Source organism: Eschrichtius robustus, chromosome 18 (assembly GCF_028021215.1).
Source record: "Eschrichtius robustus isolate mEscRob2 chromosome 18, mEscRob2.pri, whole genome shotgun sequence".
NCBI classification, from domain to species: domain Eukaryota; kingdom Metazoa; phylum Chordata; class Mammalia; order Artiodactyla; family Eschrichtiidae; genus Eschrichtius; species Eschrichtius robustus.
The window spans coordinates 66817783-67106140 of NC_090841.1; the positions used below are offsets into that span (position 1 = coordinate 66817783).

The 288358-nt window shown below is 42.5% G+C and overlaps 1 protein-coding gene, 2 non-coding genes and 1 pseudogene across 10 annotated transcripts; 3 read left to right on the forward strand and 1 right to left on the reverse strand.

Annotated features, from left to right (window-relative positions):
* Positions 1-2294: 2294 nt before the first annotated feature.
* LOC137752137 (ATP-binding cassette sub-family C member 4) lies at positions 2295-229329 on the reverse strand. Of its 8 annotated transcripts, none has more exons than XM_068526866.1 (31): positions 228796-229329; positions 185036-185146; positions 184360-184480; positions 171139-171363; positions 144498-144587; positions 143741-143904; positions 142477-142602; positions 140707-140956; positions 134048-134149; positions 130316-130405; positions 128927-129118; positions 122078-122172; positions 121779-121865; positions 115871-115967; positions 112444-112581; positions 110946-111086; positions 110094-110131; positions 109610-109704; positions 107732-107878; positions 71205-71284; positions 51850-52000; positions 50258-50377; positions 48686-48796; positions 47590-47690; positions 46351-46542; positions 41809-41964; positions 25660-25749; positions 23612-23784; positions 23077-23182; positions 16566-16700; positions 2295-4089 (listed from the first exon to the last, which is right to left on the reverse strand). In XM_068526866.1, the coding sequence occupies exons 1-31, from the start codon at positions 228867-228869 to the stop codon at positions 3982-3984; spliced, it is 3906 nt and encodes a 1301-aa protein (XP_068382967.1). In that variant the 5' UTR covers positions 228870-229329; the 3' UTR covers positions 2295-3981. The 8 variants fall into 8 exon arrangements, with proteins under 8 accessions (XP_068382967.1, XP_068382964.1, XP_068382966.1 ...); XM_068526863.1 differs by having other exon boundaries at positions 112444-112653; positions 228796-229328; XM_068526865.1 differs by lacking the exon at positions 228796-229329 and adding an exon at positions 227458-227476 and having other exon boundaries at positions 112444-112653.
* Positions 211138-211210, forward strand: TRNAK-CUU (transfer RNA lysine (anticodon CUU)). Its single transcript has one exon. It is a non-coding gene; the product is annotated as a tRNA-Lys (tRNA).
* On the forward strand, positions 220264-222100 carry LOC137752139 (PC4 and SFRS1-interacting protein pseudogene; annotated as a pseudogene).
* Positions 229330-267640: 38311 nt separating the features above from the next.
* On the forward strand, positions 267641-267804 carry LOC137752316 (U1 spliceosomal RNA). The gene has a single exon (XR_011071159.1). It is a non-coding gene; the product is annotated as a U1 spliceosomal RNA (small nuclear RNA).
* The last annotated feature ends 20554 nt before the right edge of the window (positions 267805-288358 follow it).

The following is a 288358-nucleotide window of genomic DNA, read 5'->3' on the forward strand; positions in this document are numbered from 1 at the left end:
GAAAAGGCCAGATTTTCATCGATCTACATAGGGTCAAAGTTAATCGGCTGATTAACAGTTAACTCACCAAATTGTCATAATTGCCTAAATCACTGCCTTATGGAATTAATTTCAGTTGTCTCTTCACAAAACACATTTACGGTGTTATCAAGGCAGTTAGCATTAGATTGATTTGCTTGTATCTTTCCTACTAATGGAGATTAAAAGCGAGGGTGGAAGGAAACTTTTGGAGGTGGTGGATATGTTCATGGCATAGATTGTGGGGTTGATTTCAGGAGCGTATACTTATCTCCAACTCTTCAAGTTGTTTACATTAAATATGTACAGCTTCTTTTTTTTTTTTTTTAATAGGGAGCATTTTCTTTTTTCAAATTTTATTTATTTATTTTATTTATGGCTGTGTTGGGTCTTCGTTTCTGTGCGAGGGCTTTCTCTAGTTGTGGCAAGTGGGGGCCACTCTTCATCGCGGTGCACGGGCCTCTCACTATCGCGGCCTCTCTTGTTGCGGAGCACAGGCTCCAGACGTGCAGGCTCAGTAATTGTGGCTCACGGGCCCAGTTGCTCCGTGGCATGTGGGATCTTCCCAGACCAGGACTCGAACCCGTGTCCCCTGCATTGGCAGGCAGATTCTCAACCACTGCGCCACCAGGGAAGCCCTGTACAGTTTTTGAAACGTCAAGCGTACCTCAATAAAGTGGTTAAAAAAAAAAAAGAATCATTTGGAGAGAACTGGAGAGAGGAAGTAGGATTTATTTTGATTGTTTAGAGAAAATATAGACCTTGAGCTCTCTTGTACCAAGAGCTTCATATGAGGCCATTTGTGACGGGCCAGAAGACCTTGCACAGCCTCATATTTTAAGAACTCGGCAGAAATAACTCCCCAGATGCAGATTATTCTCCTTTAGATGACTGGACCACTGCGTGTGAACGAGATTCTAAAATAAAACTGAGGCTGTGAAGTTTCTTTTTAGTTAGCTCAGTTGTGAAGTATGACATGCAACAGAGAAGTGCTGAAAATAGATGAAGAGCCCCAGGAATGCCCATCTAACCTTCCCAAACCCCCCCCAACAAGAGAAGTATTGTTAAGCACCTCAGAAGCTACCCTTTTATTTCTCCCGATTACCAACACCTTCTAACTCCCCAAAGTACTGACTCTGAGCTCTATGATTTGATCGTAACTATGTTTTAACTCTGTATAAAGGGAATCATAAATATTCTCTGGGGTCGGGCTTAAGTTTGTGATGCACCTGTGTTGTTGAGGTCCAGCTGCTTTCACTGCCGGGGGATATTCTATTAGCTCACAGTCTGCTTTCCTTCTGCAGTGGATGTGCATTTGGATTATGTCCAGTTGGCGGCCACTAGGAATTAGGTTTCTAGGAACATCCTTGAGCACACGTATATGTTTGGAGTAGGATTAACAGATCGCAGGGTGTGCATTTTGAGTAAATGCTGTCAAACTGTTTTCCAAAGGCTTTTTTTCAATATACACTTTTTCGCACACAGAGTAGCGCACGAGAGTTCCCACTACTCCATCAGCACTCCGTTCCTAGTCTCAGCCTTTTTAATTTTAGCCGTTCTACTCGGTGTTTAGCGGTATCTCGTTGCGGTTTTAATTTGCATTTCCTTGGTAACTAATGAGACCGAGCGCTTTTCCAGTTATTGGCCAGTTGGATATTCTCTTTCGTGAAGTGCCTATTTGAGTCTCTTGTCCATTTCTCTAATTGGGCTTTCCGTGTTTTTCTTAATGAGTTTCAGGAGTTCTTTATTTTCTATGGTACTGGTTCTCAGACTTCAGAAGGCATCAGGATCATCCTTAGGCCTTGTTAAGACAGACTACTGGTCCCTACCACCAGTGTTTCTGATTCAGTAGATATGGGGTGAGACACAAGAATGTGCGTCTCTAACAAGTTCCCAGGTGACGCTGACGCTGCCGGCCTGGTGACCACACTGTGACAACACACGTCCTGCAGGTGTTTTAAATGCAGCAGCGACACATGTTTCTTGTTAGTTTAGGGCAAAAAAACAAAAACACCAAAAACTTCAACAATTGACTACTTGGTTCAAGCTTGGGACATAAGCTAATACTTTCCCTTTGTGGAAGGGGTACAACTGGGATTACTTCAGTAGCAACTGTTTAAATCTGTCTGACACCCACCTCTCTGCAGAGCGTTATCTGGTGTACCTACTTAGCCAAGAAACCAGCTGATAATAGATATTATCTCAGGGAAACTCACTGGCTTTCAACAGCAAGGACATGAGTCAGTTACACCTCTAAAAATAAAAATACAGATCTCTGGAGATGAAAACATTTATTTCAATTGAATTTTGTTTCATTAAAAAACTCTACAATGACATTAAAAAAGAAATAAAATAGAAACATATTTAACTGCCTTTAAAGACTAAATAAACCTCTAAAGACCAAATAAACACATATACATTTCAAATACTTCCACTGTTCTAACAAACCTCAATATTATCCTCGTTGTCATGTCAGTCTCCTGAAATAAGAACCATGACTATTACACAAATTTACTGGACTAAACATTAACCATATTATTTCTAAATACAAACTGCACTCAATGTATTTTGGTAGGTTGCTGAGTATGTGGTTTTTAAGGCTTAATTCTATGAAACATCTGTTTCTCTCTGTTAAAGAATCCAAAAACCGGCTATCAGAAGGCATATACGTACGTGTGTGTACGTGTGTGTGTGTGTGTGTGTGTGTGTGTGTGTATGTATATATAAAATAAACATATTCCATTTGAGGGCGGTTATGCCTCATTCTGAGAGTACATGTAAAACCAGGACAGTAAAACCTTTAGTAAGTTGAACGCACCATATCATAGCCGCCACCATCAAGAAAAGCTAAGGACCCATAGTTCAAACAAAGTACGGAAGGCCCTCGGAAGTATTGTGGTTTGTTGATCTACTGATCAGAAAGAGCTAGACAAAGTACAATTAGTGGTCAGAAGTAAACTAACCTAGGCAGGCTCATAAAAGTGAACCTTCTTGATGCATCCTGAGAACATACTGCGTGAATACAGTCAATGTATGCAACGTCTTTCTGGTTTTCTCACCAAGTCAGGGAGAGCCCATGCATGTGATTTAGAAAGGATTTCAATGACGGGCAAAGCGAAAGCCTTACGTCAGCAGAGGATCAACCGTCAACTGACGGTCAATTGAGGGTCAATTACAGTTAGCAGCAAGGCCTTTTTGAAAATATCACCCAGCTGAGTCTAAAACTGCAACAGATATCATGTAGGAGCCATGAAATCTATAAGACGATCAATGATAACACGTGTCCGTCATCATCAAATCCCCTAGAAGGGCTCCTATTTTCTGAAAGCATTTTCTCTTCCATCTCTTTTAGAAAATATAATTAAATACTGACCTTCTGTATTTTAACCATTTATCTTTTTTTCTGGGGGGGGGGCCCTCTCCTACTATAATGCCACTTAAACTAAAGTGTATTTTTTGTTTTTCCTATTAGTTTTTTCTGTACTAGTTTAGCCAGAGGTTTTGGGCGGGGAATAGTGGATCCTACTTATGTTAAAGAAAGCGGTAAGGCAAAATGATAACTTCCACAGTCTTCAAGTAAATAGAATCCCTGATATAATTGGAAAGTAATATGTAATTTGGGGGCAGTAAAAAAACATCTATGACAACTTTGTCTTATACCTTAGAAAATGTGCTTTGGCTCTGGAGTCTCTTTAAGGCACAAAACCTGGTAAACAGCTTTTATTGGTGGCCTGTACCTCTGATTTAGATAAGACAAAAAATACTATAACGTATAAATAACAATAATAAATCATTTTGTTAGAGCTTGAAATCATTGGGTGAAGTGGAGGGAAAAAATCCAAATAGACTAACAACTTGTATGTAAATATTTGTTGCTGGTGTAAGAAAAAGAAAAATGTAGTTTACACAGTGCAAAGACTATTGGAAAAATGTCTTTGGAATAGACTTGACCTCATGGTAGAATCACAGTGCTGTCTCAAAAATTGTTAAGGCTGAGGGCTGTCCATTGGAAGCATTCATAACCACATGCCCATTGTGAGTAATTTCTGGATAATTCCTTTTGAAGTACACCTGAAAAAAAAAGACAGGTATAAAAACATGTTTAAAAGTTTTAAAGTCCTCCTCCCTAAAGCAGCGCATTTCTTTTTTTTTTAAATTAATTTATTTAATTTATTTATTTTTGGCTGCATTGGGTCTTCATTGCTGCGCGCGGGCTTTCTCTAGTTGCGGCAAGCGGGGGCTAGTTGCTCCGCAGCATGTGGGATCTTCCCAGACCAGGGCTCGAACCCCTGTCCCCTGGATTGCCAGGCAGAATCTTAACCACTGTGCCGCCGGGGAAGCCCCAAGCAGTGCATTTCTATGTCCACTTTTCACGTGAAGCAATCCCATCACTAGTGGAGGAACAAGTGAAAAAACCAGGGACGTATTTATTCTGTGGAGGAAGTAGCCCCATTCAAACCCTCAGTGGGGCTGAGCTTAATACCAAACAACCTGTAGATCCACTTGAGTTCTGATCATTCTGATTCACGGATATGCTTTATCACTACATTAAACTGATAAGCGGAATCATTTTACTGACTCAAAGCCTGGCGATAAATTAAAACCAGGGTGACAAAGAGGCAGGCTGGGAAATCTAGCGTCTGCATGAGGGTTTCTCATTTTCACACACAAAATGAGCACAATAGATCTGGATGTTAATATCAGGTTGCAATCCCTATATTTTATAAACTCTGATGACAAGCATTAAAACGCTGGCGTATATGTATGAAATATCCTGGCGTTTAATTTGTGCGGCAAAGCAGTTATAGGGCCTATAGAAATGTGATCTGTGGATAGTGGGATACAAGAATGAAAAGAGAATCAAAAGCTTTAACAATGCCTCAACCGAGCAACTTCTCTAAAATGGAAGATGATACCAAATAATAGGACAGGTCTTTGCCAGGCCTTTGAGTTCTTGAATTCTACCAATTTCTAGCTGAACTGGAAGAGATACAGGTTTTCTGATAAATGTATAATCAGAACACAGTGGAAATGAAATGCTGTCAAGTTTCTCTGTTCCACAATCATCAGTTTTTAGTAGCTGTATCGTATCTCAGTTCCTTGACAGACGCACAAAACAAAATGAAATAATGTCAAGACTTGTGAGCTCTTATCTCTAAATGTGTTTGGGTGAAAAAGGACTTCAAAAGTAATTTTTTTTTTCCTCCAAAGAAGAATGTGAAAAGTTCTGTTTGAGTCTTTAAAACAGAAAACGTACCATCTATCTGAGGCTCGCTCATGTCACGTGCTGGGTTGCTTAGTCATACGAGTTCAGATCTATTTTACAAAACCCGACTCCAGGTACATTTGTGGGTGCTGTCAACAACGTTATCATGATAGTGGACTTCACACATGAAATGGAAAAGCTCTGAGATACCTACCTTCATATTATGTGTACTTTTTCTCTTATTGCTTGCATACTTGCTACCCCCAGAACAGCACTACATATGAAATGCTGTATATTAAAACGTCACTTAAAAGGAGAAAAATAAGAATTTCTCCAAGAGTGCTTGGATCCCACTGGATGAAATTTGAGGCTATTTCCATTATAATGCAAGGATTTAAAAATAAAGCATTTGGGGAGGCTAATTGCATTTCATCCCCCTCCTCAATTTTTTTTAAAATAGCCATACTGGTGGGGTTATGTATTTATATACTCTGTTAGTGAAAGTAAAAACAGCCAAAAGAACAGAAGGGAATTCATTTCATTTTCTATTGCTTGACAGCCACCCCTCCCCCATCAACCTGGTTCCTTTCTCCATACCCCTTTCTCAATGTAATTTTTTATTAAAACATTTTTATTAGTAGTAATTTTTAACCAAAATGGTCTTCATTTCATGGTCTGAAATACTTGGAACTGAATAATGAAAATGAGCTTCCTGTGTATAAAATCCTTGATTTGACCTTTCTTTTCCTCATCTGTTGCCATGGCGTAGACCACACTCTAGCTGACGACGGCACAGGTGAGAGAAGGCATCTTTTTCACAGGGCAGGTTATGAAGGGAGTTGAGATGACTGAACGCTTGTTAGCAGGGTCCTTGTGGATGGGTTGAGCCTGGGATGGAGAGGCCCAAACTCACCTCTCTCTCCTGGGACCATTGCTGACCTTGGAAAAAATCACTTAAGCTCTCTCTGACCAGCTGCCTCATTTGTGAAACGAGACAATGACTTACCTCGTAGGAACTAATTGATGGCTACAAACTGCAGGTTGAAAACACGCTGAGCTAAGCGTTGGGTGTGATTATGATGCTGCTCAGAGACGTGGTCCCTTAAGTCCACAGAAGGCAGCACCATCACCCAGCTTACATGATGAGAACAAAACATCTAGGGCTTCCCTGGTGGCGCAGTGGTTGAGAATCTGCCTGCCAATGCAGGGGACAGGGGTTCGAGCCCTGGTCTGGGAGGATCCCACATGCCGCAGAGCGACAAGGCCCGTGAATCACAACTACTGAGCCTGCGCGTCTGGAGCCTGTGCTCCGCGACAAGAGAGGCCGCGATAGTGAGAGGCCCGCGCACCGCGATGAAGAGTGGCCCCCGCTCGCCACAACTAGAGAAAGCCCTCGTACAGAAACGAAGACCCAACGCAGCCAAAGATAAATAAATAAATTAAAACATCTAGGAGGCCCGTTTGTGAATCTTTTGATTTTTAGCTTTACAGAAGCGCAGGGTCGTAGTTAATACACATTTTATGCAGTAAATATAGTAACCCGGGAGGCAGAAAGTAGTTCAAAGTTTACTAACACTTTCTAACCTGTGACTTTGACAAGTTCCTTAGGCCCTTCTGCCTCAGTTTCTCGATCTGAGGGATAATACTACCAGCTCAGAACGGTTTTAATGAGGATTAAAAGAGACAATGCCAAAAAAGTTCAAATTCTGGCCAAGCAGAACGTAAGACCAGTGAGTGTTGGGTTTGAGCCTTTTCCTGTCCTCCTTTGGGTTTAGTTCATTATAGTTCCTCCAGCGTAGGCTGAAACTAAGTTTAGTATTTAAACTCCAACTTGTAAACAAAGCCACCATCATGGAATTAGATCTTACTAAAAGCAACAGAGCAATAAACGCTCCCCTGCACGGATAAAGGCCAGCAATCAATGGTTCAATATATGTAGAATTATGGTTCAAGAATCTGTCCATTCATTCTCACTGAACTGCACGGCACTAGTTCAATCCCAGTAACCCTCAAACTCCTCATCTTTAAAGCAGGTCTAACTTTGTGGACATACTGGCAGGTATATTATCAAAGTTAAAGAGTGCTAGAGAGTTAGAGACGATTTCTGCTTTTAACTTAACGGAATATTGGATATTTTTCTCCCCTTATTCTCTCAGAAATCACTCTCAACAGCAAGGATAGTGGGAGATTAAAAAGTAAGCCCAATATTTGATGAAATCAGGAATCATTTGAAATCACAACTGACAAAATATCTAGATGGACTGCCTTATGCAACTGGATCCAATGGGCTGTAGCAAGACAGAGAGAAAGTACCTGAAGAGAGCAGATCTCAGCAATCATGGGAGAGCACAGTTCTCCAACTAACTGGCAAATTCTAAGGCGTCTATGAGGAATCATATAGAATCAACATCTTTGCCTAAAGCATGTAACACTGGTCAGGTCCTAGGACAAGAGAGATTCTGAAATGCAAGCAGCATTGTAACTGCCCATCTCTGCAGGCTAGGGAGGAATACAGGCTAAATGAATATGTATTATCAATTTCTCTCTCTCTCTCTCTCTTTCTCTCTCTCTCACACACACACACACACACACACACACACACACACACACACTCACTCACTCACTGTCTTTCTCTGGATCATGGGGAATGCTTCTATGTTAAGCAGAGGGAATTCCCTTTAGTCTGAAATGATGCGCTAGCCACAACTATCTAGCAAATATATGGTCTTAAAAAAACAAAATTAAAAAGTGCGTAGTAGGAATAATAATAAATAAAAAAGTAATACAGAATTTGTAAAACACACAAACAAAGAAGTAGGAAAAGGAACAGGATAAGCACATGATGGATGAAAGAAATAATCACTGAACAGATGAAAATTATGAAAAAAATAATATTACATATTTAAAGAAAATGTAGTAGAATAATCAACCTGTGGAGGCAGAGATCTGAGAGTACAGGAAAACATGGCACAGAAACAAAAGATGAAACATGAACTGACAGATGCCAAAGTGAAAAGGAAGATAAAAATGAAAACATCAAAGAAATGACAGTTCTGAAGGCTGCCCAAAGATTAGTCACTACTGAACAAACAATATGAGACATGGAGGATAGAACTGAGAAAGCAAGTCTAATAACTATAAATTAATAAAAATTTAAAAAAGATTAAGGAGATAATAGCTTTATGAAATAGACAAAGGACAATATATACATTACAGATATTTGTAAAGAGAATCCAATCAACTAAAACAAATTCAAAGATATAATTCAAATAAACTCCCTAAAATAAAAGACTAGAAGCTAGTGACCAAGAGTCTGTGATGTTCTAGGAAAAACAAATGACTTTCAAAACAGAAAAAGAATCCTCTGAGTATCCAAGAAAGATCAACTTATGTCCAACGTGGCCTTAGACTCCTACACATGAATAAACAATGCTGGAAGACCTTATAGCAAAGATTACAACACAATAAGTGAAAGGACATGTGATCCAAGAATATTATAACCAGAAATATAAACTGGTGATGTAGCAGAAAAATATTTCATACAGGTGACCCTTGAGCAACGTAGGGGTTAGGGACCCTCCACACAGTCGAAAATCCAAGTATAACTTTACAGTTGCTCCTTCATATTCACAGTTTCACATCATGCATTCAACCAACTGCAGATCATGTAGTATTATAGTACGTATTTACTGGAAAAAAAACATATAAGTGGACTCCTGCAATTCAAATCCCTGTTGTTCAAGGGTCAACTCTATAGACTGTAAGTCGGGGATTCTTAACTCCAATGACCCTCCTTTACGATGGTACAGAGACTTGTTTTCAACCTTTCATTTGTACTGCCACCCACGATAGTAAATACACTTAACTTTACTTTGAGTCTCAGTACAGATTCACAATCTGTATCTATATTTATCTATCCTGAAAGGAGTTTCATTTTCATGAAATATTTACTATTACTATGAAAGATACATTGCTCCTTTTCTTCTATTCCATTCTTTTCTATTTCATTTCTTAAAGCATGCTGGTCATGACTGATTAAACAGATTTCTCAGCCCCACTAATGAATCAAACCCCTAAGCTGTAAAAACACAATACCAGAGGACAAATTTTAGCCAACTAGGAGACGGAAAAAGTATCACTTAATACAAGTAAGTAAAATAATAGAGGTTTAAGGATTTTTAAAGGTATGAAGATAAACAGTAGAAGAAAAACAATTAAAATCTGATGGGAGAATGGGGAGAGGGAAGATATGACATCATTGTTCATAATGGGGAGCCAAAAATAAGAAATAAAGTATTCTTAGAGGAAATGAAAGGAACATACATAAAACAATGAGCAAAGAAACACAAATTACAGGCTAAAAAAAGATTAAAAAAAAAAAGAGCACTAAAAACTGACAGTATAACACGACTGAACTAAGATAAAACGTAACTATAATCTCAATAAGTGTAAATGGCCTAAACTCATCTATTGGGGCGGTGGGGGGGGGGTGCCTCACGTGCTAAGATTAAATCTCAGAGATAAACCTAACTACATGCCATTGCAAGAGATGTATCTGTTATCTGCTATTAAAAGATAATCGGAGGAATCCCCTGGTGGTCCAGTGGTAGAGAATCCATCTTGCAATGCAGGGGACACCAGTTCGATCCCTGGTCACACAACTAAGCCTGCACGCCACAACTACAGAGCCCATGCGCCACAACTACAGAGTCCATGCACTCTGGAGCCCACATGTCACAACTAGAGAGAAGCCTGCACACACACCACAATGAAGTGAAGAGCCCACGTGTCACAATGAAAGATCCCACATGCCACAACTCACACCCGACGTAGCCAATAAATAAATAAATATTAAAAAAAAAAAAAAAAAAAAGACTATCAAAGACTGGGACTTCCCTAGTGGTCCAGAGGAGGTTAAGACTCTGCACTTCCACTGCAGGGGGAATGGATTTAATCCTTGGTCAGGGAACTAAGATCCCACATGCCCCACAGCATGGCCAAAACAAAAACAAAAACAAAAACAGTCAAAGACATACCAGGCAAATGAAAACAACGTGAAAAGGGGGACTCAATTTAATTATGAACCATATTGGATTCAGGGCCAAGACCATTAAATGAATCAATGAAAGGCACTTTAAAATAGTAGAAAATATAATTCATACTGATAATAAAAGTCAAGAATATATTTGTGCACTGGAAAAAATCATATCATCAAAATTATAACAACCAAAAAAAAGCAGGAAGTACAAAGTGAAACTTGGTAGCATGAGACTAATTCACTTAGTCCAAGTTACATTAAACGGACCAAAATAAACAAGGATAGAGAAGAACTAAATAATGTAATTAAATAGATCTAATTAAAAATGAAGCTCTATAACTTAAACAGACAATAGCCCATCTTTTTAAATACCCACAGAACACTCACAAAAATTGCCTATTTACCAGAACACAAAAAAAGTATTAATAAATACTGTTTCTTGGGGGAAACAGGACAGACAACATTTTTTGATCATAAGGTACTGAGACTGATGAGGAAAATAGAAACAAATAAACATAAAAAAACTCCAACCCTCAGGAAGTTTTAAAGATATCCTTCTCAAATAATTTGTGGACCAAAGAGGAAATGAAAACCAAAATCGCAGAATCTATACAAAAAAACCTAACTATGATGAAAGCACTACACACCAGAACCTATAGGATATATATCTAAAACAGTATTCAGAGAAAAGTTCACAGCCTTGAAATATTTATATTAATAGACAAGAAAAAATAAAAACAAATGCATTCAGGAAGTAAGCAACAATAAAATAAACCAAAGAAAGAAAGATAATAGAAGGTGATAAATTATAAAAAAGAATACAAGTAGTAAGTAAACTACAGAGGCTCCTCTTGTGGGGAAAAAAACATAAAACTGTAACAATTAATTAGAAGGGAAAATGAGGAGTAGGGAATGGAGAGAACATAAATACTATGTAGCCATTAAACAGAATGAGATAACTATGCACATAGATATAATATTCAATGAAAAAAGTAAGGAAGAGCTATCGTTTGTGCTTAAAAACAGGAAGGCCGCATAGGCACAAATTATTACTGAAGCACAGAACATGTCAAGAGAATAGTCAAAGATGGTGCTGGAGCTCCACCCCGGGGGAGGAGCCGTGTAATGACAGGAATGGTAAAGTGACTTAGATTTCATTTATAAAATTTTAAAACCTATTCTAAAAAAGTGAAGTTTTTGAATTTTGTAGCATTAGACACATCATGTCTTTAAGAACTGATTATTAAAAATAAAATTTAATTATTTAGAGTCTCTAATGCTACTTAGAAGAACTGTGGGTACTTTTTCTTATTGGGAGATAAGGGTTGAATCTATAGCCTGAAAAAAAAATGATGCCACTTGTTATCTTATAAAATGCTCAATAGTCACAAAGCACTCCCATCTGATTCTTTTTTTTTTAATTAATTAATTAATTAATTTATTTTTGGCTGTGTTGGGTCTTCGCTTCTGTGTGAGGGCTTTCTCCAGTTGCGGCAAGCGGGGGCCACTCTTCATCGCGGTGCGCGGGCCTCTCATTATCGCGGCCTCTCTTGTTGCGGAGCACAGGCTCCAGACGCGCGCAGGCTCAGCAGTTGTGGCTCACGGGCCTAGTTGCTCCGCGGCATGTGGGATCCTCCCAGACCAGGGCTCGAACCCGCGTCCCCTGCATTGGCAGGCAGACCCTCAACCACTTCACCACCAGGGAAGCCCCATCATCTGATTCTTGTAATAAGTGCGAAGGAGCCGGGCGCTGCTGTAATCCCTGCACTACATACAGGTGAGGACCCTGAGGCTCAGAGACCTTGGGCAACATAAGAGGTCACGAGGTTGCTAAGTGCCTCCTGCACTATTCAAACCAGTCCAGGGTCCTAGATCTAGGATATTAGGATTTCATAATTTTGGGGTTGTATCTGGTGATAAAACGAATAGATAAAATGAAACCTCTGTTACAACACTGGCAACAAAGAAACTTCAAAAAAGCCTCAATCAGGTCTGCTTCATCCCAGAAGAAAATGAATGATAGGCATTCATCCTTTGTTATGGGATGAACTGTGGCCCCTCCAATTTTTTTTTTTTTTTTTTGTCTGTGTTGGGTCTTCGTTGCTGCACGCCGGCTTTCTCTAGTTGCGGCGGCGAGCGGGGGCTACTCTTAGTTGCGGTGCACGGGCTTCTCATTGCGGTGGCTTCTCTTGTTGCGGAGCACGGGCTCTAGGCGTTCAGGCTTCAGTAGTTGCGGCACACGGGCTCAGCAGTTGTGGCGCACGGGCTTAGTTGCTCCACGGCATGTGGGGTCTTCCTGGACCAGGGCTCTATCATGTGTCCCCCGCATTGGCAGGCGGATTCTTAACCACGGCGCCACCAGGGAAGCTCTCCCTCCAATTTTATATGTGGAAGTCCTAAACCCACCGGTCGTTCAGAATGTGACTGTATTTGGAGATAGGGTCTTTATAAAGGCGATTCAGTTAAAACGAAGTCATATAAGTGGCCCCGAATCTAATATGACTGGAGTCCTTATAAGAAGAGGCGATTAGGACACAGGCACACACAGACGAAAGAGCATGTGAAGACACAGAGAAAAAGATGGCATCTACAAGCCAAGGAGAGAGGCCTCAGAGGAAAACAACCCTACCAACACTTTAACTTCAGACTTCCAACCTCCAGAGCTGTGAGGAAATAAATGTCTATTGTTTAAGTCGCATACTACGTGGTCCTTGTATGGCAGCCCTAGCAAACTAACGCATCATTCAGCTTTATGTATCTAAAAAGTACTTTCTCTACGATTTCATGGATCATCTAAAAGGGTCAATCAGACAGTGATTCAGCTTGCCTGCACCAACGTTTTCAGAGAAGCAACTACGTAGTCAAGAAAACATGACTTGGATGCACGTTTTCCCAGATGTTGAGTTTTCTTTTCAAATGAATGAATTCTGTTCTGTTAGGAGTGACAAGCTTGTTGACTTAGGCTAATCCTCCCGGTGTTACAGCTGTGAAGGACGCTCTGAACGGTATCTGATGCTTGCACACTTAAAAAGTTGACAATCTGACAGCTTGTTCTCCTAAGAGGATCAAGCACATGTAGAAATAAGGTCAAGAAGATGCTCAACTGACATGAGAATCAGGATATGTTATTTTGTTATGTCTTTCCCAAGAAGTGACCTGAGGCAGTGGCAGGACTGAAATGCGAGAGTGATGTTCTGCCACCCTGTGAACTTGGGTGACTGGCCCCGTCTTGGCTACCACATGAAAGGAGCAGTGTTCTCAGGCTCGACACAGAGCAGAGTGCCTAGGGTGGAACTCAGCCTCCCCCACCAATTCACCCCCTGCGCTCCCTGGACCAGCTCTGTGACCTTAGGTGAGCCCTGGACCCAGTCTCCTCATCCATGACGGGGGATAAAAAAGGACCGTGATGAGGATTAAGTGCAATCATACATGCGAGAAGTATGCAAAATAAATTATAAAGAACTACACAAATGTAACTTACCACTGATATTGTTTAAGTACATGCAGGATTACTACACCAGGAATCTCAAAATATCTAATTCAATGAACTATGTCTATTTTTCTATGTATGTTACACTTGATTTAAAACATTTGTTGGAAGAAAAGATTTCTAATCCAGCGTCTGCTGCACAGTAGCATTATCACTACCTGTATATATATGGACACTTCCTTCTGAGGGGGGCTTTAGCTTCCTTACCTGTAAAATGAGGGTGTTGAACTTATGTTATGTACCTACCTAAAATGCTGTGATCTATTTCTCATTGCTCAATGTTTGATAATATATAATCATAACATATTTTTTAAGTGGAGACTTTTAAATCATACGTGAGGATACATGTGTCTGATGTGAAATGCCTAAGGTCAAAGAAAAAAAGGGTTTGTGAGATTCCTGGCTGTTCTGTGACTAGGTTATACAGGGAATCCCCAATAATTATTGGATGTTAGGAGGGAAGCTCTGACTGGGAGACACTCTAGTGGATGAAAGCGCTCTGTGAATTTCACGCATTAAAAAATATAGGGCTCCAGGGGGCTTCCCTGGTGGCGCAGTGGTTGAGAATCTGCCTGCCAATGCAGGAGACACGGGTTCGAGCCCTGGTCTGGGAAGATCCCACATGCTGCAGAGCAACTGGGTTCGTGAGCCACAATCACTGAGCCTGCGCATCTGGAGCCTGTGCTCGGCAACAAGAGAGGCCGCAACAGTGAGAGGCCCGCGCACCGTGATGAAGAGTGGCCCCCGCTTGCTGCAACTAGAGAGAGCCCTCGCACAGAAACGAAGACCCAACACAGCCAAATAAATAAATAAATTAAATAAATTTATTAAAAAAATATATATATATAGGGCTCCAAGTGCAACTTCTCTATATTTACATACAATATAAGTACTTATGAAAAGTTCAGAATACAATCTTCCGGGATCCCTAAACTCTTCAGCCAGCTCTGTGACCCAGCACAATTTCCTACATTATGAACAGTGGAAGGTACTGCTCTTCATTTCTAAGGAGGAAGAATGAGATAAAACAATGACAGAGAATTCAGGCCACATTTCAGATAAATGTTTCATATAGAATTACTTAGATACTGGGACATGTTTTCTTTCCCCTTTTTTTGTTTTGTTTTGTTCTGTTTGTTTGTTCATTTAGGTTGTGGCACATGGGATCTTCGTTGTGGCATGCAGACGCTTAGTTGCGGCACGCACCCTAGGCTTCTTAGTTGTGGCATTCGGACTTCTTAGTTGCAGCATTCGGACTTCTTAGTTGCAGCATGCGTGTGGGATCTAGTTCCCCAACCAGGGATCAAACCTGGTCGGCCCCTGCAGGCTGTCCCCGGGCCCCCTGCATTGGGAACGCAGAGTCTTACCCACTGGACCACCAGGGAAGTCCTACAACTGGCAATTGTTGAATACAGTACTCTATATATGCCTATGATGTCAAATTGGTTAATTGATTATTCAGATCTTTTGTATCTTGACTTAGTTTTCTTCTTGCTCTATTAATTTGATAGAAAGTTGTTTTAATACCTCCCACTGATTGTGGATTTTTCTATTTCTCCTTGTGGTTTTACCCATTTTTGCCCTTCTTTTTAAAAAATAAGCTATTTTACTATTTTGAAGTCTTATAATGGGAGCATACAAATTTCTAATTCTGTCTCTTGTTGGTAACATTATGGATGTTTTCTTTAAGAGATATTTTAAATACTGAAAGAGTAATTTTATTCAATTTACAAGTGAAAATCTGGGAAATGCAGAAAAGTATAAAGAAGGAAAAATGCACCCATAATTTAACACCCGGAGGTAAAGTTTTGACGGAAAGCCTCACGACATACATTCCGAGGCCTCAACCCACCTGAACCCACCCATCAAAAAGGGCAAGAACAGCAGACTTTTCTTCTCGCCCTCTATCCTTCCATCAATCCCACTCCTATCTTATTCCAGAGAGAATTACAGCTGGCTGCATGACAGTGGCTAAGTCCCTTACCAGACCTCAGTTACCATATTTGTACTATGAGATACTACCACCTCACCTTTGTTAGAAAGATACCACGTGACCTGAACGCTAACCATCGAGCACCTTTCTCACACCATGTACAGTGCTTAGTGCTTCCACACACCTCATCTGTGAAAATGCTTTGTAAACCTTCAAGTGCCATTCAGACTACAGTGTTAGGGTACTGTGAATTCTTGATTTATCCTGATGACAATTTCATCTTCTAGAAAGAAGAGGAAGCGTAGGGAGGCAACCAGACCTAATTCTAAACAACGAAGAATTAGGGAGAAAGTGACAGTATCATGTAGGAGTTTTCTTTACAGTTAAGAAGCCAGAAGAGACCTACCCCTTTCCCTGGTAGATCTTTCTAGACCCAATTCATAATATTCCACTCCAATTCTTCTTCTCAAATTCTCCAACTTCCTGGATGTTCCCTGACAGCATTTGCATCATAAATGTGCTAAGCACCAATCGTAAGAATGTAAAGGGTCTGCAAAATGAGTGTTCTGTGCTCTATGAGATCTGACCCCAGAGCCCAAACATGTGGAAGCTCCAATCCGAAATCTCTCTCTCATGCGCATGTGTGTGCACACGTGAGCGCACACACGTCCTACATCCCGTCCCCCACTAGTTCTGCAGATTCTCAGCAGACGTGTCCTCCCCCTGCAATGTACTCGTAAGGGGCAGTCATGAAGCTTCGTATCTGGAGGCTTGTAATTGAAAAGGGCACAGAGTGCTTGCTACCAGACCCCTGGTGCCAGATCCTGAGGAGTGGACCCTGGAGACGAACTTTAATTACAACTCCCTGCGGCAGGCTTACCTGTTTTGCTGTTTCAGTGAGGGCAGCGGCCTCAGCCTTGCCCAGTTGTTGCACCATCTTGTAAAATAGGCCGTCTCTATTCTGTAGCAAAACATGTGGCTCATCATATTCTTTCAGTCTCCCTGAATCCAAAACCTGTTGATCAGCAGAAAGAAGCCCATTAGCACACAATCTTTTTGCAGTAACAGATCATAACTCAGACAATATTTCCAAAAGGGGTAAGACAGTGAGAACAGAATCTATTTGGGTGGTGGGCCTGGCTGGTGTTTAAACGGTTTGATTACCCTGTTTTACTAAGCAGACAAAGGCCTAACCCGACCTTTTATTATTATAATGTTATAGGAAGAAAATGAAAGTTTTAGACTGTGATTAGGGGCACTCAGCAGTATATATATAGCATTTTATATTCTGCCCAGGGCATTTGGGGCTGTTATCATTAGTTAGTGCTTTTAGCTCTCAGGCTCTTGAGCTTTGAGGGCTATTTATACAGATCTACAGAGCTGGGAAATTTCTTGATTCAAGGAAATCAAACTCAATTTAGCAAAAAATTAGGGTGATGTCATAGAAACGGATGGCAGAAAGCAAATGAACTCCCGAGTTGGTTTCACAGGATCTGAGCAATTTTGGGACAAAAAGTAAATGCTTCCGGAATTTCCTTAGGGCCCTGGAATATTTCAGCTAAGTGGCGATAGAATCTTTTGCCAGAGAGGTTAAGGTGCTTCTTAAAGTTAGCTTTGGTAGTAGTTTATTCTTCTGAGAGTGAAAAGCTGGCAAAAAGAGCTGCTACCTAAACAGCTTTAGCAGAATTGCTCTGCACAGAAGAAAATCTCTAGAAATTCAATTTTCTCTTTGGATAAGTCTAAAGAAGCAATTAAGAAATTGAGCTCCAAATTCCAGTGATCACGGCCTGCAGAGCACACGGGGGCAGCCCAATCTGAATTACCGAGGATCTGAATCTGTTTTCACAAATTATCTTTCCTTGCTTTGCTTCTTGTTCTTTCTTCAGCTGCCTTCCTTTCACCCATTTTATTGCTCATTAATATGTCCACTAATTGGAAACTGAAAGGAAGAGGAAAGGGCTCTTAACTCTGCCTTTCTACTTATTAGTGGCTTTGGTTAATGGTTTCAGAGGGAAAAAAAGAATCTGAAATAATTGGCCCAAATGACATACCTAGGAAAACAGTTTTGATGTTAAGTGGTACTTAGTTCTTCATTTAGGTCATATTTAGAGTAAATGTATCTTAAGAGAATACGATGAAACTCTACGCAGGACACAGGTTGTTCTTCCACATCTAGGTATTAACAGTTAATTTGGTCCCAGGGTGTTCAATCGGAAACATTTACTAAGTCTCATAAAGGCCATTTTCCTGTTAAACTTTTACTGCTAAGAATCACTGCTAACAGCAGCTCTCTCAAAAGAATTTAAGAATAACTGAATCTGTTACATCCACATAATTATTAAAATGTCGTATAATTTGGCATGCCAATTTAGATGCCCTGAATGTGTAATTTTACTTATGCGTAGCGTTATAGAGCATAACCATTCCTCCTGACGGTGAAGAAGAAAAAAATGCAATTTTAAAACATAGGTCTCTCTCATGCCAAAGACAAAGGAAATAATTATATCAAATTACTTCATACAGCGAAGAATTTTACATTCTTCAAAAGCAACGACTTTTAAAAATCACCACTTCAGAGTTGGTGGAAATGAGTTCTCTGACTATAAAGACTTTATATATTTTTTAGGGGAAGTTTTATTAATATTTTGTCCTTGTCCAACTTTCTACTTTATTTACTAAAATTTGAATGAATAGCAAATCTTTTCATTTTCTTTCATATTGTCTAAAATACATGATTCCACTGCGATGAGTAGTCCTCAGGATTGACTAATATCTAAGAAAGGCAAAGCCAGAAAACCATTAACACTCTCAAAAAACAATAGGATTAAACATAGAAATGGCAGAAAGACCTATTTTGACCCTTATAAGCATTAGCAACATAATGACTACGCATAAGGACAGTTTTCAAATTTTTTTTTGTCGGGGGTGACAAATAGTTTCTGGTTTTCATTCATCTGGGAAAACATTACTAAAAAGAGGTTTGAGTTGAGGAAGAAAGGCAAAGAATATTAAACCATAAGACTGTCTATAAACAGAAGAGGTGGAATCCAAGTTTCCTGGCCCTGGTGTTGGTTCTTCATCATCCATTTCCAAGGAATTCTCTAACTGCAGACAGTGAAAATGTTGAACACAGGCAACAATACTGTTAGAGCAATTGCAGATTTTCACATGCTTCCTTTGCTCACACTTCTAGGGAGAATCCACGGTGACATGAAGACTGGAGTGTGCAGGGATTGGAGGGAAAAGCTAGCTGTGCTATTGGCTGAAGAGAAAACAGGTCACAAGCAACCAGCTAATCCTAAAAGCTACAGGAAGAAGCCTTTAATGTAGAGATAGTTGTTGAGTCTCAGGAGGAAGATGATTTCTGATTTGTCTGTCTTGCTCCACTGTTTTGTGGCAACAGAGAAAGTAAGGAAGATTACATTAGCTGTCATTATGACTCCATCATGTTTAACAAACTTAAAATTGAGAGAACATCTTTGCAAAATAGAATTTTTAGCCTGACTTTTTAGCATTAATGGTGCTTAATGAACCCAAACTGGGTAAATCCATTTGGAGAGCCAACACATAAACATAGCTATTAATTAGGTCACAGTTGTTTCCCAACAAGCCTTTTGCTTAATTTACTTACAGTAAACAAAACCATATCCATCCGACTTTGTGCAGAAGTATTCACCAGTGCAACAAAATGTAATTATTACACCTTAAGCACTTGTAACTACATGACTTTATGGTGATAACTCTGTTGGTTATGCCCTTCATTAGCATCTGTCACTTCCCCAGCCACTCCCCAAGGCTGGCCGCCCACCCTCTGGAACATCAGGATTTGCAGCAGATTGACTTGTCTTTATGCCCTTAAAGCTTTAGGAACAGACAATCACTTGCTTTCTGAAAAGCAAACAGGCAGAGGCATCCCTCGCAGATTTTGGGGGTTCAGTTCCTGAACACCACAAAGATATGAATATCACAATAAATTGGTTCACATGAATCTTCTGGTTTCCCAGGGCATACAGAAGTTATGCTGACACTACATTGTAGCCTATCAAGTGTACAATAGGCTTATGACTGAGAAAACGATATACAGACCTTAATTTAAAGATACTTTATTGCTAAAAAATGCTAACCATCATCTGAGCCTTCAGCAAGTCGCAGTAGTAACATCAGAGATCACTGATCACAGATCACCATAACAAATGTAATGATAGTGAAAATAGTGAATGTGAAATAGTGCTGAGAATTACCAAAATGTGACACAGAGACATGGAGTGAGCACATGTGTTGGAAAAATGGCACCGATAGACTTTCTTGCCTTAGGGTTGCCATAGACCATGTGCTTCACAGATGTGGTAAAAAACGCAACATCTGAGAAGCACAATTAAACAAGGTGTGCCCATATTTCTAAATCAAGCAAGCAAAAAAAAAAATTGCCACAGAAATCAAAGGTGTGGGAAAGAACATTATTTATGAGATTTTTGCAAAATTGAAAGCCAACTGGTAATCAGAAGCTCCAGAACAACATAAAAGGTTTACGCCTAGGGTGGATGGGAGCACAGAGAACAATTCCCCAGCTCTGAAGCTAGGGGATGCACGTCTCTTGGGTCCCCTGAGGTCTAAGGAGTCAGCAACTGCAACCAGCTTGGACCAAGATGTAAACAAGTGGCCATGTTCACATTTCCTGGTGGGACCTCCCTGCAACATCATTGAGGACCTTGACTAGAGAGCCCTAAACTGAAGGTCTCCCAACACAGGAGTGCGAAGGGCAGCTCCAACGGTGAAGGGCAAGTCCACCACAGAAAACAACGTTGGTCATCACAAAGGTGACAGGTTCCAAAGAGAACCCTTGCATTTCCCTTCTCCCAATGGACCCCTTCTTCCCCATTCACTCAGATGATCAGGCCAGAAACCAGCATCGACTCCTCTGTCTTCCCTCAGATCCCACGTTCGATCCATCACACAGTTCACTTGGCTCCATTTTGTTGTCTATCCCAAATCCAACCATCTCACCATTTCCACTACTACCACCTTAGTCTAAGCCACCAACGTTAAAAGAGAGGGCAAAATTATAAGAGAGAGTGAAAACCGCATTTGGAGAACTGAAAGACCATCAATGTGGTTTTAGCTTTACAGGAAAGAGTAGAGTGAGACAAAACTAGAAAGGCGGGGAGGGGCCGAGCTGTAAACCACTTTGTAAAACCATGTTAAGGATTTGTTCAGAAAAACTGAGAGAAAAATTCGAGATTATAGAAATTTACCAGAAGATACTGGTACATAAAGCATTAAACAAATGGACATATTCTGATAACGGCAACAAAGCTGATTGGCTAAGGTGATACAGATGTTCACATCTGTGGATCAAGTGCTGATGGATAAGGTTTAGGAGTGACCAGCTGACGTGTCTGCAAATTCTGTCCCTTCTCACTGTTTCTTTAACCCATCATATATTCCAAGGTGACAGTATTTCTAATAATTAGATAATAAAAGAAACCAGCGACCATAAATGCTGTAATACCAAAAACCAAAAATTAATCTCCAGGTTACGTTTAGGAGCAATGATTAAATTCAGTGGATCCCCCAACTGAACTGGATGGAGATCGAGCCACCATTCTGCCGCTGCCTCTAAATACTGACAAAGGGCTTGAAATAGGCAAACTACACAGCATCATTCATTTCTTGTGGAAGAAAGATGCTTTGAGGGACAGTCTGGAAAATACGATGCTGAGACATGAGACCCACAAATCGAAAAGCAAAGAACAGAAATAAAAGGATCCTTTTGCAATTAGCATTCAAGAACACAAAATGAGGGACTAAGGATGATCCAAGCTGAACAATGTTCCTGGTTTCTAAGTGTCATTGTCCTACAATCTTGGAATGTCACCTGGTCCCGCACAGAAGACTGCCGGTGGGGCCTGCTTCCGACTGTGATGTTCTAAGTCCAGATGACCAGACACACAGCTTAAAGCCCAGAGCATCCCTTTGGTTGGGGATGCCCCACTCCTGTCGTCTGCCTCCCCAGAGCTCACTCCTGTGCACGTCCAGCTCACACAGAGTGAGGCTAAAGGCACTGCTTCAGTGCTGACAGTCCGCTATCTACTCAGTGCCCCCACTGATGATCCCATCTGACCATGAATGTGAAGTAGGATGGGAGGTGATATTCCAGAAACTGCCTAAGAAGTCAAAAGAGACACCTCCATTATCACTGGACACAAGGGACTTTGGGTATTAACGATTGCATATTACTGACTATCATCTGTTTAGTATGGACCATCAAAATCACTTGTTAACTGCATCTGTTGCCTCTTATGAATTGTGCAGGCTTTCTTTATCTATTTACTTCATCACTTATCAGCATCACTGGATATAGCGGTACCTTGTGGCAACAGTTATCGTCTGTAAGATGAGTAAAACCAGCTCATTGCCACAGGCTGGGGGTTAGCCTGAAAATAACTTGCATTCTTTTGGGCTTATTTGCAGTCAAAGGTTTTTCCTTTGAGGGATGATTATCTTATCATTTTATAAAGCCACACCCTAAGATTTATTGACACTCAGCAAGCAACAGAGGGAAAGGACAAAGAGAGAGAAAAGAAAAAGAGAGAGAAAAGTAAAAGAGGGAGGAAGGAAGGAAATAAAGCTAAATAAACAAACATTAAATTACTAAGAAAGACAGAGCCAATCAAATCTGGAAGGAAGATACTAGACAGATATACAGAGACCAAAGCTTGGAGTCGGCTATGTGTGCAGTGCCCAGATCTACTGTGAAAGAGACTTGCTAGTTAGGTCTGCAGATCTGTCCTAGATAGTTGCTTCCTAACATTACTTACACAGTGTTCACTTTCATTTTCCCATGCCTCCAATTCCTATGTGGTAAAATTTCCTAAATTAAACCCGTTCTGTTGAAATACTTTCTTTTTCTCACTAGGCCTTTCTTCTCATAGACTCCCCTCTGACAGGAAATCTTGTGAAAGTCCCAACAGCTGAGAAATTCTGCAACCTTACCCAACAACCTCTTGGCAGTCTAAATGAAAGGCTAATTTTTTGATTAAGGGAATCTAAAAATCTGAAAAAATAACTGAGAAAGGAAAAATGACTGTGTTCTAGAACACTGAAATATGAAGCTGTGTCTTGGATTTGGAGTATTTTCGTGGCTGGCCATCTTAATGAAAAATAACATTTCAAATAAACTTCTAATATGAAAATATGAAATTACTGGATATATTACTTAATAGCACATGCTGAAAGTGTAGGTAAGTACTTGAGTTACTGTCAGGAACGAGAGGAAAACTTAAGAGAAAATTAACTTATTGGAGGTTCCTATCACGTTTTCTAAGGAAGGATACATTGACAAAACTGAACATAAATGGGAACGACTGAAATTGCACAGGTGAGGGTCTTACCATTATCCTGTCGCTGTCAATAATGGTGTTCAATCTGTGTGCAATGGTTAGCACAGTACACTGGGCAAATTTCTCACGGATTTTTTTTTGTATTAACTCATCAGTTCTGGAAACAAAGAAGTTGAATTTCGTTCGGTTAAAGACAGAAATAGCAGACTTAAGACTTAAAAAAAAATAACATTTTTATAATGTTTTAAAAAATCAATACTTTAAGACGTAATATTGCTCTTCAAAAACTGAGTATAAAAAGTCTCCTTAGAAGATTTTTCATAAAACAATGTAAGACAGTCTTCCCTCGAAATTACTTGAAACTATCAGAAGCTGGATTTAGGAATCTAGCTCTCTTAGGATGCCTAATAACATTAACACCATACAACAGGTTGTGGTTTCTTCCTTTGTTTTCTGTAATTAATGTTATCAAGAGATATCTGTGGGGAAAAGAGAGCGCTTAGAACATTTCTCAGCAACATTAAATGTTTTCCATTTACCATATTTAAAATTCAGATTCCAAGTTTCATGGACCTCAACTCCATACCTTGGATCCACATTTGCTGTGGCTTCATCAATAATCAATATACGATTTTTCCTGAGAATAGCCCTGGCTAGGCACACCAATTGTCTCTGTCCAACACTAAAGTTCGATCCTGATTCTGCTAATTCAGTATCCATTTTACCAGGAAGGTCTTCGATGGCCTCTTTAAGTTGTACCTGTGGATACAGAAAGAAGAATGACATTTTCCTAAATGAACTACTAATGAAGGAGACAAGCCTTTTAGACATTAGAGCTTTGAAGTCCTCAGGACTTCCTATGTATCTTACATGTACAGCCAGGTGATGGGAAGAGCTCCTTCCAAGCAGCGTTCACTGAAAAAGATGGTAGAGTCAACTCAAGACAGAAAGATCTCAGTGTCCCCCATCACCGCCACATGACATCCACCAGAAACCCCACCTAGGGATTAGTTAAGGAAGTCTCTCAAAAAATAAAGCTATTTCTCCCAATGTGATCTAAAAAGGATCTTTAGGGCTGATAGGAGTCAGTATACTACAGGGAAAAAATTTTTTTTAATTATTGTGGGAAGTATGGTTCTCTAGAGACATAATCTCATCAGTACTTTACCATTTTAGAAGGTCTAAAGGTTTAAAAAAAAAAAAAAATTCAAACAATGACAAACTGTACCACAGTAAACCTCGAGCCTATTTGGGGGATGCTTCTTTCCCAAGTTTAACACCATACTGCTAGACCAGTCAAGGGTTTTTACTTCAATTTCATTAATGTTTCGTAGTGAATGAAAACTCATGAAAAACAGGACACAACATGAAGTTTTATTTTCCCCAGACTATGGGTATAGATGGTGTGTAACGTAGTGGATTGTTATAAGATTAAACTGTACTACAAGATAAAAACAAAAAACAAAAAACAACTTTTAACTGCCGAAGATAATCTGCCTTCAGAAACCAGAATTACTGGCAGGAAAAACTGTAGGGCCGAATCAGCTTGCTCAGAGCCCAAGCTCATCCGTATAAACTGCAGATTTCACAGCTAACCTTGGAGAGGTGACACTAAATGACAAAACGTACAAATTCAAAACAACAACAATGTGAGCAACTGGTCACTGGGATTTGTACAAAAACAACAACAATAAAAACACAATTTTTTAAAAAAATAAATAAGCCACACTTTTCTGAAATGAAGAGATCAAGCAAACATTCAGTAACTGTTTATTAAGTGTTTACTTTCTAAAAGCAAAAGACTGTGCTAGGTTGTATGAGGAATTAAAAACCTGTGTATGGTTTAGAAGTCTAGATATAGTTTCTGCCATCAGTAGCTTAGAGTCAATTTTCAGAACTAGGGCACATGCATAGAATAATTAGTATTAAAATATACAAACCATCAGCACCCTACCATTCAAAATCCTTTTCATGCAAGAGTAAGGAAATTCAAAGAAGTGGTCCAAAGTGAAACACTACACAAATAAGAGAAAATCCTCTAGAAATGAACTTATCCATATAAAAACTGAGTGAAAGGGCCAGGATTCTGCTACCTGCATTCATGCTGCAGCATTAAAATGACACGATTGCCAATTAATAATTATTACCACATTCCAAATGTATAATTCACCTTTATAAAATTTTTTTTCTAAAACTTCACAGCATGTTATTAGTATGATTTCAATTATCTTTCAGTTAATAATGAAAAACTATCATTGTCTCCACTTAGTAGATGTTCCCTAAGACCAGAGGAATAAAATGAATGTTGCAGGGTAATTAGGATAATTAATTCACTAGGTCACTATTAGAATTAAAACCCATAATTTTAACTTCTAGTTTAGTGCTCTGCTAAGGACAAAATAATCTATCCAGTTGCTTTGGGCTCTAGGGCAAAAGCTAAAAAGCATGAGGCATTATGTTGTTGGTTTTAATCATCATCAGTACAGACATTTTAACTGCAACAAGTCATCAGTATTCTCCTAGGAGGTAAACAAGGTCAGTTAAACCGATACGCTCCCCTTAATTACCTGCAATGCTATAAATGTCCATCCATATACACTGATGTTAACAAATTAATTACATTTTATAAATTACCTCTTCTAAGGCATTCCACAGTTCCTCATCCGTATGCTCATTAAAGGGATCCAGATTTTTCCTCATTGTTCCAGTGAATAAAACAGGTTCCTAAATGCCACAAAATAGGGAATGTTATTACTGTAGCTTATTTTCATTTTACACGAATGCTTACAGAAAATAAATTAAAATACAAAAAAAATTCACTACAATCGTTAGTAATAAGGTTGCAAATGCCTCTTCACAAAATTTTATCTCTATTAATTTTCCATTTTATAAAATGTGCTCCAAAATATCTTCCAGACCACTGAACACTAATAACAGAAGAAAGTGTTGAAGTGTATCACCTGAAGAAGAAACGGAAGAAGAGAAAGAAAGGTTTGATTTTTTTAAAAAAAATGCCTTCCTGGTAATACCTACTTAAACAGAAACAAACAAAAAGGAAAGAGGATATAATTATCTGAGGAAGGTTACATCAAGAGCTATATAAGTGAACTGCCAATCCTGGTAAGATACTGGAAAATGCCAAGAGCATGATTAGTTGAAGTTTGTGGCTCAAAGCAGAACTGCTAAATATTTGCACATTTGAACTAGAATATTTTCTTCATTCCTAAAACAGCCTTCAGGGATAGGGAATCTCTCCACATGTGTGCATGGAACATCTCCATGTGTGCAAAGAGAATGTCAGCTACTGGGGCCTGTGGCACCTCTGGTTCATGGGGATTTGGCCTCTTGATTCTGCATCAGTTGATCCGCATGTTCTCTCACACCTGTGCACCAGGATTACATGCCTCACAGAACCTCATTATTAACTGCAAGGCCAGGATGACCTGAAACCCATTGTGACCTGTGTCATAATGAAACTATTTTGATTTAAATAGCTCTTCCTATTCATCTGCTTCAGGAGGAACCACAAGGAAATTACCCTGCAAATACATGCCTCTTGCTGGGTTTCAAGAGAGAATCTTGCATGTAAACTCATGTAGGCCATTTAAGTTTTCTTCTGGAAGGCTCTAGTAAGCCAGGGCACAAGATTATTGGCAACAGAGAAGAGCCCAATTGGCTCTTTTCAGGGAAAGGGGTAGAACAACGGGATGCACACACGTGGGAACAAGAGGAGATATGACTCTTCCACAAGCGCCCGCGAACTGCTTGGAATCACCACATTCAAATCCTGCCTGGTCTTGGGGCTGGACTATTCCTCCTCACTTCACAAAAGCCTGAGAAGAAAGAAGAAGACAGACATTTCTTTTCCCTAGCCAAGAAGAATGACACTCAGAGAGCATCCAGTACGTTCTTTCCCTATTGTCTTAGTTTTAAGTCTGGTGAGAGAGAAATGCATGAAAACACAGGGTGTGCCACCGAAAAAGATGCATGCCTAAGCAAAATCCAAAATTGAAGACATTACAAAGGCAGCTTTCTTTGCACAAAGTTGATCAAGTGGCTGATACACTCCAAAAGCACTGAAATCACTGGTCATACGATGTTTCAAAATGATTATTGAATTGAACTGAAAAACCCAAGACCTAAGTTCCTTGTCAGGGGAATAACTATCATTCTACTTCAGAGTAGTATAAAAAAGTTTTCTATTCTTTGTAATTATCAACTCTAAGATTCTAATAAGCCAGGCGATTTTTCTTCTTTTATCTGTTTCCATGAGGTTTACACTAACGATGTGGCCAGAAGAGGGGAGGCCGGTCCCCAGTATTCCACGCTCTCCCTTGACTCTTCTCCACATTCACCACTTACGGCTCTAAACCATGGGCAGGATGCTACTCTGAGGCCCAAAATGAGGGCCTCTTCAAGGGCTGGTGTTTGAGGAGATAAAGGGGCTGAAAGAGGCCAGGTTTAGGAATTGGATTGAGCCCAACGGGGAGAAGTGAGAAAGGGTATCTGCTTATAGTCACAACGGGACCATTTCTTGGGCCAACAGGGCTTGTACAACCTGAACATTTTTTCCTTCAGGTTCTTCTCACAGAGCAAATTCACATGCGGTAAGAGGTCTAAGTTTTTGATGAAGTGCCTACCTGGTTTTCTTAGTACACTCCAGAGTCATTACTTAAGCTAACCTACGAAATAAATTGCTCTCTTTTTAAAAGACAGACCTTTCTTCCTTCCTTGAACAATCAAAGGGCTCACGGTATTAGCATGTTTGTGAAGTGTGGTTTTGGTGGTTCAAGAGAGCAGTCACAGGGACCTCATTTAAAGTTTAATCACAGGCTTCCCTGGTGGCGCAGTGGTTAAGAATCCGCCTGCCAATGCAGGGCACACGGGTTTGATCCCTGGTCCGGGAAGATCCCACATGCTGCAGAGCAACTAAGCCTGTGCGCCACGACTACTGAGCCTGCGCTCTAGAGCCCGTGAGCCACAACTACTGAGCCCGCGAGCCACAACTCCTGAAGCCCGAGCACCTAGAGCCCGTGCTCCACAACAAGAGAAGCCACGGCAATGAGAAGCCTGTGCACCGCAACGAAGAGTAGCCCCCCCTCGCTGCAACTAGAGGAAGCCCGCACGCAGCAGCAAAGACCCAACACAGCCAAAAATAAAATAAATAAATTTAAAAATAAATAAACAAAGTCCAATCACCTATTTCATAATCAGGGCCTCTCTCTATTGTCACTTCCCTCACCTCCTTCTCTTTAGGAAACTCTTTGAAGGGCATGAGTCTCTCCAAAGACTAGGGGACTAAAACGGGATTCTTTGCAGAAAGAGGAGTCCCTCATTTCTGAACCCCTGACCAACGCCTGAACTTGGATTATGCTAACCTTTAAACAGAGCCCTCAGACACTCTGTAGGCCTTAAGGGCCGAGAGGGTGCCCACTTAAGTCTGTACTGTCAGTCTAAAAGGATATATCTGGAAATTTCATTTCTTTATTTAGCAGCACTAGATGGAAGAAAATTGTTTTCTATACAAGAATATTTCTCTTTGTTATGACATGCCCAATATATATTTCAAAATCAGTAAAAATTCAATCAAAACTTGTTGAATGAAAAGAATGATTTACTAAAACATTAACTGATTGAAGCTATATTTTTCTTTAAAGCCAGCAGGCAATTTGTGAACAATGTCTGTTTTAATATGTCAATGTGTTTTATGCATGGTGTTCATTTTGGTTTCTACTCATTCTTCTTTCATCCACTTGCCAAATAAGAAAACATTATATTATCTACAAAAGGTAATAACGTGCTCACAGTAGACACATACTGCAAGGGCAGATAAGGGTCAAATTAATGATCATTTCTGATAGATATTATTATTTAAAGTACCCACCTCGAAGCAATGAAGTTAATAAACTAATCGTATAAATAAGTGTTGTAAAAATGTTTGCAAGCAGAACACTTCAGTGTAGAGGTTTATGGCAGGATATACAAACTTCATGTAAATATACACTAAATTTATTAGCCTAAGAATATTTTTTTTTGAAGGTACACAATTGAACCTCACTTAATAAGAGGTGGCACAGTACACTCAAAAAACAAATGCTCTTGTTCAACGTAGTACTTTGAATGAAGCATTCGTTTCAAACCTGTTTTTCATCAAGGTTTAAAGTTGATACTTCTTACGTGTAACCTTTTGTGCCATATTCAGTAGTAATTTTTTCCTTGTTACTAACATAACACGAGTTCATATTAGGCGTGTAACCCAAAATTGGCCACTCTGAATCAGAGTATTTAATATAGTAAATTGATAATCCCTCGACACAACTGCAAGACTGAAAACTGCAGTCTTACTGGACCTTTTGTATACGCTGCTGGAAGACAAGCCTCTCATTATCTTACAAAGAAATCCTACTCACTAACCTTCAGAGGGTTAAAATGCCCTGGGACCAAGACAAAAAACCGTACAAGCGGTTACAAACGTGGGAGGATAAAGCACAATCCTTACCCTAATCATTTCACTCCCAAACCAGGAAACTGCCCTCTACTAAAGTGTACGTAGAGTAGCTTCTGCTAAATATATATATGTAAAGCTGAATGTATACTTTGCTGTACACCTGAAACTAACGCAACATTGTAAATCAACCATAATTTGATTTAAAAGAAAAAAAAAAAAGAAGTAGCTACTGCTACTGTTTCCTCCGGTCCTAAAGCTATGTTCTCATTTCTAATCTGAGGACCTTAAGGGGAAGCTCATCTCCCTGTTTCAAGAAAAAGAGAATCACCTGAAGTCACTTTACATTTTGGTTTCCTTTTTTTTTTTTTCTAAATCCTGTAGCCTCTGAATGAATTGATCATCATCCATATTCAGGAGAAAAGGACATTGTTCTCCAACAAAGGAAAAAGAATTTAAGTCCTGTAAAGTCCTCTTTCAGGGGCTCCAGGGAGCAGTTCCAAGGGATTTAATGAAGACTTCAGTGTCAGAGACAAAGGGCCGACTGCATTAGGCTAGAATCCAGTTGTATTTCTTTACTAGTAACAGCATAGCCACCTCTTCTCTCTTTCAGTTTTGTTCTCAACAAGAAAAAAAGGGAAAGAAAACCAGGTAATCAGCAAGAAGTCAGAGAGACAAGCTCTGGTTCACGTTCTTCAACCTACTGAAGAAAACTCAGGGAACAGAAATACCAAAAGAGCAGACTGGACTGTATTAAAAAATACCTAGCTGTTGATTTGATTGAGAAAAGAAAACTTTTAAATATAAAAAATGAATCTGTTTAATCATGATAAAGATGATGGCTGCTGATCTGTGTCAGCCCTTGGGCTGCAATCATAAATACTGAATTTGCATGGAAGCCCTCTTCAACTGAAAACATTTTCTTTGTGCCAGTAGGAGGAAGGGCTCTAGGTGTAGAGAATCATCCAAAGAGGTTTTGAAATCCATTTTTCCAGATCCTTTCAGAGAAGCAATCTACTCCCTGAATATAATCTAACCTTGTCCTCTCTAACAAACTTAACTACTTCATATCATGAGCACAAATGCCATATACATTTCTGCTACCTGCTCTGTTTGAGGAAATTATTTCGGAAGTGCTTTCATTTTTTGCTTATTCCTGAAACTGTGAACACAAATTGAAGAGTACCTTATTAAGAATATAGTATTTGTTTTTGAAAGTTCCATCCAAGACTCAAGGATTGACTGTCTGTGTCACTACGCCCCTGACTCTGGTTCCTATGCAGGTCTTGGTACTATCACATCTCCTCCAATTCTAACCTGCTCACAGTGGGGTCAGCAGTGTTGGGGATGAGCCTGGGAGAGAGAGAGATCACCCCAGAAGCTCGCTGCTGCACCCAGGATCACAGAGAGCAGAGAGCCAGGGAAGATGATGGGGGCCTGGCCCACCAAAGCGGAGCAACTCAAAGAAACAGCACTGGGCTCCCCCTCTGCAGATTCTGCTAGCAGTTTCTAAGGTTCCCTAAATTACGGTGTTCAGACATAAGCAGCACTTCTTCCTATGCATTTTAGGAGAAGAGGGATGCAAGCTTTTTGCAGTTAAGATTTTGAGTATCGTCTCCTGACACATATTACCCCATGACATATAAATGAATAAATGTGTTTCTAAATTGATACTGTCCAAAAGCGGGACATAGCACTAGGAGAAGTATCTTTCAGCTCTGTTCTACACTTATTAACTTCTGTGATGGTTTTGGGAATCCTGTTTAGTGGGGTGGTAGTAAAAAAAAAATGGGTAAAATATCAAACGAAAACATCATTCAGTACAACAAACATATATTGAAATATACATATATGTATTTGCAGTCAGACAGTTCTGATTCTACTGCGTATTAGCAATTAGACTCAGGGTAAGTTATTAATCTTCCCAAGACTCAGTTCCCTTACTGTAAAATGGGGATAACGCTGCGGGGCTCCTGTGAGAATCGGGAACAACAGTGAAGCTCCTGGCGTAATGCTAACAATGACCGGGAGCCCAGCCCAACAGGGGGACAGTGAGGGCTGGTATTTGTCAAGCTGCAGGTGCCTCCAATGGATCAGGAAGTCAATTTTGTGCCTTGTGACCATCATTTTATCATTTATATTAACTAGAATAGAAGGGATATGATAGAAAATATTAGAGTGCAGAGCGCAAGAGAAATAATGCTTTTTGAAATTTTTATTCCCGTGTGTGTGTACATGAAATCATGATACGAGGCAGTTCTACCGTGACCGCAGCCAACAGCATGTTGAAGTCGCCAGCAGAGTGGTTAGCTGCTCAGGCTCTGGAGTTGAGAATCTCCCTAAAATAAATTTGAGGGTTTCCCTGGTGGCACAGTGGTTGAGAACCTGCCTGCCAATGCAGGGGACACGGGTTCGAGCCCTGGTCTGGGAAGATCCCACATGCCACGGAGCAAATGGGCCCGTGAGCCACAACTACTGAGCCTGCGCGTCTGGAGCCTGTGCTCCGCAACAAGAGAGGCCGCGAAAGTGAGAGGCCCGCGCACCGCGATGAAGAGTGGCCCCCCGCTCGCCGCAACTGGAGAAAGCCCTCACACAGAAACGAAGACCCAACACACCCAAAAATAAATAAATTAATTAAATAAATTAAAAACAAAACAAACAAACAAAAAATTGAATACGGGCTCTGCCGCTTACTTGATAAGTGGGTTAAGCTCACAGTGCCTCAGTTTTTAAATCTGTCAGATGAGGATAACTAGAAAATTGTGAGGATTAAGTGGGAGATGGTAGAGAAAGAGGCTAAAACGTGTTAAGGATTCCACAAATGTTAGGAATTCTTATTAAAACTTGTGCAACTTGTCAGGGCCTGCAACAAGCACTAGAGCAACAGAAATGAGAGGCACAGGCCCTGTCCTCAAGGAGAGGAAGAAAATAGTCGAGAACGTGGGGAGGACTGAGAAAAAATGCCGGAGGTTTTGGTGGAGGACTGGAAAGTATGAGTGGGGTAGAGGGTGGTAATCAGGAAAGAACCTGGTAGGAGGGGAGCCAGAAATCAAAAGAAAAAAGAAAGTAATATTCTTCCCTCTTGTTCCTTGGAGAAAACACATTACGTAGATTTTTCGCGGCTATGCTTTTCCCCTAAAACTGCTACTATGTTGATTTTTTTCTTTTGCTTCACTCTTTAAATTTATATAAATAACGTGGTTTATGTTATAAGCAATAAATAAATGTAATGAAAATCACCAAGGACCGCAAAAACATCAACAGAAATTAAAGAACAAAAACATTAAACAGAAAAGAACAAAGCCTTTCCATAATGTGTTAATCTTATAGAAATAATACCTAAAAGGCCAGTGCCCCAATCCTTAAGAATATTTATAGTTACTATTGACTGAGCGTTCCCAAAACCCAGGTATGGGCCACAAACATTTTCTCATCCAGTCACATCTTCACAACCAATCCATGTGACATTAATCCTAGACCTAGTTTAAGGGCGAGGACACTGAAACTCGGAAGCCAAGTGACTTCATCAAGTCCCCACATTCGTATGAAGCAAAGCAGGAATAAAAATGTGGGTCATGTTGACACTCAGTCTACACTCTTAAACATTCTGTCCCTGGCTGCCTCCTGAATGATTTCCTGGGACCCGTTACACAAACACTCTCTCTTTAATCAACTAGCATTGCGCCTCAGAGACAAACAGATATAAAGTGAAAAAAAAGGGTTCTGTGTTTACAATGGTTCGTGATCTTTACCTACATGGATACAAAGCTTAGCACTGTTTTGTAAGCACACTCTCCGGAGTGTATACATAGAGCATACTCAGAAAAGTAGGGTGGAAACCGATGGAAAAGAACCAAAACCTGGTGATGTCAAGGTATGTTTATAGTCTTTGCTCAGATGTGTTTCCAAAACATTACCTGCAGAGCCAAGAATCATCTAATGTTATTTCTTTATTTACAGAGTTCTTTTATGTATACAAGCATAGAACTTTTCTTATTAAGAAGCATTAAAAGTAATGCAGGGCACGTTTCACATTCCTTTCATCCAAGAACATAAAAGCACTTTACAGACATGCTCATTATTTCTGCAAACTAATCTCATTTGGCCCATTTCAGAGATGGGTACAATCAAAATTTAAAAGTTGGGAATCTAAAACCATTTATTTTCTACATTAATCACTAAGCCACCAATCAAATAGCCAGGGGGAATCTTCAAATCCAGGGATTCTACATGCTGAAAATTTCTTTCCATTTTTCCTAAAAGGGAAACTGTTATATACATAATAAATGATATATAATAAAACATATATATCATTATATATATAATATTTTTTTACTTGTGGTAAAATACATATAAAATTTACCACTTTAACCATTTTTCAGTGTACAGTTCAGTGGTATTAAATACATTCACATTGTTGAAGCCATCACCACCATCCAGCTACAGAACTCCTTTCATCTTGCAAACCTGAAAATCTGTACCCATTAAACCACAACTCCTCCAATAAAGATGTTAAAAAATAAAATAAAATAAAATAAAAAAACCCCCACAACTCCCCACTCTCCCCCCCACCTCTCCTGTCCTGGCAGCTCCTGGCAACCACCATTCTACCTCCTGTCCCCATGAATTGACTACTGTATGTACTTCGTGTAAGTAGTATTTGTCCTTTGTGACTAGCTTATTTCACTGAGCATAATGTCATCAAGGTGCAACCATGCTGTAGCATGTGTCAGAATCTGCTTTCTTTTTAAGGCCAAATAATGTTCCGTTGTATGAATACCACATTTGTTTATCCATCCGTCAATGGACCATGGGGTGCTTCCACCTCTTTGCTAATGTGAATAATCCTGGTATGAACATACATGTACAGATATCTTGTAACATTCCCTTCTCAATTCTTTTGGGTTTATACTGTAAATTAGAATTGTTGGATCATATAATAATTCTATGTTTAACTTTTTTTAGGAACCTACACAGTGTTTTCCAGTCACTGTATCATTCTGCATTCTACCGGCCGTGCACAAGGATTCCCATTTCTCCACATCCTCACCAACACTTTTTTTGTTGTTTTTAATTTTTCTTCAACAGCAGCCATCATAAAGGGTGTGAGATGGCATATCATTGTGATCTAATAGGATCATCTTCATTTCAAAAGTACTTAGACTAATTCCAGGTATTTTGGAGGCCAGGGGTAGGTAGCAACACCTGAACTCAGTCATAAGACACAAGTCCACATTCTACTTCCTTTGGGTGCCGTGTTCTATATGCTTCCTACTAACCAGGCATTTCAGAGCTCATTATACCCACATTCCAGGAAGTACATTTGCCTGGCTCTTTAATCGTGTCTCTTCTCTGTGGTTCTCACCTCAAGAAGGTATATGTTTTAGTCAGCTTCCCTTGGTGGCCTGATGATTGTAGAGTATTACAAAAAAAAAAAAACCCAGCCCTGAACCAAGATGGCGGAGTAGAAGGACGTGCTCTCACTCCCTCTTGCAAGAACACTAGAATCACAACTAGCTGCTGGACAATCATTGACAGGAAGACGCTGGAACTCACCAAAAAACATACCCCACATCCAAAGACAAAGGAGAAGCCACAGTGAGACGGTAGGAAGGGCACAATCACAGCAAAATCAAATCCCATAACTGCTGGGTGGGTGATACACAGACTGGAGATCACTTATACCACAGAAATCCACCCACTGGAGTGAAGGTTCTGAGCCCCACGTCAGGCTTCCCAACATAGGGGTCCGGCAATGGGAGAAGGAATCTCTAGAGAATCAGACTTTGAAGGCTAGTGGGATTTGACTGCAGGACTTCGACAGGACTGGGGGAAACAGAGACTCCACACTTGGAGGGCACACACAAAGTAGTGTGCGCATCGGGACCCAGGGGAAGGAGCAGTGACCTCAGAGGACACTGAACCAGACCTACCTGCCAGTGCTGGAGGGTCTCCTGCAGAGGCAGGGGGTGGCTGTGGCTCACCGTGGGGACAAGGACAATGGCAGCAGAAGTTCTGGGAAGTACTCCTTGGTGAGAGCCCTCCCAGAGTCTGTCATTAGCCCCACCAAAGAGCCCAGGTAGGCTCCAGTGTTGGGTTGCCTCAGGCCAAACAACCAACAGGGAGGGTACCCAGCCCCACCCATCAGCAGTTAAATGGATTAAAGTTTTACTGAGCTCTGCCCACCAGAGCAACAGTCAGCTCTACCCACCACCAGTCCCTCCCATCAGGAAACTTGCACAAGCCTCTTAGATAGCCTCATCCACCAGAGGGCAGATAGCAAAAGCAAGAAGAACTACAATCCTGCAGCCTGTGGACAAAAATCACATTCACAGAAATATAGACAATATAAAAAGGCAGAGGGCTATGAACCAGATGAAGGAACAAGATAAAAGCCCAGAAAAACAACTAAATGAAGTGGAGATAGGCAACCTTCCAGAAAAAGAATTCAGAACAATGACCGTGAAGATGATCCAGCACCTCGGAAAAAGAATGGAGGCAAAGATTGAGAAGATGCAAGAAATGTTTAACAAACACCTAGAAGAATTAAAGAACAAACAAACAGAGATGAACAATACAATAACTGAAATGAAAACTACACTAGAAGGAATCAATAGCAGAATAACTGAGGTAGAAGAACGGATAAGTGACCTGGAAGACAGAATGGTGGAATTCACTGCTGCGGAACAGACTAAAGAAAAAAGAATGGAAAGAAATGAAGACAGCCTAAGAGACCTTTGGGACAACATTAAACGCAACAACATTCACATTATAGGGGTCCCAGAAGGAGAAGAGAAAGAGAAAGGACCTGAGAAAATATTTGAAGAGATTATAGTTGAAAACTTCCCTAACATGGGCAAGGAAATAGCCACTCAAGTCCAGGAAGCACAGAGAGTCCCATACAGGATAAACCCAAGGAGAAACACACTGAGACACATAGTAATCAAATTGGGAAAAATCAAAGACAAAGAAAAATTATTGAAAGCAGCAAGGGAAAAATGACAAATAACATAAAAGGGAACTCCCATAAGGTTAACAGCTGATTTCTCAGCAGAAACTCTACAAGCCAGAAGGGAGTGGCATGATATACTTAAAGTGATGACAGGGAAGAACATACAACCAAGATTACTCTACCCAGCAAGGATCTCATTCAGATTTGATGGAGAAATCAAAAGCTTTACAGACAAGCAAAAGCTAAGAGAATTCAGCACCACAAAACCAGCTCTACAGCAAATGCTAAAGGAACTTCTCTAAGTGGGAATCACAAGAGAAGAAAAGGCCCTACAAAAACAAACCCAAAACAATTAAGAAAATGGTAATAGGAACATACATATCTGTAATTACCTAAAACGTGAAGGGATTAACTTCTCCAACCAAAAGACACAGGCTCGCTGAATGGATACAAAAACAAGACCCATATATATGCTGTCTACAAGAGACCCACTTCAGACCTAGGGACACATACAGACTGAAAGTGAGGGGATGGACAAAGATATTCCATGAAAATGGAAATCAAAAGAAAGCTGCAGGAGCAATACTCATATCAGATAAAATAGACTTTAAAATAAAGAATGTTATAAGACACAAGGAAGGACACTACATAATGATCAAGGGATCAATCCAAGAAGAAGATATAACGATTATAAATATATATGCGCCCAACATAGGAGCACCTCAATACATAAGGCAACTGCTAACAGCTACAGAAGAGGAAGTCGACAGTAACACAATAATAGTGGGGGACTTTGACACCTCACTTACACCAATGGACAGATCATCCAAAATGAAAATAAATAAGGAAACAGAAGCTTTAAATGACACAATAGACCAGATAGATTTAATTGATATTTATAGGACATTCCATCCAAAAACAGCAGATTACACTTTCTTCTCAAGTGTGGACAGAACATTCTCCAGGATAGATCACATCTTGGGTCACAAATCAAGCCTCAGTAAATTTAAGAAAATTGAAATCATATCAAGCATCTTTTCTGACCACAATGCTATGAGATTAGAAATGAATTACAAGGAAAAAAATGTAAAAAACACAAACACATAGAGGCTAAACAATACGTTACTAAATAACCAAGAGATCATTGAAGAAATCAAAGAGGAAATTAAAAAATACCTAGAGACGAATGACAATGAAAACACGACGATCCAAAACCTATGGGATGCAGCAAAAGCAGTTCTAAGAGGGAAGTTTACAGTGATACAAGCCCACCTCCAGAAACAAGAAAAATCTCAAATAAACAATCTAACCTTACACCTAAAGGAACTAGAGAAAGAATAACAAACAAAACCCAAAGTCAGCAGAAGGAAAGAAATCATAAAGATCAGAGCAGAAATAAATGCAATAGAAACAAAGAAAATAAGAGCAAAGATCAATAAAACTAAAAGCTAGTTCTTTGAGAAGATAAACAAAACTGATAAACCACTAGCCAGACGCATCAAGAAAAAGAGGGAGAGGACTCAAATCAATAAAATTAGAAATGAAAAAAGAGAAGTTACAGCAGACACCGCAGAAATACAAAGCATCCTAAGAGACTACTACAAGCAACTGTATGCCAACAAAATGGACAACCTGGAAGAAACGGACAAATTCTTAGAAAGGTATAACCTTCCAAGACTGCACCAGGAAGAAACAGAAAATATGAACAGACCAATCTCAAGTAATGAAATTGAAACTGTGATTAAAAATCTTCCAACAAACAAAAGTCCAGGACCAGATGGCTTCACAGGTGAATTCTATCAAACATTTAGAGAAGAGCTAACACCCATCCTTCTCAAACTCTTCCAAAAAATTTCAGAGGAAGGAACATTCCCAAACTCATTTTATGAGGCCACCATCACCCTGATACCAAAACCAGACAAAGATACTACAAAAAAAGAAAATTACAGACCAATATCACTGATGAATACAGATGCAAAAATCCTCAACAAAATACTAGCAAACAGAATCCAACAACACATTAAAAGGATCATACACCATGATCAAGTGGGATTTATCCCAGGGATGCAAGGATTCTTCAATATACGCAAATCAATCAATGTGATACACCCTATTAACAAACTGAAGAATGAAAACCATATGATTATCTCAATAGATGCAGAAAAAGCTTTTGACAAAATTCAACACCCGTTTATGCTAAACACTCTCCAGAAAGTGGGCATAGAGGTAACCTACCTCAACATAATAAAGGCCATCTACGACAAACCCACAGCACACATCATTCTCAATGGTGAAAAACTGAAAGCATTTCCTCTAAGATCAGGAACAAGACAAGGATGTCCGCTCTCGCCACTATTATGCAATATAGTTTTGGAAGTCCTAGCCACGGCAATCAGAGAAGAAAAAGGAATAAAAGGAATACAAATTGGAAAAGAAGAAGTAAAACTGTCACTGTTTTCAGATGACATGACACTATACATAGAGAATCCTAAAGATGCCACCAGAAAACTACTAGAGCTAATCAATGAATTTGGTAAAGTTGCAGGATACAAAATTAATGCACAGAAATCTCTTCCATTCCCATACACTAATGATGAAAAATCTGAAGGAGTAATTAAGGAAACACTCCCATTTACCATTGCAACAGAAAGAATAAAATACCTAGGAATAAACCTACCTAAGGAGACAAAAGACCTGTACGCAGAAAACTATAAGACACTGATGAAAGAAATTAAAGGTGATACCAACAGATGGAAAGATATACCATGTTCTTGGGTTGGAAGAATCAATATTGTGAAAATGACTATACTACCCAAAGCAATCTACAGATTCAATGCAATCCCTATCAAATTACCAATGGCATTTTTTACGGAACTAGAACAAAAAATCTTAAAATATGTAGGCAGACACAAAAGACCCCGAATAGCCAAAGCAGTCTTGAGGGAAAAAAACGGAGCCGGAGGAATCAGACTCCCTGACTTCGGACTATACTACAAAGCTACAGTAATCAAGACAATATGGTACTGGCACAAAAACAGAAACATAGATCAACAGAACAAGACAGAAAGCCCAGAGATAAACGCACGCACCTACAGTCAACTAATCTATGACAAAGGAGGCAAGGACATACAATGGAGAAAACACAACCTCTTCAATAAGTGGTGCTGGGAAAACTGGACAGCTACATGTAAAAGAATGAAATACGAACACTCCCTAACACCATACAGAAAAATAAACTCAAACTGATTCAAGACCTAAATGTGAGACCAGACACTATAAAACTCTTAGAGGAAAACACAGGAGGAACACTCTTTGACATAAATCACAGTAAGATCTTTTTTGATCCACCTCCTAGAGTAATGGAAATAAAAACAAAAATAAACACATGGGACCTAATGAAACTTCAAAACTTTTGCACAGCAAAGGAAACCATAAACAAGACGAAAAGACAACCCTCAGATTGGGAGAAAATATTTGCAAAGGAATCAACGGACAAAGGATTAATTTCCAAAATACATAAACAGCTCGTGCAGCTCAATATTAATAAAACAAACAACCCAATCCAAAAATGGGCAGAAGACTTAAATAGACATTTTTCCAAAGAAGACATACAGATGGCCAAAAAGCACATGAAAAGCTGCTCAACATCACTAATTATTAGAGAAATGCAAATCAAAACTACAGTGAGCTATCACCTCACACCAGTTAGAATGGGCATCATCAGAAAATCTACAAACAACGAATGCTGGAGAGGTGTGGAGAAAAGGGAACCCTCTTGCACTGTTGTGTAAATTGATACAGCCACTATGGAGAACAGTATGGAGGTTCCTTAAAAAACTAAAAATAGAATTACCATATGATCCAGCAATCCCACTACTGGGCATATACCCAGAGAAAACCATAATTCAAAAAGACACATGCACCCCAATGTTCATTGTAGCACTATTTACAATAGACAGGTCATGGAAGCAACCTAAATGCCCATCAACAGACGAATGGATAAAGAAGATGTGGTACATATATACAATGGAATATTCCTCAGCCATAAAAAGGAACGAAACTGGGTCGTTTGTGGAGACGTCGATGGATCTAGAGACTGTCATACAGAGTGAAGTAAGTCAGAAAGAGAAAAACAAATATCGTATATTAATGCATATATGTGGAACCTAGAAAAATGGTACAGATGAACTGGTTTGCAGGGCAGAAATTGAGACACAGATGTAGAGAACAAACATATGGACACCAAGGGGGGAAAGCGGCAGGGGGCGGGCTTGGTGGTGTGCTGAATTGGGCGATTGGGATTGACATGTATACACTGATGTGTATAAAATTGATGACTAATAAGAACCTGCTGTATAAAAAAATAAATAAAATTCTAAAATTTAAGAAAAAAACAAAAACAAAAAAAACCCAAAGTAAAAAAAAAAAAAAAACTCAGCAAGTTTATCAAAGCAGAGAGCAGGATAGAAGATGAAGGCACAGGGCCTATGTTGCCCTTGGGTATATATCTGGAGGATACGAATTGCTCAATAAAAGTTCTCTGAATTATTTTGAGTGGATGAAACATAAGGAATGACAGGAGCTTCTATTGTGCAAATAATCAAACACTCCCTGAACACCATACTTATTTAAGAAGTGGAAAAAAAGAATACAGAATCAGAGCCCAATTCAACGCTCCACCATCACAGAAACCACGTATGGGGGTCTACGGGAAGCATTCCACACACACTGACCTATTTAGTCCTCACAACAGCTCGATGAGTTGGTCCTGTTAGCTGCCTCGAAAGGGAGAGAAAACTGAGGTGCACAGAGATGGAATTCCAAGTCCCGTGTTCTTCCTCACTATTCCGTAGTGCCTGCCTGATTAAAATCACTTACTAATGGCTGAATTCTAAAAGTCTCTCCAAAGCATATATACATGCTGTAATTCTCAAAGCCCCACAGTTTCACAGAAAGTACTCCAGGGAGATAATCACCTTTGAAAAGGTAGCTTATTTCCTACAGCATAATTCCATCATTAAGACACTTAAAATTCGTGTTTCCCTACACAAACCACTCACATGCTAAACAAACCACTTATATTTTTTCAGAATTATGTGGTTATCAGTGGATAAAATTGTGGTACCTGAGAAAGTCTGCATCCAGAAATCTGTCTGGGTAAGTTATTAAATCACAGGCACACACGAAAAGAACAAACAAACAAACAAACCAAACCAGGTAGCTGATGAAAATATCTGTTGAAAATCCCTGAAGTTAAAAATATGCTCTGTTGGGGGGAAAAAGGATCAACCCTTTCATCCAATTTTAAAAAAAACAATCAAATTGAAAGACATTAAACTTAGGTGCCGTATTAAAAGAATATGTGTCAATGCTCTGAAGTGCATACCTGAGGTATGATTGACATTTTCTTCCTTAAATCGTGAAGTCCAATTTCGGTGGTCAAGATCTTATCAATCCAAATTTTACCTTCAGGTTCTGACAATCTAAAAAGGGCAGCGATGAGGGAACTTTTTCCAGCTCCTGTTCTTCCCACAATGCCAACCTGTAAAGAGATCCATCGGGATTAAGAATTCACAATATGCAACAAACCTAGGAAAACCCTTGGTTGTTGAAGACGAATTTTGTAAGTTCTGTACAGAGTGTAGTCTGTAAGTTTCTCAACTGTGGCACTGTTGAAATTTTGGGAAAGATAATTCTTCATTGGGGAATGGGGGCTGTCCTGTGTATTCTAGGATGTTTAGCAGTATCCCTGGACTCTGCCCACGAGATACCAGGAGCACCCCCGAGATTGCGGCAACCAAAAATGTCAGACATTGACAAATGTCCCCGGTTAAGACCCCCTGGTCCAAGGAAGAGTTAAAAATAACAGAATCAGTCTACTGGCAGTGAAACAACAGCAGTTTCCCACGTGTTCAATTAGCAGTCAGCTTTTAAATTAGTTGTATTCCTAGTGTCTGGCTATTCTGAACATTGAGAATTATGTGAGCAAGTTTACAGAGATGTCAACAAGAAAAGTAAGAAGTATTATACACAAACAAGAATTCAGGATATCAGATTCTATCATTTAAGAGGAAGTATTCTTTGGCAGACAAACAAAATCACTTCCTGATAAGAAATACCTTAATAATGCTCTATCTTGAACACCTTAAAATTGTAAAATGTAGGTCTCAGTGTCTTAAAAGGCAGTACCCAGTAGGCAAAATACACATAATGAGATCAACAACAACAACACAAATAACATTTGTTATTTATATGGGACCTTTCATCTGAGCACTTCAAAAGGCATTTTACAAACCAATTAATACTTCTAATTAAACCTTGGAAAGATACATGTCACGTATTGGTCAAGTTATTAAAATCAAAGCAGAGAGAAATTAAGTGCATTAACAATAAGATCAAAGAATCAATATAATGCAGGTAAAATGTTGGTCAGGAATGAAACTGTATTGTAAAAACTGGATTTTAGCTGTCTGAATTCAAACATGTATGCAGAAACTGGCCTTTTTTTACCAGTGAGCTTCCCAACTACAAATTCCCTGGTGGGAGCTTCCCAAGAGATGATTTCATCTCTATTTATAAATCTAAATACAGATGGGGGCCTAAGATATGCTTTCAATCATTTGTAAATTAATTCAGTAAATTTTAAAAACTCATGGCTTTAAACAGAGAAGAACTAAACCCCTCTGAGCACTGATTATACAACGGTAACTTGATATATTTTCTCATTAAATACCTCCAAAGTTTCGAATCTTAGTCTGTAAAAACAATAATCAAATTTCAAAAAATAATTTACCTTTATAGAGATTAACTGAAAGAAAAGTGGCTTTAGTTGATTTACATTTGTAGCCATTTTGTATGATATGGTAAATCCTAATTTATATAATATAGATGGGACACTTTCTGCATATAGGCAGGTCCTAGAGGGTATATGTACATATGGGTCATTTGTGCTGTGTACATGCAGACTTTGAACATACTATGGATTTGGTTCCAGACCACCACAAAAATGGGAAGGAATATCGCAAAATAAAGCAAGTCATATGAATATTTTTCTTCCTCTGTGCATACAAAAGTTATGTTTACACGATACTGTAGCATACTAAATGTACAACAGAATTATGTCTAAAAAAGAATGTACATACTTAATGTCAAATACTTTACCGCTAAAAAAGGCTAACCATCATCTGAGCCTTCATAGGGTTGTAGTAAGCTTAAGAACACTGATGACAGTTCACGATAACAAATATAATTATAATGAAAAGGTTTAAAATATTGCACGAATTACCAAACTGTGACAAAGAGACAGGAAGTGAGCAAATGTTGTAGGAAAAATTGTGCTGATGGACATGCTCAATGCAGGGTTGCAACAAATGTTCGATTTGTTATCTAAAAAAACACACCCACACACGCAAAAAATCCCAAAGAAACAGCGGTATGCCTGTATTTCTGGGTGTTCTCATATGTAAATCAGCGTACATCAGAACACAGGTGAGAACTGTGTCTGTGAGAACGTGTGTATATTCCTATGCTATTAGCTGCACGGAAACTGATCCATCTATGCAAACTGGAACATTTGTAGACTCCTGGTAAACGGCGTAGACACGGCAGTGGCACCGAAGGCTGCTTACGGCCACAGGAATGGAAGTACAACACTCCAGTGAGGAGAGTAAGAAAAAAACAACTCAAAGAAAACCAGGCTTAGGCTATTTCTACCATTCAGTTATCAAAACTATAACCTGAAAGTCTTTTCCAGGTCACCAAAGGGTTTTACCAATTGCCTGAGAAGACTGTCACCATTATCAGTTAAGTTTACACTCCTAAAAGCAAAGACACTTGGAGAAAACCTTTACTGCGAGGTCTCCCTCAAACGCGATGCTGAGTCAGTAGGTCTGGGTGGGCCTGAGATTCTGCATTTCTAAGACGCTCCAGGCGATGCAGGTGCTGCTGGCCCGGGCACCACAGCCTGAGTCACAAGGAATTAGGAAGCCTGCAGGGGAAGTGGGACAATCTGGGAGTGAGGGGAGGGGTTTCCGAGGAAATATTATGTAAAAGAGGAGAAAATGTAGCAAACTGATATTTTTGCACATTATAGCAAGGTCTAGTAAGCATCTGCAAGAATGTATTATTCAAGTAATAGCTCTGAGCAAGAAAAAAAAATAACAAACCAAAATCAATCTACCTCTAGAGCTGGAAAAGGCTTGAAAATGGCCCAGTACTCTCTAAAATGAGCAAATCAACCACAAAATCATCTAAATGAAAAATGCAGCCAGTGTTCAGAATCTAACCAGGAAGCCTAGGGTGTTATTTACCTCATTTTGGGTCTTTATTTTTACTTGCTATTTCTTCCATGAATTAGAAACCTGCATAGTGCCTATTAATTTTTCCCATTTACTAGAACTTCCAGAAATTGGGACAGCAGAGGAAAGGATGGAAAGAGAATGAAGCTCCACTTCTGCTGGCCTGGCTCACTCCCACATCGTCCCCTGCAGCAGCCTCTCTCAATCAAATCCAACACCAAAGGGGTGTCCCAGAGCAACAGGGGCTGGGGCAGGTGTGCAGGAGAGGAAACCTAACAGGGGCTGGGGCAGGTGTGCAGGAGAGGAAACCTGGGATGTACACAGGCGGAGTGAAATGGCTTCATGACTATGCTACCCAGGTATAATCTCCAAACACAGAAATGAAGCTAACGGTGATACTGTGAGTGGATCAAGACGTAAAGAAAGTCACGTTACTACAGTTATTAATTCAGTCTCCAGATTCAATTTTCCCACAAACATTTGACAAGCTCAGCTAATCCTATGACTTGGGGATTTTAAGATGGAAGAATACACACATGTTATGTTCCTAAGTTCTACTGCAGAGTTTCTTAGATAAATTTCCCCAAAAGCCAGAAAATATGAATTAAGACATGTGCAAATTAACAGAATTATGTGTCAAACAGGAAATATGATGGGCACATTGTTGGTGAGTAAGCAAACATCGCCTACAGAGTCCTCAGGGACAGGATTGCATCAAGAGCTGCAGTGAATGTTTTCTCGACAGAATGCCAGTTTTGGGGGAACAAGAGATGAAAACCAGATGCTCGCTGATCTTAAGGAGCCTGAGGGTTCCGTGAGATACAGACCCACCATTACAAAGCACGCCACAGATGCCACCAGTTAATTGTGGTAAACTACAGATAACATAAAATTTACCAACTAAACCATTTTTAAGTGGACAGTTTAGTGATAAGTACATTCATATTCTTGTCCCTCAAGAATATTTTCTCCCTTGTAACAAAGAAACTCTGTACCCATTAAACAACAACACCCAATTCCCCTTACCCAGTCTCTGGTGACCACCATCCTACTTTCTGCCTTCATGGATCTGACTACTCTAGGAATCTCATATAAGTGGAATCATACAGTATTTGTTCTCTTTATGTCTAACTTATTTCATTTAACCTGATGTCCTCAAGGTTTATCCATAGATTGGAATTTTACTCCTTTTTAAGGCTGAATAATATTTCATTGTTAAGGATATAGCACATTTGTTTACCCATTCATCTGTTACTTTCATTATGTAAAAGACGCCGAGGAAGAATAGAGGGTCTCAGAGAAGCAGATGAATGACAGTTGACTCAGAAAATGAGGAGACTTTCACCAGCCACATGACAGAAGGGAAGGGTCTCTGAGGTCGAGGGGCAGCGTGCACACAGGAAGCAGGGAGGACACGATACAATGGGAGAACCTACACACGACCCGAGTGCAGGGGGTGTATTGTACATCAGGACTTGAAGCTGGAGGGGCAGGTGCGGGGAGCTTCCTGCCACCGTGTCTGTTCTCATTTAGTCTCTTTTTCAAGAGCTTGCCTTGGTCCCGCCTGAGGGACCGATCTAATCAGCATCCACACAGCAAAAAAAAAAAAGAGGCAAATGGCTAAAACAAACCTTTTCTCTTGATTTAATGAGTGCTGTCAGGTGCTTCAATACCAGAGGCCCATCTAAGCTGTACGAGAAGTTCACATTGTCAAAGACGATCACTCCTTCCTGGGGCCAGGACGGTGGTGGGCGTTTCTGGTATTCCCAGGATGCTTCTTTTTCTAGATCTGTATATTCAATCACCCTTTCTACTGAAATCATCTGAAAGATATGACATCACATGAGTTAGGAACGGAGGGTCTTGTTTATGGATGTTCAAAGACTGTGAATGAGATGTTCTGCATTTATATCATTATATCTGCTTTTATATAATGAAGAATATCTCAGGTCTTAACAACCCCAAAAGACAGAAGTAGTAGTTTGATGAGGATACTGATGATTTGTAAACTTGTTCATTGTCTTGTAACACTTTTATTATGGCTACCTTCTTCAACATTATATTAAAACAAAAAGAACTAGAGAAATGAATACTATGATTTCACTGATCCAATTTTCGCAAATGAATTTTAAAAAACAGAATTTTGTCAATGAAAAGAATATGTATGGACACCCACCAGTAGCATTCTGCTACAGCAGGGTCATCTGTTGTAGATGAATAGAACTGCATAGTCAGTACACCTCATTTTCATAATTAGTTACTCTCTTCTCTGTTAGAGAGCGAAATAGAAAAGTTTCATTTTCATCATTTTTCTCCCTTTAGGAGAAATTGAAAATATTCGAAACAGCAGAGAATTTACATATTGACTAAGGCCTTCTAAACAACCATAACTTGATAGTACATTCAGAGAGAAGGGGCACCAATAAATTCAGGTGTTCAACACACACGAGGAAAAATTCTCAAATGGGGAGGGTGGGGAATAATTAAATTAAATGAATTAAACAAATAAACCTCAAAATACTAAATTCTCCTTTCACCAGGAATGAGGAATTACCCTAGCTTATATCTTCTCCAGGATTTCAGAACCTCCCTCCTACAGAGACATTTATTATATTTGAAGACAGCTTGTGATGAATATAAAACCTGCTGACATGGCATACATAAGACTGAGAAAAAGATGTATATATTTTATTTTAAATAAATTGTAAACAGATGGAGGAAGGATCTAACAAACCCTGTTAGCTATGATGTAAAAAAAAAAAAAAAAAAAAAGAAAAAGAAAAGTTTTAAGATTTTTTTTTTTACATAAGAATTGCCTTTATGTGATGTAATGACAAGGAGACCTGAAAAGACTAAAAGGTAAATGTTACCATATTTTCAACTTCGGCACTTTGCCTTACGCACCACTGGAACATCCCCATGAGCGTAAGGGCGTAGGACAGCGCGAGGCCAACCTGCCCGGCATCCAAAGCTAAATGAGGAAGAAGAAAGGAAATAATTTAGTTCCATTCTTAACCCTGAGTTGGGATCCTACTGTCACTGTACCAAGACTTCTTTATAATATTTAAAACACTTGCACATAACAACAGCATTACTTATATTTTTACTACCTGTTGATTGAGACCATGATACAACGAAAAACAAAAAAAACAAAAAGAAAAAACAAACAAACAAAAGAAACTATGAACTCAGAAAACTATTAAATAAGTTTATTAATCCCGACAGGACTGACATACACTTGACAGTATTATACAGGCGAGGAATCATGTCATCATTCAGGCTTTCGTCATTATGGTTTCAAGGACCATTATGTAATTTCACTTTGTACGCCCAATGCAGCTGCAGTTGGAAACCACGAAAAAGAAGTCAATAGGTTCTAAGAGCCAGTACTTTTAAATCTAAAATACTGCTCTCATTGTTCCATTATTAAACACTATGATTCAGTGTTGTTACTACGGAATAGTTAGGGATGGTGAATTCACGCCACACACACCATTACCTGCTCATCTGGTACCCACACAGCAGAGGATACTGTTCTTTCCTACAGAGAATATTTCTCACCTCAGTACACCAGGCACCTACAACCAAGAGATCCGAGGAGCCTGAATGCCATAGGCTTGACAAAAAGCTTAACAGCACACTTGGTTCTCTCCTCCTAACACTAAGACGTTATCAGGAATGTTCAGAAGGTCAGTTGCTAGAGGTGTATAGACTTCAACCCATTTAAGAAATATAAAAGGATCAAAGCCCTCATCAAGGCATCTCATTAAAGGCCTCATCAAGACCCAAATGACTCCTCTACAAGGGCCACACTGAAATACCACATGCTGCAAACACTTGAATACAATTCACTAGAACCAAACGGTATATGGTATTAGACAAAGAGGCAAGAGTTTAAATTAATAACTGCAAACGAAGCTATAAATTGTAATCATAATACAAATAGTTATTCACATCTGTACTTACTTTTTGCCAGAATCAGGGACCCAAAGGCAACAACAATGACAAAGATGGCACAGATGGCATCCAGACGCACAGCGAACCATCGGGACGTAGTCAAAAACAAGAACCAAGCCTCTGGATTGGTGAAGTATAATAAGCATAATGAATAAGCAGAAGTATCATGAAGGCTGCTTCTAATGACGGAGAGCATTTTGCTCAGTTGAGCTACAGAAGATGTTTACACAAGGTAGGACAGCAAAGTTACATACTCAAGCAACCTAAAGATCACAAAAAGCTGGGCTCTGACACAAGACAACGTATGGTATACATAGATACCAGTCCAGGGGCTTTGTGGGAAAAGGTACTAAAATCTTCAACCCACAGGTTATAAACAGAATTACGATCATAATAACGAACACAGAAAAATGGTCTCGTTGGTGTGTTTCTCACAGTTCTGGGCCTCAACGTGAGGCCCATCCTCTCACAGGGCTGACTGTTCCTACTTCTCTGCTGGCAGACAGCGCAGCTCACACTCTGTTTCCAGCACCTTCTGCACTTACTGCAAGGCCCTGCACAATGTTTATTCTTAGGAGCCAGTATCCAAACGACCATCAGCTAACAGGATCTGCATGTGGCTCTCAAAATGCCATTTTACCTTCAAAACACAATAAAGATTGGCAAGTTGGGCCAGGATTTTACTGACTTAGAGGAAATTCTGGGTGGCAAATCTGATAAGAGAGAAATTTTTTTCCTTCTTCAGGTCTGCCAAACTGTATGCTCTGAAAAGAGTCAGCAAATTACAGCCTGAGGGCCAAGAATGGCCACAACCTGCTTTTGTAAATAAAGCTTTACTGGAACACAGCCATTTGCTGATGTGTTATTTTTGCCTGCTTTAGTGCGGTAATAAATAGCAAAGCTGGAATTCCCTGGTGGCGTGGTGGTTAAGAATCCACCTGCCAATGCAGGGAACATGGGTTCGAGCCCTGGTCCGGAAGATCCCACATGCCGCGGAGCAGCTGAGCCCGTGCACCACAACTATTGAGCCTGCGCTCTAGAGCCCACAAGCCACAACTACTGAAGCCCGCGAGCCTAGAGCCCGTGCTCCACAAAAAGAGAAGCCACCACAATGAGAAGCCTGCACAGTGCAACAAAGGGTAGCCCCCGCTCGCCGCAACTGGAGAAAGCCCATGTGCAGCAAAGAACACCCAATGCAGCCAAAAATGAACAAATAAATAAATAAATAAATATTTTGACAATTCAATTATTAAAATAAATAAATAGCAAAGCTGAGTAGTTGCAACAGAGACCGTGTGGCTCTTTGCTTAAAAAAATAAAATCTGTTGACACCCTCCCTAAACGGACAGAAGGCCACAGGGCACCTTGATGGAAGGACAATGCAAGCCAGTCAGGGGAGAAAAGCAGGGGTGTGACAGGGGAAGAGAGGAGCACAGAGGGGAGGCTGAGAGGATGGGGTGGGGAGGAGGACGTGGGGAGGCACAGAGAGAGGTGTGGGCCAGCGAGGCCACCTGACAAGGACTCAAGCCTCAGAAGGCAGCACCTCCCATCCTTTGAAATCATTTCCAGAAACTTACAGACCTGAATGCAAGTCCTGGTGTGCATCGAACAGTTCCTGAAACCTCTCTTCGGCATTGTACGCCCGGATGGTCCAGAGTCCTTGGAGAGAAGACGATAAGTGGGAAAATACTGGGCTCCGAGCTGGGGAAGCAGAGACAGACAAACGACAGACAAAGTCAGGGAGACTCGATGCAAAGAAATCCACCGCCTTCCAAAGGGCACACCCAAGGGCTTCCTGGAGGGCTGCCTGGGGGAAGAAGGATGACGCCCCTCTCCTGGAGAGGATCCTCCACGCCACCCTCCAACTCCTGCTCACACTAAGCTTCACTTTTATGACCTGGACATGAAAGGTTCTCTTTAAAACCATCTATGACCAAATTCAAACCTGACCTAGAGTTAGATAATGAATCTCCATACTAACTCAATCGTCAAGGTCCTCCTCAAACAGGGCCACATTCCAAATTCTTCCCTGACATCCCTCCAGGTAGAAATTACTGTTCACTAATTTTTGATTCGGTATCATTTTTAAATTTCATTCTCCGTCAGAGTCCCTGACCACACTGAATTTTGATGAAATTGTGTGTGAATTTTGATGAAACTGTGTATCTGTGTGTTGTCTCCACCTTAGATTAGAAACTTAAGGGCTGGCACAGGACAGAGGCGAGATAAGTTAAGGTGAACGGACAGTCTGCCATCTCCTTCCATCCCGGGAATTTTCCTACACCTATGCCAAGAGTCTCTTCGTGCGCCACGGGGCACCTGGGCATCACACGGCCCTTGTGCCCAGAGGACCCATGCCGTCAAGGGGTCTTTGAATAGTTTCGACTTCCGCTTTGGGAACCTGATGGATGTTTTTATAACTGCCCTACTGGATACTTGAGGCATTTGGAGGCCACTGTGGTATGTGACACTGATATCACTCTTTTAGAATCTGACAGTGGCCATTCTCTTTTTAGTGACTACGCGTCGGTTTGGGGCCTCGTGTCACATGACTGGCCATTTGTTTCCTGGCATCTTCTCTAAGAGCACACTGAGCAACAAGCACCACAGTCTGGCTCCTGCACCTCAGGGAACAGGTGGGTTGTAGGTTGCTGGGCAGGAAGGACCCCTTTTGGTTTTCATTCCCCACCGTGAATGAGGCAACTTGCTTTTTTTGTGGGCAGATTCTGAGCCTGTGACCTTTCTGGGATGAGTGATAGCTTGTGCTTTATCAGCAGGAAATACTGACATCACTTTGTTACCTGTGCATCTCCTAGAGAAGATGTTAGTTCTAACATGATGAAATACTGTATTTTTAAGAAAAGTATTTATGGAGTAGATGCTCTGTGTTAGGAAGTATGTCATGAACAAGACAGAAACAGTCCCTGTCCTCATGGTCTCACATTCATCCTCCTTGTGCTAAAACGCCAAGCTGCAGCTGACCCGCCACCAGCTCCATTTGCCTTAAGGGCCACACGGACTCAACAGTGGCCATAATATCCAATTACCTAATGTTAACTTAGTGCGAAATTCCAGAAGACAGAGTCTGCAGAATTTCAGGGGTCTGGTTCATTACAGCGTAAACGGAAGCCAGCCTGAGTTGCCATCCCAACCTGAGAGCCCCGGGTACTCACTTGTAGATTCAAGGCGTTTCACATCCCTTGACGTCTGTAAGAAATATCTCCGGAGAACAAAGAAAATGATGCCAAGGGGAACCAGGGGTATCGCAATCCAAGGAATCACCGAAACCGCCACACCCACCACACCAATCACTTGTAGAAATGTCTGGAAGAGTGAAAACAGATACAGTGGCCTCTTTATCCAGCATTCTCTTCAAAAATAACCTTTAATGGGTGTTTTGTTAGGATTAAACTTTCGTCGAAGGACATGTTGGAATGGTAAGGAATGCTTTCCCATCCAAAGAAAGAAGAAAATTACAGGTGTTGCTCATGATATTTATTGCACACTTACCATGTGACAAACTTTTTCTAAAAAATATTTATTTATTTGTTTGTTTATTTATTTATTTTTGGCTGCGTTGGGTCCTCATCGCTGTGCACGGGCTTTCTCTAGTTGCGGCGAGCGGGGGCTACTCTTTGTTGCGGTGTGCAGGCTTCTCATTGCGGTGGCGTCTCTTGTTGCAGAGCACGGGCTCTAGGTGCTCGGGCTTCAGTAGTTGTGGCTCGCAGGCTCAGTAGTTGCGGCTGGTGGGCTTTAAAGCGCAGGCTCAGTAGTTGTGGCGCACGGGCTTAGTTGTTCTGCGGCATGTGGGATCTTCCCGGACCAGGGCTCGGACCCGTGTCCCATGCATTGGCAGGTGGATTCTTAACCATTGTGCCACCAGGGAAGTCTGACAAACACCCTTAATCTAAGCAAAAACTGGGATATACCAACAGCATAAAAGGATGGTGATGGGAATTAAATGAGATACTGTATATAAAGTGCCTACCAGTTCATATATAACAAATATAAATTCTAACTCCCTTAATTGTGTTCTACATTCAAGGAGCCAGGGGAGATGGGATGGTGTATTAATAGATTTATGGACCCGAAGAACCTTAAGAATCTCATGAGGTTGGACCCTGTTAGACAGTTCATTCTAATGACTGGAACAGCTTAGTACTAACCAAGGACATACCGGAGCAGGTGCTATTTTTCCTAGGTGTGGTAATGATGTCACCTGTACAAAGTGACTGTGGTTTTTCTCTGGCCACAGAGAAAACTTGAATGTGAGGTCTATTCTGTTTGAAGACACACTTTTAAAATAATATGAACAATAAACCTCATCCCTAGTACAATTTCTGTCCCCTCTGTATTTTCTTCCCAACTCTAGGCCTTCCAAAGATTGATAACCTTAGGGGAATGGAGGCAAGTCAACATTTTTTGAGATGTTTCCTATTCTGTATCCTTTTTTTATTTCAAACTTTGCTTCTTATTAGTGGAAACTTACTGCCCTGAAATTGCTGAGCATTTCTTGGAGACTAAGGGGAAAAAATGGTAGACCTCTGAAGCACCAAAGCAAACCTGATTAAGAAGTATATTCCAAACAGAAGATCAATTTGACATTTTCTCTTTCATGCACCATGAATTGGTGAGTTGATATCAATGAAAGTACAGAAGCTACATTTTGTAAACTAGTGAATCCCAGGAAATTTAACTGTGTCCACCCTAGGTCAGCCTTCTTGGTGGAACGAAGCAGCCTTGTTAGGATGTCAGGATGACTCAGGCAGAGGACACTGTCACCACCACCTGTGGAAGGGAGGTCTAATGAGCACCTCTCATCCTCAGAAATGATGCTGTCCTGCGAGCAGCTCTTTCTGACAAACCACACTGTAAGCTAAATGAATTGTTAATCGAGTACAGCAAAAGAGTAAAGGAAAAAATAATAATAATAATGCCTTCTGGAAAATGTTAATGGTTTTGTTTAAAAACCTCCCCATTCAAAAAATGTGAAAACTAAGATAACTGCTGTATTATTGCTAGTGCCCATGGCAAATTTTTTCATAATACTGAAGAAATTCCACAATTCTCTAGATCTGGTTGACAACCTAATAAATGGTGGTTATTACTGTACCCTCCAAATTACCAATAATGGATGACATTTCATGAGGCTTGCCATGGGTCCCACCTCTCTAGTATTTCACAAGCATTACTGATTTCATTCTCATATCACATCTGAGTAGGAGAGATTATCCTTTCTGTTTACAAAGCTCAGAGAGGTTTGGGAGTTTGCTCGAAGTCAGAGAATTTACTCATTTTGTTCCCAAGCCTGTTCTTTTAATTTCTGCCTGATACAGTATCCCATATACAGATAAAATTCATAATAAAAAAATTAAGATCCAAATATAGTCCCCTTTTATATTTTTCCCCATTTATTTGCATTCTCTCCCATGCAGGGACAAGTTCTAGTTTCCTAGCTAATTAGAGCCTGATCAGCTCACAGAGCAGACTGATCATTAAAAGGTCTTAAAAATGATTGCTCATAGCACACACTAACATGTTTTAATAATTACTGTTTAAATTTTTTTAAAATGTTTCATAAGAAAGCATAAAATACAACACAACTTAATTTTAATAAATACATAAACCCCAAGAACACAAACATGAGGCTAAGGATTTTATAAGTTCAATATATACACTTGGATTAAAGTTTCCCCAGGAAGTCTCTAAGTCTAGAATTAACACTATATTCTAATATTGCAGACTTTAACATATTCCTTTCACAAGCACAGTGTGAAATATGAGGGCCTGTTTGCCTGTTTGGCATTTAAATTCCAAATTGCTTACAGTCCTGTAGGAATTCCTAGGTATCTCTACCCACATGTTACTTTAAACTTAATTCCATGGGATTCTGTTCCTGCTAGTCTCTGTGAAGCTTGTGCCAAAGAACATGTTCTCTATAAACACCAGTAAAAATGTATTCTTCTTACTTTATGCAAACAAATATGCCATCCATACTTTTGGCTCACTCCATTCTTATGTGAACTCTCTCGCTCACTCTTGTATTGGGCACAATGTAAAATATGTATTTAATCATAAAATCACTTAATAAGTAGACAGGACTTTTATTATCTGTTTACAGGATTAAAAATAAAATCAGGATCATTAAGATTCTTAACACCCCAAGAGAATTTCAAATCTTTGAATTTTGCTGTCAGTCAGACTCTTAAGAATTATATTCCAAGTTGTGTAAGTACAGATCGTCCAGATTGCCTTAAACTATTACTGATTTTTGCAGAAGATATGACTCAAGTGCAATAAACAAAGCAAGATTCACTTCTTGGCAAGAAAATACAGCAAGATTTTCTTCTGATTTAGGGAGATAAAAAAATAATGCCCAGTTTTTAATCAGTAAGCTGTTTATTGATGTGGGTGTAGGAAAGATTCTTCTACCTGTTTATTCTGGAAACATATGAGATTTAGAAAAAAGCCTTTCAATGAAATGACTATCTCATCAATTGTGCTGCTAGCTAACACAAGATTCTTGTAGAGGCGGTAAAATCCTGAACGCCTACACGAAGCTCCCTAAGTATTAAGAAATAAAATGTAATTTCTGGGACCTCCCTGGTGGTCCAGGGGTTAAGAATCTACCTTCCAAGGCGAGAGACGTGGGTTCGACCCCTTGTCTGGGACCTAAGATCTCACATGCCGTGGGGCAACTAAGCCCGCGAGCTCTGGAGCCTGGGCGCCGCGACTAAAGAGAAGCCCACCTGCAACAACAAAGAGCCCACGTGCTGCAACGAAGAGTTGACACAGCCAAATAAATACATAAATAAATATTTTTTAAAAATACAAAACAATATAATGTAATTTTTATGAAGCAATACTCCTTAACCTTCAATCACAGGATAAATAGAAGCAAAGGGAAAAATAGGGAAAGCTCTTCAGTGCAAGCTCCTAAACTTAATACTAACCCTAGAGTTAATATTGAGTCTGCAGGTGTAAGGCGATATGGTACCTTGCATGTCTAAGAGAGTCTACAGATCAGCTCTGGTTCCAGACCCCTCCTTTATCACATTTCTTTTGACCTCACCCAACCCAATTAACTCTTTTATATAAGAAAATGATAAAAAGTGGTGTGTCTTATCTCTATGATGAGATCCATACACACTCTAATATTAATAAAGCTTTTCTAAACCTGTCCTTTCCTTGGGATTCACTAATCATGCTTTTCATCCCTCAGCTGACTGCCTTAGATCTTTTCAGATCCACACTAGCTGTGGAACCTGTGTAATCCTTCAGGTGGCCCTTAATCCTGAGTCACAGTTAACTCCACTAAAGAGTGAATGGTGGGGTTTGGTTTACAGTTTCTTAACCAACACAAGAGAAATGATTAGGGAAACAGAGTGCACGTCTCCCTTCCTTTGTGTTCAGCAAATCTCAATGATCAATAGCTTCCTCACTAACCTTTTTCAGTGTTTGAGCTTATTATGAAATTCAAGACTACAGTCCATCTATTTCCTATGTTTGAAAAGCACAGCTTAGCAATAACACCAAATAAAAGTGGAAATAAAATGTTGAACAAGGTACCCCATGTAAAAACTAACCAAAAGAAAGCTGGTATATCTATCTAACATGAAGTTAGGAAGGATTCCTAGAAATAAAGGAAAACATTTCATAAGAATAAAGGGTCAATTTTATCTAAAAGATATTTTAAAAAATCCAAACTTACATAATCCTAATAACACAGCTCAATAATGTATGAAGCAAAATCTGACAGAACTCAGTAGAAACAGACAATGCCATACCCATAGTGGGAGACTGAAACCCACCCATCTCAAAGACTGATAGAAAAAGCAGATAAAAATCAACGGAGATATAAAAGATTTTTAAAATGTCATTAATATATTTGACCTAATTAGGAACTATACAACACAGCAGTCAGTGATTACGTAAGACATTCTTTTCAATTGCATATATCCTATACTATAAAGCAAGTATCAACAAACTTCAAGGGACAGAAATTGTACAGAATATATTCTGACCTAAGCGGATTTAACAAGAAATCAATAACAAAAAGGTAACTAGTATATCACTAAATATTTGGAAGTTCAATAATACATTTCAGGGTATCATCTAACTCAAAATTACAATAAAATTACAAAGAATTTTGGCATAAAAGAAAATGAATATCTACAAATATTAAAATTTGAAGGCTGCAACTAAGGTGCTTAGAGGTAAATTTATAACTTTAAACATTTTTTTTAAAGGCCACAGAGAATACATGGGAAATCTCTGACTCTTCCTCTTAATTTCACTGTGAACTAAAAACTGCTGTAACAAAAAAAAAAAAAAACAGTCTTATTTAAAAAAACAAAAAGAAAGTATAAAACTCAAGGGTCTTAAAATCCATCTTAAAATAAAAGAACAGCATATTACACAAAATTATGTAAAAGAATGGAAAGTAAAAAGCAGACACTAATGAAATACAAAACTACCTTCTAAGGAGAAAAATTAATAAACCCAAAGCTTGGTTCTTTGAAAGCACCAAGGAAATATTTAAAAAAAAAGGGGGTGGGGGGTGATTACCATTAACGTGAATTAAAAGAGAATAACACAAGAGATATCACAGGCACTAAAAACGGGACATAACGAGCATTGTGCTCATAAACTTAAAAATACAATGCAAACAACAAATTTCTTGAAAAGCCACATACAAAGACTGACATAATATGAAACAGAAAATCTGAATACGTCCATATCAGTTTAAGAATCTGACTCCATAATATGAAAATTTCCCACCAAAAAAAGACTTTAGGTCTATAGGGCTTCACAAGTAGATTGTGAAAAAAGTTTTAGCAAATTCTTCCAGGGAATCTGACTCCAGCATTATCATGATATAAAAACCACGCAAACACATTAAAAGAAAAAAAATTACAATCCAAACTGTCTTAGGAACACTAAGCAACATACCAATAAACTTAATCTAACAACATAAAAAAAGTAGTATTTCACAATCAAACTTGGCTAGGCAAGTCAGAAATCCACAGGGCCAGCTGTCACAAACGATAGGCTGGAACTCTTGGGCAGGAGCCAATGCTGCTATCCACAGGCAGAACTTCTTTCTATTCAGGGAAGCCTTAACTCTAACTCTTAAGTCCTTTCAACAGACTGAATCAGGCCCACCAAGACTACCTAAGATAGCATTCCTTACTTAAAGTCAACTGATTATGCACTTTAATCGTATTTATAAAATATCTGCACAGTTAACACCTAGACTACTTTTTGACTGAATAACTGGAATACAGCCTGGTCAAATTGACACATAAAACTGACCATGGGAATGAGTGCCCTGGTGGCCTAATGGTTAGGATTCCGGGCTTTCACTGCCCTGGCCTGGGCTCGATCCCTGGTCGGGGAACTGAGATCCCACAAGCTGCAAGGTGCAGCTAAAAAAAAAAAAAGACCATAACAAAAATATCCATTTCCCATGTCTTTTTATGAGGACTGCATAACTCTGATACCAAAACCTGGCAAAACATTTAAAGAAAAGCAAATTATGAACCAAGATGCCTCCTGAACAACAGATACAAATATTCTTGACAAAACATTAACAAATTGCATACAATGATACGTAAAAAAAATATATATGGTACACATTAGGACCAAGTGGAGTTTATTCTAGGAATATAAGGTTAATTTAACCTGCAAATATCAATCGGTATAATATACCACATTAAAAGATTAATGGTGAATAATATAATTATCTGAAGAAATGTAGAAAAACATTGGTCAAATTTTAACACCTATTCTTGATTTTAAAAACAGTAAAATTCTCAGGAATTTAGGAATTAAAGGAAACATTCAATCTACCTAAAAAATTGCAGTTAACATCATTCTTGATGGAAAAATATTAAAAGATTTTATCTTAAGAGTACAAGAATGTATTATCACCTTTTTTCAACATTGTACTCAAACCTCTAGCCACAGCAAGGAAATAAAAATAACAAATATTGGAAATGAAGAAGTAAAATTGTTAATATTCACAGCTAACATGATTGTGGATATAGAAAATTCTACAAGATTAAAAAAGAAAAACCACGTCCAGGAAATGCAAAGTGGATTCACAAATAAATCAACTGTATTTCTATACATCAGCAACAAGCAATTGGAAAGTGATATTAAAAACAATCCCATAAATACAATCAAAAGACACCAAATATTCAGGAATGAATTTAACCAAAAGATTATAAGATTTCTGTAACAACTACAAAACACTTCTAAAATTCAACATGACCTAAATAAGTAGAGATGTACCACAGACATAATTGACAGAGTCAATAGTGTTAAACTCAGACACTCCTCAAATGGATCTATAGCTAAAAGAAAATATTAATCAAAATTCCAGCAGGCTTTCATTGAAAACAAATTAAAAGGCTTCTAAAATTTATACAGAAAAGTAAACGATCTAGAATGATCAAAACAATCTTGAGGAAGAAGTACAAAGTTAGAGGACTTAAACCAGAGGATTTCAAGTCTTACTAAAACGAACAGTAACTAAGACTGCAGTACTGGTACAAGGATAAACAGATCAATCGAACAAAATAAAGTATACAAACTCAGACTTGCTCACATACAGTCAGATGATTTTTAATCAAGGTGCCAATTCAATCCATTAAAGTCTTTTAAACAAATGTGGCTAGAATAACTGGAAAAAATAGTCAGTAAGCATGCATGAAAAAGAGCTCAATATCATTAATCATCAGGAAAATGCAAATTGACACCACAATGAGAGTAGTCATGCACAGAAAGACTTGAATCACAAAGACGGATAATACTAAGTGCTGCAAAAATTGCTAAGGTGTGGAACAACCAGAACTCCCATATATTGCTGGCGGGTGTGTAAAATGGTGCAACTATCTCGAAAAACTTTATGGTAATTTTTTTTAAAGTTAACAAACGCCTACCTTATGACCCAACAATTCCACTTGTACATGGAGCTTGTATCATTCCTCTAAAATAGAGCTGAGAAGAATGATAACTTGTGTCCGTATAAACACTTCTCCAAGAAGGTTCACTGCTAAAAGCTATGAACAACACAAATATCCATCAGCTGGAGAATGGATAAATAAATTGTGGTATCTTCATATAATGGAATGACTCAGAAAGGAAAAAGAAAGAAAACAACCACTGAAACAAGGAGCAATATGGATGGATCTTGAAAATCTTGAAAACACGTTAAGCAAAACAAGGCATCACAGCAAAACCTGTACTATGTTGATTCCATTTATATATGGAGCCCAAGGACAGGAAAACTGATTTATGTCGACAGAAATCTCGGATAACTGCGGGGGTGGGGAAACTGACTGCAGAGGGGCAAGAGAGACTTTCTGAGGTCACGGGAATGCTCTACATTTTGTTTTTTGTGGTAATCAAAGGGATGTAAACAATTATCAAAACTCATTAACCAAAAAAATGAAAAATTGCTTGTTTCATCGTACGTAAACTATACCTCAAAAAAATCAATAAATACGTTTTAAAAAACAGATTAAAAGACGGTCCAGTGGTTAGGACTCGGTGCTTTCACTGCTTGGGTATGGGTTCGATCCCTGGTGGGGGAACTAAGATGCTGCAAGCCCCACAGAGCAGCCAAATCATACAAAACAAAACAAAACAAAAAGACAAACAACAACAAGAAGAAAAAGAAAAACACAGCAACGACAGCCATGATGACACCAGAATCCAATTCCCATACCTTCGGTTATGCTCAGGCAGGTGTTGGCAATGTGTAAAATACACAATCATAATTTCATGTGTTGATTACCTTGGGTGCACTGGGAAAGGCAGGCTGGGGGACACATGTGGGAGATAACGGTAACCAGCGGGGTGCCTGAGCCCCATGTGACATATCTCCTACAGGATGCTGCCCTTAGCTTCAATGCTAGAGCTGCCCTATCTGCTTCCTAACTGGATGCAGATAACAATCAGGGAAAACTAAATCAAAAGACCCAGAGAAAGAGTCGCAAGAAACAAAACTCACAAGCAGAGAGCAACCACAAGACAAATAGATTATAATTAATCACGCCCCACATCAGATTGAAGACATATATCCATGCATAAAATAGCAAGGACGAGGTTTTCATGAAAATGAAGGAAGTTCTCCAGCTCACCCGTTCTTCTTAATTTTATCAAGAAAATACATTGGTAGATAGAATTGAAGAAATACACTCAAGAAGAGCATATAGAGACTCTAAAGGTGCTCAACATGAGTAAATGTTTTGCCATTTTCCTCTCCCTAGGAACAACAGTCCATTTGATCATTCCTAAAGATACAAGATGGCAGGGAGAGAAACACTGTGAAGGGCCACTATAGTTTTGTAATGGACATCGTCCAATTATGCTACAATGTAAAGTTCTATGCTCTGAATACCACGGCAAGGCTTGATAAAAATGGGGTCCTTATTTTTTTTTTCTTTAGGTCTTAATTAGCTTCTGGTTAAACTATAAACGTTATCATTGGACCACACATGCTGGGACAGACAAAATGGAACACTTGGTTGCCAGCCTAGGAAGGTCCCCACTGATTAACTGTCACCAGGCTGATGCTGGCACTGCTGATTTCTAAGTGTGCTAACTATCAAGCTGGAAAAACCCACCCGCCGTCTGATCTTTCATTAAAAAGAAAGGTAAACGGAGCATATGAGTGGGCTTGTGTGAAGCATATCACCTTAATCTCTGAAACCCGAGGGTCAAGTGTTTGTAAATATTTCCAGTAACCAATATCATCAATTCTCCTTTCTATTAAAAAGGAAACCCACTTTAACTTGGCAGTGTGCATGAATCTTTATCTCTGGGACTAGCGTTTTCAGGGAGTATCCCATCCCTGCAAATTCCAAACTAAAACGCTTCTGTTGATTTTAAAAGCGGGAAAATGCTGTGATTCAGTTAAAATGGATGAGTTTACTTTTAAAGAGTCCGAAAAACAGAGATCTTTCAAACAGGGCAAGGCAGCCTAACTAACAATCTCTTTTGTCCAATGGGGATTTGAGGGAGGGGGTGGGGAAAGGGTCAACACACCACAGAAATCTCAAAATGACAAAGTCATTGTTCAGTGAAAGAGGCTGGAATGCTTTCTACACACTTTCCCTGACATCTCTACACAATGAAATGCAAGGGTCAGTGGTACTGAGACAAGCAAAGGCAGTTCCACTCTTTGCTTCTATAAAAGCAAGTGACCCAACCCTATTATGCCCTGGTCTCAGGCTTGCTTTGTTCTCAATATCCAGATGCAGCAGCTTGTTCTTTTGCACTCCCCCCTCTGGAAAGAAATGACTGAGAACACCTCCTTCACATTTTCTTTTTCTTGGGCATTTTCACTTCATAAAGCTTCAGTCAATGTGTTTTGTGTGTGGTGAGGAGGGAATGACACGTTCCATGGTGGTCCCCACCACTGCCAGCATTGGTGGCTCAAGTAGCCTCAGGATTAGCCCTTTGTGTCCATGAAAGGATATGAAAAGTCAGTTATTTAAGCTCAGCCAAGCTGCTGTGTTTTGTTTTGTTTTGTTTTTGGGTGGATTAGGAGTGTGTGAGGAGCAAAGGTTTTGCAATTCAGTTTTCCTCAATAAATTACAGCATTTTGCTGTGTGCAAGTTTGCATGCTCACAGCAGGTCCCAAATTTTATTAATTAATATGCCTAAATCCAACCTTCCGAATCTTACTGGTCATGGTCGCTCACTCATTTTTCTATTGGAAGACTTCTTGAAAGTGGACATTTTAATGGAAAGAATTCTGGAATAATTCTGACTCCTTACTCAATGTTATCAGGGATCTTGAAGTTTCCGAAATTGTATGGAAATATTTAGTACTCAATGGTCTATTTAGAAAACAACTTTTTCTCCCCCTGTAAGTCTACATTTGAAAGTGTCCATTAAATTCTTCAGGATTACAAACCGAGAATCTTTGTGGCACACACTCATGTGGTGATATAGATGGACCTGGAAACTGTCTGTAACAATTACTTTATTGTAACATAATGCTGTTATTGGACTATTTTTCCTAATTAAAAATATATGTGTTATTTCAAAAATAACTAGCCATTATTTAGCACTTAACATGTAGTTAGAATTTTATTGACTTCATTATGTCTTCCCAACAAACTTTATGAAGTTGGTAATATTTTCTCTATTTTACAGAGAAGGAAAGTGTAGCTTTGTGGGAGAGAGGGAGAGAGCTAGGATTCAAGCTTGGAAAGGGAGACTGCGGGGCTCCCCACTTCAGCACTCCTTAAAGCTACTGACATCACAGACGATTATCCCTTAACATATAATCAGTATATAATACAATAGCACAATCACACCACTAAAACATCAAGTTTTTCCTAGAGAACAAAGAACACCGGAAAAAAACATTTTCAGGGCTCTTACATCCTCAGGTAGAATCACATTAAATATACCACATCAATTGGCTTTTTTTTAATGTTGACTTCCTTCTTGCTTTGGAGTGATGAACAGCTCCAATTTGGCCAATAACTATAATTCAACTGGACAGGCAACATATCTGGTAACTATAAGAGTCAAACTAATGGTGTACAAACTTGTAATTCCCCTGTTAGGATATGGGGATAATAATGCATTCACCTGAGGGGATGGACTGTCCTGCAGTGTGGAACCCCTATTAAGAATCCAGGGTTTTCATTAGAAACACAAGGCATTGCTACTTGGATGTCCCAAAGATAAACTTGGACAAGTCAGTGCCTCGTCCTGTCTTCCCTATGTTGGCAAAATCCTATCCTTCTGGTGGTCTCCTCTTCCTCTCTGTAGCCTTCTATCCAACACTCCAAACCAAATTCCTGTGCTTGAGACACAAGTTACCCTGTGATCTGTCCCACTGGGCCTCTCCATCTTTATCTCCTTCGATGACTGACCCCCAAGCTTCACAATCCAGCTATCTACAGTATGCTGGCCCCCGCCTACATCCTACACTCTCCTGGGCTCCCTGCCATTTCTGCATCCTCCATCTCTACATGAGGTTCAGGAATCAATGGGAAGCCATCCCCAGTCTCCCCAGGCAGCGTTACAGAAGATGCCCCCTTAACTGCTACAATCTGAATAGTTAGTCAACTCTAGAATAATACAAAATCTTAATGTTCTGGTATAATTTAACAGCACAAACAGGTATCATGTCAAGAGTTCCTCTTGTATAAATCACATCTGTAATGCATCATCTACAATTTCTAAAACACTTCTGAAACTCTCAGCACAGAATTCTCCTATATTTCTCCAATTCATCCCTCCCCCCCACTCATCTGTTGTCTCATCGACACCTTTTTTATTTAAGTGACGCCTTTATTAATTCCTTCCAAAGTATCCAACTTGCCAGACAAACAACTCTTCCATTTGGAATCCAGAGATTTACAGTTAAGATGACACAACAAGGGCAAGTAGCATGAACAAGTTTAGGAAGAGTCACAACGGATTTAGAAGAAACATAACGAGGTTGAGGACTGGAGCAGAGAGTGTAGGCACGCCGGAGGCAGACACCGGAAGCATATGTTACAGAGGAAATGGAGAGATGATGTGATGCAGGAGGAGGTGAAAATGAAGAAATGGATTAACCGAAAAAGAGCAGTTGCTGAATCTGCCGTCCCATCTAGAGGCAATCAGCCTCCTGTTACAGGGTCTCTTCTTTTCTGGAAGGGATGGACATTGTTTTATTGCAGAATAGAGTGGTCAAGAAAAGCTTCATTAATGTGGAAGAGAGACTTTTTCTGGTCCCTTAAAAACTGAAGCATTGAGAGGGTCCATTTGAGAATGGGCTAAAGATGTGCAAACGCAAACACACACACACACACACACACACACACACACACACACACACACACAGACAAACCAGTAGATCAACAGCCAGTCCATCAGGCATGTAAACTTTCTTTCCAGGAACTGCAGGGAGATTAGATTTAAGGACTAGGAAATTTCAATTTTACTCTCTAGGCCTGGGCTCCTTCATAACATAAATCACTGGCAAAGAAAGCGAAACAAATCTATTTAGCTGTGTGTTCCAAGATGGAACTGCACCGTGGGAAAAGGGTGTGAGTCCCGCTCCAGTGTCAGGGGTGCTCCACGGCCAGGCTCAGAGGATCCTGGAAGCCGATGACCCCTTCCCTTCAAGGGTCTCACCCTTTTATGATATATTAGTCTGCATCTCAGTGAAAAAGCAAACTTAACTTCTGAAATAAGCAATTATTTGGGCATTTGAAGCAAAAATGATAAAGGTATCTGATCTTAGAGGATCGTGGGCAGGTTAATCTATGCAACACAGTACTCATAAGGGAAAGACAGAAGAAACAAAGAAATAACACAAAGCAGGTGTTCTGTATAATTACAAAATATTAAATGAATTATCTGAGATTTCATTTTAGGGAACGAGAAAGAACTAGATGAGAAAAAGTATATGGAATAAATACTTTAGAATGAAAATAAAAATGGAAATGATCAAAGTATATTTCAAGGTTTATCAAATATACCCAAGGATGAGCAGAATCATCAAAAATGAGTTTGTGGGACTTCCCTGGTGGTCCAGTGGGTAAGACTCTGCGCTCCCAATGCAGGGGGCCTGGGTTCAATCCCTGGTCAGGGAACTAGATCCCGCATGCATGCCGCAACTAAGAGTTCACATGCCCCAGCTAAGAGCCTGCATGACGCAGCGAAGATCCCGCGAGCCACAACTAAGATCCGGAGCAGCCTAAATAAATAAATAAATAAATAAATTTTTTTAAAGAAATGAGTTTGAACGCACTTGGCACTACCTACATCCTTTAAAACAAACCAGAACTGAAAAACCCCCTTCAAGGCCCTTGCCAATACCACTCTCAGCTGGTGACAGACAGAAAAGACTGTTGCCCATTGGGACGAGGCTTCCAGCAGCCCCTCCTGCCCCACCATCCACAGAGGCCATTTCCTCTCACCTGGGATCAAAGGTCGCTTTCTAGAAGCCACGCCCACCTCCTGGACCAGGCTCCCTTACTATCTCCAGCCCCACACCCAGTTAGCCCTCCAGGACTTCCTCCAGGGCGCTGCCACAGTTAGGATTCCAAAGGCGGCAAGGGGTGAATCTCTGGGTGGCTCCCTCCCCTTGGGGGCCTGGAGGGGAGGATTCCTGCCGGACTCACCCCTGTACTTCAGGGCCTCAACGCTAATCCCTGTTTGTTGAGGGGAAGGAGGGACAGAGGAAAATATTACCCACCACACACCCCCAACCCCAAAACTAAACACCCAACCAGCAACTCCTCCGCAGACCCTACATTCCGGATGGGCCTCTCTCCTGTTTCAGTCAAACTCCTTCCAGGAGTAGCCTGCCTTCACTTCAGCTTCCTCCACGCCTCCTCCATTCTCAGCCCTTTGCAATGGGGCCTCCTCACATCTGAAACCTGCTCTTCTGGTCACCAGACGCCCTGATTCCAAATCAACCAACAACTTTCCAGGGACTTACCTTCTCCTTTGCATTGAACAGGCCTGTCCTTCCTAGGTTCCCCAACCTATTTCCTCCTCTCTTCCTTGCTGTTCATTGTGTGTCTCCTCTGCTTCCCATCTCTCTCTGCTTTCTCTCTGAATATAAAGGTTTCCATAAGGATCTTTGCTCCTGAAACGCTTCACTCTCGCTCTGGGCAATCTTATCCATTTTCACAGATTCAGCTTTTACCTGCTCAGTAAAGAATACACAGGTGCCATACTCATCCCAGGTCTCTCTTTCAAACACCAGACTCCTACTTCCAATTAAGTACAGGATGCTTCCACCTGGAGGTCCAAAAATGTCAAGGAAGATCTGGGTGTGGAAATCAGATTTGTTTCACACTAAAGCCTTATCCAGTCTCCTATCCAGTATACTCCTGTTGTAACTTACCACACAGCACAGTACTTGCTGACTTTCGATCTGTCTCTCCCAGGAGAGTGTGCCTCAAGGAAGACGGGAATTAGATTTCATTCAACTCCACATCCCCAAGCCCTGCATGGTGCCTAGCACACGCGACACACTCAAATGAACGCCTGTCCAATGAACAAAGACAAAGGCTTTACCTTTGTCATCCCCACATCCCTAGCACATAATAGAAGCCCGATAAAATACTGCTGCAAACAATCCAAAAATGAAGACATGTTGTAGGAAAGAGAAATATTGAACGAATTACAAATCCACACATCACAAATATGCAATGGAAATAATTCGTTTGAGAGAATCTTCAAGATTTTCCATTATATTTCCAGTTGCAAACACATTCACAAAACAATACAACTGCCCAGCAAATATTACAAATTTACTGTATTATTAAAACGATCATTAAGAATTAATTTAATCCTTAATAAAATTAAATTTTAAATTTAAATACTACTGAAACATAAATATTATGTATATATGGTACCATTATTAATTAAATCAATCACTGTTTTAAGAAAGTGAGAGGCTATATTTATGTTGCTGGTATTTACGCTGTGGCATTAGGAAGTCAAGTCATACACCTAAGAATGTGAATTTTAAGTGACCACGTTTTGTTTGTTTGTTTGTTTATGTTTATTCAAATACATTATGTTTTGAAGGCCAAAGTCCTATTCAAAGAATTCTCCCTCATTGATTTCTCACATACGAGGTTTATATGGCCTTTATACCTTGTATTTCAATCCCTATTTTCATAAAGATATTTAGTTTTCATGAGTGAAGAACCATGTTCGGGATTGACAGATGACTTGGTTTTTAAAATATTGTTAATACTCAAAGCTGTTATGATTTTTGAAAAAGCAAACAAACAAAATGTGTCTGAACAACACTTTCATAAGCCAGATGCGCACTGCCAGCCACTGGCTAACTTATCTGATAAGCCCAAGGCAACCCTGAGACAACCTGCCGACTGTTGTTATTTTGTATAAATTATTTATTTCCTATGATATGTTAAAAAAAATTTCCCTCATTTCTGGCCTACCCTTCCAAAATGCCTCGCCAGTCAAAAATTGGTCTCTCTTCATTCGCTCGTGTTCCATGCCTCTGTCAGCTCAGGTTCCCAAATCCCACACGTTAACCCCACTGTTCCTCTGGAATTCTCACTGGAATGTTGCACAATAGTAAATTACACTCATTTCAAAACGAGCCGTGTCACTGTTTCCCATCAGCATGGGTATGAATCACTAAGTGAAACCAAAAACAAAACAAAGAGCAAACAAAACCCCACAAATGTTCACACAAACACAAATCATTTGTTGAAGTCCAAGGGACAAAGTTAAGTAAATACCTTCCATGTGGCCAGCGAACTTGCTCACATTTTAAACAGAATTTTCTCATCTCAGTCACTCTGTTAGTGGAATAATAAAATCTGACTTCTGACTTCCTTCATGGGACTATACCCCCTCCCCCATCATGAGGGCTCTGTCTCAGCTCCCTTTCTTCAATCCATCAGCATCAGACTTAACTGGAGACACAATTATGTTCTAGGCCAATGGTCCATATTTCTGAACTCTTACTTACAAAACCAACAAAATTATCATTGTCTTACAGATAAAGTAATGAAACACGCATGCTATGGATTAAAAAGTTACCATGGATAAGTGTAATGACATTATTTCTGTATCTGTTTGATTTTAATTCTCCTGAAAAGTATTATCACATGCTTATCTTCAGTAAGAAACAAACATTAAACATGTCAGTGTTGGTTTTAATATTCTGAAAAGTGGAAAGATATCTAAGCTTTGAATGTTGATTTGCATTCTATTTGTTACTATAAATCCTGCCAAGTTCTTTCTGGCTCAAGAATAAGAGATGACATGTAGATCAGGCAGGACCACAAGATCAAACCAAGGTTAACTTCTTGATACGGAAATTCCCAACCCTTTCTAAAGTCAGCTGTTGGGTTTAGAAGGATTCATGTTCTGTGAACTTCCCTGAGCAGAGGAAGAGCTGCTAGTCATTAGGATTCTGACCCTAAGAATCAGATGAGAGACATTAAAACCCAGGGTCTCCTGATGTCAGCGGCCCGTTTTGCTAATGACATTAAAATCAAAGGCACACAAGAAATTTTCTATCTCAGTTCTGAAAGGGGATGACAAAACTCTTCAGAGAAGCTGATGGGCCAGACAAGAGACCTAAAAGTCGCTTCCATTTCAGATTGCTATGCACTTGAGAGGGTGTTATTGTTAACAAAGATAATATTCAGGATACCTTTTATCCTGACTTTTTAAATTAGAGGACTGAGTCCAAGTGGATAAAATTTCCTTAAAAAAGAATTAACTCCTTAAAAAAAAAAAAAAGATCCACCTCTTAAGCAAAGCCATAAGGTGAGTCAAGCTGATTGTCATTTTGACCTTCCTTTGCTTTAATTCGGGAGCCTATTTAGAAATGTAACGGGCAACCCTCTTCATTCGGTTCAGCTCAGCTAGCAGAGCTAATAGGCTTCTAATTAATTTCCAGAAGATTGCTGTTATAACTAACAGGTTTTAAACATTTGGTTGATTGGGGAAAATGAATTGAATATAATGTATTTGATTTGGAAAATTAGTTTTCATTCTATGTGCTTACCATAATAGTGTTTATTTTAAGTTTACATGATTCCATTAAGAGTCCCAGATCACCACTGGGTTCTTTTCGTCTTTACAGTGTCCTATCCAAATTCAAAAAAAGAGGAAAAAAAAATCAATTTGCATTTTGATTTTTGTTGGCCTTTCTTTGAGGGCAGGTTAACTTCATTTTTGTGGCTTTAATAAAAATCTTTGCTTGCTAATATAGCAAACAGGTCCAAATACTTCAAAATGATCCCAGTGATACCTCGTCAAAACCCCACTCATTGAATGCAAATCCTCTGGAGGAAGGCTTCTGCACACAAAGTAAGATGAACCGGTTACTGCATCGTTTATTAAGTTTCACCTGATTCCTCCCGACAACCATTTAAACAATGAATGTTGGGAAATGTCTCTCAAAGAATCAACAACAATGGCAGGGATCAGGGCTTTTATATTTAACTAATACTATCTTTTAAAGGAGAAAATATTTCTTCCTGAAGGGATTATGGGAGCCTTCTTAAAGACACCTGCAAACAAAACAAGTGACAATAGACCTTTATCATAATTGATAACTGAGTCATCCTTTATACAAAAACTCCTTTCTTGAAGACAATAATATTGAGATTTACTACTGCAATTAGATTCAAGAAATCAGCTAATTGGAACTACTGGTATTTACGTTTCACCAAGATTAAGTTAGATCCTTGTCCCTCGGGTTAAAAAGAACAGTAAAACTCTGCCTCTAAATCACAGCTTACTTCACATTGGTAAAACAGTGGAGGCCTCTGCCCATAGCCTACATTCATTGGCACATTTCTTTGTGACTAACAGGAATGGCTAGAATAATCTCAGGCCTATTACTGATATTTCTGACATAGCTAATTTTCCAAATTAAGTATCTGTGGCTTCTTTTATAAAAATGGCTCCAGGAGAGACCCTAAGTTTTGACTTAAAGAGCACTTGAGCATTGAAATAAAAAATGGGGGCATGGGGAGCATCAAGCCATAACCGCAGCATTTCTCCTTCCTGGTCTCAAAATGGGTTCATGTTAACTGGCACTTAGGGAAAGTGAAAAGGCTTCAAACTTAGGAAGTATCAATATTAGCAGCAGCAGCTGGGATTTTAGAAAATATACACCTTTTGATAAATGCTTTTGATGTCCAAAACACTTGGAAATGAAGAAGAAAGTCCCCTCAGCCTGAATCACTTAAAAGTAGACAGAATTAAACAACAGAAAAAAACAGCCCAAACACACAACAGTACTCAATGAGATTAGAGCTCAGATGACCTAACACCATTCTTTAGAAACTCCAAGTCCACAGACAAAACAAAGGCTGTGTAGAAGGTATTTCTGTGGGATTGAAGGTTTGTTTTTTTAAAGACACCTTAAGACAGAGCAATCAATGTGTTAAAAGAAAAGCTGTCTACAAAAACAAAAAAGACATCTTCTGAGATGACTTTGATCCCTTACTCAAATTATTGGCTTAAAGGTACTTGCTTTTAAAGGCTTTGTATCTTCCATAACTGCTCTCTATTGTCCTTGTTAAAGTATTATTTTCACATTATTACTAATCTTTTCTTTGTAAGTAACCACACCTGGCTTTATACAAAAAAAAAAAAAAACGGTGCAGTAAATATTTGTCCTTTGTGGTAATCCGATGCATAATTTAGTTAATCTAGGCTACCATGAGAGGTGATTGTTTCTCTGTTGTGAAATGTGCTCACAGTAAAGGGAATCCACGCCAGACACCTGAACGGCAGCAGGAGAACCACTTACCAAGCATGTTGCTGCTTCGAACCAACCTTGACTGTGTAGCCACTCCTACAGCAGGTGTCACTCATGTTAACTCAGCCTCCCGATCACAACCACACCTTTCTCTTACAAACGTGGCCTTTTACTTAATTAAGATAACACAGTCAGGCTGAAAGGCCCATCTCAGTCCCTGTGAAAAGGCCTTGAAAAACAGGCACTTTGCTTTGCACTGTGAGAACTCTGATATGACTGTTACGTTACCTGGATGAAATCAAGAAATGTCAGGGGCAGCAAGTCATCCATATGCCCAATGTCTTTGGAGAAACGATTCAAAATTCTTCCTGCAAGAACAGGATATGAGAAATTACTCATTTCCCCAGACAGGCCCTTTAAGAGAAACAATTCATGAACAAATCAAAACAATATTTTAAATGCATATGTATTTAATATATTATAGATTCATATGAAATAAGCCAATGTCAGTGGTAAAGAAAAAAAAATAGACGTTACCTAAAGAGATATTAAAATACCAATGGCAGTGAGTGGGCAGTTGAAATTTTTGGCCCTTATTTTTAAAGGTGGGGGGGAGAAGATCTTGTGGAAGTATCAGGAAGGGTTGGTGGATTTTAGAATGTTTCGTCCTTTTACATCCATCCTATTTAAGACTTCAAGTGCTAGAGGCGGTAAACAATTTAAAATTCATAAATTACTCCTAATTGTTACACTAACTTTGATTTATCAGCATTAATTTTGCTAAGTGATACTTTTAAAAAAAAGAAAACTAATTACAACCTCTCTGCAATTTTTTAATCCCCAGGATGGTGCAGAGCACCTTACATTTTGGGAAATTTGGGATTCTTCCAATTTCCAAGCTGTGCGATTACTACCAGGGCAATAAGTTGTTGTTTTCAGAGGCACACCAAGTGTGAAGAACACACGACTCATGCTTAAGCATCCAAGAAGACCAGAGGGATGGAAGCAAGAAAACAAATATTACTTGATGACTAAAAGATCATTTCTTATTGCTTTTATTTCCCTTCTCAAAATTCACCAAAACAGTATACTCTGAAGGTTGCAGGATTGGAAGATGAGAACTAATTTGTAATAAATATCTGGTCTGTTTAATGATTAAATTCAAAGGCACTGAAGTAACAACACACGCAGGCACGCACACAGCCTACTTTGGGGTAGCAACTCCTGAGAAATGTGTTTATCTAGGCCCCTGAATTTCTTTTGTAATGAAGGCTCCAGGAAGCCAGCCTGCAGGTGAGATGTGGGACCTCTAGGAGCTCTTCCTGACCTCTGTCAGAGGTGACTTCCTCCCGAGGCCCTTCACACCAAGCCCCAGCTGGACCCTGAATGAGCAGATGCTGGGCGCTGAGGTTCCGCTGCCGGGCTGGGCCGGCTGGGCCGCCCTCCACAGGGCGCCTGGCTCACCGGAAGCACAGGGTGCGCCCAGGCCGGGAGCTGCAGACATTGGAGGCTTTCGCCCTTGGCCAGGCCAGGCCAGGCCGTTACAGGCCGGGCCTCAATTCTCCTGTCTCAGGCTTAGGAAATACAGACTCCGGAAACTGACTTTTAGTGACACCTTTGGAGGACCAGGGACAAATTTTCGGAGCCTCTAGGAATGCCTGCTTTAGAAGGTGATTCTCAGGATTAAATGGGCTCGTGCAGGTAAAAGAAGCCAGTCACAATGCCCGGTGAGTTAACAGGTGCTCAACCACCAAGGTGAGATGATGACTATTCCCCCCAGGTTCTGCAGCATCATGTCACCTCGGAAAGTCTACCAGACACTGTAGGAAGGTCCACTTGTTAAAATGCACTTGCTGATTCAGGAGTGCTGGGGGGAGCTAGAGAGTCTGCATTTCTTCCCAGCTGTCAGGTGACCCCCTTTCTGCTATTTCCCAGATCACACTTCGAGGGGCAAGAAGATGGGAATCATTTAATCAATTCTGCTTTAGGAACATTAAAATCAGATGTGCAATTTCCCCACATATTCTTATGCATATTGTGGCCCATTTAGTTATTTTTTACCTTCTCAAAGCAGCAATGCCCAAATAAGGAATATACGCGTCAAAAAATGTTAAAGAGGGCTTCCCTGGTGGTGCAGTGGTTGAGAATCCGCCTGCCAATGCAGGGGACACGGGTTCGAGCCCTGGTCTGGGAAGATCCCACATGCCGCGGAGCAACTGGGCCCGTGAGCCACAACACTGAGCCTGCGCGTCTGGAGCCTGTGCTTCGCAACAAGAGAGGCCGCGATAGTGAGAGGCCCGCGCACCGCGATGAAGAGTGGCCCCCGCTTGCCGCAACTAGAGAAAGCCCTCACACAGAAACGAAGACTCAACACCGCCATAAATATATAAATAAATAAATAAATTTATTTAAAAAAAAATGTTAAAGACATAGTTTAAATTCTTGTGATTTCTTCAATGGAAAAATACAACTTTTTAACGTAGGCAGAATTTGGAAACAAGTACAATTTGTCTTAGAAAGTGTTAAAAGAGATATTGGCTACTCAGGGATGAACAGTATGTGTCAACCACCCCTTTACCATTCACCAGATGTGGGAGTCATAAGGTCTGAGAGACCAAGGGTTGGCAAAGAGTAAAATACAAGCAAAGCAAAAACAATGAGAAAAACCCATCTCCCCTCGTAGCAACTACAGAAACTGAACAGAAAGTCAAAGATCATCAAAAAAACTAAACTCTTATTCACCAATGAGCTAAGTATAGAAAATGTGAGATCAAAAAGTTCAATAGTTACTTCTTCTTATTCTTCTTTTTATTTATTTATTTATTTTTTTTGGCGGGGGTTGCTGCCTTGGGTCTTCATTGCTGTGCGCGGGCTTTCTCTAGTTGCGCTGAGCGGGGTCTACACTTCGTTGCGGTGCGTGGGCTTCTCTTTGCAGTGGCTTCTCTTCTTGCGGAGCACAAGCTCTAGGCGCGCGGGCTTCAGTACTTGCAGCACGCGGGCTCAGTAGTTGTGGCGCATGGGCTTAGTTGCTCCAGGGCATGTGGAATCTTCCCAAACCAGGGATCGAACCCATGTCTCCTGCATTGGCAGGTGGATTCTTAACCACTGCGCCACCAGGGAAGTCCTCAACAATTACTTCTTTGCACTAAGAAATATTAAGAGAACGAATGGTGTTTGCAGAATATTTCACCTGGCTCTGAAATAGACTGTTGTAACCAGAGGTGTGATTCCAAGTTCATGGCCTCATAGTACTAAACTTTTCTCAAAACTCTCCAAATGAAATCCTAATGATGAATTCGCTTCACACACATGCCATGACTCTTCACCCAAATGACACGTGGCCCCTGCTGGAGTATCTCCAGGGAGGTAGAGGGAAGGGCAGTTCACGTGAACATGGGGAACCCAATGCATTTTCAGACCGTTCTGTTAAACAGGGCTTTCTTACATTAAACCAAACCTTGCCTTCCTGGAACATCCAAGCTGTGCTGCTTATTCTGCCCTTATAACCACACAAAGTGAACCTAATTTCTCTTGATATGACAGCCTTTCAAATACTTGAATGAAGTGAATCATATCCTTTCCAGCAACTACTCCTTGGTGCCTCAATGATCCCTCATAAAGCTCGGTGTCCTATCTTGGTTTCTGCCTCTTGTCCAGACTCAGATGGACAGTCTCAGTTAATGCCTTGTGCCCAGTATTAAAATCAATACCCCAGGTACTGCTTGATTACCTTAGGGTAAAGTGGTATCACCACCTCTCCCATCTTGCATATCCAAGCACAGAGCCAACAATCACGATAAATTCTGGTGGCCAGGTCACATTTTAGATGTGGGTATAATGAATACCCACATCGCTCCCATCTGTACTACATAGGAAGATATTGGGGACCAACATGCAGTATGTATAAACAACTCTAAGAGTGTACCTCGTCTGACCCAGAAATTCCATTTCTAGGAACATATACCCAGGAGTTAACGAGTGCATCAAAGCTATTCAGTGTGGCACATTTGGCAAGTCAGAAGTAGAAAACAACCTGAACAAGCCTGAAACAAGTCTATAATGTATTATGTGCAATTTTAATTTTTTCTCTCCCCAGGGGAAGCCAACTCACTGACCGGCCACCTAGTCATTCCGATTTCCCCTCTCAAGCAATACAAGGCCAGGAGAGAAGCCCGGAAAGTGAACCAGCCTCGCCCTACCCAGCAAAGATCAGAGGCAAAGTGGCTTTGGGCGTGAGCCCTGTGACAATGGCCCCAGCTCCCATGAGGACCCCAGTTCCCAGCTTCAGTTACAGGAAACTCAGCATCGTTCCAGCTCCAGGAGATGCCCATTTCCTTTCCATCAAGGTCTCCTCATCTGAACTAACTTGTGTAGATTCTGCCCCTAGCAACCCAAAAGCCTAGACTAGAACAAGTGCCACATGTCCAACAAGAGACTTGCTTTCTAAAATTAGTTGGGGGAATTGTACAGTTAAATTTTCGAATTACTATTTACCCTTTTAAGTAACAAAACTAACCTTTTTTATTTTGAGCATTAATAGTTAAACTGTTTTTAAACATGGCAATAGCCTTTGGGGCTGCTTAAGGCTACTGAAGTTGCACTCCAACCTCCACCCAACTACTTTTTTAAAAAAATATTTTTATAATACTGTGCTTTCAGCTGATACATTGTGCTATTGCCCAGAGCTTGCCACCAACTTCCATTTTTCCTTTTAGAGCTGAGGACTGAGGAAACCCTACATCCAAGGAGAGCCAAAAAGAAGACTCCACACACTCTCAGCAAAGACATAAGTGATTCTCATGTTTAAAGGCATAGATTTTCTGACAGTTTGGTGAGGGACTGTTTCAGCGAGCTTCCAGATTCCACCTGGGGTCTGGGTACATTCTCAGAACATATCATAGTATAATCTATTTAGTGGCTTGACTACTTTTCATGTATATTAGTCTTGAGTTTACATCTAGATTACACACCCTTTGTAAACATGGACCACATTTCTCACACAATCTATAACAAAATGCAAAGTGCTGGGCAAGGCAGAAGGTGGGGTTTACTAATAAAACACCACAAAGGCACTGGCTTTCCAACCTTCTTTTTTAAAATAGGAACCCTTCTGTGCAGATACACTCTTACACAAAAACCTAAAACAAATCTACGTAATGAATTATTTCAAACGGGGCTCATCCTGAAGGGAGATATATAGTAAGACCTGGAACCCACTTAGTGACCATCTTGTACATGTCAATCGGGGGCACAGTTGGAAAGATTAATTCTGATCACTACGGAGTCCACCAGCACTCTAGTCGTGTTCGATGTATAAACACAGGGGTGAAAGTTCCAGGACCTTGAAGGCTCCTGTGCATCCAAGTGAAGTTTGATCACAAAGAGCCCAAGACACACAAAACAATGCTTCTAAGCTATAATCTGTATGAAAATCTCCAAGGCACCTGGATTAAAATGTAACTTCTCAAGAGCTCTGTCTGGGTGAGGTCTGAGATTCCTGATTTCTAAGAACTCCCAGGGTAATGCTGATGCTGGCTGGTCAAAGGACCACACTGTGAGTAACAAGGAACAACCTGAATGTTTCTGATGATGTTCTGTCTCAAGAACCTTTAATCGGGTTTTATCAACATGTACAATTATGTCCCCTGTATTTATTTATTTTGGCCGAGTGGCTCAGCAGGGATTGAACCCGGGCCCTGGGCAATGAAGTCGCAGAGCCCTAACTACTGGATTGACAGGGAATTCTCACGGCCCCTTGAAATTCCATTCTTTGCTTCCAGAAGCTAATAACCACTTGTCTCCATTTTAGTCACAGAAACTGAATTATAATATAGATATTATTAAGGCAGGAGTTTTTACCCGTTTCATTCACTGCTGTTACCCCAGTGCCTGGACCAATGCCTCACATACAGAGGGTGCTTGAGCATATTCTGTATGAATCTATACAACGAGCCTTTCTATAAATAAATGGTTTGTCTCCAAATCTCAATATCTATTGCTATTTCATGCACTCTCTTCTGCTGGGTGTTGTTTTCCAACCTGGGGAAACACATGGGGAAATACATATGAAGTGTCTGGCTCGCCATACTCTTACCAGCAAAGGCCATTAACAATTTCTGGGAAATAAAAATAGAATCTGGGTCATAAAACCAAGTCCAACCTTTTTTCTTTTCCTTTGTGCTTAATCAAGTTTCACTTGCTCACACACTGTCTCGTGCAGCTTGCCGGCCCTGCACCCGGCCCTTCAGAACAGAGTCCCCGGTGCGAAGTGGCCGCGCCGACACCTCAGCTCGGCGGCCCGCGTGCAGAGACGCTGGGCCCGGCACCGCGATCCAAGATGTTGGTGGCACAGGCGAAGACGGGGCCACGGCAGCAGTGGGTGACACCAGGCAGTGTCACTGACTTGCAGGCTTAGGCAGGGCCAGGCTAATGGGTTCTCATGGAGGAAACACAGCCTGAGCGCTTAGGAGGAGGCCAGAGGACGGACTGACGGAGAGCGGAGTTTGTCCGGGTGGGAGGACAAATATTTGCCCAGCTGGAGAGCTAAGACAGGAGAGAACCTGTGTGCGAACGGGCGTGGAGAAGAGTGTAGTGTTAAGGGGCCCCTGCTGAAAACTGCCTAGAGTCACAAAGAGGTCTGACTTCTCTTGTCAAAGCCATGGTTGTGAGGAGGAAGTCCTGAGGAGGGGGCCTGGTGGAGCGAGCGTGCATCTTACACATCCGACCCAGGCCAGAGAGAGTCTGAGAGCTCCCAGCCGACAGCCGAGGACCGATTCTGTCTTGGCCTCTGTGCCCACAGACAAACCCTGCACAGGTTCACCAGGCTGCCTGTGCTACACACCAGAGATCTGGTGGGATTTTTTTCTTGTGGTCGTTCTGCTTGGTTTCTAGAACACCACCAACACCACATGAGCACCAAGTTAAGTGCCGGAAACTATGTACGCCTCATCTCAAAACTATGAGCGAGATGTTGTCCCCATTTTACAGAAGAGGCAGCTTAAGCTTAGAGGCAGGAGGAAATTAATTCAATGACACTCGGCTGTAAAGTAGCCAGGTTGGGACTTGCACCCAGGGTTACGGAGACGAAGAAAATTCACGTCGTCACATCTATGACACAGAGCTATTTTACTGGACACATCTGAAAACTCTATTCAAAATGTACTAATAAGGATGAGACAGTAAAATCATAGGCAGGGCTGGTGTTAAGCTGGTATGAACGGTGATCGTCAAACTGGCCTTTGACAGCCCAGCCCCTTCTGATTGGCTAACGTTGAATCCATTAGCATCCACTGGACGCTGAATGCTTTGAGTATTAGAAGAGTTAGAAGAGTTCCAGGAATTCTCTCTTGGCTAACCATAATTAAAGCAAAACATTTAAAATAACCCCACCTCAAAATTAAATTATACAAGTTATTGAAGATGGAATGAATGCATTAACAAGTGAACAAATGACTGAAAAAGAATGAATGAGGACAGAAGCAAAGTCCAGGGCTTGAGAGCCACCTCATTCCAGGCCTTACCCTGTCCTGTGACACAGGGCAAGTCACATCAGGCACTGCTAAGTTTGGAAGGGGACTGACCTTGAAGGAGTGGATACACCCCACAAATTGACACAGAAAACCGTGCTGCTGCAGCCGCCATGATATTTTACATCTCCTAAGCACTGGGGGGAAAAGGGTCAGGAAGCTAGACCAGGCTAGTTCCTTTACCGCTGGATCTCGTGCACATGTCATGCAGGAGTTTGGCTCACAGCTCATATAAGGTCAGGAATGGACAGCAAAAGGCAGAAAAATCTCTAAGACAGCGGCTCTGAAACACTGCAGGTTTGGTGAAACCTACAGAGCGTGTCCACTGGAAAATGCCCATGTGCGCGGTTTGCATGATTTCAGGGGATACCTAAACCATGAACCACAGGAAGTGGGGTGGCCATGAGAGACGTGGGCCAGGTGAGAACTGCCGATTCTGAGGGAACAGGACACCACCTATCACGGGGCTCCTCCTGCCACAGGAATGCACCACTCTGTCTCTAAGGTCTTTGTTTCCTGGCCCAGTGCACCTTGGCCACCTTTTAAGGTAAAATGCGCAGTCTCTATCTCATATCTCCCGAAGAATGGGGATTGGAGGGGGTTTGGGGTGGGGGGAACGTGCAGCAGTCTCACCTGGGGAATGTGCTCCCACCGCGATGCAGGCAAAACCACCTATTAATAAAGCTTTCACCTAAGCAGAGAAGTCCCACTTCCACAAAGGCACATATCAGGAAGTTACCATTCAACATGCGAAATCAACCCGTCCCATCTCTGATACACGTACAAGGACATGTAATGCTCAGAAACAGGACAGCAAAACAGTTGGTGTGAGAATGTGACTAAACTTTAAGACAATCGTCCCTCCCACTACCCACCCAATGTAAAGTGACTGAAGGTGAGCTGGAGTGGGATCAACCAACACCCAAATCTGATCTCAGTTGATCTCCAGCGTATCGTGTGAATATCTGGGGACCACCAACAGATGTTACACAAATGTGGTTGGGTTGTATTAAGTGTAAGTGCGTGGACCTTTGTTGGGGGGAAGAAACTGCAAAGTAAGAACACCATTACAAAGGAGGGGGTGAAAAAATTTATACAAATAAGAAACAAATCACAGACATAGAAAACAATCTTATGGGGCTTCCCTGGTGGCGCAGTGGTTGAGAATCTGCCTGCTAATGCAGGGGACACGGGTTCGAGCCCTGGTCTGGGAAGATCCCACATGCCGTGGAGCGACTGAGCCCGTGAGCCACAACTACTGAGCTTGCGCGTCTGGAGCCTGTGCTCCGCAACAAGAGAGGCCACGATAGTGGGAGGCCCGCGCACCGTGATGAAGAGTGGCCCCCACTTGCCGCAACTAGAGAAAGCCCTAGCACAGAAACGAAGACCCAACATAGCAATCAATCAATCAATCAATTAATCAATAAAATAAAAAAAAAAAAAGAAAACAATCTTATGGTTACCAAAAGGACAGGAGGATAAACTAGGGCTAGGAGTTTGGGATTAACAGATACACACTACTAAATACAAAACAGATAAACAATAAAGACCTACTGTATAGCACAGGGCACTACGTTCAATATCTTATAATAACCTATAATGGAAAAGAACCTCAAAAAAGATAGATACCTAGATAGATAGATATGCATATACAACTAACTGAATCGCTTTGCAGTACACCTAAAACTAATACAACACTGTATGTCAACTATACTTCAATGATTTTTTTAAAAGAAAAATAAAGGAGGGGAAAAAATCATTTTCAACTACTGTACTCCTTTCAAAAATTAGATAAAAGTGGTAAGTGGAAATATTGCTCTAAGAGTTATAATTGTATGTATTCTATTGTCAGTTATAAAAAGCTTAGGAGACACATTATCTCTTAGCCAAACGACGGAATCATGACCAATTCAAAAACCCCACAAGTCCCTTCCAGGCCATCTTCTGCCCTCTCTACACCCATCATCTGGTTTCTAAAACCAATAGCCAGCTTTCCCTCCATCCTCACTCATCCTGACCTTTTCTGTAGCAGATAACACTTCTAACGACCTTCTTTTTGAAATAGTCCTGTATGCTGGTTTCTGGGATATAATTGGTTTTTTCTTTGAGTATCTCTCGTCATCCCTGCGACCTGGCTTGTTGCCAAAATGCAACTCCCCCTGCCCCCCACCCCGTATTTGGAACTCTATCCCCACGATGATCATCTCCTACCTCTTCTGCTGTCATCTGTTCTCTAAGGGCAGTGACAACCAAACCAGACCGGCCCCACTGTCCCTCCATCGTCAGTGTGTCCAGCTGGTGGATCTCTCCCCCTGGGCATCTCACGTGCGTGTACACGGTGACACATTATGAAAAGAGGAAGCTGATCCGTTTGTATAAAATGTGTAACGTAGCCCAATGAATAGCTTAAAAAGAATTTCAACATAAAAAGAAAACCTTTCCAGACTTCTGCTGAATTTTGATTCCTAAAACTTTTGCATATTAAAAGAAAAACTGAAACCCCAATTTGTACGGGTTTTTGATACTTTGAGACAGTCTCTGAGCTTTGAGCAACCACAGAGGTCGGCGTGTCAGCACTAAGGCAGGTACAGCAAGGACAGAGCTGACTTCCCCAGCGCCAGGGGGGGTTTTACATCATATAACTTAAGCAGAACACAAACTGTTCTCAGATTCCGCGGGAGGTAATTAAACACCAATTCAATGCCAATTAGTCACAATCAAATAAGAGTCTGTCAGAGAAGAACTCTATACACATGGAGGCTATTTAATGGTCAAATACTTGGCAGGATCTTAGTTAAACAATGATTCATTAAGCCTCCTCTACCACACAATAGCCAGGCTGAACTCCAAGTGAAAAAAATCAAAACTCTTTTGTTCCCCCATAAAAAGACATCAAATGCCTGTGCATGATATTCCTTCCTTCCCCACTTAGCAGGCAGCTCAATCTGCATGATTCAGGATGTGCTGGGCTAGTCCTGGGCAGGAGGGCGTATGCAAGTCCTCCTGCGTTCTATTCTCAATACCATACCTAAGCAACTCTCTTCTTCCCAAAGGAAAAGTAAAGAGCTGCACAGTTGCCCACATACTTAAAATATTTATTCACTCTGAGCAGGGAAAAGAATAAGAGACAGGGAACCTACCTTCCACCTGAAGGAAAGGCAAGCTATGGCCACTTCTCCCAGGGCAGATAATTAGCCGCCATAAAAGCCCTTGATCCACACAACTGCCGTCCAGCAAAAACCTGTTCAAACATTTGTGGTTTCCTGCACCTACCTAATCAATTTGCTTCCTTTAAGTTACTCGTCCCTTCAGAACACAACTCCCCAAGAAAACCCAGAGGACTAACACAACACTGTAAATCAACTATACTCCAATAAAAATTAATTTTAAAAAAAGAAAAGAAAACCCAGAGGGCCATTTTAAGTTTGGTTGATAATTCCCAGAGACTTTTCCCCAAGTTTCTTAGATGAACTGCTACTTTCCTGCAAGTTCATTTCTTCCTAAGGGTGAAGTATCAAGGAAAACGACATTGGTCTCTATTTGCCGGGGTTTTTTTCCCCCACACACTAGCAGTATAAGCACTTCCATAGTTTCACTAATGCTGCTATTTTTAAAGTGCATGATTTCTACCCTTCATTGTGGACTCGGATATGAATTAGAAATCTTAGAGTTGGCTGATAATGGGTTTTATGGTGTTGTAGTACAGGTGCTGCTGAAGATTCTACTTGCATCTTTAGAGAGGGGTTCCTAGTCCAGCTTTATGAAATGCTGTATCGTTACTAGTTTTATCATGCACTTAAAAATAAAATTGTGAAAGTGAACGTGTAAAATTAATTGTATTTCTCTTTATTTAATAACAAAATATGTACTAGGAAATATTTTTAGAAGGGGAAGTGTCTCGTGAAAAATTTTGAATTTTGATATATCTCACCCCCCAACTGAATTTATTATAATTGATAAAAGATAAATACACGTGACATTGTTTTCCATAAGAAAGTCTAGAAACTTCATGTAAAACTTATTAGCACAATGTATTCTAACTCTGCTCATAAACTGGGCGATACAAAAAAAAGATGCACTTTTACTGGGTCTCATTGGACACAAAATATTAAATTCATATGCAAACCATAACAGTGAATGTAGGATATACTGTATATTTATAATTTCAAAAAACATATAAAATCTGAGTCCAAAACTGCTAAGTCTTAACACAGTAACAAAAAAATAAATCAATAAATCATTAAAAAATTGACCTTAATTATAAATATTAAATCTGTTTTTGTGATCCCTCAGGTATAAACCCACATTTTGTTTTATGTTGCTCTAATAGGACACAAGGATAACAGCCCTGCATGTGTTTATTTCTCAGCTACACTATGACATATAATGATTTTGAAAAGGAAAGTCACACTGTGTCTGTACATAAAAATAGGAAAACAAATTTTCCTGCAAATATAAGCAGTTTTATCAGCCTATCAAAGTGAGGCCAAAAAGTAGATTTATTCACATTAAGTGCTGACAGGAGCGAAACATTTCAGCAGTAAATAAAGCACACTGTAACCCAATCGTCAAATCAATAAAGCCATTAAAAATAGGCTCCATTCTTCAACGAAATGGTGAGTTGAAGGGAAAAAATAATATTCGGTCGCAATGGAGAATGTATCTCCAACACATCTGACAGTAACTGATCTGGACCCTGTCTTCTCCCCTGTGCCTAGAAAGAAAGTCTTTGGGTTTCTTATCTTTCTTCATCTGTATTTAGCCATGTAAACTGCCAGACGGCACTTTCAGCTTCCCTACAGGCATCCTATAAATACAAATAAGAAAATATGTAATTTTTCTTCTTATTATTCTAGGCCCCAAACTGACAAAATATTATCACTTTTGTAGACTCTTGCAAATAGGCACACTAGCACTGGGCAGAAATGTGCTGAGATTATAATATCCATTTATCTAAACTGCCAGCATATAACAAAATTCGGGTGGGGTGCTTGCCACCTAAATTAATTTACTACTTGAAAGAGACTTCTTAAGTCAAGCCTGTTAAAAGGGAAACAGTAAAGGAGTTACAAAACAGTAAATAAATCTAAACACGGTTCGCATTTGAACTAATTTTCAAGTGAAGGATTAAAAAGAGGCAACAAGAGGAGACCAGCAACAAAGAAACCTGCACTCAGAGCGCAAGATCCGCACGGGCATCTTGTTTTCAGGGAACTGTTGCCCAACTGTTTGGGGGACGCAGCCCTTGCTGCCATAGAGGACTGGCATCCAAAGCCACCTCCTATGATTTACTCAAGAAAATAAAGGATTCGACCACCTTGCACCTGTTACAATAGCTACCATCAAAAACAAATCAAAAAACAGCAAGTGCTGGCGACGATGTGGAACATTTGGAACTCTGTTCACTCTAAGTGAGAATCTAAAATGGTGCAGCTGCTATGCAAGAAGTATGGCAGTTCCTCAAAAAAAAAATGAAACACAGAATTACCGCATGACCCAGTAATTCCACTTCTGGGGATGTACCCAAGAGAACTGAAGGCAGGGTCTTGAAGAGATGCTTGTACACCTGTGTTCATAGCAGCAGTGTTCACAATCGCCAAAAGGTGGAAGCAACCCTAAGTGCCAACTGACAGATGAATGGAAAAATAACATGTGGTGTGTATACACACAGTAGAGTATTATCCATCCTCAAGAATGGAAATTCTGACACATGCACAGCACGGATGAACCTGGAGGACAACATGCTAAGTGAAATAAGCCAGACACAGAAGGTCAAATACTGAAAGATTCCACTTGCATAAGGTACCTAGAATAGTCAAATTCATAGACAGAAAGGAGAATGGTGGTTGGCAGGGGGGTGGGCACAGGGAGTTAGTTGTGGGTTCAGAGTTTCAGTTTGGGAAGACGAAAAAACTCTGAAGATGGATGGTGCTGGAAGTTGCACAACAGTGAGAATGTGCTTAATGCCACTGAGCATAAAAGTAAAAATGAATAAGATGGTACATTTAATGTTCTATGTATTTTACCATAACTTTTTTTTTAAGTTTTTTCCTTTGTGATGAGAACTCTTTTTTAAAAAATTTTTATTTATTTATTTATTTATTTATTTATGGCTGTGTTGGGTCTTCGTTTCTGTGCGAGGGCTTTCTCTAGTTGTGGCAAGTGGGGGCCACTCTTCATCGCGGTGCGCGGGCCTCTCACTATCGCAGGCTCTCCTGTTGCAGAGCACAGGCTGCAGACGCGCAGGCTCAGTAATTGTGGCTCACGGGCCCAGCCGCTCCGCGGCATGTGGGATCTTCCCAGACCAGGGCTCGAACCCGTGTCCCCTGCATTGGCAGGCAGATTCTCAACCACTGCGCCACCAGGGAAGCCCTACCATAACTTTTTTAAAATAAAAAGAGAAGAGAAGATTCAAGCTGATCCTGCTCTCAGAATCCATTCCATCTGTCTTGCCCATCTGCTCCTGTTGCCCTTGTTAAAAATGTCAGCTCCATATGTACTCTTGCACCCGAAGTGCCAGGGCCAAGGGAGAGGTGCCTGTTGGGGCAGCCACCTCTGTCACCATCCTGGCGAGGAAGACAGAGGCATGGGCACTTACGGGGATCAAGAGGCCCCAGGTCCCATCTAGCACACCAGCAGAGGAGAACCGTCTCTCAGGAGGTTAAGGAGAACAGAGCGAAGATGAAGAACATCTGCCAGGGTGGAAATGAGCAGAGGGCCAGGCTGCCTGCTGGTGGCAGAGAAGAGTGCCAGAGAGACACAAATGCCACCCACCACCAAAAAGTGAAGAAAAGGAGACAGAACAGAATGTGTAAACATTTTAGTCTTCAAAACATGGCTACAATGCTGTAGCAATTTACCTTTTTTCAAAAATACTTCACACAATGAATAAACATTCTTGACGCTCCCCCACCCCGTTTATAAACTCGCCAAGACCTTGAAAAGCCTTTCAAGATGCAAAAGATATGTAAGTCAACTATACTTCAATAAAATTTTTTTGAAAAAGATGCAAAAGATCAGCATAAATGGAATCCAGCCCCACTGGATGACGTGGCTAAATCAACACAACCAGGATTCACTTAAAGCCTCCCGATCTGTATAATTTCAAGGCAAGGACAACCCCGTCAGAACCCTACAGACAGTTCCTAGGTTGGTCATCAACACCCAGAAGCATGATTAAGAGCCTTTTAGAAGTGCCAACAGCCTTTGCCCTCTGTGAAGTGATATAACTTAAAAACAGAAAGCAAAGGGGGGAAAACACCAAAATAAATCTAAATTGGATCTAAACAGAAGATGACAGTGAGTATATACATTCTCTGTACTTCCAGGGCATGTGTTTCCCGGAATAAAAAGCAAAGAGAGATATATCATTAGATCAAGTGAGGTGAGGATGGGCCAAGCGTTGAGTTCAAAGAAGAAAAAAACCACAGGGTACGCCAGAAAAGAGTATCTAGGAACATGTATTAAGGGAAGGGTGATCCTGAGAACCACTTAAAGGATGGAAAGGAGCCTTGAAGCTCGGTGGGCAGGAATAAAAGACCCACCAAACAAACGCCTGGGGGAGGGTGGGGGAAGGGGTGAAGGTGGCAGCACCAAATGCCGAAGGCAACGCCACACAGGGGTTACTCCTAGGGCTCTGGGGCCTCTCTTTCAGAATACATGCAACACAGACTTCCCTGGTGGCGCAGTGGTTAAGAATCTGCCTGCCAATGCAGGGGACACGGGTTCAAGCCCTGGTCCGCGAAGATCCCACATGCCGCGGAGCAACTAAGCCCGAGCGCCACAACTACTGAGCCTGCGCTCTAGAGCCCGCAAGCCACAACTACTGAGCCCGAGTGCCACAACTACTGAAGCCCACACGCCTAGAGCCTGTGCTCCGCAGCAAGAGAGCCCACCGCAATGAGAAGCCCGCGCACCGCAATGAAGAGTAGCCCCCACTCGCCGCAACTAAAAGAAAAGCCACGTGTAGCGACGAAGACCCAACGCAGCCAAAACTTAATTAATTAATTAATTAATTAATTAAAAGAATACATGTAACAGGTCTGATTGTGTTCAAACTTTGGATAGCACATGGCATCTGTTTTCGTTTAGATCTTTAAAAGGCAATAAGTAAAATCACTAGCTAATGTATTTTTTTTTACCACATATACACAAAATTGCTAATATTTTCTCCCTTATGCAGAAACTGTTTGAAAACCTCTGAACAAGCCTTGGTAGAACTTAGTAGTGACGACTTAGCATCCAGCAGAAAACACCAGCATCATTCTGAACATGACGCCATTTTAAAGGGTTTCGTATCATATGATATTTAATTTAGACCCTTAGGCAAAGTAAAAGGGAAGAATACTATCAGAACCAAAGGAAATTAAATGAGGAGCAAGGAAATACAGTTCTACAAACTCAACACAAAAGTTTCTTCCCTGAACCCTACCATTTCAGGATCAGGTAAAATCCTAATAATATCCATAATTCTCATTGGAAAAATCAAGATGTTGCTAGCATTCAAAACGCCAATATTAGAAGGAGAAAATATTTTGACAATTATATTCAATTTAGATTTTCATTCATTAGGCATAAAAACTACCTATACCTACTGTGTGCAATTGCAGAGATCTAATGCTAAAAAGCAACCTGAAGCCAATACTGATCTCAGAGATATAAAATATAAACATTATATTTTAAAAAACCACCAGTTCCAATGGGTAAAAGAACATTAGGTATGAAAGCACCTGTAGCTAAACGTCAACGTGGGCTTTAAAATACATTTAGCGAAATCAAAACTCAATGGATTTTTTTTAAATGTTGGTAAATCGTGACTTTTCAGACACAATTCAATGTGAAACTCATTAAATGGAAAAATGAATTGATAATTTTGGAAATATTTAAGGGACAGCAAGGCTTTTATTCTCAGGAGAGTTCTCAAATTAAAAACAAACCAAAAAGGCTAGGTAACTGGATTGAGCAGACAGCCAGTGTTGCTGAGGGTATACCCAGCATGAATTGGCAGCATCGAGAACCTAAGCCAAGTTAGATTCTTGAGGTCACTGATGACAAGGCTGGATTCCTCGAAGGAGATCCAGCCTCAGGCTGACTGAAGGCAAACGGTACCTCTCCAAACAGGCCAACCTGGAGAAGATGGAGAACTCCATGCCCTTTGGGCTAAATTCACTAAGCTTAAAGGCAATTCCTTTCAACTCTCTCGCCTAAGGGTGACTGATATGCTGGAGAGAAAGATGAAAGGGAGAATCAAGCACTAAGGCACAGGGAGTGAGTGCCCAAGAGCATGGAGGCATGAGGCCCGAGCTGCCAGCAACCGAGCTGGTAAACAACTCACTGCTCTGCTAGGAAGGTTCCCAGGTTAGTGAGGAAAGCACCACAGGCTTCTGGATGGGTAAAACCCAGAGCTGGGCTAGGGTTAAGGTCAAGTTTATACCTCGCGTGGTTTGCTCTGTAGAGAACACTCTGTGTTCAGAGTAGGTATGAAGGTACGAGGGACGGTTTCTTTTCAAGGCTGTCACTTCACACAACTACCTGCCTTTCCTCACTTTCCTCCTTCCACCACAAGTCCCACCCGGAAGACATCTGCGGTAGGGAATTGAAGCAAGAAAACATCTACTGATTGCTTTTACAACGTTGATCGATGATGCCATAACCCAAATGCATGATCTTTAAAACATTCGCGTAAGAACTTCAAAGAAGGCCTTTTGTGTCTGAGACGTTTGTAGCAGAAGAAAGCTTCTGCGGCTCCTGCCTCTGCTGATTCTTCTATATGGCCTCAACTATTGAGGGCGCTTCCCCGTTCTGAGGTATTAGTCACGGGGGCAGTAATGGTTACTACAACAACTCTTGTTGTTTTCCATTTAGACGGTATTGCTTTTAAACTAATATAGAAAGTGGCACCCCTATTTCTAATGGGCTGTCTTTAAAATTCTATGTGGTTAATTTAGTAATATTCAGGGATGGTGGAGAAATAATTATTGCCTATGTTTTAAAGGATGAAATAAAAACATCAATGATAAAATGTGGTAAGACAAGAGGTCAGAGGTGTCCCAGCAAGCTAACAGAAGGCCTTGTTCTGCAGGAGGGTTTCAGGCGAAGACCCCTCACTGAGCAGAGAGGAAGAACCCCACCCAGGATGGGTCCTTCACCAGGTGCTTGGTCCCCATCTGGAACATTCCTCAAGACAAGAGGTGGACAGCCAGAGCTCTTACTTGGTTCCTTTCATAGGAATCATTTCAGAGACAGGCCTAAAGTGCTACAAAGAGTTCCTAAGACATAGATAGGTCTTTGATCTTTGTGGCTTTGCCATGTATGTTTTTAAAATTTCTGGAATGCACCCAGGGAGGCAAACGGCTTGACAGCAAACACTATAAATATCGAAATAAATAAATACACACAAACATCTGGAATCCCGATTAAGCACCAAAGTTTCATTTTTTTCAGGAAAGGAGGGGTGTGGGTAGCAGAGGAGAATCCCCCATGAGCAGCATTTTTATTTTTATGGAAAAATGTCCTACTCTTTTCGTATAATAAACCCCCTCTGACATGAATAAAACTTTTAGAAAGCTGAAGTCTGTGAGTCCCAGGGGCAGGGAGCAGCTGCTGATGGTCTGTAGCTGCCTCCTCACAAAGCGCCAACTTCACTGCTATCCCAGAGCCAAGATGGGACCGCAATTCACTTTTTCAATAACTAGTGGTAGATGAGTATCTATGAAATAGTAGTCACTACTTAGAACTACAAAAATAAATCCAGGCAATACAGTAATCTGTCCTGAGTTTCAAATTAAGTTTGCACACATTTTACAGAAACTCATTATGCAATAATTTTCTGTGTTAAAGGTATGCTAAAATACGTTGGTTTTTTTCCTCTTTATAAGGCACTCTGAACAATCTTAAACAGTGAGAAGACAGAATTTGCCAGTTATGCCCGATACAATTAAATTAAAACCAAAGAATCAAATGGCCACAAAGCATGTGGTTAAGTGTGAACTATGGAATCAGAGAATTACAAAAGTTTTAAAGGAGAAAATGCCCTCAAATTCCCACTCCACCTATTATGAGGCTCCGCGATGTGACGGAGCTTTGGGAAGCACAGAAGGGTGTGTTATCAGGCATCTTACCTAAAACAGATCCTACCGATCTCAGGATGGCGCTCAAAGTCTTTCCCGCCCCAGCCTGGTTCAGCCCCCTCCATCCTGCCCACACTCACGCCACCCCAGGCAAGCAGCCTTCCTTCCCTGGTTTCCAGGGCAGGGTCGCCCCAATCAGCCACTCCCACATCCTGGATAACCCAACTCATTCTCTGGTCAGTTCCACCTGTGCCACAATAGCAGCTGCCCCTCAAATCCGCTTAGGTCCCCTTGCACATGCGGCCGGTTCCCTGCGCTGAGCCTCTTTGGCTCCACAAGGCCAATCACAGCCATACTTCCACGGTCACTAACGTGGTGTCCAGCAGAAGACACACAGGTTTGGATGACACCATGCCTCCAGAAAAACTTAGGGAGCCGTTATCACAAAAGATGGATAAAACACTAAACAAATGTGTTTAGAAAATGGTGCTTTCAGATTGGCACTATTTAGAAAAGAGATATTATGGGAACCTCATTATGAGCCTCTGAGGCCAATGTAGAGACAGGCTGGCACTGACCACCCAAAGGAGGGATGAAAGAGGGCATCAAAAGTGGGTGTTGGGGGGTAGATGGGGCCAGTCACTGGTCTAATTCAAAACAAGAGGAATGTTCCAGCTTCTTCCTGTGGCAGCTACAACACAGACAGAAACTTGGCCCTGCGACAAAAGCATGACAGTGGGGGAGACCCCCCCAGCGCCAGGAACCACCACCCCCGGCCTGGGCGCACCCTAGCCGCCCATGCTGAATGAGGCCCTGTGCTCCCAGAAACAACACGCACATGTATATGATTTCTGTCTGCCTCCACCTCAAGCAAGGCAGGATCTACAGAAATTCTCTAAACTCAGCAAAGAAAGTAAGATTTCATCTTGCTAGTCATTCTAAGTTCCCTCTTTGCAGCTTCAAGATATTTAAGGATCCCGTGTTGTATTCAACTGTGATTCCCCACTCAGTTCACACCGGTACAACTCGCCATCTCGGCAGCTGTTCTAAAAGGGGAAGATTTTGGTGCCAAATGTCTGAGTGGTTAATCACATCTACATGACCACGTGCTTCCGTAAATGCCACAGCATCCCCTGGCATGAAGCTGGCAACAACCCACGTGGAAAACTTTGTCAACTCCATGCTGATCTCCCAGCCTCTAGCGCTCATTCTGATCTGTTCTACTATCCACCACCAAAATTGAATTCTGTGTTGCCTGCCTCAATTATCCCCACTCCCCCTCTCGCCTGATTCCACTCAGAATGGCTCTGCTTCCGTAGCCTTGCCTCAGGCTCTCCTTCTTCAAAGTCTCTCCTCACCCGTGAAGTCAGCCCAGTGCACTCTCACCAACACGCAGGATGGATACACCCACAGGCTCTGCATTTCCTCAGCTGTGGGAAGGGGGTGTCTCCATTCTCTTGTCTCCCTCAGAGGGGAGGGCAGCCATGGATGTTCCACAGCCTCAGAGGAAAGGCAACAAAGCTAGTCTAAGGACAAGCTACAGATTAACCAAAGAATTTGCAGGTATTCATCAGGTATTAAAACCTGATGAGGAACTGAATCTTTTCTCGTTGCACAAGCAAACAGTATGAACAGCAAACCATCTCAGTAATCCCGGCTACCAAAGACTGCACCAGGGTACTATTCTCGAGAATTGGTATGCATTTCTTAAGGGACAGTTCAAAAGAAATCCATAGAATAAAAGGCTTCTCGTGCATTCTTTCAACAGAAAACTCTAGCAACTAAGGAAAGGAGAAATCTCTATTTAAGGGGGAAAGGGTTTAAAATCTATGAAGACATAATTTTGCTGAACTTTTAAGAAAATTCTCTGTTAGGAAAATCTGCAAAAGTATCTGTCCATCATTCCTAGTAAAACCCAACTGACACATCTGCAGGAATATTCTTGGCCTGGTATTTATGGATTTCCATGACTAATTTTTGCATACTAGTTCTTCTTTTTCCTCAAAATACACATTCTGCCTGACATTCCCATCACTCTCAGGGTATGTTGGTGATTGTAACCTACACGAACAAATATTCATCTCCCAAGAGCTAGACTGCACAAACTGTTCTACATATTAGGTGAAAATCAGGCTTCTGCAGGACATAAAAAGTCCTTTAAGACCATGACCTTAACTGTGTTCCTTAGCAGCATTTGAAACTTGGTTGCATTAAATAATGTTGGTGTAGGCTCGTAATGAAGCAAAATCACTGCAAGATCCCAATCTCTTGGACAGTCATGGGCTCACAGGCCTCAGATGAAAAGTCCCATTGCTGAAAGGTTTCCTCAGAGCCGAACAGATCCACTAGTCACAATTCCGAAATTGCTAGTATTTTCATCAGAAAGGAGTAAGAGAGCTTTAATTCACCAAGACGTTACAACGTGGAGGCTGCAAGGAGACACAAGACCGAATGGTTCTCGCCTTCAAATGCCGGGAAATATCATCGCAACGTGCGTGGAGAAGAGAGCCCAAGACGACGTTTTACTTTTCTCAGATCAAAACACATTATTCCTTATCCTTGGATTTTTTAGGTCAATTCACTTTTCACCTAGGTCTCATTTGTTTCTCGTTTTGTCCAGATGCAGTCTTTATCAGCCAATTATTTTTGCCTAACCTGTGCCCTCAACAAAGGAAACAAAAAGTTTCAAAAGTCCAAGAACTTAATACTGCTCTGAAGTGCAGCGTGAAGAGAGAGAACACAGGCTATCACATGAACAGAAAGCCCCATATGCAATCTTTCACTAAATTACATATTATACTGGGCGGGGGTGGGGGGGTGTCATGTGTACGGGGATTAATGACATTTTTGATAAATAAATCTTAATATGTTTCAGCCAATATTTGAAAAGAACCTGAGAAGTGAGGCACTTTGGGGTGGGGGGGAACAACTGGGGACCAGGACCATGACACTGGGTTACTTTAGCCCAACAAAGGAGAAGCTGGTCCAACCATCATCCAGGGAGCCGGCCAAGCCCACAACGGTTCAGAAACCCTACTTCTGCATTTCTATCAAAACTTAAATGACACTAGAAACAGGTTTTCCCAGGAACCAAGAAAACAGTGATACTTCCAGGTTATACACCTAAGTTTACAACAAAAAACAAAAAGATGGCTAAAATTAGGATTAGATCCTATCCTTATACTATTTGGGATAAGGCGAATAAGCAAAAGTTGAATGAGCAGAAATAAAACTGTCTCACTGTAAAACACTGGGCCTTATAGAGACTAAATAATAAGATATTCTGGGCACTATTTTCCTGCAACTTTCCAAATATTTTTTCACTTCTATATCAGACAGTCAAACAAGTAAGAAAGCAAAACACTAACGTCACTGCAAAAAAAATTATGACACAGGCAGTAAAACAGACAACTGAAGAATCTCTTCTCTTTCCAGTCACCATAAATTTGGGGAGTAGGGGCATGGGGTAGGGGAGTGAAAAACGAACTAGGTACCAAAGCCTGAATAAAAGAAAGAGAAAAGGTGGTTTTAAGTGGGATTTCACCTGGATTGATTCATCTATGGCTCCAGGCTGCCATCATTATCAACTCTAAGCTCCTGGTTAGTAACAGGGTTTCTCTAAACTACACCAATGCGAGAACTTACCCAATCTTCTATAGCACCGCCATATCTTTAGATCTACCGACGAGCTGGGTGGGGTTCCTATAATACAGGGAGTCGTTTTGCTGTGGTTCCCCCAATAGGAACCTTCTCAGATCTCCATTCTGTCCACTCCGAGTCCTCTAACCATAATATTCTCCCATTTAAAGTCAACATGAACCCTATTAAACATTAAACTACATTTCCAAAATAGCCTACCTAAGGGTAGTTTTCTCTTTATGCAAATTATTAAAGACATCATGGGATGCTTAATGGCATTTCTAACATGATAGGATCTGAGAACTAACTCTCTTACTCTCTGACTCCTCCTCCCCATTTAAGTTAGGGGAAAAAACGCTCACACGCGTGCTTTGCTGTTTTCACTCCCAAGAGTGACTTAAATGCCAAAGAAGAGCTCACTATGAAACCAAGATCCCACATATTTTCTTATATCAAATAATATAGATTTCAGATCTAACATTTTCCTAACTTATGATCAGTTATAAAATTACAAAAATTTTATTCTGAAAGTCAAGACAGAAATGGAACAGGATGTAGAATAGATACATGCACTCCTGTTTTTACTGCAGCATTATTCACAATAACCAAGATACAGAAACAACCAAAGAGTCTATCAACAGATGAATGGACAAAGAAGATGTTATAAGTATAGATAAATACATAGATACATACACACACAGTGAAATACTATTCAGCCATGGGAAAAAAGAAAATTCTTTTTTCTTTTTGCAAAAACATGGATGGACTTTGAGGAAATTGTGCGAAGTGAGATAAGTCAGACAAATGCTGTATGATATCTCTTATATATGAAATCTAAAAAAAAAAAAAAAAAATCAAACTCATAAAACCAGACAGTAAAATGAGATGTTTAAAGGTCTATATTTGCAATTAATAGATAAATAAGCCCTGGAGACCTAAAACACAGTACAGCGATGATAGACAACAAAACTGTACTATAGATATTAAATTTGCTAAGAGACTGGATATTAATCATTCCCAACATAAGAATAAATTATAATTATGTGATGCCATAGGTGTTAGTCAGCTAACACAATAATATCAATCATACTGCAATATAAATATACCAAATCAATATGTTGTACACTTTAAACTTATACAATGTTGTACCACAAAAATACCTTTTTTAAAAGTCATGACAAGGCACTAGTAAAAGTCTCTTAAAAAATAGGGCCACGAGAACAGGCAAAAATGATCATCTAGTTTTCAGAAACAGTAATCTTCCTTGCAGATGAAAGGTCCATCTCCAATCCCCATTCTGGAACTAATTCATTTTCAAATGCTAAATCCTTCTGAAAATTGATAAAAGCAAGAAGCTCATGTAAAAGCTGGATAAACAAAATGAGGAAGATGAAGATCAAAGAATTCATACACACACACACTCAGATACACATATCCATTCATTTCATACACACTGAAATACCTGTTTTGTGCAGACTGTCCAGGTCATGGAAATTTCTGAAACAATTTCTGATTAATACAATGTCCACATTAATTTCATAGGAAATACTATGCTAAACATAATTTCACCTCTACTTGAAGAGCTGCCATTATTGTATAATGAAATATAATATGTAGGAATGGGTGCCGGATCTTTAGAAAATGGCCATGGAGATTTCAGAATACAGTATCTGGTTACTTTATGCAAAATTCCCAGCACACTGGCATATGCAGATGCTTCTTCAATGTTGAGTTATATAACCTGTATGATGATTAATGATTTGGGGCAAACTGGTTCTTTATTTTCAATTCTAGGCATCATATCTCTATGGTTTCCACATAAAAACCAATGGGGACAAGGACCAGGGGATTCGGCAAGAAGGCAGAGAAGACCATGCGGCTGACAGAGGCAGAAGAGGCTGCAAAACAATTTCATGTGCTTCGATGGTATTAAAGACGAAATGAAACAATGGAAGAGACGGTATTTTAACAAGTTTAAATTGTCAAACACATTTACAACGTTGCTCTGAAATGACAAGACATAGGGCAGTAGTCCAAATTCATCATACTTCAGGCTGATGTTCAATATGATAGGGAACTACATTATAACTGCCAACAGACGAAACCTCTGTCGTGCAGCAGATCTCTGAAACATTATAACGTGCGCGGAAACTACTATCACAAAAATCCTCTAAGTCCTTACAACCTATTTTTGGTTTGCTTCTTCATCAAATTATTTCTAAGCCAGTTCTGCAGGATGATAAAATCACTGAATTTCAGAGCTTAAGGCCTCTCAGACATAACTGAGGTTGAATGCCAAGACTTGGGACGAGGCAGGTGCTCCCTGCCTAACTAATACAGCCACCTGGCAGGCAGGTGTTAACCAAGTAAGTGCTCTCTGTCTTCACTTAGGTCTCTCCACCCAAAGTTATGTATTCTTCACCGACCTCAATGCCATTTTACCCAGCCAGTAAGTTATGGCATTTGCCGGGTTGGTGTATTCATGTTAATTGAGAAATATTTATAGGAAAACTGTATTTGTTCTGTTGCATTTGGTATGCCTTTAACTGCATTAAAAATGTAATCTACGGTTGATAACAACTAACAGGGAATCTCATTTTCATCCCAAGCTGCTTTAACCGTTATTTTGCGCAAGAAGAAGTTTTGAAGTATCAGAATGTCCATCTGACAGAAATGCAGGAAAACTGCCTGGAATTAACCTGAGTGAACAAACCACGAAATTTCTCTAAAAACATCCCATGAATAAAATTTGAAGGCTGGACAATCTAAAACTGCCTTAGGTCAACTTTAACTTTCACTTGTGAAATTTGCCATTTTTCATGCTTTTTGAAAAAGGTGAATACATTTTGACCAGTTACAGTGTTTTCTTTAAAAAATAGTAAGTTCCTGCTACTCCTAAGAAGTATAGCCGTTCCCTGGAATAATTACAATGTTCCATTTAAATAGAAGTTATATTATAAAATTTCAAACTGTCTTTACTTAATTACACAATAGACTTCTGTAATAAACTTCAGCCGTATCATTTTCAAACAAACAAAACCGACCAGATGTTTGGTACTTATATGCAAAACTGAGCTCCCGCTGTGAAACCAAATTAAAATGAACTCGGGAATGAAGCTAAGCCCCGATGAAAACAAAAACAAAACAAGCAAACAAACAAAAAACATGCTGTTGATTTTGCTTTGTAGGTTGTTAGTCTTGATCATTTACATATTTTTCCTTGCATCTGGGAAAATACACACAACCTTTCCCACCATTTTATCAAAATTAACATATTCCTCTGGATTTTGTAGGGGTAAAAAAAAGACAAAAAGAAAAATCGCTAAAATTTCATGATGTCACTTAGTCAAAATTCAATCAATGTCAGTTATTTCTTGGGCACTGCTTTACATGCTTTACATAAAGTAATTCTCACACGCATAAAAAAACATTGGGACTATTATTATACAATCATCCCCATTGTGCAGATAAAGTTGAGGCAGATAGAGTTTAAATGACTGAACAAAGGTCTATCTGTCGCTGGCCAAGCTGGATTCACATTCAGGCAGGTTGATTCCAAAGTCTGTTCTCTTTACCACTGGGCACCGGGGATCCCAAATTACAGTGGTCAAAACCACTATTGTAAAATAAAGGAAAACCATTCAATTTGGTGTTGGTAAAGTCAAAGATCACTTTCTTGGCTGGTTAATATTAAAACCTTTTACATCTCTTTAATAGAATCTAATAATATGAATCTTATTCTGGTGTGACAATCTAACTCAAAAGAAGTCTCTCTCATTCACAAACACACACACACACACCACCACCACCACCACCACCACCAGCCCACATCAATGCTGCTTAAGATAACTGTGCTTCAATCAAGAGGACCTTGATTGTGCCAGTGAAGTGACTGGCACAGCTCTTCCAAAGCTCTGTTCTAGCAGATCTGAGACATCGCAATATCTCCACCTACATCCCAACTCCATTTCCATTAATAGCTTTAAAATGTCTACTGATGACAAAGTCCTCTTATCTGATATCAAATAAAAAATGGACATAAGAATTAGGGGGAGAGGAAAGAAGAGGTATATTTTTAAAAATACTCAATGTTTACCCAAAACCTATAAGGTACTCACTGTGTTACCTAAAATTTCAAACCTTAATCTTATGTTAAAAAGTTGGCAACTTGGTCATAACAAGAACTAAGAGACGATACACCTGAAGGCCAGGTCAATTAAGCATGAAACTCTTATAGTGTCTACTTTGTGAAAGGAGATGTGAGTGGTTAGAAAATCTGATATCAAGGGTAATTAAACCTCCTTCATTCAAGTTTTAAAATTCCCTAATGTATGACTGAAATATACCCACCTGGTCTAAAGACTTGACAATTTGTTTAAAAAAACAGCAGCTTATCTGATTGTAGGCTAAACCACTGACTGCCTGGATTACACAGGTGCTGCCTTTTATTAGTATGGCTATTTATGTCAACAACTATTTATTTAATCTTGAAGTCAAGGAAGAACAATTTTCTAGCAACACTGATTACTCATCACCTTGAAATACGTGTTTATTTTCCTTCTATTTACAGGATTATGTCAAGACTAACATTTAAAACTTAGCACCAATAAGAAATATTTCTGTCTACAGTATCACCCATTGGTGGAACTCATTAAGCCATATTTGACAACCTTTTCATTTCTATGCTAAGAGGAAAATATAGTGAAGATTTATATTACCATGAGATATAATTTTAAGATATTATTGCCACTTTATTCTCCAAAAAGGAAAAATAATAAATTTATAGTTCCACCAAAGGAAATAAATTTTATGAGCCCAGGCCAGTCTGACACCAACAGAAAAGATAAAAAAATTCTAAAAATAATGACTGCATGTAAGAAAGCAACCATTTCTTCTTATTCTATGTTTAAATGTGTGAAGGCAATGAAAAAAAATTAACCCATGATCTTGACTACATCTCAAAGCACTGCTACTGACCTAGATAAACAGAATTATTTACGTAAGAAAATATGTTTAAGGACAAATCCACATGCTCTGTGGTATCTGTTCAAATATCTTTGTGTAGAACAGAAGGAGGTGGAAGCTTTGTTTTTCTTACCACACCCTCCAAAGTCTCTATACATTTTCATTATATGCCTCAAGCGGCGTAAAGAATAAGATCAGTCACTGGGTCAAAAGAACACTTCTAGAAACATCCACTTGAAGTTCAGAGAGAAATCATTAACTAATTATTGACTTAAACATCCCCAAATCAGGAACTTGGGCTGAAAATCAACCAGGGCAGATACTCTGGTTTCTCCTGACGTGCTAACAACACGCTGCTCGGTGGCACTGCCTTCTCCCAGCAGCAGACCCAGAGGCAGGATTCCCCATCGTGAGGAGCAGGACTGTATTTGGACTAATGTCTGGATAAAGATTCTTAAACACATCACAAGTCTAAAACAGACCTTCCAGGTGTTCAAGAGGTTGAAACATTTCCCCGTGTGATACAATCTATTAAAATGCAGATGCAAAAAAGGAAAGGAAAATATTTCCAGAACAGAGAACTTGCTTTCATGACAGCTTTCCATTTAACCACAGTACTTTAATAAACTTCCACTCAAAGTGTACTTTGAAGCTTGTCAGATAGACTTTCTGTCTAAATGAGGGGGAAACTTTTAACGGAATAATCGTGGTTACCAAGAATGAAAAGAACACTCAACAGATCATAGTTGATTTCATGATAACATTACTTATGGAGAAAATGTCATTGCTTATGTTCTACCTGCTGTCAAAGCATTTGTAACACACTTCTAAAAAGCCCAAAGAGGACTTCCCTGGCAGTCCAGCGGTTAAGACTCCATGCTCCCAATGCAGGGGGCATGAGTTCGATCCCTGATCGGGGAACTACGATCCCACATGCTGCAACTAAGAGCCCACAGGCCTCTGAGTCTGTATCTTTTCTAGATGGAATTGTAGAATATTAACACTAGATTTTAAAAAAATAAAATAAACAATCCACTGTCGGCAATTTTTTAAATTTGCAAATGCCTTGAAGACAGGACTTTTTGCTCCAGTGCTTGGGACCACAACTGACAACCAGTAAATGACCAATAAATGGTCATTTTGATGAGTAAAAAAGCCCCAGTTAAAAGTGAAGTGACAGTTCTTCCGAAGCTCTGTTCTAGCGGATCAGGTACACTGCAACATCTCCACCTACATCTGAGCTCCCTGTCTAATCACAGTTTACTAATGTCTACTGACATTTTAAAATGGTTGAATTCCCCCTCTTTACTTCTTAAGGGACTGTAGTTTATAAGGTAAAACTACCAGGTATCAAATATTAAACCCTCTTAAGTGCCAAGATTCATCTTCAATGCACAACTAAACCACAGGGGAACGTATTAGGTGTTGGACAGTTTCATTTCCATGACTGACTGGCATTAGGAGAACTTGGAACCTTGCTTACTCTGGTTCTATGAGCCGCAGCTTCCAAAGAACCAATATGTGTGGTTTTTTTCTTCATGCCATCAAATACCAAAAACAAAGTCCACCATAAATAATCTATTACAAATTCTACTTTTGAAAATAAACTATAAGGAAGAATTCAATTTAATATAAACACCAAGTGTTCTTTCAAGACTGTAAACTTCCATTGTTCTTCGAGATCATGGCATGGAGAGATTCAAATACGCTCCTGAACACCCTTTCTTCTATCCAGTCAACAAATACTTACTAAGCAACTACAGTTGCCCAATCCTGATTTGGAGGCTTTCACAGTAACACCACAGATACACTCTAGGAGGGCAGAGGGCACAAGGCTAGCACAGGAGACAGGCAGTCAATACATAATTACCTAAATTATAATTTACTTGTAATTGTGAAAAGTACTATAAAGATGAGATTAAAAACATAACTTTATGGGGACTTCCCTGGCGGTCCAGGGGCTAAGACTCCAGGCTCCCAATGCAGGGGGCCCGGGTTCGATCCCTGGTCAGGGAACTAGACCCGACGTGCCACAACTAAGAGACCTAAGAGCCCACACGCCTCAACGAAGATCCCGCACACGGCAAAGAAGATCCCACGTGCCGCAACTAAGACCGTCGCGGCCAAATAAATAAATAAATATTTTAAAAATAAATTAATTAACTAAAACATAACTTTATGTGAAATAAAACATTGCTGGCTGAATGTTATTAATATTTGGATTTTTTTCCATTCTCTTCATGGCAAAATAATAATAATGTTAAAATAAAGGGGAGGCAGGGAAGAAATGGTAACAGAAGATGAAGGCTCCAGTTAGAAAATGAAAATCAAACTTAGCCCCATGGTGTCACAGGAGAGCTTTGAAATCAAATCTTTGAGGGGAAAGACTTGGCCGTAAAGCAAAACCATATGGAATTTTCAATCCAGGAAATTGACATACTTAATGTTTATTGTTGTTGAATCCGACCTCGAAGAACTATTCCAGTTTCTCTTGAAATAGCTGTACAAAAGCAATGAACTGTGTCATAAAACTACTTTGATGTATTTTCTGTCACAAACAGCTACAAGGTTGAAGTAATAGTGTGTGTGTGTGTGTGTGTGTGTGTGTGTGTGTCTGGGGAGGCAGGTGTTGTTAAATAACAGTATTTGAATTATACTTACACTTGGGGCTTCCCATCCATGGGTTCCACATCCTTGGATTCAACCAACCATGGATCAAAAATATTTGAAAAAAATCCCAGAAAGTTCCAAAAAGCAAAACTTGAATTTGCTTATATAAGTAAAAGTATAAGTAATCTAGAAGGGATTTAAAGTGTATGGGAGGACGTGCACAGGTTGTATTAGGGACATTGAGCATACTCAGACTCTGGTATCCACAGGGGTCCTGCAACAAACCACCCGAGGATACCAAGGGATAACTGCACTATAATTCATACATCCCATAAAATAATGCCAAATTACTGAGCACACTAAGACCAGAAACTGGAATACAGCAGTGAAGTCCTAGGTACCAAAGACTGCCTGACTCCAATTAAGGTGAAGGTTGAGACAACACATATTAAAATGAAGTGGAGAACTTCTATATGCTATGATATTGGAAAATTTTTAAATGCAATCAAGTAAAATGTCATCCTTAACAATTTCCGGAGATAGTACCATTAGCACATTGAACAAGGTACAAGCTTCTCAAATCTTATCTTTTTAACATTTTATTGGAGAACCACAGTGCTTTCTCTGTTACTAAATTGTCCGTATTTCCATGTATGATTATTAACGGAGAAAAAAAAAAATGGATAAAGAGTAATCAGAACATTCTAATAGATTTAAAATGTACACCAAAATGTTGCAATATTTACCAGGTGTAGACAAGTGCTATAATAATCACCTTTATAGAGATTACTGACAAAATAACAATGGTAATCAAATATATGTAACTATTTAAACTCGTAACAAAGGCTTCTATGATACTATTAGCAGTAAATGAGCAACACCCATAAAATATGACTTAATATCACCCTGATAAGACTTTAAGTACATATAACCATTGTTATGTGAAAAACATTATTTTTAATATGTCACAACCCAACAGGATTTAATTACCACACCTACTTCAAACTATTAGCTGTTTCATTGAAACCTGAAAAAGTAATATTTATGTGGCCATTGAGAATCATTATGATTGATGAAATCTTTTGTGTTATTCCCATTATAGTCACTTGCATTTGTTATTTTTAACAAGGAAAAATGAAAGGGGAAATGTGTGTTTTAGTTTTGCAACAAAGCTTTTCAGATGATGACTAACTTCTTCCTTTGAACACAAAAAGCCTCTTTAACTAATGTACATATAAATATGTTCTCTACAATGTGCACTAAGCAAAGAAAGGGAAGAAAAACAAAGGTGGGGGGAGGCTGTAGGACTTCAGCCAGAATTAAAAGCAACCTAGGCAAGATGAGTACATGAAAGCTGTCAGGATAGTTGTTATTCTTATTCTCAATCACTTACAGCTCATCTGCTCTCAAGGAAGAAAAATCATAGTTTCTTTTAACCATATCCACAACAGATCTCACTTGAAAGGAAACATAGCAAGTGATTTGGCATGAATGGGCGTATTACCAATTTTCCAGCATCACTACTGAATATTTATGTCGGTGACGAATGATGACACTGGTGAAATATTTTAACACGAAGCTTTGCCTTGTAAATCGTCTGAATGATGCTGTGTCAAAACAACACCTACCATAAATCAGAGGTTTTAGGACCAGTATTTCTTGTTCTAACATGCTACCTGCTCAGCAGAATCACTTGTGTGAACAGGCATAGATTATTGTGTGCTAAGCAGAGCCATCTTACCTCCTAACTTATAGAGCTATAATTTAACAGGCCTATTATCGTCAAGGTAATTTTGACAGTACTGAAATATTATACTTGTTAAAAATATGCATTTAGCACTAACCTCAGTGGTCATTTGCACTGAATAAACAGACAGGTATCCCTGCAATTATTATTCTTCCCTACGGATGACTCTTTTTTCTAGCAAGGCAGTGCTCTGTTGACAACCGGTTTTATAAATAGTATAGCAAAAGGGTTATTCTGATAGTACAAAAAGCTCACCACGTTGCTTTCAAATCACTTTTCACTTCTTCACAAGTTCATTAGCAACTTGTAGTGGAGGTTTAGGACTCCCTTTCCAGGTTAAAGAAATGGCAATAGTTCAAACCTCCACTACCCTCCTCCTTGCTCCAACCCTCAATTCCTACATGATGCACATCCTAATTCAGGGTATTTTACATGCGTGAAATCTGCAGAGACTTATTTCCCACTCAGTCAAGTTGGAAATATTAATCCTTAGGGCAATTCTAGAGTTTTGATTACGGAAGATAAAAGAATATGTCTTCTCTTAAACTGTAGTGCTACCAGAAGAATAAAAAGAACAAAAGAAATTAGTACTTTTTCTCTTTTGATAATGCGTTAGCTCTAACTTAACTTGATCTGTAAAGAAAAACTAAGGATATACATTTGTCCCTTTCTTTTTACACTGAATGCATAAATAAGTGAACTAACACGTGTGCGCACACTGCAGAAAAATCAGTCGCGTGAAATGAACATACTGGCCACAATCCAATTAACTTCGCTTTTCCCTACGAGAAGAAACACAACATCTAGCGACGCCGGTGGCACAGTTTCTTAGAGCCAAATTAACAAACTGACAGAAAATAAACAATTATTTATCTGGAATCCATTACACTCAAAGCACTCAGCCAAGTGTTTTGTCACAAGGATTAGTCATGAAAAAGCAGGACAACTATCTTCTCATCTTGTCTCCAAAACAAAGGGTGAAATGCTAGACACTTGATAAGAATAAAATATTTCTGCTGACTCTGATGTCATGGATGAAAATGGAAGAAACTGTGTGGTCATATTTCTTACAAAACTCATGTTTGACTCAGGTCCTACAACTGACCATATTCTACCCTTCAGGAATTAAAATATATCCAGTCAAGATGTCAGCAGCGGGGCTTCCCTGGTTTGTGCAGTGGTTAAGAATCCGCCTGCCAATGCAGGCGACGCGGGTTCGATCCCTGGTCCGGGAAGATCCCATCTCACCTACCGGGGAGTAGCTAAGCCCGTGCACCACAACTACTGAGCCTGCGCTCTAGAGCCCGCGAGCCACAACTACTGAGCCCGCGTGCCACAACTACGGAAGCCGGCACACTTGGAGCCCATGTTCCGCAACAGGAGAAGCCACCGCAACGAGAAGCCTGCGCACCGCGTCTAAGAATAGCCCCTGCTAGCCGCAACTAAAGAAAGTCAGCGCGCAGCAACCAAAGCAGCCAAAAAAACAAAAGGCAGCAGCGGTCTATTCCAGTTACTAGGGTAGAACATATAAACTAAGAAATCTCTGGCAGTCCAGTGGTTAAGACTCCGTGCTTCCACTACTAGGAGGGCAGGTTCGATCCCTGGTAGGGGAACTAAGATCCTGCATGCCGTGCTGCGCAGCCAAAAAAAAAAAACCAAACTTGTTATTTAAAAAAAAAAAAAAGAAATCTAAATACCTTGTTTGAAATGCTAGATATTTCAGGACAACAAGAGTTTACTGTTTCAAACATAATAAACCACAACAATGTTTTTAAAATTCTGTATCAATACTACAAAATACAAAGATTCAAGACATAAAAATGGAATTTCCAAGAAATCTTTAATACAGAAAAACCAGATTTTGCAATAAGGTGCCCCTTACATTATATCCCTGAAATAATGTAGATCATGCTGCCCTCTTGTGCCAGATGTAGAAAATAAAACAATTTCTGCCTGTTCAACGGAAACACAATTTGGATTCAAAATAGAAATGATCTCTAAATTTCTAACTGATTTACTCTTGACCTAAGATTTGCGTTACCTGTGTATGAAGATCTGATACAAGTGAAATGCAGCTTCGGTGATAAAAGACAAAGATTGCCTAGGAAGAGGTGGACGCAGCAAACAGCACAGGGACACAGCCCACAACTGCAAAGGCACTATTCAAATCCAGTTGCAATCAAATCGTGTAAGAAATGTCAGGGCCCCTGAAAATGTGTGGCTCTTTAATAAACACACACAGTACCATTACTAAAATACACCAAAGGAAGAAAGCACAGCAGAGAGATCGGTGAGGTAATGGGAAGGTAAGAAGAACAGAGAAAAAAGAAACATTGCTTTTGCCATTCTAAGGAACAGATTATGAAAGACCAGTAGGCAATAAGGTATCAAATTATATAAACAAACTAAGTAAACTTCATGCACCCAATACAAGGATTCAAAATGGAGAGTAACAGCCACTGGAGCTTAGAGGGATGGAACCCTCTTTAAAATCGGCTTCCTGGAATGTTAAATTGCAGGCAGAGAAACTACGCTATTCAGAACTGCACACTTGCCAGGCTGACTCTGCCCTCCTTCTTAAAATACAAGTAAGTGAACTTGGGACTTAGGTAGGACAACCTGTGTTTCAGGAACTTCCCCTGGAGGCCTGGTTTTTAGCGTTAAGTGCAGAGTACCCCAGTGTCTAACAAAGTTCATGAGGATCTGAGATGAAGCATGAGAAGGGAGACAGGACATCTGGAGCACTCCCAGCAATGGATGAATGTACAAAAGGCATAGTGACAATCCAGTTCAGGGTCACTGAGAATCTACTGGCACAAGTGGGCACTGGAAACAAGTATAAAGAAGGGAACTCTGGCAAACCGCCTGCAAATCCCAGCCAGACTGGGGATGGGGCAGATCCGATGGGCCTCTGCCTGGAGTTTCCAGCTTCCATCAGTCACCATGCCAACTCTACACACCGGCCAAAGTCCTTCCTCTCCCTCCCTTTTCTAACTCTGGGAGGCTGTCAGGATCCTGAACTCACAGGAAACTTACTCACCACTGGGGTCTCCCGGAGAGTGTGCTCTGACAATGGAAGGATATGCTTCCTGATCTCTCCATGCTACCTGGAGAACATACTCTGGAACTCAGGGGCCACAACTTTATGCTGGGAACTTGGATGCGTTAAACGCAGATATTTAATGCAACTTAAAAGTCAAGCATGTCCATCTCTCTACTGTAGAGGGGAATTTTAAAAAATATTATATAATTATTAGGTTACACACAATCGATAATGTCAACTAAGAGGCATAATTCTTACCCATGTAAGAATTTGTATTTTTTCCAACTGTAAAAAGTACAAAATTTTTATCCAAACAGAAAATTAAACTCGATCACTTAAAATTTTTAATTAAAAAAAAAGTTTTCATCTACCACTAAAAGAGTAAATAAATAATTCTTGGCCCCTAAACCTTTTGGGCAAACGAGGCCTATGTTTGTAGTACTTATTTGGGCTTCTATTTTCTTGAAGGAATGAAGTCCTGCTAATAGATACAGGAGGGGGAGGCAAGATAAACACGAGCGTGCCAGCTGCTCTAAGATTAGCGACCTCGAAGATTTACACGTGGTCCCAAATCCTTGAATAACAAATCCACCAGCGTCTGGCGAAGCCTACAGGTCTTGACCATGAAGAGCCTGGGTAACTGTGGTCACGAGCACTCAGAGGCGGTGATAACAGACATCCAGTCCCACTTAATGCTCCCAACTTTATGGCTGTAGTTTTCACATTAACTGACAAATTGAAGCAACTTCACAACAGCCATAATAGCACATACTCCTCCAATCACTTTTGCATTATGATGACATAAAAAGACGAGATCCGTGGGGGCCTCTGCAGTTTACCGTCCTGTGCTCTGCACAGGGCCTGGACTAAACAACATGTGCTGAATAAATCTGCACAAGATGCTGCCCTGCACAGTCTTACTGAATCCTCACAACAGTCCTGTGAAACAGGAAGGGCAGCAGTGATTCCCATTTCACAGGAGAGGAAGTTCCCAGATACCACGCAGTCACGGTCACGAAGGTTCATTAGGCACTGACCGTATGCTAAGCGCTGTCAATGTATTAACCTAATTAATTCTAACAGTATCAATATATTAATGAGTGTGTGAATAGCACCCCCATTTTACAGATAAAACTGAGACACAGAGAAATTAAACAACCAACACATAAATATTAATATAACTTTAACGGACTATTACTATTAGTAACTAGCACCAGAAATGAACCCAGGCAGCTGGTTCCAGAGTCCATACTTTTAGAGCAAGGCAGACAACATCCTGTGCCTTGAGATTCGCCTGCCCAGCAGTATGTATCTGCTTTGGCCTTGGTCACATGGCTAGTTGATGGCCAGGCCAAGGCTACTCCTGTCCTCCCTCCAGCCCACATCCCTGCCTTGAAAGGTACTGTCAATCATTGCCTGCAAAAACAAAGCCACCCTGGGCCTCACCACAAGTCGAACCAACTGAACAGAGTGGGCATGTATGCTGATGAACTAACTCTTCATAGGAACCCCGTTCAGGAGCAAGACAGGTCAAAGGCCTGAGGGTGGAGGAAGCAACCACTGATAAACCTCCAGGGACACTCATATCCAGAAACTTACTACTGAAGATCCACCTGCTGTGTACCACAAGCCTCTTACATGTCACCAAAAGTCCAATGTAAACTATACAGTTAATTTTATTGAAAAGGATGTTTACATTTCACTAATGTTGGGTTTTAATTAATTTTTCATTACCATTCTAGGTAAACCGCATGGTCACGGCACATGCCAGAGCTCTGTGATTCCAGAAGTGGATGGGAAATGAAAGAAAGAAACACACAGCCTGTCGTGTAGAGATTCATTATAAGAAGGTTCTAGCAGACAACTTACCTTAACACAATATAACACAGCCAATATTTTAGCAACTAGCCAAAAATATTTAAATATATTTGCATCAAATGTAGGGTGTTTCATTTGCCACACAACAAATCGGTTCCTAAATCATTCTGCAAAGTGAGCATACACTTATCTTTCCACACACACATAAATTGGAATAAAAGCTTATATGCCTCTATATTCAGATATCCTCTCGTAGGCGAAAAATATCAGCAAAGTTTTTTGTAGAAAATGGATTAACATGCAGTGATTTTCTTCCAAGCACCTCAAATATCAAACGTAATCAGGCATTAAGTACAATAACAAGACATATTTACTGAGAAACTTGGTGTCTGACTTACCTATTGGGTTTCTATCAAAGAACAATACTGGAGCTCTCAAAATGGACTCGAACATTTGGTTGTGCAAAGTTTGTGAAGAACTAACAAGGACGTAGAAAACCAACAGAGATCTGGCGATGCCAAAAAGGACGGCAGATACAGTTAACCCTGAAATAAAGAAACCACTCAGCACAAGATCTCTGCCTTTTCTTCAAGGATGCTAAACCATGCCACGCAGCTTATAAAGATATTATGTAAATACTTTATTCCATTAAGCATCTGGATTCTAAAAGAGTTTAATGCATTCACAAGATACACTTAAAAAGAAGAATATAAAAATCACTGTATTCCTCTCATTGAATAGAAACCTCATGGGGGAAAAACATCAAGCGTAAAATAAAATTTCATTCTAGGATTTCCTAATTCAATTATACATGCTACTAAAAACTCAGAAGAAAGATAATTTTAAAAAGTAGTTGATGGTCCCTTCTTCGCATTTGAAATCTTACTAATTACAACATGTCTCAATCTAATATTGTGATATGCTTTGGTAACAGCATGTGAATTAACAGGTAACAGGAGAAATGATTTACTACCATTTCCTTGTAGACAAAGCCCAAGTAGCTTTAAAGAATATGACAATACCACATTAATTTTCAAGCAGAAAATCTAATTCTAACTAACTGAACTGTAAGAAAAATACAAATTATAAATATAATCATCATTTAAATTCTGTTTTGTTAGTGATATAAATGAGTACCTATTATGCACATAAAAATTAAAATACCCTCCCCTCAGATCTTTTGAACTCACAATGCTAAATAGAATAACTTCTGTAATAAATATTCCATCAAGTACTTTTTTCCCTTTAGATGACACAACACTTATTTAAACCCTGAAAGCCGCTCAAATTCCTGGATTCCATCAATAGGCATTTTCCTTAGCCCACCATCCTATATGAATGTATAACAAAATCCCTTCCTTCTTCCTTTAAGCCTCCATAGTCCACCAATTCAGAAGGTAAACAGCTAATGGATTTAGATTTCTTAGCAAGAGATCAACGAAATACACACAAAATTTCAGTTGAGTATGTTCTTACAAAGATAACTCACTCTATCTTTGCAGAAGGCTTGTGTGAGTATTTCCTGTGGGAATATTTTAAATTTTAGATGAGGATTTCCTTTTAAAAGTATGTAATGCTACATATATTCTAGGCACTCTTGTGAAAACAGACAGCCATGTTAATATTAGCCTGGCAAGCCAGAAGTTAAATGAATCGCACAGTAGCGGACACGATAACATTGTGATCTCAAGGTAAGAAAGACTCGGAATCCTAATTCCCAGACACTGGATTTCTCCCTACTTAGCTTCTCTCTTAAGTAATTAGTGAAGCCCAAGAGATGAGCAATGTGGAGAAGGGGAGTTTTGCATACCTACAAGGGAATAATGCTTTTATTTGGGGGCCCTTGCTGCCAGAGGATTTCATCCAAGGTCCATAAAAGCCAAGGTTTATTCAGAAAGAATTGGAACAATCCGAACCACAGGGTGGGGATCCGTTTCTAATCCTCTTGCCCATCCATATAATGATATAAGATTTAGCTAAAGCAACCTATTAGAATAGACAATAGCCACATATTTCCAGTGGCTGATCTTCTGAATGTGCAATGCTGGTTTAACTTCCAAAATCCAGTACAGAGCAAATTAAGAATTTTCATTCAACCCCTCTCTTCTAGTAGATTTTTAAAATAATTATTCTAATTAATTCACAGAATAAATGCGACTCAGACTCTTAATCTGTTAAGACATTACTGAATTACTCCTGGAAGCCCTAGTTGCTCACACAGGCTCATAGTAAGCACCTCAGACTCTCGTATAATAGACCAGATGATTCAATTTTACCTGAGTAAATTCCTAAGTACCAGTATAAATCGAGTTTTTCAGTTACATTTCCTTGTCCATTAACAGTGACATTCAGGGCACTCTGTTCATTCGCCCTATGGAGCAGGGAAGAAAAAACATTATGCAATAGATGGAGTTAGGTAAATACAAAAAAAATTAGCCTCGATTTAGGAGTCATGTTTTATGCTGGAAAATGTTTCCCAGCTCACAAGGCCCTGTGTCTGTCTACCTTATGAAAATTCAATTTGAATCATGACTTACAGCTCTCAAAATTGTCTGTAAGGAACCTGCTAAGGGTCAGACATCAGCAGAGACCATGGGAGGGTCACACCCACCAGCAGGAACTTTAATTTTTCTTCAGGGAAACTACATGAGGATTAGAAGAGGAGGCTGAACAAGCCCCATCTCTCCCCCATGACTGTGTGGGAAACTGAGGATTCGTGTCGATTTTTTAGCACTTTGGGTCAGACCAGGAATCACTCACCAGTATGAAAGCCACCAATCCTGAAGGACGTAGGCAACCTGGAGCAGGAAACAACAATCACTCAAACACTGACATTACTGACCCCCTCAAAACCCCACGCACTAGAATGGATGGAAAGGCTCCAGAGAACGGAGACGGTCCTTCAAGCTCAGGTCAGTGGCAAGCCCCACATCCCAGATAACCACAGGTCAGGGAAGGGCATAATACATTTTAAAATCTTTAAAAGACTTCATATTTTTCCTAGAATCTCTCTGTCACGCACACACAACACCCGTAAGCCTCACTTATTTTGCTCCGCACATATTAACGCTTTTCAGTGCGAATCCTAGTGGACTGCAAAATACAGTAATAATTGTATAAATGTCAGGATTTTTCAAAGGAAAAAAGCTTGACAGGTACTGTGATGGTCAGTTTTCTGTGTCAGCTTGGCTAGGCCAGTCTCCAGTGATTCAACGAAACTCTCAGCTAGATATTGCTGTTAAGGTATCTTGTAGATGTGGTTCACATCTAAAGTCAGAACGTAAGTAAAGAACATTACCCTGAACAGTGTGATGGGCCTTCTCCAGTCAGACGAAGGCCTTAAGAGCAAAACCTGAGGCTTCCTGGAGAAGGAAGAAATTCTGCCTCAAAACTGCAGGGTCAGCTCCTGCCTGGGGTTCCAGCCCGCACGCCTGCCTTTCTGATTTCACACTCACCCAGCTAGATCCCACAATCTCATGGAGTCAGTTCTCTGAAATAAATCCCTTAATACACATATTAAAAATAATAATACAGTACAATAAATAATACAGCATAAAGAGTATTATAAGTATCAACCTTAGGGCACAAATCAAAATAAACGTCCTGACTTACCTGAGCTGCGATGTTTACTGGAATAAGGAAAATGATGATACACCAGTGAGCGCCGGCTGTGAAGTAGTTTTTGTAGGCCTTAAAACCAACTTTTCCTTCCAAACGGCTCTCCTCAGATAGTGTAACCTGTATATTCTCAGTCTGGAAAGGAAAGGCAGTGAGAGACAAAAATATAAATAATGAACCCTAAAATTTTAGAAGTTCAACAATGACCTCCACTGCAAAGCTGTGGGGAAAGAGACACAACCTATATGCTGATAGGAGTGTGCAAGATGGTCCACCTCCTACAGAGAAAGGTGTGGAAATATCTAGCCAAACCATGTATGCACTTACCCAACCATGCTACTTCTAGGAATCTATTAGAGACAAGGAATACCGTTTGCACAATGTTCTTGGGTACCTTTGCTTAAATTAGAACACCATGATTGATAGCCCACTTACAACATAACTGATTAAAGTATAAATGAAGAAGCTTTTTCCAAAATAATCATACGAAATGTTACGTAGCTAAAGTATCCCTCCAGTTTATTTGTGTCACTCAATTATAGAAACATAAAACAAAGTGTGGGTTCAAAATATTAGTTAAATAGAGTAAACTGAGTTCACACTGTGAGCTGGAGACATGTGAGTTTGGATAGCAGGGGAACAGCATACGATCCAAACCCATTTGGTTCCTGAATTTCAGAGAGGGATTCCTGAGTTTGGAATGTGAGTGACTAATCTGAATACTTATCAGAATCATCCAGGCTCCCGGGTTTGTATAGTGAGGGATTGGATATCGAGGAATACCTGTGCATGTTTCTAAGGGAGATCTAGTGCATTTCTGCATTTCTGTCTGGAGGACTTAGAATACATTATAGAGTCCCACGGACTATGGATGTCCTGGGCTCTATGCTGGCCACTGGAAATACAAGGTGGGTAAGGTGTGGTTCTCGGTCTTGAAAGATAAGAAAGAAAGACAAGAACTAACTCCAAAGTGTCTACTATGTGTCAGGTCCTCTGGACATGCTACCTTTGGCCTATCACAGGCCATCTGACAATGGGGAAAAATACTACCATCAGTCACCTGCACTGCCAGAACATTCCAACATGTAGGAAAAGTAGCTGGTTTAATGTAAGTCACAGCAGGCTGGGTATGAGGGGGTCTTCAAATTAAGCCTCTGGATGAATAAGGGAAGCCAGGGTCTACCAGAGCAAGTACGATTTAACTATGGTAACATGAAGAGTTCTAATGTCAATATCACATGCGTCCTGGAATTCATAGCAGTACGCCCACTACTGGAGTCCATAAGATTCTCCACCCTACACCCAAAGAAGAACCTTAATCAGGCTTGCTCCCTGCATGCTCTTTTAATTCTACCAGTTCCATGGAATAAGGCCTTGGCAACTTAGGATCTACTTTGGGACAAACGAAGAGGTCATGAGCGGAGCAGACTGAAGGTCCACAAGTGCACCAAGAGCAGACAGACCAGGGCATGTTGCAGGATGACAAACTCACATCTTGGTCCTCCAGAGCGGCATCTTTCAACGAGGGTCTGGAAGACTGTTGAGACCAAACTGAGGACTCGGAAAAGGTGCGATTCCTCAGAGTTGGAGTTCCTGGAACTGTAGATGGTTCAGTCTCCTCATTCTCCTTCTTTAAAATAGAACCAAAATCTATCCCAGATTTCAGGAACTCAGTGTAAGTCCCCTTTTGCACCATTTCTCCCTAAGATAGCAATAAAGAATTTGAAAGGAATGCATTTGCGTTTGATAATACTAATATAATGTAAATACTAATCAAGAGAAGTAAATTAATCTTAAATTATGATTTTTGTTAAAAAAATGATCCTTAAAAAAAAAAAAAAAAAAAAGATCCGTAGATCTGAAATTCTGGTTAACAAATCCAGTTCAGTTCAATTGAACTGAGCATTCTGTTCTCTGCCACACCCTGCGTTAGGTACTGGGGGATATGAAAGAAATGTGTGATCATGAATTTAAAATGCAGGCCACTGACGTAACTATCATGGGCATTTTCAGGGAAGCAAAAAGCACAGATGTTGGTGGGAGTATCAATATAGTCTGTTTAGACAACATGGGAATTGAGAGAACCCATGAGCGGCGTCTTCATGGTCTTTACAACCTCCCCACAAACACAGAAGTTAGAAAATTCAATATTCCACCAGATAAAGTAGCTAAACAAGGAGGCCCTAAGCCTGGGATGGCTCTAACGCCTTGGTACCCCACATGCCACAAACGAAAACCTCAGCCAGAACCAATGCACTTTAGTCCGAGAAAGAACTTACGAACGAACAACCAATCACAAGCAGCCAGTCTTCCCCAAATCAGGTAACTGCTTCAACTATAGCCAGTCTAATAATTTTCTTTGAACACATGTGACGCATCATTGCACAGTTTCCCTCACTTACAAAGTAATATAAGATAATGTGCAGAAGATTTCTATTTTTTCACCATAGAAAAAAGGACACAGCTGATTCATTCAGTTGCAAACAAAATATGAAAAATCCCAGGATGCAAAACTAAACAAAGGAGGGCAGCTCTGGTTAAGGCAGTATGGCTGAGTCCCTTTGCTGTGCACCTGAAACTATCACAACATTGTTAACTGTCTATACTCCAATATTAAATAAAAAGTTATATAACTAATTTTAAAAAGAGAGAATAAAAAAAAACTAAACAAAGGAGGGCAGCTCTGGTTAAGGCAAGACAGATGGAAGAAGGCGGGCAGGACCCTAGCTGGTACCCCTCTCACCCTATCCCCTGAGGCAGGCCACTGGGAGAAACCCAGTGAAGCCTTTGGGTACCACCTGACACTGCAGAACTAGAAAATTATTCAGGATATATTGTGTCTTGTTCCACTTGGGAAGCAAAATGCATACACCTTCTTTAAGGAAATTACAGCTTTCTACTTAGTTATCTGTAAGATGCACAGGGAAATGACTAGTGGTACAAAGATAGCAATTTTACTCTGCAGCCAAACATTGATAATTCTGAAGGGATGAGGGGGGCAGTCATCCCCTCACTACTGTGAGAGAGGGACCAGACAAACAGTAAGGATAGACCCCAACTTATTCAAGGGTGCTCACCAGCGGACAACTGCTTGTTCTGACAGTACTAAAGCTGAGGGTGGTCTCCTCAAAACAAGCAATAATGGGGCCCTGAAACATCCACACACTGGTCATTCAGGTTACTCTGACAATCACCGACTCTGTGCTTATAATACTGCTAATGCTGGAGCTTTACCACACTAGCATCATGTCTCTGCATATGAAATTGATTATTCTCAAGTTGGAAGAATCTGTGCCCCCGACTTAGGGAGGAATGGAGGATCTGTATTTTAATACTCTTTCTTATGGCAGAAATTCATTTCATAAGTGAGGGCCTACTGGAACAGACAAGGGTTCACAATGGAAGTGCTGAAGAACACAGGCAAACAAGGAGTGAAGCATAAAACAACCACTAACTCGGCAAAGTTCCCATTAATCTCCACTCAACCCCCAAACACGTGAGTTGTTGTGCATTCAATGAATGGTGGCCCCCCAAAAAAGATATGTTCAAGCCCTAAACATGACACCTCTGAACACGACCTTATTTGGTTGGATACAGCTTCTTTGCACACGTAATGAAGGAAAGATGAGGTCATGCTGGAGTAGGGATGCCTTAAATCCAATACAACTGATGTCCTTATGAGAAGAGAAGAGCCTAAGACAGACACGGGGACAATGGCCATGTGACACTGGAGGCAGACACCACAGTGCTGCAGCTGGAAGCCAAGGAACCACAAGGAAAGCCGGTGAACATCAGAAGCTGGAAGGGAGGATTCTCCCCTAGAGCCTTCGGGGAGAGCACGGCCCTGCCAGCACCTTGATTTGGGACTTGCAGCCTCCAGAACAGTGAGAAGATATATTTCTGTTGTTTTAAGCCACGTAGTCTTCAGCACTTTGTTATGGCAGCTCTAGAATCTTCCCAACTGTACCAAGACTTCTGTTTCTGCTGTTGCCCGTCCAGTGAACATTGGAGGAATCTTTTAAATCCCACCTCAGACCATGTCACTCCTCTGCTCTGGACCGACCAACGGCTTCCATCCCACTTCCTGGCCCACTGCCCGCTGCTCAGAGACCAGCGCCCTCCACGTCCCCTGCTCACTCTCCTCAGACACGCTGGCCTTCCTGCCATTCTTGCAACCTGCCAGGTCAGCTCCTTCTTTAGGACGCCCTGCCTCAGGTGCCTGGATGGCCCTCACCTTCATGTCACTCAGGCCCGAGAGGCACCAGCTCCTCAGGGAGGAAGCCAGGATATCAGCCCCACCCCCTCTTTCATCACATCTGTCCCCATAAGAATGGGAGCCCCGGGAAGGCAGGGCCTTGTCCTACTGTTGCACAGGCTCTCACAGACACATGTGTTTATCAGACACATAAAAAGATCTGAGCAGTGAGACAAGAAACTGGGTAAACCAGCAGAGCGGGCATCTCTAACTGGGGGTGCTCGGTGACCCATTTTGGTATTCATGAAAGATGCTCTTTAGGCAAACTGTATAACAAACAGGTGGATAAAAACATGTCTCAGTATCTCTAATTTCCAAATAATACACTTCGATTTAGGTTGTGGAAGGGGAAAATAAAAAGTTCTAAATCAAATAGCATCATTATCCTTAACAATTTTCACAACAACACTGATAATTCAGCAACTCTGCAGTAGCACTTTTATACCGTTTAGGGTTTATGTGGCTTAGAGTGTAACAGTGATATTTCTAAGGTCTTTGGATTCATCCTCAAAGTCATGGATACCAGCTCTGAGAAAAGGGAGGCATAAAACTGAGGCAGAAAAGGGCGTTTACCAAGAATCCAAGGAGAGTGACCTGCAGGGAGGGCTGGCCTTCAACACAACTAAGTGCTAGCAATTTCCACAGACTTTTAGAAATTACTTACATCTTTCAATATCAGAATCTGACTTGCAGCTTTTAGGTACTGCAACTGATGTGTCACTAAGATTGTGATCTTCTGATACAAGGCTTGACAAATACACCTACAAATGTAAAAGGTACAGCATGCAAAAGCACATTAGTGGAGGTGCTCCAAACTGGAAACAGAGAATTTGAAAACATAATGAGAAAAAGACAAGACAGCAGTCAAAAGTTCTTTACTTCAAATACCAGTATGAATACAAATTAAATACAAATATAAATCAATCAATTCAACTAGGTCCTCAAATCAGCAGCAAGTTTGAATCTAGCTCCACTAAAAAATTCTAAAAAGCAGTCCAGTGAAAGATGCACCAACTGCTAAGCTGTTTTTCCTAAAACTGATCTTAACAATTATTTACATAGTTCACAATGAAAAACAATGGAGCAAAACTGAGATTCCAAAAGTTGACTGAATTGAAATACTAATTATTTTATTACCTATGTTAAGAATGGGAGAAGAGTGATCTATGTCATATAAAAAAGTACACAGTTTCCTAGGTGATTGTTTATGATGTACATATTAACCCCCCTAAAAAAGTCATAGCTTCTCAGTAACCTTAGCCAGACTGCATTTTGTAGACATTTCTTCCCAAATAACATTAGATTGAAAACGAATGCCATCATGGCCTTGATCAGTCTCTACAACACTCCCAGTCTCATCCCGGAAGTAAACTTATTTCATTTGCACTGAAAACTTTCTGAATGTGAAAATGAAAGATGAGAGTCCAAAGGGTCCAAATCACAGTGGAAGTCATCCAGTGGCTCAAGCCACGCCAATTCTCTTAGCCAAAATCCCCTCAGTATTCAAACTTCAGTGTTTTTTTTTTACAGTAACCCCTCAGACTGCTCCACATTTTAAATGCAGACCCCTAGGGACTCAGCCCCAGTCCCATCCCACAAGGGTCTACAACCCCTCTGGGGAAGCTAGTAGCCGGATCCAGGGCCCCGGTGACCACAGGCAGGGCTCCAGGCGTGTACTCTGGGTGCCTGAGCCCCTCGCAGAGCAAATCTCAGGGACCTGGGCCACAGCTCAGCCTGCTGAGTGAGCCAGATGCAGAGTCTGGAGGCAGCAGACTGCAGCTCAATCCCTCTCACGAGCCTGACAGCGTCGGACAAGCTACTAAACCTCAGTGTCTTCATCTCAAAACAAGGCCAATGACAACTCACCAACAAGTTCTGAGAAATCAAACCACCAATCCGCTCAGTAAATGTCAGCCCCCTCCTCCACTCCCTCCTAACCCACGTGCGGTCATGTGCTTTGGACTCAGGACAGAAAAGTCCTAAGGGGACACCCTGGACACTGGGTCTACGATCAGAAGCAAGAGCTCAGGATGTAGTCACATACACCATCGCTCCATTATGTCCAAACGGACTTATTTTTACCTTTTGACATGTCTTAGTTCAGATTTTGTACTAAATTTCTTGACCAAGTCAACACCTTTTCAGACTTAGCACTAAAGCTTTTAATGGAATTGTTTCTCCTAAATTCAAAATTATCTGTCAATAACCACTGAAGGCAGATGTTAATCAAATCTAATGGGCTGCTATGTCCAAGACAGAGCTACCCAAAAGTTTTAGAATGTTTTCTTCCTGTAATTCCATCACAGAAAAGGTAATATAAATAATTACAATAAAGTGATCAGTTGATGGCTACAAATTTATTCCTAATTAAGACTTTTAATCAAAATCTCTAGGAAAATAATCTATCTTCCAAGTTTTTAAGAGTAAAGATTTCCAAGACATACGATAAAAAAAATAATTGATTCAGGGATGAGTTCTTTAAGCATTATTCCTATACAAGGGCTGTGTTAATCCTATAATACTATATATATTCCTATATAAGGGCTGTGTTAACAGGGGATACATCCCGTAGCAGAGTGAATCAAATAAGAATGAAAAAGAGTACCTATCTACATTCATTCATTCGACAGGCTTTGGTGAGATACCACGCACAGTCTTAACTGTCGAGCATACATCCACAGGTCAAGAAAGCAGACACTACTCAGCACCGTGAACAGGGGGATACACTGAACGAGTTTAGAAAATGCACTATCAGGCCGTGATGTGTGCTCTGAAGGAAAAGCAAGGGGGGCTGCTGTCTTAGACGGGGGTGACACGGGAGCCCTGAGACTATCTGGGGGAAAACATCCTGGAGAAAGGTACAGTGGGTCCAAGGGTCCTGGGACAGAACATGCTGGGCTAAGGAACCTTCCTGCATTCACAGCTTCTAGGGGGTGGGGAGGACTGATACATGGTCAAGTGCAACCCACTGAGGGCTGTGGGAAGACGGAAGGGCACAGGCTCCCCCTGAAGGAACAGGAGGGAAAGGCAGGGGCTCTGGGACACAGGAGGCAGTATCTACAGACAAGACAGGTGTCAGAAAGGGCCCGTCACAAAGCCAGCGCGGCCGAGTGGGTGTGAGGACCAGCTGGCAAGGCCGATGGGGGCAGATGGCAAAGAAGCTGGTTCTCCATTTGAGGACCTGGAGCTGCAGCCTGAACATGAGGGGAGTCTGGAAGGGCTGGAGCAGGAAGGGCGAGCTGTGTAGACGCAGCGTGGGCATCTCATCAGGACAGACCCCAAGAACTGATGACGCAGGAGGCGGGGGGTCTGGTGATGTGGGGTTCTCTGAACCAAAACGGGACCCACAGCTGGACACAGGTGAGACTGCATCAGTTCATCTAAGGCTCTAACCTTTTGTAGGTGATAGAATCCACTTAAGGTTTACAACATATAGTTGTAAAATTCACAAACCTAAATAACCTTGGATATAGATTCATGACTAAGGGAAACTGTTAATGGCAAGTAGAAGTGCGATTCGTTCACTTTTAATACAAAACACTCCCCATTACTAAGCTTTGACACGACCACCATCTTTCATAGCATACTGTTCCATCCAATTTTCTAACTCGTTGAGAACATTCTCCAGTTGCTGCTGAGTGATTTCCTAAATTGCATTCGTGCTCCCTGCCCTAAGTTTTCCCAGAGAATGTGGTTCTGATTAGCAAACAACAGTCTGAACAAGCTAGTTTCTATCAAGTGTACACCCAAGGTCATTAAACCCAACAGCTATAAATACTGCCTCTGTTAGAAGAAGAACTTGGGAGAACTTCTGTGGTAAGCACCCTGGGAACAGGGAGGCTGAACTGCCCATGATGCCAGGAGGATGGGGGGTGGGGAACCTCTGTCACAGCACTAGCGCCCTTTCACTGAACCCATGACAAGCCACAAGGCACTTCTCTAAAGGAAAATTCATCAAGTCATGATGAGGAGAGGGTGGGAAAAGGGCGTCAGATCAGAGAGCTGGAGGCCATGCCACGTGTCAGCTGCCCAGCTCTTGTGTTCTGAAAGATTCAATGCTACTTTGCACATTTTTTATTGTGGTAAAATATACATAACGTAAAATTTACCATTTCAACTATTTTTAAGCATACAGCTCCATGGCATTAAGTACATTCACACTGTTGTGCAGCCATCACCACCATCGATCTCCAGAGCTCTCCCACCACCCCAAAACTAAGCACAAGTTACATACAGACTTTGGTGGAACCCGCCCAATGATCCCTGCTTAGTGGATGTGGAATCCCAGCTCCTAGTATCCAGAGCTCAGGGCTGCCTCACCCATCTCGCTCTCATACTGCTGACTCTGCGAAAGCCTCTTTACTGTGCTACTTCGGACTTGTTGTGAATGAAGTTCTTCCCCACAAAAATTCATGTTGACACATTATTCGCCAGTACCTTAGTATCTGGTGACAGGGCCTTTAAAGAAATAATTGTTACCCTTAATCACGCTGGGCCTAATCCAATCTGACTGGGGTCCTCAGAAAAAGAGGAGCCTGACACCTAAGAGCCTGACACGTGCACAGAGAAAAGACCACGTGAGGACACAGCGAGAGGACACAGCGAGAGGACACAGTGAGGAGGATGCCATCGGAAGTCAAGAAGAGAGGTTTCAGCAGAAACCAAACCTGCCCACACCTTGATCTTGACCTTCCAGCCTTCACAATATAACAGGCTGCTATAGACTGTTTTTTTACTCAAAATTCGTACGCTGAAACCTAATCCCCATAGTGAAGGTACTGGATATGGGGCCTTTGGGAGGTGATTAGGTCATGAGGGCAGAGCCTGCATGAATGGGATTAGTGTCCATATATAAGGAACCCACACGGCTCCCTCACCCCTTCCGCCATGTGAAGACACAGGAATCGGGCCCTCACCAGACTCCAAATCTGCCAGTGCCTGGACCTTGGGCTTTCCCACCTTCCAGAACTGTGAGAGATAAATTTCTGTTATTTCTAAGCTGCCCAGTCTATGGTCTCCTGTGAGAGCAGCCTGGACAGACAGAGCCCTAGCAAACTAAGAGGAACTGACAGCGAAAATTTCAAATTGCTTCTCTCTGCCGTACAACCTGCATCCTCCAGTCAAGGACGTGCCTGCTGTTCTTCTCACAGCCTTGCTTCTTCCCGTTTAGCAAAAGAAGCTGAATCCTATTCTCAGTGTCCACCTTTGCTTCTTCTTCCTATTTAGCAAAAGGAACTGAATCCTATTCTCAGCCTCCACAAACCCTGCCCAGCCTGCAAACCCACAGGGCACTTCCCGCTGAGGCCAGTGCACAGGGAGCTTTCCAACTTCACCTGAAAGCCTAGAGCTGCCCACTTCTACTTCCATTTAGCATTTACCATCCTATATCCAAACCCTCTAAACCGCGACTCTGCGGAACTTTCCCCAGGCATCTGTCTTAACAAGCTCCATAGAGACAAAGATTCCTTAGAGGCAGAAATGAGAGCTGAACGTCTCAGTCTCCCTTATTCTGCCCCGTGTGGGTCCTTCCCCTCTCCTGGCTCACTGTTCTGCTTTGTAAACTAAGAGGTTTTGTGCAACAACATCTGTAAGGGCATGGATCTCAGTGCACACAGTAGGGCTTTCGTAAGTGCAGCTGGAAGGGCTCGTTGGCTTTAACAAGGTGAACAACAGCAAGGCAACGAACCGTGGGGTAAATGTGGGTGCCGTTTCAGAAAAAGCAAGTTCACGAGGCTTTCAAAGAGGCCAGTCTAGACTCCAGAAGAGGTCTCAGTCAGCGTGTGTTAGGACACATTATACACAGAAAAAAGCATCAGAGCTGTTCTGCTTCAGGGGTTCAGTGGCCAAACAAGAGCCACTGACAACAAATTCCAGAAACTCAAACTGAAAGTCAGGATTTCAGCCAGATTCTAGATACCGAGTCTGAAATTCAACTTAACCCTACAATGTGGGTCTAAGTATTAATTCTAGTAAGCATCCATGAAGCAATGTTAAATATTTGAAGTCATACTCCGAGGTGGAAAAAAAATCATTCTTAAATTCTAGACTTTATTAAGTATTTCCAAACTGATACAATAATAAGCATAAACCAACTAGGCCTTTCCACGGAAGTCCTATGTCACTACTGGAAACTTCGCTTCTGACGTGCCTTAAACAAATGATGGAGGAAAAGGACTGGCAGCCAAGTGCCAGGCTACTGGGTCCCACTCTCTGATTCAAAAGCCGTACGTACGTCGTCTTTCTTATGGCTGGGGTCTGGGTCCCTCCACAACGTGTGGCCGTCAGCCACAAGCAGCAGGGGGAGATCTGCCATCTGCTCCTCAGCTCCCTACAGCACGGACTCCCTGACCTCCACACACTGGAAGCTCCTTCTGCATTTCCCTGTCTTGACCTCATCATGACGCAAAATTTCTCTAGGATGGATCTTTTGTGGAGGGAAGGGAGGGGAGGCAGGGACACCAGGGCAGAATGAGCTGAGTCTCCTGAAGCACAGACGCTTTCCTGAGCTCTCTTCCCTGAACTCCACAGGGTTCTTGGAAAGAAGAAGTGATAGGAAACAGGAGCAAACTCACAGTTCAAACAAGTGCCTGCTCACTTCTGCATCTACTGCACTGAGCGGATCGTCCAGGAGGTAGATGTCTGCATCCTGATATACGGCTCTAGAAAACGTAGAGAGATGTCAGGAGAAGAACACTTCCAGCTTCCTGTGTCCCATTTTTGAATCAAGATGGTGTCCAACAAATCATTATTCATTCCAAGAGCCAAGACCCTGCTTCACACAGGGCCACCCGGTGAGCGGGGTCTGCCTGCTCACTTCCACTAGGAGCCACAGAGGAGGGAGGGGCAGGATGGCAACTGAAACGCCATTTACCTTGCGAGGTTGACCCGGGCTTTCTGCCCTCCACTCAGCGTGGTTCCCCGGTCTCCTATCACAGTTAGGTCTCCATCCTCCAAAACCTGTAAATCCTACGTGGAGACAGAAAAGGAGAAAAAGAGAAAGATTTAAAATGTGTTCTCCTCTTGTCATGCTAACCAATGGGTATATTTTACAGTGACTAAATTGTAACCTTAAACATTAAAAAAAACCTCTCAGGGCTTTTCATTTCTTTCCATTCTGTAGTTTTTCACAGCATTTATGCAGTTGACTACTTTGACACACATTTACTGAGGATCGACTATATACCAGGCATTGTTCTGGGCACAAGGAATTCAGCCATGAGGAAACAAAGTCCCTAGAGTTTCTTTCCATGATGGGAGATGGAAAATAAACATGAGTGCAAGTACTAAGGACGAGAAGAAAAAGGAAGCCAGCTTAGGGGGATAGAGAGTAAAGGAGGGAAAGGGAGTCACTACTGGGGTCAACAAGGGCTCTGTTCAGAGGGGGTTTGAGTAGATCTGTCAGAGGGTGAAGCAGGCTTAGATTTGGATTGCCTATAATTATCATCTGACAGATACTGGCATAGACAAGCAGAGTTTCCCTCCTTAAAGGAGGGAAAGTGAGTCACTACTGGGGTCGAGAAGGGCTCTGTTCAGAGGGGGTTTGAGTAGATCTGTCGGAGGGTGAAGCAGGCGTAGAATTAGATTGCCTAATAATTATCATCTGACAGATCCTGGCATAGACAAGCAGAGTTTGCAGAGAGCTTGTTTTCTACTAAACCGCTCAGGCATCAACCTAGGATACAGAGACTACCTTTCTGCAGGTGAAGCCCTCGTTTCTTGGTCTCTACTTCAGCAAATTTGGGGAGAGAACAAGTGGCACACTGGGATCTCCATGATAAACTAGTCCTTTGAAATCCCCAAGTCTCATTTTCAACTTCTACAGAAGTGTGCTGCAGAAACAAGAATCACTAAACTCCAGGATCCTGTGAGAATCAAAACAAGTGTATAAACACCCTCCATAAATGGAAAAAGGACGTGAGGGGATTGTAACTTGCTATTGGTGATTGAGGCCTATTTTCTCATCAAACCAACAGTGAAAACCCACGCACAGTGTGAATCACGACACGCAAAGCACATGACCACAAGGAGAAGAAAGAGACTATCCCCATCATAACCCTCCCTGACAGCCACAAAGACACACAGGCACACACAGGTTCCCTGTACACTCAAAGCTTAAATGCGGAGCATCAAATGAAAGGCAGCAATTGCTCTGTCATGAAAATTCATCATTTTTTCACCTTAATTCTTTAATACCATCGCTTGCTTTTGGTTTTCCTGAGATACAATAAGTCATTTTAAGATACTTTCCCAGCCTTACACACACACACACACAAACACACAGAGTTTACTTGGCCTCTGTTTCACTGATGACAGTCCTTGCAAACTGTTCTGCTTAGTTTTTATGCCTACATTTTATGCTGTTTTGGTTTCCTTCTCAAAACAGCACCACATTGTAGTGCAGCAATCTGAACCATGGTTTAGAAAAGGCACTTAGATCCACTCTAGCACAGTTAGGGCATAAGAAACAGGCTCTCTCTCCAAGTCTGGTAGGAGGACTTCAAGTGTGCTGTTAGCTCTGCAATCTATCTAAGGACCAGCCACAAATGGGAAAACATTTTAGACGATTTGAAGTAAAATCCAAGTCAGGTTGATTTCCCAGCCACCATTTTCTGATTAGGTTAAAGGGCAAAAGCCTGAGTTCATTATATATTACAATTCCTCCCACTGACAGGAAGGTATTCTTATTCACCAATTTTCAATGAAAAGTAGACACACAAACTACGGGAAAACTAGGAAATGGCTAAGCTGGTTTGATACCATCTGTCCAGAAGCACATCAAGGGCCCTTTAGGGATGCTGGAGACTTAGTGTACAAACATGGAACAGACTGTTAAAATATTTAATGGGGACCTGACGTGAGCCCCTGGCAGAGGAGGGCTGGGTTCCATCCAGGTCAAACAGCGTAAAACTGCCTTTCACCACACCTTTAAATCCATTTGGCTGATAGCACTACGATTTCCGTTTTAAAGATGATGAAACTGAGGCCAGGTGAGGTTCAGAAAAGCAGCTGAAATCATGATTTTTTCACTACTAAATAGAGAAACTGAAACTCATTCCCTGAGCCTTCTACCTCCTAAGCCTTGCAGTTTAAACACGATCCCTACAGCAGGTCAAACATTATTAGGTTGTTCCCTACATTGTGTTGTATAACTCCCTATAGGGTCACTTTGAATATGGCATCAGCTTAATTCGACGTTGCCAAATGTGATTACTTTATATTTTAACTACAGATATGTTTTCGGCTCAATGAACTTAAACACGTACTTCAATTAGATCTAGTATAAAGCATCTAGTTATTAAGATATGTAATAAAAGAAATGTTGCTTTTTCCTATTTTATGGGAACCACCCATAAAAAGAAATTTTTATTATTTTTGTTTCTATGTATGTATCTTCTGAAAACCTGGCAGTTTTGCATTTTACAAACATTGCCTTTCTCTTTACAATAAACCCATACCTCCCCCTCATTTTATAAAAAGGAAACAGAGAAACACCTGAAATTACTACTCAGGACCATTTCTCTCCAAAGACCACACTTTTTTTTCCTACTACACATGTAGTCTCTGTATCTATAGGTCAAAATAATTCCACGACACCACTATTATCTGTGACGGTCTTATGCCCATTCATGGACACATGGATTCCATTTCAGAGCAGCAGCAAAACCTCTTGGAAACCCTCTGACCCAACGCCCTCATTTTGCTGCAGAAACGTCAGAGGCCCAGGCAGGAAACAGGACGTGTCCAAAGTGACAGCAGGCAAGTGACGAAGCCAGGGCCAGGACTCCGCTCTCCACTCCTTCTCCGCCCTGGGCCTCCCTTCCTGCCAAGGAGGGAATGGGCACGAGGGGCCCCAACTCTATGTCCCGACCACGCAGCCGACCAGGAGAGCAGTCCGTGTTTATAAACCTCACATCGCGTACAGAAGAATCGCTGTGCAGCCCAATCCCGCAGGGCCCCCTTCCCACCAGAGTCTGTGCCGCACGGACACCCGAGGGTGGGTGAAGCCCCAGGGCACGGCCCAAGTTACTGGTCCCATCACCCCACGGGGCTGGGGCAAAGCATTGACCCCCGTGGGTCTTAAACCTGAGCTGCAAATGTAGAGGTGAGGCATTCCACCTCTCAAGCCTCAGTTTTACTAACTATAAAATGAGGATGGTAACATCAAAGATCCTTGTAAAAGATTAGTAACTCATACACCTTGTTATGTGTGCTCGCATGTGAGTGACAAACAGAAAAATGACTTCCACATGGACTCTGAAAAATGAGAGCTACTTTTTCTTACTGTTTTACATTTGCATTTCCCCTTTTCCTATACCATGTTTTAAAAAATCTACCTCATTCCTGTCAACTTTACTTCATTTCTGCAAACGAAAAATCTCCCATTAACCAAAGCTCACGAGAAGGAAATAGAAGCCCCTTAAACAAGCAAACAACTGTGTTGTGTCCACAGTATCATCAAATGCTACTCATCTACGACAGTCTATGACATTCAAACCACTGTTCAAGCAGAGTAACATCATCAAATGCTACTCATCTACGACAGTCTATGACATTCAAGCCAATGTTCAAGCAGAGTAACATCATCAAATGCTACTCATCTACTACAGTCTATGATGTTCAAGCCAATGTTCAAGCAGAGTAACATCATCAAATGCTACTCATCTACTACAGTCTATGACGTTCAAGCCAATGTTCAAGCAGAGTAACATCATCAAATGCTACTCATCTACTACAGTCTATGACGTTCAAGCCACTGTTCAAGCAGAGTAACATCATCAAATGCTACTCATCTACTACAGTCTATGATGTTCAAGCCAATGTTCAAGCAGAGTAACATCATCAAATGCTACTCATCTACTACAGTCTATGATGTTCAAGCCACTGTTCAAGCAGAGTAACATCATCAAATGCTACTCATCTACTACACTCTATGATGTTCAAGCCACTGTTCAAGCAGAGTAACATCATCAAATGCTACTCATCTACCACAGTCTATGACGTTCAAGCCAATGTTCAAGCAGAGTAACATCATCAAATGCTACTCATCTACCACAGTCTATGACGTTCAAGCCACTGTTCAAGCAGAGTAACATCATCAAATGCTACTCATCTACCACAGTCTATGACGTTCAAGCCAATGTTCAAGCAGAGTAACATCATCAAATGCTACTCATCTACTACAGTCTATGACGTTCAAGCCACTGTTCAAGCAGAGTAACATCATCAAATGCTACTCATCTACCACAGTCTATGACGTTCAAGCCACTGTTCAAGCAGAGTAACATCATCAAATGCTACTCATCTACCACAGTCTATGACGTTCAAGCCACTGTTCAAGCAGAGTAACATCATCAAATGCTACTCATCTACCACAGTCTATGACGTTCAAGCCACTGTTCAAGCAGAGTAACATCATCAAATGCTACTCATCTACCACAGTCTATGACGTTCAAGCCACTGTTCAAGCAGAGTAACATCATCAAATGCTACTCATCTACCACAGTCTATGACGTTCAAGCCACTGTTCAAGCAGAGTAACATCATCAAATGCTACTCATCTACCACAGTCTATGACGTTCAAGCCACTGTTCAAGCAGAGTAACATCATCAAATGTACTCATCTACCACAGTCTATGACGTTCAAGCCACTGTTCAAGCAGAGTAACATCATCAAATGCTACTCATCTACTACAGTCTATGACGTTCAAGCCACTGTTCAAGCAGAGTAACATCATCAAATGCTACTCATCTACCACAGTCTATGACGTTCAAGCCAATGTTCAAGCAGAGTAACATCATCAAATGCTACTCATCTACCACAGTCTATGACGTTCAAGCCACTGTTCAAGCAGAGTAACATCATCAAATGCTACTCATCTACCACAGTCTATGACGTTCAAGCCAATGTTCAAGCAGAGTAACATCATCAAATGCTACTCATCTACCACAGTCTATGACGTTCAAGCCACTGTTCAAGCAGAGTAACATCATCAAATGCTACTCATCTACCACAGTCTATGACGTTCAAGCCACTGTTCAAGCAGAGTAACATCATCAAATGTACTCATCTACTACAGTCTATGACGTTCAAGCCACTGTTCAAGCAGAGTAACATCATCAAATGCTACTCATCTACTACAGTCTATGACGTTCAAGCCAATGTTCAAGCAGAGTAACATCATCAAATGCTACTCATCTACTACAGTCTATGACGTTCAAGCCAATGTTCAAGCAGAGTAACATCATCAAATGCTACTCATCTACTACAGTCTATGACGTTCAAGCCAATGTTCAAGCAGAGTAACATCATCAAATGCTACTCATCTACTACAGTCTATGACGTTCAAGCCATTGTTCAAGCAGAGTAACATCATCAAATGCTACTCATCTACTACAGTCTATGACGTTCAAGCCAATGTTCAAGCAGAGTAACATCATCAAATGCTACTCATCTACGACAGTCTATGATGTTCAAGCCATTGTTCAAGCAGAGTAACATCATCAAATGCTACTCATCTACTACAGTCTATGATGTTCAAGCCACTGTTCAAGCAGAGTAACATCATCAAATGCTACTCATCTACTACAGTCTATGACGTTCAAGCCACTGTTCAAGCAGAGTAACTATTTCCACGCAGGCCTTTAACACCACACCTTTGAAAACCTGTCCCAGCCTTCTCCTCACAGTATAAAAGAACAATAGGATGTCCAGACTGCTCTGACCAGACTCTGGGGAGAGCTCTTTAACGCTATTATTCACAGATTTTTATAACCAAAGAGAGTAACATAGTATTTATCAGTATTTATATTTTTTCTTTTGTTTCACTACTTTGTATTATCCTACTAGCTAAGTTCAGTTTGCATAACTGATTCACTAATTGCATTTAAATCCCCATGTACAGAGAAATGTTCCATTTTCCATGAAATTCAATGCCATTTCTGAAAACAATCTCTCCCCCCACTGAAAATAGGGCATATTAAGAAGAAATGTTAAAGCATTACTTTTTCTTTAAATAATAAATTACAAGTCAAAAGCGAAGTGGAGAGGGAAACCTAGAGAATGAAAGGGACCGAGGAGGCATCAACCAAGTGCAGGGGGCAGACCTTATGTGAAGCCTGATTCAAGCCAATGGTTAAGGAAATCCCCCAGTGAGATGATTAACAACACGTAAACACTGACGAGAACATTGATGATATTCAGGAAATTCAGGTTACTTTTCAGGTGTAATAATGTGGTAATATTTTTCCAAAGGTCTTTTAGAGAAAACTAGTGAAATGTTTACAGATGAACTAATCTGAGGTCTAGGATCTGCTTCAGAATAATTTGGGGTGGGAGTGGGGCTGGCGGTGGGCAGGGGTAGAGATGCAGCAAGACTGGCCACAAGCTGATCCTGGTTGAAGCTGAGGGTGGGTAACTGAGAGTTCATTAAACTGTGCTCTCTATTTTTACAATTTTTTGTAATTGTGCATTAAAAAAAAAGAAGGTAAAAGTGAATGAAACTTCACAAGATGAAACAGTCCCCTCCCCCAAAAAGGCATTCTGTGAGCATCGTTACATCCGAATTCAACCAGTAGCACATACGTGTGTACATGTTCATCTAGAAGACCAGCTTCAAAGCATTAAACAACATTAAAAGATCTTTGAACAAACCTTGTAGCTTAAACCAACACTATCATCATTTGAAATCTGAGTATATATAACTCAAAAGTCATTACTCACCTTTTTCAAAGCACAAGCCTTTATTACTTTTTCATATCGTTCTTTTTCATATTTTTTCCCAAATAGAATGTTACTCCTCACAGTTCCTGAAAACACCCAGGGCTGCTGAGAAACATACGCGATCCTCCCGTGCACGTGGACCAGCCCCTGGCTCGGGGGCAGTTCCTGCAGCACAGCACTCAACAGTGACGACTGAAACAGATGGCAACACACAGGCGTGAACAGGCAGCGCTCAGGACGGACATGCCCACAGAACAACTGTCCCCACCCTGGGTGCTTGATAAACGATAGAACCCTTTTCCTTTAAAAGAGGATAAAGTACAGCTGTGGCAGTTGAGACAAAAAAAATTGAAAACAACACTACTGGTCAATGTACACTAATGATTGATAAGGAGTATTAATATAATACTATGACAATCTAAACTGCCCAAGAGTTTCCCCCAACTGAAATGCTCTACTCAGCAAAGACTAAGTTAGAATGTTTAACATCCTTAACTAGCAGAGCAGCCCATCAGGATGTGTAGTTTCATGTATCTGATGTTCAGTGCAATTGTTCCTGCATCCGGGTATCCTTTACTTGACAAACACTTGTTCTTAAATAAAGCTTTCTCTGAGTAATATATCGAAAGATGATTATTTTTTAAAAACACTCTGAAGTGAGTCGTGTCCAAAGAGCAAAACTCCATCATAAATTAAATCATCACCCCCTCGTGTACATATCCCACATTTAGGTTCCTGTATTTTGTTGTTTCAGACCAAGTGCATGTGCACATGTCCTTCAAATCTTTAACAACACACAGACGTGGCGTGTCTGTGTCCACACCATCACAGCGCTCACCACACTGGGCTGAAGTAATCTGCCTGCGCATCTGTCTCGCCCCAGAACATAGTTGCCTCTGGAGGGCAGAGGCGTCTGGGTCTTGCTCACGTCTGTATCTTTAGCTCCAGCACATGGCTGCACATTCACTACACGTGTACTGACAGGACCAAGTCAAGTCACGTGAGGAAATGCTCAAAGCTTCCCGGAAGAGCCAGTACAACCTCCAGACCTCCTGGAGGGACCACTGTGACAAAAAGAAGTCCCCATTGTCTCATTCTGTCCTGAACAGCTGTCACATAAATCATTTCCTTCACTGAGACGTCCAAAGTCCCGACAAGCAGTTCCCAACTGTGTAACATGAAGCACCAAGAAGGAAAACACAATGTGCATTTATCCACATTTATTTGGACATGCAACCTTCTTGCAAAACTAACGTTCCATGGAACAGAGAAATGCTGTTCGAGATACACCCAATTCAAACTGTGTTACCTACAGCTCTGGGCTCGACTCTGAGAATTTCACAGGGGCTGCGGCACTGCATCGAGCTGACGAAAGGCATCATAACTTACCTTTCCTGCTCCCACAGGTCCGACCACAGCTAACAGCTCACCGGGTCTGACAGTAAAGGAAAGGCCTTGTAGAGTTGGGGTTTCTGATGCCTGCAAATTTAAGTTTACAAAATGGTTCATTTCAATAAAATAAAAAAACGAACTTCAGAAAGTAGAGAAAATAACGTTAAGTCACTGATATGCTAATATAACCCATACTTTCCTCCTTCCTATTTTAAGATAGTGAGTCCTGGGGGCCTTTTCATCAAAAAACACCTTTGAAACAGCTTTAGTTGCCTTTAGGAAGCCTACTTCTTTTGCCAGATTTTCATACGGACACAGCTCTAGACACCCACAGAATTTAAGTAGTTGAAATGACAAGGCCCCTCCTCGAAATGCAAACTCCATGATGCACACTAGCTTATTAACATAATATATTTAATAGAATATCCAGTATGGGAGGTTTTTAATCATTTGTAAGTTTCCATTATAGCCACTGGTGTTGTTTACTTCACTACTCTCCACAGGGTGGCAGCGTAAGTACGTATCATGCCTGGTCCTCTGCTAGTAATTTGACATCTCCACTCATCTCTTTACTTTCACTTGATAAAGGATGAATCTCAGTAATGCTCAGCAAGCAACGGGGCACTTTATATGATAAAGTTGCTCTTGATAAATAAAGTCACGTAAATGGCAGTCAAGGCTCCAATTCCACCACAGATTCAATTTAACACCAACAACCAAGAAAAAAAGGAGGGGGTGGGGTGGGGATCATGTATAACACAGTAGGTTAGAGTGATAAAGCCTCAGTTTTGTACCTCTTACATGCATTACCTATTCTGGGTAAATAGGGACAACAAAGTACTTCTACTGTAAAAAAAAACAAAAACAAACCACGGAGGTACATGTCACAGCAAACAATCCAACACAAAGGAGAAGGATAAAGTACTCATCGTGCCAATCACAGGTCAAGTTCTTGAACAAACTGTAAATTCTGTCATAAAGAGACTTAGGGGTATGTGTATTTCTTTACATATACTAAGTGTTTAAAAAAATTCTTAACTGCTAATGTTAAAAAAAAAAAAAAAAGTGGTTACATGTGATTAAGTAAAATGCCCAAAAGACTAATAAAAGCACAGGGTCTGGATAAGAAGTCTGGATAATGTTCTAAATGGACAATTTCTCTGGAAAGAACTGAACTGATTATAGATACAGGCAGCTACTGAAAAAATAATTATTTTTAATCATCAAAATAACTAGCCCCATATTTTAACACGAGACATTTTTTTAAAGCTACTCCACTCCTTTCTTTTTGATTAACACTTGGATTCTTATTTTGCTACCTTTCACTCAGTTGTGACTACACGATAATGAGCCACCTACAAACACAGCTTCCTGCTGCAGCCCTTCAGTTTGTCAGGGCAAAAAACATGGACTTCCCTCCCTGTTCAGGCTTGAGGCTCTTCATCACCAAAACACTAGCCCCAGATGTTACAGGAATTACAAATCTATCAATAAGAAGCTAGATTTTAATACATGAGAAACATCTAAGCTTCTCCACTTCTTTCTTCTTCTCTGAAACTTAGGGTTCTTATTTTACCACTTTTCACTCAGTTAAGATGACAAAATAGTGGGCCACCTACAAACATCAGCTCGCTGTCACCACACCTCACAGTGTGTCAGGACCAGACACTGAGTTCCCTCCCTGTTCAGGCTTCAGGATCGGGCACTGTTCTGGCATGACCAGAAGGTGGCAGCACTCGACAGCCCATGGTACTGGGGCCTGTCCTCTCCTGGTTATCCAGGCTCAGGGCATGCGGATTTACGAGGATCATCAGCTGAGCCCCACTCTCTGTCCCTTGGAGGCTCCCACAGGACCATTTATTTTAAACCTTAAAGACTGAGACCAAGTCCCATCATTTCATGAATGAGACCTGGGTCCCTGAAACCTTCTGCCACCTGCCCACCTGGCTGTATAGTGGAGCACCTTAGAAAGCTCATGTCTATCTCCAGCCTCCCAACCCAGCAGGGGATTCATTCAGACTCAGCTTCTCTCCAAAAATCCCCAAGGTCTGTGCCCCTCCCCCTCCCAAGGGCTCTTTCACCCATGACCTAACCTGAGAGGCCCTAATTACTAATGACCCAGCACAGGGCACAGCCTTCCATAGGCAAGGCCAGGACCACAGAATCGGGTGCTCTGTACTACAGTGCAAGTTGCACAGAAGTCTGAGAGCGTGTTATTACGTTCTTGCAAGAAGAACAAAACAGCTCACTTTATAATGCTGCACAGTTTGGTATAAGAGATTCTGTTAATGTTCCATACAAAGTATGTGTTACCATTCACAGAGAGTTGCCATCGTAATGGAATTTTAATGGTGCTTTTCATAAATGCTTCAAGTGTATTATGATGAGAAATACCAAGCAGGAGGTAAATCTACAATATTAAGGTAGGAGAAACTATCAGGTCAGATAAGGTACCTTGTTAGAGTTTCCATGTGCGAAAGCTAAGGGGGTATATTTTTATTTATTTGGGAACATACTACTGTTTCGTTGGTGGGGAAGCAGGTACTGAATCAGAAGTAGGTGAACAGGATGCAAGTGGCACCGCACTTAGTGTGACAGGCAGGAATACACACGAGGGGTCTGCACGGGCCGGACACTTGCACTGTGGTCTCCACTGCCACCAGCAGTCGAGCTCCACCATGTGCCGGATGGTGGACCCTCTGGTAGAGGCACCACCTCATTTGAGTCCTTCCAGCCCTGGGGGTGGTAGCGGCTTCCCACCACTGCTAATCTCTGGGTTGCGTTGTCTCCTTAAAGACTGAGACCAAGTCCCATGATTTCATGAATGAGACCTGGGTCCCTGAAACCTTCTGCCACCTGCCCACCTGGCTGTACAGTTGCCCTTTCTGCTTTTTTCTTCCCCCGTCTTTCATCCTCTGCATAAGTAATTCCCTACATGGAATTCCCTCTCATGGTTATGGGTTCTGTTTTACTGAGTAATCCACAGAGGACCACTGAACCGGGGAGGCAGGAATGTTTCAGTCGTCGGAAAAGGGGGCTGCACTAGGTGTGCGGTTTTGAGAGCGGACCCTGCTGTTTTTCCTGTTTGCCTGAACGTCATAAATAAACCAAGTGTTCGGAAACTGCCAGTTCTCCCTGTCAGCTTGCCACACAGTGTAACCCTTCAACTGCGAACCACTGGTGCCCACTGTGCCCTCCTGCTGTCGCCTCCCTGTCCCTGGCTGCCACCAAAGTAGCCAGAACCATCGAGAAGCTTAGCATGGGGGAGCCCCACCCTGCCCCACAGCAAAGACCTAAATCATGGCCTCAGTATGTAATAAGATGATCTGAGAACATCAAGGCAAAAAATGTACACTGATTCCCCAAAGCCTCTGGTCTGTAACAGCTGGTTGTATGTTTGTTAGTTAACCCATTCCATACTGCAGCATTTTTTCTCTACAATCAATATAAATTCTAACATTACAAACATATGGACTTTAAGGTCAAAATGTGCTAATACTTTGAAAGCTCTCTTGAAAATGAGAGAGAGAGCAACATGTCAAATGTCTTAGGCTGATTTTACACTTCATCTCCATTAGTTGCAAACCTTACTCCTGATTTGGAGAATTTTTATAACATACTTTCAGTAAATTAGCAGGTCACATTTTACACCAGGTGTAAAACCTCAAAGTTCTCCAATAAATCTGTTGTCTTTTAGCAGTCACAATCTTGATACACAGGATGTGTTACCTTATCCCAAAAGGCAGTGAAATCTTGCACGTCCACTATCATTTTACCACCTGATGGCAGCTGAGGGTTGCACTGTGTTATCTCATCAAGTAACAGAAAGTTCTACAGAAAAAAGGAAAAACATAGATTGTTTAAACTCCAGGAGAAAAGCATAAACAAAAATAACTGCTTTCTTGGAATTTGCAGTAAAAAACTTTATACAGCCTACATATCGTTTTGTCAACTGTACTTAAAGTGTAGGTTCACATTAGAACAGACTAGGTAATATATGGAATATTATATACTATTGTAATAATATACAATAAAGTATACATATAGTGTAGGGTATAGTATGAGATATATTACATATATGACAAATGAAGAGTTCCTGGCCCTGAGGCTGTCTTTGTAACTTTCTTAACAAGTGTACTGGTTCCACCCTAAGGAGAAAATGTGGTTCCAAACTCCAACACATTTAAAAGGTTGATATTTCTATTGTTTTACTAACAATAAACAAAAGAGTTGGTAGGGAATTATTCCGTAAATATTTACTGAATCCCACCATGTGCCAAGCACCATGCAACATTGCTAGGAACACAGAGAGGAAGGCCATTCCCAGGCCTGCAGGTATCAGGCGGCACAGGACAGGCTGGGAACACAAGACCTACAAAAACCCTGGCTCTGCCTGTTTTGGGTCGTGACCTTTCCCTGGGCACTTAAGTACGCTCTGCTTTACTCCTCATGCGCATTAAATCAATCACTGCTTGTCATTAACTATCACTCGAGTCACTGTTCTAAAAATGAAATGCTCTTATTAAGTTTCTATCTCTTAAGAAATACTTTACAAGCATCTATTCACAATCACTTGCCTCTCCTTAGTCAACGCCCTCTCTCCTCGACAGCAGGAATGGCCGCATCTCCCACTTCTTATTATTTTCACACCCCTTAGCAGCTATTCAATGCAATTCAGCTGAATAAAACCAAGTCCTGCGAACCGCTACTGAACTATCATAACCATATATAGGAAAACTCCCTCTTGCCCTGCAAATGCTGGACATAATTCAACAAGAAAAGCTACAGTGGTAGAGAAATACCACCCTCACTGCCCACTCCCCCCACCAAGAACTGTGAACGTGTGGCAGACAGAGACTGCTGGCTGTCCTCAAAATCTGCTCTCGTTCCTCTGAGGTAACAAACCCCGGATTTTAGCTGGCACCTGGCAGCCTGGAGGGAGGCCCTCTCTCTCCAGCCCCCCGAGCAGATAGGTGTAGCCACGTGACTACATCCAGGCCGGTGGAAAGTGACAACGTCCGGGACCTTCATCCACCCCACGGCCTGGGCCTTGGAGGTCACCAGCTGGGTAAAGGCCACATGCAGAGGAGCAACAAGAGAGAAAGAGTCTGGGTCCCTAACACCCTGGAGGATCATACTAGCCATGGAACTTGTTACAGAGAGAATTGCTCACCCCAACCAAAAAAAAAAAAAAAAAAAAATGTTAGGGTCCTAACCGCAAATACCTCAAAACGTGACTTTATTTGGAAATAGTGTTGTTGCAGATGTAATCAATTCAGGTGAGATCACACTGGACTAGGGTGGGTCCTCAACGCAATATGATTGGTGTCCTTATCAGGAGAGAGACGCAGAGACACACACAAGCAGAAAACAGCCATGTGATGACGGACACGGAGGCTGGAGTGATGGCTGTTACGAGCCAAGGTACACCAAGGTTTGTCTCCAACCACCAATAGCTAGAAGAGGCAAGAAAGGATTCCCCCTTATAGAATTCAGAGGAATCGTGACCCTGCTGACACCTTGATTTCAGACTTCAAGCCCCCAAGACTGAGAAAAAACAAATTTCTGTGGCTTTAGGCCACTGGGTTTGTGGTACTTTGTTAAGGAGCCCCAGGAAACCCATACACAGCCTTACAAGGATGCTTGCAAGAGAGAAATACAAACTATCTGTGTAAGCAGCTTTAACATTGCTCATTGTAGGACCCACAGGCATCAAATCCCAACAAAACAGGGGGAACTGAAACAACCACGTGAGCATGTCTGAGAAAGAAAACAACAGGTGAATAGTAACCTACTACCCTAAACATCATAAACACCCTTCAAGTCCTTGACATCCTTGTCTACCATGCCCCAAAGCTACAAATATGACTGCAACCTTCTACTTCAAAACAACTGGTAAAAACTGAACATGAGGACTTACCTGGTGGTGCAGTGGTTAAGAATCCGCCTGCCAATGCAAGGGACGCGGGTTCGAGCCCTGGTCCGGGAAGACCCCACATGCCGCGGAGCAACTAAGCCCATGCGCCACAACTACTGAGCCTGCGCTCTAGAGCCCGTGTGCCACAATTACTGAGCCCGTGTGCCAAAACTGCTGAAGCCCCGGTGCCTAGAGCCCATGCTCTGCAACATGAGATGCCACGGCAATGAGAAGCCCGCGCACCACAACGAAGAGCAGCCCCTGCTCACCGCAACTAGAGAAAGCCCGCGCGCAGCAACAAAGACCCAACGCAGCCAAAAATAAATAAATATATAAATAAATTTATTTAAAAAAAAAAACCTGAACATGAAAACCCGCTTCTGTGCAGGAAAAGGAAGACGAGACCCTTACATTTCTCTCAAGGACCAGCTGGCGGGAGACGCTATCCTCTCGTTCCCACCTCCTCTCATCCAGGCTCACTGAGAACTGAACACTGGGCACGGCTGCTCCTACCCGCCCCGAGCCCGTGTCCAGCAGGAGGCAGGATGGACAGTGGTCTGAGGACTCCTCTGCAGGCTTTCAGCCACTGCAGCCTGAGCTCTCTCTCCACAGCACCTCTCCCATCGTCAGCCGGGTACCAGCTCTCGCCTGTGCTGCCGCAGTTCATCCCTCTCCCAATTCTCTTTTCCTCTTGAAGCAACATAATTTCAGAATCTCACTTGCTATTAACCACTTAAAACACTCATACGCCTTTTCTTTTGCTGGTTCCTTCCCCAGCCCTCCCCAGCACCACCGATGCTCCCCCAACACCACTCCCTCCTGATCTCCTTACAGCACCTCTGAGAGTGTCCAGCACGCTTCACCCCCTCCAGTGACCCAGCAGCACCTATGTCCACATCCCCAAGTGGCCTCTGCCTGGACACCCTGAGTACTAATGCCACCCATCCTTCTGGGCCATCTCAAATGCTAATCCTCCTGGGAACCAGCTCAGGAGGATCCAGGCTGGCACTGCCCTCCCTACCTCTGAACCCTCATAGGGATATAAAGTCATAAAGCGGGGAGACACTAGGTGATTCCTGCACTTACACAGTCCCAACTCCATCTGAGACCAAGCCTTGCACAGAGTCAGCCCATCGTGGGCATCAGGCTAAGGGAAGGAACAGACTACGTGGCTGTTCAAATCCGTCCAGCCGGTGACTGCGTGGCTACAGCCTTACGTGGCCTGAGCTAACACAGCAGCAAGCAAAAGGTTATGCGTGTATGTTATACATCTTGTCTAGACAGAAATTCCAATTTCACCTTAAGCGTGTTACCAAGATAAAAAACCTCAATATCCAGTGTATGTATGATAGAATAGAAATTCCCCACTTAAAAAAAAAAAAACGAAAAAGTATGCCTTAAATGAGGAATTAAATCTATTGAGCACTTGTCTACAAATAACAGGTCTGCGAAGGGAAAGAAGTCACAATCTTCCAGGGGTTAAATGAGACTCCATTCAACACGAGACCAGCTTGTAAAGTTGCAAGAAGTGCTGGTTGCATTTTTCCCCAGGACTCAGGCTGATGAAAAAGGTGAAATTAAATTGCCATTAGAGCCATGAAGTGCAGATCCAGAACACATCATGAGGGAAAGTATCAATGTCAGAACTGCAGCCAAAAAGATTGACTTCCCAGTGGCTGGTAGGGGAAAACCTAAGCAGCTCTGTGAACAATATAACCTCAGAGACACATTTTACTGGATGTAAAAGTCACTGAAGACTTTTAGTGCTTTTAAGTTGAGACAAGATATTTTTAATCCTATTGCAGTAGCTCAACGCCAAGACCTTCAGTCCCCTTTCATTACTAAGAGAAAAATAAGGGGACCATCGCACCACCTCCAAGGTAGCCAGGGGTGGTGGGTTTTCTTCCTAGGAGCCCCAAACATGACCTGAGTGGAAATCTGGGAAGATAGCCCATCCAGTCTACTGAGTCCCAGGCTGCAGAAGGCAGTGGGGCAGCAGGGCTTCAACCACACTCTGTTCTAAACTCTACGTGCCCACCACGCCTCCAGCCCGTCTACGGTCAAATCTCACCTAGTTCTTCCATTCTTGCTGCCATTCTCATCTTCTAATTAGACATTAACACACCTAACTGAGAAGCAGGGAAAGGAAGAACACAAATTCTTGCTCTTCTCCTCCCCTTAGTATTCCAGGTGACTTTGCAGCCCCAAAACTGAAAGGAGCCCACAATCCATCTCTCCTGTTAAGGGGCTTAGAATACTCCTGGGGAGTCACGACACGATCACCCGACTTGACACGATGCTGGGCCGTGCAGGGCTGGCCCTGCACACAAATGGAAGCCCTAGGTCAGTGCGAACAAAAGTGCTGGGAGAGGGGCATGGGGCTGCTGGAAGCTCAGCAGCATTTGCTTAAAGCAAGGACTGACGAGAAGGCAACCCAGGGGGCCCAAAAGAGTGAGCCAAAACCAGGGATGAATGTGACAGGTCACACAGACAACCCGTCTTCCCCCCTCCCCCGCCAGAGTGGAGCGTCGTGCGCTGTGAAACAGAGCTGCCAGTGGAGCCTAGAGTTTAAAATTCTGATTCTGCAAGTAACATGGAAACTTTGAAGGTCTTCGGACTAAGACCAGATGATGAAAACAACACCTTAAAATAGATATTCCACGTGCTAGAAGGTACTAAGAAGGCAATGTAACAATGGTTTAAAAAACCAGGCTTTGGGCAGGATCCTAGTTGTCATTTACTAGCTATGTAAGGATAGGTGAGCTATTTCACCTGTTATAGGAACCTGTTTCCTTATCTGTAAAGTGGGGACACTAATGCTTATCCCATTCAATTGCTATCAGGATTAAAGGAGATGACATGCAAAGGCTTCAGGAGTGCCCGGACCACACAGCAACCTCGGCAGCAGCGATCGAAGACAGCAGCTGTGGCAGCAGCAATAACAAAACCACAGCAGCACAACACACGTGTGAAGCCTCCATCTGGACAGGTTACTGTGTCACTAAGAATGTCACTACAGTTCAAGGATATCCCTAAATATCCTCTTTCAAGATGTGAAAGCTTCATAAAAGAAATTTTATTGAACTGCATGGACCATCCCTTAACAGTGTTGCTAGAAGCCCCCATCAAAAAGAATGATAAGGGCTTCCCAGGTGGCGCAGTGGTTAAGAATCCACCTGCCAATGCAGGGGACACAGGTTTAAGCCCTGGTCCGGAAAGATCCCACATGCCGCGGAGCAACTAAGCCCATGCGCCACAACTACTGAAGCCCACGTGCCTAGACCCCGTGCTCTGCAACAAGAGAAGCCACTGCAATGAGCAGCCCGCGCACCGCAATGAAGTGTAGCCCCCTCTCGGCGCAACTAGAGAAAGCCCGCACGCAGCAACGAAGACCCAAAATAAATAAATAAATACATAAAATTAAAGAAAAAAAAAAAAAGAAAAGAAAAGAAAGAGAGAACGATAAATTCAGGGGAGCAGAACTGACCACGTATAACTGATCTGTTTTATGGGCAATAGCTTTTTATACTATAGAAACTTCATCATAAAAAAAAAAACTCACCTTTTATGACGACTGAATGATCAAATAAAAATCACAGCCAAAGCTATCTAACTTCACAAGAGATCTATTACTGGCCATCCATCACTATCGAGAAGTAGGAACAAAACAAATTAGATGTTTTGTAAAGCCCAGACACTCAAGCTCACGCCCAGGCCGGCTCACAAAGCCAGTTTATCTTCATTTTACACCAATTCTTAAACACACAACTCCTTAAATATCTACAGGTTCTTATCTTGGTGATGTAAATTATTCACCCCTGGCAATTTACAGACAGTTAGATTAAAAAGAGAGAGAGAGTGACTGTGGGTATGGTGGGAATCGCAAGTTTGAAAGAAAGAGGGCAGCTAGAGATAGGATTACACGTTAAGTGAAAAGAGAACAGGGACAAAAAGGCCGATGGAGAAAAGGCATGCTCAGAAATCAACAAGCAAACCATCTACGGAGGAAAGAACCCATTTGTAAACACAGAGAATGAGGTGAGGCTGAGGCCGTGCTTCCCGCCCAAGGGACAGAGACCTCTCAGCATGTTCACTCCCGCCCGGCCCAGAGAGGAACCTATTCACCCCAGGACTGAGCACAGCTGTCACCTCGCCAATGGAGTGAGCACAGGAGATGAGATCTGTTCGCTTCTCCTACTTTCAGGCAACTTAATCGTCCTGCAGTCATTACTCGACAAGAGCCCTGCACCGCTGCTACTTACACTACTGCCCGTAGATGAGCAGCCTCTTAAGGTATTTATAACGCACCCTATGTCAGAAGACGGGAGCACTAAAGACTCTCTGGGACGACCACCAGCTTAGGCAGTGAGAGCGTTAGATCTCACCTAACTGGCACACTGTGACACCAAATAAAAGGAGGCATTTTAGGTAAAATCCACCGACAAGTTAATAAAGTTTTTTGTCAGCAAACCTTGATTCTTCGGATGCTGACGACTGCCTCTGACACCTTCTCGACGGCCGAAGGGAAGAAGAGGGTGACTGTCAACCGCACAGCCCCATACAGTGTCACCGCCACAAACACACGGCTCGCTGTGATCACATTGCCAAGGAGCACATAGGTGGTGAAGGTGACAAAAACAATGATTTTGCTTGCAACAAAAAAGGATGCCAAATTCATTCCTCTAAGGTAGGAACTTCTCAGAATCTTGGAAATTTCCTTCCTGGAAAAGAGTAGGAAATAGGTTTTAAAAGAAGCATCAACATCCAAGACATGAATTCAAGCGCCCTGTGTGAGTGGCCTCTTCCTAGGGAGTGGACACAGATGAAGATAAACCATCCCTCACATCATGGAGACACTACACAGTGCACACCCGGGGGCCTGCCCGACACAAAGACCACACGCTTCCTCACCACTTCACTCTTCCAACTAAACAGAGGCTTAGTGTCACATTTTAAACATTTTGGGTCAATCAGACTGGGTTTGAACATTCAGTCAACATCCATTCATAACCAGAAGTCCTGTGCCGGGCTCCTCACTGATGACAGAAAGACACAGCCCATCCCCTCCAGGAGTTGACAAACTCATAAAAGAATAGAAAAAACAACCCCAAAATTGTGAGACACCAAGACATTAGGCAGAGGCGCCAGCACGGCCCCCACGGGAGCACAGAGCAGAGGCGTGTAACTCGGAGCAGTAGAGTCAGGGCAAGTCACACGCAGGTGGACCCTGAGAAGATGAGCTGGAGTCAGTCGGGCTTGGTGGAGGCCAGAGAAGAAGGATGATGCGAGTGTATTCCCAGCAGAGGGAGGGGCACCCACAAAGGTGCAAAGTGAGAGGTGACAGGGTGCTGCCGGAGAATTCTAAGTACCCTGTGCTGGAGTGTAAGCCCTCATCAGGTATTTAAGTCAAAGATGGAAAAAAATTCTACAAACATAAAGCAAAGCAAAAAAGATATTTATGGCTTTGTTTGGAATGAATAATACTGACTCATAAAGTTTGGCCCGATATAAGTACCCAATCTTTATAATCTCCCTATTTGTGCTATATTAGCATAAATTATACTTTTAGTTTAAATATTGTTTTAGATGCCAACGTCTTAAATCATTGTTTATTTGGAATCTGTGCTATTAAGAAATACTTGGGGGCTTCCCTGGTGGCGCAGTGGTTAAGAATCCGCCTGCCAATGCAGGGAACACGGGTTCGAGCCCTGGTCTGGGAAGATTCCACATGCCACGGAGCAACTAAGCCCGTGCGTCACAACTACTGAGCCCGTGAGCCACAACTGCTGAAGCCCGCTCGCCTAGAGCCTGTGCTCCACAACAAGAGAAGCCACGGCAATGAGAAGCCCGCGCATCGCAACAAAGAGTAGCTCCCGCTCGCCGCAACTAGAGAAAGCCCGTGCGCAGCAATGAAGACCCAACGCAGCCAAAAATAAATAAACAAATGAATGAATGAGTGAATGAATGAATAAATAAATTTTTTTAAAAAGAAAGAAATACTTGGAATTTAATTTCTGTATAAGTAAGAAGCATATATTTTTTTTCCTTTAAGAAGATGGTAAATGGAAGAGCAGGTTAAAATGATGTCTCCACTGTTCTACTTAACCCCACTGCCACATGTTGGGGGTGGAGTGGATAGTAGTTAAGTTCACCTTAATGTGAAAACTTGGTAAGACTTCTAAACCATTCAGTAAATAAGACATAAATTATGAAAATATGCTGTATATATACAAAAACTTACCTTCTCAAACTGGTAATAAGGTCTGCAAAAGACTTTTCCCAACCATACATTTTTATTATTCTGATGCCAGTTATAACTTCATTCATGGTCCTGATCCTGGTGTCTGTGAAAGCTGCAGTCTTACTCCTAAGGGACAGACGTGAGAGATGAGCCTTAGTGACCACAGCCCAACTTTCCTTATCAGCAGCAGCAGTGGCACAGCCAGAGACCAGGGATCAAATGATTCCATACAGCTCTTTTGCGCTGACAGGCAGGTCCTACTCAAAATAGAAATGGAGAAGACTTCAATTAGGAAGCCAACCATTCAGCCCAATTCAAGAAGTAACTTGGAGAACTTGCACTATCTGCTAATGAAGACCCAGAATTAATCAGATACAAACCATCTGCCCGAGGATGTCACGGTCAGGTAGGGAAGGCAGAAAGACACCCGACTCTTAACAGGAAGACAGTGGCTGTGCTGTAATAAAAAAGGAGTAAAGTGCTGGGGAGCAGAAAAGATGGGGCTGTTAATTCCACTGGGAAAGGAGAACAAGAAAGCCTTCAGAGACCCGGCAGCATTGGAACAGGGCCTCAAAGGATATGGAACACCTCTCCACAGCAAAAAGAGGAAACGAAATTCCAAGTAGAGAAAAAAAATACCACACGAAGAGGTACACACACACACAAAAGAACTCAATGAGCTTCACCTGAGAACCCAGACAATGACCCACCTCCAACCCTCTGGGACCTGCTTCAAGTCTAACTAATCAGCATTAGGCTCTTCATCACCAGCCACTTTTCTATCACATAGGCTGCTAGGAATGTGGGCTTTATAAAGACATATTGAAGATCGATCTTGCCCTTGGGGTGCTTATAACTTAATGGAAACGCTGAATTAAAAACAAGATGCAAACATATACACACCTGAAAATGGCTCTAACACAAGCATGACAAAACTAGATGCATCTAGAATTGACCCTATAAGATCATTACTATTTAATAATGCTTAAATAACACTATTCAACGTACATTCTGCTTAAGGACACTCTACTTGCTCAGGTACGGTGCCGGGAGGAGCCAGCGGATGCTGTCACCTTTCCCGCTTCAGGATCAAACTTCAGCTTAAGGCTGTAGCATCTACTGGCTAAGCCTAAAGGGTCTACAACACATGCAAAGAGACCAAAGAAGGCATTTTTGTTTTGTTTTTGTTGAACAAAAGCATCAAGCAGACGGTGGATGCTACCAGTTACATATTAACACTTTTTTAAACCAGTGTTTCTCTTACCGGAGTGATGAAAACAACTTCCCAATGCAGCTTTGCAAAGGCAGAAGAATAATTAGAACCGCCATCCCAGCAAGACACGATATTCCTATTTCCATCCAGAGCAGGATGGTCACTATGATAGCCTGCAGTGGCCCTGCCCACAGAAAGTGCAAGAATATCGTTACCTTAAAAGAAAAAAAAACAAAGCCTTCTTAGGAATGTATAAAAACCAGACCAGTAATGACACAATTTAGAAACAATCTTCTGTCAAAGAACAGACGGGAACCTAAACAGAAATGATCACAGCGGGTTTTAAACCTGCTAAAGCAGAAATCAAGTATCTGCCCCAGGTGACGCTGTTCTGGGACAGCATAGGGCCAGGCTCAGGGATGTCCAGGGAGAAGAGGACCGGGAGCACCAGGAAGATTTCAGTTTTGTCCATCCCACAAATGAGCCCAGGGCTTCCTCAAAGTCTGCCCCAGAATTCAGCCCCTGTCAAGAAGGGCCACTCCAGGAGGACCCTTCGAGACACTAACCACGCGGGGCAAGAACACTGCTGCCTATTTATTATTAGAAAAATAAAATTCTCATCTAAAGGACAATACACATTATTACATCTAATCTGCACACAGAAGAAATGAGAGTTGGATAAAGAGAACTCTTTGTCTTATGCCTTCAAAAGAATCCTGGCCAACGCCAAACACTGGCACCTGGCATCCCAAAAAGCTAAACACAGTAAGGACAGGAAATGGAAGAGGATCCCCCAGGGGCAGCTTACCTGATCAAACCTGTTCACATCGTTGGACAGCAGGTTGACTATCTGGCCTGTGGTGGTCTTCCCCATGGCCAAGTTACTCAGGCGAAGTGCCTGAAACAAGAGAGGGTAACAGAGAATTGGATCCCTGCGGTGATACCAAGTCACTCTTAGAACGTAACAAAACAGCACGTTTTCACGGGGTCTTGAGTGGTGCCAGGACGAGCAGGACGACCCCTGACAGCAGGGCTCTAGGAACCCATGTCTATCCTTTGACTCCTCAATGTGGCAACAGCCACGCCCACAAGGACAGCAAACAGAGGCCGACGCAAAATCTCCCACTTTTTTTTTTTTTTTTTTTTGATGAATCTGGACATGCCCAAAATATAAAGGGATGTAGGCTCATGCTTAGAAGCCAACTAAAGTAATTTTGGGCCATATTAGATGAGAGGAGGGAAGCTGCCTTAAGGACAGAAATTAGGAGACACAGGCTGCAAATCAATCATTAATTTTGTGTGTGACATCATTTCAACACTGTATTCTCAGTTTCCTCATTCTTTGAATGGAAATAACTCTTCACCGTGCATAAGATCATAGGGTACGTATGAGAGTCGAATGGCAGATTTGTTATCTACTATGTGGAGGACACCAGGTGCTCCTGGAGATATATTTACTGATAGTCATGTCTTCTTGTCTTTGGAGATGGGACAAGATATATACCAACACCTGTAATTCAGGTGTGAACAGTAAATACAGTGGCACAGGGAACTGGGGAAGGTTTCTACCAAGTGACACTGTAATGAGGGAGGAGCTTGGACGACGAAAAGGATAAAGTATATGGAGAGAAGGGAAGGGCACTGTGGGTGAGAGGAACCCATGCAGAGACTCCAGGGAGGGAAAATGCAAAATCTGGCTGGAAAGGTGGTCTGGGAAATAGCTAAACAGTTTGGAAGGCAACATGGAACGGTCAATGTTTTTTCACATTACAGAAACTCAACTTCAGGAAAATTAAACTGAAGAAGTGACTGGCCAGGAGATTTTTGGAAGAAAGGAGAATTAGGGGTCAGTGAAACAGTCAAGAGGTAACCAGACTGTGCAGTAGGGATGTATGAATGGTAGCAAAGGGCCACTGAAAACACTTTGAAAGGTAAAAAATGCTTTGCAAATATGAGCGAGGGAGGGTGGGATATACCATTACAGGAAAGAAAGAAACCATATTGTGCCTTAATTACTGAAAGCTCTCTTGAAAATAGCTTTAAAGCCTATTTTACATACAAATACATGTTAAGACCTCATGCAGAAAATACTAATTTTAAAGAAGTAGCTAGTTTGATCCCTAATTTGAACAACTAAAAGAAGGCAGAATGGTGCACCAAACTCTGAGTTTAAACTGATCATCAAAAAAAAATCAAGACAACTGCACCTAATTGGAATTGATGCACCAAAAGGCTGGCTCTGGAACAAAAGTTAACATGAATCAACTATAACACTGCAGCCAGGGACTTCCCTCGTGGCGCTGTGGTTAGGAATCCACCTGCCAGTGCAGGGGACGCGGGTTCAAGCCCTGGCCCAGAAAGATCCCACATGCCGCGGAGCAACTAAGCCCGTGTGCCACAACTACTGAGCCTGCGCTCTAGAACCCGCGAGCCACAACTACTGAGCCCGCACACCTACAGCCCGTGCTCCACAACAAGAGAAGCCACCACAACGAGAAGCCCGCACACCGCAACAAAGAGTAGCCCCTGCTCGCCGCAACTAGAGAAAGCCTGTGCGCAGCAATGAAGACCCAACGCAGCCAAAAATAAATTGATTAATTAATTAATAAAAACAAAAACAAAAAAAAAGACTGCAGCCAACACAGAAATCAAGGATCTGTCAAAAGAAAATCAGTCATATTCCACACAGGATAAAAAACAGAACATGAAGTGACAGTAATATTATTAATGAGGAAGACGCAGCTTACAAGCAAACTGCCAGATTTCTGTTTCCAACCATGAAAGAATAATTGGTACTGGACTTGCCCTCCATTGTAAAACTGCAAAGTTGAATGAAATATATGAAGCAGCTGTTTTCAGGCACTGAACGACAAGCAGGGCTGAACTGTAAGCCTAGAGAAGAGGAGAGCCCGGGACTGGCCTGTCTTTCTGCCTGGGGGTACCTTCTGCCCAAGCAGAGCTAAACTTTCACTGAACTGAAGAGGAAGAGATGGCTGTTCTAAGTTGCAGAAACAGCTGGAATTTGGGCAGGAATAGCAGAGGTCAGACCCAGAATATCTTGTGGGGATTTACCAAAGGGACTCTGCCAGAACTTCACTGTCCGTGAGCAGGGTCAGACCCATGAGGCCTCTGTGAGGTCACGCAATGCCAGGAGACTAGAGTTTCTGCCTACCTAGAAGAAAGAGTTCTTCTTAAGCGCCTCAGACATTCACTTAGCTGCCAGGAAGGCCATGCCTTATGGTCTAGAGTAAGACCCATGCACTTGGACTAAGTTCAAAATGGAAATAATTGCCCCAGATAGACAGACAAGACAAACAGAAAGATAGAACGAATAAGCCAATCCTAACAAGACCAATCTACCAGGAATTCCCTATCAGAACAAATACCCTTTAACCCAGACTTCCTATAATGTATACTTCCTAACACCCAACATAACAAGACAATTTCTAGACCTGCAAAGAAGCAAGAAAATCTGACCCATAATCAAGAGGAATAAAAAAAAATACAAGCATTAGAAATAGACCCTGAGATGATCCAGATTTTGGAATTAGTAGACAAGAACTATTAAACAGCTATTATAAATATGTTCAAGGAATTAAAGGAAAAGATGGTTATAACAAGTGAATGGATATAGGTAATTTCTTTTTTTGGTTTTTTTTTTTTTGGCCTCGCCACGCAGCTCGTGGGATCTTAGTTCCCCAACCAGGGACTGAAGCCGGGACCCCGGCAGTGGAAGCACAGAGTCTTAACCACTGGATCACCAGGGAATTCTCCGGATAGGTAATTTCAGAAGAGAGATGGACACTATCAAAAAGAAGCAAATGGAAATTCTAGAACTAAAAAGTACAATATGAAAAGTTCACTAGATAACTTTAATATCAGATAATTTCCATTGCTCTGTGCCCAGATTCATTAAGCCTTTCTTTTAGTTTACAACCTGAAGAACAAACAGAAAACAGAGAGCGAGAGCAAGATTGATAGAAGAAAAGAAAGCCTAAGGGTTCAATGGGACCATACAAGCAATGAAACACACATGTAATTGGAGTCCTGGGAGAGATGACAAAATAGGGAAGAAAAAAATATTTGAGGGAATAATGGCTGAAATTTTTCCAAGTTTGGTAGAAAATATTAATTCAGATACCTAAGAATCTTAGCAAACCCCAGAAAGGATCAAAACAAAGAGACCTATGCTTGGGCACATCACAGTCAAAATGCTGAAAACCAGAAAGTAACAGTCTTGAAAGCAGCCCACGAAAAACAACACATTACATACAGAAGGAAAATAATACAACTAATAGCTGACTTAACAAACTCAATTCTGTAACTATGTATGGTGATGGATATTAACTAGGCTTACTGTGGTGATCATTTATATACACATACACACATATACACATACATACTATACACTATACACACACACACACACAAATACTGAATCATTTTGCTGAATATCTGAAACTAATATGCTGTATATCGATTATACCTCAATTTAAAAGGAGGAGGAGATAGTGGAACAAAATTTATAGAGTGCTGAAAGAAAAGAATAACTGTTAACCTCAAATTCTATAACTAACAAAAGTAAATATCCTTCAAATGATGAAGGTGAAATTAAGACATTTTCAGATAAAGTCTCAGAGACTTTATCACCACCCAACCTGATCTTTAAGAAATTATAAAGGATATTCTTCAAGCTAAAGGGAAATGGTACCAGATGGAAATTCAGTTGTAGAAAAATAGAGAAACCAAAATGACAAACAAACATGTGGGTAAATATAAGAGATTGTATTATTCCTTTCCATTTCTTTGCGAAACAAATGGCTGCTTAAAAGCAAAACAATGGTAACACCATATTGTGTATGTAGATGTAAAATATGTAACAACAGTACAAGGGATAGGCTGTTACTCCTATACGTTTCTTACATTTTATGTAAAGTAATCTAATATTAACATGCAAAAAAAGACTGTAATAAGATGCCTATTTTAATCACTAAAGCAAGATTAAAAATACGAGATACTGATAAAAAGCCAACAAAGGAATCAAAATAGAATACTAAAAAATATCTGATTGACTGAAATAAGTCAGGAATGGAGCCCCGCCACCCAAAAAAAAAGGCAGATGAAACAAATAGAAAATAAACAGTAAGTAAAAGGCTTAAGCCCCATCACATCAATATTTACACTAAAAGCAAATATACTAACACTCCAGTTAAAAGCCAGAGACTGCCACACTCACACTGGATTAATAAAAGAAAGATCCAGCTTGTTGTATATGTGAGATACACTTTAAAGTAAAAGGATGGAAAAAGATGCGGCATGCAAACAGTAAGCGCAAGAAATCATGTGAGGCTATCTTATTATCAAAGTTGATTTTGAGTCAAGGAATTAAACTACCAGAGATTAAGAAGGACATTTCATAATGATAGGATAGTCAATTCACCACTCCTAAATGTGTATGGATCTAATTACCGAGCTGCAACATATATGAGACAGCAGCAGGAACTATGGAGAAAAATCAGAAAACCCCACAATCATAGCAGGAGATTTTAACATCCTTCTTCTCAGTAAATGTAACAAGTAGACCCCCCCCCCAAAAAAAAAAATCAGTAAAGATACAGAAGATTTGAATAACAAGTAACCAACTTAATCTAACCGACATTTATGGAACACCACACCCAACAATTATAGGACAGGTTTTTTTCAAGTACACATTGTAAATTCACCAAGACCATATGCTGGGGCCATAAAATAAATCTCAATAAATTTCTAAATATAAAAATGGTACGCAGAATGTTCTGATGACAAGAATTAAATTAGAAATCAATAATTTATATCTTACCTAAAAAGCACAACTATTTGGAAATTAACATATTTCCAATATGTTAATATTGGAAACAAACAAAATATCACAAGGGAAATAAGAAATATGCATTACCAATTACATGTCTATTGCCCTCAAGAGCTATCAGGTAGTTGAGTGCACAGACATGTCATAGTCATTTATGTCATCATGATCATAAAAACAGCTACCATTTATTCAGCACATACTACAAGCCAGACACTGAATAGAAAACAACCTTATTTGTAAGAATTTTTTCCTATTTTGCACATAAGAAAATAAACTGAAAGTATTCATACCTGACAAAGAATGGGCACTCAGTTATTTTGTTTTTAATGAAGCAAAGTTACAACTTGTGAAGGAGAAATGTTACCTGCCAAGTCATTAAACAAAGGATGTTGCAGCCATCAAGCTGCCACATTACTGCTGGTCCCCTGAGGGAACTCCGGATGGAAATAGAATGCTGGTCATGAAGCAGTCAACTGCTGCAGCCACCCCTGTCGTGCACCCTGAGGAGACTAAGGATGAGAAAGCACAGGATACTGGCCCCAGATAGCTGGGGTGCATGTCAAAGGAACGATTTCAATGAGCCCAGACTTGCATCTTGCTACACACAGAAAAGCGCTGATTTCATTACCTTGAGATGTCTGGTTTTCTTTAATGAACAGTAATCTTTTGATGTTCTGACTACCCAGTCCTTGTTGCAAAAACCCCTTTGTATCCTGCCTCGCCCCTACCACCCCCTTGCTCTTCAGAGTAGCCCCTCAGAGTGATCTGAGCGTCCTGTCTCCAGGGCTTGAGGTCCTGAAAGAGTCCGCTAAAAAATATAACTCTCAGCTTCTAGGTTGTGCTTTTTTTTTTTTTTTTCAGTCCACACACTGGTCCTCATTAATGTAGAAAATTAAAGTTCAGTTCTAATAAAATGTTTATGTTATAGTTAAAAACACGTCACATCCAGTGTAGAGAAAAACAACATACAAATTAATGCTAATGTTTTGGTTCTATATTTCCTTTAAGTTGACATTTTACAAGGGGATACTATTTGGTTAAATCTGTTTTCCTTGTGAAAGCAAAATAGTTCCACCATGAGAACGATAAAAGGCAAACAAACTGTAATCAAATTTGCACCATGTATGTCAGATGCAAAATTAATTAGTAAGCTATTAATCTTTAATAAATCAAGACACCTAAATATAGATAAGAATTATATTATAAAAGCCTACCAATTTTTTTAAAGGGCAAAGAACATGTACTGGAAATTCACTACAAAACACACAAAAGGCTAATGAAAATTCGCAAATACTCAAATTCAAAGAAACTCAAAATGTGACATCCACGTTTGGCAAGGGTGTAGGGCCGTCTCATTTCACTAAAGAGAACGTGAACATTTAACTCTAGAAGGAAATCTGGCATATCAAAAGGCTTAAAATGTATACACCCTGAGAAATTAAGGATGTCTCCAAAGGTTTAGCTTTAATCAGGTTCATTGCACTGCTGTTTGTTAATATATAAAAACTGGAAAACAATCTGAATATCTAATTACTGATTATACTAGAATCCGCATGGCCTTTAAGAACAATATTATGAATTGCGAAGTGCGAATTCCACCCAAGCAAGGATCCATTTATGGTGGGTTCCTACGGCATGGGGGGTAGGGGGTGGTAAATTACATATGGGGTCATAAGAGAACTCTATAATCTAGGCCAAAACATCAATTTTGTTCAACTTTTTAGAAAAGAAATGCAAGAAGTATTAGTCATTCATTTGAAAAATAAACAGCGTGTCCTTCCTCAATTATTTTAAATCAGCAGACTTCATGAAACACAAAACCCAAGTGTGGGCAGATAAATATAACCATCAAAGGAGCAGAGGAGAAAAGAATGTTCTTTCCACAGAATTGAGTTTTCCAGACTGGTGAAAAGTATTATCCCTTTAAGAATCCAAACTTCATTTTAATAGAAACGCTCCCCAAACCGTTCTCCAATAGTCCTTTAAAACAGAAGATGGGAGCTGTACTTCACCATCCTCATGATGAAGATTCCTCACCACTAACGTGACTCTTTTCCATGCCAATGATCCTCAGTGTGTAGACACTCTTACGAAGTGCCCAAAATGGCCATGCTTTTTGGGTTTTCATACATTGTAATTCTATCTTGTCCCTTGTCATCAGGCTATCCCTTCAAGAGACTATCTCACCATTTACTGCTGTTTCTAAACTAGGATATGGCTTCGTAAAACTGTAAGTGAGTCAGAGTAAACAGGCTCTGAGTAAGAACCTAAAGGACTTTCAGAACAGAAAACAGGCACTGTGTCACTTATTTTGCACTTTTGGCTTACTTCCTGGGTCACGGCCCTACCCCCCAGAGTTGAGCTTGTCAGATAATGCAGTTTCTAGGTACATTGGGTATTACTCCAACAGGCAACTAGGGTGAGAATATGTTTAGCTCACCTAAAGCAGAACACTGCTGTATTTTTCCCATATTGTTGCCCAGAGGTGCTTAGTAATGCTGTCACACCTACTTTCATGATTGCATAATCTAAAGCCATTAATCTCTGCTTTGAGGGAAGAAGCCAAAATCTGCCTAATATCTTCCACTCCCATGAACACGAGTGACCTCTATAAAACTAAACAGATTCCCTCTATGGTTCTGTAGGAAAAAAACTGATTGAAGGAAATGAAAAACAAAGTCAGTGCAAGATCAGCCACATGCTGCTCTCTCATCTGACAACTCCATTGCCTTTTTTTGTTGTTGGCCTGATTTTCCATGGCTGGCATGCAAGCCAGCACAACTACGCAGACGCTCTCTGCAAGCTTTGAAGGATGTGGCATTTACCTCCTGGAAGAACTGTTATCTTTCATTTAAATTCTGCTGGTCACCTTTTACCATTAAACCACAGAACCTACTGGATTTGCCAGAACGCCATGTATACAGAGCTGACAAGTGAGCCTCTGAACGTGAGAGTCATAATGCGGACCACGAGAACCACTGGGGGATGGGAGCCTGTGATATCTACCCCGAGGTCAGGCTAAGGACGTGAATTCCTCAGGAGGAGTTTCTGCACATTCTCTGACCTCATCCCCTCTGGGGGATGAGTCCCTGAGGCAGTACCCTGGGAAACCCAAGCCCTAGAGCTCCTGCACGGTGAAGACAAGCAGAATATGGCCAGGCCCCCATTCTGACAACTGCCACCAAGACTGCCAGACCCTTTGCTGGTGACCATACAGCATGCTAAATACTACTCCGCACTGTGGGAGGGCCGGAAGTGCCCAAGGTCCTTGAGAACATCCCAGAAAATCTGAAACAATGAACTAAAAATAGGTGTTTACATGAGTGAGATGGTGGTCAATATATACTGTTTTAGGAAAATGACTACAGTTTAATTAATAAAGTCTATGATATCAACGCAAGGAATAGATAAGGCAAATTCATAGACGTATGTTCAGAGTGAGGTCACGTTCCAAGATACTGGCTGAAAGACCCTTTACCCTTAGACCCTTCCACCACCAACTGCTCCGTTTGAAAGAGAAGCCCCGATGACTGGTTTACCAAGCAAGACAAGTGAACAGAAAGATGAACCACACAGAAACAGCTGTGACAAAGGTGAGCTAGTAGGGCAACAAGAAGAAGGAAAACCATGGAGAGTGCTGAAAACCCCATGACAGGGAGAGAAAGGAGATCCAAGAACATGAATAAATATATATTTTAGGGTTCAGCAAGAGAAGATAAGCTTAATGAGAATACAGATCAAATAAGCCCCCCAAAAGGGGGGAGGAAAAAAGACTTCTATCAACATTTTTTAAAAATATATCATGGGGGAGATTAACCAAGATGGCGGAGTAGAAGGACGTGCTCTCACTCCCTCTTGCGAGAGCACCAGAATCACAACTGGCTGCTGGACAATCATCGACAGGAAGACACTGGAACTCACCAAGGAGGATACCCCACGTCCAAGGACAGAGGAGAAGCCACAGTGAGACGGTAGGAGGGGCGCAATCAGAGTACAATCAAATCCCATAACTGCTGGGTGGGTGGCTCACAGACTGCCAAACACTTATACCACAGAAGTCCACCCACTGGAGTGAAGCTTCTGAGCCCCACGTCAGGCTTCCCAACCTGGGGGTCCGGCAACGGGAGGAGGAATTCCTAGAGAATCAGACTTTGAAGCCTAGTGGGAATTGATTGCAGGACTTTGACAGGACTGGGGGAAACAGAGACCCCACTCTTGGAGGGCACACACAAAGTAGTGTGCGCATCGGGACCCAGGGGAAGGAGCAGTGACCCTGGGGGAGACTGAACCAGACCTACCTGCTGGTGTTGGGGGGTCTCCTGCAGAGGCGGGAGGTGGCTCTGTTTCACCGTGGGGACAAGGACACTGGCAGCGGAGGTTCTGGGAAGTGCTCCTTGGCATGAGCCCTCCCAGAGTCTGCCATTAACCCCATCAAAGAGCCCAGGTAGGCTCCAGTGCTGAGTTGCCTCAGGCAAAACAACTAACAGGGAGGGAACCCAGCCCCACCCACCAACAGTCAAGTGGATTAAAGTGGATTAGAGCTCTGTCCGCCACAGCAACAGTCAGCTCTACCCACCACCAGAGCCTCCCATCAAGCCTCTTAGATAGCCTCAACCACCAGAGGGCAGACAGCAGAAGCAAGAAAAACTACAATCCTGCAGCCTGTGGACCAAAACCCACAGTTACAGAAAGATAGACAAGATGAAAAGGCAGAGGGCTATATATCAGATGAAGGAACAAGAAAAAACCCCAGAAAAACAACTAAATGAAGTGGAGATAGGCAACCTTCCAGAAAAAGAATTCAGAATAATGATAGTGAAGATGATCCAGGACCTCGGAATAAGAATGGAGGCAAAGATTGAGAAGATGCAAGAAATGATTAACAAAGACCTAGAAGAATTAAAGAACAAACAAACAGAGATGACCAATACAATAACTGAAATGAAAACTACACTAGAAGGAATCAATAGCAGAATAACTGAGGCAGAAGAACGGATAAGTGACCTGGAAGACAGAATGGTGGAATTCACTGCTGCGGAACAGACTAAAGAAAAAAGAATGAAAAGAAATGAAGACAGCCTAAGAGACCTCTGGGACAACATTAAACGCAACAACATTCGCATTATAGGGGTCCCAGAAGGAGAAGAGAGAGAGAAAGGGCCAGAGAAAATATTTGAAGAGATTATAGTCGAAAACTTCCCTAACATGGGAAAGGAAATAGCCACCCAGGTCCAGGAAGCGCAGAGAGTCCCATACAGGATAAACCCAAGGAGAAACACGCCGAGACACATAGTAATCAAAATGGCAAAAATTAAAGACAAAGAAAAATTATTGAAAGCAGCAAGGGAAAAACGACAAATAACATACAAGGGAACTCCCATAAGGTTAACAGCTGATTTCTCAGCAGAAACTCTGCAAGCCAGAAGGGAGTGGCATGATATACTTAAAGTGATGAAAGGGAAGAACCTACAACCAAGATTACTCTACCCGGCAAGGATCTCATTTAGATTTGATGGAGAAATCAAAAGCTTTACAGACAAGCAAAAGCTAAGAGAATTCAGCACCACCAAACCAGCTCTACAACAAATGCTAAAGGAACTTCTCTAAGTGGGAAACACAAGAGAAGAAAAGGACCTACAAAAACAAACCCAAAACAATTAAGAAAATGGTCATAGGAACATACATATCGATAATTACCTTAAACGTGAATGGATTAAATGCTCCAACCAAAAGACACAGGCTTGCTGAATGGATACAAAAACAAGACCCATATATATGCTGTCTACAAGAGACCCACTTTAGACCTAGGGACACATACAGACTGAAAGTGAGGGGATGGAAAAAGATATTCCATGCAAATGGAAATCAAAAGAAAGCTGCAGGAGCTATACTCATATCAGATAAAATAGACTTTAAAGTAAAGAATGTTACAAGAGACAAGGAAGGACACTACATAATGATCAAGGGATCAATCCAAGAAGAAGATATAACAATTATAAATATATATGCACCCAACATAGGAGCACCTCAAAACATAAGGCAACTGCTAACAGCCATAAAAGAGGAAATTGAAGTAACACAATCATAGTGGGGGACTTTAAAACCTCACTTACACCAATGGACAGATCATCCAAAATGAAAATAAGTAAGGAAACAGAAGCTTTAAATGACACAATAGACCAGATAGATTTAATTGATATTTATAGGACATTCCATCCAAAAACAGCAGATTACACGTTCTTCTCAAGTGCGCACGGAACATTCTCCAAGATAGATCACATCTTGGGTCACAAATCAAGCCTCAGTAAATTTAAGAAAATTGAAATCATATCAAGCATCTTTTCTGACCACAATGCTATGAGATTAGAAATGAATTACAGGGAAAAAAAACGTAAAAAAGACAAACACATGGAGACTAAACAATACGTTACTAAATAACCAAGAGATCACTGAAGAAATCAAAGAAGAAATGAAAAAATACCTAGAGACAAATGACAATGAAAACACGACGACCCAAAACCTATGGGATGCAGCAAAAGCAGTTCTAAGAGGGAAGTTTATAGCTATACAAGCCTACCTAAAGAAACAAGAAAAATCTCAAGTAAACAATCTAAACTTACACCTAAAGAAACTAGAGAAAGAAGAACAAATAAAACCCAAAGTTAGCAGAAGGAAAGAAATCATAAAGATCAGAGCTGAAATAAATGAAATAGAAACAAAGAAAACAGTAGCAAAGATCAGTAAAACTAAAAGCTGGTTCTTTGAGAAGATAAACAAAATCGATAAGCCATTAGCCAGACTCATCAAGAAAAAGAGGGAGAGGACTCAAATCAATAAAATCAGAAATGAAAAAGGAGAAGTTACAACAGACACTGCAGAAATACAAAGCATCCTAAGAGACTGCTACGAGCAACTTTATGCCAATAAAATGGACAACCTGGAAGAAATGGACAAATTCTTAGAAAGGTATAACCTTCCAAGACTGACCCAGGAAGAAACAGAAAATATGAACAGACCAATCACAAGCAATGAAATTGAAACTGTGATTAAAAATCTTCCAACAAACAAAAGTCCAGGACCAGATGGCTTCACAGGTGAATTCTATCAAACATTTAGAGACGAGCTAACACCTATCCTTCTCAAACTCTTCCAAAACATTGCAGAGGAAGGAACACTCTCAAACTCATTCTATGAGGCCACCATCACCCTGATACCAAAACCGGACAAAGACACTACAAAGAAAGAAAATTACAGACCGATATCACTGATGAATATAGATGCAAAAATCCTCAACAAAATACTGGCAAACAGAATCCAACAACACATTAAAAGGATCATACACCACGATCAAGTGGGATTTATCCCAGGGATGCAAGGATTCTTCAATATACGCAAATCAATCAATGTGATACACCATATTAACAAACTGAAGAAGAAAAACCATATGATCATCTCAATAGATGCAGAAAAAGCTTTTGACAAAATTCAACACCCATTTCTGATAAAAACTCTCCAGAAAGTGGGCATAGAGGGAACCTACCTCAACATAATAAAGGCCATATATGACAAACCCACAGCAAACATCATTCTCAATGGTGAAAAACTGAAAGCATTTCCTCTAAGATCAGGAACAAGACAAGGATGTCCACTCTCACCACTATTATTCAACATAGTTCTGGAAGTCTTAGCCACGGCAATCAGAGAAGAAAAAGAAATAAAAGGAATACAAATTGGAAAAGAAGAAGTAAAACTGTCACTGTTTGCGGATGACATGATATTATACATAGAGAATCCTAAAACTGCCACCAGAAAACTGCTAGAGCTAATTAATGAATATGGTAAAGTTGCAGGATACAAAATTAATGCACAGAAATCTCTTGCATTCCTATACACTAATGATGAAAAATCTGAAAGAGAAATTATGGAAACACTCCCATTTACCACTGCAACAAAAAGAATAAAATACCTAGGAATAAACCTACGTAGGGAGACAAAAGACCTGTATGCAGAAAACTATAAGACACTGATGAAAGAAATTAAAGATGATACCAACAGATGGAGAGATATACCATGTTCTTGGATTGGAAGAATCAACATTGTGAAAATGACTATACTACCCAAAGCAATCTACAGATTCAATGCAATCCCTATCAAATTACCAATGGCATTTTTTACGGAACTAGAACAAATCATCTTAAAATTTGTATGGAGACACAAAAGACCCCGAATAGCCAAAGCAGTCTTGAGGGAAAAAAACGGAGCTGGAGGAATCAGACTCCCTGACTTCAGACTATACTACAAAGCTACAGTAATCAAGACAATATGGTACTGGCACAAAAACAGAAACATAGATCAATGGAACAAGATAGAAAGCCCAGAGATAAACCCACGCACCTATGGTCAACTAATCTATGACAAAGGAGGCAAAGATATACAATGGAGAAAAGACAGTCTCTTCAATAAGTGGTGCTGGGAAAACTGGACAGCTACATGTAAAAGAATGAAATTAGAATACTCCCTAACACCATACACAAAAATAAACTCAAAATGGATTCGAGACCTAAATCTAAGACTGGACACTATAAAACTCTTAGAGGAAAACATAGGAAGAACACTCTTTGACATAAATCACAGCAAGATCTTTTTTGATCCACCTCCTAGAGTAATGGAAATAAAAACAAAAATGAACAAATGGGACCTAATGAAACTTCAAAGCTTTTGCACGGCAAAGGAAACCATAAACAAGACGAAAAGGCAACCCTCAGAATGGGAGAAAATATTTGCAAACGAATCAACGGACAAAGGATTAATCTCCAAAATATATAAACAGCTCATTCAGCTCAATATTAAAGAAACAAACACCCCAATCCAAAAATGGGCAGAAGACCTAAATAGACATTTCTTCAAAGAAGACATACAGACGGCCACGAAGCACATGAAAAGATGCTCAACATCACTAATTACTAGAGAAATGCAAATCAAAACTACAATGAGGTATCACCTCACACAAGTTAGAATGGGCATCATCAGAAAATCTACAAACAACAAATGCTGGAGAGGGTGTGGAGAAAAGGGAACCCTCTTGCACTGTTGGTGGGAGTGTAAAGTGATACAGCCACTATGGAGAACAATATGGAGGTTCCTTAAAAAACTAAACATAGAATTACCATATGACCCAGCAATCCCACTACTGGGCATATACCCAGAGAAAACCGTAATTCAAAAAGGCACATGCACCCGAATGTTCATTGCAGCACTATTTACAATAGCCAGGTCATGGAAGCAACCTAAATGCCCATCAACAGACGAATGGATAAAGAAGATGTGGTACATATATACAATGGAATATTACTCAGCCATAAAAAGGAACGAAATTGAGTCATTTGTTGAGACGTGGATGGATCTAGAGACTGTCATACAGAGTGAAGTAAGTCAGAAAGAGAAAAACAAATATCGTATATTAACGCATGTATGTGGAACCTAGAAAAATGGTACAGATGAGCCAGTTTGCAGGGCAGAGGTTGAGACACAGATGTAGAGAACGGACATATGGACACCAAGGGGGGAAAACTGCGGTGGGGTGGGTATGGTGTTGTGCTGAATTGGGCGATTGGGATTGACATGTACACACGGATGTGTATAAAATTGATGCCTAATAAGAACCTGCAGTATAAAAAAACAAACAAACAAAACAACTAATACTAAACTTTCATTGGGTTATTTGTATGGAAATATGTTAATATAAATGTTTCAGACATTACATGAAATTTCTAAAAATCTTAAAAAAAAAAAAAAAAAATATCATGGGGCTTCCCTGGTGGCGCAGTGGTTGAGAATCTGCCTGCCAATGCAGGGCACACGGGTTCAAGCCCTGGTCTGGGAAGATCCCACATGCCGTGGAGCAACTAGGCCCGTGAGCCACAACTACTGAACCTGCGCGTCTGGAGCCTCCGCAACAAGAGAGGCCGCGACAGTGAGAGGCCCACGCAACGCGATGAAGAGTGGCCCCCGCTTGCCACAACTAGAGAAAGCCCGTGCACAGCAACGAAGACCCAACGCAGCCAAAATAAATAAATGAATGAATGAATGAATAAATAAATAAATAAAATTTATTTTTAAAAAAAAATTACCTTTGAAGACCTAAACGAAAATAACCACCAACCTAAAATTGTAAACCTAGCAAAATATTATAAAGAATGAAGGAGAAATAAAAACATATTCAGACAAAAAAAAATTGTTTAACTAATTAGAATTTTAAAAAATAGGTATGAGGGGCTTCCCTGGTGGCGCAGTGGCTGAGAGTCCGCCTGTCAATGCGGGGGACACGGGTTCGAGCCCTGGTCTGGGAGGATCCCACATGCCGTGGAGCAACTAAGCCCGTGAGCCACAATTACTGAGCCTGCACTCTATCTAGAGCCTGCGAGCCACGACTGCTGAGGCCCACGTGCCTGGAGGCCGTGCTCCGCAACATGAGAGGCCACTGCAGTGAGACACCCAAGGAAGGAAGGAAGGGAGGGAGGGAGGGAGGGATGGATGGATGGATGGATGGATAGATGGATAGATACATAGATAGATAGATAGATAGATAGATAGATAGATAGATAGATAGATAGATAGATAGATAGGTTTGAGTCATGATTACAGTACAGATCCAAGGGAAAGGAATGCAGAATATTCATGCTGCTTTTTTCCCTTTCCAAGAGGGCACCACATCTTCCCCTGCCCCGTTCCAGTCTGCTGAAAGTATCATCATACTTTCTCGGTGATAAGAATCCCTGGGGCACAGATTAAATAATACAGATTTTTAGGCTTCTTCCTTAAAAAATTCCAAGGGAGTAGGTCTGGGATTAGACAGAGGTTCTGGGTTTTTAACTAAGTACAAAAGTGACTCGCGCCAGAATTTGGTGAACCTCAGCCTAGCATAAGCCCTCACCCTTCATCTGACTGCAGGTCAAACTATCACGCCCTGCACTGTACACAGAGTGTCCAGCCTCAAGGCTTATTATAAATATCCAGCTATTAAAAGCCATGGAGAGACTGCTGCTCTGATGAATGGCTGAGTAGCTGATAGTGGAAGAGGCCCCACTTCCACTGCAACCACATGGGTAGGCACTGGATAACTGCCAGTACAAGACTGATCCTTGAGAAAAGGGACACCCACGAGGTGAACACGGTCACTGCCCTGGCTCTCAGCCACTTCACAGCTGTGGCAGCGAACTGAGGTCCAAACAGCACAGGAGCCCCATGGAGCCGAGGCAGAGGCCAGAGACTGAGTCAGCAGGAGCAGCCGGCAGGTTCCTCCAGGGCAAGACGCCAGCCAGTAAAGAGGTTTACCAAAAAAAAGGCTCTTGGGAGCCTTGGGGCACAAGGTAGCCCCCCTACTCTTCACCCCGTCCCCCTAACACACACACATAAAAAGAAATATCCAGCCCTAAATGGCAGTCAGTACTGCTGAGGTTTAGAAACCCTCCTCTAAAACAGACTTACTCTAGACTTGTCCTAGAAAAGACTAACACCAAGGCCTAAGAAGACCCACAAGAAACATGGGGCGTGAAGGTGGAGTCCCACATGTTAGACAAGCTTGGGAAAAACACCTTAGGACTTCCAAAGATCTAACCTAACAAAGCATCAAACCAAGCCTACACAAGTTCAAAGACAGATTTGGGCAAAATTCAACACTCTTCAGAAGAACATCAGAATGTAAACCTACAAGGGAGCTTTCATAACGTCCAATAAACAATGTAAAAGTCCTAGACATGCAAAGAAATTTTAAAATGTAACACACGCAAAAAAGAAGGCACTCTTCATAATAAAAACAAAGTTGACCCAGACATTCGATTTTGAAAGATTTAAAGAAACTGCTATACATACATTCCAAGTGTATACATTTGTCAAAACTCAAATGCACAAATGTGTGCATTTATGTAAAATACTCAAGTTGATTAAAAAATAGTGAAGAGAAACAGAACTTTAGTTACATGAAAACAGAAGACTCAGTATTAAACAGTGTATCGTATACCCAAAACTTAGGAATTTAGTTACATTAACTTTTCTTTTTTTTTTTAAATATTTCAGCTTACTTTTTTTTTTTTTTTTTTAAACTTTGGGTTTATTTATTTTATTTATTTATTTATGGCTGTGTTGGGTCTTCGTTTCTGTGCTAGGGCTTTCTCCAGTTGCGGCAAGTGGGGGCCACTCTTCATCGCGGTGCGCGGGCCTCTCACTATCGCGGCCTCTCTTGTTGCGGAGCACAGGCTCCAGACGCGCAGGCTCAGTAATTGCGGCTCACGGGCCCAGCCGCTCCGCGGCATGTGGGATCCTCCCAGACCAGGGCTCGAACCCGTGTCCCCTGCATTGGCAGGCAGATTCTCAACCACTGCGCCACCACCAGGGAAGCCCTACATTAACTTTTGATGGAAGGGTGTAGGAATTTTATTGTTGTTGTTGTTGGGGAATTTTTGAAAGGAAGCAAGTATTGCCAATTTGCTTTCAGACTGGCTAGCTAGTAAAAACCTATTACCCTGGGTCACACACAGCCCACCTCCAGGGGGGACTTACATTGTCACTATGAGAACGGCACAGCTCAAGTGGAAGAGTGCGCTGCCATAGTCAGTCTCCCATAAACGACTACAACAAAAAATCCCATCTGAAGGTAACTTTGGCATATCCCAAAACATGAACCAAAGAGACACTCCATGTAAGGCCATGAATATAGACATCTTTTACCCTGAGACTAGCAAACACGGGGAGTCTCTTAGATGGACTATCAATGCAGCCAGTGAGGAGGTGAGAGTGCAGTCAATACAGTGACAAAACTGGACACAAGCTGTATACATAATAAGACTGTAAATGCATGGATATGTGTGGCTAGATAAAGACTGGAAAAGAATCTGCAAAATGATGCCTGCCATTATAGGACGATGGCATTTGGGGTATTTCCTCCCAAATTTTTGGAATAATGGTAAGCAAAAACAGCAATACTTAAGAGACTGATAGCTTTGTGGATTCCTATTAGAACTATGATTTCCTAACCAACACTTTTCTCCCCTTCTATAACTAATCGCTCAGATCTGGCTCCTTTCTATTCTTCTTTTCTCCATCTCTCATGAATATTGCAATGAATTAAAAGGTCTACATACTAACTCATTTTGCTATTTTGTCTAACATGTATTTCTGCCCACTATTGTACTAGATCAGTTCACATATACATGAGATGAAATAAGACATTATTATATTCTTACAATGACCTACTACTCTCATCTGTGGGATATCAGGAGCAGTTATTGAGAACTAAATGCTTCACCAAATAGCCAAAATGGTAAGAGTTAATGAATGAATGAAAGAATGAATGAATGAATGGCTTGTAAGATACTCAGACTGCATCTCCCAGACCTGACTTCTTTTCCAATCATTATCTCCATGAGGGTCCCTTGCAACTTCATGCATGGCCATGTACAATAGGCGTCAGGTGCATTTTCCTAAATCACTGCTCTGATCATTTACTACCTTACTAAAAATTTCCAGGGGTTCCCCTCTGCCAACTAAATAAATCCAAGGTCCTTAAACTCATGACCAAGGCCCTCCATCACCTGGTCCCTATATTCCTTTCTAGATGTACCGTGGAGCCTAATGCTCTCCTAAATTTTTATGCCAACTGTGCTTCCACAATTCCCTGAATAAGCTGTTTCAACTCTCCATCTCAACACTGCTCAATGCATGGAACGCCCCCCCCCCCATGTGCATACACATAGACACACATACACAAACACACAGACATCCCCTCCATCAACTGGAGGGATCCTTTCCTAAACCATTAAGTCTGTACTCTTGTGTACCACTTAGCACCCGTACTGCTATTTCATCTGATTATATTATGTATTTGACCCTTCTGTGACTGAGTGCCAATAATAAAGACGATAGGAATGTTTGAACATTAGCTAAATGCCAGGCACTGTGTTAAATGCTTTACACAGATTGACTCATTTAATCCTCTCTGCAACCTTAAGAGTTGGGTACTAATACAAACGAGGAGATTAAGGCTTAGAGCAGTTTGCCTAAGGCAAACATCTACAAAGAGGGAAGCTGGGGTTCATACAAAAGCAGTCAAACTACAGAGTCTTGTTGTGCTTACGACGCCCACCCTCCCAAATTTAATAAATGACTTCTGTAAAAAGTGCTTTGCAGGAGTTATTTTATCCAATGCTCAAAAAACCCCACGAAGCAGATATCCTCTACTCCAGTGTTTAAACTCAGGAAACTGAGGCCCTGAGAAGTGAGTTCACTCACAGTTTAGCCAACAGCAGAATCAGGACTGGATCTCAGGTCTGGCTGTTCTCACGGTCCACGCTCACAGTCTTCTACCCTATCCGACCCGCCACAACGTCTTCTACAAAGTGCCTGTGCGCCTGACTCAACACCTGACGGCTCGGCGCACACGAGGCTCCCGGCGCGGAATCTGAGACACGGGAGGGCTGTAGAACAGCCACCACCCTCCAGGTCTACAGCCGCAGTTTCGAAAGGGCATCTCCGCTGAGAAAGGCTAAACTCGCAGCCCACATGACACCCCTATGTACTGGAAGATCCTGGTTATAAGACATAAGAAAAAAAATGAAGCTGAACATGCATTTGAGGCCTATGGCTATTACCTGGCATCTTTTTAAATTCCCCCCATACAAAAAAAAAAAAAGAACTTCCCTGGCGGTCCAGTGGTTAATACTCTGCGCTTCCACTCAGGGGGCACGGGTTCGATCCCTGGTCAGGGAACTAAGATCCCACATGCTGCATGCGAAAACTAAAATAAAATAAGATTCCCCCCATACCAATTAAAATGGAATGCCTGCGGAGAGGGCCCGGGTATCAGTGTTGTTTTTAAATTTTCATGAATCCATCGTGCAGCAGTTCGGGAACCACTGAGCTAAGCATTCGCTTCCAGCTTGCACTGCACCCCACACAGCAGACAGTTATCAGGTGGTAGAATACAGTTGACCCCCGTTACTCTCCAGCAGCAGAAACATCCCCTTCGAACAAAGCTAAACCAAACAGTCTCTCCTCTCCTTCCTTAACCTGCTTTGTTAGGTAGGAGTACCCACAGAAAATTAAACCCTCACCCACTGGCTCCTCTTAGCTCTCCCCTAGCAAATTAGAACAGCTGCCAATTGCCCCCTGATGAGATTAACTCTTCACAAGATGCACAGACCCAATTCAAGGTTATATCAGAAATAAAAGAGAAATAAGGAAAACAGTGTGTTTAAAATATCTTAAAAGTGTGGAACAGTGTAAGAAGCATTACTAGTTCATTCCAATTTTGTCGAAAGTTAGAAAATACCATTAGAAGAGAAAGTCCAAACAAAGTATCACGTGCTTCAAGGGAGTCACTCTATTTCCATAAATACCGCACTGTTTCACTTTAACAATACTCAAGATGCTGGTCCCTCAATATTTTCGGAAAGAAAATATAATACAACCACAGACTAGTAAGCAAGATATCAGATTGAACCATACGAAACTGCTGTTTTATAAGCCCAAATCAGTTGAACATCTGTCATTCCATATTGTCCAATCTAAATTTAGAGCAATATACTGTCTGTACCGAAACAGAATTAGCTTTAAATAAAAACAAAAGTTCTGAGAACTATGAACACAACATCACATGGCTGAGACAGTGACAAAGCTTTCTACTCTCTGCTTTCCACACTCCAAGGAGCAAATTCAGAAGGAGATGAAACTGGAAGGGTGGGATGAAGAGGGAGGTGCTGCAGGAGGTGAACCCTTCCTTCCCTGCTCACACTTAGCACACTCAGTGCATAGATTTTTTTAAAGTCAGGCTCCATTTACGCACAGGACAGCAGACATCGCTCGGAGGAGTCTGCAAACTTGGTCACCCCCTGCACCCTGGAAGGCCTCCTTCTACTTCCTGCTTAGGCTCTGTGAGAAAGGATGCCTGCAGTCCTGACCACTGATCTTAAAATGTAACTGAGCTGGGATTTCCCTGGTGGCGCAGTGGTTAAGAATCCACCTGTCAATGCAGGGGACACGGGTTCGAGCCCTGGTCCGGGAAGATCCCACATGCCACAGAGCCACTAAGCCCATGTGCCACAACTACTGAGCCTGTGCTCTAGAGCCCAAGAGCCACAACTACTGAGCCCACGTGCTGCAACCACTGAAGTCTGCGCGCCTACAGCCCGTGCTCCACAACAAGAGAAGCCACGGCAGTGAGAAACCCCCTCTCCGCAAGTAGAGAAAGCCCGCGCTCAGCAATGAAGTCCCAACGTAGCCAAAAATAAAAATAAATCAATAAATTTATAAACATATATATATGACTGAGCTGAAGTGTCTGAAAAAGAAATAAAATGGTTGAGAGGAGGAGGGAGTCTTAAGAGACAGGATTAAAGGAAAGAGAAAGGGTCTTTCACTCAGAAAGATGATGGTTACCTGAAACCATGAAATAGAAATAGTGTGGATACAATGAGCATGTATGTCCCCCCAAACTGAAAATAGAACTACATCACTTAGATGATTGAAAATAGATCTGAGGTAAGTAAGAATATTTCTCTAGGCAGGAAGCTGATCTATAGAAAGAACCTCCTTGAGCCAGCAGTCGATTCTCATTACTGACAATGTTCACGGTCTACAGTCACGATGAATGTGAACTAGTGAATATTCATCGCTCCTGAAGGAAATACAGGGCTAGGGTCTTGGCAGCCTTTGGTAACGTCTTCACCATCTCCTCAATACTCACATAACCTTGTTTTACGTATGTTTCTACTTAACCTTATTTAATCGCTGTTGTAAATTCATTAACATTGGCCTCACTGCCGGCAGCACTATAACACATACCTGAAGCAAGCTTACTCACCTACACACATACTTTCTCCATAAGACACATGACAGCCCTCCTCAGCTTAGGAACACCAGACAGCACTTCAGCCCTCTTTAGGGGCCATTTTAAACTGCAAAATCACCCCCCAAGAAATACAAAAATGTGGAAAGCAAGGCACCAAGTAGACCAAAAAGAGGGCATCTGTTCCATAGTATGAAAGCAGGAACATATTGTTTTCACCCCAGCTGGGAATATGCATGTCAGATGACAAAAAACTTAAGAGACTATGTGCACACCCGCAGAAGACCATGAAAGAGCCCCAAGTACTGATTTTTAGAATTACAAATAAATTTTAGCAAGTAGGCAAATTCGCAAACACAAAATCTACAAATATCCAGGATTAACTGTACATAAATTCTTGTAAGACAGATCTACAATAAAGGATAAAGGGAAATTAGGGTGTTTGCAGCGAGTCAACTCATCTTAGAAGCTGAGACAAAGAATGACAAATCTCTCCTGCAAACTATCCTTTGGGTAACACTAAAGAGAGTGATGATTTCAGCCACAATAAGAAATCTGCTCAAACTAATTAGATTCTGCAAGTAAGTCTGCACTGGGTAACAAGCAGCAGAGAACACTCAGTGATCTCCATGACTATCTGCTCTGGCTTTACCTGGCGCTCAGAGCAAACCAACCCATCATCGGGTCCCACCATGGGGAACAGCCACAGTTCTACAAACTGCACACAAAGTCAGGAAACCTACAGTCCACTAGGCTATTAAGGAGCTTCTTAAGGAAAGGTATCTGTGCCCTTTGCATTTTATAATACATAAAATCTCTGTGCCATATGACAAGATCAACCTGCTTAGTGAGATTATCATGCTGTCTGCCCCAGGTCAGAACACCTGTAACATTCAGGCACGAAGACAAGGTCAGGACTGGAAACTGGGAGATACATTCTCACTACTGACTGGGGTTGGAGATCAACAGCTGTCTTCAAGCCAGGCTCAGCTTGCTTGAAGTTACCATCTTCCCCCAGCCCGGGCCCACCTCCCATGCTCTGAGCTGGGGAAGTTACCCTTTGAGATTTGAAGCTGGATGAGTTCTCCTTCTCTGTCCCAACCAAGAACAAAGACAGGAATTAAGACACTGGTCTCACTGTAAAGGTGATAGCAACTCATGCTGGGAATATCACCAGCGACTGGGGGCGATTTTCTAAAATGAGTGAATATAACGTTTAAAACACTATTCCTTTGAGGAACCTGTGTTTGTAATGCCAGTCTGCTGACTTTACAAAAAACAGAGCCCGTGTTCCACAATCCCTTTATTTGGTAAGAAGTTCGAAGAAATGCCCTAGAGATTTGAGGAACCCGAAGAGACCATCATGAGCTGTTTCAACAGACCAACAACTGGAGCCACTGATCCAAACAAAATGTCACAGTTCATAAAAACTTCTCATTTAGTCCTTAAGTTAAACAGAAAAATCAGTGATCAAGTATGAATGTAAAATGATGTATCCACAGTGGAACAGAGTATGGAAGTTCCTCAAAATACTAAACATAAAATTAGCATATAATACAGCAATTCAACTTCCTGGGGATGTACTCAAAAGAACTGAAAGCACAGACTTGAACAAATATTTGAACACCCATGCTCACAGCGGCATTATTCACAATAGCCAAAAGGTAGAAACAACCCAAATGTCCATTGACAGATGAATGGATACACAAAACCTATAATGGAGTATTATTCAGCCTTAAAAAGGAATTAAATGCTGGCACCTGCTACAACATGGATGAACCTTGAAGACACTGTGCTACATGACATAAGCCAGACACAAAATGACAAACATTGTATGATTCCACTTCTGTGAGGCACCTAGAGCAGTCAAATTCATAGAGAGAAGTAGAATGGTGACGGCTGAGGGGAGGGGGGTGGGGAGTTAAGTGTTTAATGGGTGCAGAGGTTCAGTTTGGGAAGATGAAAAAGTTCTGCAGACGAATAGCGATGATGGCTGCACAACAATGTGAATGTGCCTAATGTCACTAAACAGTGCACATAAAAAGAGTTAAAATGGACAATTTGATGTTGTGTATATTTTACTACAATGTTTTTAAAAAGCAGTGATCAAAAGTAATTTTACCAAAGCAGCTGAAAGGTAGATAAACGACAAGTCATTCTTATATATGATACATCCCACAAGATCATTCAAAGTTACAACTGTGACTTAGCAGCCATTCCATTTCTAACACCCAACCTGATTTCTCCCCAGGACCAGGGATTAGCAGGGGCGGGGGGCGTAAGCATAAACCCCAAAGATCAGAGGGGCTTTTCAGAGCTGCTCTGCAGCACCAGCTTTTCCCCTGAGGAACTAGCCCACCTGTAACCTGCTAAGAAGTGTCATATTTCTACGCCTGAGCAGGCTCCTAGATGTAAGGCTGTGCATGAGGAAACTGGTCTTTCCCACGTTTCTGGAATTTCAGGTCACGTCTATGGTATAATCCCAACAATAGCTGACTTCGTAAAGAACAATTCTCTTACCCTAATCAAGCCAGCGAATTAATGGCTTTGGGACATGTTTACATTCATCTAAGCAAATGTGCCAGATTTCCCAATGGCAACGTTTCCAAGTGTTAGTGGGAAGAGAAAGAAAAACAGGTAGACAATGGCTCACCTGTGCAGCAAAGAGCGCTCTGTTTGACTGAACCATCAGACCTAATGAAAGGCTTTCACAGTGCACTTCTGGTGACACTTCCTATTTATTTATGGGAGCTAAGCATGATCTGGAAAGACAAGCATCTAGCTAATCTGTGGCGATCTGAGTATCCGTCTCCTAAATAGTAGAAGGTGACACAGAATAACAAAGATGATGATGAACGACAAGGAAGACCCCTGACTAGAGTGTACGGGCACCACTGCCATTTCCACGTGACCCAGGAGGAAACCGGCTCAGATGCTGCAGCCAAACACAGACAGTGAGATGCCAGGTCCCTGGGTTCACAGACCCCCCGAGATTCACAAGACTCTGCTCAAGAAAAGATGATGACACATCTTCCATTTTGCCAAGAAACAGAAGGTCTAAATAAGTAGCAACCAGGTAAAAGAAGTGAAAATTTCAACTTAAATTGTTTGGTTTTAGCTTTCAAGGACGATTTAATTGTTTTTTAATAAAAATTGTATACATTTAAGGTGTATTAACATGTTGCTTTGATATAAATACACAGTGGGAAATAATTACTGTAGTAAAACCACTTAACATGTCCATTATGTAGTTGTCCTTTGCATGTGTATCTGCTATCTCAGTAAATTTCAAGTATACAATACAGTCAAATGAAAATTCTTAAAAAAGTAAATAGGGAAAAGAGATATCCAGGATCAAGTTTATAAAGAGCCCTTCAGCTCTTGACAGTGGTGTTATCTGTGGCAATTCCTTTGTAAAGACACCTGAAATCCTTACACCTTTTATACTAGTTAAGACCAGGGTAATCTATGGAATAATTCTATGGGCATTTCTCAATACAAAAGCACTGAAAACATCAAACCAGGTCTTATTAAAACTGCTGTAGGGCTTCCCTGGTGGTGCGGTGGTTGAGAATCTGCCTGCCAATGCAGGGGACGCGGGTTCGAGCCCTGGTCTGGGAAGATCCCACATTGCCGCGGAGCAACTCGGCCTGTGAGACACAATTACTGAGCCTGCGTGTCTGGAGCCTGTGCTCGGCAACGAGAGGCCACGATAGTGAGAGGCCCGCGCACCGCGATGAAGAGCGGCCCCCGCTTGCCACAACTAGAGAAAGCCCTCGCACAGAAACGAAGACCCAACACAGCCATACATACATACATACATACATACATACATAAATAAAAAGAATGTAAGCAGACAAGAATAGCATTAAAAAAATAAAAAATAAAAAAAAAAATTTAAAAAAAAACTGCTGTAATACATACCAAAGAAAAAAGGGAAATGTACTAAGAAAAAGACTTTGAATGAACGGTAACAAATTCTCCCCAAAATTACTAAAAACAATGAAAAATTTCAAGTTTTATCCCAAACACCTATTTTCTTTAATACTGTTATGAACAATCACAACTCTACAACACAATGAGTGAGTCTATATGTAGCATGGACTCCATTTACATTTTTCTTTAGTTAACATAATTATAATGAATATGATTAGATGGGTCACTTAAAAATATAAACATTCCCTTTCTCAAATACATTCTTTTCTCCTAGATTTAATTTTATAGATCCAATCACTGAAGCTTACTATTAAATACAACTTTGTGTAAAATAAAGGTTTTCATGAACAACAACAGAGTCTCCATAAATACCACTATGAGATTTAGGCATGAAAACAGTAAAAGTCAACTTGATATCTCTGATGCTTATAGACTTCATTACAAATTTACTGCATATTATGCAGTGGACTGTGAAAGAAAGTTATCAAAAGCAGCCCTGACCTGATCTCAACACAGATCTTTTCATTATATTTTTGTAAGGTTTGCTTAAACAACAAAATTGGCTTGATGCAAATAGCAAGCCTCTGTAGTATGGTGTAAATGAGTACAGCCATTAAAAAAAAATTTTTTTTCCCGGGTACAATGTGTTTTTCTTACTTTTTTACGGACGTATACTTGATGTTCAATATTATACAAGTTACACGTGTACAATGTAATGGTTCACAATTTTTACTAGTTATAAAATTTTTACTTTACAGAGACCTTTCCCAAAAGGCTTCTGATACTTCAGGAAAGGTACACACTTTGGTACCGGATGACACTTACCTTGCGGTATATCATATGGCACATGGCTACTCTTAACCTCATCCCCGCACACTGAACGTGATAGAAGTATAAGTGGTGCAGGATGGCCAAAACGAGCGTGCAGGCACTCAGCACTCCGGCATAGCCGTAGGCTTCGTACAAAGCAGCAGAATCAGTGGGATTGTAGTTTTCAAAATAACCAATAATTTTCCCCAAAATTATGGGCTGAACTACTCTGGTGCTTTCCTAAAAGTAAAGAAAAAAACCCTTAATTAGAAACACAAGCCAAACCAGTTTTTCTTAACACAAGCTTTACTTTTATTATTACTTGTTAAAAAGGCATTTTTTTTAATATTATTTTTTTTAACTTTAGCAATTTCATGTATCTTTATTTATTTATTTTATTTATTTATGGCTGTGTTGGGTCTTCGTTTCTGTGCGAGGGCTTTCTCTAGTTGCGGCAAGTGGGGGCCACTCTTCATCGCAATGCGCGGGTCTCTCACTATTGCGGCCTCTCTTGTTGCAGAGCACAGGCTCCAGACGCGCAGGCTCAGCAATTGTGGCTCACGGGCCTAGTTGCTCCGCGGCATGTGGGATCTTCCCAGACCAGGGCTCGAACCTGTGTCCCCTGCATTGGCAGGCAGATTCTCAACCACTGCGCCACCAGGGAAGCCCAAAAAGGCATTTTGACAAAACGCAACATTCATGGTTAATCTAAAAGAAAAATCCACATATCCACTATCTTCTATAACACAAGCAGACAACAGTTTTAACCTTAAGCAAAAATTTTACATAGACAATAAAGCCTTAGGTACATTGTGCTTCGTACACTGTGGATGCTCAATAAATATTACAACCGGTGCTTTAGAAAGCATTTGGCAAAATACCAAGTAAGTCTTAGCCGAAGATAAGCTGAAGAAGGGTGAGAAATCTGCTTCCATATGAACAAGCCCTGCTGGCAGCCTGCCCCTGTCCCCTGTACTCTCAATGTCCCAGCCCAACAGAAAGTCAAGATGGTTCATGTACAGGAGACAGGCTCTTGCCGTCACCTTCTGTTTTAAGAGCCTTTATGAAATGAGACACTGGCATAAACACATCCACTCTTTCCCAACCCAAACTCCACATGTCCAGAGATCAAGAGAATGGAGCCCAGCTTCTGCGGGAGCACCACAGAGAAACAAAGCTTGGGAGGTTCGCAGGCTCTCAGCCCCAGGGGGCGCTGTGTGAATATGTCTCTATCCACTAGAAGCTGGGATGTTCCTTGGAGTCAAAAATTAAACAGGACAGAAGCCAAGCTAAAAAATGATGTCATCCATGGTTCTCCATCCGCCATACACTGCAGCTGCTGGTTTGGAAGAAATGTTACCAATCATCTATTCCCCAAGGCAAAAATTAAAATCCTAAACCAATGAGTTCGGAGGCATTGATGCTTACCTCCTGAGAAAGACTTAGTGAAAGCAATTTTCTTTCCCGAAACTAAAGGCAAAACAGCAACACTTGCCCACCCTGCCAAATGGCCACTCCACCCCATAACCTACTTCCTCCCTCTAGTCACCCCTCGAAAGTTACCCTTCTCCCCCATCAGGGAAAACCAAACACTCAACACAAATCCAAGTCACCAAAAGTAAACACCTCCGCCCTCGACATCCTTTCCTCCACAGACTTCTCGAAAGACAAAGTGCCAAAAGTTTGGAAATCTTTCTGGAACTCGGCTTTTCCTTTTAAGCAATCCCTCCTTACTGACACAGACATGGTAAACAAATGGCAAGTTGAATTTGATAGCTCTCTTCTGTCTGTCTGAAGCTGAAGAACCCACACGCAAGAGGAAGGGATGGAGAATCCAAAAGTCCAAACGCGAAACAAAACTAACATGCATTTTGTGCTCAACCAACTAGTACCCAATCAGGATATTTACAGAAAGCTGTCCCCGTCCCTCAAATCAGTGTGACATCAAACCCCAACCCTCCTGTCTTGCTCTACACACATGTTCACAGGCTGCACCAACTGCCTCGCCTTCCATGAGGTCATGGAAGGTTTCATCTACTGCAGACAAGGAAGGAAACACTGTTTAGTTGAACAATCATGATGAGTAAGATCATCAGATCAGAGCCAGATAATCAGTTCTCAAGGACACAAAGGCTCACTGTTACATTTTCAGCATGCCCCTTCATTCACCCCTAGAGGCATTAAGAGCTCATGGAAGAGCCCTTCATACAGTAGATGGTAAAACACACTGTTCAGAATTTACTGAGATGGAAATCTGGAGGCTGACACAGAGAAGCAAGAATGTCAAACTGTACACACGGGCAGTCCCAGCCCGGGTATGGCCAAGGGCAGCCCAGTGCTGCAACCTACAAACCTGGGGCTCTCCACCAGAAGCCCAGTGGTAACACTTGCCGTCCCAAACTTTCCGAAAACTTATAATTATCTTTGGGAATCACTGTTCCCTGTTGCTCAGCTCTCCGTTTGAGCCTAACGTCGGAAACCCACCAAAGAGAATACCGACAGATGCAACAAATTCAGCAAAAAAGAGTACAAAATAAAGGCAGGTCACTACTGCCTAAGCGTCATGATTTTTTCACTGAGACCATCTTTAATAACTCAGGTGAGCAAACAGTCTCATTAAGGAGTAATGCCAGGGACTTCCCTGGTGGTCCAGTGGTAAAGAATCTGCCTTACAATGCAGGGGACACAGGTTCAATCCCTGGTGAGGGAACTAAGATCCCACATGCCGCAGGGCAACTAAGCCCACGTGCCACAACTACTGAGTTCGTGCACCTCAACTAGAGGCCGTGTGCTCTGGAACCTGCACGCCACAACTACAAAGCCCACGCACCCTGTAGCCTGGGCTCCACAACTAGAGAAAACCCGTATGCCACAACTAGAGAGAAGCCCGCACACCACAACGAAGACCCCACGTGCTGCAACTAAGACCCGATGCATCAAAAAAATTAAATGAATTAATTAAATAAATAAATAAATCTTTTTTAAAAAAAAAAAAAAAAAAAAAGAGTAATGCCAGTCCATGGCCCAAAGCTTCCAAACTGCTGCCTGTTCCTGATCCTAGCCCTCAACTAGTGAGAAATAAAACAACTGAAAAAATATTCATCATCAAACTTGAAACTAACCAAATGAAAACTTTCTGGATAAGCAGGAACAAGGTCAAAAATTGCTCCAATAGGGCTTCCCTGGTGGCGCAGTGGTTGAGAATCTGCCTGCTAATGCAGGGGACATGGGTTCGAGCCCTGGTCTGGGAAGATCCCACATGCCGCGGAGCAGCTGGGCCCGTGAGCCACAATTACTGAGCCTGCGCGTCTGGAGCCTGTGCTCCGCAACAAGAGAGGCCACGACAGTGAGAGGCCCGCACACTGCGATGAAGAGTGGTCCCCGCTTGCCGCAACTAGAGAAAGCCCTCACACAGAAACGAAGACCCAACACAGCCAAAAATAAAAATATAAAAATAAATAAATGTTAAAAAAAAAAATTGCTCCAATAAACCCTTCATCTTTGGCACCAACTTATGACTCAGTGAATATTCTTTCCACAAACCAACTGAGAATATAGTTCTTACTCCTTCACAAGAATTCTTCACGACTGCAAAACCATACAGGATTTTTAAAACAACCCAATATAATACGACAAAGCCCCATTGTTCGAGGTTTCACAGGAGTCTCTCAGGCAAATATTTCTTGGTGGAGTCCTTCGTATTCAGCCTCCTGAAAGCACCTCACATTTAACCCCACCTCTTACTTCTTAGGGGTTTTTCTTACACAGTTTGATGGTAGAACTTCCCCAGTAGGTACACTTTCTCCTCCATGTTTCCCCATGTTCTTTCTTTCTCTTTCTTCCTTCCTTCTTTTCTTTCTTTTTCTTTCCTTATTTACTTACTTGCTTACTTATTTATTTATTTTATTCGGCTGCACCGGGTCTTAGTTGTGGCATGAGGGATTTAGTTCCCTGACCAGGGATGGAACCCGGGCCCCCCACACTGGGAGCACGGAGTCTTAACCACTGGACCAGCAGGGAAGTCCCTCCCCCATGTACTTTAAATATTTCTTGCCCAACTCGGTCATCTCTGAGTCATGAGGGGGAAAAAAAAATACAGGAAATAGAAACCATCTAACACACAAAGAAACAAATGAGTGAGCTTGTGGGAAAATGAATAGGCAGTTAATTTTTAGAAACTGGGGAAGAAGTGACAAAGTTAGAGTTGAGAAAGATACAGAGCTAAGGAGGAAAAGCAGTGAATCTGGAGAAATAATAACCATCAGGATTCTATATCTGTCTTCACTCCTCTTTTACACAGTGGTCTTCATCGTGACTGCATCACCTCGAGGGGTTAAGAGCACTCACAGGCCTGAGGCCCAGCCTCTAGGAACTGGTTTAGGTTCAACAGATTAGGGATGGAGCCTTAAATTCCCTCTCCCTGGAAGATTCTGGATGCAGAACCTAACCTCATGTAAACATCTGCTATCCTCCTCTCCTGCATCATCATGGCATCTGAGTCTGGAGGGGCTACAGACCTGCTCTGAATGACGTACAAGTACCACAAAGGGTTTTAATCAGAATTCCATGAGACATATCGTACTTCCAAGAAAAACCTATATGAACACAAGTCCTGAGGTTCCAGCTAAACGGGGGGAGGGGGGAGCCTTATGAGAGGTTACTAGGAAAAGCAGAGTGAACAAGAAAGGTAGAGTTGGATTCCTTATGCAAACCCAATCTCCATTGACAAGATTCTTTTGTGATTTACAGCCAACCTTCTCTTCCAGGCACAGAGAAGAAGAGGCCCTTACAAATGGAGTTATCAATGTAAATGTCCCTGTGTCTATTTCTCAAAAAAGTCAGCTCAAAATAATCTTTACTCCAGAAAGCCATATTCTAGGGTGCTGCATTCTGCTACCTTTCGACACTATTCTGTTTTTCTATTTTTGAAATGTTCTTTAAAATCTTCAGGGGGAAAAAAAAAGCAAAAAAACAAAAAACCACACTGCAGGAAGCAGCTGAAAGAGGAGCACAGAGCTGTTATCAGAAAAAAAAGTTGTTCTCATAAAGTCTTGGCTCTGCGAGCCTTCACTGGAAGCTGTGGCAGGAGAGGAAGCCTCAGGACAGAATGCAAAGAACACTGGGCCTAGGAATCCGAACGCTGTGCTTCAGAACCCAGGTCTGCCACCTGCAAGCCACATGACCCCCTAAGCCCATCATGTGCCCTCCTGCACCTCCAGGGCCTTGTCTGTGGAAATACTTGCCTCGTCTACCTCAGAGGAATCCTGGGACAGCTAAATGAAATACAACAAACAGCTCAAAGTGCTCTGAAACCAGCATAAAAACAAGTGTAAGCTATGATCACTTTATTATCCAGAAGTTCTGGGAAGAGACCTATTCTATTCTGAATGGCAGAGGCTGGTTTCACAAAGGGCTTGGCAAACTCATTGCTTCTTACAGGCGATCGTAGCAGAACAAGCACTCTTGAGAAGTCATTCATAAAAGCCAACTTTTCTGGAAAGTAATAAAAAGTTTCGGGTCTAAGCAGATTTTTTAAATTTGAACCATTGTAAATGCAGTCTTGTAAAAATGAGTCACCTACTTGCCTGACTTCTTAAAAAACGACGGGTTGAGAAGAGTGGGGGGATGAGTGAAATAGGTGAAGGAGATTAAAAGGTACAATCTTACAGTTATAATATAAATAAGGCAAGAGAATGTAACGTAGAGCACAGGAAATAGAGTCAATAATATTGGAAAACTTTCTATGGTGACAGAGGGTAACTAGACTTACGGGGGTGATCATTCTGTAATGTACAGAAATATTTAATCACTACGTTGTATACCTGAAACTAATATAATGTTGTAAGTCAATCATGCTTCAAATTTTTAAAAACTTTTAATTGTTATAATAAAAACTTACATATGTTTAAAAAAAAGGAAAGAAAATGGATTGAAAAGCATCACCCTCATTGATGACTCAAGGTCATCACTATGGGTGTTACTGATATCTAATGGCTAATGCCTACACTCAAGAACCAGCAGGCTGCACACAGCAGGTCTGCTCTGCAGGTCCCCCGTATCCTTTGCTCAATGCTCCCTCTACCTCTCCCTTGCTGTGTGGCCCTCAGTGGTTGCTCACGGCCCACAGTATCTTTACCACCAGTAGCCACTCCTCAGTCTTCTGGGTTGAGTGGAAGTGAGAGACACATGGAAGGAAGTGTTGGGAAATAAATGCAAAGGCCCACTACAGCTCTGAGGGAACCAGAGGATTCTGCTTACTTCCCATCCATCAGCTGAGTTCCAGAGTAAGTTTAAACAAACATGTGCCTTCCTACAGGCTCCACCTGGACCACAGACAATCAGCAAAAGTGGCCTCAGACAAAGGCCAAATGAGGCCTTTCTACGGGTAAGGCGGGGGCCATTTCTAAGGGTCCCAGGAATAATACATAACCCCCCAGGCCACTCCTCCCCTCTCAGGGGAAGGGACTGGGCGAACCCACACTTGCTCTCTGAGGTCACCCCACTTACACACCAGCAGGCAGGCAGAGACCTCATCTCGCAGGGAGAAGGCCCCTGGCGACCTGAGGAGGCAGCCTCTGTGTCTCTGGCCCAGGCAGAGGCTTCAGGCTCCTCCTCTCCACCCTGAGGGCCCTGGGCAGGCAGAGACCTGTCCTCCCCACCTGCGGTCCCTGGGAAGGTGCACACAGGGGCCAGGCGTGCTGGGAACTCGCCGGTTGTTCTGTTCTAGTTAGGGGCGGCCTGCAAGCGCTCCATGTTCAACATCAGTCTGGTACTTGTTTCTCCAAGCATTATGATCACTCCTCAATTTTCAGAGGACAGAGGTTTCCATACTTCGAAATCCTAATCCCGAAAGCCTCGCCCTGGACTGGAGTCACCTGCCTCTTCCCGCTGGTGCTGCCAGTAGCGCGGGGATGCCCCACCGGCACCGTGGGTGGTCACAGCACACTGCCTGGGAATCACGAATGAGCCAAGAGGCATTCTGTGCACCAGAGGAATTAAAAGAGGCCTGGAGGTCACAAAGGAAACATCTGCGTTTTAGAGAATCCTGGACTGAGTACTGAGTATACATCTTCCACTATCTAAAATACGAAGACCGGGGACTTCCCTGGTGGCGCAGTGGTTAAGACTCTGCGTTCCCCATGCAGGGGACCCAGGTTCGATCTCTGGTCAGGGAACTAGATCCCACATGCATGCCCCAAAAAAGAGTTCGCATGCCAGTGGTTAAGAATCCACCTGCCAGTGCAGGGGACACGGGTTCGAGCCCTGGTCCGGGAAGATCCCACAGGCCGCGGAACAACTCAGTCCATGCGCCACAACTACTGAGCCTGCGCTGTACAGCCCGCAAGCCACAACTACTGAGCCCATGTGCCACAACTACTGACGCCCGAGCACCTAGAGGCTGTGCTCCGCAAGAAAAGCCATGACCATGAGAGGCCCCCGCACTGCAACAAAAGAGTAGCCCCCGCTCCCCGCAACTAGAGAAAGCCCGCATGCAGCAATGAAGACCCAATGCAGTCAAAAATAAATAAATAAATAAATAAATTTGTTGTTGGGGGGGAAGAGTTCGCATGCCACAACTAAGGAGCCCACCTGCTGCAACCAAATAAATAAATATTTTAAAAAAATAAAATAAAATACAAAGACCAGCAAGCAGCATAGATGATCACAAAATGGGAAGTTGCTTCATAAAATCAATTATTTAACTAACATTTATTGCATCTAACTCAGTAGTTTTAATCACTGAAAACCCAAAACAGCACCTGAAAATGAGTTTTAAAAAGTGACAGATCCTTATTAGCTTTGTCATAAGGAATGATTATTAACTTCTCCAAAACAGCAGTATGTCAAAAGGCAAGTCTAGGAAAACAGGAGTATTTGTGTTGGATTTCAGGCTTCTTTTGACTGCCAGTAAAGTTCAGTGTTTACTTCTCCTTGAGCTTTAATGGCCCTCAACTCCCTGAACTCCACTGCATCAGGACTAAGGGTTCTGCGAGTTATTATCCTAAGGACACAAATTCTGAATGAGCACCGTACGCCAGTCACAACACTCACCTAGGGAATAGAGACCCCTGTCTGGTTTTATACTGTGAACCACCATGAGTTCTGCCACTTATTATCCTAACGAGTCCAGCTGGCCCTACCCAGCTATCACCGTAAGACCTCAGGCCCGGGGCACACCTGTGTGTGGGAAAGTGTATTCAGACAACAGAACAGGAGAACTGCTCCACACCCCAGTAACTGACCTGGGATTCTCATTCTCACTGAGCAAATGCAACCCCATATTCATAGGGATGCAAGTTCTCAGCGAGCTCTCAGCAAGCAACTGGGCACTCTTACTAAAAAACAACATGGGGGCTTCCCTGGTGGCGCAGTGGTTGAGAATCTGCCTGCCAATGCAGGGGACGCAGGTTCGAGCCCTGGTCTGGGAGGATCCCACGTGCCGCGGAGCAACTGGGTCCGTGAGCCACAACTACTGAGCCTGCGTGTCTGGAGCCTGTGCTCCGCAACGGGAGAGGCCGCGACAGTGAGAGGCCCGCGCACCGCGATGAAGAGTGGCCCCCGCTCGCCCCAACTGGAGAAAGCCCTCGCACAGAAACGAAGACCCAACACAGCCAAAAAATAAATAAATAAATAAATTTATTTATTTAAGAAAACAAAAAAACAAAAAAACATGGAAGACTCCACCTGTGCCCAGATTATCAATGTCCCACCGTAGCCACCATCCAAGACCTACTACCTGCCCCCTGGTCCATCTCAGGGAGCCCACCTGGAATGGTTTCGTAAGAGTGGGGATGGATGTTTAGAACTTGGGTCACCGGAACAGTCACAACCTCATCCACGTACAGCCGGTCACGAGTGGAAGGTGGTTTCCTAAAGGGCCCCTCCTGGTCCACTGAAACACAGCATGACACTGCCGCTAGCGTCAAAGCCCTAGTAACTTCTTCACCCGGGAGATGGGGTCACCTTGGCTCCGCCCTCAATTATGTTCACAGCTGGCTTCCTGCTGCAGGGGGTTCTTAGCATCCTATTCATTATCCTTAAACCAAGTTCAGGATGCATGTGCCTGAGACCACGAAAACAAAGCTCTCAAGACAGGCCCTCCGGACCCTGGACAAGCTCAGTCATTGAGACGGACATTCTCTTAAGTCAGAGCGCCCGAGATGGAACCTCAGTCCATCCTTTATGCTTCGTGTGACCATAGGCACACTGGGTAACTACTTAGCACTCAGTATCTTCTTCTCTAAAATGGGGGTAATATAATACCTATGACTTTGTTGACTCAGCCAAAGAAATAATACTAATATCACGCATAAAGTGCTTACAGCAGTTCTGATACATAGTATTTTTCAAGAACTTAATATTTTTATTATCACACTAACAGTACTGCAGTCACCACCACCAGTGCTACTGAGTAGGAGCCCCTGTTACTGGTACTAGTACTTCTAGTACTACTACTGAGATGAGCCCACACGTTAGCCAGGTCCTCTACTCCCCCCTTTACTGCCATGACCGCCCAACAACCAACCTCCTGAGAGAGGGGCCAGGGCTCTACCAGGTGCACCTTATGCAGCCCCCAGGCCTGCTCTTCCTGGACCCCTAGCAGGAAGTATTACCGGGGCTGGACAACTTCGGAATCAAAGCTCCCAGCACCCCAGTGAGGCCGATTCCCTCTCAGGAAGAACCCCAGTTCCTGTGGCCTCTCCCTCTGTGTCTGCTTCTTCCATAAGCTGCCACAGCAAAGACCTGGAGCTCATATTAGGATGGGATCCATCTAAGGTTTAGTGACCCCACCCAAGGAGCCAACAGTGCAGGACAGCATGGAAAACCTGCAGCTCGGTCCAAACCCAGCCACATGGGCCACGCTTTGAGACCCGCCTGCCTTCAACTTCTTCAGCATCTGGTACCAAAGAGAAACTAGAGAACCAGGGACAGCAGAGAAAGGCCTGCTTCAGGATATGATCCAACACTAAACCTGAGGCCACTCATCTCTGCTCACCCCAAACCAGGCACCCGGCATGAGCTGCAGGTACACCTCGAAGCCCCCAGGGTTCCCGGACAAGCAGAGTTCATGAGCGCTTGCTCTGTGAGGTCGGGAAATCCTACACACAAAGGCCACACCAGCTTGCCGCCTGTCTTTCAAACAGAGACTTACTGTGACTATGCAGAAACACCATCACTGGGACAGCTGTACACAGGTCAAAGAAGGGCTGGGACAGACTGAGGGGCTCCTGCACCCTCTCCAACCCCCGAGGAAATCGCACGGGTTTGCATCTCCACCCTGCCCTTCACAAGGCCACAGCAGTATTCAGGTGGTCAGTGCTCTCTCAAAGACAGAACACGGCCCCATGTAGATGTCCCTACCCTCTGGCACAATGGCCAACCCACCAGTGTCATCAACGAGAGCTCAATCTCCCAGGACCATCCAGACACCTGTGAGCTGACAGAATTCTCCGGTTTCTCCAGTTGTGTGGGGCAGACTTCACCTACCCAGCTGCCCACTGCCCGCAGTGCCCTTCAGGACAACAAAGCCTTTTAAACAAGAGCCACACGATAAAAAAATGGGTGGAAGACCTAAATAAATTAAACATTCCTCCAAAAAAGACATACAGATGGCCCACAAACACATTTTAAAATGCTCAACATCACTAATTATTACAGAAATACAAGTCAAAACTACAGAGAGATTTATCACCTCACACCAGTCAGAAAAGCCATCATCAAAAAACCTATAAACAATAAATGCTGGAGAGGGTGGGTGTGGAGAAAGGGAACCTTCTTGCACTGTTGGTGGGAATGTAAATTGGTACAGTCACTATGGAGAACAGTATGGAGGTTCCCCAAAAAACTAAAAATAGAGCTACCATGTGACCCAGCAATCCCACTCCTGGGCATATACCCGCAGAAAACCATAATTACAAAAGATACATGCACCCCAATGTTCATTGCAGCACTATTCACAATAGCCAGGACATAGAAGCAACCTAAGTGTCCATCGACAGATGAATGGATAAAGAAGATGCGGCACATATATACAATGGAATATTACTCAGCCATAAAAAGGAACAAAATTGTGCCATTTGCAGAGACGTGGAGAGGCCAAGAGACTGTCATACAGAGTGAAGTAAGTCAGAAAGAGAAAAACAAATATCATATAATACTGCGTATATGTGAAATCTAGAAAAATGGTACAGATGAACTTACTTGCAAAGCAGAAATAGAGACACAACGTACAGAACAAACTTATGGACACCAAGGAGGGAATTGGGGGCGGGGGGAGGCAGGATAAATTGGGACTGACATATACACACTACTATGCATAAAAGAGATAACTAGGGCTTCCCTGGTGGCGCAGTGGTTAAGAATCTGCCTGCCAATGCAGGGGACACGGGTTCGAGCCCTGGTCCGGGAAGATCCCACATGCCAGGGAACAACTAAGCCCGTGAGCCACAACTACTGAGCCTGCGTGTCTGGAGCCTGTGCCCCGCAATGGGAGAGGCCGCGACAGTGAGAAGCCCGCGCACCGCAACTGGAGAAAGCCCTCGCACAGAAATGAAGACCCAACACAGCCATAAATAAATAAATAAATAAATTTATTTTAAAAAAAAGAGAGATAACTGGGCTTCCCTGGTAGCGCAGTGGTTGAGAATCTGCCTGCCAATGCAGGGGACATGGGTTCGAGCCCTGGTCTGGGAAGATTTCACATGTCACGGAGCGACTAGGCCCGTGAGCCACAATTGCTGAGCCCGTGCGTCTGGAGCCTGTGCTCTGCAACAAGAGAGGCCGCGATAGTGAGAGGCCCGCGCACCGTGATGAAGAGTGGTCCCCACTTGCCGCAACTAGAGAAAGCCCTCTCAGAGAAACGAAGACCCAACACAGCCAAACATAAATAAATAAATAAATAAATAAATTTATTTAAAAAAAAAGAGAGATAACTAATGAGAACCTACTGTACAGCACAGGGAACTCTACTCAATGCTCTGTGGTGACCTAAACGGGAAGGAAATCTAAAAAAGAGGGGATATATGTATACATTAACTGATTCACTTTGCTGTACAGCAGAAACTAACACAGCATTGTAAGGAAACTACAGTCCAATAAAAATTAAAAAAAAAAAAAAAAAAAGAGCCACGCCTCCCACCTACAAACCACCTAGCCGACCCATCTCACCCCCAGTAAAAACATATTTATGACAACTCACCACCTTCTCCACCTAAAACAACCCTTTCATCGCAACTGCATCTTCTATCCCTCCTGCTCTCACACACTCACAGGCCGGCCCTGTCCCTAAGGCAGCACTAAGGTACCACAGAGAGCACGAGCCACCCAAGTGGATTTGCAGCGGGCCTCCAGCAGGCTGCAGCCAGAATAGGTAGGCTGACTGGCACTGTGCCCCCAGGGAGAACTGTCTCACCAGGGGAGCTTAACCCAGAACCTTCTGGGTCACGGTGGTCACTGACCTCCCAGCTTTCTGCCTTAGGTTTTCCCCTGCACATCCCCCTCCTACACCCTCTGCAAACGCCAGCTCCAAGACTCTGCTTTCAACCAGCAATCCACTCCCACAGCCAGGGACAGAAACCAGGACGTGTGGTGCACAGAATTCGTGGTGAAGCTGGAGCTCCTCCCCGTGGGGGGCTTCGGCTCTCAGTGCCCAGCCCGCTGGGAAGGGCCAGCCCAGCGAAGGGTATGCTCTTCCGAGCTCTGGGCAGCTCCAACCCAGGTGCAGGGTCACGGGTTCTGTTCCGCTGGAAGGGGGAAGGTGAAGATACCTTCTTAGGAAAGCATTTATCAGATGTGACCTGGTCAAGTTAACGATTATTTGCTGAGCGCCTGTAAAATGTCTTATGTTGTTGTGGGCTCAGGTCAAAGGTTACTTTCTCCAAACCACAGGGCACATATTGTTTGAGGTTGCAGGGTTTTGTTTTGGTCAAGGATCACTTTCAGCAGTTATACTGAGCACCAAGAACATCCTAACATAACATGTCTTTCCTTTTCAGTGCCAGCCTTCCATGACACTATGTTTTTAATCAGTTAAAAGAAAAATTGTAACCCCCTGGAGGTCCACTCCTTTTAAGGACCTGTCCATTCTAAAGGTAAACACAACCGCTGGGCTACATGTTTCCTAGACAAGGTTTATCCTCAGACCTTAAACGACTGGCCTCTCCCCACCTGTCGCATCCATCTCATTACTGAGCCACATACACTGAAAAGCAATGCGCTGTATGTAACAGCTTTTACCTCAATTAACGTGAAAATTCCCAAAACTAAATAGGATTTCCAGTAACACTTTATGATTGCTTTTGTTAAAGAAGGCTCCCGTGTAGCTTTCTCGGCTCTCAAAACTTCTTGATCCCAGTACCTGCAATGAGAAACAAAGCACAGTAAAGAACAGCCCCGCCACAGGTAAAACAGGAGAGGTGGCAGAGTGGAAGGAAGATAGGCCTTCACTACAGGGCACTCTGTGACTGTGCCATGAGTGCTGGTTAACTGCTTGCAGGGCTCCTGAAAGATGAGCGGTACAGACCCTGAAGGACCAGAAAAACAGGCTCTGAGGGGAACAGTCACTGGTCTTGGATAAACAAGTTACTTCCAAGCTTCGTTGTATTCACAGCACCAAGAGCAGCTCAAGAGGGCAGACAGCATCCTCCAGGGACACCACCTCCGGGGACGGAGCTCAGCATCCAGGGCCTTGGCTGCTGGCTCCCTCCCCTCCACAAAGGCACAGGAAACACGGGTCCCCCCGGCCTCCAAAGTGGGCTAAGCCCAGGGTCAGCCTGAGCGGGGTGAGCGTGCAATGTCATGGGCGAGGAGGCTGCAGAAGAACCCAGAGGAAGGTAAAACCCACTCCAAACCATTAGCCACACGGAGGAACTCTCACTCTTCCTTCCCCGTCTCCTCACTGCCTGCTACTTACCCCTGAAGCTCTTCTCCAAGGTGCTTGGAGCGATCTTCCGGAAGCACTGAGTACATGTCATCTTCTTCTAATCTGCGTTTGTGACCAATTTTAAACAAGGGGTTTAGCCACCTGTTAAAAATTAAAAGGAGAGTGACATATATCCAAACTACACATCTGTCTAATTAGAATCCCACACCGACGGCCTTTGTTTCAAAAAAAAAAAAAAAAAAAAATTAAAAATTAAAAAAAGAGGTCTACAGAAATAGGTCTACATTTTAAATATATAGAGATATGGGGGAAGAAAACTAGATGCGTGTTTACACACACACACACACACACACACACACACACACACGCGCGCTCTAACTCTATATGCTGAGAGGCCCTGGAAAAAATGACACACTGGTAGCAAGGAGTATTCAAGCCTCCAGATCTTGGTGTTTTGTTTTTTTTAACATACACAGTAATAATTTTTTTTTTCTTCTAATGAAAACTTTTAAGGTCAACTCTCAGCAGCTTTCAAATAACACAGTATTATTAACCACAGTCTCTATGCTGGACATTACGTCTCCATGACTTATTTATTTTATAACTGAAGTTTGTGCCTTTTGGTCCCCTTCACCCAGATCTCGGCTTTTTAATATCCTTCCTAAGAGGAACCAGTGCTCCTTGAAGCAATGGCTGATTACAAGGTTGGTTCAGCGTGTGTTAGCACCTGACAATTAGCTTTTTTCATCATAAGTGCCTGACATGCACCCAGCCCTTGACCCCAACAAGGCAGAAGTGCAGGTACAAGCTCACTCACGTGCGCGGGCTCTCCCTCCCTCCCTCCCTCCGTCTCCCTCTCTCTCTGGGGCTGTGTGACCCCAGGTGTGCCTTGTACCCTTCAGGACATGTGAGTAACAAACCTTGCCATTTCAGAACTCCCTCTTGGTTGTTGCTGAGACATGTCTTACAATCGTAAGAACCACAAGGGCCGGTCCAGCCACAACATGGGCCCCAGAAGAGGAAATTTCTGTGCGGGCTGCTGTAACTAGACCGGGTCCAGGTGAGCAGAGCCCCAGGCATTCCCGGCAACAGCATCACTATCAACGGGCCAGGACCAACGGCAGAGAAAGTACAAGATGGGCCTGGACATCCTGCACCATAAAATAAGGAAGCTCTAAAGTAATCACAAGGACGTGTGCAAAAGACAGAGAAGCCAGCTTGAAGGGCTCTTGCTAGCCAAATCTGGGATACCTTAGGTATTAAATAAATGCCAGTGAATTATAACCCATTAAATAACAAAAGAATCCATGACTTTATTGCTTCATAAATAGGAGAGAAGGGAAAGCTGTTGCAGTCTAGAATGCAAACAAATATAGAAGGAACAATGAAGTCAGAAAATTATCAATGGAAGTTAAATCTAGTGGGTGAAAGCTTGATGTGAACCATGATATTTACATAATCTCAAATTACCTCTCCACAAATTACTTGTTATTAATGGAAAAAACAAGAACTGTACAAAGGACTTAAAAAAAAATTATCCAAATCCATTATGCATTATTTAAATGATAATGATTAATATGCAGACAGCCCAAAGGTTAACACCATTCTACTCACTTTGCCAGAGTAAGGAAATTTCCAAGGCCAGACAATAATAACCCATGAAAGCAGAGACCACACTTCTCTCTTTTTTTTTTTTTGGCTGCGTTGGGTTTTCGTTGCTGCACGCCGGCTCTCTCTAGTTGTGGCGAGCGGGGGCTACTCTTCATTGTGCTGTGCGGGCTTCTTACTGTCATGGCTTCTCTTGCTGCAGAGCACAGGCTCTAGGTGCGCGGGTTTCAGTAGCTGTAGCTTCACAACCCACGCGGGTTGTGGTGCACAGGCTCAGTAGCTGTGGCTCGCGAGCTCCAGAGCGCAGGCTCAGCAGTTGTGGCGCACGGGCTCAGTTGCTCAGCGGCATGTGGGATCTTCCCCGACCAGGGATCAAACCCGTATGCCCTGCAATGGCAGGCGGATTCCCAACCACTACGCCACCAGGGAAGCCCCACACTTCTTTTATTGCGTTATTCCTAGCACAATACAGGTAGAAAGGAGATGCTAAAGAATTCTTTGTTGAATAAATGAACGTCTATGAATTATTAAAGAAGCAGTAAGAGAGACTGAGCTTCAGATTTTGCTAACCCTGGTAGCTTGGCACCTCTAAAGATCCCGAGAGCAGGAGGCAGAAGACTGGATTCTAGTCCCAGCAGTGGTACTGAGGCCCCAGGGCCTCAACTGTCCCCCCCATCTCCTTCTCCACTCCAGTTCAGCATCTCCATGACCCTTAATATCTCTAGGTCTCACTTTCCTTCCGAAGTAAAAGTATAAATCTGTGAGCATCACCACAAAACAGGTTTGAAAAATGTTTTGCCATTTATCCTACACTTATTCGCTACCGAAAACGCTCAGGGAGTTAACACTGCAATTTACCCTGAAAGGCCCTCTTTAAAAGTCTACTTGCACAGGAAAAGATTCTCAGCATCACTCATCGTCAGGGAAATGCAAATGAAAACCACAATGAGATGCCACCTCACATATATTAGGATGGCTATTATCAGGAAGGAAGGAAGGGAGGAAGGGAGGGAAATAACAAGTGTTGGCAAGGATGTAGAGAAACTGGAGCCCTTGCACACTGCTGCTGGAAGTGTAAAATGGTATAGTCACAAAGGACAGATACTGTATGATTCCACTTAAATGAAGTACTTAGTCAAATTCAGAGAGAAACAAAGTAGCGCTGTGGTTGCCAGGGGCAGGAAGGAAGGAGAATGGGGAGTTAGTGTTTAATGACACACTAAGGCAGGATGAAAAGAGTTTTTCTGGAAATTGGTTGCACAACAATGTGAATGTATTTCACACTACTGAACCATGTGCTTAAAAATGGTCAGGATGGTAAATTTTATTTTATATGCATTTTACCACAATTTTTAAAAATGTAATGATACTTTGCCACTTTCTGATTGCATGACCTTGAATTAGCCACATCACCTCTCAGTACTGGCCTCCAGCAAACGGGGAGAACACCTGGAGATAATAACACCTCCCTGGGCTGCTGAGCCACCAACTGAAAGGATCAGTGTTGCTCTGAGCACTACAAAGTCCCATCAGACAAAGAGCAGCCGTCACCATGACAGCAATCTTGAGTAATCCCATGTGGGCCCCAGCAGAAAAATAGATGAAGTTGCTCAATTAGGCAAATTTCTTTCCCCACAGCTCTTGATTTAAGGACCCTCACAAATCCGTTCACTTCCCAAATCTGGGTACCATCAAGGCACGAAGGTTTGCATCTCCATCAGATGGCAAGCTGACTGACAGGAGCCTAAAGTATGTGTCACCACCTAAACAGTTAGACACGGAGGCCTGGGTCAGTTGGCACCCTGACTCCAATTTATCACTGACAGCATTGAGACCACTGCCGAAGTAGCCATCCCTCAACCCAGCTCCAACCCAAGAGTCGCCCTCGCCACCATGATACTCTCTCCTTCCCTCCTCTCCCGCAAGTCTTCATCCAGCAGCAGCACCTCCCTCCTAACTGTCCCACCAGAGACCACAACTCACATACTACGTGGCATCTCCACGGGCCTTGCGTGCCACGGTGTCTGGCACAGATGTCACTGGAACCCATCCAGCGTGACATCAGAACACCCACACTGCTGATGAACTATCTTGAAACGGGTCACCACCCTGGCTTTCCCGGAGTGGCCCACAGCCAAATCCAATTAGACGTGGGTGGCAATGTTCAAGCTAGAATCTTCTCTCCTTTCCTCTGTGACTTTCCCCATTTCTTAAAACTTGCTCAAAATCCATTTTCTCATCCCTGCTCTTTTTACCCACGTCCTGTTCTAAGCGAAGCAGCAATGCAAGCTGCGTGCCCCCAGCTCCCTCCATACCCTCTACCCTGGGGTCCACCCGGGTCCTCCCAGGCTGTGGGCACTGCAGAGCCTTCCTGCCTCAGAGCTTCCAGGCCTTTTCTGGTTCATCCCTGGCCCTCTTATCTCCCTTTCCTCCCACCGGCTAATCCCCTCCCTTCACTTCTTCATAGTGTCCCTTTTCTTATCACCACATGTCTTCCAGATACTTTTTCCCACGCTACAACCAACACTGAGAATCTACAACTATTGTGCATGGGTAACCATCCTCATCGCTTCCTCAAAAAAAATTTTTTAAATTAATTTTTATTGGAGTAGAGTTGATTTACAGTGTTGTGTTACTTTCTACTGTTCAGCAAAGTGAATCAGTTATACATATACATATATCCACTCTTTTTTAGATTCTATTCCCATATAGGTCATTACAGAGTATTGAGCAGAGTTCCGTGTGCTCTACAGTAGGTTCTTATTAGTTATCTATTTTGTATATAGTAGTAGTAGTGTGTATATGTCAATCCCAGGCTCCCAGTTTATCCCTCCCCTCCAAAAAAATTTTTTTTGACACATTTGCACACAATTCAGTTAACACTGAGAATAAAACAAGGAGTCACAAGTAAAATATTACTCATGCTGACCACCTCCCAAGGTTCTGAAGGGATTGAAGCAGTATTGGCTGGAACTAACAAGTAAGGGACCTCACAACCAGCAGGTGATACCTTATCTACTTAGCACAGCACACACGGCCACCGCTAGATACAGGACTCAATTCGTCACCAAGATCCCTCTATGCCGGTTAGTGCCTGGTGCTGACTCACCTCTGAATATCTGGCCTTTAGTGTCTGTTCCAATCAAACGCTTTCTTCCAAACTATTAAACTTCTTCCCCCATGAGGGATGACAGAGCTCTTGCTTCCAAGTTCCAGATATCCCTCCTAAGAGAAAGGAGTATGACTGCCTACCCAAGCAAGCCTTGATGCTACTCATTGGGATTTGTGAAACCACAGAGCAAAGGAAAGAAACTACCTTACTTGGGTCAAAGAACCATTCCAGCAGCTGAATCAAATGCATGTGAACAACTAATTCACGTTTTCTTAATTAAAAGGATGCCTAGGGGACTTCCCTGGCAGTCCAGTGGTTAAGACTCTGCACTTCCACTGCAGGGGGCGTGGGTTCGATCCCTGGTCGGGGAACTAAGATCCCGCATGCCATGCGGCGTGGCCAAAAACAAGGATGCCTAACTCGAGGTTAAAGAACTGACAGAATTTAGTGAGTTATCTTGATGCTTTCACAGAGTGCTCAAAGTGTATCTATCAGTCCATGGGAAATAAACATCAATGCGTTTAGGTTAATTTAGGATATATGGCATCTCATACAGCTTGCAAAGCTGTGCCTCATGCCTCATCAGTAGTCTGGGTCTGCCCACACTACGTACACCTGATATTTTCTTTTTCTTTTTTTTTTTTTTTTTTTTAGTATTTATTTAGGCTGCGCCAGGTCTTAGTTGCAGCACACCGGATCTTCGTTGCAGCATGTGGGATCTTTAGTTGCGGTATTCAGACTTCTTAGTTGCAGCATGCATGCAGGATCTAGTTCCCCAGCCAGGGATAGAACCTGGGCCCCCTGCACTGGGAGTGTGGAGTCTTACCCACTGGACCACCAGGGAAGTCCCATCCCCTGCTATTTTCTATTCTAGCCTACTTCATTGCAAAAGAAATGCCAGTCATGATATACCCATAATGACAGGAGCATTATTGGCAGTACAGTACCCAAAAGGTGGAAGCAACCCAAGTGTCCAATGATGAATGAATGGATAATCAAAGTGTGGTACACATGTACACTGGAATATTACTGAGTCTCAAAGAAGGAAATTCTGACACAGGCTATAACATAGATGAACCTTAAGGATATTATGCTAAGTGAAATAAGCCAGTCACACAGAGACAAATACCATATGATTCAACTTATATGAAGTATCCAAAGAGTCAAAAATGAGGGAGACAGAAAGTAGAATGGTGACTACCAGGGGAGGGGGAGGGGAGGGGAGGGGGAGGGGAGGGGGAGGGGGAGGGGGTTGTAGTGACGGGTACAGAGTTTCTGTTTTACTGATGAAAAGAATCCTGTGGACCATGATGATGGTTGCACAGGAGTGTCATGTCATTAATTCCACTCAAGTGTACACTTTAATATGGTTAAGGTGGTAAATAGGTTGTGCATTTTACCACAATTTTTAAAACTTATTTTGAAGAAGAAAGAAACACCAGTCGAAATCCACAAAATTGACTTCGTGCTGCACTAATGGGTTGCGATCTTACATCTGAACCACACTGGCGCGGACAGCTGCCCGTTGAGCACACACTGTCCGTAGCACCGTCACCTCCACAACAGACTGGGGCTCCCTCAAGGGCAGGACGGCCTCGCAGACGCCTCACACACTCCGTGACCTGCACGGCTCCTGGGACACGGTGAAGCGCAGTGAACACAGAGCCACACGGAAATGACCTTCTCTGAGAAGGGCTTCCTCCTTCCCCAGCTCACACTTGGCTGCCACTCCATGTCACCTGTTTTCCATAAAGTGAGAAGGAAGTGACACGTAAAACAACCAAAACAATACAAGTACTTATGTTGTAAAGGCCAACGCCCCACGGAGCCGTGTGCCTGACCTGACCCAGGGAACCCCACGCTCCCAGGAGGGCTCACGGATGCCCCAGGAGTGCACAAGGCCACAGAAGCACTGGCACATCTTCCTGGAAGTTTTATTAAACTATGGGGCATGCTTAAAAAAAAAAACAAAAAAAGACTCAACACTGAATGAAGAGAACTGGCAAAGACGTGCCATGGCCTCCACAGGTTCTTCTGTCGGGGAGTGTTTACAGGTAGGCAGGGATGGGGCTAGAAAACAGAACTGAGGGCTCCATTACTGGGAAGCTGTACCCACTTGATGTTGAGGAAGTATATCTGTGAAGCCACTGCTTTTTCAGCTCTGTTCCCCAAGGCCCCCAAGAGGAGAGGCTGAAGGAGACACTAGGAAGTGTAGAGATGTTAGCCAAAGCAGTCCCCCGCACTCTCTGACAGAGGCTACTACTCCCCCAAACTCCTATGGCCAAGTGTCTCCTTGTCCTCTCCTCGTAGATGGCTAACAGGCATCTCCACTTTAAAGTCCAAGATGGGACTCCTGATTTCCCCACCAAAATTGCTCTCCCCATTCTCTCTCTAAATGTCAACCTCACAGAGGCACTGCTCAAACCAGAAACCTGGTGGTCACCCTTGATGCCTCCCTTCCCCTCACCTCCCGCAGCCAACCCGCCAACTAGTCCCACAGCTGCTTCCTCCAAAATGCAGCCTGGCCCCAACCACTTGGCATCTTTTCTCACCCTCCCATCACCATCGTCCCGAGACCGAAGCCCCAAGCCGCCATCGGTTCTCAGAGCTGCAAGAGCCTGCAAACTGTACTGCCTGCTTCCACCCTTGGTTTCCCTAGGATCTTTCTACAGAGAAGCCAGATGATGTCTTCAAAGTACAAGAGCATGCTGTCCTCCTGCACTAGAATTACACCTATGGTCCTGACCGAGTGTAACTCATGATGGGTCCCTCCCAGCTCACCACCCCGTCTCCCGTCCAGCACCTCTGCTCAGTGTTCCAGCCATGCTGATGTGCTATGCTTCCGAGAGCCTGCCACGCTCCTGACTGCTGTTCCCTTTGTTGGGAACAGACAGATCCTCTCGCTCACTTTCCCCCATCATTACACCTTTTCTCTTCCAGGTCTCAAGCTAATTGCTGCCTCCACAGAAAGGCCTGGACTGCCTTGTCTAAAAAAGCAAATCCAGATTCTCTACTTCCTCCTTCCAACTTGCTTTACCCATTTACTACATTCTATTTGTTGAGAGAAAAAATAATCCACTCATTTATTTCGTCCTTCTCCATGCAAGAGCTCCATGCAGGTAGGACCCAGTCTTTCCGTGGTGGTTCACTGGGCCCGGCACAGAGTGAGTCACTCAAAACTCCGCTGAATAAATAAATGAACAACTCGCTGGTGGAGAAGCCACGGCAAAGAACACTCACACAACGCTCTCTAAATTTCTCTAGGAGAAGGGGAATGCAAAGGTCAGCTGAGGTCAGTTAAACATTCAACAAGTGCCCTCGCCCCACTCAAATAAGTCATTTATTGTTGAAAGAATAACGCATTTTAAAGCACTTTTAGCTGTGGCAAATTATTAATCATTGGTTAGTGCTCCCTGCTTACTGGAGGCTTCCATGGCCCAGCCTGGGCAGGGCTGGTGACACAGGGGGTGTAGGGAAGTAGGATGACCTGGGTCAGAAAGTCCAAGAGCAGGGACTGAGGTGAGGGACAAATGAGAGGCACGCAGACAGATCTCACAGTAAGACCCACCCTACCGCACTAGAACACTTTCCCCTACGGCAGGATTTCGTAAGCTCAGCGCTGCTGACGTTTCAGGCTGCATGCTTCTCCGTCACAGGTGGCTCCTCTGTGCTTTGTAGGAGAGTCTGCCGCATCCCTGGGCTCCTTCCTCAATATGCCAGTAGCATCTCTTCACCCTAAGTTGTGACAACCTAAAATGACAATTTGGTAGCAAAATCTCCTAGATCAGAACCACCGCCCTAATCTGTCTTTCTGGAAAAGGCACAGGACTTTACTTCAAAGGTTGGCCCCAGGGAGTAGCACAGGGCACTGGCAGCAGTCCTTAACCACCAAGTCAAGGGTTATGGTTTAAACACATTCCTATATTCGCTGGTTCAATTGTCCTTGAGCAGCTCAGTTTGGGGAGCAAGGGATCTATGTTAACAAGGAATTACAATATGATGTGGAAACTGTGGTTGTGAGCTATGCATAGGATCTGCTTCTTGGCTTTTTTGCAGGTCAGTGTAGGGCAAAGTAGGGCTAAGAGATCAATCCCCCTGCTTACCCATCTTCTATACAGCACAGGTTCTCAAACTGTGGTCCCCAGAGCAGCAACATTAGCATCCTGCAACTCGTGAGAAACGCAAATTCTCAGTCCCAACCCTGCCCTATGAAAAATACTCTGTGTGGCCCAGTGAACTGTACTGGACCAAGTCTTCCAGGTGATGCTGACGCCGGCTGCAGTCTGAGAACCTGCCACAGAGCGTGCTTTGGCACACCTTGTCTGTATTTACATCAACAGTCCCAACCCTGGGCTTCCTTCATGTCGCAGCGGTTAAGAATCCGCCTGCCATTGCAGGGGAACACGGGTTCGAGCCCTGGTCCGGGAAGATCCCACATGCCGCGGAGCAACTAAGCCCGTGTGCCACAACTACTGAAGCCTGCAGCGCCATGCTCCACAACAAGAAAAGCCACTGCAATGAGAAGCCCGCGCACCGCAACAAAGAGCAGCCCCCGCTCGCTGCAACTACAGAAAGCCCATGCACGGCAACGAAGACCCAACACAGCCATAAGTAAATAAATTTATAAAAAAAAAAAACAATGAAACTAGACCATTATCTTACACCACACACACTAAAGTTAACTCAAAATGGATTAAAGACTTGAAGGTAAGATCTGAAACCATAAAATTCCTAGAAGAAAGTATAGACAGTAACCTATCTGACATCAATCTTAACAATGTTCTTGTGGATCTGACTCCAAAGGCAAGGGAAACAAAAGCAAAAATAAACAAATGGGACTAGAAAGCTTCCGCACAGCAAAGGAACCCATCACCAAAATGAAAAGGCAACCTACTGAATATAAGATATTTGCAAATCACATATCCAACAAGGGGCTAATAGCCAAACTATATAAAGGGCTCATACATCTTCACAAAAAACAAACAAACAAAAACTGATTAAAAAATAGCAGAAGATCGGAATAGACATTTTTCCAAAGAAGGCATAAAGATGGCCAACAGACACATGAAAAGATGCTCAACATCACCAATCATTAGGGAAATACAAATCAAAACCACATTGAGATATCACCTCACATCAGTTAGAATGGCTATCATCAAAAAAACAAGAAATAACAAGTGTTGGAGATGATGTAAAGAAAAGGGAACCCTCATACACTGTAGGTAGGAATGTAAGTTGGTGCAGCCGCTATGGAAAACAGTACGGAGATTCCTCAAAAAGTTAAAAACAGAACTACCATACAGTCTAGCAACTCTACTTTTGGGTATATATTCAAAGGAAATGAAATCTTTATCTCAAAGAGATACCTGTACTCCCATGTTCACTGCAGCATTATTCACAATAGTCAAGGTAAGGAAACAACCTACATGTCCAACAAATGAATGGATAAATAAACTGTGATATATATGTATATGTGTGTATGCATATGTATACACACACACATACATACACACACACACATAACACAATGGAATATTCTTCAGCCTTAAAAAAGAAGGGAATCCTGTCATTTGTGACCACATGGAATAACCTAGAAGGCATTATGCTTTCTTTGTGAAATAAGTCAGAGAGAGAAAGACAAATACTGCATGGTATCACCTATATGCAGAATCTTTTTTTTTTTTTTTTTAAGTCAAACTTATAGAAACAAAAGAAAAGTGGTTGCCAGGAGCTTGGGGATAAAAAGGGAAAGGTTGGTAAAAGGGTACATACTTTCAGCTCTAAGATGAATAAGGTCTGAGAATCTAATATAAAACATGGTGACTATACTTGATAACACTGTATTGTCCAACTGAAATTTGCTAAGATAGAACTTAAATGTTTTCACCAAAAAAAGGTGTCCGTGAGGTGATGGATGCACTACTTAACTTGATGGGAGGAATCTTTCCACAATGCATACATATATCAACTCATCACATCATAAACTCCAAATATCCTACAATTTTGTCGATTGACCTCAATAAAGCTGGGAAGGAAAAAAAAAAAAAAAAAAGACTTTGGCTGCTACTTATCCTCATTCCTCTAAATCCATGGAATTTCCCAAGTAACATGAGTGTGGGCTCTGACTGTTTATGCTAACACGGTGACTCATGGTTGGCTCCTAAAGGTTATGCTAACAGAGGACTCAGGATGGGGACTGGCCACACCAGGAAGACTAACCATGGGATTAGAAGGTCGGGCCTGTGAGTCCATGCTTTCAGCCTGACCTCTGTAGAGGGCGGTCTGAAGATGAGATCAATCACATGGCCAGTGGTCCAATCCATGATGTCTACATAATGAAACCCCAATAGGAACTCTGGACACCAAAGCTTGGGGGAGATTTCCTGGTTGGCCATACTCTATCATCACACACCGATGTGCTGGGAGGGTGACATGTCCTGCCGCCACAGGGATAAGACAAGGAAGCCTAGAGTTTGGGACCCTCTCAGACCTCACCCTGTGTGACTCTCCCTTTGACTGGTTCCAGTTTGAATCTGTTTGCCATAATAAGCAATTGTGTTCTGTGTGTTCTTCTAACGAATTATTGAACGGGAGGGGGTTGTGGGAATCCCTTAATTTGCAGCCAGTGGGTCAAAAGTGAGGGTGGCCTGGGGACCCCCGGACTGGGAGCTGGTGTCTGAAGGGAGGGAGGGCAGTATTGTGGAGGACGAGGCCCTTCACCTGTGAGGTCTGGGTCAACTCCTGGGAGTTGGTGCCGGAACTCAGTGCACAACTCTTCCCTGGAGCTTAAGATTCCACATCATCAGCTCACATCTCAGGACGGCACCTGCTTACCTTCTGCTGGCCGAGAGGTCCACCCACCAACTGGCTCCTTGACCACCTCCTTCTCCCACAGCCTCCCTGTCCTGCCCGCAGTTAATACACAACTACAGTCCTAGACCAAGTGCCCACCAGCCCACTGCTGTCACTATGAACATTTCTGCCAACACGGAAAGAAGAGACTAGGAATGTTTTAAGAGCTCCCTCTTGCCTGGTGGGCACGGGCTCTATCTAACTCTAGGACAGACTTCTCACATTTTAATCTGCAATGAAATCACCTGAGAAGCTCCTTAAAAATAAACACAGACCCCACTCACGGGGGTTCTGACTCCCCAGATCTGGGGCAGAGACGAAGAATCTGCATTTTCAGCAAGCATTCCTCGTGGATTTGGTCCGGAACTGCATGGAGAATTACCCTTCCAGGAAAGACCAGCGGTGGTAAACGATTGTTGGATCCTAGGGGATGAGAGCTAGAACACACTTTGGAAAATCTAGTACAGCCCATGAGCCCCAGAGAGGAAAACTGGCCTAAGATGGCAAGGTCAGTTAAATGATTGAACTAGAACCAAAAACTCAGGCTTTGGGATACCCGGCCTGAGGAACCTTGCAAAGGGTAGGTCAAAGATCCCTCCCTCCCCCTAGAATCTAGCTGTGGTGGATGCCTGAGGGAAGGACGGGGAAGCAAGGATTCAGGATACTGCCTAGCAGACCAGCTACTGAATGGGGATGCACAGGCCCCTGTCACTGGTGTTCCCTCATGCCCGCCACTCTGGCCACCACTGACCACTGGCTCAGAAGTGGAACAGGTCTGAGGCTCCAGACAGCTGTGGAAATTGACAGCAGCAACTGGAAGGAGGTAGGAGAAGGGCTCTCAATGGACAGATTCTGAGCACCTGGGGCCATGCCAGTGTGAAGAGGGTAGGATTCAAGTCAGGGACACCTGTGAGGAGAGAACTTGGCCCTGCCTCACTCCTAAGGGCATTAGCGATAAACAGTCAACCTGTTCAGGAAACCCAACAGTAAGCAGTGCTGGGGAAACGTCAACCTTGCTGGGAATCAGAAAAACACAAAGGTGCCATGCCAGACCCAATTTCATTTTTCCTTCCAATTTTGGCCAGGTCAACACAGACACAATTACAAGATTGGCACATTTCAAATTGATCCAATTTTCCTTTAAAACAACCCAGATGTAGGGACTTCCCCGGTGGTGCAGTGGTTAAGAATCCGCCTGCCAATGCAGGGGACATGGGTTCGATCCCTGGTCCGGGAAGATCCACATGCCGTGGAGCAACTAAGCCCGTGCGCCACAACTACTGAGCCTGCACTCTAGATCCTGCGAGCCACAACTACTGAAGCCCTCGTGCCTAGAGCCCGTGCTCTGCAACAAGAGAAGCCACCGCAATGAGAAGCCCGTGCACCGCAACGAAGACCCAATGCAGCCAAAAAATAAATAAATAAAATTAAAAAACAAAAAACAAAAAAAACCCCCAGATGTGTTTAATACAAAGCCAGTGTATCCTTTGCCTCAGAAATTTAACTTTTAGAAATGTACTCAGGGACTTCCCTGGCCGTCCAGTGGTGAAGACTCTGCGCTTCCAATGCAGGGGGCACAGGTTTGATCCCTGGTCAGGGAACTAAGATCCCCATGCTGTGCGGCACAGCCAAAAAAAAAAGGAAAAACAAGAAATGTACTCCACAGAGTTAAGCTTTAAAGCTTGGGAGAGAAGGCCAGCACTTTCTCTCCCCAGTGCATAGTCCAGTACCTGGGGCAGAGAAGGTGCTGAATATGTATTTTCAGGATGAATGATTACACGGTTCAGAATTAAAGAATCAGTCCAGAGATGATGATTACACTCAAAATACTACCTTAAAAAAGTAGCCAAATGGCAAGTGCCGGAAAACAGATAAATCGCTAAAATATATATGCTAGAATATATTAGAGTTGTTTTAAAAGATAAATATAGGACCGGCATTATCAAAAGGCACTGCTTATATTAAATTATACTGCATTTTAAAAGGAAGCAGAATGTGAACCCATCAGAGTATGCAGACTAATTAAAACTCTAAAAAAATGAATACACTACAGGTATACCGATGAAGATTTAAAAGAAATATAGACACTGAAGAGTTTGAAGTTGACCTTTAATTCTTTCTGAGGAAAGGCAAGGGCTTGTGACTGGGACAGGATACTTGAAGGTGGAAGGGGAAGCTGGCAGAACCTTATTTCATAATCTGGATGGTGGTTACAGGGTGTTCACTTTACAACGGTTCTCTAAAGCTATGCCTTTGTTTATATAATATTCTGTGCCTGTTGTATGACACAAAGAGTAAAAAAATTGTGAAGTGACAAGATGTACAATGTGATTTCAATAGATAATTTAACAGGTGTGTATGTGTATATATAATCATACTGACACTTTCCTACAAAGACTTGTGAAAATTACATAACAAATATACACGGTGACATTAACAAAAGTGGGTTTTGGTGCTCTTCCTTTTAAAAAAAAAAAGGAAAGAGCAATGGTATATCATTTGTATTAGTTTGCTAGGGCTGCTACAACAAAATGCCACAGACTGGGTGGCTTAAACAACAGAAATTTCTCACATTTCTGGAGGCTAAAAGTCCAAGATTAAGGTGTCAGCAGGGTTGGTTTCCTCTGAGGTCTCTCTCCTTGGCTTGCAGACTGCCACCTTCTGTGTCTCCTCACAGGCCCTTTTCCTCTGTGTGTATGTGCATCCCCAGTGTCTCTTTCAGGGTCCAATTTTTCTCTTCTTACAAGGACACCAGTCATATTGGGTTAGGGCCCACCCTAATATCTTAATTTTCGGTTAATCACCTCTTTAAAGGCCCAGTGTCCAAATACAGTCACTTTCTGATGTACTGGGCACTGGGGTTTCAACACATAAGTTTTGCAGGGACACAATTCAGCCCATAACACCATTCTTCACTCATCAGACATGCAAAAAAATGGACATCCAGCACAGGAAGTGAGTCAGAAGTGAGTCGAGGCAAGATTAGCCATGAGGTGGTACACTTGTTGACACTTACAGATGAGTGCTCAGGGGTTCATTATGCAACTCCTTCTACTTTTGTATATGCTTGTCATTTTCCATCATGAGAGAAAAGAAGGAAGACCAGGGTAGATCCACATCTGTACATAGGTCTTAGATGTTGGGTTATTTTCTCTATAAAAGTGAGTCACCCAACAGTTAATATTGGTGTTATCTGTGGTTAGAAATAAAATTAATATCTTTTTCTCTAATCAGCAATGAGTATACTTTTAAAATATTTTAATTAATGTAATGATTAATGAAAAACAAAGAATAAAGGAGTAACAAAAGGAAAGGTGGGAATAATATTAACAGCTGAACTCCATCCACAGCGTAGCTCACCTAATCCATCACTTGGCCCATTCGTGAGTCTGATCCTTCCTTCTCTTATTCCTGGCACATGTTCAGACTATTTCCTAGCCCCCCTGCAGTTAGGTGAGACCGTGTGGCACGGGAGACAGGAGAAGGGCTGTGTGCCACTCACACACAGGATCCAGGTCTTAAAACCATGAGCACACCTCCTCCACGCTCTCCTCTTCCACCGTCAGAACCTGGATGAGGTAGCAACCCAGCTTCGACAAAGCAGAAGACAACAGGAGCGTGGCCTAGACCCGTGCATTCGAATCACCTGGAGATTCTGGTCAAATACAAATTCTGATTCACTAAGCCTGTGGCAGGACCTGAGACCACGTTTCTCCCCAGCTCCAGGTGATGGCGATACTGCTGGTCTGCAGACCAGCGAGGCTCTAGGCAGAGACACCCACCAAAGAGGTTCTCGTTTCTGATGACTCAGAGATGGCAGTCAAATGATGAGCAGTAGAAGACACACCAAAAACGACCCAACCAGGAATAGCCAGCTGGCCTTTCTCTCCTGACCCATGACAAAGTTTAACTCTGACCTATGATTAACTCCGGTCTCAAAGTGCAGCTAGTAAATGAATCCAGAGACAGCTGCAGACAGATTACTTTAGTATGTGTAACGTGATACAAGTTTCCTGGGTTCTATTAAAAACAGTATCTGCCACCCCGAGTCAGAGGACAGGGCTGTCAACAGTGGGATCTCCACAGCACACGAATAGCGACAGCTGGCCTGGCAGTAGAGGACAAGAGGACAAGAAGGTCACACGTGGGCCTTGGGTTCACACACAGGGCCCACCAGAACTCCTGTTCTTACGCAGAAGTCCATGTAGAAATTGTTTACTCCCTGAGACCACAGCTATCATTAACAGACTATTTGTCTATATAAAATCTCGGCAAATATTTGCATCACCTCAGCCCTCAACATACTAGCAGTCCAGTGTTTATAAAGGTTTTGTAACCTTTTGTACACTGTGTTTGTCCAAAACTTGCAAGAAACAGACGAGAACTTGGCAGTAACCCCATGATACTTTGAGACGCTCTGTTTTGCAGTGGAACCTCCTTGGGTCTAGGGTGAAGTTTACCTAACTTCATGTTCTTTTGCTATGCACGTAACAGGCATTGGGCACACAATGTATCAGGGCACAGAGTGTGACGTGGCTTTGCATGAAACCAGAAGCGGGGAATGGGATTCCCTCCGCCTGCAATCACCATTAAACCAAAGCCTGGGAAACAGGCTGAACATCCAGGAAGCTCTGATCCTCCCCCTCACCCCCCCAAGAACTCCCATCGCAAGCCTCTGCCCACTAACTCTAAGAAAGAGCCATCTGAAGGGGAATTCATGAGAAATCTAAATTACTGGATGAACTCAAAGAGGCGCAGGCTGCTTAATCTCAGGGACCAGAGACAACTTCCTTGGAAAAAACATTCTAGAGTTCAGGGCATCTAACTTATAATGTTTATGTACTTAGGAAAAACCTTTCACAGCCAGGGAAGAAAGCACCTTCCAGCCTGGCACTGTTGAAACTGCCACAAATTTCACAGTCAAACATGAAATCTAAATCAATCCCCTCTACCTTCAGTGGTCCCACGAGGCCACAGGCTGTCTTTACTGTTTTCATTTCCCCAAAGCACCTAATATATAATGCAAAGTATGTTCTGGGCAAACCTAAATACTTGCTACTTAACACGAAAACACACATATGCCTAATTTGTGACCCCATTTATTTTATGTCCCCAAAAAGGACAAGAACAACAGATATTTTGCCACCCAAAAAAATCAGGAAGATGCATCTATTGCAATCATTTATCTCTAACTCAAAAACAATTTATTCAGAACAAGGTTCCTATTTATTTGGAATCTCCCCAAAACTTCAAAACTATTTTTTCCCAAAGTCTCCACACAGCACAGTTCTAATTTTTAGACATTCTCTTTTTCTGATGATTCTTTCAGCATTGACAGTCTAGGGCTCCCTTCAACACTGATGTGAATTTCAGGGTGCAATTCCATCTTGCCCGGCCTCACTGTAGCTCTGTCAACTTGGCTTAGGTGTGAAGTCCTGAAGAGCATCCTCTGTTATTGCTTCCTTTTGTTCCTGGTCCCTTCCCTTGGGGTCATGACTCTTCAGGCCCACCGATCAGACTCAGTTGTGCCTTCGATTCCCCAGAGGATGTCATCGGAAATGCAGAAAGTTAAAATTAAACTCACCATGTTTGATGAGGCAGCATTTGGTGCGTTCCCTTCTGTTCCACTGAGAGAGTTGAGGACCCTAAGACTTTGGTATAGTACCACTGACCCTCTTGTTCTCTCCAATGCCTCTTGCAGCTGGCTCCAGGATTTTCTTAACAATCTGCTTCAGCTGTTCATGTTTCTGCCCAAACTTCTTTCTCCTCAGGCCTGGCCATCAGATTCTTCTGTATCATCATACAGCAAGGTGACTAATTTTTAAATATTTAAGGCCCCATAGGAACACTCTGACAGAGACTTCAACCTCTGGCCTAGGTTGTCCTACAATTCACAATTATTTCTTGGCAAATGGTATGAGGTTTGAAGAGAAAGGGCAGTTGATGACACAGCTATGATTTTCCTCCAAGTAAACAGAATAACTAATAAAGTAGGTGAGCCTATTTTTTCATTTAATTTTTATGTCACCACTCTACATGATTAGGAGAAAAGGTAAAGGGTTAAAAAAAAAAAGTAATGATTTGAGTTCATTTTTTTTTTTTAATAAGTGCATAGAGACCACACATCACTTTTTATTTATTTATTTATTTATTTTTGGCTGCACTGGGTCTTCGTTGCTGCGTGCAGGCTTTTCTCTCATTGCGGCGAGCGGGGGTTACTCTTCATTGTGGTGCATGGGCTTCTCATTGCGGTGGCTTCTCTTGTTGCAGAGCACGGGCTCTAGGTGCCGTGGACTCAGTAGTTGTGGCTCGCAGGCTCAGTAGTTGTGGCTTGCAGGCTCTAGAGTGCAGGCTGAGTAGTTGTGGCGCACGGGCTTAGTTGCTCTGCGGCACGTGGGATCTTCCAGGACCAGGGCTCGAACCCGTGTCCCCTGCATTGGCGGGCGGATTCTTAAGCACTGCACCACCGGAGAAGTCCTTGAGTTCATATTTCTGGTAATTATCCATGAACTAATAACTGGGAGATTGCTTCAGCTCCATAAACAAAACATAGAAGGCCCAACAGCCCTGAGGCAGAAGGCGTGATGGAAAAATCCCCAGTGCCCACGCTGGCTGTGAACATAAAACCACTCTTCCACACCAGGTCAGTCCTCCTTTATGACTATTCTGTCCATCTTTCTTCTAGGCAACTGTTTAGAGCTCTCAGCAGAGACTCCAGACCTGGAATGGGGAATTCTTTACATAATACTGAGAAGAGCTGTCCAAAATGATAATCCAGTTTAAAATGTAATAGGCTTTCTGCCTATTACTCAGAGTTGAGGGGGAAAAGCTAATTATAAATTATACACTTTCTATCTGGGCAATACTAAGTCACTAGGACAGACTTTCGGAAAATTCCAGCTAAACCAGTTCATTCTTTGAAGCATTAGGTCAATTATGAACATACCAACCCTCAGCTTGAATAGCTGCATATTCAGAAAGAACAAAAACATCTTGTGAAAAGCCTCTGTAAGTGGTCTGTTAAAGGGCTTATTTGATAGGAGACGAAACTCCCTAGTGAATCCTAGGACAGGCTAAAACAGCTTACTTAATTATTTTGGTACCTTCTCCATTTGCTTTAAAAAAAAAAAAAAAGTTTCCTATAAGCTTGCAGAGGCGGGGAAAAAAGCAACTGAAAACAACACAAACAGGCTTTGTCAGCAAAGAGAATGCTTTGTAGGAGACACTTTAAGATGGCCTGTCACCTTGGCTCCAGGCTGTCCTGTTTCCCCACAGCCCTAAACCAGCCCCTGTGACCTGAATGCCATTTTCAAGGGAATCTGATTCCCTCTCACAAGCCTCTCTACTCCCCACCCCTCATGGAGGTCACCTGCACCTCATCAGAAGGATGGAGGGACACAGGTAAGAGAGACCACCCCACACACACCCCGCAAAGGGTTAAGAACAGTGAAAGGGCCCCAGGACCCTGCTGTGTAACCCAAGAGCAGAGGAAGGGCCGCTCCCTCTTTCTCCCTCCAAAGAGGCCAGAGCCAAATGAGATCTTCCTCCCTCAATCCCCAGGGAAGCAGCCCCCAAACGACAGCATATGCATAACCCCTTTATTAATACAAAAGGATGCAACACACAAACCCACTTTTTTCACCAGGAATCTCAACAACAGGACTATAGGGAAACCAGAATCATAACATTAATTCGAATTAACGCTTAAGCACCCATCGTGTAACAGGCACTTTTCTAGGTTCTAGACCTCAGATACAGTCTTTTTTATGGAGCTCACATTCGGGAAGGGAAGAAGGACGATAATCAAATTAAAAAGATAGGTCCAGAACAATGATAATGACCAGACGGAAAATAAAAAGAGGGAGACACGGCTGAGGGTGGGGGCAGCCACTTTAGATGGCGTGAGGAGGCCGAGCTCACTGAGGAGGCCAGGTGGGGACCAAGACTCGAAGGACGAGAGCAGGGTCCTCGTGTTCCAAGCAAAGAGAACAGCGAGTCAGAAGCCAAAGGCCTAAAGCACTCTCAGAAAAATCCTGAAATACTAAGTACTTGCCTCTAATTCAGCAGAGATCATAAAAGAATGTCCTGTAGAAGGGAGGGTATCGGGGAACCTGGGAGAGGCAGCTGGGCTTCAGGCAGGTCCCAGAGGAAAGCAGCAAAAGCAAACGTGGCTAAAATCTTCTCCCATCCACCCCACAAGGTTAATACTCATATGTTAAATTGGCAAATAAAGAAAGTGGCTTGGGGGAATTCCCTGCCCGTCCAGTGGTTGGGACTCAGCGCTTTCACAGCAGAGGGTGTGGGTTCAATCCCTCGTGGCGGAACTAAGGTCCCACAAGCCAAGTGGCGTGGCCAAATTTAAAAAAAAAAAAGAAAAGAAAAAAAGAGACTGGCTCGGATTGGAACTGGACCAAGATCGAGATGACACCGCTGGTAATAAGCCAGGACAGTCACCACAGAGTTCAAACTCACTTACTAAGCCCCACCTCAGACACAGTGTCCTTCCATCAGGGCTGAGAATCCAGCTTCCTCAGCCTCCGCAGAGCCCAAGGGCACAGGGAGCCACCAGGCCCCTCGGAGCCCTTGGCCCACTCTTCCTCCCAACCCACTACAAAAGCACTACAATCAGCTTGTCGTCTAAGCTAGCTAAGACGGTGAAGGTCTGGGTCAGCTGGGGGCCTGCCAGCCTCTCCACCCGACCCAGGACTTCCCTGCTGCCCGGCCGCTCATGGTCCCCTTGCCTCGGCTTCCTATTCAGCTGGCTCTCTCTGCCTGAGCTAAGCACCTTCACTGGCTAGACTAGCACACACCTTCAGGAGACCCCTTTAGGTACTGTCTCTCCAGTCCCAAGACTGTCAACATTCCCCCAGGTCCCACAACCGGCTGGGACCAAGCAACCCAGACGCCCACCCACCCAGCCTGCCAGATGCCACCTCCAGGAGGACATACTCTCCCTGTAGCTTTCACAGCCATCACTCTCATGTACGTATCACAGGTCAGGGGTTATCTTAGGGGGATACCCGCTCAAGTGGGGATAATAATAGTAATAGGTTTTCACTAAACATTACTCTTGGTAAAACTTCAGCAAATACTAAGAAGTTTATTAGCATTACTCTGTCCACAGTTCCTGCCCATACTCCACGGCAGGGGGGAGGGGCACATTTTAAGGAAGATGACCTTAGCTCCATTAGAGTGATCATATTATTTATCACCCAACCTAAGATACTCCTAGGAGTAAAACAGGGTGCTGTTAATAATTACAATGCGATAAGTGATGTAAACCAGGACCATCCTGGGCAAACCAATAGGTGAGCCACCTGATACAGGCGAAAAGAAAAATTTTTTTAAAAAACAGACTTAGAGGCAGATTGGTTCAAGATGGCAGAGTAGAAGGATGTGTGCTCACTCCCTCTTGCAAGAGCACTGGAATCACAACTAACTGCTGGACAGTCAACAATAGGAAGACACTGGAACTCACCGAAAACAGATACCCCACATCCAAAGACAAAGGAGAAGCTGCAATGAGACAGTAGGAGGGGTGCAATCACAATAAAATCAAATCACAAACTGGAGAACGATTATACCACGGAAGTCCACCCACTGGAGTGAAGGTTCTGAGCCCTAGGTCAGGATTTCCAGCCTGGGGCTCCGGCAATGGGAGGAGGAATTCCTAGAGAATCAGACTTTGAAGGCTAGCGGGATTTGATTGCAGGACTTCGACAGGTCTGGGGGAAAGAGACTCTACTCTTGGAGGGCACATACAAAGTCGCCTCAGGCCAAACAACCAATAGGGAGGGAACCCAGCCCCACCCATCAGCAGACAAGCAGATTAAAGTTTTCCTGAGCTCTGCCCACCAGAGCAACACCCAGCTCTACCCACCACCAGTCCCTCCCATCAGGAAGCTTGCACAAGACTCTTAGATAGCCTCATCCACCAGAGGGCAGAAAGCAGAAGCTAGAAGAACTACAACCCTGCAGCCTGTGGAATGAAAACCACAGTCACAGAAAGACAGACAAAATGGAAAGGCAGAGGACTATGTTCCAGATGAAGGAACAAGATAAAACCCCAGAAAAACAATGAAATGAAGTGGAGATAGGCAATCTTCCAGAAAAAGAATTCAGAATAATGATAGTGAAGATGATCCAGGACCTCGGAAAAAGAATGGAGGCAAAGATCGAGAAGACGCAAAAATGTTTAACAAAAACCTAGCAGAATTAAAGAACAAACAAACACAGAGATGAACAATACAATAACTGAAATGAAAAATACACTAGAAGGAATCAGTAGCAGGATAACTGAGGCAGGAGAACGGATAAGTGACCTGGAAGACAGAACGGTGTAATTCACTGCCATGGAACAGAATAAAGAAAAAAGAATGAAAAGAAATGAAGGCAGCCTAAGAGACCTCTGGGACAACATTAAACGCAACAACATTCGCATTATAGAGGGCCCAGAAGGAGAAAACAGAAAGGACCCGAGAAAATATTTGTAGAGATTATAGTCGAAAACTTCCCTAACATGGGAAAGGAAATAGCCACCCAAGTCCAGGAAGCACAGACACTCTCAGGGAGGATAAACCCAAGGAGAAACATGCCGAGACACACAGTAATCAAACTGACAAAAAATTAAAGACAAAGAAAAATTATTAAAAGCAACAAGGGAAAAATGACAAATAACATACAAGGGAACTCCCAGAAGGTTAACAGCTGATCTCTCAGCAGAAACTCTACAAGCCAGAAGGGAGTGGCATGATATATTTAAAGTGATGAAAGGGAAGAACCTATAACCAAGATTATTACTCTAGCCAACAAGGATCTCATTCAGATTCGACAGAGAAATCAAAAGCTTTACAGACAAGCAAAAGCTAAGAGAATTCAGTATCACCAAACCAGCTCTACAACAAAGGCTAAAGGAACTTCTCTAAGTGGGAAACACAAGAGAAGAAAAGGACCTGCAAAAACAACCCCAAAACAATTAAGAAAATGGTAATACGAACAAACATATCAATAATTACCTTAAATGTGAATGGATTAAATGCTCCAACCAAAAGACACAGGCTCACTGAATGGATACAAAAACAAGACCCGTATATATGCTCTCCACAAGAGACCCACTTCAGACCTAGGGACACATACAGACTGAAAGTGAGGGGATGGACAAAGATATTCCATGCAAATGGAAAACAAAAGAAAGCTGACATAGCAATACTCATTTCAGATAAAATAGACTCTAAACTAAAGAATGTTACAGGAAACAAGGAAGGACACTACATAATGATCAAGGGATCAATTCAAGAAGAAGATATAACGATTACAAATACATATGCACCCAACCTGGAAGAAATGGACGAATTCTTAGAAAGGTATAGCCTTCCAAGACTGAACCAGGAAGAAATAGAAAATATGAACAGACCAATCACAAGCACTTAAATTGAAACTGTGATTAAAAATCTTCCAACAAACAAAATCCAGGACCAGATGGCTTCACAGGTGAATTCTATCAAACATTTAGAGAAGAGCTAACATCCATCCTCCTCAAAGGCTTCCATAAAGTTGCAGAGGAAGGAACACTCCCAAACTCATTCTACGAGGCCACCATCACCCTGATACCAAAACCAGACAAAGATACTATAAAAAAAGAAAATTACAGGCCAATATCACTGATGAATATAGATGCAAAAATCCTCAACAAAATACTAGCAAACAGAATCCAACAACACATTAAAAGGATCATACACCACGATCAAGTGGGATTTATCCCAGGGATGCAAGGGTTCTTCAATATACGCAAATCAATCAATGTGATACACCCTATTAACAAACTGAAGAATGAAAACCATATGATCATCTCAATAGATGCAGAAAAAGCTTTTGACAAAATTCAACACCCATTTCTGATAAAAACTCTCCAGAAAGTGGGCATAGAGGGAAACTACCTCAACATAATAAAGGGCATATATGACAAATGCACAGCAAACATCATTCTCAATGGTGGAAAACTGAAAGCATTTCCTCTAAGATCCGGAACAAGACAAGGAATGTCCACTCTCGCCACTATTATTCAACATATTTCTGGAAGTCCTAGCCACGGCAATCAGAGAAGAAAAAGAAATAAAAAGGAATACAACTTGGAAAAGAAGAAGTAAAACTGTCACTGTTGGCAGATGACATGATACTATACATAGAGAATCCTAAAAATGCCACCAGAAAACTACTAGAGCTAATCAATGAATCTGGTAAAGCTGCAGGATACAAAATTAATGCACAGAAATCTCTTCCATTCCTATACACTAATGATGAAAAATCTGAAAGAGAAATTAAGGAAACACTCCCATTTACCACTGCAACAAAAAGAATAAAATACCTAGGAATAAACCTACCTAGGGAGACAAAAGACCTGTATGCAGAAAACTATAAGACACTGATGAAAGAAATTAAAGATGATACCAACAGATGGAGAGACATATCATGTTCGTGGATTGGAAGAATCAACATTGTGAAAATGACTCTACTACCCAAAGCAATCTACAGATTCAATGCAATCTCTATCAAGTTACCAATGGCATTTTTTACAGAACTAGAACAAAAAATCTTAAAATTTGTACGGAGACACAAAAGACCCTGAATAGCCAAAGCGGTCTTGAGGGAAAAAAACGGAGCTGGAGGAATCAGACTCCCTGACTTCAGTCTATACTACAAAGCTACAGTAATCAATACAATATGGTACTGGCACAAAAACAGAAACATAGATCAATGGAACAAGATAGAAAGCCCAGAGATAAACCCACACACCTATGGTCAACTAATCTATGACAAAGGAGGCAAGGCTATACAATGGAGAAAAGACAGTCTCTTCAATAAGTGGTGCTGGGAAAACTGGACAGCTACATGTAAAAGAATGAAATTAGGACTTCCCTAGTGGTGCAGTGGTTGAGAATCCGCCTGCCAATGCAGGGGACACAGGTTCGAGCCCTGGTCCGGGAAGATCCCACATGCCGCGGAGCAACTAAGCCCATGCACCACAACTACTGAGCCTGCGCTCTAGAGCCCACAAGCCACAACTACTGAAGCCCGCATGCCTAGAGCCCATGCTCTGCAGCAAGAGAAGCCACCGCAGTGAGAAGCCCACACACCACAATGAAGACCTAACGCAGCCAAAAAATAAATAATAAAATAAAATAATAAAATTGTAAAAAAGAAGAAAAAAGAATGAAATGAGAACACTCGCTAACACCATACACAAAAATAAACTCAAAATGGATTAAAGACCTAAATGTAAGACTGGACACTATAAAACTCTTAGAGGGAAACATAGGAAGAACGTCCTTTGACCTAAATCACAGCAAGATCTTTTTTGACCCACCTCGTAGAGTAATGGAAATAAAAACCAAAATAAATGGGACCTAATGAAACTTAAAGGCTTTTGCACAGCAAGAAACTAAACAAGATGAAAAGACAACCCTCAGAATGGGAGAAAATATTTGCAAACGAATCATCGGACAAAGGATTAATCTCCAAAATATATAAACCGCTCATGCAGCTCAATATTAAAAAAAAAAAGCAACCCAATCCAAAAATGGGCAGATGATCTAAATAGACATTTCTCCAAAGAAGACATACAGATGGCCAAGAGGCAAATGAAAAGCTGCTCAACATCCCTAATTATTAGAGAAATGCAAATTAAAACTACAATGAGGTATTACCTCACACCAGTCAGAATGGCCATCATCAGAAAACCTACAAACAACAAATGCTGGAGAGGGTGTGGAGTAAAGGGAACCTTCTTGCACTGTTGGTGGGAATGTAAATAGATACAGCCACTATGGAGAACAGTATGGAGGTTCCTTAAAAAACTAAGAATAGAATTACCATATGACCCAGCAATCCCACTACTGGGCATATACCCAGAGAAAACCACAATTCAAAAAGACACATGCACCCCAATGTTCACTGCAGCACTGTTTACAATAGCCAGGTCACGCAAGCAAGCTAAATGCCCATCGACAGATGAATGGATAAAGAAGTTGTGGTAGATATATACAATGGAATATTACTCAGCCATAAATAAAGGATGAAATTGGGTCACTTGTAGAGACGTGGATGGATCCAGAGTCTGTCACACAGAGTGAAGTAAGTCAGAAAGAGAAAAACAAATATCGTATATTAACGCATATATGTGGAATCTAGAAAAATGGTACAGATGAACCAGTTTGCAAGGCAGAACTAGAGACACAGATGTAGAGAACAAATGTATGGACACCAAGAAGGGAAAGTGGGGCGGGGCAGGGGGTGGTAGGATGAATTGGGAGGTTAGGATTGACATACATACACTATTATGTATAAACTAGGTAACTAATAAGAATCCGCTGTATAAAATAAATAAATAAAATTCAAAAAAATACTTAGAACAGCTCTACAACCTCAGACAATGAAAAGTTTTACTATTAATCTGATTTCATATCAAATCAAGGTATGTTTTTTTCCCCTTTTTTGGGGGGAAGAGCAGGAGGGAGGCTGCTAGACCAAATCATTTCCTTCCAAAATAAAAAGATGCAGGAATTCCCTGGCGGTCCAGTGGTTAGGACTCTGCACTCTTACTGCAGAAGGCCTGGGTTCAATCCCTGGTCAGGGAACTAAGATCCCAAAAGCTGCGTCACCCGGCCAAAAAAATAAATAAAATAAATAAACAAAATTTAAAACAAAAACAAAATAAAAAATGCAAGCGCAACAACACTAGGATCCTGGCCTGTCAGAAGACCAGGATATAAAGAACACAAACCCTTTTGTCTACAATCAAGCCAAATGCTAAAGTCCATCGGGAATCAGGGGACACTTCAGAAATAAAGACTGCGGGCTTCCCTGGTGGCGCAGTGGTTAAGAATCTGCCTGCCAGTGCAGGGGACACGGGTTCGAGCCCTGGTCTGGGAAGATCCCACATGCCGCGGAGCAACTGGGCCCGTGAGCCACAATTACTGAGCCTGCGCGTCTGGAGCTGTGCTCCGCAACAAGAGAGGCTGCGATAGTGAGAGGCCCGCGCACCGTGATGAAGAGTGGCCCCCACTTGCCACAACTAGAGAAAGCCCTAGCACAGAAACGAAGACCCAACACAGCCATAAATAAATTAATTAATTAATTTAAAAAAAATAAAAAATAAATTAAAAAAATAAATAAAAATTTTAAAAAAGACGTTTAAAAAAAAAAGAAATAAAGACTGGACTTGGACATAAACGCCAGATTGCTAAACCTAGCAAAGACGCCATCATTTGTAGTGCGATATGCTTTTGGAGGTGCACTTCTTAAGGGATTTAAAAAAAGAATTTCTGCACAAACTAAGGTAAAATGTAGTTTTACCAGCACCACCTGGTTCTATTCTGAGATCCCACCAGCTCCTCAAGCTCAGTGTAAGTCTTCCTCCTCCTCCTCTGCCTTCCAAGGACCTCTGGCACCGGACTTGCAACATCTGAAGCTGCGACAATACCACCCCCTCCCCATTTACAAAGTTGTGTTGCTTTGGGCACAAAACTGTTTGACCTCTCCGCACCTGAGTTTCCTCAGCTGGAGGCAAGGAACGCGGCTGCCCTTGGCCGGGCTTTTACAAACGTTAGCCATGGTTGCGGTAGCACTGCACCTGGCATTACCGGAATTTGCTTAAGGTCGGGAAGTATTCCGCAGAGCCCCGGCGGGTCCTGGAGCGCTCAGCGTGGCTGCGCAGAGGATGCGCCTCTTGCTTTGCAGAGCGGAGAGTGGAGAGCGAGGGCAGCTGAGAGGCGGATGGAGGCGGGCGGCGCGAGGTCCCCTGGTAACCCTCAGTCCCCGCCTTCAAAGACCACCCAGCGTCACTGCACATGGTTTTCTGTGGAACTCGGTAGACGGGGCCAACTTTCTGAGGACGGAGGGGAGGGGAGCAGAGAGAAAAATAAAGCAGAGAACACCGGAGAAGGCAGGACCAGGAGGCAGAAAGAGGCCCGAGGGAGGGAGCCCAGAGGCGGCAGGAAGCGTGGAGTGAGACCTCGGGCCAGTGGCGGCGCTGCGTGCTTCCTGCCCCCGGAAGGCAGGACTCGGCGGCCTCACTCAGGTCCACCTTCTCCACCACGCTCGGCGCCGTGGGTCCTTCCACGCACGGGGCGCTGCAGCGGCGCTCATGTGCACCTTTTAGGGCCTTGAAATCCTTGCCAGGAACTCAGCCTAAACATGTGAGAGGGAGGAAACCGCACAGTGGCTTTAAACCACAGCGGCTCTGTCTGCGTGACCCTGCGCAGCGTTTTCTTCAACCTGCCTGGGCCAGGGGTTCGCCTGTCACCAGCTTCTCAGAGTAATCAGACTTTCCCAGAGAGTCAGCCTGAGATGACCCGGAGTCAGCACGGCTCAGCCGGCCTCGGGTTCATCTGCAGTTTGCAGGCTGAGTTCAATCTCTCCAACACAACCCTCCCCCACCCCATATACCACCTTCTGCACAACTCGCATTCAGCGGTAGCTGCTCCTTACTCACTTTGCTCTGCCCTAAATAAAAAGGCCAGTTCCCAGAAATCAAAGGCAGCTAATTCCCTTTCTGTTTGTGAGTTGGCTGCCCTGTGGGATTCCTTCCTGCTGCACCTCATCCTTCCTGGAAGGGTTTCTTAGAAAATGTGTCTCCCCCTTATAGGAATCCCTCCCCATGAAGCGGCTGGAATTTCCCTTCAAAAGACTTTACTTTCTGAGCCGCTCCTAGCAGAGATGACCAAAATCCACTCAAGAGAGGAAGGGAGGGAGGAGGGAGGGAGAAGAGGAATCCTAATTTGGCTTACTCAAAGGACCTACTCTTCTCTTTAAAATATTTGTTGAAGGAAAAACTAGGACTACATCATATTCTAAGGGGGGAGAAGAGAGGATTTTGAGTTTGCCTGAGAACAATAGAGCCATCTTTTTTCGACTATTAATATCAGATACACTACGGACTTGTATGGGGTTTTCCCAAAAGCAAAAAATAATTTGGGAAACTTTCATGTAGATGAAAAAGAGAAAGTTTAGAGCATGAGTCTGAGTTACCTCATAGCCCAAAAGAACAGAAGAGCTTACACTGGATAGACAGCCTTATGCCAAAGATGTCCCCACCTCGTGCTGGGGGAACTAACAGCAACAATGAGTAATCTAATTTCTAGAGCAATAAATTATACTTGCAATGCCCAGCCTGCCTGCCCAGGGACAGAATGCACTCTCCCCTCCCAAGTACAGCACTCGAAGGGTTTATGAAGATTGGCTACATGTATGTTTGAAGACTTAGGAATTATACCTGAATTCAACTCAAAAAAATATGTGAGGGCCGGTCTATAATAAGCAGATGGAGTAGAGGGTAAGGCTTGTGGGGTCAGAATCCTTGGTGAGTCCAGTCTAACGGGACAAACTACCACAATACAAAGCAGCTCTGATCAATGACCAGTGGCACTAACTCCAACCAAGCCCTCCGTGGGAAACGGGAGTTGCTCATGTGCTCAGGCTAACAAAGTACCACACACAGGGTGACTTAGACCAGAGAAATTTATTCTCTCACAGCTTTGCCAGCTAGAAGTCCAAGATCAAGGCGTTGGCGCTGTTTATGAAAGAGGGAAGCTGCCAGAAGTTGACTTGGGCAGTCTTGGCCACATTGCTCTGCTGAGAAATTGCTTTCCAGAAGACTTCTGGCAGATGTAGCAACAACACCACCTTATAATTTTCAAAATGCTTCCACAGAGAGCAGCCCAGTTCTGAGTATAAATTTTTTGTAGCTTTTTTTCATATATCTTAATTTCTGTGGGACAGTTACTAACGGGTCACTTCTCCATTCATCAGAGATGGATATTATACACTGCACTACTTCCCACATTACTTCCCTGCTGCCTTGCCCTGCTTGATTGGAAGTGGGGGAGAAAAATAAGTATATGGAACTTTATTCGTTCATTGTACTAAATCTAAAATCTAATTTTTAGAACACATTGTGAGTAGGTTTAATTTTGCCAGCTTCTAGAAGAGGGTACCAAAGCCCAGAGTGGTTAAGTGTTTTGCCTAAGGTCACACAGCTAGTAAGATCCCGGACTAGGACCCCTGGCTCCAGTCTGATGCTCTCTCCTTATACTCAGCTTGCTCCGATCTAAGACGGAGGTGTCAGCAACTCCAAGTTAGAAAAACTCAGATTAAGACTAAAGTAATTTACAATCACTGAATAAACCTATTAAGGGCAAGATGCTCAGCTAGGCACTGAGAGATTCCAAAGACACTAGTTTCTGCCCCTGAAGAGCTAACAATATAGTTTTTTTCTTTTTTAAGTCACAAATGAATAAAAGACTTAAATAACACTTGATCATTTAAAGCAATAAAAAGACATGATAGGACTTCCCTGGTGGTGCAGTGGTTAAGAATCTGCCTGCCAATGCAGGGGACACGGGTTCGAACCCGGGCCCGGGGAAGATCCCACATGCTGCGGAGCAGCTAAGCCCGTGTGCCACAGCTACTGAGCCTGCGCTCTAGAGCCCGCGAACCACAACTACTGAGCCCACGTGCCACAACTACTGAAGCCCACACACCTAGAGCCCGTGCTCTGCAACAAGAGAACCCACGACAATGAGAAGCCCGCGCACCACAACGAAGAGCAGCCCTCACTCGCCGCAGCTAGAGAAAGCCCGCGCGCAGCAACGACCCAACACAGCCAAAAAAAACAGGACAGACACCTTTCTATATTTACAGAGAGAGAAAAGAGTGCACACTGCCTAGTTGAAGAATCCCTTCAATAGACGTTAAAAGAAGTAGCCAACTGGGTTTATCACATAGTCTCAGTCACATCCTGACCAACAAAACACACCAATAAGGGTCTGCAAATAAAAGCAATTTATTGGGTGAGCAATTTTATGCTCACGAGCTTTTTGTTGACAAGTGTGAGATTTCCACTCAATTACCCTTGTAGGCTCAATCAATCCAGGCATTCTTGTCTGCCCAGGGTGAGGAAATAAACACAGCGACATAGATGCCATAGCTCATTCTCTGGAATTTGTCGTCCTGACTCAACTCTGAGCTCCTCAATTGTCCTGCTTTGGTAAAATGAGGACAAAACCAGGTTCAACAAGGGTTTACTACAAGGACCCAAGGACCAAGTATATCTAAGATCCCCACACATAGGAAGCTCCCTTCCTCCACAACACCTTGCTGAGTCCCCACAGGGTTGAACAAGCCAGTTGTTCTCCCGCTTTGAGAGGAACTTAGAAAAGGGGGTGCAGGTGAGGGCAGACCAGAACCCCCAGCCACAAAAATGAAAATTTGCACAGAAAAATGTCTGACCTTTGGAAACTGTTTTTAATCAGGGGTTCTTGGTCTTCATTGTCCATCAGAAATTTGTAGGGAACCTTTTAAAAATATTGATACCTGGGTTCCATGCCCTGAGATGATGATTCAAATTGGCCTAACCGGAGGGACCAGGCATTAAAATTTTAGGGCTGCCCAGGTGATTCAATCATACTGAGGGCTGAGAAACTGGTGTACAATCAATAGCAGGAACTTAAGATAAAACAGAGCTAGCAAGTTTAACAGATAATACATGCCAACAATTGTTTGAAGAAGGTAATTTCCAAGTATATTTAGGAAAGGCAGCACCAAGAGCCAGCCTGCAATCATTAAGAGGAAATCATGTCAAACTAACCTCAAGTCTTCTCTTTGTAGGGTTTCAGAACAACTACCCAGTAGATAAGAGACCTCTGAACTCCCGACCTCTCCTGATACCTGTGTCAAGTTCACCCACTGCCCACGATGTTAATTAGCAGATTGGCCACAACCTGGAGGACAGTCCCAGGACCTGTCCTTTCTCAAGTAAAGACAACAAAAGTTTTCAAAGCACTTTCTACAGGCAACAATGAGACGTTGAACTTTGACATCAACAAAATAAATGAACTTAAAACCAGATAAAATAGAAGTTTGTATGGGGATGCACTGTGAAGTCAGTTGACCATGGGTCCAATATATCTCAACTGTATGCGTTGCTGATGATGCCCAAATTTTATCTCCAGCTCAGACTTCTTCTCTGAGCTCTTGACTCATGACCTGCTCAACCTCTCCCACGTGTACCAGACATCTCAAACTTAACTCGGTCAAGACCAAACTCCTGGTCTTCTCCAACCCATTCCTCTTGCAGGTTTCAGCATTTCATTTAATGGTGACTCCACCCTTACAGGTGCTCAGGCCAAATCCAGAGGTAACCTTGCAAGTCACTTCCTCTCAAGTTCCACCATCAAAGCCAACCCCCACTCCCACAGCTCCACCTTTAAATAAGCTCTTCCCTGAACCCAGCTACTACTCACCACTGCCACTCCTTCCATCCTGGTCAAAGCCACTATCATCTCTGGCCTGAACTACAGTTAAATCTCCTGCCAGTCTCCCCATTTCTGCCCATAACTTTCTTTAGTCGACTTCCCGTACAGCTGCCAGAGTGATCTTACTAAATCCTGAGCAAATCATGTCACACCTCTTCTCAAAACTTTTCAGTAGACTCCATCCACTCAGAGTGAAGCCCAAGTCCTCCAACGGCCAACGGAGTCCCCATCATCTCTTGTCTTACACTTGTCCTTCCCCCTGAATGTGCACAACTCACTCCATCACCTCCTCCAGGTCATCTCTCTGGTGTGTTGTCTTCTCTGTGAAGCTCCCCCTGGCCCCCCTGAAACTGTCACCTCCCTTCCCCACACACACTCCTGATCCCTTTCCCCGTCTTGTTATTCTCTTCTCAGCACTCATAACCATCTAACATACTATATGTTACTTATTCACCTTTTCTAGAGCTTAAATTACGTGAAGGCAGGGACTGTTACCTCTTTTGCTCACTACTATATCCCAAACATCTAGAACAGGGCAGCAAACATTTTCTGTAAAGAGCTACATCATAAACATTTTAGGCTTTGCAGGTCACAGTCTCTGTTGCAACTTCGCATCTGTTGCAACATTCATGCTCATGAATGAGCATGGCTGTGTTTCAATAAAACTTCATTTACAAAAGCAGATAGTAGGCTGGATTTGACCTGTGGGTCACAGTGTGCCAACACGTGGTCTCGAACATAACCTGGAGCACGTCAAGCACACAAATTATTTGTTAAATTGTCTAAGTAATTAGTTAAAACACTACCTCTGATCAGATGAAATCTGTCCAGTTCCAGATGCCACATGAGAATAAAGACATTGATAAACTAAAGAGCATTCAGGGGCTTCCCTGGTGGCACAGTGGTTAAGAATCCACCTGCCAATGCAGGGGACACGGGTTCGAGCCCTGGTCCGGGAAGATCCCACATGCGGTGCAGCAACTAAGCTCGTGCGCCACAACTACTGAGCCTGCGGCTCTGGAACCCGTGAGTCACAACTACTGAGCCCACGTGCCACAACTAGTGAAGCCCGCACACTTAAGAGTCCGTGCTCCACAACAAGAGAAGCCACCACAATGAGAAGCCCACACACCACAATAAAGAGTAGCCCCCGCTCGCCGCAACCAGAGAAAGCCCGCGCGCAGCAACGAAGACCCAACGCAACCAAAGATAGATAAATAAATAAATAAATTTATTTTAAAAAGAAACCTTACTAAAGAGCATTCAGTTCAACCAGATGGAAGAGGGCCTGAAAACCCTGCCACTTAAAAAGGCAGCATGGAAACTGGAGACAGTTCTCTGAAAAGATTTAATGGGTCCGTAAAGCCCATCTCTGAATACCAGAAGGCCCCCAAATGAAGATGGGGAGTCAAATTCCTGTGTTGACCAAAAAATATAAAAGGAGACACAGATGAGTATAAATTGGTCAGAAAGAAAACTGGCTCAATAGACCATACTCTGGCATTTTAATATGACGACATAAGAGCAGTAAATTTCCCCATTGCACAATGTCTGGAAGAGATTCCTGTATTCAGTATGGATTAGAAGCTCTCTCCCTTCCAACCCTCTGATCTCATAACGTTGGAAGGAGGGCAGACAGGAGCTGGTTTCGGGAAAAGACCAGGTAGGGACGAGCCACACGAAGAGGTCAGCACAGAAGTGGCCATGAAACCAGGAAATGGAACAAGGAGCTAAGTCAGAAACCACAGCCGGGCTACAGATGTGCATCAGGAGCACACGACTAGGGGAAAGGATGAGAGAAGTCTGAGAGTCGGCAGGGATGACATAGGGGAGGAGTGTGACCTTGAGGAACTGCAAACACCACCAGACGGGAGAGGGGGGCATCCACACACTTCTTTCTATTCTCAGGACATACTACCTTCTACAGAATTCTGCGTCCTGCGTGCGCCCGTCTCCTGCCTGGGATGCGTCCCCTCCTCCTCCGTCCAACCCCTCCTCAAAACCCTGCATCAATCAGTGCACACCGCATTCATACCGCTCCTGCAGCACACACCCATCTGGGAAATAGACCGTGTCAATTTACAAACGAAAATGTTAGCTTACGACTGCTAACAAGAAGGTGCCATGGCTATCTTTTAATATTTATTTACTGCTTACTATCTGCCAGACACTGTTCTAAATGTTTCACCAGTGTTTGGTTCATTTAATGCTCTCCACAACCCTGTGAGGTGCGTATGATGGTCAGGTAAGTTGCAGAGGTCAGATCTATACCCAGGCAATCTGGCTTCAGATGGGGCACTGCACTGCTCCACTGTACCCGACCTAGATGAGGACTCAGTGTTGTATAAATGAGCCTCGGGCAGTGGTGCTGGGAAAACAACATGGGCATCGACCTGCTATCCCGCATTTATTCCCACAGCCCCGGTAACGCAACGGCTCCCTCAGCGGCAGCTGCCTTTCACCAGGCAGGACCCCAGGCCTGGCTCTGACGGCCCTGCAAAGGCAGGATAGCTTAAGATCGGCCTCAACTCATCAGACAAGTCCAGCTGTGTAAGAAATGATGAAAGATGAGGCTCAGAAAGGAGATTCTTAAGGATCCTTGAATGTCATGCTAAAGAATTACTCTTGAGAGCAGGAGGAAGCAGAGATTTTTAAGCAGGGGGATGGCATGGATTTGTTTTAGGGGAAAGAACGGTAGCAGGAAGACCCGTTGGGAGGACGTGAAGCCAAGACTGTTAGGTGAGGACAGAACAGGGGCGGGGAGGGACACAAGTTCCAGGAGGGTGGCATCTTTGTGGTCCCCTTTCCTGTGAATCCCACACATCCACACTCAGGAAACAGCTGCTGAATGAATGAATGAATGACTCCAAAGGCATGTCTAAAGTTGAATCAACAGGATCTGATGTCAGCAGATGAGGCTGAAGAAGTCAAGGGGAACTGACAGGTTGATGCCTTCAGAACTGCAGGAATAAGGATGCCAACAACCCACTCAGCAATTCGGGCAGCAGCACAACAAACAGAACGTAGGAAAACATGCTCCAGATGCATGCCTATGTAAAGAGCATATTCAGTCACTAACATGAGTTTTAACTGTCAGCATATTCATTTGTTATTCACCCAACCTGTGGGAGCTAAAGCCAGGCAGACAGGACACTGAGCACTGCCAGCCTCCCGGCTGTGCCGAGGATGTGGGTGGAGTCCCAGCTGGGGCCTTCAGACCTCCCAGCTATGAGGCTCCTCTCTGGACCTGGATTTCCTCATTCATAGGATGCCTGCCTCACTGACTCATAGGAATGTCTGAGGGTTAAACGAGACATTAAAAATAAAAACAGGAGCAGTTGGTCCCGTCCCAGTGCTAGCGGGCGCCGAGCGGGAGCCGCGCGGGAGCAGCGCAGCGACGGCGGCGGCAGCGGCGGCGGCGGTTGCTATTCGGAGCCGTTGAGACGCCTCTGCGGCAGCTGGTGGCGCAGGTGGCTTGCGTGGACGCGGGCAGAGGCGGCCGGCCCGCCACCGCAGCCTCAGCGCCCACGGCCCCGGCAGGCGCGTCGGGACACCCCGAGGCATCCTCCCCCTCCCGCCGCCGCGGGAGCCTCGGCTGCCGTCCGCCCTCCCGCATCCCCTCGCAGTCCGCACCGCCACACCTCCTCCCTGTGCTCGGACCCCCGGCCTCGCCCCCGAAACATGACTCGCGATTTCAAACCTGGGGACCTCATCTTCGCCAAGATGAAAGGTTATCCTCATTGGCCAGCTCGAGTAGATGAAGTTCCTGATGGAGCTGTAAAGCCACCCACAAACTACCCATTTTCTTTTTTGGAACTCATGAGACTGCTTTTTTAGGCCCAAAGGACATATTTCCTTACTCAGAAAATAAGGAAAAGTACGGCAAACCAAATAAACGAAAAGGCTTTAATGAAGGTTTATGGGAGATAGATAACAATCCGAAAGTGAAATTTTCAAGTCAACAGGCATCAACTAAACAATCAAACGCGTCATCTGAGGTTGAAGTTGAAGAAAAAGAAACTAGTGTTTCAAAGGAAGATACTGACCATGAAGAAAAAGCCAGCAACGAGGATGTGACTAAAGCAGTTGACATAACCACTCCAAAAGCTGCCAGAAGAGGGAGAAAGAGAAAGGCAGAAAAACAAGTAGAAACCGAGGAGGCAGGAGTAGTGACTACAGCAACAGCATCTGTTAATCTAAACGTGAGTCCTAAAAGAGGACGACCTGCAGCTACAGAAGTCAAGATTCCAAAACCAAGAGGCAGACCCAAAATGGTAAAACAGCCCTGTCCTTCAGAGAGTGACATGGTAACTGAAGAAGACAAAAGTAAGAAAAAAGGGCAAGAGGAAAAACAACCTAAAAAGCAGCTTAAAAAGGATGAAGAGGGCCAGAAGGGAGAAGATAAGCCAAGAAAAGAGCCAGATAAAAAAGAGGAGAAAAAAGAAGTTGAATCAAAAAGGAAAAATTTAGCTAAAACGGGGCTTACATCAACCTCTGATTCTGAAGAGGAAGGAGATGTTCAAGAAGGTGAAAAGAAGAGAAAAGGTGGAAGAAACTTTCAGACTGCTCATAGAAGGAATATGCTGAAAGGCCAACATGAGAAAGAAGCAGCAGATAGAAAACGCAAGCAAGAGGAACAAATGGAAACTGAGCACCAAACAACATGTAATCTACAGTAATAAAAAATATATCTCATTTTGGGCTCAAAGCATTAATCCAGTTACTGAAAAGAGAATACAAGTGGAGCAAACAAGAGATGAAGATCTTGAGACAGACTCATTGGACTGAATTTCCCCCTCCCCCCCTTGATGGAAGAATGTTCCAGATTCTAAATTGAGGACTTCATTAATGGCATTATTACTGTGTTATGATTGTTAAAAAACATTTCCTGTAAGATACACACTACATATTAAGGTCGGCCATCATTCCTGTTAAAAGATTTTTACCAAGCTTAAAATGAAGCTTTGTGTTTGAAAGTTATAATAAGCTCAGATGAAGATGGTGGTTGTACATTATTTCATTTAGAAAATATAAAAATTCATTTTGTTTTGAAGCTAGGTGTTAAACTGGAGTAGCTACTATACCCCCAGAGAATGGGGCAGTTGTGCCCTTCCCTTGACATTCCTTTGTTGTTCAGTTCTTTAGAAGATTAATAATTGTTTTTTAATCCTGAGAGATTAAACAGTAGACTTGTTAAGAAAACAAAAATGAAACTGTAACCAAAATTTTAAAATAAAGTTTTTAAAAAAAAATAAAAATAAATAAATAAAAAATAAAAACAGGGACTTCCCTGGTGGTGCAGTGGTTCAGAATCCGCTCGCCAATGCAGGGGACGCAGGTTCGATCCCTGGTCCGGGAAGATGCCACATGCCACGGAGCAACTAAGCCCGTGTGCCACAACTGCTGAGCCCACGAGCCACAACTACTGAGCCCGCGCACCTAGAGCCCATGCTCCGCGACAAGAGAAGCCACCGCAATCAGAAGCCCATGCACTGCAAGGAAGAGCAGTCCCCGCTGGCCACAACTAGAGAAAGCCAGCGGGCAGCAACAAGACCCAACGCAGCCAAAAATAAATAAATAAAATGTTTAAAAAAGTAAAAACAATGAGCAAGATTCTGAGCCCAGAGGAAGCATTCAATAGGTGTTAGTGGTTATGTGTATTGTTATCTAGATGTTTCCATCTCTGACGACTAATTGCATGCAAGTGCTGTGAATAAACTTAAAATGCAGGTCCCTTCCACACCTACCAGCATCAGAATACCTTGAGGCAGGGAGGGAAAGAGCCCTGCATCTGCATTTTTAACAGCACATCAGAAATACTGCTGAAAATGGGAAAACATGAGTTAACATCTGAAGAAAGGATTCAGTTTACCCCCTGCCATTTTCAGTTATCCCTAGGTATTTACCTAACATAAAGAGATCTTAAAAGGAATAATCTTTGAACGGACCTAAAAGTTACCTTCCTGTCTTCAGGCATCCCCTGGCCCCAACAACCTGAGGCCATAACTCTGGACTGGGTCAGTTGAATTAAGATTATCTCCAGCCTCCCGATTTTAAGCCAGGGGAGGCTGAGATTCACTTGCATGTAGCTACATAGAATTGCAGGGCCGAAGATAAGACCTGAGTCCATCCACACCTAAGTCCAGACCTTCCCACTGCATTACAGGTATTCACCTTTATTTTATCCGTGGTGGACACAGAAACACAGAAAACACTTACAAGGGCTTATCTTACGCAAAGAGGAAACCCATGGAAAAGCCTCATGGTAAGAGGGACAGGTTTCCCTGGATCCATCAAAAAGTTACAGGCAAGATTTAGGATGAAGGTGTTCCACACCCCACATAGCAGACATAGCCTGGGAGACAGACAGGGAAGGGTAAAAAAATTAACGAACAGAAACCTCAATTAAATAGTTGGGAGACCAGGAGGGGGAGCTCTCATGCCTGCAAAAATAACAGAGCCCAAAGGCAAGCAGACTCTTCTTTCCTGCCAAGGACTCAGCCAATGAAAAGCCATGGGGCTTCCTAGTGGCACAGTGGTTAAGCATCTGCCTGCCAACACAGGGGACACGGGTTTGAGCCCTGGTCTAGGAAGATCCCACATGCCGTGGAGCAACTAAGCCCGTGTGCCACAACTACTGAACCTGCGCTCTAGAGCCCGCGTGCCTAGAGCCTGTGCTCCGCAACAAGGGAAGCCACCGCAATGAGAAGCCCACACTCGCCACAACTAGAGAAAGCCCGCGCACAGCAACAAAGACCCAACACAGCCAAAATAAATAAATAAATAAATTTATTTTAAAAAAAAAAAAAGAGAAAGAAAAGCCATGGACTCTGCTTACGACAACAGCCCTCGCAGCTCTCTTTTCCCCTCTATAAGAGTTCTCCTTCCCCTGCCCTTTGGAGACGTACACATGGCTTGCCATGGCTGCAGACCCTGAATTGCAACTCTCTGCTGATCCCAAGTAAACCCATCTTTGCTGGAGAAATATCTGACAGTCTGTTTCAGATCAACAAAGGGAAGGGAGTCAGCACATTGGGGGACCCCTGGAAGACTGAGAAAGGCAAATTATCCACATGACACGTCTGAGTGGACACTAGCTGACACCTCTCAGGCTGAGCAGGTGAGGACTATAAAGACCCAAACATCAAGAATAAACTACAGGAAGTAAACTTAAACTTGTTACACTGTGTATTTCACTGTAAGGACTTAGTAGTAAATTTTTATTACTTATTTTATTTATTTATTTTTGGCTGCATTGGGTCTTCGTTGCTGCGTGAGGGCTTTCTCTAGTTGTGGCGAGGGGGGGCTACTCTTCATTGTGGTGCACGGGCTTCTCTTGTTGCGGAGCACGGGCTCTAGGCGAGCAGGCTTCAGTAGTTGTGGCACACGGGCTCAGTAGTTGTGGCTCATGGGCTCTAGAGCGCAGGCTCAGTAGTTGTGGCACACGGGCTTAGTTGCTCCATGGCATGTGGGATCTTCCCGGACCAGGGATTGAACCTTGTCCCCTGCAATGGCAGGTAGATTCTTAACCACGGCACCACCAGGTAAGTCCCATTAGTAGTAAATTTTAATACACCTTTAGGGTGTTCTTCATCTTCCATGGTGCTGGAGTTATTGTATAAAATTGCCAAAACTAATCAAACTAAACACCTAAGACACGGGAACAAACCAAAGTCAGAGAAAGAGCCCTGGAAAGCTCACCCAGCCTGCATCTACAACATTTGGATTTCTGACTGTTGACGGAGAACAACAAGATTCTAACAAGTAGTAGTATGAAAATGGCGCAAAGAATACTAGTTTGGAATTACACATTTCTGTGCATTCACGATCAGTATTTACTGAGGGCCTAACAGGACCAACCTCCCTAAACATCTCAGCACTCAGCCAGTTCACATCCCCCCTCATGTCATCAGCTTCTCTGACAAGAGTCTCCAGAGAGTCTGTCTGGACACCAGTGGCAGTTTCCACAACAGCACTCCCTTTGCAAGGTGACAGTTCACCAACTGAGACATGGTCAGCGTCAGGGAAGCTACAATTTAACCACTCCCTGATGGGCCAAGTGCATCTGGCCAAAGACCCTACTCAACCCTCATCTCTGGGGACAGGTCCCACACTAACCCCCAAACTGCTGGCCTCTGGGACGAGGGTGGGAGAGAAGTACAGAGCACACCCCAGAGGCCTGCTGTGCAGGACAGTGGGAACACCACCAGTTAGAGTCTCAGCAGACTGGACACGGTTCATAATTTATGCCACTTATTTCCAATAATGGGGATGAGCAAGAATTATTCAATAAACCATGATAGGAAGATGGGCTGTCTCAGAAAAAATGGGGCCTATCACATCTAACACTAAGAGAAATTCTAGCTGGCTTTATTGTTAGAAATGAAACAAGAAGTAAAGTAAAATGCTTACAGAGATTTAGATGATGCTGGGATTTAGAAAAGGTATTACAAAGCAACAGGAGAAACCAAAAAGAAAAGTTTGATACACTTAATGATATATAATTTAAAACCTCTAAGCTAAATTAAGAGAAATGAAAATCTGTGAAATGAAAATCTGCAAAATTATAAGCACTGTTAGAAGTTATTTCAAAAATATAAATACCTCATAGGAAAAAATCTATTAATACACAATTGAAAAAAATAATAATAAATGGTCCATAGACACCAAAAAAAGGTTCCATTTCTGCAAATCAAATAAATTCAGGGCTTCCCTGGTGGCGTAGTGGTAGGGGACACGGGTTCAAGCCCTGGTCTGGGAAGATCCCACATGCCGCGGAGTAGCTGGGCCCGTGAGCCACGATTGCTGAGCCTGCGCGTCTGGAGCCTGTGCTCCGCAACAAGAGAGGCCGCGATAGTGAGAGGCCCGCGCACCGCGATGAAGAGTGGCCCCCGCTTGCCGCAACTAGAGAAAGCCCTCGCGCAGAAACGAAGACCCAACACAGCCAATAAATAAATAAATAAATTTATTTAAGAAAACAAAAAAAACAAAAAAACAAAAAAACGAGTTTGATATTATTTTTAACTTTAGACCTAGAAAAATGTAATTCACGTACTCAAAGCTGACAATGAAATGAGCTCACAAACAGCTATTAAGAGGGCAAATTGGCCCGAACCTGATGGAAAACAATGTAGCCTTTCACTGGTTATTTTACTTCTGAGAATATAGAAAAAGGAAAGACGCACCAAAATACAAGGTCATGGATATACAGCACATCATAATTAGCAATAAACTGTGCTAGACAAAAGTGAAAGACTGCATAAACTGCAATTAAATACCATGTTTTAATACCATGCTTATTTAATGCCATAAGTAAATGTTAACCATAGAAAATTAAGAAGGGTTCAGGATTCAAAACTATTTCCTTTTATAGAAAAGATGAATGTGGGCACGAAGGTGTGCATAAAGATTTCTAGGGGAAAGACCAAGAAACAACCAAAATATCAGCAAGTGTACTTGGCTAATAGAAACACATCCTTATTCTTTTCGTCTTGCTCTATAGTTCTAAATTTCTTACAAAAATAGAAAAATACATATTCTTTTCTAAAATCCACAAAAATTAATCAAAGCCATAGTGTATGACTCCTTAGATCCTATGTGCGCAAACTGTGCTGTGGAAACACTAAACCCCAGATGAAATTTAAGAAGCACATACCCAATGAGAAGATGAAAACTTGACTTTTCTCTACAAGGTGGGCCTTCTCTCTGGGCAGAACTTCCTGGCTGGGCTCATTTCAGCTTTCCCGTGACAGCCAAGTTGGGTACACAAGGAAATCACTAAGGTACCTCAGACTTTGAATACAGGATGGCAATCATGGTCAACAACGAACTTCGCAAAGTCTGGACCCCGCCCCCCTTTCTTTCTTATTTTGGCGTGGCATACGGGATCTTAGTTCCTGGACCAGGGATCAGACCCGTGCCCCTTGCTGTGGAAAAGCGGGGTCTTAACCACTGGACCGCCAGGGAAGTCCTGGACCCCTTTTTACAAATTAATACTGAAGTAACAATGCCAATGGGAGAAGTGACTTAAAGCAGTAGCCAGCATCAACCTTCCATCAGAATCACCTGGAGTGCTTGTTTAAACCCCATCCCAAGAGTTTCTAACTTTACAGAACTGGCCTAGAATGAGTGCAGGGGAATTTGCATTTCTAACAAATGCCCAGGTGATGAGGATGCTGAGTACCATACTTCGAGAACAGTCGCCCTTTAGCTTGTTTATAGAGACGTATCACATACCATGACCTCCAACAGCTGCTAAGAACTTCCCTTGAGAAACTCCTGCCGAGAAGAACTAAGATGTGTTTGCAATCGCCTTCTCTTTGCGTTTACCAATCAGTATACCAACAGAAGCAGCTCAGAACTGCAGTTACAGACACAGGGAACACAGGCTCAGAAGCCAGACTGCCTAGTTTACGGTCCCTCTCCACCACTTACTAGCTGTGTGATGGTAGACAACTTATTCAAACTCTCTGCTTCGGTGCCTTCAGCTGTAAAATAAGAAATATAGGTCCTTGCCCTCCAGCAGGAAAACTGGAAATGGGTGCCTACCAAAATCAATGAGAAGTCCTCACCTTCCCATTTCCATTCGCATACGTTTTGAAAGTCCACCAACAGAATGGGCTTGGAGAGTTCCTTGCCTTGCCTGAAGTTACTGTAACCACACCCATATTTCTTCTTCTAGGCCCCTCTTGATCCTGAAAGGCCACCAAATGGCCAAGAGACGTACTTACACAAACTGAATACACCACCATCAAAACAAGCATAGGAGCTCCCATCCCCGGGGGATCCCCTAGGCTGTCCCATTAAAAAAAGGAAATAGAATATACGAAAGATGAATGGGTTAGGGTCCTGAAACAAAAGGTCTAATAATCAAGCAAGTGTGACTAAAGCCCAAAGGTTGAAGTTAGTAGTCCCAGCTACTAGATGGAAAACTTCAGTTAAGAGCTTCTCTCTGAGCCGTTTTTCACTGGTGTTTCCTCTCAACTCAAGGACTCTTCAGTGGTTTCAAGACAATAGGACTCCTGGGCAGACCACCTGCACCAAGACCACAGAACACTTCTCTGAAGGCTAGAGACCTGGGTAAGACCCCACAGACTTCAGGGACCCCATCCCCAGAGTGGTCCTCAAAGGTGGAAGTGGAAAGATTCCCAATAGGGAAAGGGCTGGTCAAATGCACACTCCAGTCGTGGCTGTGAGTCCCAGGCAAAAGCAAAACGTGTTCTCGAATAGTGTCCCCGTTCATTAAATACAAGTTAAGAGTGTTTTTTAATCCACTAGAAATTTGCCTTAACTACGTACCAGGACACTGAGAGACGCACACGCAGAGAGAGAGGGAGGGAGGGAGACAGGGTCACAGACACAGAGGGAGCCCGGAGGAGTTGGAGCGCTGCTGTCACATAAGACATATAAGGAATATGGTTAAGGGTGGGGACATTGTTGGAAGACGGCGACTGGTCCAGGGCACCAATTACATAAAGGAAGCTGTTCATAAGCTGCTTGCTCACGAAAAAAAGAAAAAAGGGTGCAGTTCAGAGGTGGAGTCGGGGGGTGGGGAGGGTCCAGTCCCTCCTCCCGCTGGGTGCCGACCCCCCACGGGCAGCCTCGGGTCTCAGCCTCCCCGCCTCCTGCTCCCGCCGCTCCCGGCAACTGGAAGCTGGCGGGGCGGCGAGCGGAAAGGCAGGGACACCCGGCGCCGCCGCCGCCAGGTCCCAATCACCGGCCCTCTGCCCCGCCGCCGCGCGCAGGCGGGTACCAGGCGGCTAGTGCGGGGCGGCCCCACCGGCAGCAAGAAGCCCAGCGGCCTGGGCGCCAGCGGAAAGCGCTTGCTCGCCGCAACCCTCTGCCCCCGAAAGGCGCCAGGCGCCGGCCCGCGGCGGCAAGGGGTGTCACGGCTCAGGCGGGGCGCTCACCAGAACAACACGCGCGAGCAGAGGTTCGCGTCCTGCAGCGGGTTGGGCTTCACCTCCGGGTACACCGGCAGCATCTTGCAGGCCAGGACGGGCGCTGGCCGGGGTTGCGCTGCTCCGGCGTGGGCGCCGCTCCCGCTGCTCCTGGAGGCGTCGGCTGGGATGCTGGACCTCAGGCTGCCGCGCGGATCCGCGCCACGGGAGCCAGAGAACAACTCGCTTCCGGGAGCGCAGCGCTTGTGGCCCTCCGGGTCCCCGCCTCCCAGGCCGCGCCGCCTCCCGGGGCCGCCTGGAGGAAGCCGGCAACGCGCTGCTGCCGGATCCCTGGGAGCCTAGAGCTACAGGCCGCGTGCGGAGGCGGCGGCACAAAAGGTTGGCCGCGCGGACGCAGTAGGAAGCCTGGCGAAGGTGTGAGGCAAGGCCGCCGGCGCCTTTGGATGGAGGCGGGTAGGCCGAGCGCAGGGAACACCGGGCTCCGCGCCTAGGCGCCCACGTGCTGGCACCTGGCTGCAAACTCTGCCGTAGTTCTTGCTCCCAGCCCAGGCACCCACCCAGAAGGTGGAGAGGGGAGGCGCCATATCTGCCCGCCCCTGCTGCTCAGAAACGCCCCCTCGGCAGCGGCTTTCCAAACGCCGGGAGAAAGCGGGCAGAAGGCGTTAGCAGTCTGCCCTCTGGGCCCCCTGCCCTCATCCTGACCAAACTAGAGTCCTGGGGGAGGGTCTCCGACCTGCGGCCGAGCATTTGCCCACGGACAACAGCAGGGTTTAGCACAGATTATGTTCGTTGAGCTGCAAGAGCTAAAGAAAAGTAACAGAGGGTTAGAACTCAAATGATTTTGGAAGATGACTGCATGTTGCCATTGGGGACAGGCTTTTAGCATCTCACGTTGCTGCACTGTGCGAGGGACCTCTGTGAGCTTTTTGCTGCCCTCTTAGATGAGGAAAGGGGAATATGGGGAGAGAGAGACTGCCTTATGATTTCTTTCGTCATGTGCTCAGATCCTAGTGGAATAACAGTGACATATGTTTACAAAACACGGTTGTTCGAATTTCTGGGGACCTGATCTCACTTTTAACTCTTAACAATGCCCTATTTAAGAAGGCATTATTATCCCTATTTCACAGATGAAAAAGATGAGGCTTAAGGACAGAACTTGACCAAGGTCTTAAAATCAATAAATGATGAATTCTGATTTGGACTCAAGCGAGAGTCCAGCATGGTCTGGTGGATGGACAGTGTGTGTGGAAAGTACCTAGAATACATGGTTTGGATGAATGACTGACTGTAGGACTGAATAAACAAAATCTTGAATTCCCACTCTTAAGTGTTTAGTTATTTGTGTGGCCATCTTACCAGCTCAGCAGTTTCTCATCCCTTCTACCCTAAATGAGGGAGGATCAAAGTTCTTGGTGCTTATAACAAGATCACTTTGATAATTTCCCATGTACCTTGGCTAAAATGGTGTTATTAATAATGGCTTTTAACACAACATTGTAAATCAACTATACTTCAATTTAAAAAAAAAAACGGCTTTTAGCTTCAGTTACGCAAGATGAATAAATCTGTAACTAAGCACAACCCTGTGGGATCCTTCTGGGCGCCAAAAACCTTTGTCCCCTCCTTTCTTATTTGAAGGATAAATACTTCAGCCTCCTAGACCTCCCTGTTGCAAAGAACAGATTCAAATAGTTGCTAATCATGGAAGTAAGAGACTGCAGAAACAAAGGAGGAACAATCAAGAAACTATAGTGCAGTGATTAAAGCAGGATCCTGGTTCCTCCTCAAGGAATATACATACAAATATCTTTGAGTTCTTCTGCAGGAAATAAAGCCCCCGCCCAGGTGGAGGATGGTAACTTCAGGCTGAGCACAGGATTCCTGGAACACCGCCCTGTTACCTCACAGCAACCAATCTGAAGAAATTCACACACCCTGCAGCCCTCACCCCAAATTTTGCCTATAAAAATGTCTCCCCAAAACCATCTGGGAGTTTGCAGTTTCTGAGCATGAACCATCTCTGCCTATGAGTCAATTTTTTCAGTTCCATTAAACAACCATCTCTGTATTGTAATGGCACTTGTCGATCCATTTGGGTGTTTTATTGCATTTTCCCGCATTGTTTAAAATAAATACATGTAAGATGGAGAAAATAGTATGCTAATTTAATAAAGCAATTAATGCAAATATGGAGAGAGTATGAAGTAGACCAAAGGAGGCACCTCTTCAGTCTGGTTTGGATGCATTTTGAAGGAAGAGAAAGGAATTTTTTTGAATCTGTGAAATGCCTATAGCAGCTTTATTCATAACTGCCAAAATTTGGAAGTAACCAAGACATCCTTCAGTAGGTGAATGGATAAATAAACTGACCCATCCAGACAATGGAATATTATTCAGCACAAAAAAGAAATGAGCTACCAAACCATGAAACGACATGGGAGGAACCTTAATGCTTACTACTAAGCGAAAGAAGCCAGCCTGAAAAGGCTGCATACTGTATAATGCTAACTATATGACAAAAAGGCAAAACTATGGAGTCAATAAAAAGATCAGTGGCTGCCAGAGGGTGGAGGTGGGAGTGAGGGATGAACTGGTGGAGCACAGAGGATTTTCAGGACAATGAAAATACTCTGTATGATACCATTGATGGAAATGTCATTATACATTTGTCCAAAACCATAGAATGCACAACACCAAGAGTGAACCCTAATGTAAACTATGGACTTTGGGTGACTAGGATGTGTAAATGTGGATTTATCAATTGTAGCAGAAGCATCACTCTGGCGGAGGAATGCTGGTAGTGGGGAGGCTATGGAGTGCGGGGACAGGGCAGATACGGGAAAGCTCCGTACTTGCCCCTCAAAAAAGAGAAAGAAAGGAAGGAAGGAAGGGGGAAAGAAAAGGGGACAAAAATCTATGAAACACTGGTAAGACACTGATGAAGACTATTTATCCAAAAGGTGAAATGTTATAATAGTGGAAATAAAGAGATTTTTTAAGTTATAGATTCAGATTCTATATTAATAAAATATCCCCATTGATCCCTTAGAGAATTTCAGTCTTATATAGCATCTGATAGAGATACAGCTTTCTTCAACTCAAGAAAATTAGAAGGGTAGACTTAGCTTTTCTCCTGTCAATTTTTAGAAAATAGTGTATAAACACTACCAAAGTTATCATCATAATCTCCTTTCCATCCCTTGCAAATTACCATCATCGGGTCCATTTTTTTCTTCATTAAAAAAAATGTTTTTTATTATATATTAAACTAAGAGAAATAGAATTTGAGGTAAGAAATAGATTTATAAAATTAATTTGTATTGCATATTATTGTTTAATCTCTGTTTTGGATACTCATAGATATATTATATAACATTCAGGGGTTAAAAAGCTGAAGCACTCTTCCTGAACATTAAAAACTTTAGAATTTCTTTTTGGTTTTCTGAAAAGACTTCCCTTCATTCCTTTTATTTATTTTTTTTAATGTTTATTTATTTATTTTGGCTGCACCGGGTCTTAGTTGCAGCAACGGGATCTCTGTTGCGGCATGCGTGCAGGATCTAGTTCCCTGACCAGGGATTGAACCCGGGCCCCCTGCGTTGGGAGCTCAGAGTCCTAGGGAAGTCCCCCCCCCTTCATTCCTTTTAGATATGAACTCTCAGGGAAGCTGTACGTATAGAAGTAGCAAATTGCATCTAAATGAAATGTAAGTTTCATACCCTCACAGAGCTTACAACTTAGCAATTTCCATCCTTAGAGACACACCTTTGAGTGAAGGCCTTTATTGTAATGTAGGTAATGGAAATAAGTTCCATTATGTTTCAATATTAAAACAAAAAATGTTGCCTTTTTTGATGGGCATTTTTCTAAAATGTATTGCTGATGGCCCTCCATTCTCAGAGTGGGCAGAACATAATGACAAATGTTATCAATTCTTTAGTATCATTACCAGCATGTGGTATTGTGTCATTTGGTGCAATACTCTTAGGCCTAATGAAACATAAGGTATAGGGGTTTACTGATTTATGTATATATATTGAATAAAAACAACAAAAAAAAATTTTTTAAACTTTAAAGTTCACGTCTATTTTTTATACATTTTTATTTCTTCTCTTCCTTTTTTTAATACTATTTTACTTTTTTTGGCTGCCTTGGGTCTTCATTGCTGTGCACGGGCTTTCTCTAGTTGTGACAAGCCGGGGCTTCTCTTCATTGCGGTGCGTGGGCTTCTCACTGCAGCGGCTTCTCTTGTTGCAGAGCATGGGCTCTAGGCACGCGGGCTTCAGTAGTTGTGGCACGTGGGCTCAGTAGTTGTGGCACACGGGCTTAGTTGCTCCGTGGCATGCGGGATCTTCCCGGACCAGGGCTCGAACCCATGTCCCCTGCATTGGCAGCCAGATTCTTGACCACTGCGCCACCAGGGAAGCGCCCCCCCCTTTAAATGCTTTTAAACCGGCTTGTAAAGTAATATTGAATAGGCTTCAAAGTAAGGATCTGAGGCTCTCTGCTAGGAATAATAATTATGAGTTTGTACATATAATTTTGGCAACTTATATGCCTCTTGGCCTCAGTTGTCTTCTGTGAAACTGAACTTGCCTAAAGAATGACAGCTGGAGAAGTGAATGTTATCACAAGGCACTTTGGTTTGCTAATGGTTTATAAGTGTCTCTAAATGGTTAGTAAATTTTCCCTCTTCTTTTAATGTTAAGTATTTTAAGAATGCTAAAAATATCGCCAAATTTTATTTTTTAAATGTGTATATAACCCAGATTATATAAAATATTGATTTTCCTATATTTACTTAGAATTTTCCTTAAAGAAATAAGATGTATGGAAACAAACAAAGGGAGAGAGAGAGGGAGAAGCCAAAGGAGATAGAGGTGGGAGAAAATGTGGTCACAGAAGTGCAGGAAAAGCAGGAACCTATGCTTGTGAGAGCTAGTAAGTTGAAGACTGAAGAGTAACAACTGGATCTGGCAAAGTGGAAGATTTTGGTGACTTCGGAAAAGCAGTATTTTAAAGAGAGAGAGATAGAAACACTATAAAAATGTGTTGAGCAGAGGACAGTGTGTGAAGGTGTGGAGACAGTGGTTATACACAACTCCTGTGAGAAATTTTGCTGTGAGGAGGAACAGAAAATGGAAAAAGAAATAACTGCAGGAGTACAACCCTTGAGAAGGCACTCCTCCACACTGTAGACTGTTCTATAGCCAGTGTTTAATAACATGGGTGAGAGTTGCCAGTGCCTGCCCATAAGCCCTGCCCCCTTCCATTTCACACCAGCTTGACTTCCTGCAACTCTGCCTGAGGGCTTTGTCTGCCACCACAGTCAGCTCTGCTCAAGTTCAAGGCAGGCCCAGAGTGCCAGGGAATTTAATGTCTCTCTCTGCTCTCCTCCCCCAGCAGCCTTCAGTCAACAGACAGACAAGAGTATAAATACCCCAACTCACTCACTCCTCAGAGAAGTTAACCGTGAGGCTTGTGTTCCACACTGTCTCCTAAAGTTACTTACCCAGCAGGATTATGCTCCAGTAGCCCATCCTGGGGAAATGCTTGATAATAAATCCTTTGCTGCCTTCATTCCCTTTCTTGTCTCACTTCCCCCCCCTCCATTACCAGCGTTTCCTAGGACCACTACCAAAATAATCTACTGCATTCAAATTCTTGTCCTAGAGTTTAGTTTCAGGGGACCAAACTAATACAACAGAAAATATTCATATAATGACACGAAACCATTATACCAATTTTGCACAAGAATGCGTGAAACAAGAAACACTGGAAGAAAATATTCCAAAATGATAACAAGAATTGTTTATTTCTGTATTGTCAGATTATGGGTAATTAAAAACCAAGGCAAACCTTATTTTTCCTGAGGGAAAAAAAGTTTTTTAAAAGAAATGCTGTAGTGACTTCCCTGGTGGTCCAGTGGTTAAGACTCCGCTCTTCCACTGCAGGGGGGGTGCTCGTCCGATCCCTGGTCAGGGAACTAAGATCTGGCATGCAGCGCTGCGCGGCCAAAAAATAAGTAAATAAATAAACAAAATAAAATAAAATAAATGCTGTATTACATTATACAGAATAGAGGTTTTCTGAATTTCAGGAGGCAGTGTTGAAAGAACAAAAACTGTTACTAAATGCAATCATCGCTGATGTTAGCTTTCTCAGCAACACATAGCAAATGAAGTACGTACCAATATTCATATGAAAAACACACCAAAAATCCAGCAAGCCTTCCAAGGAATTTATAATCAGTCTGTAATTATGCTTCTGACCAAAGGTTATGTCATATAAGGCAACTGTTCGGCAAAACGTGATATTTTTCATTCACTAACAATAACCACCCTTCATTGAATGTGTAACTGTACCCTTTTATCATCTCACTAAATCCTTGCAATAGGTATAGGGTATATGTAATTATCTTTTTACAGGTAATAAAGTTTAGAGAAAGGTGAAGCGAACTCTCCAAAATGGAAAAACAAGATTTGAACACAGATATTGGTCCCAAAGCCCATGAACTTTCTGCCACTTTGGGCTGCCTCTCTCTTCATCTTCAGATATAATTTTAGAGTCACAAACAGAAAGTAAAGAAGTAATCATTGCATCAACATTTCTGAGGTACTTGATGCAATTTAGAACCAGGAAGCTAGACGTGTATAAAGACAGTTTGCTGGAGCAAACGGTTGCCTCAGAGCGAGTTGAAGTGGTGTCACCAGAATCGAGTTGGGTAGAATGACTGGAACACTGTGCTCTCCAAACCCTGAAACCAGTATGATCACAACAGCAGAAAAGTCAGCTTATACAGCAGAGACATGGATTTTTTTTTTAATTGCCCAGTCCAAGAAAACATAATTTTAAAGTATTTATGAGCTTAAAAGCCTAGAAATGGCACAGATCACATAATTACCTATTGTAGAATAAATTTTTGGTCAGAATTAGATTCTTCAATCACACTTTACATGAGAACAGCTCTTACCTATCTCTCAGCAGTATTTGCTGAATATTTACTAGTCACTCACTACTTTATTTACAGGTAAAACATAGACTAATCTTTAGGAGAGAAGGGAGAAAGAATCCTGTTAGTTCTATTTTCAGCTTTAAAAAAAAAATGAGCTAATAAGTGGATAATAGCACAAGAGGGAAATAAATAACTTCAGACTTTTTGCCCACATATGAAACCCATCTGAATATGTATGTCAAGACTTTTTTCCTAAAGAGATATTAGTTTTCGTTTTGGTTTTTTTTTTTTTTAATTTTTTGGCCGTGCCACCCAGGGATCTTAGTTCCCTGTCCAGGGATTGAACCTGTACCCCCTGCGGTGGAAGTGTGGAGTCCTAACCACTGGACCACAAGGGAATTCCCTGTATGTCAAGATTTATTTGAAGAAAATAAATGCATTCAAAAGTGTTATTTCTGGGATGAATAAACAAAATATGGTATAAACATGCAATAGAGTATCTTTCAGACTTAAAAAGGAAGGAAATTCTGACACATGCTGCAGCATGCATGAACACAGAAGACTGTGTTATTGTGATTTATAATTAGAAGTATACATTAATCTTCACCCTGTTCCTGGCTCAGAGCTCCTAAAACCTTTAGGAGGTCTAAGACAAGAGTGATAAGGTTTCTTTTGTTATTTAAAACAAGCCCCTTTCAACCACACCTGAGTTTGAGTGAATGAATCTGTTTGTCAGGGAAGCCAAACACCGGATTAAAGGGTTGGAACTTTCAGTCCCACCCACAACCTCCAGGAAGGGGAGAAGGGCTGGAAACAGTTCAATCACCAATGGCCAATGGCTTAATCAACTGTGCCTAAGCAATGAAGCCTACATAAAAATCCCAAAAGGATGGGGTTCAGAGATCTTCCAGGTTGGCAGACATATGGAGGTGCTGGGAGGGTGACTTGCCTGGAGAGAGCTTGGAAGCCCCATGCCCTTTCCGCCCATAGCTTGCTATGCATCTCTTCCATCTGGCTGTTCCTGAGTTGAATCCATTTATAATATAAACTAGTAACCTAATTAAGTAAACTGTTTTCCTAAGTTGTAAGCCACTCTAGAAAACTACGAAACCCGTGGAGGGGGTTGTGGGAACCCTGATTTATAACCAGTCTGTAAGAAGCATGTGTGACAACCTGGAGTTAGGATTGGCTTCAAAAGTTGGGAAGGAGGGGCAGACTTGTGGGACTGAGCCCTTAACCTACAAGGTCTGACACTAACTCCAGGTAGATAGTGTCAGAATTGAGTTAAATTGTAGGACACAGTTGATGTCTGGAGAGTTGGAGAACTGGTTAGTGTGGGGAAAAAATCCACCATTTGGTGGCCAGAGGTATTGAGTCACCAAATGACATTCTGAAATTGAGCAGGACCCTGTGGGGCCCTCCTGAGCACAAACGCTGTTCTGTGCCCCCCATTTCTTATTTGCAGGAAAAAGACTTCAGCCTCCTAGACCTTCCTCAATGCCAAAGAGCAGGTCCAAACAGTTGCTATTCAGGAAAATAAGGGAATGCAAAAACAGAGGAAGAACAATCAAGAAACTATAATGCAGAGATGAAAGCAGGATCCTGGTTCCTCCTCAAGGAATATACATAACAGTATATTCGAGTTCTTCTGCAGGAACTAAAGCTCTCACCCAGGTAGAGGATGGCAACTTCAGGCTGAGCACGGGATTCCTGGAACACCGCCCTGTTACCTCACCAGCAACCAATCCGAAGAAAGTCACACACCCTGCAGCCCTCACCCCAAATTGTGCCTATTAAAACTCCCTGAAAACCATCAGAGTTCGGGTTTTTGAGCATGAGTCATTTGTTCTCCTTGCTTGGCACTGCAGTAAACCTTTCTCCACTCCAAACTCTGACATTTTGGTTTGTTTGGCCTCACTGTGAGTTGGGCACATGAACTTACGTTTGGTAACAATTTCAGTTATATGATGTACCTAGAGTAGTCAAATTCTTAGAGACAGGAAGTAGAATGGTATTTGCCAGGGGATGGGGGTTTGGGGTGGGTTGGGAGTTGTTTAATGGGTACATAGTTTCAGCTGGGGAAGATGAAAAAGCTCTGGAGATGGATGGTGGTGACAGTTGTACAACAATGTGGATGTACTTAATGCCACAGAACAATACACTTAAAAAGTGGTAAAAAGGTAAATTTTGAGGTTATTTATATTTTACCATGTAGGGGAGGGAAAAATTCCTTTTTCTTCTACCTTTCTAGAAGACTGGGGCACTGGAAGGCCAACTGATATAAGGCAGATGGACAAGAGAAAAACGGTTTATTGACATGTGCAGCATGCATAAATATGAGAGAAATGCAGTGTTGAGTAACTCAAAGGGGTCCTTAGAACTTGGGGTATATATAGCATCTTAACAAAGAAAAACAGATCTATAGAGAAATGACAAGACAAAGGAAAACCAGGTTAGGTTTTTAGGGATGGCAAACTGTGGGAAGGTAAATATATGGGAGAAACTACTGGAAGATGAGGGTTATTTTAGTAAGGTTTGGTTTGTTTGCAGACCAATCGTGGTGCCCACTTTCTGTCTTCCACAGGGCCTTTTTTTTTTTTTTTTTTTAGTATTTATTTATTTATTCGGCGGTGGCAGGTCTTAGTTGTGGCATGGGGGATCTTTTAGTTGCAGCATGCGAACTTAGTTGAAGCATGTGGGATCTAGTTCCCTGACCAGGGATCGAACCCAGGCCCCCTGCATTGGGTGCGTGGAGTCTTAGCCACTGGACCACCAGGAGAGTCCCTTCCACAGGACCTTAAACCTTCCTGGAGACAGAATTTATGGCTGGCCTCATTTCTTGGAAGTTTCTGCTTTTAGTTGGATAAGGGAAGCTCCGGGAAGGCTTCTTCCTATATCTATTAATTCTCATTTGCCTCCAGTTCAAAATAACTTTTATGCCAAAGTAGCATATTTGGGGATTGCATATTCTGACCCCCTATAAGCACGATTTTTTTAAAGTGTTATTTCTGAAAGAAGGAAAAAAGAATGTCTCCACCTTTTTTTTTACTTTTTAAATTTTTACTGAGATATCAATTTACTAAATGTTTCAAGTGTGCAACATAGTTATTCACAATTTTTTAAAGGTTGACGTCCATTTACAGTTATTAAAAAAATACTGGCTATATTCCCTGTGCTGTACAATATATCCTTGTAGCTTATTTTATTTTTTAAATTAAAAAAAACAATTTTTTATTTTTTGGCCACACTGTGTGGCATCTTAATTCCCCGACCAGGGATCAAATCGGTGCCCCCTGCATTGGGAGCACAGAGTCTTAACCACTGGACTGCCAGGGAAGTCCCCCCTTGTAGCTTATTTTATACATAGTAGTTTGTACCTCTTAATCCCCCCGCCCCCCGCTTCCCTCTCCCCACTGGTAACCACTAGTTTGTTCTGTATATCTGTGAATCTGCTTCTTATTTGTTATATTCACTTGTTTATTTTTTAGATTCCACATATAAGTAATACTGTATAGCATTTGTCTTTCTCTGTCTGACTTATTTCTCTAATCATAATACCCTCCAAATCCCTCCATGTGGTTGTCCATCAGTTTTTTAGGGTCCCAATGCCAACCAAGGCTGTTTTACAGGCTCCCAGTGTGTAATACTTAATAGAGCAGTGGAGGTGCTTCTCTTTGATTTGGGGGGTAATGTGTCCCAGTCATCCTCAGAGTGCTTTAACGGAAGAGATCCAGGTTCTCCCCTGCCAGCCTCCTCCCTTTCATGCACCAGGGATCCTCCAGTAAAGCTTTAGGTTGAGGTCACTGGGAGGAAGGCCTTTCTCTCTCAGCCCTCTGTTCTGGCTTGCCTGGCCACATAGTTCTCTGGCTGCTGGAGGGAAGCTGGTGCTGGCCAGCATATCGAAAGTGGAAATACAGAGATTTTGGCTCTAGGGAATCAGTGTCACCGAGTATCCTAAAACAGATTCTGCCCTGAGAACCGATGGAGGAGGCTGATTTGGTGCTGGGCTGAGTCACTGTACAAAGACTCTGTATGGAGGCTTTCCTTCAAGTCAAGCTTGCCTCCCACCCAAACAGGCCTGGGCACACGGCATAGCATAAAAGTGACAGGCATCAAGTGTCTTACCTCACAGACCCAATCACTTTCCATAATACTGTCCAGCTTCTGAAGGGCTGTGTCTGGAATGTCCTAGTCTGTTGCCTCTCTGACCAGACCCACCTTCCCCCATTTCCTTCATGGCAGAGGTCTGAAGCCACTCACAGAGAAAATCTAGTTAAACTATTCCCTGACATGGGGCTACTCACCTTATATAGCAACTTATGTTGTTCTAAACTGAGCAGTCAAATTTATAGCAAGACAAACTGTGTTACAGGAGGCCTACTCACCATACACTTATATAATTGAGACTCTGGTCAAGTGACTCTTCCCTGCACAATGGAAATAATTCCAAGGTAAATAATCTTTCTCCTAGGACAATGTCGCCTACCTATTTACCTAAGTAGTAAGGCTCACCCTGCAGAGCCAAGTCTCCATCAGAAATCACTGACAGCACATGTCAGAAATCCAAAATGAAATTTAGGGTACATACTAATCCATTGAATCAAATATGGCCTGTCTGAAACAAAAGCTCCAAGAAGAAATCTAAGGACTTAAGGAATAAATGTGCTTAAGGATGAGACAAAATAGAAAGGAACTAAACATGAGTTGACACCGCAGAGAAGAAATGCAAAAACCTACACTAAAATAATTAAAGTTTAGCACCAACATGGTAATAAAATACAAGAGACTCCAATTTTGGACAACAATACATGAAGGAAGTTAGTTTGTGATGAAGGCAGCAATTGAAACTAGAATGGATACATTCTTGAATAAATAGTATTGAATGGGAATTCCCTGTTGGTCCAGTGGTTAGGACTCTGAGCGTTCACTGCTGAGGGCCCAGTTCAATCCCCGCTCGAGGAAATAAGACCCTACAAAGTACAGCCAAAAAAAAAAAAAGAAAGAAAAAAGAAAATAAATAGTATTGAAGTAATAGGCTAACTATTTGGAAAAGATAAAATTTAATACATATGTCACACCTTATACCATAATATATATATATATGTACATATATATTATATATACATGAATCAAAGATTTAAATGTTTTAAAAAATGAATCTATAAAAGTCCTAGAATTAAACACAGGTGATTTCTTTCTAATAATCCTGGCTTAGAGAAGACCTTCTTTAAAAGTCATAAACCCACACACCATGGAGAACAAGAGCGTTAAAATGGATTTACTAAAAACAGAAGTTTGTCGTATGGCAAAAATCACATAAAGAAAAATCAAAATATAAATGACAAGACAGGAAAAAAAGATAATTGCGGTAGGTATGCTGTAGATAAAATGGGCTGTTCCTTTCATTTACAATGATATTGGATAAATCAGTAAGAAAAATACTAACAACCCAACTGAAAATTGAACAAAAGATCCAGAAGGCTGATCATAGGGGAAAAATGCAAATTGCTTATCAACCAGAGAAAAGATGCTTAGTATCTTGCTCATAATTAGGGAAACAAATTAAAACAATGAGATATATAATTTTTCACCTTACAGAGTGCAAAAGATCAAAAAATGTGTTGGCCAGGGTGTGGAAACTGGCATCTTTATAAGACTTGGTGACATTTTATGAAAAACGAAATCTATAAACATTTTGATGGACATGTGTTTCAACACAACAATGTATTTCAGGGACACATCCTAAAGATACAATCATGCCTGTGTGTTGACATCTCTGAAGAAAGACGTTATCACAAAATTGGTTGTAAAAGCAAGGGCTGCAAATGATACGTTGTGCTCAATGGAGGACTGGTTAAATTAATGTGGGGCATTGATACAGTGGAATAACAGGGAAACAGAAAAGAGAAGTAGAGATCTATCTGCTCTATCTGATATCAAAGGCTATCCAAAATATATCATGAAATGAAAAGTGCCAGACAAAAAAGAGTACTTATATATGTCCCCTCTGTGAAAAACCCAAAACAGTAGCATATATCATCCTTGCACGTTTGTGGAAACTTAACAGTTGCTGCCTCTGGACAGGGTTACCAGGGGGTCTAGGATGGGAGGGAAACTTACCTTTCCTTCAATAGTTTCCTTTGATGCACTCAAAGGGTCTAAAGTGAATAATCTCTTTAATTTAGAAAAAAATGGGAATATGCTTTTCTGTAACCATCTTGCAGCAACTATCCAAATACGATTATTTTGATCATGCCTGTATCAAAAATGCGTGTGTGGAGGGGCTGGGGCCGGTGAGATGGGATGCAGTAAGAACATATGCCCCCCCCCCCCAAAATAGAACACATGCCCAATTATACTAAGCGAAATAAGTCAGACAAACACTGTATGATATCACTTATATGTGGAATATAAAAAATACAACAAACTAGTGAATATAACAAAAAAGAAGCAGACTCACAGGTATAAAGAACTAGTGGTTACCAGTAGGGGGACAAAGTGGGGGTGAGATAGGGGTAGGGGATTAAGAGAGTAAGAGGTACAAACAATCAGGTATAAAATAAGCTACAAGGATGTAACATACAACATGGGCAATACAGCCAATATTTTATAATAACTATAAATGGAGTATAACCTTTAAAACTGTGGATCAATATATTACATACCTGTAACTTATATAATATCACTGTACATCAACTATATTTCAATAAAAAATGGTTAAAATTTAAAAATGGAAAGAAAAAACTACATGCCAAGAATACAAAGGAATTTGGAACAACTGTACTGTTACAAAATAGATACAGATAACCAAATACAGATACCCCAGATACAGATACCATGTAACTCTTGGTAAGTACAGTTTATCTGCATCCTACAAGATTTGATAGGCAACACTTTCATTTTTATTCAGATCTTATTTGAGGGATAAAATATATTTTGTATAATATGACTATGGCTATTTTTTTCTTTTCACTAGTATTACCTGGTATCTGATTGGTTTTTTTTTTTTTTTTCCTTTCAACTTGATGGGTCCTTATGGTTTAGTTTTGTCTCCTGTAAACAGTACAGGTCTGGCTTTTGTTATTCATCTAACACAACATTTTATTTCTCTTATTTCATAAAACTAACCAATATTAACTTATTATAATAACTGATATATTTAGAACTAATTTCAACCATCTTATTTTTTACTTTATTTATCCTGATTGTGTCATGCCATTTAAGAGGAAAAAGGAAACAAAATTATATATGTACAATATGAACATATATTTTACTCAATCTATGTAAAAATATACATTATTGTGGAAGACAGACCAGAAGGAAAGATATCTAAGTGTTAATGATGTAATGGTTTTTCTTAAAGAAGTGAAATTATGGGTGGTTTCTTCTATTTTTTTCCAAATTTTCTAAATGTTACATGATGAGCAGATACTATTTTTAGGGTAAAAAAAATTGGCCACCAAATTAAGATAAATTTTATTTAAAGAATAAAACTGATGAGGATGATGATGAACAACCCCATTCCCACTGGCGATCCTTCCCTTCACCCAGTCCCAAGAGCACCGGAGACTCCTGGGTTGCGTGTGTCTCCGCTCACCAGTCCCTAGATTGAGTTTTCCTTTTATGTCTACAAATGGCAGTGTCCTCACCTGGCCCTTGACTCCTCAGGGCGTGGGAAGAAAGGGGAGGGTTAAGTGAATGCTCAGGGCCTTATCCTGCCATTGAGTCTCCTAGGATATCAGCAGGATGTGGCCTTGAGGTTTTTCCTCCCCTGGTTTCCCCAAACAGAAAATGCCATCCATTGTCTAGACAGTACTTTGATGGACTGTGGATACAACCATATTAAAACTTTATCTGAAGTAGATGGAAATGTCTTGCAGCCACTTAAAATTTAATTTGTGGAGGTAAATGTTTGTTCAGTCTTGGTTCCCAGCCTAGATGCAATTTGGCCGCCAATACCTATTGAAGTGCTTAGTCTGAATTTAATTTTGATGTACCCTTTATTTTTTGTAAATTCTTGGCACTGTTTGTAATGCCTTCTGATGTTGGTCTGTGTCTTTGGTTAACGGGAGTTTTGTCTTTTCAAGCCCCAACTTTTAAAATCTAGGCTACCCTGTAAGAATTATAAAATCTCATACATTTTTCAAATGAATGAAACACAGGACCTGAAAACAAGCCAAAGCAAAGGAAGCATAGCCTTATTGTTTTAGAATGATGAACAGCTCCACCCAGGGCTGTTTTAAAATCTTGTTAAGTTCTGGACAGGACCAGCTACACAATTTGGAGGGCCCAGTGATAAATGAGAATGTTGGGTTCATTTTTAAAAAATTATTAAGACTTCCAAGATAACAACAGCAGATCATTAAACCAATCTCAGGGCCCTTCTAAACAGGGGCCCTGTGCTAATGCAAAAGTGGCCTTGGCTTTGGACACTTCTGATGGGTCCCACCCCACATAAGTTCCCATGTCAAAATGCACTCACATCCTACGGAAGATATGCTTTAATGTTGGAATCATTTGAGAAAGGAGTTTGCTTTGAAACTATGTGGCTACAAATAACTCGTTTACTTGATTGACTGTAATATCTCTATCCATAGATATCCTTACAAATAGTGTACATGTTTAGAAACACCTGTGCGGTGAGAAAACCAGACCTTTCAAATCACTTTCTTTTTTATTTTTTTAATATTTATTTATTTATTTGTTTGGCTGCACTGGGTCTTAGTTGTGGCACGTGGGATTTCATTGCCATGTGCAGGATCTTTAGCTGCGGCATGCGGGATCTAAATAGTTCCCTGACCAGGGATCGAACCCAGACCCCCTGCATTGGGAGCAAGGAGTCTTAACCACTGGACCACCAGGGAAGTCCCTCAAATCACTTCCATTAACATTTTCATAAATATTAAAATTGGCAATGAAAGGAGTTGTCATTGGTTGTGTTGTAGGAATATTTAATTAAATAACTGTAAATATCAATATTACAGCTTTCTTTTGATATTTTGAAGTTGACAACTGTGGGTTCTTTTTAGTTTTTTGCTTTTGTTTTTGTCTTCTTTTGGCTGCATCAAGTCTTAGTTGCAGAACACGGGATCTTCCTTGAGGCATGTGGGATCTTTCATTGCAGCTTGTGGGCTCTTCCCTGCGGCGCATGGACTTCTTTCTAGTTGTGGCGTGTGGGTTTTCTCTGTCTAGTTGTGGCACACAGGCTCCAGGGCATGTGGGCTCTGTAGGTTTTGTGGCACACGGACTCTCTCACTGAGGCACGCGAGCTCAGTAGTTGTGGTGCACGGGCTTAGTTGCCCCACAGCGTCATGTGGGATCTTAGTTCCCTGACCAGGGATGGAACCCGTGTCCCCTGCATTGGAAGGTGGATTCTTTACCGCTGGACCACCAGGGAAGTCCCGATAATTGTTTTTTAGACCCAGATTGGGTCTGACCTATTGGCATAGGTCCCTGAAACACTCAACACTCCACGTGCCATGACTAGAGAACTTAATGGGGGAAAAAGTGGTGCTAAGCACCCCGACTCCTATTCTGACACGTCCCCTCGTGAGAGCAGGCCAGCCCTCTTCCAACGCATCGTGCTCGCACACACGCACACACACACAGAATGAAGGTCATTGATAAAACCCATGGGACTACAAAGCTCTGTCTGGTACAGAGGACATTTAGGGCCTTGTTTTCTCGTTTTGTTCACCTAAAGTTAGAACTGAGTGTCTTGGTATCTGTACACCCTGTAACAGACTTAGCCTCACATCTCATCGGTTAAAATTGTATCACAAGTCCACTGGCAAGGGAACAGAATTCCTAAAAGGTCTAGATTCAACTCCTGAGGTGGTTGAATCCACCTTTTCTGAATCACAGGATGGCATGGAGTATAGATATCAGAACAAAACTGGGTCTGTGCCAGCAGGAAAAAAGGGTAACACTCAGCAATGTCCTCTCACCTGCCCACTTGGCCAGATACCTGCCTAAGCTCTGTCAATTGGACTTACTCACACAAGATTTTGATCTAGGAACTACTGATGCCAAGAGACTGACCTGTGTGGAATCCATTCTGTCTTAGGTAGGGCTACTACAGCCAGTTTCCAGAGTGTGGAGGTCATGGTTCTAACAACAGGGTCCAAGGTCTAGGAACAGTGCAGGAGGCTATGTCTGTGGCCAGTGGCAGTAGCAAGAGCATCTTCACAAGCCTAGTAGGGCGGCACAATTTCGGACGTATTTTTTCTGTGGACATAGCCTTCAATCCTAGTTGTCCCCCCTATTGGACATTCTATGAATTATGAAAAAGCCTGTAATAACTTTTCTCCCTGATTTAGTAGCTTGGATTCTTTTTCTTGTAAGTCTGAACCTGATTATCCATCCCTTTCTGAGGGTCTAAATCAGATTGTCACATGTGAAAACACCATGCAGAACTTAGGTGCACAGGTGGAGAAATTCATTTCACTGGTGCTATTTTACAGCTTAATAGTCCAGGAAATCCTCAATTTGAGCTTAAACTTTCTCGTTTAGATAACCCAAAACTGAACTCAGAAGCGTCATTTCTGCTTTCATGTGAGTTTTGCTTTAAATCCTGAAAAGGAAGGAGTGGCCTTATTCACTGAGCAAGACAACTCCTTCCAGGTTTGTAATATTCCTCTCTTTCCCTCTTTGAGGGTGGCCTCAGGGGACGTCTCGGGAAGGCGGGAGGGGGAGGTGCTGAAAGAGAAAGTTACACAATGCTCGAAAGACAAGCTTTTCCTATTTCATAATAAAGCCGAGTTCCATGATCACATTGACCCCATTCAGCAAAGATGTGGCTGCACTGTACTAACATACGGGTTACTGGGGGGCATCTTAGGATACGACGAATTCGTCAGTGTTTGGATGCTGTTGAGGACCGTGCTACAGTACACGCAGACTAAAGATAACATACTCAGCATAGAACAGGACAGAGGTCTCTACTGGTCACTGGTATTCATGTGGGACTATTATGGGCTGCAGTCTTTTTTTTTTTTTAATAAATTTATTTATTTTATTTATTTATTTTTGGATCTGTTGGGTCTTCGTTGCTGTGTGCGGGCTTTCTCTAGTTGCAGTGAGCTGGGCCTACTCTTCGTTGCGGTGCGCAGGCTTCTCATTGCAGTGGCTTCTCTTGTTGCAGAGCACAGGCTCTAGGTGCGTGGGCTTCAGTAGTTGCAGCACGCAGGCTCAGCAGTTGTGGCTCATGGGCTCTAGAGCGCAGGCTCAGTAGTTGTGGCGCATGGGCTTAGTTGCTCCGCAGCATGTGGGATCTTCCCGGACCAGGACTCGAACCCGTGTCCCCCACATTGGCAGGCAGATTCTCAACCACTGCACCACCAGGGAAGCCCTGAAGCTCCTCTTTTAATCTTCAATGCCATTATCTTTCCTATTCCATCAGAACTGAGTAATTTAACCTGAGCCCTTCAGTTTTTCTTTCTTTTTCTTTCTAACTTAGCCCATATAATCCCCAAACAATGTGAATTTGCTCCTTGCCCAATATGTCTTTGCTGACTAATGATGCCTTGAAATTCCCTCTCCTGTGGATTAAGATTCCATCCAACTACTGTTACTGAATTCATAGAATTCAGTGATGGTGCTTGGTTTTCGTAGGTGGGATACTTCAGTTAATCCCCCAAATACTCTTGTAAGGTGGGAGTTATCATTTGAATTTACAGGAAAAGAATCTGAAAGTCCCTGGTTTGCCAAGGCCACACATCTCAGTGACAGTGACAGAGCTGGGCATAAACCCACATATTTTTGACTCAAAGCCAGCTGTCTTGACTTTCACCAGACAATAAAGGCTCTTTACTGTCCAAATGTAGATGTATTACCTTGGCAAGGATGAGCTTCATATTAGACCACAGTTAACACAAACATCAGAAGGTAAGTTAGCTGAGGAGCTTTGTCAGCTAAGCCCCAAGATGATGCAGAGAAAATGGGGACCAGTAAAAGGAGTGCAGGATACCTGTCCTGGTGACTTGGGCAGGAAGAGCTGGCAGAGGTAGTTATTGGAAATGGAAAAAGAAACAAATCTCCCCTATTCATTATCCTGCTGCTTTGAGTACACCCTGAATGTTGCCCAGCTATCTCCCTATTATTCATGTGTCATTTGTACCTCACTTCTACCCAACAGTGTTCTGTGACGTTTAAGATCAGATTGCCTGGATCTAGTATCTCTCCTATTTCCCCTGTGTTAATCTGTCCTTATCCCAGAAGCTGAACCCCAATTTGAAGATGAGTACTGTATACCAAATTTTCTAGATTCATATTCATGTCTTCCATCTTTTACAACTCTTCTGCCTCTGGCTGAATGACACGTATTCTCTGAACTCAGTTTCTCATGGGTAAGGTGGGTATTAAAAAAGTAGTATCTATTTCTCAGAGTTATTGTTTCTGTGAAAGTGCTTAATACAGTTCCCGGCACATAGGAGTTGTTCAATAAATGGAAGCTATTACGGCAAGATATTTTACTAGAATACTAAACTGGCTTGTCCCTTGCTATGGTCTGAATGTGTGTGTCCTGCCCGCCCCCACCAAATTCATATGTTGAAACCCCAATCACCAAGGTGATGGTGTTAGGAGGTGAGACCGTTGGGAGGTGATTAAGTCATGAGGGCAGAACCTCATGAATGAAATTAGTGCCCTTGTAAAAGAGGCCTCAGAGAGCTTACTTGCCCCCTTCCACCATGTGAGGATACAATGAAAAGTATGCAACCTGGGAAAGGGCGCTCATCCAACCATGCTGGCACCCTCTTCTCAGATTTTGAGCCTCCAGAACTATGATAGATTTCTGTTGTTTGTAAGCTACCCAGTCTACAGTATTTTGTTATAGCAGCCAAAATGGACTAATACAGTCCCTGTATCTTCCCTCCACCAATTCCCCAATCCCAAATAAAGAAAATAGATAGCTAGGTTGCATTTTTTTTTTTTTTTTTGGCCATGCCGCGGGATGTTAGTTCCCCGACCAGGGATGGAACCTGTGCCCACTGCAGTGGAAGCATGGAGTCCTAACCACTGGACTACCAGGGAATCCCCACCCCACCCCAGCTGCAATTACTTGACTGGGGGATTCTGGCACTAGGGAGAGCTGTGTGGGAACCAGACATACCGCAACTTCCATAACACATTCCAAATTTCTTGAGCCATGGTTTTCAACTGGGGGAGACCTGGCCCTCCAGGGGACATATGGCAATGCCTGGAGGTATTTTTGGTTGTCACTACTTTTGGGAGGGTGCTGCTAGCTTCTAGTGGGTAGAAGCCAAGTATGCTGTTGAACATTCAACAATGAATGCATGGGACAGCCCTCCCAAATGTCAACAGACCTGAGATGGAGAGACCCAGATATAGGGCCCAGGGTCTAATGAGCTTCATGGGCAGGTGAGGAGAAGAGATTGAATAGAGTGTAAGACAGAAGTTGTAAATGAACAGCGCTGAGTCTTATGAATTGAAAAAACATAGAATCAGTCAGATTTCATTAAGGGAAAGACAATAACATAGAAGAGCTGGAAAAACACCTTTTGGAAAAAAAATAATAAGCCACTTTATGTATTTACCCCAATGAGTAAACTCTTATTTTTGTTGTTGTTGTTGTTTTGTTTGTTTCATTTTCTAGGAAGGTATCAGATGGGATGGGGTAAAATCTTATTGTTGCAGCTGTTGATATTATTAGAGTTACTGCCTTTTATAACCTCAATTTTTCTATAAGAACTCTGTATAATCTCCTTGTTGCTGCTTTTTGTTTCTTTCTTTTCCTTCCCCCTCAGCTTTATTGAGTTGCTGTTATTTCTATGGAACGTAAAAGAAGATACTGGTGGGACTTCCCTGGAGGTCCAGTGGTTAGGACTCCACACTCTCACTGCCTAGGGCCAGGTTCAATCCCTGGTCAGGGGAACTAAAGTTCCACAAGTGAAGAAAAAAAAAAAAGATATTGGTGCCCATGCTTGAGACAGAATGTGATGGTGGCAGTAACAGGAAGAGAACATGGCCCTTCTCTTCCCATTGTCATCCTTGGAAAATCTGAATTATAATTTGCTGTGACACACATGCAGTGTAAGGCAACAGGCCTCTGTGGAAAAAAGGATTCTCATAGCTGATATTAGTCACTGGGACCACCAGGCAGTGGGCCCAAAGCCCCAGGGTCAAGTCACACTTGAATCTTCTCAGTTTGTCAAGTACATCCATTGATCACCCCAAGTCAATGAATAGAGTGGGATGACAATGGACTCTTAAAATGGAATGTTAACCTTCTGTTTCATTATACTTGTTCACTCTCAAATGTCCTCCTAAATATTTTTAAAATAGAAAACTAATAGCCATATCCTTTGAAGCATATTTATTCCTGATATCTAAACACCTTATGTTTTTTCCTTTCAGAATTTTTGTTCATGACTAACTCTAATACATCTTTTTTAAACAGAGAAATTCTTATCTAATCTTTGAACTGTTTTCATACTTTTGAAATGTTTTTTGGAAGTTTTTTTTTTTTTTTTTTGGCCATGCTGCATGCAGAATCTTAGTTCCCTGACCAGGGATTGAACCTGTGCCCCCTGCAGTGGAAGCACAGAGTCTTAACCACTGGACTGCTAGAGAAGTACCTTGAAATGTTTTTTGGATGTTAACTTTTCCATGCCACCATGACTTAAGCAAGAGAAGTTGAATTTTAACAAAAATATCACATCTGGGGACTTCCCTGGTTCCACAGTGGTTAAGAATCCACCTGCCAATGCTGGGGACACGGGTTCGAGCCCTGGTCCGGGAAGATCCCACATGCCACGGAGCAACTAAGCCTGTGTGCCACAACTACTGAGCCTGCGCTCTAGAGCCCGCGAGCCACAACTACTGAGCCTGCGTGCTGCAACTACTGAAGCCCGCGCACCTAGAGCCTGTGCTCCACAAGAGAAGCCACCACAATAAGAATTCCACGCACCACAACGAAGAGTAGACCCCGCTCGCCGCAACTTGAGAAAGCCCACACGCAGCAACGAAGACCCAACGCAGCCAAAACTTAAATAAGTAAATTTATTTAAAAAAAAATCACATCTGTATCACTGTACTTTGTTTCTTTGTATTGTCTTTAACAGTACATCAGGTTGTAATCCTTAAAGCAAGGGCAGATTTGGCACTTATGTTAAGTTCACATGGTTCTCTGCTAAACTTCTAAGTAAGCATTGATCTAGTGGAGAGTCAAAAGGCCTGAGATCTAATCCTGATATCACTAATAACATGTTTTGGGCAAGTCATCAAATGCATCCAAGCTTCAACCTCTTGCCTGTGAAATAGGGGTCATCACTTCTATCCTGTTTATATGAAGGCAGCTTCATATGCTGAACCTTGAAGGATGAGACAGTTTCTAAATCTGATAGTAGAGAAACAGCATTCTAGGCAGAGAACAACGTGTACAAAAAGAAGAGACTATACAGGAACACTGAGTGGGTACATATTCAGCTGAAATGTAGGGGTTGGGTCTTTTTTTTTTGCCATTTTACAAAAATGTCATTTTTAATCTCAAGTGACAACCAAAAAAATCTGTTGCCAAAGGGAGATGATATTTATTTATTTATTTTTAAATACATTTATTTATTTATTTTTGGCTGTGTTGGGTCCTGGTTGCTGCGTGTGGGCTTTCTTTAGTTGCAGCGAGAGGGGGTTACTCTTCGTTGCAGTGCGCGGGCTTCTCATTGCGGTGGCTTCTCTTGGCTGTGGAGCACGGGCTCTAGGCGTGCGGGCTTCAGTAGTTGTGGCTCACGGACTTCAGTAGTTGTGGCTCAAGGGCTCTAGAGCACAGGCTCAGCAGTTGTGGCACATGAGCTTAGTTGCTCCGCAGCATGTGTGATCTTCCCAGACCAGGGATTGAACCCGGGTTCCGGCAATGGCAGGCGGATTCTTAACCACTGCACCACCAGGGAAGTCCCTCTCTCGTATATCCTAATGATAAACTCCACAGCTGAGATAATCTGTCCATGTTTTTTGCCTGACAAAATTCAATTTTTATCTAGTTATTTGTATTTAATTTTAATTTTAATTTAATTTAGTTTTAGTTTTGGCTGCACCGTGTGGCAGCGGGGTCTCAGTTCCCAGACCAGGGACCGAACCTGGGCCAAGACAGTGAAAGCGCAGAGCCCCCCAACCACTGGACTGCCAGGGATTTCCCTAATTTTTATTCTTTATGTGATAGTGAGATGTTATAAAGGCATTCCAAAAATAGTTGCAAATAACTGTTGCAAACTGAATTACCACAAGTCCACAGACATCACCTATGGATGATCTGGAAAATATTTGCCATAATAAATGATCACAGATAATATAATTGAGAGAATTTGGGAGTCAGGGAGGTTTGAAGGAAGAAAGCAGACTGACTGAAGCAGATGTGATTTATCCTGGCAGTTCAGGCTCCGAAGTCACAGTGGGAGCCCCTTGCAACAGCTGGGGTTTCTTTCATTTGGGACATTCTAAACACCTCTCAAAGCAATAACATACAATCTGAGAATATGGGGATTCAAACTATGAAATGAGAAACTCTAGGGTTGTTGTTCTCAAAGTTTTTGGTTACAGAACCCTTTCATTCTCTTAAATATTATTGAGAATCTTCAAAGAGCTTTCCCTTTTATGGTTAAACCTGGTGATATTTGCCATATTAGATAGCAACACTGAGAAATGTTTAAAATATTTACTAAGTCACTTAAAAATAACAATGATAAACCTATTCAGCTTGACATAAATGTCTCCCACACTTGCAAATTTCTTTAATATCTACTAGTGTAACAGACAACAGCTGCATTCTCATACTTGTTTTTGCATTCAATCCATCATTACATGTTGTTTCAGTTGAAGGATATGCAGAAAATCTGGCCTCACCCTGATATATGGTTGGAAAAGAGAATCTCGAACATCTCCTGAAAGGGTCGCGGGCACCCCTAGGAGTCCTCAGACCACACTTTGAGAACTGCTGCTACTTAAACAACAACTATATATATATATAAATTTTTTTTTTTGGCTCCGACACTGCACAGCATGCAGGATCTTAGTTCCCTAACCAGGGATTGAACCCATTCCCTCTGCAGTGTAAGTACAGATACTTAACCACTGGACCTCCAGGAAGTCCCTACAACAAACTGTAAATACACATGGTGGAGATTCTGATATTGACTTCTTGTTCTTTAATAAGGAAACTGGGGACATTCTCAGGCAGATATGGACCATTTTTCTTATTGTATTTGGGGTCTGTTGATTCTACTCTGTGGATCGTGTGCCGATCCCTAGGGTTTTTACTTCCTTCTTTCAGAGTCATTCTTATTCACAGCAGAATGATTCTTGGATTCTTTGTACAATTACTCAAGGGTCTTACTAAAAAGAGGCTTTTACTTGGTGGAATTTTAGGGAGAGTCTGCTTCTGTCCAATACTCTGCTAACAAGGCTGCCCTTACATTTTATATATCACCCAGGGGTGGAACGTGCAAGCCTTGTGGTAGTGCAGACTCTTCTCCTGAGACCTCTGTGCTCATAGCCTGCTGCCCTTCTCCCACTGTCACAACAGAATTGGGGACAAAATCCTGTTCATTCCTCACGAATAGTAATTTCCAAACTAGGTTTCAGCTAAAAGCAGATTTCCACCTAATGCCTAAACATGGCTGCCGCGATGCTCTCTGTGTCACCCACTGAACACCCCTTCCACTGGAAGAAGGAAGTATTCTGGGCTTCCCTGGAGGCACAGTGGTTAAGAATCCGCCTGCCAACGCAGCGGACACGGGTTCGAGCCACGGACCGGGAAGATCCCACATGCCGCGGAGCAACTAAGCCCGTGCGCCACAACTACTGAGCCTGCGCTCTAGAGCCTGCAAACCACAACTCCTGAAGCCCGGGTGCCTAGAGCCCGTGCTCTGCAACAAGAGAAGCCACCGCAATGAGAAGCCCGCGCACCGCAACTAGAGAAACCCCACACACAGCAACAAAGACCCAACACAGCCAAAAATAAATTAATTAAATTTAAAAAAAAAAAAACCTTTAAAAAAAAAAAAAAAAAGGAAGTATTTTGAGGATTTACAGTTTAACCACACCATGCCCTCTGCTGGGTGGGTGTGGATTCAAGACTGCATAAAATGAAAGCATTGCCCACTAGCATTAAGAACGACAAGCTATATTTGGTTTTGCTTTTTAAACGTGTGGTAACAACTATGTCCTCCTGCGGGAAATGACAAAGAAAGTGAGAGATGCAGCCAGGACCAATTGTTTTGTCCGAATGTTCCTGGTGTGCCTGGCTCTCATATAGAATAAGCCTAATGTCTTCGTATTCAAAATCCTTTTCTCCCTTACCTGAGCTCAGTGTTTCATTTACAACCTTTATCACACCCTCTTATCCTTGAGTCACTGTTGGAGTTAGATTTCAAGACCCTCAAGATCCTAGATTTTACTCTCAATTAAAGAAAAAAGCATTTAGGGAATTCCCTGGTGGTCCAGTGGTTGGGACTCCCAGCTCTCACTGCCTAGGGCCCAGGTTGTATCCCTGGTTGGAGAACTAAGATCCCGCAAGCCACGGGTGTGGCCAAAAAAAAAAAGAATAAAAGCATTTAAATTTTTCTTCAAATTGAAGATCTGAAAATTCAAAGTGACTTGCCTTTGCTAATTTTCCCAACACATAAATGATTCCAAACTAATGTGTATCTAGAAAATCTAAGTTACGCAAGATTTAAGAATATTGTAATTAACAATATCAGTTGTATCTTATATGAAATAAATATTAACACATTAATTGCATTGTTCCAAAGACTTCAGTCTGCTATCATGAACAGATATGTGCCTTTATTACGTATAATAATTTAAAAGTTTCATAGAGAGTGCTTCACAAGCTTTAATGGTCACACAAATGACCTGGGAATCTTGTTAAAATGTTGATTCTGGTTCAGTAGGTCTGAGAACTTGTATTTCTTTCTTTTTTTTTTTTTTCTTCAATTTTAGCCATGCCACATGGCTTGTGGGATCTTAGTTCCCCATTCCCCAACCAGGGATTGAACCCAGGCCCCTGGAGGTGAGAGGGCAGAGTCCTAACCACTGGACCATCAGGGAATTGATTGTTTTTTTAAAATAAATTTATTTATTTATTTATTTATTTTTGGCTGCATTGGGTCTTTGTTGTTGGGTCTTCGTTGCTGCACATGGGCTTTCTCTAGCTGTGGCGAGCGGGGCTACTCTTTGTTGCGGTGCGTGGGCTTATTGTGGTGGCTTCTCTTGTTGCAGAGCTCGGGCTCTAGAGCACAGGCTTCAGTAGTTGTGGCACACGGGCTTAGTTGCTCTGCGGCATGTGGGATCTTCCTGGACCAGGCCTTGAACCCGTGTCCCCTGCACTGGCAGGTGGATTCTCAACCACTGCGCCACCAGGGAAGTCTCGAGAACTGGTATTTTTTACCCTTTCCCAGGTGATGCCGCTGCTGTTGATTCATGGGCCACACAGGGTATAGCATGCTACCTGCCTTTAATCATTATTTCAATTGAATTTTTAAAAATACTCCAAAAAGTAAAATAGTGACTTAATGTTTTCTTCTTGCCATCAGGATGTCTTATTTTGTTTGGAATATATTAAATACATATTTTTGTCTCTCTGTAGTTATCAGTCTCTTGCTTAGATCAATAGTACTTATTAGCACAGGAATCTGGTAACTTTACCTGATAAAGAAATCCTTTGTTTACTTGATCTTCAGAAATCAGGCCAGGAGCCAGCATTTGTATAGCAGAATTAGGTTCCCATGGCAATTTCAGAGCTTTGCCACTTTTGTTGCTATGTAGGATAGGAAAACTCCCGAGGTGGACTTTAAAGCTCTTTGTGAGCTAAATCCTGTTTGGCAGCTTTTTCACTCCTCCCTGTTGTGTGCCTGTTGTATCAGAGGATCCCTCTTCGACAGTTTCTGGTGAGAGCTGCCCCCCTGAACAGCCTGTGAAGTTCTTGGGCCCTGCTGTCTGATTACGTGGGTCACACCCTCATCTTTATAACCCCTCTTATCTTCTTGAGCAACCGCAGGAATGGTCTGAAAGTCACTCTTACATAATGGCATGATGTCAATTTTGCACCCCTGTAATGCCTTTGTTACCCTGTGGCCCTTCCTCCTTTTAACACTTGGCATGGAAGAAACAGACCACGCAGAGTGCAAAAGGAATGAAAGAATGGAATTCTTGAGTTTTTCAGCTTGAAGGGAACTGGTGCTGGCATAAAGAGCACGGTTTACAAGAAAACGTATCCAGCCAAGTTTTCCTCCACAGAAGAGAGACTGAAACACAAGTCACAGGAGAGCAAAGGTTTGGGAACGAGAGGCAGAGAGTTGGAGATCCCTGTCCCCAACTGTCACCATCCCCAAACTCCTGGGCAAGGGCAAGTTAGGGGGGATACAGGATATGGCTTGTGCCTTACTGTTAATGCAAGTTTGTGCGCCTGACGCAAAGTGAGGCCAAACTGAAACGTTGGAGTTTGGAGCAGAGAAAGTTCTATTGCAAGGCCATGCAAGCTTACGCCCTAAAACTCCTCGAGCTCCCTGAAGGGCTTCAGCAAAGCCCTTTTAAAAGCCAGGTGAGGGCTTCCCTGGTGGTGCAGTGGTTGAGAATCTGCCTGCCAATGCAGGGGACACGGGTTCGAGCCCTGGTCTGGGAAGATCCCACGTGCCGCGGAGCAACTAGGCCCGTGAGCCACAATTGCTGAGCCCGTGCGTCTGGAGCCTGCGCTCCACAACAAGAGAGGCCGCAATAGTGAGAGACCCGCGCATCGCGATGAAGAGCGGCCCCCACTTGCCGCAACTAGAGAAAGCCCTTGCACAGAAACGAAGACCCAACACAGCCATAAATTAAAATAAATAAATAAATAAATAAATAAAATTTTAAAAAATAAAATAAGAGCCAAGTGAGGGAAGCGGGTGGCAGGGTATGTGATCAGCTTGTGCACAGTTCTCTGATTGGCTGATGGGGAGGTAGCAGGGTGGTGTCACAGAGATAAACGTTATCAGCCCTTAGGCTCCAGCAGGCCTGGGGCTGTGTGCTCATGGTCATTATGTCCTTAACATCTTCCATTTGTTGGAAGAGGTGGGGGGGGGTTACATCTGCAAAACCACTCAGGAAATGTGCATCAAATACTATTATCTAGGTACTTCAGAGAGGAGCTAAAGCAGAGGATCCGGGGGAAGGCCTGTCCCCCACCGCTGAAGGCCCCATGGGGCCCCGCTCCCTTACAATTCCCTTTTCTTTGATACTCCTCAATCTTGAGGAGACAAAATTTTTTTTTAATTAATTAATTTATTTATTTATTTTTGGCTGCGTTGGGTCTTGGTTGCTGCGTGCAGGCTTTCTCTAGTTGCAGTGAGCAGGGGCTACTCTTTGTTGTGATGCGCGAGCTTCTCATTGCGGTGGCTTCTCTTGTTGCAGAGCATGGGCTCTTGGTGCGTGGGTTTCAGTACTTGTGGCACGCGGGCTCTAGAGCGCAGGCTCAGTAGCTGTGGCGCACGGGCTTAGTTGCTCCGCAGCATGTGGGATCTTCCTGGACCAGGGATCAAACCCATGGCCCCTGCATTGGCAGGTAGATTCTTAACCACTGTGCCACCAGGGAAGGCCCGAGAACAAGTTTTGAACAAGAAAAGGAATAAAGGTTCGGATAAGGAGGTTAATCGTAAACTTGACAGAGGTACCCACATTCCGGCCGACACTGCTTTGAGAATGGCTTGTGGCACAGCTACTCCATTTTTACTTCCAAATGCATTTCTTTCTTCAATAGCCAAAGCAGATGTCACCATTAGTGATTTTAATGCTTTTCTATATATGAGAAGATGCAAGGATTTGGACTCATAAAATCTTCTGAAAATATCTAACTACCTGAAGGCCTGTTTTGCCAGTTTTTCCCAGAGCACAGCATGCCTCATTCCTCATCTCCACCTTGAACTCCTTTCAGGGGGTGTTGAAGGTCAACAGCTGCAGTGGAGAGGTAGATGGTAAGTGCCAATTTTCAGCTGGCAGGGCCCCTTCATGGTCATAAATTTGACCATGGTTTTGGGGGCATTTCATGACCATTTCGTCCCATGGTGCTAGGAATGCTCATTCCCAGGTCTGGCAAAGATTTCATTGGTAGGCCACTCAATGTGCTATCACTGGAGTAGGACTTAGTGCCAAAAGTCTCTGGACTACCTACCTTGCTAGTCGCTTATGGTCCAGGAAAATATTCCCTCCTTTTGCTTCTTCCCATATCTAAAGTTACATTATTACAATCATTGATCTCATCTGGAACTATATATCATTTTATCAGAGGCTCAGTCACACATTTGTTCACGCAAGAAACAACAAAAAAAGGCAATATAGGTTATAAGTTCTTGCAAATATCTCCCGGTTTCTGCCAGACTCAGGAGGGGATGTGTTAATTTCTTCTTTCCGGCAGCCCTTCACAGGTGGGCTGGGTCAGGATGTTCCCTGTGAGCTGAGCAAAGATATTCTAGTTTATCATTCAAGCATGGGGGCAGGGTTCCCTGAGATGGGCCATTATGTATATTTTAAGCTATAGGTAACATCCGTTTAGTGATTAACTTGTAGCAAAAGCAATAGAATACAAAAGTTAAAGTGAAAGAAACAGGTCTAATATGGCATCAGATTTGTTCTTTCCTATTACATTACTTCCTGCTATAAGACAGTCGAGTTGGCAGCTTTGTAGAAGAGACTCCCATGCCATCAGCCTGTATTACGAGTAAAGTAGAAAAGCCCTAATTTCCCACTTGGGGTCTGGAAACTTCAGAAAGTGAAACCAAGCAGGATTCTGTGGGGCTCCTGGGCATAGAACCCTTTTTGTCCCCCCCTTTCTTGTAGGCAAGACTCCAGCCTCCATGACCTATCCGTAGTTCCAAACGGCAGACTGGAACTGCTGCTAATCAAGGGAGGAGCAGCCAGGAAACCACCTGAGGCGAGATTAGAAGGACCAGAGAAGCTCATCAAGATTTGAAGACCAGACCACCTGAGATGAGATTAAGGCACTGCAGGCTCTGCACACACCCTCATCTTGTCAGCAAACACACCCTTGAACTATTGCTATAAAACTCCTCATCAAATCCTCCCAGGTTGGGACACACAGTTTTTTGAGGCAGGAGCCCACTGTGTCCCCCCTTTGCCTGGCAAAGCAATAAAGTTATCCTTTTCTACTCCACTCAGAACTCTGTCTCCGAGATTCGATTCACCACTGGTGTAAAGAGAGGCTGAACTTTCAGCATGAAAAGGGGGAGGCAGCAGGATTACGGATACTGTGAGACAAGATAAGAGAACGCCATAGAAGAAGATGAAGCATGTACCATCCAGCTGGGGAGTAGATGAGGACTCAGTTACATCCGTCCTTTAAAATCCTGTAGCAGGGGCTTCCCAGGTGGGGCAGTGGATAAGAATCTGCCTGCCAATGCAGGGGACACGGGTTCAATCCCTGGTCCGGGAAGATCCCACATGCCACGGAGCAACTAACCCCGTGCACCACAACTGCTGAGCTTGCATTCTAGAGCTCGTTAGCCACAACTACTGAAGCCCATGCGCCTAGAGCCCGTGCTCTGCAACGAGAAGCCCGCGCACCGCAGCGAAGAGTAGCCCCAGCTCACCACAACTAGAGAAAGCCTGCACGCAGCAACAAAGACCCAACACAGCCAAAAAAAAAAAAAAAAAAAAAAAATCCTGTAGCAAAGTTGATTTTGAAAACAAAATAAATTTTAAAAATATCTGCCCAGAAAAGTGGAAACCACTTTGCTAAAGTTTAAGAGACAACAACAGGAAGATAAATAAGAACCTTGCTTAAATCTAGAGAATATTGTTACTGAACCAAACTTGTGTCCCCTCACCCGTGCACAGGAAAGCCAATCCGCTGATGCTGGGTTGTGGTGAAGGAAAATGTAACTTTGTTGCAAAGGTGCCAATATACAAGGAGGACAGGTGGCTCATGCTCTAAAACCCCAAGCTCCCTGACGGATTTTGGGGGGTAAAGTTTCTATAGGCAAAATTTGGGGGGAGGGCTGCAGGGTATGTGGCTGATTGGCTGGTGGTGAGGCAACGCGGCGCCGCTCGCTCCAGGAGTCCCGCGCGCAGCCCGAAGTCACCGTCCTCCGCCTGGGCGGGGCCCCCTAGTTCCTGCAGAAGAGCTCAGAGATACTGTTATGTATATTCCTTGAGGAGGAACCAGGACCCTGCCCCCAAGGCTGCACTACTGTGTCTGGACTGCTCCTCTTTTTTCTGCATTCGCTCCCTTCCCTGATTAGCAACTTTGAATCTGCCCTTTGGGAGTCAGGGAAGGTCAAGGAGGTTGAAAGAAGCCTATTTCCGACAAACAAGAAAGAGGGACCGGGTCACAGAAAGGATCTGGGCCCAGGAGGGCCCCACAGGGTCCTGCTCCATTTCAATATGATCTGTAATCCGTACTCTTCATCCCCCACAGTACAAGCACAGACACACTGTTTCCATATTGACAAGGCCATCCTAGCCTGTCACCTGGGAGCCCAGACCCGGTTCTCTGGGCACACTGATGTCTAGGCCCTTTCCTTCCCCATTTAACTAATGCCCGATTCTCTTCTGCAAATAAAGGACACTAAGGGCTCTCACTCATTTCAGGAGAAACATCAAACCCCTAAAACTAGGGACTTACCTTATGGGTAAAAAAACAACAGAATAAAATAAAACAAAAACATTACGTTAATACCTTCTCTCTTTGGACATTCAGGCATAGGGTCTCTTTCTCTTTTTCAGGATTATCTCCATTGATAACAAAGGAAACAGTGATTAAAGGTAAGGTAGTCCCCTTAATTTTCAGTAGCCCATGCTGTGACAAAACTGTCACCAACAAAGCCCGTTAACAATTCCCTGGGAGAAAAACTGAATCTGGCTAATAAAATAAACCCTAACTTTTTCTTTCCCTTTGTGCTTAGTCTAGTTTTAAAGCAGGAGGGAAGGGGGCAGGGTGCAATCTTTAAAAGAATGACTTAGCCACAGGACATAACAAACACTGAATAGAACCAACTAGGTCCAAGATGGCGGAAGATTCTACTTCCAACAGACCTTGAGCCTCATTATATGTTCATTGTAATACTTTAGCATACGAAATGACACATCCACCAGTGCTATGACAGTTCTGAGGCCAACCACAAAAGGTCAAAAAGTGGGCAATGGCCCAATTCCTGGAAATCCCCACCCCTTCCCCAAAATAATTGGAATAATCCTCCCACTCATTAGCCTGTGCAATTACCCAGCCCATAAAAACTAACCACGCCGTATTTCAGGGCCTCTCGCCTTCTGAGATCGACCACACTCTGTCTCTGGAGTGTGTTTCTCTCTAAATAAATGCACTTCTTACCCATCACTTTGTCTCTCACTGAATTCTTTCTGCAAGGAGCTGGGTTTAGGCTGGGTTCGGTCCTGGGCACTTGGATTCAAGTCCCAATCTGAGCTGCACGGCTTCAGTTTCACTTGCTCACAGGGCGCCGGCTTCAGTTTCACTTGCTCACAGGGCGCCTCGTGAAGAGGCCTCGCACCTGGCCCTTCAGACCAGAGTCCCTAGTGCAAAATGGCTGCGCCGACACCTCAGCTTGGCCGGCCCGGTGCAGAAATGCTACGCTTGGCACTTGAATCTGCAACACCCCCTCCCCCAAGAACTTTATAAAGCAGCCCTGCCTATGGCCTTTTGGAGAGAGTATGTACTCTAGAGCAGGAGCTTGCACCTCTCCATTTTTTGATCAAAGACTAAAGGTGTCCTTTGCTTCTGAACAGTACTTAGTTCAGAAGGGCAGCCCTAGAACCGGTAACTTGGCAACTACCCTCATACCTAAAAGGCCAGATCCATCCTATTACTCCCTAGTCTATATGAAGGATGAATTACACAAAGCCCAGAAATGGGGCTTCAAAAGAGATCTAGGAGGCCGTGGAGGGGTAGTTAATGAAGGTGGGCAATACTTCTTTCCCCAAACAGCAGCTTGTCAAGTCATAAGGGAGGCTCCTCTCGGAACTCACTATGGGAGGGATGCCCTATATAACTGGTTCGTTGACCTCATGGTAACTCCCGGCATGAAAAGTATAATTACTCTGACAGTTGAGACGCGTCCCATCCGTACAATGAACATCCCCAACACCAGACCCCTAGCGGCCCCGAGATAAGGCCTATTCAGACCAGAGGGACATATCCTGGAGAAGACTGACAGATTGACTTCACTGCCGTACCGAGAGCATAGGGCAACTTCAGGTATCTCTTGGTGCTAGTGGACATGTGTTCAGGGTGGGTAGAAAGGGTTCTCCGCTAGAACTGAAATGGCAGGCGAAGTGGTTAAAGTAAAAGAGGTAATCGCCAGGTTTGGGCTCCCAGGATCCTTACAAAATGCTAATGGCCCAGCATTCCTGTCTCAAGTGACAAAAGGGATAACAAGTGCCCTGGGCATAAAATGGACCTTGCAGTCAGCCTGGTGGCCCCAATCATCAGGGAGAGTGGAGAGATCTAATCATACCTTAAAATGAATCTCAGCCAAGTTATGCCAGGAGACTCAAGAAAACTGGATTAAGTTAATTCCAACTGCTCTACTCAGCCTGTGCTTAGCCCCAAGGGATAAGTTAAAGGGTGTCTGAAGTCATGTACAGTAAACCCACTCCCCAAGCCCAAGAGAAGTGACACTTTAACCCCCTTGAAATGGAACGACTCGAGTGCGCCCTCCAGGTAGGAGACACCGTGGTAACCAGGTGCTGCCCGCACCCTCCGACCTGCCCTCCACCCCTTCCAGCCAGAGGACCAGGTGTAGCTGAAAACCTGGAAAACCTGCAGCCCCGCAAGACCAGCGACTCCTAAGAGGAACGGACCCCACTTGGTGATACTAAGCACCCATGCGCCCGGAAGCTGCAGGGCGTCACTCCACGGGGACATGACACTCGCGTGAAGGGGGCCCCGGAGCCCCAACCTCCAGAGGGACAACCCGGGGAAACGGACCCCCCTGATTACTCGTGCGAACCCCTCTCTGACCTGAAGCTTCTCTTCCAAAAAAAAACCAAAAGTGTGTCCCAAAAGAGCAGAGTACTTATGCAGGAATCACTGCCCTGAGTGGAGCCAGTGACCTAGGCGGGGGGAACCATATACAACACTGTCACCATAAAAAAGGTAACAGCCACCCTGGCGACAGCGGCCAACGAGACCGGCCTGGACTTCCAGATGTGACGAAAGTCCGCCGACTCACTGGCCGGTATGGCCCCGGGGGACCGAGTTGCCCCGGATCATCCTTAGCTTCCCCGGGGAGGAAGGGGGCGGGGGTCTGTGCACCGGGCAGCACGTGGAGCTGTTTTCACGTGGATGCACGCGGCCTAATTGGAGGAGGCGCGGACAGACCACTGGGAAAGCCGCTTGGCTGCAGAAATCAGGCCGCCTGACCTGGTGAACACACCTGGAGCCGGGGAAACGCCGGCCACCCTCGCGCCGCTGGGGCTGTGCCTTTCCTGGGCCCCTTAATGACCCTCAGCATCTATAAAACTCCAGACGGCGGTCACGCACAGGCACAACAGTTAGGGCTGGGGCCCCGGGGGCTACCAAACACGGCTACAGGCGGCGGGAGAAGTCCCGCTCCTCCCCCGGAGCCTGACGACCCCACACTCAGCAGGAAGCAGCTCCAGGAGCCGGACCTGCGCCCCTCAGCGCCCCTCAGGAACGAGGCGCAGGACGGAAGCCAGAGGAGGGACGTGTCACCGGCCAAGCCCATCAACGAGTCCCGGGGAGGAAACACAGAATCTGGGTCCTAAAATAAATTCTCACCTTTTTTCTTTTCCTTTGTGTTTAGTCCAGCTCGCACCCGGCCCTTTGGAACAGAGTCCCGGCTGTGAAACGGCTGCGCCAACACCGCAGCCCAGCGCGCCGTGCGCAAACATGCTGCACCCATCACCGTGATTCAAGATGGCGGGGAGGGCGCCGTGTGCAGAGACGCTGCCCCCGGCCCTGCCATCCGGAGCTCAGCTGCGCCTGACCCGCGAAGACTCCGCCCCCCTCCCCGCTCACAGGAACCAAATAAAGCAGCCCGGCGCGTGCCTTCCGGGGGAGCGTATGCTAGAGCGTAAGCTCTCCCTTCTCCCTTCTGTCTTCTCTGATCAAAGACTAGAGCTTTCCTTTGCTTCTCATCTGAACTTGTGATCCTTCTATGGGCACCAGGCGGAAGGACTCCTGTTGGGGTCTGACTCGGGAGGGTCGGTAACAGAACGGGAAGAAATCAAACCCTCTTCTGCCCAATAAAGGTATGTGACATCTCTTAGAGACCTAGATAAGGGAGAAGCGCTGGACTAGCTAAGAAAATTATTGCTTTTTTAATACGAGTGTAGTCTGCATCGTTCCCTTGAAAAGTGATTATTTACTCTTGGAAACTTGTGCCTCCCCTCCTGATAGAAGCCAGGTGAGGTTTATAGACCTTCTTGTTCTATCAGGTCAGAGACTTAAACAGACACTCAGGAACCTGTCAGAGGTGGGATTCTGGAAGGAAATGCGTTGTCCGGGAGACCCAGGCTCACACAACACCCAGGAGCCAGCAGCATCAAGTGTTTTCTCCTTCAGACGCCCCACCCTACTGACCTGAGCCCCAGGAAGCGCCCCTGTCACTCTAAACGGAGTGATTTAGACTTGAGACCTGGCGACTGGCCAGGGGAATGGAGCCTGACACAGGTGATGAGACCCTCCTGGGGATGCGGTTTTCCTATGAGGACGGGTCTCCTGAAGGTGATGGGTAGAGATTCACGTGAAGAGAGTTGAACAAGGGCCCTCAATAAAAAACCGGGGGCAAGAAGAATGGTGTGGACCCTGGGAAGTTCCCACGAAGAGACCTTTTTGCAAAAGGCCCAGTTCTTTAAGTGATTTCCCTTTTAGAATGTGGGAAAAGACAAGTTGTCAAAAACTTTAGCCATTTCCCTTCTGCACTGAAATAAATACCCTTTTGAGTTTATTCCAGCTCTTGAGTTAACTGAATTAGAATATCCCTGCCCAGTGCAGTGCTGCAGTTCTAGGGAGGCTGATGGGACGGGGTGGTGAGGTGGGAAAGGGGACCCAGTCTCCTCTCCTCCACTCACTGACCTCCTGGGGAGAGAGTGTCATCCTGCCAAGTGGACCGTGACCCAGAAACTCAGGTCTTGAGCGACAGTCCTGTGAAGGGTGACAGAGCCAGGAGGTGAGGGGAAAATTCCGCACGATATCAGGGAGCTCTTCTTAGTGCACAGCTCAAGAACGCCAGTGAGAATGAATCTGCTGTCTATCACTACATAACCCACCCGAGACATAACTGGCTTAAAACAGTGGTCATTTATCCATTAACTTAGTACAGTTGTGAGGGCCAATTAGGCAGTGTTGTTGCTGGCCTCCCTGGGCTCACTCACAGGCCCAGCTGGGGGCTCAGCTGGCGCTGGGTGTCCAAGACGGGCCTCACTTCCATTGCAGGCCTGAGCTGGGATGGCTGGAAGAGCTGGGATGGGCTGGTTTCTCTCTCCTCGTGGCCTTTCATCTCAGGCTGCTTACAGCTTGGTGGTCAGGGAGGGAGTCTGATGGGGTAAGCTGTGAGCTGAGGTCTCCTAAAGGATTAGAAGGCAGCAGTGAGTAGACAAAACGGGGAGAGGCTGGTAAGAGGGAGGGAAATGATTTATAAGAGGGAATAACATGTGCCAAGACCCTGTGAGGGAGGAGGAAGTATGATGCTTTCTAGAGAAACAGGAATAAAGTTAGTCTGGTTACTGCACAGAGTACAAGAAAAGAGAGAGGATGGCTGCCAGTTCATGCAGATTCAAGGAGCTAAGGATTTTCTGTTTAATCTTCATACTAGGAAAAATGGGAAAGATTAAAAGGTTTTAAGCAATGGGGTGACATGATACAAGTTGCTCTTTAAAGAAAGAGCATGGGGGTTTCCCTGGTGGCGCAGTGGTTAGGAATCCGCCTGCCAATGCAGAGGACACGGGTTGGATCCCTGGTCTGGGAAGATCCCACGTGCTGCGGAGCGACTAAGCCCGTGCGCCACAACTACTGAGCCTGCGCTCTAGAGCCCGTGCTTCGCTACAAGAGAAGCTACCGCAATGAGAAGCCTGCGCACCGCAACTAAGAGTAGCCCCTGCTCGCCGCAACTAGAGAAAGCCCGCGTGCAGCAACGAAGACCCAACGCAGCTAAAAATAATTAATTGATTAATTTTTTTAAAAAAAGGTCATGGTTATGTATTCGAGGTATTGCAGGGGAACTGGAGCTGGCTTTCTCAACCTCAGCACCATCGACATTTTGGACCAGATAATTCTTTGTCAGTGGTGGGCGCTATCCTGTGAATTGCAAGATGCATAGCAGTGTCCTAGACCTCTACCCGCTAGATGGCAGTAGTCACTGCCCCTGCCTCCCCCCCACTTAGTTGTAACAACTGATAATGTGTCCAGACATTGCCAGATGTCCTCTGGGGGAGCCAAATTCCCAGTTGAGAACCACGGCTGGAGTGAATGCAGGACTTCTCTGGCCAGTATGACTATCTTCCAGGAGAGAAATACTCTTCACTGGGCTTGAGTGGTGGAGCTGGAGCTGAGATAAGCAGATGGGATTAGAGATTCAAGGAGATGAACTCAACAGTATTTGGGTGGACAGACCCATCAGGACAGTCCAGTCCTCAATCTTCCCTCCTTCAACATTCTACCCGCTCTGAAAAAAGAATCTGGTGTTAGGAATACTCTTGGTCAGATGGCAAAAGGATAACATGTGAGGTATAAATTTCATTTTCACTCCTTTGTCGTTTGTTGATGCAAGGCTCGTGTAGGGTCAAAGTCTGATCAAGGAATTAATTGAAGATCAGCAAGGCAGTGTGTTTCCAGGCTTATTTTGGAATAAGGGAAGTCTAGGGATTTGGAGAGCAAACCCTGAGAAGTGAGGGCAGTGGAGAGAGGGCTCTGGAATGAACCTGCATGAGTTACTGGCAGTAGACCTTAGCAGTGAGGGCTGCAATTGTTTGATGTCCCAGCCATCAGCCCACTTGTCTGCAGAGGCCAGCTTGTTCTTTCTTGTTGTAATTGTGCCCTCCTTCCCTTGGTTTTTACACAAAGACTAATAATTCTCTATCCCATGCCTGCCTGTAAGGAAGGATTGTGAGGAATGGTGAGTTCCCAACCCTAAAACACTTGGAATTCATCGGATAAAAGATCCTGCCCTTATTTGTCTACCTACAGAGTGCAGTTTTCTGTAGGAGAGGAAAGGTTGTGTTTTCTGCTCCTATAAGGAAAAAATAGAAACCAAAACCCCTTTCAAATCAAGGTATTTTTCTTGAGTCAAAAGCACCTCCTGAGCCTCCAGCCAAGTCCATGAAAAGGCTTTGTTAGATGATCTAAAGCTGCCAGGGTTCATAAAGGTCATCATATCATTCACACTGAGCTTGAGAAGTCTGTCCTTTCTCTGCTTCTCACATGCAGGGGAAATTGAATGAGAAATTTTCATGTCATTTCTACCCTACCCACACTCTTTTCTTTCTGGCTTAATGAGTATAGTCACCCAGAAGATAATCAGTCATGTTATGGTCTATTTTACTGTAAAAGTGTTATTATTAAATTCAGAGTAATGTAATCACATAAAATTTGGAGAAGAATATGAAAAACTGAAAGTCAATTCTTTTCTTCATGGTCAGAAGGCTGGTGCCTTTCCATCCACCTCCCAATATTTCTACTGGACGAAGGTGACCATGAATCATGACCACAAACCACAGAGCCAGCAGCCAGGACACTGTCCTACCCACTCTCACTTAGAAGTGAGCAGAACACTCTTTTAGATCCCCATTAACAAGTATAGAAGGGATGGCAGAAATGTTAAAAATTACCTTGTGGTAAACATCACAGTAGTAATAGTTACAGGTAAGAATAAATGCTAAAATTAATAGGCAAAAATATGATGAGAAACAAGATATCGCATACTTACCTGGCAGGGGAGATGCCATGATCACAGAGGTGGTTTTCCCAGGGCGAGCCTCATCCATTGCACTCTGGATGTGCTGACCCCTGAGATTTCCCCAAGTATGGGAAACTCGACTGCATAATTTGTGGTAGTGGAGGACTGCGTTCGTGCTCTCCCCTGGAAAAAAAAAAAAAAAAAAAAGAAACAGGATATTGGCATAGACTCAAGGTATATCCCCACAAAACCCTTAGTAAGTTGAAAGGGCAATAGTAAATTCACAGTGGAGAAACCTGTGACTGAGTGAATATCACCAATGCTGAAACATATCTACATCATGTATCTCCTAATATGATGTCAGCTTGACTGGCTACAGAGTGCCCAGGTTCACCATTGTTTCTGGGTGAGTCTGTGAGGATGATTAGCGTTTGTATCAGTGGACTCTGTAAAGTAGACTGCCCTCCCCATTATGAGCGGGCATCATCCAACCTGTTCAGGGCCTGAATAGAAGCAGGGCAGAAGACGGAGGAATTCATGCCTTTTTTTCCTGTCTCACCGCTTGAGTGGACATGTCATCTCATCTTCTCCTGCTCTTGGACTGGTATTTACATCTTTGCCTCCCTTGGTTCTCAGGCCTTCTTCGGACTTGGACTGAATTACACCACTGGCTTTCTTGGGTCTCCAGTTTTCAGATGGCAGATTGTGAAACTTCTCAGCCTTCATAATCATGTAAGCCAATTCCTCATAATAACTCTCCCTTATATAGGTATACATGTATCTATACATATGTATATGTATATGTCGATGAAAAATAGATCAGTAGTCAATCTAAGAAAGAAATGGAAAGTTTTATTGGTGCCAACCTGAGGATTATAACCCCGGAACACAGTCTTTTAGAAAGCTCTGACGACTGTCCTGCCCCGTTAGAGATCAAAGCACAGTTATATATGTTTTTGAGACAAAGGGTAATTTGTCAAATGACGTATTGAGAGTTACACAATCCAGATCTGCATGTACAAATTAAGTAATGGGACATGTGACACCTTACAAGATTAAGAAGGCAGGTTATCTCCTGAGGATTTATCAAGTAATGGGTCATCCTGACTCTTTACAAGGGTAAGAAGGAATGTTATCTCCCAAGGAGGTCTGGTCAATGCAGAGGCACGATACACACTAAAGGGGAGGGAGGAGGCCCAAACGGACAGAGAATATTTAAATTTTTCTTGTCTTGCCATAAAATATGAATTTTATTTCATCTCCTGTTAGTTCTTTTTCTCTGGAAGGGTACAACATCATTTCTGTGTTATTCTTGCCAAAAATGCTTACCTGAATTTAATCACAAGAAGACATTAGACAAGCCCAAAAGTCACCAGGAGCCTTCATGTTGCCGAATTCAATAATCATTTCTCATTCCACGTTTTACTCAACCTTTAAGTATTATGTAATACTGTTGAACAGCTGTCTTTAAATCACTTTCTTCTCTTGCTCTCTAGGGCATAACTCTCTTTTGATCCTCCTCCTACCTTATAGTTAGTCTCCTCTTCTGATTTCTTTTCATCTTCCTACTAATGGAACTTTACTTTCCATCAACTGTACTGACCCCCAAGGTGATCTCATCCACTCATATGGCTTTGCAGCTGCAGGAAGACCACTGATTACATTCTCATTCTAGGCAGCAGGAATAAAGAAGGGAAGGATAAGGCCCCCAACCAACACCCTTAAATATAATCACAAAACTCCTCCACCTATGTCCCATCAGCCAGAATTTAGTCCCACAGCCGCTCTTAGCTGGAAGGACCATGTGCCAAGCTGCCAACAAGGTTCTGTTATTGCGGAATAAGAGAAGCACAGACACTGGATAACTAGTAACTCTTCTATAGGTGGCAAATCTTATGACTCCTCTGGTTTACACAGTGCAGAAGTCAGACGGATCTAGAATAAAACAAGTGGATTACTATAAACTTAATCAGATGGTAACTCTATTAACAGCTGCTGTTCTAGATAGAATTCTTTCCTAGAGAAAATTAACACAGCACCTGGTACCCGATATGTAGCTCTTGAGCTGACAGTTTCTTTCCTCTCACCCAATAAACAGGGAACATAATAGGCTGTTGGATGTTATCCTGATGTAGAATGACATAAAGTGACAGAAGGCATTTTGTCACAATTTGGTCTGCAGTGACTTTATCATCTCATTACACCGGGTATCAGTCTGGTCCACTACATTGATAACATCATGCTGATAGGACCTGTAGATCAGGAAGTAGCAGGCTTTGCACTAAGTGCTTATCTCAGGGAGACGTGAACCGCTGTGGTGTATCAGCCACACTCAGGGATAGCACTGAATAAGTTGATGTGAGATATTCCCTGTCAGCAAAATTTTGAGTGGTACATACGCATCATTACCCACTTTGCCTAGAAGGAATGGCCTGAGAAATATGAACAGACATGAAGGGATATGTCCCTTTCCCCCCACTTCCTTCCTCCCTTCCTCCCTCCCTCCTGTCTGACTTTCTTTCTATCTTTCTATCTATCTATCTGTCATCTATCATGGCTAAAATTTTAGCCAGATGATAGGAATTCATGGTTGGAAGATTTGTAACAAGTTCTAGGGAAGAGATATATGAATAGATGGATGTATCTTTTGGCATCACAGTGAGACAATATTTTTGTCCCACGTGAATGCCCACTGGAAGTCCCTCGCTGCTGAGGATGTTTTCAAATTGAGTATTCCCACCCTACGACAGCTCTTTGCTCAGCCTCTTCAAGACCTGCCCAGTGAGTTCACGAACAAAGTGGCAGAGGTGCTGGGGATGGAAACCGTGCCTGGACTCAGTAATACAGACCCCTTCTCTCCCAGTGAGCCTGGCTGCTGTCACCGCTGAGCGTCCAGCTGGCCCACAGCAACAGCAAGCAACCCTGATGCCCCAATATGGTGCCACACCTTGGGTACCCAAAGCCACCCCAGCCATCTCATGGCATCTTGAGGCCATGGGCCCTTCCACTGTAGCTAGGGCAGCAGTTTGTCCTCAGTGGAATAGACACGTTCTGGATTTGGATTTGGTTTCCTTGTGTACCATAGTTGTGCCAGTCCCACCATCCATGGGAATTACTGAATGCCTTATTCAGGGTCATGCATTCCATTTCAAAGTTGATTCCTATCAAGGGCACTTAACCATGTGCATGAGCTATGGGGCTGCAAATTCTCTACATCAGTTTCACTAGATTAGGTCTAACTGGCCCAGGGTCCTGACCTCCTCAATATAGACTTTCTTCCGGCTGCACCCCATCATCACCTGGACCAGACGTTTTTTTTTTCACTTGGTGGTTTTGCTTCCTCCTAGAGGGCACATCTCCATCTATATTTCTCCCCCATACCCTGCCTCCCATGCTGAGAACTGCTGCTGCTTCTAGCTTCCAGAACTATGAACGAATCAATTGCTTATATGGGGGGTTGCTGCACACCCAGCTCGTGGTGCTTTATTACAACAACCCTAGGCGGCTAGAGCCATATTCATTCATTGATTTCAGAAATGTTTGCTGGGCATCGACCATGTACCAAGCACTCTTAAAGACACGGAGGAATACAGAAAAAAAACCAACAACAACAGATAAATAGGGTCCATTCCAGCTTAGTAGAGGATGACATATAAAGAAGTGAAAAAAAACCCCAAAACCCAGTAACTTCAGATAATAGGGAGAGCTCTGAAATAAATACAACACTTAGAATCTTTCCTTTTAAGGACACCAGTCACTGAATTTAGGGCCCACCCTAATCAAGTATGACCTCATTATTATTATTATTATTATTATATTATTATTATTATTATTCTTGGTCATGCCACACGGCTTGCAGGATCTTAGTTCCCTGACCAGGGATTGAACCCCAGCCACCACAGTGAAAGCGCTGAGTCCTAACCTTTGGACCTCCAGGGAATTCCCAAGTATGACCTTATCTTAGCTTGATTACATCTGCAAAGACACTATTTCCAAATAAGATCACGTTCACAGGTGGGAGTGTTGGTGTTCAGACTTCAATATATTTTTTGGGGGAATGGGGGCACAATTCACCTCGCAACAGATCAGGACTGGGAGAGTGGCATCTCTGTAGAGACTATAGATAAATGAAGGCCTAAATGATAAGCCATGTTGCACAGCACTACTGCAGTGTAGACACCAAGTGCTAATAGCTCTTGTAAACAAATAAATCCAGTGGGAACTAGTGGGTTTTCATTGGTGAAATGAATAGCTCATAATTGGCATCCTGGGTGTGGAAGTGGATCCTCACTGGTGACTCAGTGGTACTCAAACTACAAGAATAGATTAAAATATTTTAGACAGCATCATGTAAAACCAACCTTACATGAACAAGGTAGACATAACTTTGAAAGACTTCCCTCTCTCTTCATTTGGACTGGATCCCAAGGCACCTTTCTGAAATGGTCTTGCGTGTCCAGCCATGATTTCAGAGAATTTTGATTGCCAGTGGGTTAACTACTTATTATCTCTAGATTGCTGTAACTGTCTCAAGTCAACCTTTCCTAAGGTGTAGTTACAGCATATATAAGGACAGGGAGCTGGGACTTTATGGAGTTTACAGAACAAGTTATGTGAACTGTTTTTATGCTTGCTTGCTCATAAATGTTTGCTAATAGCTGACTCTCCTTGTGGCAGAATTCCATCTGAAATCAGCTGTCATTAAAATTCTGTAGCAAGGTTGTTGGGGAGTAGTTAGCCTTTTCTTTTTTTTACTTAAATTTGGCAGCTACAGAATACACCAAAAAGGCACTGGGGATCTCCATAGGCTCTGACCTCAGTCTCCATTTTGAACCCTCTTTCTCTCGCTTCCTTTTTTTTTTGGAGTCTTAACCACTGGACCACCAGGGAAGTCCCTGAACTCTCTCATTTGAGCCTGATTCTGAATGTTTCTGACCTCATCCTGGACCTGCACTTTCTGCTTTTCTCCTAGTCCCTTTGATTGGTATCCTGGGTGGCACTGTCTATCTTTCTCATTCAGTTTCCTTCCAGATATTGCCTCTTGGAGCATCCTTGACTCCAGGTGCTGCTACTGAAATCAAGTCCTCAGCACCTAGGAACAGCACAGGTCCCGGGAACCCTGCCTGAGAGGAGTACTCCAATTTCTCTTTTCTTTTTTTTTTTTTTAATTAATTAATTAATTAAATTTATTTTTGGCTGTGTTGGGTTTTCGTTTCTGTGCGAGGGCTTTCTCTAGTTGCAGCAAGCGGGGGCCACTCTTCATCGCGGTGCGCGGGCCTCTCACTATCGTGGCCTCTCTTGTTGCGGAGCACAGGCTCCAGACGTGCAGGCTCAGTAGTTGTGGCTCACGGGCCTAGTTGCTCCGCGGCATGTGGGATCTTCCCAGACCAGGGCTCGAACCCGTGTCCCCTGCATTGGCAGGCAGACTCCCAACCACTGCACCACCAGGGAAGCCCCCAATTTCTCTTTTCTAGTCAGATCACTTGGGCATTTTTTAGAGTCATAGGAAACCTTCAAGCCAGTTCCTATCTCCGTTGTTACATATCCCACATTAGCAGTCAGCATAATATGACATATTCATTAACCTGGACTTCAAACTGAATTGAGAAAAACAAGGACTGACTTTATTCATTTTTTATTTTTAAAATATCTGACAAAATTGATTTTAAAGGGACTATTCATCTATCAAAATATTTATTGCTATAAGGAAAGTTAAGAACAAACAAAAGAACAAACAAAAACAACTTAAAAATTAACATATGTTCACTGAATCCATACCATCTGCAATGTACTCGGCCTCATATAATTTTACTTTCTGAAAAGTTTGGCTATACTTCACGTTATTTTTGTTCGCTGGACTCAGGCAAATGTATTGCAATCAAGTCACAGCTTACAAATACTAATGCTCCATGACAGTCATTTCTTATTTTTATCACAGCTCAATAAACTTAAAAAAATAAAAAGTATTTACTATGTTGCACTCATTAGGGAAGAAGGACTGACTTTAAATTACAGGAATCAAAACCTTGCTAGGGGGGACTTCCCTGGTGGCACAGTGGTTAAGAATCCACCTGCCAATGCAGGGGACATGGGTTCGAGTCCTGGTCCAGGAAGATCCCACATGCCACAGAGCAACAAAGCCTATGCGCCACAACTACTGAGCCTGCGCGCTAGAGCCTGTGAGCCACAACTAGTGAAGCCCACACACCTAGAGCCTGTGCTCGGCAACAAGAGAAGCCACCACCATAAGCCCGACAGCTACAATGAAGAGTAGCCCCCGCTCACCGCAACTAGAGAAAGCCCACGCACAGCAACGAAGACCCAAAGCAGCCAAAAATAAATAAATAAAATAAATAAATTTATTTTTTTAAAAAAAGCTTGCTAGGAGGGGAGTATATTGAATAGTACCATGGCCTGTGGCTGTACCCTGGGATCTGAATAGTTAGGCTTTTGTCTGGGCCAAGCATTCACTGTCTGAGCTACAGGAGTCTATACTTTGCCCTGGTGCTCATCCCACTTGGAATTTGGAACCAAATTGTGTCAGAATGTTCTAAAAAGAGGTTACTCCAGCAAGATCTAGTTTGTGTTCCCTTTCAGAATTCAAAGGTAAGGATGACTTAGCAATAATATTTTGATGAAACGACTTTTTTAAGTAACAGTGTTGAGAATTCATTGATTTAGTTATAGATTTAAATCAGTGTCCTCTACAAAGTATCAGCAGAAAGCCAACACTGTTCAAAGAAGACAAGCTGTGGCCTGATATCAAATTTGTAAATGGGAATTAAAGTAGAAGCAGCATTGCTAAGATGTAAGCAAAGTTATCTTGCAGGTTCCATGAGCTGTGAATTCTCAAATACCTGGAAATACAACCAGGTATTTCTGTGTCACTGAAGGGGCCAAGGAGAGGTCCTCAGGGCTGGGATTAACTTAGGCTACTGAATGCTCAGAAGGGCCATAGAGTGAACCTGATTCCTCCTGTTGATTGGAAAGACCCCCGTCCTGATCCTCACTTGGGGATGTTCAAAGACCTGCCCTCCTAGTTGTGTTGTGTGTTTGCCTTTCTACCACTTCTCCCTGGTGATATGAAGGACCATCCCAGAAGTGCCAAGACTTTACAAGAAGGCAGTTTCAGGGGGATGTGGAATGCGGCATGGGAGGTTGGGACAATGCAGATGGTACAGCAGCCCAGCAATTACTACCTCTGTCTGGTTCCTAGGAGGCTACATTGACATGGAAAATAAAGCGCTACACTTCCTGGAAGCACCAGGAAACCGCCTCCTGAGTGACTTGTGACAGTGCCTAGCGCACGGACAGGATGGTGGTTCTGCCCACCCCTGAGTGAGTTCTTCCTGGAGCTGTTGTCCTGGAAGGACAATAAACACCACACCCCTGAGAGACACGTGGTGTCAGTAGCTGACCCTTTAACCACAGGAAGAGCACATGTGAGGCTGCCCAGAAATACCCGCTGAAACTTGGAGCAGGTAGACTCCATTGATTTTACAAATGGGGGTTAGGCCAGGGACTGTTGCCAAGTTTCCATGCTCTTACTTTATCCTTGAGTCAATGTAGCTGGAACGGTTACTCAGCTAAGTGAGCCTTGGGTTCCCTGCACCCTGTCTCTACATTATCTGTCTCTGCAATGGCACCCACAGCTCTGTGACGGCAGTGACCCCAGCCTTTGGTACTGGAGGAACCAGTACCAAAGTTCTGGGAAGTTTGCAAGAGAACACACTGCTGGCCTCAGGGATTTAACTATCCCTAAACTCCAGGATCCCTATAAGAATCCCAACTGTGGGGCAAAACCGTGTGTTTAACTTGCTGAAAGTTACGGTGCCGTGTCTTTTGGACTTTATAATCATACTATGAGGAGACTATCGGACATTCCCCTCTCTGTTGTAGCCACCTCAAACTCCTGAACTGGTTTCCCTACCGCGAAAATGCAGGCCATTCTTGACAAATCAATCTCTCTCTCTCTCTCTCTCTCTCTCTCTCTCCCCCTCCCTCTCCATTGCTGAGCTGGTCTACAGTAGTCGTCTTTGACACGTGCTTCTCCCTTCTCCCTTAATTTAGTCAAGCAAGTAGTCTGTTTGTTTCACCTTGGCCAATGTTTACATCCAGTTCTTTTACTGTGCCCTGGCCACTGCTGCATTTTAAGCTCTTGAAGTTGGGTTTAACTGTCTACATACCAACCATCATGCTAACCGCAGAGATAAAAGTAAACACAAGATTTCGTCCTTGTGATCAAGTTGTTATTATGTTTTGGGCAAAACGTAAAGATGGGAAAAGCTGCATGGTTTTTGTAGACTAAACATTGAATATATTGCCTTAAAATTAAAAAAAAAATGTTTTTGCTTGTTCTGGTTTTATTTTTTCTGTGATCAGTACTTTGATAGGATGCTACCTGCTATCCTCAAGTCTTTCCTCAAGGAAGTAAGTACCCACCCAAACCAGCAAACCAACAAATAACAGAAAAAATCCCTATGTTACAGCTCACTGTACATCAGGCAACATTCTAAGTGCTTAATAAAAATTAGCTCGTGTTATAAATATAGCTCACAACGCTTTGATAACGTGGTTACTATTATTCCCATTACATAGATGAAAAAAATGAGCACAGAGAACTTAAGTAAATTCCCCCAAACTTTTATGACATAAACTGCAAAACTAGTATTCAGATCTAGGTGGATTCCTGACTTCAGGTCTGGAATTCAGGCTGAATCCTCCAGGTCTTAGGCTCTTAAGTACTTCACCAGTGGCTTTCAAACTTATTGGACTGGGACCTGTAGTTAGAAATATAAATATTTATTTATTTATTTATGGCTGCGTTGGGTCTTCGTTGCTATGCACGGGCTTTCTCTAGTTGCAGTGACCGGGAGCTACTCTTCGTTGCGGTGTGCGGGCTTCTCATTGTGGTGGCTTCTCTTGTTGCAGAGCATGGGCTCTAGGCGTGCGGGCTTCAGTAGTTGTGGCACACGGGCTCAGTAGTTGCAGCTCGCGGGCTCTAGAGTGCAGGCTCAGTAGTTGCGGTGCACGGGCTTAGTTGCTCCATGGCATGTGGGATCTTCCTGGACCAGTGCTTGAACCCGTGTCCCCTGCATTGGCAGGCAGATTCTTAACCACTGTGCCACCAGGGAAGTCCCAGAAATATAAATATTTCCGGTATTTCTCTGGCGGTCCAGTGGTTAAAACTCCACGCTTCCACTGAAGGGGGTGAGGGTTTGATCCCTGGTCGGTGAACTAAGATCCTGCATGCCGCATGGTGAGGCCTAAAAAAAAAGAAATATATTTTGTATTGTGACCCAGTATTATCTCAACTATTCAGATGATGAAATTGAAGCACAGAAGATTTAATAAAATTTCTCATGTAAAGGGCAGAGCTAGAATTTGAACACAGAAATCTGGTTTCAGAATCTGTTCTCTTATTTCACGTGGTGTCACACAGTATGAGCTTAATAGGTATGTTTAATACTCATCCTAGTGTGAATTATAGGATATTTGCTTTAGCTTTGCCATTTGTAGTTTTCTGGGATGGGAAGCAAGAGACTTCTTCCCTGAAACCTCCACAAAGGTGGTATGGCGTCATGGAGAAAAGATGGGCATTTTCTGGGGACCAAAAAATCCCGTTTTTCTCCTCATTGAGCCAGCTCAGTGAATTCTAACAGAATTGGCCAGTAACTTTCTACAATTTCAAGCCATTAAGTAATTTATAGAATTAAATGCAGCACCATAGGCAAATAGACATTTAGAAATGATCTTATAGTCATATCTTGATTATTATTTTTCACAAAGTTATCTCATTGGACCTCAGAACAATTTATAAGATATGAGAAATCGTATGCAAGAATGTTTCACTAGAGGTTTAACAACTTTATTGATCTTCTCAAAGAGCCAGCTTTGGATTCATTTTCACAGCCATTTTGCTGTTTGCTATTTCATCAACTTACACTTTGATCTTTTTTTTTTTTTATTATAAATTTATTTATTTATTTATTTATTTTTGGCTGTGTTGGGTCTTCGTTTCTGTGCGAGGACTTTCTCCAGTTGCGGCGAGCGGGGGCCACTCTTCATCACGGTGCGCGGGCCTCTCACTGTCGTGGCCTCTCCCGTTGCTGAGCACAGGCTCCGGACGCGCAGGCTCAGTAGTTGTGTCTCACAGGCCTAGCCGCTCCGCGGCATGTGGGATCTTCCTGGACTGGGGCACGAACCCGTGTCCCCTGCATTGGCAGGCGGATTCTTAACCACCGCACCACCAGGGAAGCCCTACGCTTTGATCTTTATTATTTACTTTCTTGCTTAATTTGGATTTTATTGCTCTACCTTTTCTAGTTAAGGGAAAAGCTGAGGCCAATTATTTGAGACCTTTTTCTCCTTTCCAATATAGTCATTTAGTGCTATAACTTCTCCCTAAATACTGCTTTGCTGGCATTCTACAAATTCTAACATGTTCTGTTTTCACTTTCAATCAGCTCAAAATATTTTTTAATTTTCCTCTTGATTTCTTCTTTGATCCATGGGTTATATAAAAATATATTATTTCATTTCCAAATATTTGAGGATTTTCCCAATATCTTTTTTTTTTTTCTTTTTTTTTGGCCGTGCCGCACGGCATGGCATGTGGGATCTTAGTTCCCTTATCAGGGATGGAACCCCCGCCCCCTGCATTGGAAGTGCGGAGTCTTAACCACTGGACCGCCAGGGAGGTCCCGAAACAGTCAACTATCTTTTAAAGAGATTTAAATACTCAGAAAAAATCTTAGTATTTATTACTTAATATTATTTAATACTTAGCAAATGCTTTCCAAGTAGTGACTATTTCCAGTGCTCGTCATTCTTGTGTGTAGATTCAGAGTTCCACCTGATAATATCTTTCTTATGCATGAAGGACTTTCTGTAACATTTCTGTACTGTGAGTCTGCTGTGATGCATTCTTTTAGCTTTTGTATGATTGCAAAAGTCTTTTGCTTTTTTTTGAAAATAAATTTATTTTATTTATTTATTTTTGGCTGCGTTGGGTCTTCATTGCTGTGCGCGGGCTTTCTCTAGTTGCAGCGAGCGGGGGCAACTCTTTGTTGTGGTGCATGGGCTTCTCATTGCTGTGGCTTCTCTTGTTGTGGAGCACAGGCTCTAGGCGTGGGGGCTTCAGTAGTTGTGGCTCACGGGCTCTAGAGCACAGGCTCAGTAGTTGTGGTGCACGGGCTTAGTTGCTCCGCGACATGTGGGATCTTCCCGGACCAGGGCTCGAACCCATGTCCCCTGCATTGGCAGGCGGATTCTTAACCACTGCACCACCAGGGAAGCACGTCTTTTGCTTTTTTAAAAATGTTGTAAAATTCTTATAAATTTGATGGAACAAAGGTCATTTGCTTCAGAGCAAGAGATATACCTGCTAAAGGGAAACTGGAAAGAGAAGCCCTTGCAAGAGGGACTCAAAAGCAACTTTATCAAGGCGTATTTTTTATGTCATATAATGCCCTCCTTTCAATTGTAGAATTCCATGATTTTCAGTAAATGTACCAAGTTGTTTTCACTTTTGCTTTTGAAAGATAATTTTGTTACTTACACAATTCTAGTTTCACAGGGTTTTTTTTCCCCTCAATATTTCTTTTTTTTTTTTAACATCTTTATTGGAGTATAATTGCTTTACAATGGTGTGTTATCCCTCAATATTTCAATGACTCTATACCAATATCTTTTTTCTTAAATTTGTTTCTGACAAAAACTTTGTTGTCATCTCGATCTTTGTTCCTGGTTTTTTGGTTTTTTTTGGACCGCACTGCATGGCTTGTAGGATCTTAGTTCCCTAACTAGGGATCAAACCCAGGCCCATGGCAGTGAAAATGCTGAGTCCTAACAACCAGACTGCCAGGGAATTCCCTCCTCTGTATTTAACATGTCCTTTTTCTTTTCTTTTTTCCTCGGGATGTATTTAAAGTTTCCTCTTTGTCATTGGCTTTGAGCAATTTGATTATGATGCACTTTAATATAGTTTTCTTTGCATTTCTTATGTTAGCATTAATTGTTCATCTGTGATCCATGGGTTTAAAGTTTTCATCAAATTTGGAAATTTTTTTTTTCAAATATATTTCCCCTTTCTCCATTCAGGGCCTTCAACTACACATCTATTAGGCTGTTTGAAGTTGTCCCACAGCTTACTGATGCACTTTGTTTTTTATTTTTTAAATTTCTTTTTTATCTCTGTGTTTTATTTCGGACAGTTTGTATTGCGACGTCTTCAAATTAACTAATCTTTTCTTCTACAATGTCTAAGCTGCCTAATCTGATTATTTTTTCACCTCAGAAATTGTAGTCAGTAGAGTTCAATTTGAGTCTTTTTATATCTTATTTGCCTTTATTCAACCTTTTGAACATATGGGAAATAGTTATTATAGCTGCTTTAATGTCTTTGTCTGATTCTAACATCTGTGTTAGTTTTAGGTTAGTTTCAATTAATTGATTATTTTCCTTATTATAAGTTGTATTTTCTATGTCTCTGCATGTATTTTTGTATAATCTTTCATTAGGTGTCAGCCACTGTGAAATTTACCTTGTTGCAGGCTGGATATTTTTATAATCCTATAAATATTTTTGAGCTTTATTCTGCAATGTGTTGCTTAGAAATTGGATTCTTTAGGGTCTTGCTTTTATCATTTATTAGGAGGCTCTGGAGTAGTAGTTAGTCTAGAGCTAATTATTCCCCATTATTGAGGCAAGATCTTCCTGAATAGTCTACCCAATGTCCATAAATTATGAGTTTTTCAATCTGGCCATTGATGACAGACATGATTCCTGGTCCTGTGTAAGCACCAATGCTTGTTTCCTCTCCTTCTTTCAGATGATTCTTTCTCAAGACCCGGGTTTCCTCAAATGCACGTGCTGATCTGTATTCTAGTGAATGCTTTTTTTTAAAATTTTATTTAATTTATTTTTTTATACAGCAGGTTCTTGTTAGTTATCCATTTTATACATATTAGTGTATACATGTCAATCCCAATCTCCCAATTCATCAGACCACTAGCACCCCCCTACATTTTCCCTCCGTGGTGTCCATATGTTTCTTCTCTACATCTGTGTCTCTATTTCTGCCCTGCAAACCAGTTCATCTGTACCATTTTTCTAGGTTCCACATATATGCATTAATATACAATATTTGTTTTTCTCTTTCTGACTTACTTCATTCTGTATGACAGTCTCTAGATCCATCCATGTCTCAACAAATGACCCAATTTTGTTCCTTTTTATGGCTGAGTAATATTCCATTGTATATACGTACCACCGCTTCTTTATCCATTCATCTGTCGATGGGCATTTAGGTTGCTTCCATGACTTGGCTATTGTAAATAGTGCTGCAATGAACATTGGGGTGCATGTGTCTTTTTGAATTATGGTTTTCTCTGGGTATATGCCCAGTAGTGGGATTGCTGGGTCATATGGTAATTCTATGTTTAGTTTTTTAAGGAACCTCCATACTGTTCTCCATAGGGGCTGTATCAATTGACATTCCCACCAACAGTGCAAGAGGGTTCCCTTTTCTCCACACCCTCCCAGAATTTATTTGTAGATTTTCTGATGATGCCCATTCTAACTTGTGTGAGGTGATACCTCATTGTAGTTTTGATTTGCATTTCTCTAATAATTAGGGATGTTGAGCAGCTTTTCATGTGCTTCTTGGCCATCTGTATGTCTTCTTTGGAGAAATGTCTATTTAGGTCTTCTGCCCATTTTTGGATTGAGTTGTTTGTTTTTTTAATATTGAGCTGCATGAGCAGTTTATATATTTTGGAGATTAATCCTTTGTCCATTGATTCGTTTGCAGATATTTTCTCCCATTCTGAGGGTTGTCTTTTCGTCTATTTGTACTTTCATTTGCTTTGCAGAAGCTTTTAAGTTTCATTAGGTCCCATTTGTTTATTTTTGATTTTATTTCCATTACTCTAGGAGGTGGATCAAAAAAGATCTTGCTGTGATTTATGTCAAAGAGTATTCTTCCTATGCTTTCCTCTAAGAGTTTTATAGTGTCTGGTGTTACATTTAGGTCTCTAATCCATTTTGAGTTTATTTTTGTGTATGGTGTTGGGAGTATTCTAATTTCATTCTTTAACATGTAGCTGTCCAGTTTTCCCAGCACCACTTACTGAAGAGACTGTGTTTTCTCCATTGTGTATCCTTGCCTCCTTTGTCATAGATTAGTTGACCATAGGTGCGTGGGTTTATCTCTGGGCTTTCTATCCTGTTCCATTGATCTATATTTCTGTTTTTGTGCCAGTACCATATTGTCTTGATTACTGTAGCTTTGTAGTATAGTCTGAAGTCAGGGAGTCTGATTCCTCCAGCTCGGTTTTTTTCCCTCAAGACTGCTTTGGCTATTCGGAATCTTTTATGTCTCCATCCAAATTTTGAGATTTTTTGTTCTAGTTCTGTAAAAAATGCCATTGGTAATTTGATATGGATTGCATTGAATCTGTAGATTGCTTTGGGTAGTATAGTCATTTTCACAATATTGAGTCTTCCAGTCCAAGAACATGGTATATCTCTCCATCTCTTTGTATCATCTTTAATTTCTTTCATCAGTGTCTTATAGTTTTCTGCATACAGGTCTTTTGTCTCCTTAGGTAGGTTTATTCCAAGGTATTTTATTCTTTCTGTTGCAGTGGTAAATGGGAGTGTTTCCTTAATTTCTCTTTCAGATTTTTCATTATTAGTGTATAGGAATGCAAGAGATTTCTGTGCATTAATTTTGTATCCTGCAACTTTACCAAATTCATTGATTAGCTCTAGTTGTTTTTTGGTGGCATCTTTAGGATTCTCTATGTATAGTATCATGTCATCTGCAAACAGTGACAGTTCTACTTCTTCTTTTCCAATTTATATTCTTTTTATTTCTTTTTCTTTGATTGCAGTGGCTAGGACTTCCAAAACTATGTTGCATAATAGTGATGAGAGTGGACATCCTTGTCTTGTTGCTGATCTTAGAGGAAATGCTTTCAGTTTTTCACCATTGAGAATGATGTTTGCTGTGGGTTTGTCATAGATGACCTTTATTATGTTGAGGTAGGTTCCCTCTATGCCCACTTTCTGGAGAGTTTTTATTGTAAATTGGTGTTGAATTTTGTCAAAAGCTTTTTCTGAATCTATTGAGATGGTCATATGGTTTTTATACTTCAATTTGTTAATATGGTGTATCATACTGATTGATTTGCATATACTGAAGAATCCTTGCATCCCTGGGATAAATCCCACTTGATCATGGTGTATGATCCTTTTAATGTGTTGTTGGATTCTGTTTGCTAGTATTTTGTTGAGGATTTTTGCATCTATATTCATCAGTGATATTGGTCTGTCATTTTCTTTTTTTGTGGTATCTTTGTCTGGTTTTGGTATCAGGGCGATGGTGGCCTCATAGAATGAGTTTGAGAGTGTTCCTTCCTCTGCAATTTTTTGGAAGAGTTTGAGAAGGATGGGTGTTAGCTCTTCTCTAAATGTTTGATAGAATTCACCTGTGAAGCCATCTGGTCCTGGACTTTTGTTTGTTGGAAGATTTTTAATCACAGTTTCAATTTCATTACTTGTGATTGGTCTGTTCATATTTTCTATTTCTTCCTGGTGCAGTCTTGGAAGGTTATACCTTTCTAAGAATTTGTCCATTTCTTCCAGGTTGTCCATTTTATTGGCATACAGTTGCTTGTAGTAGTCTCTTAGGATACTTTGTATTTCTGCAGTGTCTGTTGTAACTTCTCCTGTTTCATTTCTAATTTTATTGATTTGTGTCCTCCCTCTCCCTCTTTTTCTTGATGAGTCTGGCTAAAGGTTTATCAAGTTTGTTTATCTTCTCAAAGAACGAGCTTTTAGTTTTATTGATCTTTGCTATTGTTTTGTTTGTTTCTATTTCATTTATTTCTGCTCTGATCTTTATGATTTCTTTCCTTCTACTAACTATGGGTTTTGTTTGTTCTTCCTTCTCTAGTTCCTTTATGTGCAAGGTTAGATTGTTTATTTGAGATTTTTCTTGTTTCTTGAGGTAAGATTGTATTGCTATAAACTTCCCTCTTAGAACTGCTTTTGCTGCATCCCATAGGTTTTGGATCGTCGTGTTTTCATTGTCATTTGTCTCTAGGTATTTTTTGATTTCCTCTTTGATTTCTTCAGTGATCTCTTGGTTGTTTAGTAACGTATTGTTTAGCCTCCATGTGTTTGTGGTTTTTACATTTTTTTTCCCCTGTAATTGATTTCTAATCTCATAGTGTTGTGGTCAGAAAAGATGTTTGATATGATTCAATTTTCCTAAATTTACCGAGGCTTGATTTGTGACCCAAGATGTGATCTATCCTGGAGAATGTTCCATGTGCACTTGAGAAGAAAGTGTAATCTGCTGTTTTTGGATGGAATGTCCTATAAATATCAATTAAATCTGTCTGGTCTATTGTGTCATTTAAAGCTTGTGTTTCCTTGTTAATTTTCTGTTTGGATGATCTGTCCATTGGTGTAAGTGAGATGTTAAAGTCCGCCACCAGTATTATGTTACTGTTGATTTCCTCTTTTATAGCTGTTAGCAGTTGCCTTATGTATTGAGGTGCTCCTATGTTGGGTGCATATATATTTATAATTATTACATTTTCTTCTTGGATTGACCTCTTGATCATTATGTAGTGTCCTTCATTGTCTCTTGTAACATTCTTTATTTTAAAGTCTATTTGATATGAGTATTGCTACTCCAGCTTTCTTTTGATTTCCATTTGCATGGAATATCTTTGTCCATCCCCTCACTTTCAGTCTGTATGTGTCCCTAGGTCTGAAGTGGGTCTCTTGTAGACAGCATATATATGGGTCTTGTTTTTGTATCCATTCAGCAAGCCTGTGTCTTTTGGTTGGAGCATTTAATCCATTCATGTTTAAGGTAATTATCGATATGTATGTTCCTATGACCATTTTCTTAATTGTCATGGGTTTGTTTTTGTAGGTCCTTTTCTTCTCTTGTGTTTCCCACTTAGAGACGTTCCTTTAGCATTTGTTGTAGAGCTGGTTTGGTGGTGCTGAATTCTCTTAGCTTTTGTTTGTCTGGAAAGCTTTTGCTTTTTCCGTCGAATCTGAATGAGATCCTTGCTGGGTAGAGTAATCTTGGTTGTAGCTTCTTCCCTTTTATCACTTTAAATATATCATGCCACTCCCGTCTGGCTTGTAGAGTTTCTGTTGAGAAATCAGCTGTTAACCTCATGGGAGTTCCCTTGTATGTTATTTGTCGCTTTTCCCTTGTTGCTTTCAATAATTTTTCTTTGTGTTTAATTTTTGTGAATTTGATTACTGTGTGTCTTGGCGTGTTTCTCCTTGGGTTTATCCTGCCTGGGACTCTCTGCACTTCCTGGACTTGGGTGGCTATTTTCTTTTCCATGTTAGGGAAGTTTTCAACTGTAATCTCTTCAAATATTTTCTCTGGTCCTTTCTCTCTCTCTTCTCCTTCTGGGACCCCTATAATGCGAATGTTGTTGCGTTTAATGTTGTCCCAGAGGTCTCTTAGGCTGTTTTCATTTCTTTTTATTCTTCTTTCTTTATTCTGTTCTGTGGCAGTGAATTCCACCATTCTGTCTTCCAGGTCACTTATCCGTTCTTCTGCCTCAGTTATTCTCCTATTGATTCTTTCTAGTGTATTTTTCATTTCAGTTATTTTACTGTTCATCTCTGTTTGTTTTTTCTTTAATTCTTCTAGGTGTTTGTTCTTTAATTCTTCTAGGTTTTTGTTAAACATTTCTTGCATCTTCTCGATCTTTGCCTCCATTCTTTTTCCGAGGTCCTGGATCATCTTCACTATCATTATTCTGAATTCTTTTTCTGGAAGATTGCCTATCTCCACTTCATTTAGTTGTTTTTCTGGGGTTTTATCTTGTTCCTTCATCTGGTACAGAGTCCTCTGCCTTTTCATTTTGTCTATCTTTCTGTGAATGTGGTTTTTGTTCCACAGGCTGCAGGATTGTAGTTCTTGTTGCTTCTGCTGTCTACCCTCTGGTGGATGAGGCTATCTAAGAGGCTTGTGGAAGTTTCCTGATGGGAGGGACTGGTGGTGGGTAGAGCTGGGCATTGCTTTGGTGGGCAGAGCTCAGTAAAACTTTAATCTGCTTGTCTGCTGATGGGTGGGGCTGGGTTCCCTCCCTGTTGGTTGTTTGGCCTGAGGTGACCCTACACTGGAGGCTACCGGGGCTAATGGTGGGGCTAATGGTAGACTCTGGGAGGGCTAATGGTAGACTCTGGGAGGGCTAACACCAAGGAGTACTTTCCGGAACTTCTGCTGCCAGTGTCCTTGTTCCCCCCGCCTCTGCAGGAGACCCTCCAACACTAGCAGGTAGGTCTGGCTCAGTCTCCTGTGGGGTCACTGCTCCTTCCCCTGGGTCCCAATGCACACACTACTTTGTGTGTGCCCTCCAAGAGTGGAGTCTCTGTTTCCCCCAGTCCTGTCGAAGTCCTGTAATCAAATCCCGCTAGCCTTCAAAGTCTGATTTTCTAGGAATTCCTCCTCCCGTTGCCAGATCCCCAGGTTGGGAAGCCTGACGTGGGGCTCAGAACCTTCACTCCAGTGGGTGGACTTCTGTGATATAAGTGTTCTCCAGTCTGTGAGTCACGCACCCAGCAGTTATGTGATTTGATTTTATTGTGATTGCGCCCCTCCTACCGTCTCATTGTGGCTTCTCCTTTGTCTTTGGATGTGGGGTATCTTTTTTGGTGATCTCCAGTGTCTTCCTGTCGATGATTGTTGAGCAGTTAGTTGTGATTCTGGTGCTCTCTCAAGAGGGAGTGAGTGCACATTCTTCTACTCCGCCATCTTGAACCAATCTCCTCTAGTGAATTCTTGAGGGATTCTCTCTGTGCACCTCTGTAACCACCTTGGTCTCCCTGGTCCCTTGGCTCAATCTTCTTGACTCAGAGCCTCTTGTGGGCTCTGCCCAGGTGCCCACTTCCTGCACCCTGGCCTGGAAGCTGTTTCAGGACAGTAAGCTGAATCAGGTGTTGGCTCACCTCGTTGTTTTTCTGTGTCTCAGGGGTCACTGCCCTTCATTGTTTGATGTCCAGTGTCTTAAAGTTACACATATTTTTCTGATTTATTGTTGTTCTTCTTCTTTCAAGTGGAAGAATAAATCTAGTCCCTCTTATTTCATCTGACTGGAAGCAGAAGTCTGTCAAAGTTATATTTTTGAAAGTTAAATTTCATTCAAAGGTAATTATAGGCAAAAATTAGATGAATCTTCCCCTGAACGCTTTTCTTTTAAAGAACATTATTCACCAACACCCCTTTGTCTTATTTTAAAGTAATTTCTAGGATTGCTAGGATCTGGATAGAAATAGTTAAGCCAAAAGGTAAATTATATAGACATTTTCCCCAACTATGCATCTTTCTTATCATTTAGCAATGATTCCTAATCAAATATAAGGCTGCTCTTGGGGGCTCATTCTCCCTCTCCTAGAGTTTCAGAAGCAGAAAACCTTCCCCACTCCCACCCACCAGCCCCAGCCAGAAAGCACATTGGTTGCATTTATTTATCAAAATATTTCAATCAGTCCAGGTAACATCACACAGAAATTGTGGGCAGAAGGAACCTTGACCAGGTCACCTGATGTTTCTCTTTTCATTTTCTCCCATCTCTAGCTACAAACACAAATCTGCTCAGTTGCATTGCTTTGAGAATAAAATGTACAGGGATTTGAACTTAAAATCTGTGTTCTTCCCCCAAATAATTAAATCATTACTCTGTACTTTTTAAATGAATTGACACTGGTCCCCTACCCGCTCACCTCAGAAGTTAATATTTAACATTTTTGTTGCTTCTGCCATTACAGGAATTGTTATGGAAATTACCTGTGTATTGGTTTAGCAAATAGAAACCGGGTACATGAGGACCAACTGTGCAGTATTCATTGGAAACTAAATACAAAAATAGATGAGAATTGAGACCTGACTTTTCAGACAAAACACCTTGACTGGTTTGGTTTTAGTAATTCATTTAAGACTTGCTTTCTGCTAATTATTTACTATTTTGTGACTTCTTTTACTTAATTCGTTTTAATCTATCATTTCAGTTCTCTGAGATCAAAGGGATGACTAACAGGGTGAATGAATTCACCTCTTCCTGGTGCCTCGGGCATCACTGTGCTTTAAGGTTACAAGTCTAGGGAAGGAAATATTCCTGGTTGCTGTCATCAGAGCTTGAAATCCCATTGGGGTGACAGGATACGTTCATAGACAGATAAACATATATCAAGCACCAAAGCCTGGAAGAGACAGAAAGAGCAGGAGTAATTTACATGAAGGAGCCATCACCATGGCCTCCAGTTTAAGAAACAGATCATATAAGCCCTTCAGTATGATCTTCTTCATCCAGTCCAAGTACAAGCACAGTCACCCAAGTTTCATTTTTCCAACAAAACGCTTGAGTACCCACGTGCCTTATTCACAAAAGGTTCAGTGTTTCCTTCTCTCCTTGGATCATCTTCATATATGCTCCCCCACCCACTGTGTTTAAGAAACCTGGGTCTCACTCAGTCTTCCTCAGTGCAGATGGATGGTTTTGGAAATACATAGAGTCATGTTTTTCTGGACCAGATACTGACTGTTGCACTATTTGGTACCAGGAATGGATCACAAAAAAACAGACCCTCAAGATGGGAATCTGAGATTGGTCATCAAATTGATTGGGCTGGAATATAGTGACAACCCTATGGCCAATGAAAAATAGGACCCGGGTAGGGTATGGCATCAATG

Bases quoted from the DNA above. Each gene is read 5' to 3' on its own strand.
- LOC137752137 (XM_068526863.1), bottom strand. From the start codon at position 228,869: ATGCTGCCGGTGTACCCGGAGGTGAAGCCCAACCCGCTGCAGGACGCG. The intron at 185,147-228,795 runs GTGAGCGCCCCG...AATTTTTAACAG, and splicing joins TGCTCGCGCGTGTTGTTCTG to GTGGCTAAACCCCTTGTTTA. The intron at 184,481-185,035 runs GTAAGTAGCAGG...TTCTCATTGCAG, and splicing joins CTTGGAGAAGAGCTTCAGGG to GTACTGGGATCAAGAAGTTT.